This window comes from Struthio camelus, chromosome 18 (genome assembly GCF_040807025.1).
Source record: "Struthio camelus isolate bStrCam1 chromosome 18, bStrCam1.hap1, whole genome shotgun sequence".
In the NCBI taxonomy this organism is placed as follows: domain Eukaryota; kingdom Metazoa; phylum Chordata; class Aves; order Struthioniformes; family Struthionidae; genus Struthio; species Struthio camelus.
In genome coordinates, this window is record NC_090959.1 from 13,120,918 (window position 1) to 13,352,471 (window position 231,554).

General features: G+C 41.7%; 1 long non-coding RNA gene across 1 annotated transcript; it reads right to left on the minus strand.

Annotated features, from left to right (window-relative positions):
- Window positions 1–59,759: 59,759 nt before the first annotated feature.
- LOC138061531 (uncharacterized) lies at window positions 59,760–180,256 on the minus strand. The gene is made up of 3 exons (XR_011135361.1): window positions 180,150–180,256; window positions 108,264–108,390; window positions 59,760–60,355 (listed from the first exon to the last, which is right to left on the minus strand). It is a non-coding gene; the product is annotated as an uncharacterized lncRNA (long non-coding RNA).
- Between the last annotated feature and the right edge of the window lie 51,298 nt (window positions 180,257–231,554).

Sequence of the window (231,554 nt, forward strand, 5' to 3'; positions counted from 1 at the left end):
ATCTTCTGGATTCATGTTCACCTTCTTCATCTGCTATTTGTTGCAGTTTCACCCACCTGCATGCACCCGCTTGCTGCATTCAGCCTCACAAATGCATTAAAAAGCCACTTGGTTCCCCCTTGTTCTAGGTCTCTCACACTGGAGCGTGAATTAAAAAAAAAAAGAGCGAGCGAGCGAGCGAGAAACAGAACGTTCTTACAAAAAGCAATTTCTTGGCTGGCCATTTTTTTTTTTTTACTCCCCTCAGTATGGCAGGAGATATTTATGTCTGAACAAAATCCTTCTTCCTCCCAATCAATCCAGCTTCTCTTGATTCTGCACTGCAGTCACACTGTTTATGTCAGTCTGTTGCTGTGAAAATTAATGTGACAACACAAAATGCAGCATAATGACTAAAGGTGTGTGAAATAGTCCTGGAGAAATGAAAAGTGACTTCAAATGCAAGGTATTTCCTCCTTCCCCTTTCTCCCATCCTACAAGCTGCTACAGTTCTGAAAATGGGACAGTTTTCAAATAGGCTATATTTGCAGAGCAAAGATGGGTGCTATTTTTATTGCAAATTAGCAGATTTTTTAGCAGATCCAACCTCATTTGCAAGTGAAAGTGACTCTACTTACCATGCAGATATGGGTCTTATGTTGGAAACTCATGGAAATTCATGTTTTGAACATACTTACAGAAGAAAAAATAGAACCTGCCTTTATTTCTGGCTGAGACTAGCTCCACCGCAGAACTAGCAAAGGGGCAGCGTGTATTTGCTGCACAGCCACATGATGTGAGCAAGTATGAGTGAGCCTAAAGTAGTTTTACCTGTGCTCTGTGAACCTCTGGGGGTCTGGGGGCTTGAAGGAGTCCACAGAGATATCTGAGAAAAGGTATTGCTTTGTTAGTAGCTTTAAATTTGCTGCACTGGGATCCACATTTCCATGGGAACGTTGTGAATGGTCTGCATATTGAAGAAGACAGAAAACCGCTATCCCAACAGACAGCGCTCGCTACGGTTGTTCATGGTCTGCACTGATGCAAAGAGTTTGCTTTAGTAAATACTACGAGGGCAAAACATTTTCAGTCGACAGCCAGTCCCGCAGAAGATGCCATTTCAGAATGCCAAAACTTTTCATTAAGTTGGAAAAAATCTGGCGAGTGGTTTAAGCCAAGAAAAACAGTTGAAAAAAATTTAGGGAAATCAAAACGCTGCATTTAAGCGCTACTGAATCAAAAATGTTTCAGGTTTTTGTTTCAAAATGAGATTTTGAATTAAAAGTCAATCTACAATTTGAGAAAGATGAATAAAACCTTAAATGCCTCCCAAATTAAATAACAGAACAAGTCGTCACATCCCAAATTTGTACCAGCTCCGTCAAGCCCCAAATCATGCCATCAAATTACGGAGAAAGTAAAATTCAGGGAAATGAAAGAAAAATTGTGCACACTTTTTAAAAATTTGCACAACAGTGGTGCTGGATCCCCACAAGCCTGATCTGGGCTTCAGTTATGACTCCACCATTAAGGTGGACGAGGAAGAAAAAAGTCTTCATATTCATATGGACATTGCAAGAAGAAAATGAAAAACAGAACAGCAGGCAGGGAAAGCAGAGAGACGTGATTTCAGGAAGTGCATTCTAATTTTGAGAGTGCAATTTCTACCTGCCGAATTTGCACGTGCATTCCTTGAACCTGCAGCTGTGCAGCGGGAGCGAGCGTGTCGGTGCCTGTCCCGCGGGCGGCACGACTGAGGGAAGCAGCGGTGCGGGCATTCGGGTCTGCTAGCAAATTCTTTTGGCAGAGGTGTTTTGCAGTTATCTGCTACACACGACAAAGCAGAAGGTGAGTCTTGGCCCTGCTGCTATACTTAAGTGTGATGGGCTCAGCCTTTCTTTCCCCGCATCCCGTCCCCACGTATCTTTGGTGTGTACAGCTCCCATTTTAATAACGTCCACTGAAGTGCACAAATCCCGTTCCTGAGCGCTCTGTTGCTATGGACTTTAATGAGACTATTTTAATCACAAATGAGTTCAAAACCAGAGGTAACATTTTAAAAGCACCTAAATTCTTCTTACAAAATAACAGGCTCTTCAAAGCTCTCGTGTAAAAAAATTATGTCTTGGACACAACATCCCAAACCTCTGCTCTTCTGAAAGCTCAGGGCCTCCCTTCAAACGCATTTAACAGCACATATTCAACATCGCGCATACCTGTCCCGGACATTGCTTCACTCCCCTCTGAGAGTGATGACACCATTTGATTTGCATCCGTGTCAGCCCTTGCGGCGGTTCAGGCTTTCTCCCGACAACGGCGGTAACGTTTTGGAAACTGAACAAATGGACCTCCCAGGTTCACAATTTTTACAGACCTTATTTTCCTTAACACAGGTAGAGAGAATATGTTTTCTTATTGCTGAAAAAGGGTCAGGGTATTCTTCTATGAGCACGACACATCCTATAATTTGTAGCAGGCATGAATTATTGCAGTGTCTCCATCCAAACAAGTGAACATCTGTATCCCATTTTCATTGGCACCGCGAGATACCTGGCGCGGCCCCAAAACGGAATGTTTAGCTACAAGGGTTTAAAATATGCAGTAATTTGCTGTTGTGTTATCTTCTGGTATTCTCTGCTTTGGAAAAAAATACTTTATCAGTGAAGTCCTCCCACTGTCTATTTGCCTTGCTCTAGCCCAGAATGAAATGAATCAAGTAAAACAATTTCGAAAGCCTCATTTATTTTCCCTCCTGAAGAGCAATGCTTAGGGAAGCCAGTTGGAGCGGGATGCCACGGAGGATGCGACGTTCCACGTTCCTCCCTCTGCTTCTCGTGGAGAGGATGTTTTATACAGACATAGGAGGTTGTAAGTTTATTCAACCCCCTCCCCCTGAAGACAGTAGTATTTCAAGAGTGATGCTCAGCGACGGCAACAGTGGATAGTTCACAGAAAGAAAGTCTGCGGAGCTCTTATTTAGTCTGGTTTTGCATCCTTTGCTTTTGAAAATATGTTTAGGACCATGTATTCATTGCAAGCAAGGCGTGTTTTTGCAGCAGATCACTGTCTCAGATTTGCCACCTCAGCATAAAACCCTAGGGCAGAAGAGGTGCAGGTCTTTCAGCTCAGTTATGCCCTTACTTCCAGATTCTGTGCTCGTGCTTCGGATTCCTTCTTCATAGCATCTCTGAGATGTGGCTTTGCCTATCTATTTCGGAAATTAAATTAGCTTCTGGTTACTGAAGCATCCCTAGCTCTTACCTGGAGCAATGCTCCCTGGCCCTCTCATGGCCAAGCAGGACACGGCTGAGACCCTTTCTCGGTCCCTTGCCTTTATCCCGTCACCCTCTCTGCAGTCCCAGAGGAGTCCTCTCCTCTCTGCCACGGGACAGAAGCTCCTTCTTGGCTGACCCCATCTCACCTCTCTCCTCCGGTGCCAGGACAGGGGGCTGCTGCTTCCAGCCTGTCCAGCTGTGGGGTGCTCAGAAACCTGCCGTCATCTCCCCCCTACCCCAAGCTCAGAAGTCACAGCTATTTTTAAACCCTTTCCAGTGATTTCCGTATGAAAGGGAAAAACAAAGCCTCAGCACTGGTGTGCGGCGACTCCTGCCCAGGCAATATTACACACATTTTTCCTTGTCTTCCATGGCTGTCTACGTCCATCTGTTGTTTCCCATAAGCACGCTGGAGAAGGAACTGTCTGTTTTTCCCTGTGTTTGCACAAGCACTGAACAATGGCTCTTTGGTCCTTTTACTGGCTGGGGCTCTTAGACGCTCGCTACAAGCTGCAGCAACAAGAAGAATAATCTCTCAGTCAGTTATGGTGATCGCGAGAGTCCAGCGAGGGCTCTCCGTCAGTCCTGCGGTCACCTTGCCATTTGCTAGATGAACTCCTGTAATTCAAATCACTGTCGGCTCAGCATTCAGCTACAGTTTCATTAATGCCTTCTCCTGTGTGTCTCAGTTTAGCTCCTCAGGAGAGCTGAATTGGGCAGATGGGGACATTTTCCCCAGCAGGTTAAAAACATTCACTTTTCTAACGTGCCACTGAGACAAAGTCTCCTAACTCTTCACCTACACTGAATGGCACCATGTGGCCGGCACGGGCCGCGGTGCAAAGAGTGAAACAAGGTCCCTCCCCATCACCGCGTCCCCCGCCTCGCTGCGGCCGGCTGCGCAGGGCCGTCCCCGAGCCGACGCCTCCACTGGGGAGCTGGAACAAGTCCCTGGTTATCGCCTTGGCCTTTCCCCCAGGCTGGGAAACTGAGGCAGCCAGGGCAATAACTGCCCCTAAACCACAGACGGGCGGCAGCAGCAGCTCTCCCGCAGCGCTGGGTACTGAGTTTTGATCCAGGCTGTTTAGACCACACATCGTGTCTGATGACTAAAGTGATTGCATTACTCGCGTGCTTCAAACTCAGCTTGGCTCTAAAATAAGAGACAATTAAGATGGTAGGAAAATTCCTGTTATTAAATGTGTCCGTGGGGGAAGCTGAACTGACAAAGAAGAAGCAAATTCACAAATGTCAGTAAACAGTATGTTGAGCTATAGAAATAAAAATGAAAGAGAAGTAAATAAGGCCATGTCTCCATAGAGAAATATATTCTTATATTAGTATAGCTGTAACTGCCCTGTAAACCCTCTTATCTCAGGGGGCTTCAGGGTCACAACTTCAGAGAAGTGACAGAAGCTAAACTACAAATAGTCTTTCTTCTAATGTTTTTGCTGAGGAAGATATTCCAGGATATCTGTACCAATTTCAATTCACACCTTACCCAACACTGAATATTTTCCCTCCGTAGAAAAAGTTGAAGTCTCTAGCACTACGGCCCCTGTGCAAATAAACTCCCAGCTCTGGAGGATTCTCCCCGCGTGGGGAGCGCAGGGCCCGTCTCGGCGGATGGCGCGTGCCCGAGTGTTTCCCGGGTGTTCGCCGTGCTGCTTCGCAATCTCCCATCCAGGGGAGCATCAAAGGGGAAGGAATGTCACTTGCCTAAACGTGATAGACTATTGCTGCAGGCAGGAGTAACTTATGCTGTCAGTGTTCAATTAGCACCAAGTTAAACTAAATGTCTTGTGAATATTTCATAACGATCTGCCAGCATCATATCTGAACTCTCTGGCTTTTACCAAGCCATTTCCCTTCCAAAGTGACATGATGTGGAATTAAAGAGGGATGATGAGCCAATCTTGCTTGTTTTGAGTATCTGTTCAAGAATCATACTGTGTAACAAAAAATTTAAAAAAAAAATCAAAAAAGGCACAAAACACCCCAGCAACAGCCATCACCTAAGCTTATTCTTTGATGATAAGCTGTCTCTGAACAAAGTGATAGTTTATAAAAAGAGCAGCTCTTCTTTCTCCTGACTGTAAATTTACTGCAACTTTCCCCATTTACTTTGAGTTACAGGAGCTGAGCTCATGAAAGCTTTTACATTTCCCATCTTGTTTTTCACAAACAGCTCAGGAGTTAAATGGGTTGGAATAGACCTTAAAAGCCAAGACTAACTTCTAACTTGAAGCGCAGAGCCTGCACCGAGCGCCAGGCGAGCCGTGCACGTGAGCTCCGCTTGCCTGTCCCCCGCATGCTGCGGCGGGCTCTGCGCAGAGCCCCCCGGGGCAGCAAGATCCGCACGAGCCCAAACACCTCCGTGCCGCAAACCAGCCACGGAGCTGCCACGCTGAAAATGCAGCGAGAGAGGAGCTGTGGCAGATCCGCACGCCCGGCCCGGGAGCCCCAGGCAATACGTCGCAGGGCTGCAGCCCGGGGGCCCGCCGCGGAGCTCCGGCAAGTGCAGGAGCAAAACCACGAGGGCCCCTGTGCCAACGGCGCACGGCTCTCCTAAAGGACAGCAGCTCCCTCCAAGGATGAAAAGGTGCCACACGGCCTGAAAAGTCGTCCCCAGATCCCGCTGAGGCTGCCAATGAGGAGATCAGTTGGTTCCAACAGTAATGGACCAAAGCCACCAACTCCTATCGCCTCATCCATCAGAAACCCAGATGATAAATGATCCTGGGTCTGCATCAGCCTGGGCTGGTATTCTGTAGCACGCAGCCAAATTGCCGAGCTCTGTTTGCTGAGGAGACCGTTCCCCAGCTGACAAAGGACGAGCTAAACTAGAAACTTTTGCTGGCAGAGCTGCAGAGGCCTGGGGACAAACGCCCCAGTGAAATGCATCTGCGCAAGCAGAGCAAGTGCTGCCTGAGGTTTGAAAGTTAACTCGGAAGGTAAAGGGCAATAGCTAGTCTGAAATAATCACAGGGACCATAGCATTTCACTGCCTCAGCGTTACATGGCCCCTGGCTAGTCTCGCCTAGCTGCACTGTGGTTAGACCTAGAGGCTCACCTCCACTGCATTTGACAGCAAGATACTCAGTAAATATCAGTTATCTCCCCTCTTTTGGCAATGAAGAATTAAGAGGGAAGTCCACATGGGAGCTATACTGTTACAGCGTCGTTGCTGTAACTGTACTGATAGCACAGATAAGACTTGCTCATATAGGCATGATGTACGCTTTGCCATTTTAAGAACAGTATTATACAGCACGTCCAGAGTAGCGGACCGTCGCGGCGTGGGCCCTGGCACTGCTGCACGGCCACGCCGCTGGCTGCCCGCTGCCCCGCGGGTCGCGTGGGTCCCAGCTGCAAGGCAAACTGGACAGGCTTACAGCCGCATGCTCTGAGGCTAAGGGTTAGCAGCACGTTAGGCACGTGCACATCTGAAATTCTGTCTGGAGTCTCCTGGTGAAGCACGCTTCAAGAGTAACGGGAGAAAAAAGCCTTAAAAAGTGGGGGAGAGATGCAAGGAGGAGAGGCAGGAAGGTCTAGAGGGACCGAGGCGCCTGGTGGGGGGACAGGAGCTAGACACGGCGGAGGAAGCAGGCAGAGCTCTGCATCCCCTCATCCTCCTCAGCGCCGGGGTCCTGCTGCTAAACCCACCGCCAACACGCGCTAATCGCTCCCTTCACCTCTCCACCTTACGAGGCAGCCTGGCCTGCTCGAGAGGTGGGGGCGAGCAAGCCTTGCTCCCCTCTCTCTGCTCCACACCCGGGTAATTTGCACGGGATAAAGGATAATTTGCAGGGGATAAAGCCCAGCACTCGAGGTATAAAGGCTCCTGTAATTTGTTCAAGAGACCTCAAGATCTACCAGCCTTAAAGTGCTGCAGATACAGATGCAATGCAAACAAATCCAAGCCTGGCTGGGTGGAATATTAATACTTTCCTCCAAGGACAATGGAAATAGGGAAAAGCCTGTGATTAACCTAAACGGGGGATTTTGCTGTGGACAGACAGTCTAATTAGCAGCAGAATGCCCTGACCTGTCTGCACTACAAATACTGACATTTACTGTCCCCAAATGGCTGAACTAATATACTGATAGAGGCGATGGCACCCTTCCAGCAGATGGGACTGGTGTGTTTTGTACATAGACCTGTCGGGGCGGGGGGAGGTTTTGACACAGGCACTTGTCTGAGCGCCAGCATCTGAGAGACAACTCAGGAGGCCTTTTATGGCTTCAGACTTGAAGCATTTTGGACCTTTCCCATTTTTCTGCTAGACAACCGCGAAGAAAAGGAACATTGCTGAAGTCAGGGCAGACAAGGGATGGACTAGATTTGCCCGATCCTGTGTTCAGCTGCAGAGCAGTTGTTGTCAGAGTGAACACAAGGATGTGTTTTAAAAAGCCAAAATATATTAGTAATGCTCATCTATGAAAATAACGATATTTGGAAAGGGCTTTGTTTGTAAGCCTTAAAGAAAAAAACACAAATTCAGCCCACATTTTGCTGGAAAAAAGTCCCCTATAAATTGAATCTTGCTCTTGCAGCTTCAGTTCGAGAGCTGGAAAGGAGGGACTGGGACGCCCCCATCGTCCGCAGCGCTTCTCTGACCCACCCAGCCCCATTGGCCTTTAGCAGGTTGTTATAAATGATCAGGAAGCTGTAAAAATAACACTTCTGGCTTGATCAATGTGATATTCCACTTAGCCACTCCACTGCTGTTGTTTTTCCGTCCTTGATAATCAATGGGTAGAGGCTGATATTAAGTGCCTAATTGCTAAATGCCAGATTGTATTTAAGCCTCAAGCCCCTAGAGCAAGGGGAGGGAAAAAAAGGAAAAGGACCCAAGATGAGGAGCACGGGAAAAAAAAAATTTACGGCTTTACAGGTGGGAGTAGCACATATGTAACAGCTCTACCAAAAAGGGGACGTGGCAGCACAGGGAGCATCCGGCGGGTCCTGGCCTACGGGCCGGCCCTGGGACCATCAGCCGCGCTGGGACACCCAAGAGGGCTACATGAAGGGAAGCTGCTGCTTCTCCAGCAAGCGCAGGGCAATCCCAGCCTGGCGCCCTGCTCGCAGGCCCGCTAAGCCGCCCATCACTGGCCACCGCTGCGAGCCGGGTTGTCCGGCCGCATGCAGCACGTGAGGTGGGGACCCCGTGGGACCCCCTGCTGCTCTCTGGGGCTGGAAGCCACCAGAAAGCCCTGAAGCATTCTAGCTCACCTGGTGCCTCCAGGTTTCTGCAAGATGTTTTATTGCGTTAGTGTTGTCAAATTGTGACATTTCTGAGTGTAAGTCATAGGGTTGTTGTTAATGCCAATTTAATGGTGCTAAAATGATTAAATATGGCAGGCTTTTAAATAATGAGGTACATAAAAGGTGTTAATAACCTCTTAAGTGCTTTAATAATATTCTGTGCTATCATAAAATGTTAGTAATTGGACCTCTTAACTTTCATCTGCCATAAAGTAATGAAAGAAAAAAATCTCAACAGAGGCACTGAATGGCTGAAAATTTTGCTTAAATAAGAGAAAAAATGAACAATGGTAAAACTGAGCCCTATTTGTTAGGGGAAAAAAAAAGAAAGAATTAGCTGGAAAGCCCAATGGAACATGCATTTTAATATCATGCAAATTTTTAGCATTTCCAGAAAACCTCTTTGGTATAAGGTACCGGAGGAACAAAGGATCCAGAGAAAGGCCTGATGGCTCATGGCTAAACCCAACATGCAACCGTTTACGCAATCTGAAGTAAAGGACAAACCTGTACGATGCTGGTGTGAGCATGACACCGGCGCTTACTCGTATGTAACAGACCTAAGCTAAACCTGGGTTCCTCTCGCAGACCACCCAGCTGAACAGAGCTTCTTGCACTCACTTAACAACAGTGGGACTGATCCCGCAACGGGAGCATCACCTGTGGAAGGACTTCGGGGACAGGCAGTGATTAAACTCCCCAGCAATTTCCAGTTTATAGTAACCGAAACTGATAAAGGCTCATTCGATGCCTCTCTAGGCCAGCGAGTGTCTAACAGCACAGAGCGAAGCACAAAGCTAGGTTGGACAGGACAACAACATAGCCAACCATAAATAAAATGGCCAACAGGGAGCCCAGATACGAAAAGCTGAAATGAAACTCCCGGGTAAGCGGCAGCCCCGAGGGGAACAGCCAGAGGCCTTCAATGGCCGCACACCGTCCCCTCGGGGCACTGCTGCAATCCCTCGCAGGAAGAGCTGGCAGAACCGTAACGGCGTCCATACAACGCGCTGACACTGACCAAGCATTGCCTTGGGACTCAGCAGGCTCCCCAGCATGAACCTCTGGATCTGGGGGATGACGGGTAGTGTAACAGAAGTCCTGGGCACTCCTTGGCCAAGCCAGCCCACCTCTGTGAAATATGGCTAGCTGGGATTTTTACCAGCCCTCTATTTATAACATCGCGTCGCGCAGGCAGGGAGCGACAGCAGACCCACGTGAGCGAGGCAACCAATTGCTCCGCAGGCATAACAATAGGAAGCAGCAGAAGCCAAGAGTTTGCCCATAGGCATTGAAAAAATTATAACGAGCAAATCGATTTTGAGCAGTCTAAATTTGCTTGGAGATAAATCAGGAACAGAACAAATGCTCTATCTAACAGAGAAATGATTCACCAAGTACAGTTTTCCTAGATCCACGCGGAAGGCTCTTGGCTGCTGTGAATGCTGGCTCCCTTTTTTTTTCATTTTTTGGCTTTGTATTGCAGACAAGACCATTATTATTTTCTCGTTATGGGTCTAGTGCCGATCCCATTGAAGTCAATGACAAATTTTCCATTAGCTTCAATGGAGGACTTGGCCTCGTAAAGCAATTATTCATCTATACATAAAGTACTTCCTTGACCCTTGTATTTAAGAGAGAAAGACACTGCGATCCGCTCATTGGCCTCCCTCTCCAACACAGCTACTATTTGCAAGGTTCCTCTATGCCCCACTGCAGGCCTCCGCGCCCCAGAATGGGATCATATTTCTTCTTACTTACATGCCCTTTGGTCCATTTGATGCGCCCATTATTTGAGAGCTCTCTCTCCTTTTGTCCATTAGGTAAATTCTGGATGAGATTCTTATTCTGGCTTGGTTTGAAACAATCCCTCTGGATCCATCTTTATGCTTATTAGGATTTTAGAAATGCAATCTCATTTGTGCTAAAGCATACAAATTCATCTCCCCTATGATCTGCGCTGTTCAACACGCCATTATTACGTCCGCAGCTCAGCTCTGATCTCCGCGCCTTAGCGGGAGCCGCGGGGTGGCGGGGGGTGCGGGCCAAGCAGGGCCCCCCACTGGGACAAATACCTGAGCTTTGGTGAGCCTCAGGACTGTGAGTGAAGCCAAGGGCTTCACAGTTGGGTCTTTTTAATTCCTTCTCAACTCACCACTAAATATTCATTTCTTCAGCTTGACTGGAAACCAGCAACCTCCTTTTGCAGCCATAAACGTGATCTATATTTTGCGCCACTTTGCTGGAACGTCAGAAGATGTGCAAAGCCCAGCAGAGATGCTCGTGTGCTTGTGAACCCATTCTCCAGGTTTTTTCGCCTTCCCCCCAATCCAGCTTGCCGCCGGTTCGAGCTTCTGCCCTGTTCTTGTTTGCAAAGCCCAGCGCGCGCTTCAGCAGCGCGGAGACCCGCGGCCAGGCGAGCCCCGCCACTAACCTGCAGCACGCAGTTGCTGCTGCTGATTGGGAAAGTTAATTAAGTGCAGGAGTTATTTCGCCAGGCTAGTTAAAAAACAACAACAACAAACCCCACAGAGGAAGCGTTTCATTTCGCCATGCAGGAGTTCGGCTTTCTGGAGAAACACGTCCAAACGTCGTAGCGTGCGTCCCCGGGGCTGAGTTACACCCCTCCGGCCGCCGCCGGCCGCCCGGTGCCCCGGGCAGCAGCTCCCGCCTCGGCCTGGTTTCACCCCTGCTCTGCCAGACGCGAGAAGCGGCTGTCACCAGCCCCAGGCCTGACCTCAGCCGCCCCGCGGGCTCGGGCATCGCCGCTTGGCCCGGAGGAGCTTTGCTCTGCCGTTAGCAGAGAGGCCGCCTGCCCGCTGCGTCAGGTCGGGCCGTAGCGCAGGGCTCTGCGGCGGGGACGGCGAGGACAGTGCGGCTGACAGCAGGCGCTCCCGGCCGGCCCCCGCGAGCCTGGCCCCCGTCTTCGGGCAGGCCTGCGCTGGTTTTCATCAAGGCTAAGCACCAAGTCTTCGGGTTCCCCAAACTCCAAACTTCGGCCCGCCGTCGTCTTCTTGCAGGGCCTTTCAGCACCATTTGGTGCTCAGCACGCTGTGCTCCACTCCATGTAGAAGTGGCCGATAAAAAAAATCAATGAAGCGCCTGCAAAAGTTGCTCTGTACCAAGTTTCACTTGCATATTTAGAAACCGTCTCTTCCCTGCCACTCACCTCATGAATCTATTCTTGGAGAATAAAAACCGGGATATACTTTGCAGCCAAAAGTAAAGTCATAAAGAAGTTTGCTCACGTTCCCCGACGCATGAGATACAGAGTTAATTAAAAATTGTTCTCTGTACAACAGGTTTGTTTCACTGGAAAATGTCACTGATGTAAGGCTGTTCTGCTCTTGTTGCCAACTACGTTGAATTGACTCCATTATAAGCTTACTCCTTCCCCCTCCCCATTACTTTTCTTCCAATAATAAACTAAACAGACCTCAGATCCCACTTTTTTACTGGAAAAGGTGCATTAGTACTAGCGGAGTTGGAGCAGCCGTTTCACCCCGCTCTGTCCCCTGTTTATCGCCGTTCTACCGAAGCAGCAAACATTTGCCCTCGCCCCGCACAGCGCAAATGAGATATTTGATCCTACAGGCACGGTGCTGTTAAAAGATTTTTAATTATTTAAATACATCTTATAAAAAGATTTTGCAGAATAGTTGCCTCTAGCAACTGTAGCACTCTTGAGCAAGCTTCACCTTCTAAAAGGAAAGAAAACTCTTGCAGGAGGCTAAGAGCTAGATGACAACGAGAGACGGTGTCGCAGAGTTAGTAGGAAGGGGCTCACGCTCCCGTGGAAATGCAGCCCCACTCCCGGAAAAGGGAGTTTGTTTCATTACTGCCGTCAAACGGCACGGGGATTTGTGCTCTAGTTTTTCCAGCCAGATTGCCAAGCCCCAGCCGTGGGCTGGCGGGAGAGCTGGGCCGGGCGCTCCCGCCAGCCCTCTCCGTAGCTGACGTGCTTCAGCCGCCATCAGGCGGACGTCAGCCCGGAAGCGAGCCCGCCGGCTCGCCCCACGCGGCCTCGCGCCTCAGCGGGGCGTCTCGCCCGACCGCCACCGAGCGCCACCCGCGGCCGGACCCTCGTGGCGCGGCCGCCCTCCCCGCGAGGCCTCCCGGCGCTGCCTTCGCGGCCGGCCCCGGCGGCCCCTCCGAGAGCCGCGGCGGGGGTCTGGCAGCTCCCCTGCCTGCCGGCGGGCGGGCACGTCCAACGGCCCCCGCGGCCGCCGGCCACCCTGCCTCGCTCGGCGCGGGGACGAGGGGCCGCCGGCCCCCCCCCGCCCCAGCCCACGCCGCAGCTGGGACGCTGACGCCCCTCTTCGCCTCCCAACTTCGAGCCGCGGCGAGGCTGCCCGAAAGCAGCTCCGCACGCCGCCTCCCCGCGGGACCCCTCTGCCGCTGGGCTGTCGTCGCTGTCACGCTTCCGCTCCTCCGCTCACCGATGCCGGCGGACGGAGCCTCCCGCTGCGGCAGCGAGGCAGGGAGCTGTCGTCCCCGGGGACTCAGCCCAGGGGAGCAGCTGGAACGGGAACTTTTCCATCCTCACCCCCATACTCAGTATATTTAGCCCTGACCTAGAAAGACCATCCTTTCCAGGGCTGAGCTGTGATTCAGACAGTCTGCTTACCGAGCAGAGACTGCCAACTGTGCCGAATCATAGCTGATTAGAGGTGGGAGAGCGCCTGAAAAACAATACACCCAGGCAAATGCAGTGGGTTTGGAGCATTTCACAAAAATTATATTTAACACCATTTTGGTGACTTCAAGAAAAATTAAAACAAACAACCCTCGCACCTTCCAAAATAACCCTACCTGTCTCTGGTGGGAGAGAGGAGACTGGCAAAGCGTTGCTATTTTAAATCACAGTGGAACAGGGTAAGAAAGAATATACATATAGATAGATATATATAGATATACACACCCGTGCGCACACATCTGCAGATGAAGCAGGGGATGCTTCTGGGAAACGTACACTTGGCCTCATCCAAACGCAGGGGGAATGAGGGAAAGAAAGACGCGAAGGCACAGAAAAGCAGATACTTTCTTGAGGTTTTTAAGAAATTTTATCTTGAAACAAATCCCACCATGCGTAAGGGGGAACGGAGTGAAAAAGGCAAAAATGTTTTGAGAAGATGTTTGAAGACCTGTCAAATACTCATACAGAAATGTCTGCATTCAGGTCAAAACGTCCCGCCAGCACAGCATGGGAATGGGGCTTGCATCCCCCGGCGGTTACCCTCCGCCGGCAGACGCGGGCCGGCTATCAGCTGGGAGCTGAAGGAGAAACCTTATCTGCCGGCTCGTGAGAAAACAGGACGAGGTACCCGCAGTCCTTACCAACTGGTAATACAGCCCGGGAGCGGAAGGGGAAAACACCGCACAGCCCAGCCTGGAGAGAGCGGAACAGGAGACTAAACACGCCTGTTTAACAAATAATTACGGGTCCTTTATATGGACCAGCATTTGTAATCCGCCTTCATCCACTTCTCTTTGCACAGTTTAGAATTACAATGCCAAAGGGATCACAGGGACTCATGAAATAATGTCCTGCATTTGAGTGCAGAGCAGACAGTCTCTGCGGGTTTTAGCCAGTCCATTTGATACTCTTTTCATGAGACATTTACCATGTTGTACCAAGTGTTCACTCCATTGTACCTTAGCAAACACCGCGTACACGCTGTTACAGTCACTCACATGTGCAGGATGTTTGCAGCCATTAAAAGCGATGAGAAAAAAACCTGACCTGGACAGGTTCTCCTGGATTTAAATGCAGTTAAGTGTGGGCCTTGAATATTATCTCCATAAAAAATTTGCCACACCATAAAACAGAGCAGGGAATCAGGAAGTAACATCTTGCATTTCGACAAACGCTCAGTCTCCGAGGACCTCCACCATCCATTTGATACACTTGGAACGTAGGAGTGCAGTTTCTAGGCATCTGTATTTTTTATCTTAACTGTATGGAGAAGATAGTCTTATAGCAACGGTGCCGGATTGATATCTGGGGGACTGTGGAAGTCACCAGCCCTGCAAGAGGCTCCCTGACTTCCCTGATAAATCACAGCCATTTGGTTTCCCAGCTGCAGAACAGGCCACCAGTCCTGCTGCTCGTCTCCCCGTTTGCAGCAATGCCTCCAGGACAGGCACCCTCTTGGCTCAGTATTTCAACAAGTGCTTTTATTTTATTTTTATTTTCTAAGGGAAAAGCTTGACTAAATGAATGAACTCTGGCCTGGTAGTCAGGAATAAATGGCTGCGCGCACAAATTGCTATTCAGTACCGGCACTCTAAAAATGACCCAAATGACTATTTCTGTTTCAGAGGAACGTGAAATGAAGGTTTGTCAAAAATCTTTCAGGAGTTAAAAAGCAAAGAGAACTCTTCTGAAGTCAAATAAAAGATTTTGTTTGATTATAAATAAGAGGCTGTTCTGTCATTTTACGTGGTTTTTAAACATTTCCCAAACAACGCTGGAGGAAATTTCAAAAGGACAGTTTGCAAAAAAATGGAAATAAAAATAAAATACTTTGTTTAGAAACACCTTCAAAAACATTTCATCTTTCTCGTACTTTTTTTCCCCTACATCAACGATTTGCTGAAACTGACACTGGCTTGGGAAACATTGCAGCATCACCTAATCCGCTGTTTTTGCAAAAAAATTTAGACTAAACCACGCATTCAGTTCTAACCAGGAAGTCTCAACTCTATGCCCTTTTAACACATCATATAACTAAATGTTTTACTTTAAGCACATGCTCAAATCCGTTTGATTTTCGTGGAGTTAAGCACAGACTGAAATTAAGCGAGTGCCAAGTGCTTTGTTGAGTGAGGCTGCAGTCAAGCACCGAGCTTTGCTGAATGGGGTCCTGTAGCACATGATGAAAAGTGAAAATAAAGCACAAAGTAACAAACAGAAAATAAGCATGGCACTTGGAGATTGTGAGCTTTGTTTGTACAGCATTTCTAAGGTATGTTTTGTGTGTCTGAAAAAAATCACGTTATTCAGGAGCAGGGAATCGCTCTTCCATCGCAGCCCTGATGAATAGCGAAGGCGCAGCATGCAGTCCTTTATGCCGAGGGAGCCTTAATGACTCCCCTCCTGAAACTGCTGCTCCATTTGACTGACAGAATTAGAAGCAATCCGCATATTGGAGGGGAAAAAAGAAAGGCAGACCCATTTGGTTGTCAGACTGTGGGTACATACACAAAGCTTTTAGCAAAAAAAGAAAGAAGAAAAAAGAAGAAAAAGTTGTTGCCCTCCTAAATCACATCTATATTAATGACATGAATGACAGGCTTAAGGGGAAAATTATAAATCTTTCTTTCCAGCTTTTCTTTTATTGCCCAACCATATATTTCATCTTTCCAGAGAGCAGTGCCATTAAACACGCAGCTGACAGACGCGAGCGCTGTAGATAAGCTGCAGCGAGACTAGTCTGAAGCAAGGATAAGCACTTTGTTAGCGCTTGCCCAGCAGGCACTTTTGTGAGCCTTTCTGCGCCAGACAGTCTCACACAGCGCCAAAGCGACCTACATGGTGCATCGCCTCCGAAGCTCCCCGGGGCCCTGCCGCCACCCCGCTCGGCAAAGGAGATGACCAAGAGAGACCACAGAGCCAGGTGGGGTTGTGCAGGTGGCCATGGCTAGAAAAATAACCCAAAGGTCCTGACACCCTGTCTTTGGGACTTAACCATCCCTTGATAGCCTGGTTTGGATGGAGTAAGGAGTCCTGTTCCTGGGGCAAAATGGTTCCCTGGCGTTGCCATCACCCAGCAGCAGCGTCTGGAGTGACTCCAGAGCCTCTGAGCCGGGCAATAGGGTACCTGTCATTATCATGGGGCTCTGGACTCCTGATGGAAAGAAGAGCACTGCCTGCCCTCCGCATGCCATTAAAGGCTGTCTTCATCTCCCGAGTAGCCATCAGATCTCCGCAGTTGTGTTTTGTGTGTTTTCCTCCACAGTAGCAAGGGAAAATAGAGGGGAAGACAGAGAAACCTCAGTGTCTTGTGGGATCACAGAAGTAGATGCAATCATCTTCAGCTAAAATCATTCCTATAAATTTTCCCAGTTCCAGGCTCTGTTTTCCTTGGGGACAATACATTGCTAATATGACTGTGAGACCTGTTCTCTGTAGTGTGTGTATGCATGTTTGCATATACATATACATGTACATATACACATACACTTTACTCATTTTCTGTATTAGTCTGCTGTGAAAGACCATTATGATCATGTAGAACTGCCTGTGCTCACACATACTGCAAAGATACTTCCTTGGGTTTTACTGTCTGTGACCACTCTACTTACGTTTTATAGTACCCTAATTACAGACGATCCACTTTAAATGCTGACATGCAGTGTTAAGCTATTCTGCAGGTGAATGACTAGATATAACATTTCTCTGTGTTCTCCGAAATCATGTAGTATTATTAACTGGATTTGTCAATGGCAGGACTGTCTGGAGAAATTAATCTATTTAAAAATGGTCCTTGATTGCCCATCACCAGTAGCACTCAAGACATAGTGTTTGGGGAATGTTTTTTTCCTTAAGGAAGCAGAGGATTAAAAAATTAAATGGTTTCATTTGAAACCTCCTGCACAGCTTAGTTTATAACAATAAAGAGCAATGATGGTTCCTTACAAATCAATTGAGGGGAAAAATAGAATTAAGAAAAAATCAAAATGAATAATCCAGGTGCTGTAGTGCCCTGCTGTCTGGCTCTAGCCATGTTACACAGCCCAGATGGATATGGCCCCCACTTTTTGGCTAGCACTGCTACAGTAGATAATAAAATTCATTTAATTTTCTATAACTCCTTTCATCTTAAAGGGCATCCAAAGATTTCACAACTCTAGGAGGACAATGCACAGAAACGCACCTTTTCTGGTATGAAGAGGCATAGAAAAGAAAATTTGGGGGTGGAAATGCCAAAAGAAACATTCTCTGTCAAGAAAAATAGGTTTTTAAGGTAGAAAACACATAAAGGACAACACACAGTACAGGAGAGGCAGGGTGAACAGAACCTGCTACTACTGGAGCCCTGGAGCTCAGTCTGGAAGGTGTTTGCATTTTTCAGGCGTGGATTGTGATTTTTTAGGTGTTCTGAATGCCAGTGGAAGTGCACAGGCCTGCAGAGACCCAGTGCCACTGGAGAAGAGGTCCCTTTGCCGGGATAGGTAGCTCTTGCCTCCCTGGCTCAGCCTAGCACATTAAGAAACTCCCAGTCTCTTTCCAGAACTCTGCTTCAAAGGCTCTCTAGCGCATTACCATTACCCTGTGCTCATCCCCACCACAGTGATCAGCGCAGTATAAATAGCTACCAGTAGATGACAGATAGAAGAACATGGCTGTGACAACAGTGTCCTCCCCCCGTTCCCACAGTCGGCACAGCAATATCTGTCGTGATCCGCCACGCGACGGGACTGCTGGAGCGCAGTAGGGAGAGGCAGAGGTGCTTGCGGGAGCGGAGCTGAAGCAAGGCAAACTCTCCATGCTGTCCCCAAATCCCCATCAGAGGCAAGCGCACAGGTGAATATTTATCTGAGCAAAGTACTAACTCCAGGGTTAATCAGGACTCGGCATAATTTAAGAGCCGGTCACAACTAGGAATTGATGTAATTTGGCGTTCAGTGTTTCAGCAAGCTCTCTCTCTGGCTTTTTTTCCCCTAAAACCCTCCAGCAATACTTGTGCTATCCAGCTCAGGGATAATGGAGGGGATTAAAAATCAGCTTCTCATCTCATGCTAATTCCCTTTGCCTTACTGTCCTCCTATAGCCAAAGCAGCAAAATATGAGCAGGATGTCCAGCCTTGGGCATCATAATGTTAGAAAGACATAGATGGATTGGCGAGAGGCCAAGGAAGAGCAAACAGGATGATATGAGGTTTGGAAAACATGACCTGCAAGGAAAGGTTGTAGGAATTGGGTTTGTTTAGTCTAGAAAAGAAAAGAATGAGCAAAGATATGATAACAGTCTTCCAATATGTAAAAGTTTGTTATAACGAGGACAGTGATCAATTGTTCTCCGTGTTCACTGGGGAAAGGACAAGAAGAAATCACCTTAATTTGCAGCAAAGAAGGTTGAGGCTAAGTACTGGGAAAAAAACCCTTCCAGCTCTAAGAGTAGAGAAATCCTGGAAGAGACTGCTCAAGGTAGCTCTGGGGCTTCCTTCACTTGTAGCTTTAAGAACATGTTAACAAAAAGGCGATCGTGCGCCTCCAAAACCCCTTTTTGGCTGGGTGGCTCCTGTTGCTCATGCTCAGCTCCTGCAGCCAGGCACCGTATCCCCGAGCGGCCGTGGTCCTCTTGCTGCTGCGTTAGGGACTGCACATGGTGAGACTCCTGAGCAGAGCACCAGCGACCCATGCGGCGGGTGAGGTGGGGAGGGAAAGCAAGGCACGCGTGGCAGATGAGACCTGGTCCAGGCCGCGGTGCTGGGGAAGAGCCTTGCCGCAGCGCCGCGTCTCAACGCTTCCTTCACATGCGTGCTCACACGCATGTCCAGGCAAAGCGGTGACGTCCTGGTGGAGAGGTGAGTCCTCCACTGAAGTCAGAGGAGAAACGACTTTCAACACTCAGTCACGTTCTGCAAAGCTAGTAAATATTTCACGAGGTTCGCAAAGCCTCAGACTCCGCAAGCTTGGCACAGCCCGAGAAGCCGCTCTCCTCAACAGCTATAAAGAGCCTGGATTCAACACTTAGCTGGCAATTTGCTGAAGACACATGGGGCAGAAAAGACACCCAATTTGCTCTGTTTAGACTGACATTGGCTCCCCACTGCTGACAGCAGTCCAGCTTTGGGGTCTGGTCTTTCTCCCACTAAATTCATCAGGGAATTTTTCCATTGGCTTCAATGGGGGCAGTAATAAGCCATTGTATCTGTCAGTGCAGATTGCCAGCGGAAGACAAACTGGGATGGCTAAGTGCTGTGTGTAATGAGAGATCATTTCTTCCCTCCCTCCTCCTCTCCCCCAAGTCCATTTGCAGACCATAACCACATTTTAATGAATAAAAAGTTGTTGTTTCAAATCCTTGCAGAACTGCAGTCCCTGCCAAGCCTGTTTTTCTTCTGGAAAGACAGATGGATGTGCTCACATTATGGTAGTTGTTTTTTGCGTGCCATATATTTTCAGTGATGTTCATGAAACTAGAATTAGTGACACTAATAATGACAAATCAGAGGGCTAATATTGTTTAACCCTGTTAAAGAGTGTTATTACATTTACATGTTCCCACAGAGTAAATGCTGTTTGGCTCAGACATATGTCTTGCTATCTGTTTATTTTTATGAATCAGAAATGAATCAGCAGTCAGTCTAAGAGTGTCCCGTAGATTTACTTGTATCATATACCATTTTAGAAAGGAAAAAAAAGAGAAGTTTTATAGAATTGTTTTGTGTTCAGTAGAGGCATAATATTATTATTAAATTAATTCTAATCAATGAGAAGGAATATTGTAGGTCTGCAAGGACTTGCCCCAGAATGCTGAGCCATAAAGAGGGCTAGACTGTGCTCTTGCTGATGTAATACTCATTCTCATTCAGATGGTGAAGACAAAACTAAACCTTCAAATTAGATCTTATGTGTGCGGCTGTCTGGTTTTCACTGTTTATGAGCAGATACGCAACTGCTTTTTTCTCAAGCCAACAGGTCTTTCAGAATGCAAAGAGCAAAAGCACAACATAGTCTACAGCATTTAAGTCCCATTTGTAGACAAGACCTACGCTAATTCAGAGCAGGGACCTGATTCCCCCCCAGCAGAAAAATAAAATGACAATGACTGATATGTTGTTTCCATCCATCATTTTCTTTGATTTTCTTATTTCTGATTTATTTGATATCTGATATTTTCTTTGATATATCTGGGGACTTTTGGGAAAAGGGCTAGGATCATCCTTGGATAAGACTTTGAGGAGAAGCATCCACTCTGAGTTGTTTGTTCCCTTCCTTATACCTAGGTGTTCTTGCATCTTGTTTGTAAAAGAATGATAAGAGGCTTGATAGTCTCTGCCTTAAAAAAATAAAATCAATACATTGCTTCAGAAATTTGACAAAAAAGTTATGTAAGAGGTAAGAAAAACATCACACTTTCTTAGAGCATTAGACATTCCAAGAATTACAGAAGGTAATTTAAATTCAACTCAGCCGCTACTGTTGCAATATTGAGGTTTTAAAGTCAGTTTATTTATATTTTAACTTTGCAGTTTCCCATAAGGCATGGTCAAAGTCTTTAACAGAATCACTGACATTAGGAATTCTCGTCCTCCTTTTCCCTTGCTCCTTATCAAGTGTACTTTGTTTCCTGCAATGGTTTATTGGGACCATCTGCATCTCCTCCTGTTTTCTCTCAGGCATGGAGATAAGATTTCACCTTTGGATGTCTGGTCGAAGTCCAGCTGGCAGTCTGGATGTGTTTGGTGGCTGTGGCTCAGTGCCTGTTGCATGCACGCGCTAGTCTCACATGGTGGCGACAGAAAAACCCACGTGAGAACCACCCTTCATGTTCAGGACCAGCTTCATTCTCTTCAAGGCTAGGGCCAAGAGCTTCAAATCAGGCTGCCTCAAATAAATTCCCCCAAATCCTTATCTAAGCGATTAAATAAATGGCTGAGTTTTACAGAGAGTCTGAAGCCCTCACTGATGTTAGAAGGGATGCTAAGGTCTGCTCAGGACAACAAGTGCGCTATTTGCCAAATCAATACCCAAATTGCTTTCTGGATTTTTTTCCAACTGTTTTTGGACCAAATTATGTCCCTGCAGCTGCTTCTCTTTCTGGTCACTCCGCTCCACTGTCCTTATTTCTGATCCCACTGCTTGACCTGCGAGCGCTGTGCTTCCTCTAGGCATCCTCTGAGAGCTTCCAGTGCTCCTGCCTGTGGCAGTGATTGCTCTGTTAGCCCCAAAAGCAAGCTGGGCACTTCCAGCCCAGGCTGCCCAAGGCAAGGACATTGCCATACTCGGAGATACCATTTAGCCCACATGGCTCAATGCACACAGTGCTTTTGGACATCTGGCCATCTTCAGTAATCTTACTTTTCTCCTCCATTATTGGTTTCTGCCTTATTCAGTAGTTGAACATGAAGCACAACGCCTTGATTTCAGTCCTTTGAAGTGGTAATATTGTCCACTGAGGCCAGACCAGCTGAGTAATCTGGTTTATTTGCAGCTGAGGCCTCGTAAAACAGGCTGCAGCAAATGGTTAGAAAGTGAAATCAGTCCTCCATCAGATGGGGCAGAGGACAACATCTCAGGGAGCCGGGGGAAGGATGGAAGAACTCTCCTTCTCAGTTTATCTAGAAACCCTGCAGAAATGTTGCAGCCTTTGAAGATAATACGAGCAAAGGTAGTTCCTTCCTTCCTTCCTTGCCTCCTTCTTTTTCTACATTTTGGAGACACATTATCCACAAAGAAGGTCAAGTATCTAGTTAAATGAAGCGTTTTTCAAAAGCCCAACGTGAAGGTATGCAATGCAAACAAACAAACCGTCTCTAGCCTCACGGCACGTTTTCCCAAGAAATTGAAGGAATACCTTGTGCACTCAGTCTTTTGTTTCTTTGCTTCTTTCTTTTTTATTCTCTGAATATTTTTATTTATTCTTTTTTTGGTATCTCACGAAGCAGAAGAAACCGCTAATCTTTGCTCTGCCTATTTGATGTTTTAGAAAAGCCAAAGAGACAAGTCTGTAAAAGCGCTTTCTCTGTTTGTTAGATTTTTTTTTTCTTAAACACAGACTGCAAGTCTCAGAAGAAGTCAAGGACTCGGGTTTCTCTTTGTTTTTAGTGCCTGGCTGCTTCAACTGTGTTAAAGTGTCAGCTCCAGATAAATAAGGGAATGAAAACAGAGAAGGTCTATTTAAGAGAAAATGTCTGTCCTTCAAAGTCTGGAGAGATAGAAGTGGATTTATTGTCCCCTGGGTAACATCCAGGGAATGTTTTGGAGCCTTGAGGCAAAATGTGGATACTGGAGGCACAGTCCTCAGTGTTTTTTTAAGTCCTCCATATTGCATTGAGATCGGAGCTGCTTCACTTCCAGAAAAGTGAAAAGTAGATTAAATCTGGAAAGGCAGGGGGGAAGAGGAGCTTCTTGCACTGGGGGCTGCTGAGGCAGCATCCGCATGAAAGTGCCAGGAGGGGTTGGAAGGGCTGGGAAGTGCAGGTGGACACGGCCAAGGTGTCAGGAGCAGTTGCTGGCCAGGACAAAGAGGCTTTGGGGGGATATACAGAGGAAGGGCTGGCGTGGGTGTGCAATTTCTGGACCTTGACAGACTTCTGTGAAAGCAGTCTTCTCTAAATCACCTGGGTGTGAGAATCATAGCTTATATAATCCTTTCAATTAATACAGTGCAGTCTTCCTTGTTCAGACTCATGTGACTACCTGAGAACTACCGTTGGATTAATTTGAAAGGGAAAAAAGCAGGCGTCTCTCTTTTACTGTGGAGTAAAGTTCAAGGGAAATGTGGACTTCTCCATCGATTTGCCACAGAAATATTTCATCAACATTTTACTTAAACAGTGTATACTGTAAAAGCAGCCCTGCCCCAGAGTGGATGTACAGATCTTACTGGCTCCATGCATTGGAGGCAGCTCAGATTATTTTAAAACAACAGTACATTCATAATTGCACTATATGTAGAATCCAGACTAATACATAAGAGTTACCATAACAACAACACCTCGACATGGTGCTTGCACAAATACCTAACACATCTTAGGGAAAAGGATTCAATACCCTGTTGGGTGAAAAACATTTATCCTTTGAAGAACAGACCATTGAAATCGGTGATGCCTGAGTCATAATTTTGTAGCAGGAAATCTGTGCATGAGAAAAGGCTTTAGCAAATTAGGTATTAGAATTTTGCTGCTCTTTTACCTAATCCTGTGGCTAGGAAGCCAGCATTTGGCTACGGTAGAGACTGTCACTCCCTTGCTGACTGATGAGTCCCAGAAATCAGCATATGCAGGAGTGGTTCCTTACAGCGTTTGTGACGGTGGAGCAGAGCTCTGTGGTGCTAGGTGCTGTACTAACACAGCAGCAGAAAAAGAAAAAAACTCCCAATTTTCAGAGCTAAAGCTAAACCTAACCAGATACAGTGCACAGGGGGAACAAAACACACAACATAATAGTCTCCAATGACAGATTATCTCCATGAATACATGCTTGCTGGAGGAACAGGTGCAGTTACCAAAATAATCTGAGGAGAAAGAGAAGTAAGGGGAGCAAAGATGAGGAGGGAGCAGGGCAGTGAGGACGAGGGCATTTGGTCAGGGACAGTGGGGCTGTAGGGAAAATGATGGGAGTGGCCCAAGATAGGAGGTGACTCCATTAGATGATCAGCTACCGGAGAGACCTCTGCTCCCCATCCCCACACCCAGCGGTGGCAATGGTTGTTACTGACCCTTTATGTCCCATAGCCGTTGCAGGTCTCGTATAAAGTACCATGTTTCAAAGACTGTTTGGCCTGCTGAGACTTTCTGTTGTTGTTCAACATTTTGCTGTCTTAATCACCCAAACCGTTTGGTTTAGATGTCAGGTAGCTAGAAACCTCGCAGTTCCTTCCCCTCTGAAAGTAATTCTGCCACCTAGACCGACTGTAATGAGGCAGCCTGCTCATCATGCAGAGCCGAGCAGAATATTCCCTGCCACTAAAGAGCAACTCGACAGGGCGAACCCTTCCCGCTCCAATCGCTGCATCTTCATTATTCTTCTTCCCCTTGCAAACAAAGTATTAGGCTTCAAGTTTCCTTTAAGCTTCTGTAAGGGCTGTTCTAATACAGATCCCTGCTCTTTTATTTATTCCCAGAAGAACTATACTTGCTTTTGCTTCAGTACTTCACTGCTATTACAAAAAAGAGCTCAAGTCACTTCTGTTCTGCTTGCTTTGATAGTGATATTTGGCAGCAAGATTCTGTGTGCGCCATAAAGCCAGGAAAACTAGCTTTTTCTATCATTATAATTTGTTATGCTGAGGTGTCTAAAGGTGCTTTAGCTGAGCTGCTCATGATAAATACTGCATATACTCCAGCCTGGATAGATTCCCACCTAACTTTTCTTTGTCCACGTTAGTTACACAGGAGTTTTAGGCTCCCTTTGCAGCTAACGGAGTGTGAAAGGTTCTTCGGAGCTGTGATCTATCCCACTTCAGATGTGAATCATCTTGAGGTGTCTCTCTCTTCCCCACTGAATCCAAGGGGCTCCCAGGGCAGAGGCATTCCTACCTGACGCAGGTCCCTGTTTTGGCTGGCTGGAGCCTGCCCTAAGCCGCTCACCATCTCAACAGGAAGAAAACCTTCTGCTTGCCTAGCAGAAGGTAGGCAAGAATGCTCAGAGAGATCAGGCAGCAGCTACAAATCACACAGGGTGCTGGGATGGGAAGAAAACCCCGATTTCTTGAAGAGACCCATTTTTGGTGCCATAAGGCTCTCCTCTCTGTCAAATAAAAAGAATATGATTGTGTATTTCCTCTTTCTTTTCCTTTCCAGTAGTTGCATGTTAATTAAGCACTTAAAATTTTCCAGAGCAACTGTAAGACCAGAAACCTCTAAGTCAGATGGAAAGAACTCAACATTTCAGCCAATGTGAAGCATCCAGCAAAAATAAGCATGTGAGAAAAAAAACACTGTGCAAATAATATTGCTGAGGGAAATATAAAAATTACACGAGAATAGAAGATAGGGGAATTGTGCAAAGGATAAGGAAGGACAGCTAGGAACTAAGGAGGGCGGCTAATTTTGTTTCGTAAGCACAGTTGGTGAACAATAATCATTCCTGTTCCTGCCCCTCTTGCCAAGGTTTTGACCCTCCGGAGCACAGTCGCACAACCACTGCATTTCACCCTCTGCACAGCTGAGGGTCCCAGGCCCTTTGGCCACCAGGCAGTGGGGACAGGAGGGAAGACAGCAAAAATGAGCGGTGGGAATCCTTTCCAAGAAACCATCTATCCTGCTAATGGCTGACCTACCTCAGAAGTGTCTCGCCCCTCTGCCTTGCTTTTGCTCCAGGACTCGAAATTTATGTCTAATTCACCGTGCTGAATGCTAGATTAGCTCTTGTGTGGCTACAGAGGCAGAAATCTCTAAAAATGATAACCAAGGGCTAAACTGGTTAGTGTATATGACCCAATCTGACCTTGAATATAGCTCTGCTTGGAGCAGGGAGTTGGACTATATGACCCCCCAGACGTCCCTTCCAACCTAGTTTTTCTGATTTTCTGCCACATGTTACTACTGAGGAGCTGCAAAGGTTCAGGAAAACAACTCTTCTATGCTTTGAACTAAAGAAATGCTACTTCCAACAGTTTCCTTTCATTATCAGAAAAAGACCTAGACTGTTCTAAAACAAACCAAAATCAAAAACAAAACACACAGGCAGAAATCTTGTCCAGAGAGTAAAGGGAGGACAGGTTGATCAGGTGGTCTTCTAGATAGACAGATTCTCTGTGATTAGAGACAAATTCACCCTGAAATTTCATTCAAACTGGCGCATTTCAGAGCACAGGAGCTTCAGTTGCAGTAAACTGATGTTTTTCTGGTAAATGTTTCCTTTACAAAAATGTGGACCAGCTGTTATGATTGCAGCTGCTGTCCCCTTCCAGTGGGTGGCTGCTGTAGGGCCTGAACATCTGTAGATCTGCTCAACAACACTGACACCCTGGAGCAAAGAGAGGGTCCCTACAGAAAAATCGCCAACTGATTTGTTGATGGAGAAGCTCTTTCTCCACTTCTGTTGTAAAATGGCATACCAGTTCTGTCTTTTCTCTCCAGTTTATCTGCCTCTTAAGAAAGAGCCAAAGCCAAGTGAAAGATTAGCTGCAAACACAGCAGATCTTATTCCTGCTGGTCTCCCACAGCAGTCAAGGAGTGATGATTGCAATGCTAACCCATTAGTGTTTCTTCACTTGTGTCCCCATCACAGCCGGAACACACACCCCAGCTCTCTGCATCGTTTTGTGGTCCTGCAGTGGCTGTGTCTATAGCTGCCACCTGCGTGAGGTACAGGTATACAGCTGAAATATTGCATGAGCATGGCAGTTTGGGTGCTTAAGATTTTTTTTTTGTCCCAAAGATGGTCACACAGGGAGTTGGAGCCAAAGTGCAGATTCAGGGGCACGGGCTGGCGTTCGAAGCCGTGCCTGCAGAGCACAGTGCAGCCTCGGCTTAGAGGCACAAGAGCTGGCAGCTCCATGTGTCCATACAGGGACACAAGCTCGCATCCCAACGGCAACACAGCCACTTTTCAGTGTTGATGGTCCCCGGCTTTTCCAGCGCTGATCTACACCCCCTCCGGTGTCCCCGCGCGCAGGTATGGGTAGCTGAGGCTGCAGCACTCTGCCTGGGGGACACTCATCGTCAAACGCCAGTCAAGCGGCCTGACTTCTGGAGCCATGCTCAGATCATTAGACTAGCGGATTTTTGAGACATTAAGACTTTATTACACCCCCTTACAAGCTTAACAGTGCTTGACACTGTACCTCTGTAAAAATTTCACTCACTGTGGCTCGAATGAACTCTTATTCCAGTTGCTATATTGTAAATCAAACCAAGAGGTCAATCCAAAGCCAGTCCAGTGGGGCTAGATCACAGTTGCCCCCTTGAACACCAGCTAGTGAACTGAGGCAGTAATAACATCTCAAAAAGCATCTCCATGTCACAGAAGGGCAAACTTTGCTGAAAACAGGTTACCAATGGGACCCCAGGAGACCAGTCATCGTGACGCTTTACTTCATTCCAGAAATGTTTTGGAAGCAATTACTTCATCTTGTTCTTTATTCACAGGATTCACTTAACTGATGACATTATAGCTCAGTCCATTAAGTAAATGGGTTATATATTTTCTCCAAGTTTTGGTGAAGTAATGTTGCATCCTATGTTGCTATCACTGTCAGCAGTCAATGGGGATAGGGACAGATCTTCATTTGTTTAGTGAGGGTTACCTCTGCTGAGATCATAAATATGATATATCTGGCTCTGGGTCTTTTATAACATTTGAGCAGGATTTAAAAAAAAATAAGAAGAAAGCAAGTGTTATTTTCACAAAAATTCCTGGCAGCTGTACCGTTTATTATGAGAGGAAAACGGAGCAAGAAAAATTGGCATGTCATTTCTTAAATGAATTTATATCCTCATTTCCTTTAGAAAATGAATCCATGCTCCATCTAGCCATTTTCCATCAGTCTGCAGGGGCAAAGTTTGCAGAGCACAATTGAAATACACAGTTATAGCATAGGCCAGCGTGCCATATATGGCTTTCATAATAAGATCCTCCTCCACCCTTACTGCCGGTAGCGCTTATAAAGGTTTTATTTTCCATCAGTTAGCCATGCAGTAGGTCTTAAAAGTCAGCAGCAGCTCAGAAAATAATCAGGGACACATAATCAAAATTCTGGTCACCAGGGCCAAAACAACCCTGACGGTTGCAGAAGCCGTGGCCCTGCCACGAGCAGGTCTGCTGAGAACTGACTCGAACTGCGTTCCACTGTCCACCGCCGTCCCTGCGTCACCGGGCTTTTTGTGTCAAGGGTTTTTTTTTTTTTTGTTTCTTTACAATGTCTCAGTGTCCCAGGGAGGACCAGCAGCAGGCTGGGGAGGAGATATGCCAAAAGATAAGCGAATTCAGGAGCCAGTGAAAAAGTACTGCTTTTGGGAACTGTCACAGAATGCTGTCAATCAAAAGAAGCTCCTCACAAGATCTCCAAAACAACCTCTTCCTCCTCCACATCCATCCGCCTCCTGTGAGGGGTGGTGGTTAATATACTAAATACAACATAACCACTTGGAAAGCACTCTTCATTTTGAGTCACCACCTTGCTATTTTTGCAGCCACAAATACAGACTGGTGGAGTTGATGTCATTAATCTGATATATACAGGAACAACCTGGGGAGCCTGGGGTGAAATTCTAAGAAAAAAAAAAAGATTCCCAGGAAGTAACTTCTGGGGAAGTCAGGATACAGGCAGTGCAATGCCACAGTGCCAAGAAAAGGAAGGAAAAAGGAGATAATCATACTTTAATGTCATTTCAGGTTGACAGCAGTTTGTGTTTTAAACCATTATCAAATTAGAAAAAGGGAGAAAGGAAAAAAGAAAAAGAAAAAAGAGGAAATGTTTAATCTGTCCATGACATAAAAGATTTTGTTTTGGACACAACCTTTTTATTCTTTTTGTCTAAAACATTAAACAACACCCAGGAAAGAAATTTCAACCCCCAAAGTTATTTCAACTTGAAAAATCAAAGGTTCCTGTCCCAGCGAAAAGCTCAGTGGGATGGTGGCAGACAGGGTGGGAATGCCAGATATCAGGCGCTGGAAGCCTGACAAACACTTGGGAGGTCCCGAAGGCAGCAAATCCAGGACCCAAAACCCACAGTATATCCTGACAATTTGGGTCAACATATGGCTCAACGCACCCTCTTTGGCCAACCTTAGCGTGTTTCAGTCTCCAGGGTAGCATATGCTATTTTCTCACATCAAAACTGAAGAGTATTAATGACACTAGGGAAGGAAAAGCTACTGTCACCACACCTCAGACATGTTCCTATATAAACGGGGTGACAACACGCTGTTTACTTCTGCAAGTTCTGATATACGGCTCTCTTGGAGAGAGAGCAGCTCTTGGAGAGCTTCTACTTAACGCTCCGAGGGAGTGTCCTGATTGGTATTTTGGCTCTTGCAAGCAAAAGCAGCACGACTGGCGTTAGCTGGGGTCCCTCAGTCACAACAGAGCATCAGCGCAAGTGTGAGACATTTCTCCTGACAGGGTGTTGGGCCTGCATGTACGTTGAGTGCAGGCTGATGTCAATGGCACTATTATAATTTAACCTGGGCTCAGCACTCCGGCTGCAGTTTCCCTCATTCCCTGAACAGCAGGGAAGGTCTAGACTGGAGCTACAAAGATTTGCACGCATGCACGCACGCACACACGCATGCACAAACACATGCATATTTTTCTTCCTGTCCTGCCATTTTCACCAACCATGAAAACAATCCACAAAGCATATCAGGGCTTTCTCTTCTCTTGTTCACCTGGCTTTCCTTAGCCCGGCTGTCGGCTCTACTAGCCTAAGTATGAAAATACAGACTACAAGTCTGAGGCATTGTTGTAGAAGAGTCGTATTTGGGGAGAGAAGAGAAGCAAGAAAAAGGGACCAGTGGAAATCACACAAATTCATGTAAGGGAAGAAGGTCGCTGCACGGGCTGGAGAGGGACAGTTCAAGGCTGGGACTCTGCACTGCTGCCCTACCATCCACAGAGAAAAGGCTCCTCCAGGCCTTGACGGAGCTGTGGTCAGGGCAGTTTGTTCAGCCGGAACAGAATACAGAACCTCATTTTGCTGTGTTCTGGGGTGGGATCTATCCATTTTGACTGGAGGTGCAGGCAAAAATGACTGAAGGGAGGACGCAGAGAGGGCAGCACGGCAAGGCAAGCCACAGAACATGGGGGCCAAGAGGGAGGGAGCCCTGCTGCAGTCAACTCCTGGAGCAAACTATCCCTCAGTCTAGTTCCAGCTTTAGATTACCTCCGTGCAGAGAGTGCCTGATATACAGAAGTAAATTGAGAAACAACCAAGGACACAACCATCTGAGCAGGGTTTTGCCCTGGGAATGCTTGCACTACTAGTCCGGATGCTCAGGCTAAGCTGTCAGCTAGCCGTATGGTGGAGACCTGTGCTGAGATTGCTCCCGCTTCAGAGAGCTTGCAGTCTCCCATGGCACGCAGGAGGAGGACGCAGAGCTGCTCTACAAATAATAACAACAACATTTATAGGAATATGTTCTCTAACAGAGCCTGGAGCAGCCATGGGCACTGACCGATCCGTGCACAAGGTGTGTAGTGTGTACAAGTGCTGCTTGGCAGCCCAAGTTAAGGCTACGATGTCTCCAGCATGACTCTGCTCTATGAATCTGCTCCAAAAAAAAAAGCAAGGTCAGAGAAAGCAGAGAAAGATTCAGGTACCTGTAACCAATCTGAGAAAAGCAGCCATGACCAGAGGCATTTTCAATAGACGATACCATGTCGGTAGACTTGGCTGTTTTTAAGTTAATTTTCTTGAAAAGGGCTGATTTTAGTGTAGGCAACAATATAACCAATTTGATAATAATCTGACTTTTATCAACCTCAGAATTTAAAAAGAAAATGAAACGAAGAAAGGGACAAACGTCCACCTCCAAAGGAGAGGGGAGGAATACAAACACAGGCTGGGTTTGCTTGTCTTCTACTTTCAGATTTTCTTAAGAAAAAGGTAGAAAGGCATCTAAGAGCAAATTATATTAATGAAACATTGAATCAAAATATTAATATACTGTAAAATGAATAAACCATCAATCTCTCGATGCCGCTGTTTTTAATGGAGTAACTCTACAGGGAGTACTTTCCTCTTTTTTCAGATTGCAATACAATAGGAGAGATCAAAGATTTCTTCTCTCTGACCTTACTTGGACTTCCAGTCCAAGGCAGTTGTTCCAGTTATTTAAAAAAAAAAAGACCAAAAACCCCTCAGGAAATGAAAGTTAAAAGAATACTTGCTTCGTTTAATGATCCCTCCTTCGCTGATACATTTAAGGTATTTGCGTCAGGTGTTACAGTTGGAAGCGGCTGCTATTGTATTGGTGAATATTTGCTTTTCTACTTGGAGTTTGCACAATCTCTATCTCACAATGGTGCATGCCAACAATTTCAGTGCTGGAAACCACAGAAATAAACATAGGAACAACTGTTCTGCATTACTGCATAGCGACCAGAAAAAATGATTTTTCTTCCCTCTTCTTTCCTAATGACTCACACCTTCCAAAATCACATAATCTAAAGTCCATGCAACCTGCCTTTCCTCTTGAAAGTCGCTTCTCTATTTTTCCCTCTCCAAACAACCAGTTTAGTAAAAGAAATCTGTGTCTCCGTCCTGCATATTCTCTCTTTGATAAAAGTGACTTGAGCTCCATAAGAAGTGATGGGGAAACCTCCAAAGGTTTCAGCTGGCTTATCTGAAGGCTAGCTGAGCTTTCAAATGTCCCACCCCTCTGCCTAATCCCTCAACAAACTCACATTTCCCTTTCCCCTCCACGGGCTTGTGTACAGGAAAATACCTTCCCAGAACAGCTATACTAGAAAACTGAATCCACTATAGATAGACCAGTAAAAAATCCCAGCCTCAATATTATTCTGGAATAAAAATGATTTTATTCTGGAAGCATGTCTCTGTGCAGCCATGGCTTTTATTGCAGAACCCATGCAGGGATTTATTCTGGTGCAACTAGCATGGAATAGTTATTCTGGCACAGCTACGCAAGGAGAGTTCTCCGAACAGGCAAGCCAGGAAGGACAATCTGTCCAGCAAGGACTTGAGAGAGACAAAACTACAAGATGCAAAAAAATATTGGGATTAGGACTGGGGCCATTTTCTTCTTCCCTGAGCTGTTTTGTTCATTACTGTCATTAACCTTGCTTAACACTAGCCCAGGACAGCAAACGCTTTGGAGCATGGAACAAATGCCTGAAACACAGGGCAAATCTGGTTCCCCTGAGGTTAAAGACCATCAGCTTTGTTTGAATTAGGTGTATAGCTCTGTATGCTTTTCAGACACTGCGGCTATTCCTAAACGTACTTTTCCAAATATATATATATATTCTAGTCTGCATAGAAGCGAATTTAAGACTTAAATACAGTGCAGACAGTATCACGTCCACTCTTCATTACTCATAATAATGGCAAGGAAGCAGGCAATACGACCTCCCCAAAATGAAGCACACATAAATTAGGCTATAAAAGTGTATTTGGTGCAGATCTCTGTGACAGGCTCTTCCATGGAGGAGTTTCTACAGAGATCAGATACTAGGTTAGGCAGCCGCGTGCAGCGCCGAGTGCTGGGTGAGAGTGCGTGTCCCCAGGAGGGGCAGGACTCGGCCACTCCATGCAGTCGAGAGCCCCCTGGGAGGGCAGAACCGACCCTGCACCCTCCACCTGGGAAACCTTTCGCCCTAATATTTGGGGACAGCTGGCTGAGGGTTGGAGCTTGCCTGGAGGAACCTCTTCTCTACCCCACGACTGCAGGGGTTTGGCCCGAGCTGAGCAAAGGCTCTGAGGTTTTTTTTTTTTTTGTGCCGGCTCGCCCCTCCGTGCCCCTCCTGATGACAGCTCACGGGCAGGCAGGCCCCTCCAAGACACCTCTTACTGGCCCTTCTAGCGACGGTTGATTTCCCAAGCTCCTCCGTTTTTTAAAACATCACCTAGTCCCCAAAATCCATAGGGAACCCTGGTCCCTGTGGGGGACCTTGCCAGGACCTGCTGGGTGATGCTGGCTTGGTTTTGCACGGCCACGGCGCAGTCTGGAGAGGGCAGAGGAGGCCCCCGGCAGCCGGGCTGCTGCGGGCAGCACCAGCTCCAGCAACTCTGCCTTTCGGCTCTTCTCACCCTTATGCCTCGGTTTCCCATTTTTCTAGTGGGAATGTAAAACTGCTTTGGAGATTAATTAATTGATGAATATAGAGAGCTTGGGAAGTGTAAAGCTCTACACAGGGAGTTAAGTGTTATAATTAGGAGCAATTCTGATCTTGATTACAATGAGGTAAAACTGGAAGTCCTACACCACAGTAAAAAGATTTAGACTGATAAAAAAAAATCAGAATCAGGGTCTTATGATTTTAAATGTAAACTTGGGCAGATTCCCTGCTGAGTTACATCTGCAACTGCAATAAGATCATGAAACATGACAACTTGTCATTTCAGTAAGAGATATAGGGAAAATGCCCTTTAAAAAAAATTAAACAGGAAGGAAATTTTTAAAGTGTTTTCTTTGGCTCTGAAACATATGCCCGGGGAGAAACTGTTCTCAGCAATGCAGTGGATCTTGAAATATTTACTGGGTCTGGCATTTAACATAATCTTTCTTGTATAAACGATATAGAAGAAACACACATATTATCTTAGACGGCAATCTAGTGTGAGGATGAGATGATATTTTAATAGGGCTGCATTCATCAGCTGTAACAAGAGAGGGAATGTGCTCCAATCCAACATGCCCTGTGGGCAAAGTAAATAAGAGTAAGTGACTTCGACCATCAGATAAGTACAGCAACGGGAGGCAGACAGACGGACAGAGAGACTGCTGGTGAAGAAAGGCAGTTTGGGGAGGGTGATTCAGCCGTCACAGCTGGGGCACTCATCGCCAGCGTTACCGGGGTCTCACTCCACCATCCTCTCACTCCACCATCCAACGTGCACCCAACAAAAGTTCTCTTGGAAACCTGAATTTCTTACTCGGCTGGCAGTGGGATTTGCACGTCTAGCCAGTGACACTGCTGTTTCCAGAAGTAATTAAGTTTTTATTTATGTTTTTTAATAACTGGTAGCTACTGCTTTGCAACTGTCTTTCTGTCCCTGTTGGATGCACCATGGAGTGGCACCGTGAACCTCCATCTTTTCTTCCAGCAAGATTTAAGAGTTTGACCACCCAGCTCGCCAGGGGATCAGGACGTGTCCAGCGGAGCTTGCAGCCACACAGGCCACAGCTGCAGACTCAAATCGGACCTGGGCAGTACACCTCAGCGCCGCCACAACATCCCCCCACGACTTTCTAACACAAGTTTGGAGAAAGAGAAAACAGAAAAGCCCAGATCCTCAACCACGACAAAACCTGGGAGCAATATACCAACTTTCCTTCAAAGCAGGCTTTCAAGCTGAGCCCTGGCAATCTTAGAAAAAAGGGAAGTAATGGTACACAAGTAGCCACAGTAAAACTAAATACGAACAAAGTGGACTTGTCCTGGAGCATGTGTTGTATTGAAAATTATCAAGGAGAGTCAGTGAATTATTTGTGACCTTAGGCTTAATCTCTTCACAGCTCAGAGGGGCAGGGTGGCACTGGCACTGAGCACACCAGGAGGGGCCGGGCTGGGGAAGAGTGACGGCGTCTACATTTTTCTAAATAGATTCAAAAGAAGCAGAGGTCCAAATAGAAAATGAAGAAATTCAAAGGCAGCATTGCCTTGTCTTCAGACAGGGACATCTGAGGGAGATGCAGCAGGATCCCTTGGCTGTTTGAAGGCTAAAGGAGCTCAGACCGTCCTGAAGCAGCCGCCAGCCTCCCGTGCACCCACCTACAGAGCAAACCAGAGACCCTGAACAGTGACTGCTCATTACCTGCTTGTCTCGGCGTGCAGTTGGTTTGCTTGCATGTGTGGGAAGAGGGAGTGGATTTTTTTAATATTTTCTAGTCATTTCTTGATCCACCTGTTGCAGGGACCATCGACAGCTCGTGCAGCACACGCCAAACAACGCTGAGGTGCAAAGCACCGTGCAGGGACACGTGTCTCTTCCCTGCCCCTCTGGCTGTCGCTGCCTCACAGGCGGCCAGTTATGATACACTTGACCTTTTAATCAGTGTGTTTCAGATGTGCAGAACAGTATACGCTGAACATCTACAGCACAGAGGCGACACTGTATGAAAGCCCCCGACAACCTGTATCTCCTCTAGGTGTCAGAAACTAGGTGCCATGAGAAAAGCTGCCCCCGGTGCGGCGCCAGCTGTGCTGCGGGCGAGCGTGAAGGCTCGCGGCGGGCGCAGGCGGCGGGCGCGCGGCTGAGGCAGGCGCGCAGCAGCTGGCGCGAGGAAGACCTGGGCCTGTTCAGCCTGGAGAAGAGAAGACTGAGAGGCGATCTCATCAACGTGTATAAGTATCTGAAAGGGGGGTGTCAAGAGGATGAGGCCAATCTCTTCTCCGCGGTGCCCAGCAACAGGACAAGAGGCAACGGGCAGAAACTGAACCACAGGAAGTTCCACCTGAACCTGAGAAAAAACTTCTTCACTGGGAGGGTGACAGAGCACTGGCACAGGTTGCCCAGAGAGGCAGTGGAGTCTCCTTCCCTGGAGATATTCAAAACCCGTGTGGATGCGATCCTGGGAAATATGTTCTAGGTGACCCTGCTTGAGCAGGGAGGTTGGACTAGATGATCTCCAGAGGTCCCTTCCAACCTCAACCATTCTGTGATTCTGTGACCTGCGCTGGTTGAGAGGCGCGCGACGGCAGCGCCGCACTTGGGGGCCCACAGGGGCCAAGCCGTCCTTCCCGCCCTCCTGCCCCGGCGACGGGCCGCAGCCGGATCAGGGCTGAACGTGAGCTAGCGCAAACACTAACGATCCCATGGAGACTGTGCTGCCCGCCTGGGACAGCCGGCGCGCCCTCCCGCCCTCGGCCTGTCCTCTGCCTCCGGCTTTGGCCGCGCCGGCCGCGTCCGCCTCCTCCGCAGCGACTTGCACCGCCAAGGAGGCGCGACCCAGCAGCGCGCGGTGGCTGAGCGCTGGGCTTCTCATTCGCTCAGTGACTTCAGCAATTCAGGCAACTGTTCTCAAATTGCTATTAATTTGTGGACGCGGCAGCCCAACTGGATAGACAGCCGGGGTGGCAGAGGGCAATGCCTGCTTTTCAGGTCCTAATTTTATCTCAGTTTTTAAAGCAGGGTCTGAACCGCCAAGGTTTTGACTTCTTCCGATCCCCTCGTTACGAAGTTGTGAGAAAACGGTAGTGGTCGCGTGATGTCCTTTGGCCCTAGACAGCTGTCAAGAGCAGCAGAACGGCCCCCGGCAAAACCTGCTGTGGGTGTAAGGAGCGTCTGAAGTCGAGAAGTTGAAGTGACGGTTTAGAAACCCCGAGGAAAAAATGAGCCAATAATTGCTGAAAAATCTTCCTATTCTGCTAAGTCTATTTAGTCAAATTCAGCGGCCCCTCTCCAGCCCTTCAGCCATCTCCACACCTTAAAGAAAGAACCTTATTAATCATTTTCTGTCTATTGTTTAATTATCCGAAGCATCGGCAGTTGGCTCTTGCAGAACCAGCCCCAGCCCTCTCCCACGTTCCCGCGCCCGGCGTCCCGCTGCCCGAGGAGCCGCCATGGAGGCAGCCCAGCCCAAGGAGGATTTAGGTCACAGCCAGCAGCAGCCGGGGCCCCCGGCTTGTGCCACACGCAACGGCACCGTCCCCCCGCGCCGGGCAAGGGCAGGGCAAGGCAGGGCGGCCTTTCTCTCTGAATCCGTCTCGGCGGTCAGTAGCCTTTTAGGAAGTTATGGCTCTCTGAACATCTTGAAAGCATTGTCACAAATTGCATTTTTAGAAACTGGGAGACCAGCTGCTGCTTGAAATCCTCGGAGCGGATCTGAGACATGTAACCAGACACATACAAGTGCCCACAACAACTCCAGGTGAATCAGACTGAAAATAGATGTTGCCTGTATGTTGTTTGGAGTAAAAAGGGATGACAAACCTCTGCGTTACACCCTGCCAGTTCTACTAGGAGATTCTTTTAATGAGTAGTCTCTGTGGGGAAGGGATGAAAGCTCTCCACCACGTGTTAAGGGAGGAGGAGGTAGAAAAAGGGATTAGCGACTCAGAGACAATTGTCATAGATCGTGTTTGCTCTACCTGAGAATCTCAGTTTTAATGAACAAATTTCCTCACTTCCAAACAATATTTTCAACTGAAACGAAAATCTGCCTCAATTTTGACAATTTTCAGTGGTATTTGGGGGGAACTTCCGTCCGCCAATTTTCAGTGGTGGGTTAAGCTAATTTGAAAATTTTGGGAGGGACAGGAAAGGATAGAAAGGGTGTTTGTATTTGATTCAACATTTTTTGCACATAGTAGTTGTGATCCAGATGTGCTCCTGGCTCTGGACACTAGCAGCACCCACTGCTGGCACAAACACCAACCCCCATAGTTTGCAAGTTGCTCCTTTTGGACTGACGATTGCTGCTGCCCAGAGCTGCGCCGATTTCTGGTGGCACCAGCGGCCGCAGGAGGGGCTTTCCAGCTGCACCCAGGATGCACCCATGTCTGCTTACGCCCTGCGCGCTGCAACCTGAAGCTCTCCTGGCCCGCAGCTCTCCTATGAGTTTGGGCACCTGTCACAGCACGTTTCATTTGCTAAGCAAACATTTGCAACACAAATATAATTACCTTTCTCTCTGGTAGCCTTTGCACACTAAAGAATTTTACTGGAGTACTCATTCTAATTCAATTAAAAACAAAAATTATCTTTATACTAATAGCAGATTGGTTGTTTTTATGTTTATAAAGCCTCTTAAAACTCAGCTTTTTCTGCTCCTGCTAAATGATTGTGCACAGAGCTGTCTCTCTTTGGAGATCTCCGTTTGTGTCTTTCATGAGGCATTCATTGAATACAGACTGTCTGGTTATCAGGTAATATTTTATACAAAGGCAGAATCTTTATTTAATAGTCAGAGCCTTTACTGATTCAGCCAGTAATGGTAACTAACAGAGCTGTGATTCATTAGTACCTATTGGTATTGGGATTTTGGGTTTCTTTTCATTCTTTAAAACCCCTTTCCTCTGCTTCCCCTCAAACACACACACGAACAGTTCTTTTAAAAATACAAATGAATAAAACAAGAAAAGTATTATTTGGAAGTAGCCCTACGCTTGCAGGAAATTTCATATCCTACTATGTGTCATACCTACATCTATTTCACTGCCATTTGCACGTTCCCCAAACTTCTCAAATATACCCACTGTGCTGTTTATCTTTGTTTTTTCATTAGATAGGAAGTACAAGGTAAAGTCAAGCATATGGGTTACAAGAAAACAATGAATGATTCATGAGGGCTGCAATGCTCCAAAAATTAGCTACTTGTCCATTTTATACTTGCATGCACACAGTACCCTACCCAGCACTGATCCATATTCTTCAAAACAAAAAAAAAAAAACACAGTCACGTTCATCTGTAGCTGATTATAATACCTTTGAATCAGCCAGCAAAAATAAATAGCAGGGCAGGTGTCCCTAAAATTAAAAAAAAAAAAAAAACACCTTCCTAGCGGTTCAATACCTATTTCTAATTTTAAAAACACAGGAGGATCACACAGCCTGCGGTACGAAAGCACTCCACCTCGCACAAAGCGTACCTCAGAGTTTCATGGCAATGAGCAAAACCCTTCAGCAGGGCAGTCCACAGGCACCAGCCCTTGGGCTCAGCTGGCTGCAGACTCAGTGCTCGATCCTGCACAGAGAGGTGGTTGCATCTCTAGAAGCGCATGGCCAAGAGCTTGGAATGTGGCCACACGAGCCATTTTTGGTGGATGAACTTCTGCCAAATCCTCTTGGTGTGCTCTCAGAGATGCAGACACTAATGGTTTCAAGCTTTGCTCTTAGTGGTCTGAAATCATTACCAGTAATGGCGGGTCTCTCTCTCTGATGACTCTTTAAGAGATGCGCATGGCAGGCAATGAAACCCCAGACCTTCATCCTGCTGGAGGCTCTCGCCTGCTCCTCAAATCCTCTTTGTGCTCCCATTTCCACTTACCATCCCTCTGCGCAAGGAGGCTATGAACATTCGGCCTGAAATCTTGGCCTTGTTAAACCGAGTGGGAGTTTTGCCACTGGTGTCAGTGGGGCCAGGATTTCACTGTAGGTCTTATTTCCCCAGGCCAAACTAGTGGGAGCCAGAGCTGTACCTGGTGCAAAACCTGGCAGTTGCAGGGTTTAGTTCATTAGTGGGTCATGATTTGACACACCACAGATTGCTTCTGTGGAAGTTTGAGCTCAATAAAACCCAAGTCTTTGAAATTCAAGCTCTAAGGCCACTCAGATTGAAAACACTATTTCTGTTCTTTCTTTTCTTTATCTTTTGCTTTACAATCCACCTTCAAAATTTTTTCCCTTGGAGCCTGTCAAAGCTGCCTCCCCAGGGCTCTCCCCTATTGTGCCTGTCCTCACGCAGTCCCTTTGTAACATCCAGCCTGTGCAGTTGATGCTCAGACGGAATTAGAAAGCAGGCCTGCGTCTGATCTGCAAACATACCTCCAGCCTTATTTTCCTTCCCTTAATGTATTCCAGTCTATGCCTGGGTAGTTAAAATCTTCAGTTCCTACCACTGTCTCCTTTTTACATGCCTGTTTTATTTGCACAGTCATTTCACAGTCCAGTTGTTCTTTCTGGTCAGGTGGCCTATAAAATATTTCTATTACTAGTTTACTCTCTGAAACATCTCCAACTGCAGCCCATAATGACATAGCAGCCCCATTCCAGCCTCTCTCAGATCCCCACTTTCAAAGGCTAATAAATCCTTTTCCTTCTCACATAGCTCTCTTCTCTCTCCATTCCCTTCTTCTCCCCCTGAAACAATCTAAACAATCTCTACTCTTTAATGTTAATACCTCTGTTATCTTCCATGGAAATTGCAGCTGCATCCATACCTATTTCCCAATGGGCAATGCCTACACATACAGCCAAACTTCTAGCATCCACACGGAGACACAACAAGAAGCGTTCTCCTCTTTCCATCACTCCACAAATGTAACCTCTTCCTGACCACACTCTGGGACAGACAGCTTTGCCGTTCCCGGCGAGGGTAAGCAGGGCTGGTTCTTATTTCTGTCCATCATCCTGTGAGTCTCCCGTTCCCCAACTGCTTCCAATTTGTCTGGGAAGGAGGATCTGGTTAGAGTCAAGGATTTCTACTTTTTAATGGGTTTCTTCTACTGTACCCCATAAATATATTTAACTAGCCTTTCCCACTCCCACTGCGAGAAACCTTCCTTTCCTCTGCCCTGCAGGGTAGGCTGGCCGCAAAAGACAGTGTATGAAGAAGCCAGTGCTTGGGGTTAATACCATCCGTGGGGTTTCCATTGTGTACCTTGACCTGCAATGCCTTAAAACTCGTGCGACTGCATTTTCTTAGTGTATATTTCCGTGGCAGTGGGAGTGTGACTGGTAGCTCATGTGCTTCTTTTCCCTAGCCAGGTTTCTGCAGCTACTTCAGGTACGTAGCCCTGTCGGGGCAGACACAGCTTTGAGCAAAGCTGGTGGGCTTCCCTCCCCATGTACCGACCACATCGCAGGTCACTGGCATGTGCACCATGGGGAGGTGTGACAAGAAAGGTGAGGGGGCCCAATGCCTTCTCATCTCCCATAATAAATCTAAAGCTGCAGTAGCACAGACTCCACGTGAGCTGCAAAATGCCCCTGAAGCAAGACTGAAGTAGCCAGATGAGGAGTCTGGGAACAACTCAAAGTCCAGCGCTTCCCAGATGGAGCTCAGAGCATCTCTGGAAGCCAGGATGCCCAAATTCTTTTGCCTTCAATGACGTAAGAAATGGCAAATCCCCTCACACTGTGGAAGAATTCAGAGGAGATAGGAGTGGCTTAGGATCCACTCCCATGTGCCAAGGGTTACTAGTGTGTTTTTAAGCATCAGGCCAAAGGCTGAGGAAATTTACTCTACACTAAACTTAAATATGCTAAAAAGGAAATTTGGCCCTAAAATGATTTGATCCTATGGTGACTGTAAAATAGGAATTAAAATGTATTTCTATTAGTGAGCTGGAGAATTGCTTGGGAGGGATACAGAGGCATATAGCCAGCACAGCGCCCAGAACCCAGCAATCCACCCTGCTCACTGCTCAGACATCTTATTAGCCAACAAGCAAGAGAAAAGCAGTTTCCTCCTTTTCTTCTTTTGCTGTTACGGCTGCAGCCCTGTGACTGGATTCTCCACATAGCCCCGTGGAGTTCCTGGCACACACGGAATCAGCTGGACTCTGCACTGCAGGAAAGCTGTGTTAAGACTATGGTTATTACTGATACAGACACACACGCGCACACGCACACACACACACACACACACACACACACACACACACACACACACTCACAAACACGACTACCAACCTACATACATCCAATCAAGCAGCCAAATAGTGATCTGAGAGCCAGTAACACACAACTCTGGGAACTCCTCAAGAAGTCCCAAATGTAAAGAGCATCCACAGGTTTCCTGCAGTCTCATGGGCTGTTCGAGTTTCCCAGCCATAATCCACCTTGGCTTAGCAAACTGTGCCACACCTGAACCTGTTAGGCTGCCTACAAACACACCACAGACCCAAAGCCAGTAGCTGTGCTTTTGGCTGTGTGAAGACATAAGCGTTTCTGGTAGTGGTGCGAACCATCTTCTACTCTTCTGGCCCCAGTGAGCCTGTGATGTCCTCAGTAAGCACACAGCCTAGGTGGTACCTCCAGTGCCCAGCCCTCCTGGAGACCTCTGTGATGTCCAGGGCAGAAGGATCTAGCTGGAACAAGTGTGCTCCAGTGCTGTAACCGGAGAGAAGACTGGAATTACCAGCCTCTTAGGCCATGTGAGTGAAGCTGAGAAGATCCAGAGCACACCTTTTCTTATAAATCTTGGAAAAGTTCCCACTGGGGCTTCCCCATCTATGGCGCTGACACATTTTGTTGCGCCTCATAATATAGCAGTTGGACTCAGTCTTAACTGAGTCAGATGGATCCCTCTTTTATCCTAAGCCTATTAGCATAACATTTTAGTCCCCTTCTCTTCTCCTCCAAACTGACACAGTACAGTTGAAGTTCTAAAAATCTGGGAATTTGCCTCTTTTTGTAAGACCCAAAAATAAAAATAAGGCTTGGAAGAAGTTGCAGGAGTTGTCCTGAACAAGAATTGATTCATTCCTTCTATGGGAGCACGTGCTGCAGTAGAGGTCAAATGTAGGACTCAGAGCCAAGAGCTGTTAACGCTTTGACCCTGCTACTGATTTTATATGTGAACAAAACCAATTCATTTTACCTCTGTGTCTATGAGTTTTCTCATCTGGAAAATGGGGTATTAAAGACAATCCAAATCCATATGTTTTGTTAGATAAAATTTGCTGATAACCACAAACATTCTCAGCTAGAAGTGTAAGTTTATTAGCAGCTATCTTGTCCCCCAATAAACTAAAATTATTCATATGTGGTTTTTGTCTCCCACACAGAAATTCCTACCATAATTTATGTGAACAGAGAGAGTACGTCAGGACGGGTCACGAAGCACCCGTGCCTCAGAGCATCCCCACCGCTACGTGCGACCTGAGCGTACGAACGTGGGCTACTCCACGGACGCAGCAGCCACCTTCGCCACTGCAGAGCGCTGCCCCGCGTCTCAGCCGCTGGGAGAGCCCCCCCGAGGGCGCTGCCGGGAGGAGGTGCGCGGGCGCAGGGCTGAGCGTCTCTGCCCGCTCTGAGCCCTGCTAGCTGTCCTCCTCCTGTGCCAGTGGTGCAGTGTGCTACGAAACATCAGCTACATGGCAGGACGGGGTTCAGAGCAACGCTGGGCAGCTACGATCCTGCGGAGGGACCCCGGTGTTCAGCACGTAGAGCACAGACACACAGTTACACCAAGTAAACGACACAGTCACACAAGGTAAATCAACAGTGAGGGAGACGAGGAGCAAATGATATTGACTGTAATGTTTACAAACGCTCTTCACCTTCCAGTTCACTGATGAATTGTAATTTTGTTGCTGGAAGAAAAGATCCCTCTTGCTTTAAAGAAAACTGTCTGAGGAGGCACAGGGGGGACAATTAAACATTTCATTCAGTTTGACCTGCTCCTTCATGATGGCTCTTTGTTTCCCCATCTCTTTCTTTCACTCTGACCTTTCGGATGTGGTCCTTCGTGTCGGGGTGGGGGGGGTGGGGGGTTGACCAGGTCAGCCCAAACAGATCCTGTTTCCCCAAGACAACATGGATGCGGACCAGTGAATGCAGCCTTCCCCTATTGTGTCCCTTCGCCCTCCTTCCGCCTTCCCCCCCCCCCCCGCGCCCCACATGCCTCCCCCTGCCTGCGAGCTCGCTTGCACAAAAGCACACCGAGTCCCCGCTCAGCAGCCCACCTTGCACAAAACCCTCCAGGACTCTCCAAACAGCAGAAGTGCTAATCAAGCAGGGCCCTGTGCTGTGTGCTTCTGCAGTGGTTGCCTGGCATAGAAATGGGCTGTCTGGCCGCAGCTATGAGGTAACGTCTGGCTTTTTTGCCAAGCTGCAGAACTAGTCAGACACTCCCTGGAACAACATTTCTTCAGGAAAAAAAAAAAAAAAAGAAAAAAGAAAAAAAAAGTTAGGCAAGAAATGATCTTCCAGAAACTTCCTTGCATCTTTCTGTGTGGGGGGTTTTTGTGTGTGTGTATGTGTGTGTGTGTGTGTGTGTGTGTGTGGTTTTTTTTTTTTTTGAAAAGTTATATAACCAAATTACTTAGAATGCAATGGGTTTCATCAGCTGATTTTGGGCAGTAATCTTATGAAACTGATTTTTCACACTTACTAGGCAAACTGGAAATTTTGAAAGGAGAAAGAACACACACACACACACACACACACACACACACACAAAATACACACACAGAGATGTACCCCCTTCTTTTCCCTGCAAAACAGTTTGAATCTATCAGCTATTCTTGAGTGCAAACTGAAATAGAGCAACACAAATTCAAGCAAGGCAGAGCTAACCTGCATCTGCAACATCTTTTTTTTTTTTAAGCACCACCGATTAATCTAATTAACCTGTTAGAGGAATTTTTCATTATACTGCAGCAGCCCTTCTCTTTCCCTAAGAAATACACTATTTACTGAGGTTGCACAGTACTCCTGATTCAGTCTATTCTGCTTTTTATAATATCACTGACAGCTTGATTTTTTTTCCTGAAGAAGACAAAATATAGAGTTCATTTTTTCTGCCATGAAAGTTGAGAAATAATCTAGACTGGAGAGACATGGCTGTTCATCTGGAGATTCAAGCTATGCCTAACAAAACCTCTTATATGAAAAAATATATATATCTATCGGTCCGGAATTGAGGCTGGTCCCTAGGCGTCAGCCATCCAAGAGTTAATCCCTGAGAAGCAGCAGCTTTGAAAAGGTGCAAGAAGGAATGTCTTGTCCTCGGGCTAGGAGCAGCCAATGAAGCCGTGTGCTGGTGATGTAATGCCTCAAACCTGGCGCATCATTGGTTCCGGAGATATTATACTTGATATTATTTTGGAGAGTTTGGTGAGAGGAGTTTTTGCAGAAGAGCCTGTAAATTTCCCTGCACCAAGGACACTTCACTGAACTTTGGTAGGGTTCTCAGTCGGGGCATGGCTGCTGCTAGGCGTTTGCTCTGACGATAATACCTCTGCCTGGTGTCTTCTTGGTACTGTTTAGCTAGGCTGCATCCTGCTATCTGGGAGGCATTTCTCTGAAGTCAGACGGTGCTGGAATTACTTCTCCAGCCTGCCCATGAAATTGAAATGAATTTTTAATAAAAAGCAGTTGTTTTTCCTCTGACTCACCTCTGAACTCTTAATTGTTTCAGGCACCAACTTCCATTCCTCCAGCTTCTATTACCTTCCCAGGTTTTCATCTGCCCAGTTTTATTTCTTTAGCTGATTACTTCACGAGGAGATGGCTGATGATGTCTTAAATGAACCTCTCCAGCCTGGGCTTGCTCTGGAGGAATCCACTTACAGCCTGGGAAGGTCAGTCAGCGCAGGAGCACGCAGCCTCTCCCTACGCCCGGGTCCCTGCCTGCGGGACGCGCACGGGTGCCGCTGCAGCGCCGAGGGTGCTGGCCGCTCTGGCGCGCTAAAAGTGGTTTATGTGGACGTTACCCATGATTCTGCCAGAGACTCCTCTGAGAGTCTCATCCGTTCCTCTCATCTTCCTGAAATGAAGTAAAGAGTCTGGCAAAACATACTGGCACAATAAAGGCTTTAGTCAAAACAGGGAGGAACAGTAAATGCAGAAGGTGTTCATGGACTGTCTTCCCCGGGTGCCCCAGAGACGAGGGCACAGGCGACGCCGAGGCGGAGGCGGCGGCGGCAGCACGTAGAGGCCCAGCTCAGCCCGCAGCCCGCCAGGCTCTGCGCCATTCGGGTGCCTGCAAGTCCCCTGGGCAGCCCGAGGAGCCCGGCCGGCAGCCAGAGCAGCGCTGCCAAGAGGAGAGCCCTTCCACGGCACACAGGCTTAGCACTGCTGACGTTTGCTGCTGTTCCAAACAAGAATGAGAATTTAAAATCCTAAAATTACCTTAAAACTATAGGGTAAATATAATTTCTGCTTCCATTTTGGTTTTTGGTTTTTAATCAAACAAATGTATGTGCTGGGGCAGATGCTTGAAAAGGTGTATAAAAACATGATCTCAGAAAATTGAAAGTGAAATCATTCATTCCAGAAATTGAACTTTTCCTATCACCTCCCATTTTTGCCTGAAATAAAACAATACAGTTTCAATAAAACTGGCTCAGATTGGTGGCATATTTGAATAACTATGGAATGACACATTCAGGAGGCCAAACTACCTCCACTTGCTCTGATAGGAAGAGCATAAAGATGAGCTAAGGCAAACTTTGCATATCCTCTCCTTGTGCTGCAGAGTTTAAGTAACTTTCACAAAGAGATTCTCCTTGATGCACTGCTGTCTTCTTTGTCTGACACAGTCTTAAAAACCTTTCAGAGAATGAGATCTAAAACTACCCTAGAGAGGCTGTTCCAGTACCTAACTCTCCTAATAAGCAGAAAGCTTTTCCTAATTTCCAATCTAAATCTTTTTGGCTGCAAATTAAGCTGATTTCTTCTTAAGCTGATGTCCTACCTCCGGTGGAGAAGGGAAATAACTAACCATCACCTTCTTTAAATCAACCTTCTTCATAGTACTAGGCTATTATCCTGCCCTTGCTTAATCATTTCTTCCCTGGACTAAACCAATCCAGTTCTTTCCGTCTTTTCTTATCAGTCACAGTATCTAAAGTTCAAATTTTTCCTGTAGCCCTTTCCTTCCCTGGGAGTTTGTTTCTATTTTTTGAAAGTTTCCAAAACTAGGCCTAGGATGTGGTGTTCCCGCTGCATCCCTGCTCATCAGCACAGGCAAGGGGAGCAGCAATTTTTCCTCTGAACATGTACTGATAAAAGCCAGGGAGGGGACCGCAATCCATGTAGGCCTCCTGCTTTGTGACATTTTGTTGATAAAGGGTCCCTGTTTGAGTTGCTTTACCCAAAGTAAAACCAGCCACATGTTATACCTCCTCAGCTTCCTAGAGGAGCAACGATGCGCAATCTACCCCAAAGGAAATATTCCCGATAACTGCACCCATGTTTTTCACAGCTCAGTGCTTCACTGGACTTCTCGCATGCTACCAGCTACCTATTCATTTGTAATGGCTTTCCAGTACCATCTCTCATAAATGCTGATGATATTATTGTCACTAAACGGTAAAGAAGGGAAGGATTTAATAGTAACGTCTTAAAAAAGACTGAAGTAAAGACCACATTCAGCACTATGGCAGTGCATGCATGCACCAGTGCAGTGTGGCTGCATGAAATGTTAGCAGTTCGCTTTGTTCTCCTGAAGGATGGGATGCAGGCCATCCTTGCTCACCTTGGTCACCCTTCCCAGTTGAAACCCGTGGCTGTTGTCTGCACTGAGTTGGTAGAAACCTAGAGACCACCTACCACTAGAGAGCCATGCTTTTTTTCTTTGCTTTATTGAGCAAAATGAGTTTCTGTTTGCTCTCTTGATGGAAAGAGCGCATCATTTCACTGTTGCCTAAGCAGAGGTATTAAGATGAAGAAGCCACTGTACGATCACATAAGACTGAATTTTAAAAATCCCCACCATGTAATTTGTTTTAAAACTCTGTCTATGGATTTTGACAATGCAGCTTGCAACGTCAGAGTGCAATGACAATGAAATCCATATTCGGTGAGTCTACAAGTTGTCTTTCCAAACTACAGCATGAATATCTTTTATTCCCAGACTTTTCTTGCTGTTAGGGAGACATTTTGTGTTGGCTTGGGGGAATTACTGTAGCAACAAATAATGAGCTGTGCTGAAGCCTCTGTCCCCCCTCACCCCCTGCATGTGGAGAATTCAGGTACAGCTGCGCAGGGTGTTTGCGATGTGGTTTATAGAAACGCATCGCACTTGTGACTTCAGCTAGCTGGGCTTCTCAGCGTTGCTCTAATAACAATGACAGCTGTGTTTGCTACAGGGAGCCTTTCCATTGACTTCAGACGGTTTGAGAAAGGGCCTGTGATCTAGCAAATCTATTCTGCAGCACAGACCTTCATATGAGCCAGCCATTAAAGCAAACCATAGGGAATATATGTGAAAAGTGAACTGGGAATTTGAAAACATACCGTTTTCAAATAGCCTTCCAATGCGGCAGGGGAGGCTAGTGGACAGCCAGCTGCTCAGCATGAACGACCAAGGAGGTGTTCTGCCCGCAGCGTGTTCGGAAGGCCACGCAAACCACACAAGTGAAAACAGGCACCCTCCAGCCTTGTCCCCAGAGCTCCCGAGACATGCTGCCGCTTCAGAAAATATCTGCAGATGACGTGCACGTCCGTGGCAGCCCCAGGAGCCGAGCTCCCGGCAGCCCTGCCGCTAAGCTGTGCTTGCTCCTGCGGCTGTGCCGTCCCAAAGGGAGCTGCTCAGGCAAACAAAATTACCCCCCATGCCAGAAACTCCTGTAAGAGGGCACCCTCATTTAAAAAGTTTCGATGTTTTACTGCCGTCATGTTTTTCTATAAACTGCTCAGTATTTCAGCCTCCACAGGACATAAAGTGTCAATTTAAGTGTTAATTATATTTTCATATCAGAACGTAAACTTCAGTTTGTAAGAACATGGGTGTCCTTAAAATACGTGGTAATAAAAAAATTGAAAACAGCTAGTGTTCTTGAATCAATTTTCACATTTACAACTTTAAAGAATAATTCCTTTTTTCTGTCTCATTCTGTCAACTCTGTATAGCTTTTTGCTTGCTTTGTCATTTCATCAAAAATATGTCAGTCTGTAATTTGTAGTGTTTCTTTCAATTAAAAACAAAAAGCCCCCAAATAACAACAAAAAAAAAAGCAGAAGCAAAATCTCAACAATGTATTAAGCTATGTGGGCATGATAGTATCAAAGATTATGTATAATTTATTTTATCAACTATAAAGAAAACTGCAAAGATGCAACCTATAATTGTGAAGATAATATCGTCCCATTGCGACTAATGGCTGTTGTCTGTGGTGCGTACATTACTTATAATTTTCACAGCTCATTCGTAACATAAATGAAACACAAAGAATCCTGTGGAAGATACCGTAGATACCAGGTTTATCCTAATGTCTGAAGAATTTATTTGGAGTCACAAAAATTGGACCTTACATATATATAATTTACTTATTGGATTTCAAAACTTTGAACTGTAAATTATAATCTTACCAAGGTCATTAACACTAATAGGAAATGATAAAGTTAAAAGATGCTGACTACAGAGTTTGCAGAACCTTTCAGATACCTTCTAAGCACTCATTTCTAATTCCTAAAACTACTGACTTCTTATTTTTAAGCTTCTCCAAACTCCTGCAAATCCCAGGAGCCTGTAGCAGACTTCCAAACCTCTAGCAGCACATTTACTTTCTTCTGAGTTAACTACTAGACCTAATTAAACAACACTGTCTCATCTGAGCGGATGATATTCTTACAGTCTGAATACAAATTAAAATTCCAGTTCTGTTAACATTCAGGTCAGTTAATCAGAATAAACCTCTTTAAAAACTAGAAGACTAAAGTGATTTCAAAGTCAATCATACTCTTAACTCATTTTAAGGATGTTGTTTGTAATATTCTCTACTGATTCCCTTAAAAAAAAAAAAAAGCTAAAAGTTCTCAGATCAGCTTAATTCAATGAAAGAAAAATAGGGAATTTTACATGAAGGGTTGCTAAAGAGCTTCAGTTTCCAAAGGGCAGGCACGCAGTTCTGCGTGTTGAAAATTGCACAAACAGTTGCCAAAACAGCATGTGCAAATTAGACATCATTCACATAATGAACTTGTTAGAAGATTAATTCAAGATTTGCATGTGGAAATCCAAATGTGGAGCTACATTATTCCTTGTGAATGCAGATGTATCTATTAGTCTGTGTATTTTAGCAGATGTTATTTTCAAAACAAGGTCCTAAGTCCTCACAGTACAGGAATTAATAACCAGAGATGGCAATTTCATGGAGAGCACAGGATCCTAGGCAATCAGAAATGTTGAATTTTCACCTCACCCTCGCAACGGATTTCCTGCGTGAGCTCAGGGAAATGATATTACTTTTACCTACTTTTGTTTACCTATCAGTGAAATGGCTTTAATATCCCTTATCTGCCATCACAGGAGCACTGTTAGACTCAATTAGTGTTTGTAATTCTCTTTATGCTCTGCCAATGCTCGCACGTTTTGGAACAGAATTAAAAGTTGAATTGTTTAACTCAGTCATTTTCTTACTGCAAATGCTAATCACTTGGCAATAATTTTCTAGTGTTAAAGAGGGGAAAAAAGAGGGAGAATGACACAGACACACATGTAGGTATATTGGCAAACTCTTTCTGAGGTAGGCTGGGCCCTCCTAATTGGAGTTGGCACTCTGGTAAATAAGTAGGCTGGAGATGAGGGAGAACAGAAGAAAGCAGAAAGCAGAAGCTGTGCTTTCACCCACCACGAAAGAAAAAGCTACATTTGGATCAGTGTGGCTGGGAACATACCTCCCCCCCTTAATCCCTTAAAATGGGATAATACATAAATAAATAAAATTTTTAAATGGGGAGTTTCAAAATGTGCATGTCATGGGTGCTTGTTCCAGGGCTCGGCTGCAATCAAGGGAAATAGAAGGCTTTGCTTAGCATTCAGTTTGCATATTGCTAAAAAACATACACCTCACTGCCCAGTTTTTAGGCCCTGTAATCACTCTTCTAAAAGTGCAATACTATTTTCAGCTTTATCTTCATTTTATTCTCATTGAGAATAATTGCTGTGATTTAGAGACTGCCTAATGCCTTGTCATTATCACCAAATCTCTAGTAGTAGAAGTATGCTGGCACCCAGTAGTGAACCTAAAAGCTGCATAGATTTTCAAGTTGCAGCATGTTAATCTAGTTCAGTATGTAGAACAATCTCTCTAATTGAAAAGATGAATGCAGCCAGGCTTTATATGTACTTTTTCTATGTTTGTATTTAAAGTCCAGTAAATACAGGGAAAAGTAAAAATGAAAATAAAAAAATAAACCGATGCAAGCGTCTGCTCTGAATTGAACAACTACTTATGATTTGGCCTGCCCAAGTGCACTCTCTCCATAGAAGCTGGAGCTCAGCATTATTCAAATCACCTTTTAGGAAGAGAAAATCACATTCAGGAAAAATGGAATACAAGGCTAGTAAAAACTTGACTTTGTCAAGGACATTAGCAAACCCTTCACTGACTTCATTAAGGATAAAATACCACTCCTGGACTGTTTGCCCCTCAGCCTGTTATACTGACACAGAAGATGTTGACCAAGATGCTGAAAATGACTGAACTCTGCTTGAAAATTAACACAGATCTTTAATTTTAGTAAACCTATGCAATACAGCTAGCAGTAATAACTCTGACCTCTGCAGTAGGTCAAGGCTATTTTGTCAAATACTTTAAGATGTGTGTATATGTCCCGTTGACATCTGGTTCTCAAATCCAGCCAGGGAGGAAATTGTCCTCAGAAATCTTGTATGACCAGTAAAAGAAAAATGCTATAGTATGGATTCAGAACAGTCATTTTGCATCACGCATTCGTGTGGTTTCACTTAGACTACTCCTACTCTTGCTTTCAGCTGGTTGGCAATACCCAAGGGTGTGGTTTGCGTGTGAGATTAGACAGGTTGAGAGGTAGGCTTTTACCATTGTTCCTACAGTGCATGTGATTTTTTTTATGTGTTCCTACTTGTAATTTTATCACTTGGTTATTATTTCACAGTGTTTTTTATTGCACTTTTTACTACAGGCGTCTTGTGGGTATTGTGAGTTAGCTACTGGAGAGCAAACTCCAGTTGTTGTAATCTGCCTGTGAAAAACAGGTATTTAGGTGGCCAGCAGAAGTTGGCATTTTCCATCTGTGAAGTCTATTTGTTGTGATGAAACCTCAAAAGATGCTTGGGTTAGTTTATTCAAAAAGCCATCTGTATTATTGCTCAGTCACGTCCTGAAGGAGTTTTTCTAACATCGTGCAGCCCAGGCAGAAGGAGAGTGCTTGAAAGAGCTTACAGGCAGGTTGGCTCTGTTATCCAAATTGGGTCACTCATTCCTAATTATTTATAACCTCTAACTGCAATGTATTGCACAGCAGGATGATGCCCAAGAAGTTTCCCATTTGCGAGTACTCAAGCTTCTGCTATTTTCTCTCACAAGGAATTGCTAAACAGAATCCCCTTTGGGCACGCAAGAGCTGCCGCTCCGCTGCTGGGTCTCAGGGCGAGTCAGCGTTGTGGGTGTGCTCCCTCCTGACCTCCAGCCATCCTCAAGAATAACATTTGTAGGCTCCTTGTAAAGCTCCTGATAATGAGGGCTCCCTCATTACAAAGTCTAATTATCAAAGTGTGATTGTAGGGGACGCAACCTTAACATACAGGCTTTCATGACCCTTTTCGTTACCCAGTTTATCTGGATGCTTTACCAAGTTGTAACGGGCAGCATGGAGCTAACGTCCTCACTGAGCATTTTCCTTCAATCCCACACTAGCAGTCAGTTGAAATCAGTTTGATGGACCGGTGGGTCAGCAGGAGAGAGACACGGCATATTAGTCTTTAAGCTTCTTAGATAAAACATCCCAGTGAACTCTGGCAAAAGGAGGAATCAGAGTGAGATCCTGCAGCTAGGGGAGGGGAAGAAATGGACATTTGCGGCTTTTATTTTAAGGAAATCAATGGATTCGCTGGAGACTGGGTGATGGAACACGCAGCTGGTGGAATGGACAGCCAAAGATCACTATTTTCCTTTTAAGCAAATCAATGTGTTAATTGGGATTCTGGTGGGATTCTGAAGCTGCTAATGGAGGTGGGGGCCAGGGGAGCATCATTAGTCTTTATTGTAAGCAGCACAGTTAGTTAACTGGGGTGTGATTGTGTTGTTGGAAGAGAGCACAGGCAAAGAAGGAAAAGTGATTTTTAAAATCTGTCACATTAAACTTTCCCCAATGAAATTAATATATGTAAAAAATAAAAGTTAGTTATCATTTGTGACTCCTTCAGGTCTGTGAACCTGGGGAGAGCTTCATTTTGATGAGACGTTTCTCTTTTATAAGACAGGTTTTTCCAGCTTTCAAACCCAGCTTACAAATAAATGAAGCCATCCTTAGGAAAGTAACAGTTTGTTAGACCTATTGCTCTTACTGAATTTGGCAGCAAAGTTTCATCAGATCAGATGAGCCTGTGATCAGGTGTTCTCCAAATACCTGTATTAATATAGACAAAGCTCCATGTGTTACTCCAACTTGGAACTTTTAATGGTGACCTGGGTTAACATGCATGATTTCACATCGATATTACGGCTGTGCCTCAGAGCCAATTATCTGCCTAGTTATCTACAGTTATCATGTAACTCCATGTTATGAAAAGCCTCCTGGGTAGATTGTGCAGTAAAATTTAGATTTGGTAGAAAATTTGGACAATTTGTGTGTGTGCCTTCTTTGCATGTGTGAGGGAGTTGCTTGCATACACCATGGGCCAAAAGAGCTGGACTCAAAACATTTATGTGACTTTCATATTAATTACAATTTCATGTCCAGGTACCAGAGGCCAGGACTGAGGAAGAGCTGGTTTATTCTCACTGAAAGAGGGAAAGAGAATTTTCTTTGGAGATCAGGTGGAAGGATGGCTGTTCCTCTGGATTCACTAAAAAGAGTTTCTCATGAGGGGGAGGGAATTATTTGCAAAAATTGTACCAAAAAAACTGGGAAAAAAAACATTTTGGAGTCAATTCAAAAGGAAATGTCTTTTTTTTTTTTCTGTTTGTTTTCACCAAATGAAAAGGTAAAGTTTGCAATGAATCATTTGGGATCAGTAAAATACGTCACTTAGTTTGAAATAAAAGGTATCATTTCACTTGTAAGCATTGATAAAATAAAAACAGGTACATTTCTGAAAGGTGTACATGTAAAAATGTCGAAAGGGAACATTTTGATTTGTTTAAATTTTAAGAATGAAACAACTTGTTAAGCTGAACATGAATTCATAAAATGTTTCAGTTGACCCAAATCTGTTTTCTTCAGAGCATGATGCTTTATCCAAATATATCCCCTAGCTCTAGCAGTAAGTCACAGAAACGTTCTGTTCCTACACAGAATTGGGCCCACGTTTTTCTTAAGCCACCTCTCTGGTCGCTACTCAGAAGGTCTTTCTTTTAATTCCAGGGCAGATGTACAGAACTGTGCAAACAACACTGGGCTTCTCACAGATTCACAAGCTTCAGATCTGTTCTTCTTTTCAGCACTCATAATACATAATATCCACCTTTACCATGATGTGATTCCCTAATCGTCTTGTTGAACGTTGAAAGGAAAGCCAGAAGACTTTCTGGTGTTGCTAAAAGCCCTCAGGTCGGGCTGGCAAGATAACAGCTCTCTTATTTATTTGTCTAAATAAGTATATAGCATGATGGATAAGCTGCCAAGGAAAAATCAAATCAGTGGGGACATAGCTTCAAGGGAATTACTACCTCTCTGCCAGTTCTATTGCATCTCTTTTACAAAATATAAACATTAACATAGTTGGTGGTGAGTGCCAGAAATTACATTTTAAGAATAATAATATTTTCTATAGAACATTTAATCTGAAAGGGTCCTGAACTACAGCATATGACAATCACAAAGCTCATTTTAGAAAGATATTTAGCCCACAAGTAAAAGCAGGGTATGTCAGTGAACCTGCAATTGACTCCACCTATGTGATTGACATGAGCTGAAAAATTAGTTGTTCCAAATTTTCACCCTTTATTTGTGTGTGTGTGTGTGTGTGTTTGAGCAGAAAGTACCAGGGTTCCTGAGAACCTGAAAGCTTTTAGCATACTCATAAAACCAGACACTGTAGGAAATGAACTAGATCCAAAAAAGAAAAGCTACTTTTAGAAATATAGCTCCGTGTCTGGCCACAAAGTAATTAAGGTCCTTAAAGCTTTCCTGTCCAGATGAGTGACTGGCACAACAATAATAATAACTATACAGTAATAATGGCAGTGACTTGTCACTGTAGGGAATAGGTAGCAGTAAACAACTTCCAGTAGAAGAGGCAAAGCAAAGGAGTGGTGGGAAGGTATGGTATGGTGAGGGGTCGTAAGGGTGTGTGTTGGTGGGTGGGAGAGTAGGTGGGTGCTGAAAGAGATATAAAGGAGGAAAACAGAGACTTCTGGCCAAAACGATGCAAAACATCTTGTCTTCGAGTTCAATTCATAAAAAGAATATAACTGAGTCATGTTCTTTCCACTATTCAGTGTGTGTGACACAAGATGCAAATTCCATGCATGATTCATAAAGAAAAATGTCATTTTTGCAAAAGCCTACAGGAGCCTAAGAGCAGGTTTAGGTCAGTGATCAGCCGCAGCAGGGGAAACTAGCTTTTGTCTTCTATCTAGTCTTTCAGGACCCAAAGGCAGGACCCAGGGACCTGGCACAGAGAGGGGCTACAATCTCCTGCAGTTTGTTTAGCGCTTTCCATTCTTTATAGCATGAACAGAAGAAAATCATGATGCCACAAAACCGGACCTCCTAAACCCATTCAGTTCAACTGGAGTTTTTCCACGGACACCAATGGACATTGGACCAAACCACAGAAGACAAGAAAAAGTTCAAATACAAGAAAAGGTCAATAAACTGCAGAGCATTTATTCCCAAACATCTGGCACATTTTTTGACACCTCTGTTTAGTGACTGCATGTGCTATGTGAGTAACTTATGGCAGACAATACAGAGAAACTGCAAGTTCAAATATGGTGGGATCTCTTGAGGGTCCAAAACATGGGAATGTCAGTTCATCAGCATAAATTATCTCTGGATTGACACTCACCTCAAACTGACTTGCAGTAGGGTTACACTTTTTCCTTTTTGCACCGAAGGTAAGTGAGAACCCAGGAATGGTATCTACTGTCCTTGGAAAATAACACGTAGTGCATTTTGTTTGGCATTTTCATCAGTGTGTCCAGTTGAGCCATCCCCCACACCACCGTGCAATTCAATGATTTAATACTTCTGTGGGCCGCTTTTGTAGAAAAACATTTGAGATGTCATATTCCCAGATGAACACCCATTTGTTTTGAAAACCATGCCAGATTTCAAACTTTGCATTTTTTAATTTGAAAATTGGATGGGCAAAAAAATAGAGGAAATTTCTCAGTAAAATAACTTTAAGGTCACCCCTGATTCTAAGGCTGATCAGAAAATACTCCTTTTCCTGAAGAAAATTTTCATGAGAATGGAAATAATTCTTTTTTCATTCCTATTTTCCATGCAAATATTAGATTATATTGTATATATTGTACGTATGTATGTTGCTGATTTGAGCATGTTTTCTGTCCTCCTCTCTTCTCTGCAATCCCAGCTTGGCATGATACTTTGTAACAGCCCTGTCCTGCTGGTATAGTGAAGTAGTTTCTCAAAATATGGAGTAAACCACAACAAGCAATGTTACAAAGGAAAAGATAAAGTCATACAAAACTCATTGCTTTGGCAGTTTTCCCCTCCAAAGATGTTTTTTAGGAAAGGTGCTGACAAAGCCATATACATTCATTCGGTGTGGAAGTTGATTCAGAATAGAAAGGTTCAAAGTACCCACATAAAGCACAGGCATTCAGAGAGCTGGTCTTGGGCTCATGCTTTGCTGTGTGTTTGAACCTCCCTATGAACATCCAGAGACTGTGGACATAGGCCTGGAAGGTCCTCCTTAGTCATCAAACCCATCTGCTGCTGCTGCTGCTGAGTACAAAAGGGTATGCTAAAGAAGCAGGGAGGGCACTGCTGTGAGGCCGTTCTCTTTAGAAAGCTTGAGTTCATCGGACTGGAATCATCAGGCAAACCTTCAAAGGTCAGTTTATTTCAACCACTGCAAAGAAAACTATTTTGGGTTCAGCTCATGGACTGCATCTGTAAATGGCACCCTGCAGAGTTCACACATCCTGGAGAAGCTGATCCACCACATTACCTCTCTCTCCTTTTGTTTTTGGCCTTACAACCCTCGCTTGGTTATGATTCACCCTCGCAGGAGGAAATGAAAGTGCAGCAACTGTTGACTTTTCAGCCTGGGAGACATACAGTTTATGGAGCAGAAACTCGAACTGGAACAGAAGTGGGCTGAGCTATAAACCAGTTTCAGATGGAATAAACAAAGGAACAAAACCATCAGTGGCTAAAAGCAACAGTGACTTCGCGCGCCGGTTTGTTGTTTGGCCATCACTGGGTTACATGCCAGAGGAACGTTTATATCAGACCATGGACATGGACTGCAATAACTACCGCTAGGAAAATGCCCTGATAGTAAAAACTTGTGTTTTTGAATTTGTGTTTCACTTCAGTTTGTGTCTGGGCATAACTAAGGGGCCTCATCTCCAAAAGGGAAAAAGGAACTAAAACTAACAAAAGGAAGGCATGTTGCAATCTATGAAAGACCAGTAGAAAACCAAAGGTAAATATAGCAAACTTTGAACGGGTGTAGGGCTTTTACCAATGCCCTAAATATTTGTACGTCTACACAGGCTTTTTTTATTCTATCAACTTCAAATATTGCATAGTGAATCAAACATTTCTTACTGTGTATTTCTACTTTCCTAAACTTTCACCAAGTTCTGATGGGGTTATTAACTCACTATGTCCTCTCAGGTGTGAATGCCACCGCAGCACCGTTACTGCTTTGAGATGCCAAGGATTCAGGAAGAACGATGCCCTGTTCTTCACTCAAAGGTTACTAATTCAAAATAAGCACAGGTTAAGAGAGATGAAAGATGTTGCCTCTGTGTTGGCTGTTTGACATCAAGACCACCTACCCCAAACACAGTGAGTAGACTGCCTACATGCAGTTACTGGACAGCAAGGTGCAGGGAATATGAGTAGACAAACAGCATGATGAATCATACAAAATCTCCTGCTGAGCTGGGATCAGCAGTCTCTACAGCTGTAACACCTACTCCCTCTGACTGCTGAGGTGAGGGAAGGCTTAACTTCTCAGGTGCCATCAATGGATGCTTTATTCTGAAAAGGCAACATAATGTAGCTATCAAACTGAAAGCTGCCACACAGATCTACTGGAAATGTTCTGCACATGTTTAAATGCTCCTTGGTAAAGCAAGGAGTGATTAAGACCAAATCTGTCCAAATTTGATTTCGGCAGCCATGCGATAGCCGCCTTCTGGGACTGATGGAATAAGGGAACGCAGCCTGTCCACACACTCCTGAATTGTCCAAAACATCACAGCAGAGTAACGGAAGACATTTGCTCTTATCCTTTACAAGCAGAGCCTTATCCTTTATTGCTCATATCCCAGTAAGCGCTACAGGCTCCAAATATAGCCTATCTCTAGCAGTCAGTGTTGCTGCAAACATGTTGCCCATCTCTCAAATCTTCAGTGTAGGCATGGGCTAAAAGGGCATGCTGCTTTTCTGGCTGTTAGGTCAGTTTATAAAGCACCTCGTTCATCTCTCAAATGGAATTTGGGAATGCTACAGTTCCTAACGTGCCCTCGCAGCACCGCAGTGAAGCACAAAAGTGCTGTCTGCCCTGGTTTAGAGACAGAGAACTGAAACACAAAAGGACGAAGCGTCCGGCTGAGAGGCAGGAAGTCTCTGGCAGACCAAGGAACTGAACCTGTATCTTCCATCTCCTCCCCCACTGTCTGACTTCCAGCCACTTCCTCAGGCTGAGAGAGAAGTGACTGTCCCAAAGCCACCCTGCAGATCGGTGGCAGAACTAGGGGTGAGCCCAGAGGGGAAGTCAGGTGCCTCTGAAGGTGAACGGGACTGAACCCCCACATCGCTGCCATGGCAGCAGGAAAGCACAGCCTGACTTAGATTTGGTGCTTGTTCTTTACAAATTGGAGAAGTGAAATACACTTCACTGCCCTCAGTGTCTGATTTAGAGAAAGGAAGGTCATTAAAGTCATGACTGCAGTAGATCAGCTGTGAGCACACCAAGAGCTATCTGACATAAAAGTGAGCCAATAGTGGCCTACCCAGGTGGCTTTCACATTACTGCTGAGCTGTGCAGTCCGGCACTGTATCAGACAAGGCTAGATGCACATGTGGGACTGGATGGAGAAGGGGAAAGGAAGGATGGGATTTATAATACAGTTGGACTTAGGATGCTGGGAGATGCCTCTAGCAAGAGGTTTGTGAGTGATACAGTAGAAGGTTTGCACTTAATTTATGTGGGTTGAAAATACATTAGAACCCTTGATTCTTCCCAGCATTCCTGCCTCCCCCCACCATGCCCCTCAGTTTCCACAACTCAGGAATTGCACAGGAGGCTATGAAGTCCTCTGATTATTAGCCTCATACCATCAGCTTGAAGTCACGGGTGGTTTTCTTCTTTGAACCTACATATTCAGAAAAAAGAGGATAGTGGAAAATCTCGTAGCTGTAGATCTACAAGTAAATGAGACAAAGTACCATTCTATTCAGTTTGTATTTTGGAAAGTACTCTCAGTAGAATTACTACATTGATTGTAGCTATTTCAGAAAACCTATGCAAATTCTATGAAAAAATACAGAATTAGTCATGGAAACAGCCTAATAAAGAAGCTCTTTCAGGTCTAACTTGGCCTAAAATCTAGGCTTTGTAATAATAAGCTTTAACAAAACTTATATTTCCATGACATTTTGTTTTAAATTCCACTGAGGAGGAGGGAGAAAAAATCAAACAAAGATTCTCTGTAGTCCTTGTTTTGTGAGAAGAGATGTGAAGCTGGAGAATCCGGCAATGGGAGTGACCAAAGCCAGTGCCTGGTGAATACTGTCAGGAATTTCTGTTCATCTGAATGTATGCTGCTTCCATGCTTCTTAAGTAGCATTGCTAGCAAACCCATTTAAGGGCACTAATCACTGCTGACTGTAGAGTGCAGGAGCCTAAAGCAAAAAATTCTCAGAGCTGGGTTCAAAGAGTTAATGGCTTGCTCCAGTCACTGATCAGTGCCTGATCTCTGGCCATCTGAGGGCCTGATTATTGGCTGCCCTCCAGGTGGCCAAGAGCCAGGGCGCGAGCAGAGTCTTGCTGAAGTCAATCAAGTCTGTGTGAGTTCCACCTTGCGTGGGTGCCTGTTTCAGGGTCATGAGCTCTTTTCCAGTAAGCAAACGGCCAGTGAAGAATTGCTCACAATGCTATTCATCAAATAACTGGGTTTAGATAACAGATGTGAGAAAACCTGAGAGGTTCACCATAAGCAAGAACATCCCTTTCCCGTTATGGGATCTATGATACTTTATTGCCAGCTCAGAGCTGATCTCCTCAGTGGCAAGGTGGCACAGCCACATGCTGCCATGCTCCTGTAGAGCCCACATGCTCTACCAGGAGTGAGGGTTGGGAAGACATTTTTTTCGAGTAAGGTTGGGTGGATTTTTTTCTTGCATTTTTAAAGTATCAAAAATATTTGTGCATAAGTATAAACTTATGGCAAAAAAGAAGAAAGCAAAGTACTTCCACTGAATGCACAGGAACATGTGCGCCTAAGAATCATGCTGTAGGCCCTAATACAGTTGCTTATGCCTTGTTCCAGTAGACGTCCCTTAGCTGGGAGACTTTTCCTGCGCTCTGTACTGAGGTGATATGAAGTGGTGTGTTATATCTGGCACTATAAATCTTGGAAGATCACAGAACCACACAGAAACATAGAATGGTTGAGGTTGGAAGGGACCTCTGGAGATGAACTAGTCCAACCCTCCTGCTCAAGCAGGGTCACCTAGAGCACGTTGCCCAGGATTTTGTCCAGACTTGAATATCTCCAGGGAAGGAAACTCCACAACTTCTCTGGGCAACCTCTTCCAGCGCTCAGTCACCCTCACAGTAAAGAAGTTTTTCCTCATGTTCAGACGGATGAAGTTGGGCTCTTTGATACAATGGAATGAGAACACGAAACATAGGAACTGCAGCTCACACCATGAAGTGCATATAGTGTGCTTTGGTTTGGGATGCTTCGTACTTCAAAGACCAACAAATATCTTCCACAATAAGCAGTCCTTGCAAAGTATTTCAGTTAATCCAAAGCCCACTTTTCTGTCAACAACAACAAAAAAAAAAAATTGGAGAATGTTCAGCAAGTCCTAGATAGGACATTATTCCTATAGTCTAATATCACAGCAGGTACATTAGGAAATTAGTACTGATCTAAAAGATACAATGCAATGCAACATTATTTTATAACAAAAGGGCATTTGGCTTTTCTGGAATTTCTGGTTATCTCCTACTGAACCAAAGGGAAAATCTCAGGGCAACAATTTGGGTAAGGCAGCTGGATAACCTTTTCACATAAAAAACATCCCCATTGTTGAGTCCACTACAAGGGCGACATCTTCACAAGCAATCGCAAGAAACCTGTGTCCAAGGAATGGGTTAGTAGTTTTACTGAACTTGAAGCACCATTTAAAAAGTATTCTCTAACATTCATATGATGGCAACATCAAGGGCTTCCGGTAAGTGCTTGTGTCTCCATTGCGCCAGGCGCAGCACCGCGCCAGAGCAGGCCACAGCCTGGGCCCCGCGCGTGCACTTAGCCTGGCCTGGGGTTGGACTGTCCAAAACCTGCAGGAACCTCACAGCAAACACTTCAAGGACATTTTTAGGCAGACTTTTAATCTTAAGGAAAAAAAAAAAGCATAAAAAGCATTTGAATTATTTATCCCTGTCAGTGTATTTTTAGAGAGAAGAGGTTAAAATAAACTTTATCTGTAGGAAGCCTTCGCCCGATTGCAAACCCCTCCATATATTCTGAGTCCTGTTTAATAAGCCATCCAGACAGAGGGAGCATTCTTCTGTAAACCCCGCTTGGCACACAAGCCTGCAGCAAGAGCTGAGCAGGCAAATCCCACGGCAGGGGAGAGACAGCACTTTTTGACCCAAACAATGTCTAGACAGCCTGAAAACAGATAAATTAGCAGGCAAGCAGCAGCAGCATCACACAGCAGCAAAGCGGTGGATATTTGTCACCTCAGTGATGGGTTAAATGAAGATTCAAGGCCCCGGTATAGTCTTTATGAAACACAATGTACTCCAGCTGTCTCCCTCCCTCCTCCTGAGCTATTTACTGTGTTAACAGCTCCATGCAGAAAGTTCACATTCACTGACATGGTAAACATTTCCCATCTTTTACAGACTGCCCTAATGAGGCAACAGGATCAGAACAAATTAGCGACAGAATTCCCCCCCGTCCCCTTCCTCACGGAGCAGGAACAAACATCCTTTCCTGCCCGCGCGCCCTGCAGGATCCGTACGCGGAGCAGAATGCAGCGATTCATGGCAAATGAGAGGGGGGTTGTTCAGCCTAATGATGTAACAATATTTTTTAATGCAATTCCTGCTTGAGGATGCTGTGTTCGCATTACAGTCTGGCTCGTCTGTTCGAGAAAACACATGTTTTGCTATATATAGTGGGGCTTGAAAAATAACTTCTTTTCCTAAAACAAGCACAAATAGTTTCAAATGATACTTTTGGTACAGAAGATATGTGATTTCATTCACTGTGTTTACTGAAAATTATGCACGCAAATTACCTTAATGACATGCAAACCTTGTCGTTTGCACTTAGTGCACCAGTAACAAAATTCTTGTAGCTGCAATGGCAGCATATTTAACATAGAGAAAATAAATAATTTGTTACATCAATGCTGTCAAAATGAAACAAGCCAAACCGTGATTAAAAGCAGTTATCATTAAACCAGAGGCTGACTTTCAGAGCTGTTGTGAAAACAGCAAAAGAAGCAATTTTCCTAAGTGCATTTCAAGTGACTCAGTAAAAACTGAATTTATGGTAGACTATGTTATAGAATACTATTTAAAGTGTTTGGATGATGAGACTTCATAACACAGAAGACTTCACACAGTACAATTTTAGCTTGCAAGCATACTAAAGATGGGGAGACTTTGTGTCTGTGAGAACCAGCAGCACCATTCTCAAACGTGATGGTGAGGACGTTTGGTCTGTGTGAGATTCCCCGTGTATGTGGAAGGATGGAAGGGAGGGAGGGCAGAACTCCTCTGCCATGCAAGAGGCATGTCCTGGCTCCTGCCAAGCAATATTCTGTGCATCTTCAGTATGGCAGAAGTTGTAAACATGTTGTATAATCACATAACTGGGCTGTGACCCATTTGTTAGCAGCATAGGAAAAATTCATCAAAGTCACAGATAGTCTCTTCAGACAGGCCTCGACAGATACCCATCTGGTAATAACCTCAGACTGTGAAGAATGGATGATTTATAAAGGTGTTAAGGAGCTCTTCTTTTCATATATATATAAATCCATATTTAAACTCTTGTACTGATTAACCATGGAGTACCAGGAAAAGAAAATGAAAAATAATGCATTAGTAGAAACAGTAGAGAACTGAGTGATGTGTAAGAAGAGACAGCAGCCATATTACAGCCAAACATTGAGTGCTGGGTAGCCCTGAAGAACTGGTAGTCCACTGAGCATACGTGAGGCCAAATTATGGCAGCCCAGAATGAGCTTAACTGTCAGTCATGTGCTTGAGTTTACATGTCATCACAAGTGCTAAGAAAGGCAGCTACAGGCTACAGTAGGAAGTCTAAATATCCTACTCTTCAACTCTGAGCTTTGTTTGCCACCAGAGGAAGCGAGGGCTATCCTCACTTGTGCCCCTTGAGCTAGGCAGAATCCGACACAAGTGCCTCACTTTCAAAAAATCATTACAAAATGTGTTACTAACTGCAAAGAAGCCCTATTTCATGGTGTAGTATCCCATTTTTGTGCAAGGCACATACAAACACCAAAAGACAGCCCCTTCCCTAAAGAGTTTGTAATCTCATTATCAACTTCAACAAGCATGATTACGAAAAGCTGAGTGCATGCAGACATCCATGCAAGTCCAAATGCAAAGGTTTTTATCACCTTTGGTACTATGTTCTGTTTATATTCATCGCTTTGCTTGGGGCCCTTTTCTTTCCCAAAGATTCTACAAAGCTTTCCCAGAACTGGGGAAGATGCATCAATGTTGGTAGGTGTCGTCCGTGGTCTAGACTTATCAGTTCTTACTCTATTGTTAGACTGCTCCATTGGAGGGTTTATAAGTCACACTACTTGTCAAACTTAAGAGGATGCTGAATCATTTTTATTAGGCATCAAAGTCCCCCTCCCTTTCACTTCTTTAACTGAAGGCTTCATTAGGTTGCAAAATGGCACCTTTGTGCTCAGACACAGCTATGAGCAAATCAGGTTCTTTCCTTTGTTAAATCTGATTGATTTATTTCACATATAAAACAAGCAGTAAATGTTCAAATTCTAAAAAGTTATTTAACAAGTGTGTGAGCGAAATGAAAATGGCCTTCTAAAATAGTGCAAATACTTATCATAACCATATTAAAGAGGCTCTTTCATTTTCAGACGATACCAAACGCCCATAAATTCTTGGATGTTCAAGCAGTTAGGCACCTGAGGAAGCTTGGGATAAAAATTAATTATGAGACACGCTGCTTGAGCAGCTCTTTGCAACTCTTGAGTTCTGCAGTAATTTAGGAAGAAGATAGGTACCATTCTGCTTATTTAGTGGCAGAGGAACAAGAGGGAGGACTGGCATGAGCTAGGATACTATCTCAAGTCTTCATCCTTCCAAGCCACTATGTAGGCCATGCACCCTACACATCTTAGCCTCTCCAGAGGACTCAGAAAAGAATATGCAGAGCTGGAGCGTGCCAGCATATCCTTATTCAGATAATTTGTCAGCGATATCATTCATACAGGGCTGCGTTCCTCCTAGTTTGCTTGGAACCTAGGTGCCTCATCTAAGCTAGCTAAGCTTAATGGGAAGAGGCAGACACTTGCCAAGTGTCCCACTGCACCCGGAGGCATGCGTCTCCCCTCTGCAGAGTGCTGTGTCTCTCCAGACACTTGGGATAAGCTCTAGAAGTTCAGTTCAGTGTCTGCACTTAACCTGGGCAAAAGATGAGGAAGATCCTGGAACAGGGAAACCTTCTTCAGGGAGATGGGTATTCACTTGGGGCTCAGTACCAGCCTGGAGAAAGATGAAGAACAGCAGTGGGGATACAGCTGGTAAGTCAGCAGACCTGGACTGTGTCAAACAGAGGGTTAGAAAGAAAAACAAACATGAAGTTGCAGGTGAGCAAAGGCTAGTTCCTATTTCATGCTGATCTTGCTGCAGGCAGCTTGTCCCACTATTCAGCTTCAGCATTCTTGTGCTCATAACCATCTACATTTCTGACCTCCTTTGACTGTATAACAGGAGAAGAAATGCAAAAGGGAAAGGAGAGTAGTGCTTTGGAGAGGAAAAAGGATTGAAGGAAAGAGAAAAATTCAGTTGAGAGAAGATGATGAAGTAGGTCTAGGGCTTATGCTCGGTAAAAAAAAAAAAAAGCTATGAGCAGAAACTTTCATAGCAACTGAAGGGGAAAACAAAAAAAAGCACAACAAAAAACCCTGTCTCCTGTGGTGAAACTTCAGTGAAATGCTATTAAGGATAAATCTTTTATTGTATTGTCCTGCAGGCAGTCTGGTAAAAACTGTATTCTCAGCATAAATGAACTCTCCCATTATAAAAAAGGAAAAAAACCCTCTGCTTTCAGGACTGGCTCCATGTAATGGCTGCTGAGATACCCACAAAGGGATATTTAGGAGCAGTAGCAAGGAGAAGAAGGTCCAGATATTTCCTGCTGAAATAAGAAGGTCTTCTGAATAAGCGGACAAATCAGATGTATTTGCCACCAGCTTCCCATAGGCTGGCAAAGGACTGCAGTTCATATAAAGGATTTAGCCCAGGGAGAGCATTTAGTGAGGAAATAACTCCCTTTGCTCTGTGAATTGTCAGGATCTCTTTTAATTTTCTGGTTCTCTGGCTGAGAGACAGGGGAAGAACATGGGCCACATGAGCATTGGTGGGGTTACAGCAAGGACGGATTTGACCCCCAAACTGCGGAAGAGAGAGAAAGGGTTTCAAAAAAAAGGGAAAAGAAAAGCTTTTTTAAATGGTGGTCTAGACCAGCAAGTCTCTATTTCAAAGAAACGATGCAGTAGACTTCTGATTTAGTGCTTCTTTCCCAACAATAATTACCTAGAATAGCAGAAGCCACCGAATCACCATCTCTACTGGAGGGCAACAGACGCAGGAGCTAGGCAAGTGAACAAAGACTGGGACAAACTGCACATCTAGCCAGAGGCAGAACCATTTCAGCCACAAAGCCCTACTTTTTTCTATGCTTACTTAGCCCTTACTCTTTTATTAAATTTCTAATGTAGCTTTGCCCTCAGAATTTACATACATCTTCTAACCTCAACAAAGCTCTCACCACCCAGCTAGCTCTTGTAATTTTAAAAAGAATTTTAAGGCTAGATTTTAAGACAGTTTAGAGGTACCATTCTGTGCGTAATGTCCATGTGTGGTCAAAGAGAGTCAACCATCAGCTCAATAATGCACACAGTTTGCATGCAAATCACGGTCACCATATGTACACACACACATCTGTTGTGTAAGTGTCAAACCCTGTTGCGTTTGAAGTGACATGCCAGCTCACTCCAGTAATCTGGCTATGGAAAAAAAGCTGATATGGAAAAGCATTAAAAAAAATGCAATAGCAAGCTCAGTAAAAAGGCTATTATGTTGGGGAGATTTCTGCTTCAAACCTGACCATTGTTCTGGAAACAACAAACCACCTAAATGTCCTCTCTCAGCCACTGCATTCCCTTTTTTTTTTTTTTTAACTCTGCCTAGTAACCGATCTCACCTTCTGAGCTTCTCCTCTGTCATCATTCTTGAATTCCTCTGAAACAGTACATCTATTGCCAGCTTCTTTTGTTAATTTGGCTACTGAATACCCTATCCATGTCACTTTGCTTCCATGTGTCCCTTATGACACCCTGATTCTGCGAATGGCTATATTTCAGCCATTGAGAGGATATTTTGGAGGATGCCCTTGGAAAGAAACTTTCAAACCAATCATCCAAGTGCTTCTTTTTCTAATGTTTGAATACAGGGTCATAAAATTACAGAAAAATATAAATCGGTTCTGGAGGTCATTTGGTCCAACTCTCTGCTCAAAGCAGGACTAATTTCAAAGCTAGTCTTGTCCAATCGAGTTTTGACAGTCCCCAAGGACAGAGATTTCATTGCCCCTCTGGGAAACCTGTTTTGATGCTGTGCCACTCATGGTGAATGCTTACTGAAAGGGCGTTCCATCCCCAGTGTCCAGGTTGTTGATGGATGTTAAATGGTATTAGTCCACAGTAGACAACTATAACACATAATCTCTTTCATCAGCTCATCAAGTTGGAGTTTTAACTCTCACTGTTCCTACTGAAAGGCTGTTCCTTGTAGTCAGACACTTTTAGTCACCTCATTCTAATTTCAAGCCTTTGTGTATTTGTGACCAACATATACCTGTTTGTACCATTTCATAGCTGTGCGGTCTATAGTTTGTATTTTCATCTAGGAGTCTGGATTCAAGGCTTCCTGCTGTCAGGCAGTGGCACTTTTCAGACCTCAAATAGCCCTTCTTAATCACTCATTCCAGGTCTTTTAAATACATTCTTCTAATTATAGCCTTTGCACTCTCATCTTTGAACACGCAAAGAGTTTATCTGGATCAATGTTATCCATTCCCTCATGGTTCCAAAGCCTTCCATTATTTAGGTCAGTGCATTCCTGCTTCCTCTTTTCAACTTGAGAAAAGACCAATTTGTTCAGTATTTCTCTTAAAAAGATTTAACTTCTCATACCTGAGATAATATTGCTGTTACCATGCTGAATAAAGCACAGCTTTAGCTTTTCAAAGGAGTAAAGACCACATTTAAAATCTTATGCTCATTAGTTTCTCCTGTTGCAAAACTGCTTTCTGTTTGGGTGCACTATCATTTCATTAACAGTGAAGGCTTGCATCCTGATTGCACTTTCACTGCAGTTGGAAGTGTTCAGTCTGAAGGTTACATGCAATACTATAAACTTTCATTTTTTTAACATATGACACTGTCTTAAGACCTCCTTTGAAGACTGCAAAAAGTTGTTCTGATTGATGCTTTCCACATTTTTGCTTTTCTCTCTCACTTTGGACACTAAAAATCATCGTTGTTTTTATAGCCTGTTTCATTTTTAGCGACAGAGCAGCCATTGTGAAGCAGGATGTTGGGTAAACTAGAATTCATAGTTTATCCCAAAGTAGGTTCCCTGCTGCTGCTGCTGGATTTAAACGTATTTTTCTATATTCAATATGATTAATTCTGATGCCAGGGGATTCTTGGTACATTTCCTAAGGATAAATCCATGGGAATTGCAGACACTTGCTTAAAGATGATTGTTCAAAGTGCAGAGCACTGGGAAAGCAGGTCAAAGAGTAAAATATAATCAAAATTCTGTTGCACTTGTAGCCTGCAGGGATTCGAGGGTCCTGGATGTTTGAGAATCAAACAGAGCTTCAATAAAAAAAAGCTGTCTTCTAACCGAATAATAAACTGGGCCTGAGTAACACAGTGGCAGGCACGGACAGGCAATAATATGCTATAATTATATACAGTTTCCTGCGCAAAGAGGGATATTTCCAGGTAATTTCTGACTGGCCTTTAAAAACTGTATTTCTGGCATAAAAACAAACCCCAAATTTGATTTTAATGAACTTTAAAACTATATGACGCGATAAAGGCCAAGTAAGTTACACTCACTGGAGTCTGTCAGGTAGGGCGAAGGCGAGATGGTGGCTGCAGGCCACCGTTACTGCTTCTGGACGGAAGCTGGAAGTGCAGTGCCAGGGAAAGGGAATTTGTCATTTCAGGAAAACATAAGGCAGCTCAGCAAGGAATCTCCTCCTTGCTCCCTTTGTTAAGTAGTACCTACAGAGTAACAGGGTCACGGTACCCTGCAAGAATAAAAATGCTGCGTGCACAGAACCAGCTGCTGTCCTCTGTCCTTTGACTGAACAGCTGCCTTTGCAGCAGGACAGAGGATTCCCTGGTAAGGAAGAACCTGCTAAGAGCCCACAGAGGGGAAACAATTGCAAGGAATAACTCTGGCTGTGTCCACATTAGCATTTTAGTTTGGGGCAGGCATGCACTTTTGAAACAAGCTGAAAAGGAGGAAGCAACTGAAATCAAGAAAACTTCTAAATCCTGTCCTGGAATAGCTCCATACAGTGGACGTGCACTGTGGAGCCTGAGAGCCTGCTAGCGAGTAGTGTGACAACGACAAGGCAGATCATGGCCCCAAGAAAGCCACTTTGCTAATGTGAAACCTCATCTCAAAACTGCATCAGGCTTCCTGTGGGCTCTCCTAAATGGAGAAAAGCACATACTGATACTGGACTCATCACCCCAGACTGCTTCTGATTAGTATTTAATCAGTGTGGCACTGGTTGAATGTTGCTTCCAAGGCAGTGCAATGCACTGAGAGTTACTTTTGAGTTTGTACATCTGGGACTCATGAAGTTGGGCTTATGAATGCAATCCATGCGCATCATCTTTGTTTCCCCAAATGTTAGGGGTTGCATTCAGCCACCTATGTCCCTAAGCTTGGTTTTCCTAGCAGCTAGGTACCCCTGATGACCTAGGCGATAGCCATGGATAAACTTAAGCGGGAGTTAGGTCACTGGAGTACGACCCTGGCTGCGCTCTGCCTGGCCAGTACGTAGTAAATTGTAAATAGTTGAAGTCAACCTGCAACGCGAACATCAAGAGTGTAGACAGCCCCTGTAGAGCGTTTGATTCCTCCCACTCCCACACTTTCCTCCACTTGGTTTTCTACTGTCTCTCTCAGAAAGGATGACGGCAGCATATTGCTACAAAACCAACAGGAGAAAGTCACAGCTGTGAGAAGGTCAGAGAAAAGACACCAAAAGGTATGTTCAGGAAAACCTAGATGAATATGCACCAGAGACATCTGTTAGAACACGTGCAAGCAGAGGGACAAAGTACATACTCATTCTGCAAATCTTCTTTTTTCTGAATAGATTTAGAATTTGAGGATAGAAGTGATCTAATCAAACAATTTCTGTCTGGCGAGGAGATTAAGATTCTTTTTTCTTTCCTCTGCAGTTTTTTTTTCTTTTTTTTTTTTTGTCTGATCACCTCAGAGGCTGAATAAGAGGCATCATGCAAACAGATAACACTCAGAGGAGTTCATTCTACATTTTTCCCCAGCTGCTTTGAGTGAGGCTAATCCCAGGTTTCTCGGTCCTCCCCTCTACCATGATAATGTTTCTCCATGAGGTGGGAGCCTCTCCCTCTCTCAACCCAGGAGACCCTCGCTGCCTGCTCGCAATATCTTCACTTGCCTGAGCTAGTAGCAGAGTCAGTGTGTTGCCCCTGTAAAGAGCCACTCTGCGCACTCTGTCTGTCCAGTTACTAAACTATCTGTTCTCATCAACAGAATTGTGGAATGTTTAGTGGGAGTATGAGCACTTTTTACCCATTTTACCATACCCATACATGAAAGGATTTGTTTTCAGCTGACTTTTAAGGCGCAGAGACCAGCCTTACTATTGTGAGACAAATACTAGCTTGGTTCTGGCAACTCCAGTTAACTTAGATGATTGCCTTGTATTTTTAGACATATTAGGGATTAACGGTAAGTAAAAAATGTAGAGGCTTTTGCTGGCTAAATTCCAGGTAGGGTTACTGCAATCAGTTACAAAGTATTCCTCCAGTCCAGTCTTTATTCTAAGCATTCACTTCCCCTCTAAACATTATGAAAAATGGCCATCCTGCTTTCCTGGTATATTATGATGGCTTTCCTGGTATATTATGATGACAGCTTCTCCGTGGTTTCTCTCTTGTTGATTACTGAAGAGCTGTCTACAGCACGAGCAATATCTGAGGTTTCAGTGTGGTCTGATAAAACTTTAGATTGCTCAGCTGCATTCCTTATCAGTATATGGTTCACAGATATTAGAGCTATATGCAGCACCAAGCAACTGAGGGACCATTTATTCCAGGCTGGAGATATGATCCAGCTAGTGAAATTATCAAGAATTTTGCAAGTGATACTGGTGAGAGCAGTTAAGTCTCAGGATGCTGAAGGTATGATAAATTGAGAAATTACAATAAAGCAAGTTTCACATCTGAAAGAACTTAAGGCATAGAGACCAAATTGGCAACTTTTCTCTTACTAGGTCTGTTCTCAGGAAAGCTTTAAGATGCTTTCAAAGACACGTTTGGTCCCTTCGTGCTAAAACAGTGCCAGAGCACACATTAGAGTCCTGGATTTACCCACAGCAACTGATGAAATCTCTATTAGGAAAAGAATCTTTTCAGTTCCGTCAGAATTAATATATTGAAGAAAATCTGAGTTTAAATGGAAAACACAGCCTAGGATAGGTGGAATATCCTCTGAAAGTTAAGCAAGGGTATTTTTTCTTCTCTACGTACAGCTAAGGTGGATTAACAGAGGCATATGGAGAAGATCAAATATGCCCTGAAATAATGGATGTATAAATCTGCAGACTAAACCTCTCTTGAGTACTGGAAGAGAGAGGGAGAGAGAATGTAAAAATGTGGAGATCATTTACTGAGGGGATATAATACTGAAAAGCCAGAGGGGTTCTAGGATCTTCAATATTTTATAAGAGGAAACTTGAAACTATTTTAATAAACCACTGAGGCCCGTTTTTCAAATATGTAAATGTACAACTGTGCACATAATCTGCATATGCAAATCACCACAATTGGGCAAGCAAATCAGATAATTGCATGCAAATATGCCTACTCACTCTGTGCCTTTGTCTACAATGGTAGTAACTGTGCATGCAAATTAGGTACACATTTTGTACACATAAAGGTGCAGCTTAAATGGCATATGGCATGAAAATATGGCATATAATGCAACAAAAGAGGGAGTAGGAAACAGCAAAGGATACAGAGTTAGCTGTAAATAATAATATGTAGCTTACACAAACACACACACATGCATCTATAAACATGGAATTATAAAAAAGACAATACATGGTCTTTTGAGTGCTTAAGAAACTGAAATGATACACGATGTGTGGAATGGGCATCTGTCCAAGCTAACTCAGCTTCTCAAGAGACCGAGTGCCCATTCACAACACCGGTTGACTATGGCTTTACAAGTCACATCAGCTTCTCACTCATTTGACCCAATGACCTTCTCCTTGAGGAGATGATAGAGTTCAGTCTCTTAGGCTTACTTACGCTGAAGACTCAGCCACGGTGATAAGCAACGGTGCCAACTGAATGTCAAAGGCGGTGGTGGTTTCTTGTGACACATGGACAGATGTCTTCAAGGAAAAAGGCTTTGTAACTCTTTTGTCTTTCAAAAGTATTGATTTTGCTTCAAGTACCTTTCCTTATGCTTTGGAGCTGACCAATGAAACCTCATTGCCTTTTTCCATTAGGCTTATTTGGATTCAGACTGCGCTGTAGCAAGATTGCTGACAGACAGGATAGATGGATAGATGGAAAGATAGGATGAAAACATTCTAGCCTGAATTGTATCCTTGATCTTAAAATCTGTGTTATATTTTTAAAGCACTTAGGCCTTTAACTTAGTTTTTAGCAGATTAATGAGATGCACAGACTGACATTTTATTTGAATTTTTCCAGGCAGAGAAACATAAAGTGCTCAGCGTGAAGAGCAGACTGAGTTGCGATGACAGCAAGCCCCCTCAATCACTCCAGGCTTCAGCATGCTTACAGATATGAAACAATGAGCACAAGTTGGAGAACAGAATAAAAATGTTGATTAAATTTTGATTCAGTCCCTCTTGTGCGTGTGTGTGACTCCACGCTCATGCTGCATTCAAGCAGCTGTAACAAGAAAACTCACTGACCACTCGATGCCTTCAATATTGGGCTCACAGTACTCATGGCTTAGCAGAGCTATTTGGAGGCACATAACCCAAATAGGTCTTAGCAATCCAGACACAAGCTGGAATCACAAGAGTCAGACTGGCCTAAGGGCATCTGAAGCAGATGGTTCCTTGAGGAACATAGATGGAAGGTGGACAGATGTTCAAAATTTCCTGTCTCCAGCTTTTCCAGGGCTTCCCTCATCTGGCTTTCCTTTAGGTCTGGCAAGGTTTTGTCTGGGCAAGGTTTTGTCCTTCCACAGGCAGCTCTGCAAATCCACTGAACAGCGCCACCATGAGGCCATATCTGGCCATACCGTTTCATGACGCCCGTGCATGTTCCTGGGGCTGCGCTCCCCTGCTGGAGAAGGACTGTAGAGGACGGCACTTCTGTGAGAAATGCAGGTGCTGGAAACCTGGGGATGATTTGGGGCACCAGCTAGGCGTCTAGCTGCCTCCTATGCTGAAAGGAACTATTTTTCCCAGCCTCAGTCCCCTTTGCCATTCTTCTATTTTTCAAATGCTCAAATCGTCTAAAAACCAGAGACAGAAACTCTCAGCTGAGAGGTTTCCGTCATGTTCATAATTTGGCTCTACCTTTCCTATTGTGATATACTGAAAGCAGCAGCCCCTTCCACTTTTGACCAATATCCTAACTGACTACTCTTTTATTTCAGATCAAAGCAGAGTTTTAAATTTTTTAATTTGGTTTTGGTTCAGGTTCAGAGCACATATTTTCCCTTACAGATCTGGAGAGTCTTGCAAGCCCGAGCAACAGAAAGTTGTAGCTACTTCTCACCCACCAAGTACAGATGCCCATGCTCACATCAAGAGAGCATTCCCTTTTCCGAACATATCTAGGCTAAACTGAATTTTCTTTTAACAAAGGAGGAAACCTAGTGCTTAATGGATTTTTACTAAACTGCAAGGCAGTTTGGAAGCGCATTCTGACACACAGCATTAAATACATTGCTGCAGCTGCACTCAGAGGAATGGGTAAACGTGTGCCAGCCCCAGGACACTGACAAGGGCTTTTTACTTCACCTCAGATTGCAGACTGAGCCTTTCGGGGCTTGTCCCAGTACCCAGTGGAGTTAATATGAGATTCCCCACTAGATTAGGAAGACGTAGGTGAATCAGTCCTATAGATTTGTTCCTAGGAGCAGCTCTGTTGGTAAAAATAGATGTTTCCAAGCTAGAACATTATACTTTGCAGCAAAACTCTGTGCAAAAAACTCATGATGATGTTTCACTCTGGACCACATTGAGAATCTTAGTGAAATTTCAGTTTCACAAATGGATGCAAAGCCATGCTGGATGGCTTCATGGATGATACCCATATTTAACTTTGAAACACAGCTTAAGAAACACATTGGCCATCTCTGTCGCAGGGGCTTGAACGTAGGAGCTTTGTCCCAGCTGACAAATTAAACCTATTTCTTTCTATCAAAAGTAATATTCAGGAGTTTAACTGATCTGAACAGCTACAGATGGTAGAAATGTACAAAGCATTTTCTCCTTTTACAAAAATAAAAATAAAAATAAAATAAAATAAAATAAATCATGGACTGTATCCAGCTTGTCCATTTCTCTCTGTCCATGCACTTTTCCAGCCCTGCATGTATATTACATATTTTTCCCTCTACCTCTTCTCTTTATAGACTGCATGCTCTTTAGAGCAGCTATTGTCTCATTATGTTTTCATAATCTCCGAAGTAAGGACGCCCTGGTGTTTGTAGGCATAATCTTAATAGAAATAATAATAAAACTCTGTGTTGCAGGCACACATAGGCAAACAGCCAGAAGAGCGAGACCCACCTCAGCCTGCTTTACGTGCTGCAGTTAGGCAGCTAGCCCAGGAACCAACACAGCTATCACTACTGACAAAGGAGGACAAGTTTTGGCTGGGAAGTGCTGAGAGGTACAGGCTTTTCAATCACCTGGCTCTGATAACAGTTACCCTCAGGTACTTAGGAAACTGGCTAGAGCAATTTCAGAGTTGTCTTTGAGAACTCATAAGAGGACAGTGAAGGGCCAGAGACCTGGCAGAAGGCAAGCACAGCACCCTTCTGAAAGGAGGAGACGAGGAGCTGGGGAACTATGGGCGGGCAAGGAAATTTCAGCTTCTGGAAAGATACAGAAAGGTACAGAAACAAAAGAATCAAACCATTTGTGAACCCACAGAAGATAATAAGAGGATAAGTAAGCACAAACATGCCGTTACCGGGAACAGATCATGTCAAACCAAGCTCAATTCTTTCCATGACGGGATAACAGGCCCAGGGATAGAGGAGAAACAGTTGTCATGGCTTGATTAAAGCAAGTCTTTTGACTCTGACTCACATGACATTCTCATAGGCAAGCTAAGAAATATGGTCTTGATGAAGCAGTTCGGTGGTGGGTGCAAGAAGCTGCAAAACTACTCAAGGGAGTATTTAACAAGGAATCTCTGTCAAACTAGAAGAATATACTGAGTGGATACCCCAAAGATGTGTTCTAGGTCTAGCTGTATTTGTTATTTCTGTTAATGTCTAGGCGTGCGCAATAGAATTTAGACTATAAATTTGCAGACAACACAACGATGGTATGGATCAAAACCTGTAAAGGGAGGATTACAATTCTGAATGATAATGACAAATTAGAAGAAGAGAATGCTTTTCAGTAAAGATATTGCTATCACTTCAGCAGCAATAACCAGAATCAGAACTAGTAGGGCATAGCTGCAGAGAGGGTTCTGGGGGCAACTGGTATCTGGTGTGGCAAAAAAGGCAACTACTATCACAGTGGATAGATAATCAGAGAATCCCCCTTGGCCTACAAAGGAAGCACTGGAGGACTCCACTGAAGTACACTTTCCATGCATTAAGAACAACTTGGAAACACAGAGCAGCTGGAGAGAGGCCAGAAGAAAGCAATCACAATTAGTATTCTTATAGGTTAGGTTCCCTAGATCTTGGATAGAAGCTTGAGAGAACTGGAGTAATTCCATTTAAGAAGAAAAGACGAGTTACAATTTATAAAAGGCAACTACAGAGAAATTGGGGAAAAAAACACGCTGTCAACAGGATAAGAAATCTTGGGCTTAAAGAACAACAAGGAAAAACTTTCTAACTGTAAGAGGAGGAAAACACTGGATACATTATCTGGAGTGACTGCCGAGTTCTTGGTTTTGGAAGTACTTAAGAAAAGTTGGACAAAGATTTATCACAAGTGATGTAAGCAAAGCTGATCTTGCCATAGGGCACAGGGTTGGACTGGGTAACTCCTTGAGACCCTGTTCTTCTGCTTTTAGTGCATGTAGGTAAAAATAAAATTCCTTGGCCATTGTGAAGGTTCTCAGACACAGTCCTAGCAGCAACAGGTAGGAATTCAGAAGCTAGAAGTCAACAGATTGCCTCTGGAACAGGGCAGCCACAGGAACTCTGTGAAACACATTGCCTGCTAAACCCTTCCATATTCCTTGCAACCTTAGGAGATAATATTAATAATTAATAATAATAGAAGGTTACAGTTAAGCTCAAGGGCCAAGGCAGAGTTCATGCTCTCTGTGCATTATTTGCACAGCTTTGTTGCCCAGAGTGCGCTAGAAGTTGGGGTCAACTAAACCTTCATTATGCACCATCATCTCTTAATTTTGATCTAAGCATGTGACAGACACCCACAATGAAATATAGATGTGCATAGGCTCCAGAAATAGCTGGCATGCTGTGTCACCCAGTTATCATGGGTTTAACAAAATCTAGGTAAATCCCTTAAGAGACCAGAGAACAATGCCTTTTCTCTTCATCACAAATCTCAAGCTTGCTAACATAGACTGAAAGACCAAGTCTTGCATGCTTTACAACCCATTCCAAGTCCTTGTGGGATTAGTTAATTATTCTTCGCAATAATTAAAGCACAAACAATTGATATAAGAATCTCCATTTGTTTATAGTGCGAGGATTCCCTCCGCCCAAGGCTGGAGAAAGCTACAAATATACTTATACTCCAAAGCTGCTGCTCTCCAAAGGGAGATCGTTCTGCTTGGCTGAGAATGAAAGCCATCTCGTCGCTGTGGCAGGTACGGCTATATTAAGGCAGCAGTTGGGGGCCCTCAGGAGTTACTTGATTACATGTTGGAACAGCTTCATTCTTCAAGAATTGGCATGAAGCCAATTAGTCCTATAGGAAAATTGATGTTTTAACTAGACACATCTATCTACATTGCAGCTTTCTAAATACACTGTTTTCTAGGTACAGAGAGCATGTGCATTACTATTCCTCATTTTCTGGAAAGGTCAAGGGACAACTGCAATTTTTGTTGAAGGCAGACATTCCAGGAACCTAAAAGGTATGTCAATGAAATTCAGACTGTATCTTTCACGTACTAACTACCTATGGCATTCACTGAGCGACAAGACCTAAAATTACTCAGTTTTGCCTTAGCCTGATAATCTACCATAGTTTTAAGAGCTAGAGGCAAAACCATTGCAAATTGTAAGCATCCTCCAAGTTCCTACCCAGAAAATCTAGCCAGAAGAAAGCAGCATCTCAGGAACTTGCAGACACACATACAACGGCCAATGTCGTAAAACCAGCCACCTTATATAAAGAGCACAAGCCTGAAGTTTTGGATATCTTCAGTCTTGTGCACTGGAGAGGGAAAGTCACACAGCTGGCTCTGTCTCTATGAGCTGGTAGCTTCAACTATACCTACCTCATTCGCAGCACTGTGCCAAGGCCTCTGTCACAGTCCAGGCATAAGCGGCTGACCTGAGCTATTGGCAAACTACATCCACCATAAGAGTCACAGAGCAAGAGAGAGCAGCTGTCAGTGCTTCTGGATGTGCCAGCTAGTGCCACTACGCAGAAAGGGGCTCCTCTCAACGACTTTCTCTCCAGTGCTGTCTCAGGTCTTTTAGACTTTTCCCTTGCACCTTCCCACCCCTCCTATGACCTGATACAAGACTTGGACACTGGGAAAGAAGAAACCTGAGAGGTTGGTTTCCCATCGTCGGCTTGACTCACTGGGTGTGTTCCAGCATGGAAGCCAAAGGCCACTCCACGTTTACTGGGAATGGGAGGTACAGATTCTCAGCAGCACTTTGGCAAGAAAGCTGTCTTTGTCAGTCTGCATTGCAGCCAGCAAATGGGAGGGAACAGCCCTGAGATCCTAAATTCTCCCTAACGCACGCAGGAGCTGTAAAATGAAAGTCCCTATAGTGTTCAAACATGATGTGATCCAAGTTACATTAAAGCAAATACAAATAATTAACGAGCACCAGAGCATCCCACGAATTTTAAGATCTGCAGTAAATAGGAGGAAGAACATTTAAAAATATTCTAATTACATTACAAAAAATAGTCCTCTTTCTTTACTTACTACTGAGCTTATAGAAGCTGGTTGCAGATAGTTAACTGGACATGGGTTTTGTAACTACTATCATAAACTAGAGCCTCTGCTTCTTCAGAGAAGCACAAATATGGCGGTGGTGACACAATTCTTGTTCCTGCAGTACACCAAAGCTGCTCCGTAGGAGTGAGCGGCAGGTTTGGAGATAACATATTTGCAGTCCCAGCACATAAAACAGGGGTCAACCCAAGTAGCATGCCCTGTGGGAATGAAGACAACACCGCTATTCGTCCCTCTAGGACAACTTGCAACACTCAGAAAACCTGAAAGGGCAAATAATCCTGACTTTCGTACCACACTGGGCTGGTGGTATCAAACCCAAGATTACTGCAATACAGCATCTGGGCCATTGCACCGACCTGTCTCAGGCACTTGAACAGGCTCAAGTGAAAGGTCTTGTATGCACAGGCACACAAGGAGGGTTAAATAGTACCTAATTTCCCATGTCTTCATCTGAGCTGGTTGGCTGGACTTCCTTTATAGTCAGTGGACAATCACACTTGCAGAGTGTAATTTATCCAACCTCTTTTAGTAGCCAGCTGCAAGTAGAGGTGATAGCGAATATCACCTTTGAAATGCCTGTTTCTTTTCACTGACTGCAAAAGAACTTGAAGACACTATTTCACATGGGGATGACTGCATTGTAGACATCAAGCAGGAGAGATGAATCCCAGCCAGACTTTATAAAAGCAAGGGGAAAACTGACTGCAAAGCGCTTAGCAGAAACCTATGAATTTATTTTGGTCATCTGTCTGCCACGTAATAATAAAATTAAAATTTTGATGCAACGCTAACATGTTGCCTCTCTTCGGCTTTTAGTGCACTGTTCTACATTTTCACAAAACCCTTTCTTCACATGATTACTGCTTGTTACTGGATGAAACACAAAGGTGAAAAAGGAGGAGAGAGTTTTCTCAAACAAACTACTTTTTTGCCAGTGTGTGCAGATAGATAGATACAAAAGCTAATTTGTATCACAATAGCCTACCTTGAAAGAGGAGAAAGGAAAAATTTATTATTCTAGTTTTGCCTGAATGCAAACTTCTCAGTCATTCTGTGGTAATGCCTGATTTTTAAATTATTCAAATTTCCTCCCTATCTGTGTAGCACTCTGTTAGAGGAATTGCAGAACCACAGTGCTTGTTCTCTGGATGTCATATGTTAGTTGGCTGCAAAAATTAAAAAGCTACTCCATGAGTGGAGTTCTCTATCATCTCTTTAGTAATTAATTTCCCCATTAAATGTTGACCATGAGTCTACAATAAAAAGCAATTTGGAGAAGAGACAAGCTGAAATGGTTGGATGAGCTTTTGAGTACTTTGTAATTGAAGGCCTTGCTACCTGCCAAAGGGTAGTTTGAGTGGCTTTTCAAAGGTGATGTCAACAAAACTTTCACTGAAATGACTGCTGTCAAGAAAAACAACCTTGTTAACCTCAGTCTGTCCTAGGGCTGTCTACAAAACTTGGCACAAAAAGCTATCAGAATAGCGCCAAGCCCTTTCCTGCCAATCATATTTCAAATGACTTGAGTCCCATCATGGTCATGTCTTTTAATTAGTTACTAGTTGCATTGTCAAGCATTTCGTTCATACAGCTGGGTGGAAAAATATGGATTAGCTCCTCGTTTCCCAAAAACGGAATGGTTAACACTGATTCTGCTCCTCTTTTTCTGTGATAACAGAATCTTCTCACCCCAAGCAGTCTCTGTTTCTAGTAACATGTGCACCTTTCTTTGTGCTTTTGGCAACAATGTTCACCTTTGTGGCGGAATGTCTCTGAATTCAAGACTGCTTTCACACACGTTCTCAATTACGTTCTTTCCACCTGCTTTTAAAGCACTAGCATCTTGTTTATTCAGTGTAGTGTCTCAACATGGGAAATTCCTAGGTTCAAAGCTTACCTTCTATCATTTATTTGCTGATGTAAGTATCTCTACTAGTGTTTACCCAGCCTATGTGAGCCCCTATAATTATGTTAGTACCACCTTTAAAAAGGTATTTTATCTGTTCAAATATACTAAATGTAAAATGAGAAACAAAACCTGCATGCAGTTCGAAAGCAAAAATCCACCAAACAGTAAGTCAGGAGCAGCACCGCCAGTAGCAGAGATATTGGCAGGATATCCTACTCTTCTCTACTCGCCATGTCTGGGATCCAAGTTAGCAGGGGCTTAATTCTAACAAAGGCCACAGATATGCCCTGCAAGTAGTGAAAGTAAGAAGCTCCAGAAGCGCAGGTCACAGAATCACAGAATGGTTGAGGTTGGAAGGGACCTCTGGAGACCATCTAGTCCAACCTCCCTGCTCAAGCAGGGTCACCTAGAGCATGTTTCCCAGGATCGCATCCACACGGGTTTCGAATATCTCCAGCGAAGGAGACTCCGCTGCCTCTCTGGGCAACCTGTGCCAGTGCTCTGTCACCCTCCCAGTGAAGAAGTTTTTTCTCAGGTTCAGGTGGAACTTCCTGTGGTTCAGTTTCTGCCCGTTGCCTCTTGTCCTGTCGCTGGGCACCACGGAGAAGAGGCTGGCCTCATCGAATCTTGACACTCCCCCTTCAGATACTTGTACACGTTGATGAGATCCCCTCTCAGTCTTCTCTTCTCCAGGCTGAACAGGCCCAGCTCTCGCAGCCTTTCCTCAGAGGAGAGATGCTCCAGTCCCCTCAGCATCTTCGTAGCCCTCCGCTGGACTCCCTCCAGGAGTGCCATGTCTCTCTTGTACTGGGGAGCCCAGAACTGGACACAGTACTCCAGGGGAGGCCTCCCCAGGGCTGAGGAGAGGGGCAGGATCACCTCCCTCCACCTGCTGGCAACACTCTGCCTCATGCACCCCAGGAGACCTTTGGCCTTCTTGGCCACAAGGGCACACTGCTGCCTCATAGTTAACTTGTTGTCCACCAGCACTCCCAGGTCCTTCTCGGCAGAGCTGCTTTCCAGCAGGTCCACCCCCAGCCTGTACTGCTGCATGGGGTTATTCCTGCCTAGGTGCAGGACCTTGCACTTGCCTTTGTTGAACTTCCTGAGGTTCCTCTCCGCCCACCTCTCCAGACTGTCCAAGTCCCTCTGAATGGCAGCACAGCCTTCTGGGGTGTCAGCCACTCCCCCCAGTTTAGTATCATCAGCAAACTTGCTGAGGGTGCACTCTGTCCCTTCCTCCAGGTCACTGATGAATAATACATTGAACAAGACTGGACCCAGGACTGACCCCTGGGGGACACCACTAGCCACAGGCCTCCAACTTGACTCTGCGCCATTCACCACAACCCTCTGAGTTCTGCCATCCAGCCAGTTCTCAATCCACCTCACCGTCCCCTCATCTAACCCACACTTCCTGAGCTTACCTACGAGGATGTGATGGGAGACAGTGTCATTTTGGCTAGTAAGCTAGTTTTAAACTGCAGTACAACATGCAACCTTTGATCTTAGTGCTTAGTTCAAAGAGGAGAAGACTGAAGGAAGATATGATACTACTCCAAATATGTAAAAGGCTGCTGACAAAGGAAAAGCAATAAGCTGTTCTTTGATGGGCAGGACAGGAAAGACTGGGCTATTATTGCAACATGTGAGGCATTAGGGAAAACTTTCTGCTAGTAAGCTGGAGAGGTTGTGGAGTTTCAGTCATGGAAGAGGTTCAGACACTGTTAGAACAGTGCAGACTAAGTCTTGAGACAGCAGATAAAAGTGCTGATATCCTGAGGCACAAAATAGCCCTATTTTCTACCACCCACTCTCTTACTAGAAAGCCTGAGACTGACACGCTCAGAGCGTGGAAACAACATTAATACCTAGAGCAATAAAAACCGCACTCAGATTCACAAATTCAAAGGTCTAAGGTGGTCCTTCTGCTGTTTGAGCCTTCCTTTCTGTAGTGAGTTGGCTGTGCAGTCTCACCAAGAGCATCCTGCAGAGGAGGGAGTGTGATAGGTAAAGCAACAGAGTCCTGTGCCCGCCTAAGTTTGCATGTGCTGGGCTGTGCTGCTGGCATCCATCCATCGAGGTGCACTCTTATGGGAGGTTGTACCTTGGACATTGACAGAAAGAAATTTTCCCAGTCTCATTGCTCCTGATTCTTAGTTCAAGTCAGTTGCATCTTACTCCAGGAGTATTTTAATAACATGAGTTTCTTCAGTCTTCTAAGCAGTCTTCAACTTACCAGACCTCTGTGTTCAATTGCAAGTCTCACGATATTGCATAGCTTTGCTTTTTTAAAGTCTCAGCTGCCAGATTCATGAATTGCAAAGCAAGCTCATCTTTCATTTTTAAAAAGTCTATTTCTAATTCTCACGGTCATGGAAAGAAGCCTGAAAACATGAAGTGCCAGTACCCTTACAGCCCCCAAGAGAGAAGACAAATAAAAGGAATTTAAGGGATATTGGTTTAAACCAATCTCATGACTTTTTTCCCCCCACGGCATGGCTCATGATTTTTGAGAGAGAGAGTTTGGAAATGATGGAAACATAAAAGTCTTAATAAGGAACAGGGGGAGTTACTAAGAAGCAGGAAGTGAGAGATAAGGTTTGCTCACTACATTAAAAATGTGAGCATTAAAGCATTGAACAGGGAGCCTTCTTAAAGGCTAGCAAAATTCTAGTACTTTCTCATTCAACAAGTCATCTAGGCAGCCCCTGGCGAATTATCATGCATCTTTTTATTACAGTATGTTGACTTTAATGGCACTACTAACTTGGTGGTTTGAACATGACAAACTCATTTTGTTTGTGGGAGAAAAGTGGAAGGTCTTTTTGGGCCACAGAAAGCTTGATACCTTCCAGCAAACAGGTCAAACAGAGGAGGACAAAGATAGATTTTGCATTCAGTGTTCATAGTCTGGAACACTGCTAGTCAAAATGCTACATATGCAACAGAATGACTATACTGGAATTCAGTGAGATATGTTTTCCATTCTTTAGAAACTTAAAATCCAAAGTTCACCTTAGATTCTCCCACTAGGATAAAAATATATCTTTATTGTCTCTTGCCCATACATCCACGGAAGTGGGATAACTTCGCATGCTCTTATCTCGTTGCAAACTGTGAATTTTAGGCAGCATATGCTGAGTAGATTAAAGCAGAAAACAAGCAGTTGCAAATATTTTTTCCTTAGAACATCCCAGACAATTTTTGATTCAAGATAATCTTGCATTTGAGTAAAGGTAGCATTATTAAATGAAGAGACTTATTAATTTTCATGAAAGGATTTTAGCATTTACTGCTCAATTTTGATAATACTGTAGATACAAAATTCAGCTTTCCAGAAAGTGCAGAGGCTACACGTTCATGATATATAGAGGGACAGATCATAAATCAAGTGATCTTGTAAAAAAATGACAATTGTAATATTGGCAAGAACAGAATCTTCTCAATACTTTTCATATAGGAAACCAAAAATATTTTTAATGCTTGCTTTACCCAACTCATTCATTGGTTCAAAGATTTAAACAATAGTTTTTAAGGAACAGCTTTGCTCATAGAAATGTAGCTAGGAGACGGGCAAGAGATTACTTATGTTAAAACACTACTCTAGCTTATGAATATTTCCCTGAGGCTCATTTCTGCTTGGAGTAGCATGGACGTTTGTCCCTGGGGGAGAACTCCAAATGTGAGCAAGGTGGAATTGGGTCCTAGTGATCCCAGAGACATTCTGGACTGACAAGTGCGAAAGAAAGTTGTTCCAGAAAGGTCAATGAGAGGAAAAGCAACAGACTCGCATGCAGGCAGCCATGATAGAGGCAAGCTGAATGGGTTTGCCAGGGATCCTCAGCTTGCCATGTTCACTGTGGGTTCAGTGCAGTTGTCCTGAGAGAGTTAGCAGATGGTGGGCATATGGGGGCCACACTTAAGACTTTCAATTACAGTGTTGAGCAGCTTTAGTTGAATGAAAGGACAGGTAAATGGAATTGCTCAGATTAGAAATGGATAAACATAGGAAGTTTGCCCTGATTCCATAAACAGCTGAGTTCGTCCCTGCAGTGTGAGCATCCACATGGTATAGAAGTTGGAAGACATGGGGCCAAGTCCCAGGCTTACTGAAGTCAAAGAATGCTTTGCCCCAGATTCAGTGGGGAGCAGGATAGGTCCTGCCAGTTTCCAGTCTTGGCTCTTCTAGAGACCAGCTTGGGCAGGGCTGGGGAAATCAAAAAGCAGTTCATTGCAGATGTCCTAGAATGAAACACTCAACCTCTGTGGGGATTCCACATGCAATCACAGAAACAGCTTAAGAAATGAGGTGCTGCAGGCCTAGACTTTAAACAGGACAGAGAAGGCCTTGCTTGCTTGCCTACGTCACACTAAGGCATAGACATTATTCATGCACGTTCAAACCCAAGAATGAAAAACACAACAAATTACTACTGAGGCAATTGGTTGGGGCCGAACACAGCTATCAGCAGAATCAGGAAGTGAATCCAATATTCCTTCACCCCAGATCTTTCCATGCAGCAGTAGGTATTTGTATTCCTAAAACTGCCTGCCTAGAATGGTCAAATAGACATAGAATACGCCCAGGAACATGTAGAATAAAGCAGTAAGAAATTTAAGAGACTGCTCATATTGCTGTGGTGATCGTATTGTGTTTTGTGTGCACAGCTGCCCTACCAGTTTCCTCATCAGGTGCGCCGCTGCATTTGTGCATTCGTGCTGGAAGACAGCAAAACGCAGAAGATTCAAATGAGCATGCTTTGAGATGCTTTTAAGGAAAATGCTGTGACAACTTGGCCTGCACAGAGCGGCACTGTGTTTGACGACCTGAATTAGATTTAATCTGGCTCCCCCAGCGGTAATAATAATATAATATGCTGTAAAAAGGAGTCTAAAAATCTTAAATTGAATCTGTATGTTTACTATCGAAGTATCTGTGTTGAGTGTACAGTAGAAAATTTTAATATTTTCAGCAGGCAAGTAATACATCTTGTCTAGACACTGGAGAAATTTTCAGACACAAAATTATTTTAAATGCTAAAACAAATAATGCAGGCTTTACCTCACATCCCTACCAGATTGCGGAATGTCATTTACTTTAAATTTGCAGCCAGACATCACATAGCCAGAGAAATTGCCTGTAAGAAAAATAGGCTGACACTTATCACTGCATTCCAATGGGACCAGGGGGTGATGCCAGCTCTCTTTCTCTTTCTCCCAGACAATTGAGCTTCCTACAAATCAATAAAAACAAGGTTTATTGGTATGTTTGCTTTATCACACTTGAGCCACTTTCATTGTCCTCGTGACAAAGTCTTCACAAATTGAATCATTAAACACAGTAATTGTGTTTCAAATATATTTTAGAGAGGAGGAAGGGAAGAGAGAGTGTAAAAGATTATTTGCTACAGTATTTATGGCTGCAGCATTTAGATTTGTAACAGTTTGCCATATCTATATTTTATTTTTCAATATGGAAGAAGGGGCGGGGGGAGGGGGCGGAGGAGGAAATCCAGTAAGTGGAGCAAACAGTTGCACTCAAATTCAGACCAGCTAAGCTTTTAATATTTCGCTAAGGGAACGTTATATAAGGAATTTCTCAACAGCTCCGCACACAAAATGTCAAACTTATTTTAAAATTATTTCTTAAAAATAGATGGGTTTAGGAAAAAAAAAAAAAAAAGCACCCTGGAGTCAGGATCTAAGGACTGTTACCATCCTTGTGGCTAAAATAATTCCTTCCTCAGTGTTGCTCAGTCCCTTACGCAAGCCTGTAAACTCATTTCGCCCCAGCACTCTTTAAATCTTTGTCGCTCTTTGCATATGTGGTTGCGATTTACATGCCACCCACATTTAAGGAGGTATTGACATTTCCAAGCCGGCTATTTTAGCCCCTGAATTTAAAATGGTATCAATCACACTTTATTTCTTCACTTCGGAGCTCAGCCCTGTGTTTGCTGCACGCCCACCTCTCTCGCCGCAGCCCGAGAGGCGGCTGAAAGCCCGCCGTCGGCACGTTCACCCGCCCTCCAGCTCCCTCCCTCGTGGATTATTCAGCCATCATAGAGACGGGGCTGGGTGCCCCAAACGAGGGCGACTTTGGCCTCCCTGTCCTCCCAGCTGCTCTGTGAGCGGGGCTGGTGGCTCCTGAGTGGCCGGCCCAGCAAAACACAGGCACATTTCAGAGAACTATCCGGCTTTATTCAGCACAATTGGGTGTGACGAGCGAGGTGGGCGCTGCGGAGGCCTTGCCTACGCCGGCATGTACATGGCATTGTTTGGCCTGAATGGAGGGGACCTCTGCCGCGCAGGGTCAGGTCACCGGCAGGCCAGGGCTGGAGAGCTCATAAAAGTCCCACATGCTCCAAGTCTGACTTGGAAATAAATAGGGGATTCCTCCAGACAATGGCGTTAGTGCTTTTGTCTTAGCCAGCGCCACTCGAGAGGGTGGGAGGGAGGGAGATCAGGCGGGAGGCTCTGCTGCCGGAAAAGCCAGGCTTACAGCACCAACGCAAACACGAGTTTGTCTAAAGCGGTGCTGGGCAGGTTAGCACCACAAACGCTGTCCTTTCCCTTTTATTAGGTTTTCTGTGGGAATCAGAGAACATTTCTCCCTCTTCCCTTTTTATCGGGCTGCATTTCTCTTACTCAATTAGCCTGAGATGGAACATGATCCTGCTTCTAGCTGCAGCTTCCTTCCAGTACAGCAATATCAGACCTTTCCACACATTACACAAATTGTATTTTATCATCAAAAATTAAATCTAGAAGGCAATGATGTCCAAGTACAAAATACTGTAAGGATGCACAAGTGCTTCCTCCACTGCATCGGTTCTTAAGATGAATGGAGGAACGTCAGTCTGGAGCTGCTGCTCTTCCAGCACTTCTAAATCATTCGGTGCCCTTCACTACATTACACAGACGTCGTAGCAGAGCTATTAGCACAGCGGTACGTTAGCAAAACACAGCAAACCACAGTTAGTGCCCGGCGCACATCCCGCAGCTGGCAGTAGGAGTTCTCCGGGGACAGTGTTTGGGGGCTCTATCCCATCTTGTCGAGCAGCTGAAGTAAAGCTATATCGTGATGGGATGCCCGTTTGAAAGGGATTAAGGCTAGCTTCCCTTACACCACATGGATTAGAGCTCCAGGAACCACCAGTGTATCTTTTGCTCTTTATATAACTAAGAAAAAAGATTTGACTCACCTGCCGCAATCCCAAATCACAGCCGCAGACTAAGTCTCAACTAAGCCTTTTGCTAAATACACCCAATCAAGGAAATACATCCCAGCAAGGAAATATATACCTAAGCAAGGCCTAGCTATGCTCTGCCTCTCTCACTGCTTTTGGTGAGACATTTCCCTACCAGAAATTTCAACAGAAAACATATTTGGTACACCTGCACCTACAGCTGCAGCTTCCGTAACAGTCACCATCAGCCCACAGCCACCGCAGTTTGGACTGAAGGAACCATTTCATGGTATCCTTGCGAGAATCCCTCAGTTCTGCTTTTCCAGAAAGGACGCTGCTTCTCTGTTTTGATTTAACCCAGTTCTTCCCACTTGCATTTTTGATTTAACCACTGAACTGAGAGACACAAGCCTTTATGCACCCACACGCTCATTCTCTTGCACGTGAATGTAGGCTGTCAGAGGATGTCTGTGTGTTGGCCTTACTGCATGGCTAAGAACAAAAATCTGGTGCTCTTTGATGACACTCTTTCCTCTTATAAAGATAGCATCTCACACAGAAACCATCTTGCCCAGATGGATGTCTGTTTATTTCAGGACATAAAATGGTTAGTGATCCACTTTGATTCTGCAAATTGACACTGTGGAACGCACCCACAGCTGTGCTGGGTGACTGTCCCTGCTTTCTCTTTTGGAGGCTGGGCTGCTGCAGGAAGGCAGGGTCCTGGCAGTGGGTGCAGGAGGTAGTCCCTGTCCTCGGGGCCCCAGTCCAGGACTCATGTGTGAGGGAGGGTGTCCACAGCCACTCTCTGCTTTCATCCAGAGCTGCTGGTGCAACCACCCATTGTGGACTCGGCTGTGTTTCTGCAGCTGGAGGAATAAGCACAGAGTGACTTCGTTGTCACTGCGCTGTTTGGAACAAAATACTACCATTCGCTCTAACTACCATAATCTCTTTGACACTTTGAGGGAAAGGAGATGCACACATTGTTCATGCGTACAGGGAGAAAAAATCACCGACGTCTGGGTCATTTCTTCTCGTCATACCAAGTGAAATAAATGTAGCAAGCAAACAATCCAGAGGCACAGGCTTGCTGAGTGTTAAACCTTGCATTTTAAAATAATCATGGTGCAAATTAATTCACTTGGCTGTATCATACACCATTCAGCTTGGAGAAGGTCTGCTCTGAAATGAGAATCTGGGTTTGGTAAGTCTGTCAGGGATGGCTTTATTTTCCAGTATATATTTACACTCACATCAAACTTGGTGAGTGGGTTTGCTGTTGAACTCACAAGGCACAAACCTGACAGTTTGGTTTGAAGTTCCCTTCCCCACGCTAGGGTCATACAAGAACACTGAATAGATGCATTTGCTATAGGTTACAGCAATCTTGACAGTAGTGAATGAATGATCGCTCCTAAAAAGTACATCTTGTTCTGACATTATTGCTTCATTGCATTCTAAAAGTGGCTAAAACAGAGACATCCTTCCCCTTCTTTCCCCACCCCTCTTGCCATTCAGTATCTCTTCTGGTTCAACAGTCTACGTTCTCAGAGACTGATTTCAAAGGGTTATGAATTTACTCCAGTGGGACATGATGCACTCTGGTAGCATTTAAAGCATAAGTGCTGTACATTTTTGTTAGAGAAGTGCTTAGGTTATTGATGAAACAAAAGGTATTTTACCCTTTTGTGTGTCTAACTAGGCAATATTTCTATTGAGCTGAATAAAATCCCCATAATCTGTTCCACTGGAGCCTATTTCTGTTATCACTGAAAGCAAGACAATGTTGCCACTGACTTCCATGGGAGCAGCATTTGCCTCATAAAGAACAACTGATTAAACTGATTAAACATTGCATCATTTACTAAGCCCTGACTTAAACAAAACTCAGAGAGATGTGCTCACCAGCAAAACCATACTGCATGTACTTAGGGACAGTCTGGCTGTAACAAAATACTGTAAGATATGGATATGGAAAAAGATGAGTTGACTTTGTAAGACTACTTGTGCTTAAAATCAGGACAGACACTCAAAAACTTTGCTGAATCAGGGCCTTGATTATCAGTGCCAGTAATAAATGCAGACAGTTGGGAGGTATGTTTGATTGCTGTGATCATATTTTATTTTTGGAGATGTTAAAGAAAGATATCAAGAAGATATAAAATAAGCAATTAAATTCCTGTTTTGTGTAATGCAGAGCAAATATTTGCTTGAAGTTTTATGGGCATCTTGCAAATCAAAAGCATAATCTCAGATGAGCTTTTGTTTAAAAAAGGCACTCTGATGGCTCAGCAAAAAACACTAACAGTTTGTTTTTGGAAAAAAAAGACCCCTCACACAAAACCCAAACTGCATTTGATTAGGTGACACTAAAGATTAGAAACTAATTACGACTAAAGATGATGTGCTGAGGAGGGTAGCGTTGTCAGGTGCCTTCAATAACAGCAAATATCCTCTCACGTCTCAAGTTTGTGTGGAAGTCAAGAGCACAGACTTAGTTCAGATAAGATATTTCATTTGTGTTTGCTCAGGAAAGTGTTCTGATAGCTTAGCTAAAAGGAATTCGTATTTAATTTAAGTAAAACTTGGACTAGATAACAGCCAAGAGAATATACCAGTGCTGGAGTGGAACCAGCATTAGACAATGGAAACAAGTTAGTGAACGTGTTACTCAGGAGTATTTGCTGAAGCACATTCTTTCTAGCATGAACCTTGCAGAGGGTGAAATTCAAAGTGCCCACACTGCCTCCTTTGGACACAATAAAAATTCTGTTTCCAAGGCGTCTAAATCTATAATTTTCTTCATGCATGTTTTATTTTTATTAACACTTTTTTACCCCTCTAAATGTGACCTTGAGCTTGACCTAGTCAGAAACCAAGAGAAAATAAAATTGGATTTACAGTTTTTGGGGTGACAGTGGGGGGGGGGGGGGGGGGGGAGAAATACTTTGATTCTGAAAGGCCAGTGCAGGCATGAGACATGGTGTTTGAAGTTTTCATAATTTTATCCTTCTCTCTAGGCCAAGCTCCCTGGGGGTACTAGAACTCTCCCAGTTAGGGCGTTCCCTCCACACAAGGGAGAGCAGTCTGTGGTGCAGATGCATGATGAGCTCTTAAAAGCCATAGTTAACATTTCATATAAAGGGAGGCTTCTTACAAAAAAATGTTTGAAATGGAAAAATTTACCCTTCCTGTTTTGGACATGTCCACATTACTTTTTCATCTCTCAGCTGACATTCATGAAGCAGACACTTCAGAAAGCCTAGCTTGATATCAGTGCAATGTCCATATTTAAGTTAGGTGTACAAGAAAGATATTGGGAGCGTCACATTCTTGCTGTTCTCAGAGAAATTAACCCTGTGGTGAAGTACATTCAACAGATCACCCCTTTGTCTCTGCCTCTTAATTCAGTACCACAGATGACAGAGAGATCTGTTTGTTTTGTTTGATTTGTTCGTAAGAAGAGATTACCTGTTTTTATCAGAGCAGCTAAAAATAATTAAAAAACAAACAAACAAAACAAGATGAGCTCTGGTGTAGATAAGCACTTCCAAAAGCAGAAAAACATGAATTGGAGATGCAAGTTAAAGTAGCATAATTCCTCCATCGTCTAATTGGAAAGAAGAGGTGAATGATTGCTGCTCATTGGAAAAAAACAATCTTATCCACATTTACAGGAACTAACAGCAAATGTACTAATATATTTTCTGTTGTTTCATTAGAAGACAGGGTTTAAATGATGAACTAGTTTAAGTAACACATGGAGTAGAGTGTATACTCACAGCCTAAGCACCGTCTTTTGCCTGCACCCACATGAACTGCATTGACATCATTGTTTTATAAACCTCCTTTGGCTGCAGATTTCCTGTGATATATCACACCACCATCAAATAACAAATCGGGCCCATTAAGCATTCTTCTACTACCACACGAACAGCACAACCCTCTTGTCCCTGCAGAATGTGCAGGTAAGACTCTCTGCCATAATGTCGTTTAGCATATGGTCAATGGACTGAATTTGGGAGTGTTCCAAAGACATATGTACTTTCATGGCTTTTGCCTCTTGTAATACTGCGGTACAATGCCCTGGGGGTAAGTAATCAGCCCCATTCTCCTAATGAGGAAATTCATCCAACATCACATGGTAAGTCAGTGCTACTGCAAGGTATGGAATTCAGGATTAATGGACAGGAGTTATCTACTATTTTCTCTGCAGCTTAATTGCATTCCAGAAACTATATTATTTGACACTATAATAAACCATCATCTGTTGTAACAAGACAGTACAAGAACAGCAACTAAACAGAGGCAGAAATAAGTTTAAAAAATGTGATAAGCAACAGTAACTAATAGGAACTATAATAAGGCTAGGGAATTAGGCAATAACTATGAATATTTCTGGAAAAGAGTATTTTGGTAAAGTATTACTGATCAAAGTCAGTAGGCCGAAATCCTGCAAGTGCTTTCTTATATGTAGAACATTTCAGAGGAGTCCCATCAAACTCAGCTGAGTCACAAGTTATGAGGCTATATATAGTCTTCCTAAATTCAACTGAATTAGTTAAAAATGTGAAATTACCTGAGGGGGTATGTGGTCTTGACTAGAGACAAGAACTGATCTTGTGTAAAATCAGCCACTCTTTTTTCTTATTTGTACTTTCTTCGCTTGTCACTGATACTAAAACTTGGCAAGGTTGAAGGTGCTGGGGATTCACCCTTCTCTGACCTTTCTTGTTGTCTGTGTATTTCCCTTATCAAAATTTATTTAACATGAGATTGTTTTATTTCTAAAGCATGTCTGTAATATAAGATCATCAAATGCATCATTCATTTAAATGAAATGTTCCCACCTTCCCTCCATGCACGTAAGGGGCTTAGGATTTCTGCAACATAATACAGAAAAAGAAATCAAACAGAATCTATACCGCAAGCACCTAATCTATTCCCATTTCAAAGGTGAATATGATCTTCCATGGCCACTCTAAATTACAAAATCCTACATGAATCTGCATTGTACGAATGTATTTGATATCAGTCTCCCCAGCTGCTGCGGAAAGCAGTATTGGCTTTGGACTTTTTCTTGGTCCGTAGATTGCTGTTCAGCCTTGTTAAACCAGCTGCTAGCAACATGCAAGCTGTAAAAGTGAGTAGCTTTCCTTCCTCACATTTTCATGTTGCACTAAACAGCAGAGGACGTTTAAATTCTAAAACCAGCAGGCATTTGTTTTCTAGTGTACAACTGGCCTATCTGCACATTTCTCAGATGATTGCTGTGGCCTTTAATTGGATTCATGTTTTCTATACCCAGGGATCACGTTTAATACAATCTGAAAACTAATCATGTCTAATTAGGTTGTCCTATTAGAGAAGAGCCAAGAAAATTACAAAAACTTACAGAAGTGATATACTAAAGTAGAAAAGTATTGTGGTCAAGATATGAATAAGTCAACTGTCTTAAGTCTTGAATGATGCAGAGAACAAAGGGATTTCTGTGCTCACCGAAAGTACACTCTTTAATAGTCCCTTCTCCATGCAATTCTGATTGATTATTCCTTTTTTCCTGTAATTTCTACCTGCTAGGTAATGTTCCTTTAAGATGTTTCCTTACAGCGTTTCAAGCACTGCAGTGTAGAAGGCAGTGTCAATATTCAGAGCAGTATCAACAAATAAGGGACATTCTTCTCCAGCCAGATTAAAACATCAGAAGGAGACCTCACCCAACAACAAAAATCAGAGAGACAAGAGTTCAACTTGTTAGTATGCAGTCAGAGATTTTATGTATGTGTCATCTAGCCTAGTTTAGTTAATATCCACTCATATTTTTCAGCAACTTGCCTAAGGATCATTAATCTAGTATAAATTTAATTCACTTTCTGACATAGCTTAAATGATGATACAGCCACTTGTATGAAGGAAAAAAAGCACCCAGCCAGCTATGTCCTTCAAAAAGCTAACACCTTTTAAGTGCACTAGATTTGCTGATATTTGTATTTACATTTTCCCCCTGTTTCTGTGAATTTACTCCTGGATTTATACTACATTTTATTCTTAGTCTTAGATACTTTTGAGCACTGTGGAAAAGAGAATTTGGAGATCCATGCTCAAAAAGAAAATGCAAAAGCATGGTATAATTTAAGACTAAATGTAAGTATCCTGGGGAACTTCTGAGAGCGTTCAGGCACAGATAGCTGACACTTTCTTTGCAACTAATTATAGAGCCAACAAGAGAACTATTCACAATAATTTCAGATATTGAAAACCAAGTCATAGAAGTTCCTTATCCTTCCAAATCAAGGCATATTTGACATCACTGAACTCTAACTGGTTTAAACGCATTTTGCCATTTTCATAGATCTAGTTACCTAGTAAATTGCAATTGAGTAGTCTAGGCTGAAAGTTTGTCTGTGAGTCACACTTATTTTCTGGAGTTACTACTTTTGCATCCTATTGGGGAACCACCACCACCCCCAAAAAAGAACCCAGTTACCTATATTTGTTGTGTCTAGCTGCAAGCAGGCTGCGTTTCTAAGTTTCCCATCATGTGTTGGCTCTAGTGCCTCGAATGATCTTTCAGGCTGCAGGTACGTGAGCTACATTTAGCTCCTGAGCTACATTTAGCTCATGACCCCACTGTAGGCAGTCTTAGTTTATTAATATACCTATTCTTTTTTCCCCGTGGCTTTATTGATTTCCCCTTACCGTGAAATACTGAGGTTATTCTGCAAACCTGTCTTACACCAAGTCTTGACTTTTCCCACTCGCACCTCACCATGACAGACTTGCGAGAATGAGATATGAGAAAACAAAACAAAATAAAGAGATGTACTGAACTAAAAAGCAAATACAAAGGCAAAGTTCTTGTTATACAACATATTTTCTAAAAAAAAAAAAAGTTAGAATAGGAGGCACGCTAAGTTTGTTTTGTAGCTCTTCCCCTCACTTGCTCATAAAGTTGCAATGTAAAAGGAATTTAGTATCACTGTGATCAGTTCTGCATAAAAGAAGCATTACTTTTATGAGCACTGAGGGCATGTGCTTGGAACTGCAGGGAACAAAGTAGACAAGATCTACTCAATGGGCTTTGCCATTAAAAATAGATGGAAACAGGATAATCCCTCTTTATTGGGCCAAAACTTCTGAAAAAAGATAGGCCCCTGCAGAATTTTTACAGGCTCAGTTTACACATGTTTTAGAGCAGTGTGATGTGTAAACAGTCATTTTCTCATGCTGATATTTCAGCACCAATCTTTCATCAGCTAAGCCACCTATACAGCTAAAGGTGCACACCAAAGGACAAGCCAAGAAGAAACCAGTGGATTTTCTTCATGTGTTTGCTGGTTTAACATTAAGACATTTGAAGGTAAGGGTCTATTTCCAAAGATGATGCTTAAACATGGAGCAGTGGTTGCATGGGAAATAGAGAGAAGTGCTCATATGCTGGTGATTAGGATAGAAAAACAGGAAGAACAGAGATTCATGCGTAAAGTAAGCTGGAAGTTATTTTTACTGTGGTTATCAAACAGAAAAGTGCTAAGTTGCCTCCTCCTAAGTAAAATAGCCCACAGAGCTGAGGTAATCATGGTTGCCTAAGCAATATGGCAATTGCCATTGATTTCAAGTTCACTATTTCACACTGCACAAGCAACATCCTATGCCACTCAGTAGGCACTTCCACAGAGAACAGCTTCTCTTCCATCACATCTGCCACTAGAAAAATATCAGCTGAGCGCTCCTACCAGGTTCAGCAGGAGACTGTTCGAATGCATCTGAGCAGTGGAAATCGGTCCGTCCTAATGCATTCATTCCTCATCCCTCCGTTACACAGATACCCCCAAGATTTACGGGGCCTTGGATCAGAAGGTGAGGTGGTGTCAGTAGACTTTACGACTTTTCCAATGGCTTTTCATACAGGCCTTACTTTTTAGGACCACAGAAGAAATTGTTCTTTAAGGGGTCTCTGGAAGATATTTTTAGTCCCAGAACCTTTTGTTTTTCTTTAACAGGAGAACACTACGACTCCTAGTTGAATCCCAGAGACAAATTCAGTGCAATGTGAGGCCAAGTTCAGGCAAATCATGAACAGTGCGTGACTAACAGGATGAAAAGCTGCCAACAGCCAGGATTTTGCAGGTATGCAGGGTGGCAGGTATTAGCAAGGGGCAGTCAGCTGTTGACTGAAGTGCAAGCACAGCCTCAGTGACAAGTGGACATAGCAGCAGTTTGTTTACACTCATCAGTTTGCTACTATAAGAGGCTACCTCATAGGACCTCATCCAGCAAAGAACATCAACCTGAAAAGTGTAAGAAATACTGCTAATGTCAAGTGAGTTTGCTCATGCACAGGCATGTTTAAACACTTGCCTGGATTAGGGCAATCCACTTTTAAGCTGAGTCCCACTTTGAGCTGGGACCACTTTAAGGGCTTCCTACATAGTAAGATATATACTTAGTAATTAGAAGCATATATTCCCTACTTACTAAGCTATGTATAGCCACATGTTTGAGTGTGAATGAGGCCATAGTCACTCTGCAGAAGGCCAGTGAGCTGGCCACTGAATGGTTATCCGTGCTGGGTGGGAAACGTTGGATACATTAAATGGAAAAATATGGCAGGGAGAGGCAAAGGACATGGAGAAATCAGAGTAACAAATACCAACAATTCAGCTGGTTTTGGTTAGTTCAATAGTAAGCTTTTTACAAGCAGTAAGAACAACGAGAATAGCTAGACAAATATCAAGATACCAATTTGTTGCTGAAATGAGAAGGGATAAGAGGCAAATTACAGGAACAGAAACACGCACTAGATGCTTGCACCTGGAGGTTCACCTCATAGTAATCCTGGCTGACTGCAAAACTGGTTCTAAACAGCATTAAATCCTAATCAGTCCAAGATAAACAAACAGGACATGCAAAGGCATGTAGTCCCCGTTCATTTGTCCAAACCACTCAATCTCCTCCTGGGCTTCTACTTGGAATCCATTAATTTTCAAGCTTCTTGAAGATCCAAATAGTATCAAATATGATCAGATTTAACCCCTGTCCTTGTGCTCGTGTTAGAGGTTACATTCAAATTCCTTCTTTCTTAGAAAACAGCATTCACTAGACTTTTAAGACTGATGTACAGCTGGAAACCTGTTATCAAAGTTGCAGAATCTAATCACTCTTGAAGAAACAAGCATATTCCAGTGGATTTTTTCTTGGTAATACAGATCACTCCTGCAGGAGGCCTCTAAGCTGAAATGCCATTGCTAGTTTTATTGCCTGTTTTAAACTTGAATTTCACAGAATTTTTCTGTTCTGGTTGTGTCCCACCTGCTGGTATAGTTTTGTTCCTAATCATAGGGAGACTTGACGCACATTAACCTTCCAGAGGAAAAGTATTTCATCTTTTAGTACTGCATCAGCAGTAAGACTTGTGACTTACATAATTTCTCCATCAAAAAGAACTAAAAGCAGTGGTACAGGCTTTAAAAGGTGGAATAATTGCAATAGAGCCATTATTGTTACCATCACAAGGCATTTGTAGCAATAAAAGTCACTTGAATGGGGAATGCTAACTGATTAATTGTGGTTAAATAAAGTGGTGGTCCCTTTCCCCTGGAATGCTCACGCTATTGCACAGATTTCTCATCTGGCTGCATTAAACCTGTCCTCAAAAACCTATTCTCAGCTCACAGCATGCTGCAGTCCCAGCCAACGGTAGGATTTAGCCACAGAGACCCAAAGATAGCTTTGCTCTGATCTGTTCCGTAGGACACTCAGCGATCCGACGGCAGAATCCTCCTCTGCCCGCTGGCCACACACACAGAGCCCCCTTGCAAAGTGCGACATCTATGTGAAATGGATGCAGGCTTAGTGCGGCTACCCTGAGCAATGACTTCATCCCAGAGCCCTGCAGGAGCGAGTGAAGGTTACTGCAGCAGTCTTTAAAACTAAAGGCCGTTAAGCTGCTGAGGTGGTTTAGTATTTTATTAAATTTAGCATGCATTTTACTTATTTTTTCCTTCATTTTCAGGGTTACCAGTTGTGTTTTGTTTTTCCAATTGTCATTTTTATGTCTGCAGTGCTTTACTGTGGTTACAGAGACTGGAAGCTCGGGCCCCTGGCTTCTCCCTGCTGTGCCTCTGGCTGGCTGACTGGCTATTTATAGCCTTTCTCTCACTAAATTGCAGAAGTGCTCAGAGTTCTGTAACTACATTTTGGGGACCAAATCCTGAAATGTTTACTGCCAGGCAAAACTAGTAAGTTAGTGAGATTTTTGCCTCATTAGGAATATATATATAAAAATAAATCAAGACTAGAATTATTTTTATTAAATTGTAAGACACCTTTGCTTCATCCTAGTCGGAAATGAGTTTTGAGAGAGAAACACTTACCTTTTTCCTCCCTTGTAAGAACAGTCACTAACCCTGTATCTGCCAGCTCAGGGAACACAATGCATAGGGTTTTCAACTGTGGATGGTAACTTCATGGCCCTTCCCATGTTGCTAAAGGAAAAGGCTTACAATATAGGAAAAGCTGAGGATGTCTGGCAATTACAACTCTATAATTCTGTATTACCCACACCTCCCATTGTAAATGATACATCCATAATTAGAGAGTTTATTTTTCTTAGCTCCACTTTGATATTATTCAGATCTAAAGAAATCTACAGTTTTAAATAACAAGGAGGACAAACTGTGCTTTCCGAGAAAGGGAACTGGTACTCCTGCTTGAACAGATGTTAAGAATGTTTCGGAGTGTGCTAGACTCATTTGCGAGTCTTTTTCACACATTTGAATCTTGGGGATATCAGCAGTTTGTTCAATATTTTCAGCCTCCTTCCTAAATGCCACACTGGGAAAATAAAAGAGGAGAAAAAAAGTGGAAAGAGAGAGGGAGAAAAAAGGAAAAAACACACATGCAGCTTATCCTCCATCAATGTAACAAACAGTGTAAGCCAGACTCACAGCAAAATAATCAAGGCAAAGAGGGCACAGCCAGACGGTTGGCAAGATAGAGTCAGAGGGGCACAGTAGCGGAAGACGATCACCTTAACATACAATTTAATCTAGTCACCTTCTGGACTGTAATCCTGAGATGAGTTTGCAAAACATAAGGTTCTCCTTTCCGAACAATAGAATTTTACTGACGCTGGCTCAGTATTAGCGAGTCCATCTCCGTGGACTCTGCAAATATGACCTAAAAAGCAGCCTAGCAAGCAGCACATGGGAGCTCTGATCATTCTTTTTCCCAGCATACTGTCAGAAGGTACCTTTAGAGGAGATGCATTAAGATTTCCTGGACTGGGGACACAATGGGAATGGAAAGCATCTTTTTATACTGTACAGTGCCCAGAAGCCTGGGGCTCAGCTCTGTGTTTGGTATGCTGGGTGTTAGAAGAGTATTATTAATGACAATGCACCAGTTTTGAACCAAAAGGACGATCACTCCCAGGCAATGACATAACTCAGCCACTTCAGCCTTGCCGAAGCGCATTGACAAGCATAGCTCTTGGAACTGGCCAGCTAAGCAATGAAAAGTTTTCCTCTTGTTAAAAATATCAAAAGGAAGGAAAAGAGGTCTCTATGGAGACTATGGTTTCGTAAGACTTAGTGCCTTTCCTGTTCTGCCTTTTCTTCTTTCCTTTATTGATGCAAGTAGTTAAGACTTGTAAAAGATTTAATATTAGCAGTTATTATGGAATTCCTCATCAGATTACTATAGATCCCAAAAGACCAGGTGCCCTTTGTTATTCCAGTTTGCATTTTCAATTGAGTTGACCACAAGCCATTGGTACTATCAAAGTCATGAGTCTCTTAATGTTTACTTTGAAGGGTACTGTGGCTCAGCAGAGAAAACAGTTCTCTGGCAATCAGGTAGGCTTGCTGCTGTTCCTAGGAAGCTATTGACCTGCCACATGATCTTGGAAAAGTCACTCACTCATCCCTGTTTCCTTCTCCTTCTTATCCTCGGTCCGTCTTGTCTCTAGATTATAAGCTCTGTGGGGCAAAGACCATCTGTCCTCCATGTTCCTACAGATATGACAATTCCAGCTTGCTGCTGTACTGAGTTAATAAACAATGATTAATACTTTCTATCGAGCATCCTTCTTTTCTCTCATTAATTCTGACAAAGTATAAACTAGAAGACTAATAGAAGTTTCCTGGCATTGCTAATTTCTGTAGGCTGAAGCTGATGCACACAGTTAAAGGGACACTATTAGATAATTTATTCTCCCTCCTATGTTGACAAAATATAATACCCCTTCTGTTTGTGTGTTATTTGCTGTTTTCAGCTGGAAACATTTTACCAAACTTAAAAACAAAGAAACGAACTCCCCCTGCCAAGAAACTTCAACAAATATTTTTGTTTGGGTAGGAGGCCTCTTGTCCCTAGTGATTTTCCATCATACTTCGAAGGCCAGCCCCCGAGCAGTATATTATCAATGACAAGGCAGACACGGTGGTTGTGGATAATGGGGCCAATTTTGCTCTCAGGCAACCCCAATGACTTCATTGTCTGGTTTATCTGATGACAGGGTATAAGCTGGTAGAATGACTCATCAAGAAAAAAAAAAAGAAAAAGAAAAGAAGCAAAGGCAGCCAGCAAAGACACCAGGCTGGCTCCTAAGGATAATTTTATTAGCAAGTCAGCAAGAGAGCTTCATAAATGCTGCAAGGAAGCCAAAAGTCTCTGCAGTGGGGTTCAGCACACAGCTATGACCCAGAGCGTGAAGCCTGCACAGGGCGAGTGTTGGTCTGAGATCTTTTGTTTTCTTGCTTTTCTTTTTAATAAAGGCAGTCTCTTCCTTTTTATTCCCAAATAGCCAATTTCTTCTCTTTCCTCTGAGCAAGCAGGTCAGGAAAGGGAAGTGGAAAGTGAGCCCCCTTTTCTCTCTTTGGATGTGCTAACTTGGAGCAATGGCAGCCCTTCATAATCACCACATCTGTCAGATACGTGCTTTTTGAAATGTTGCTTCAACGTATAATGAGTCTATTATATTATTACTTCATTCTCAGAAACACTGAGGGCCCCAGACAAGGTCAGGATCCCACATGCAAGGCACTGTACAAACCCCTGCTGAGAAAGACTCCCAGTTCGTAAAGCATTTAGATACATCAATCAAAGGAAGAGGAATAAAATGGTTGACAGTTAAATTAGATGAGCAAGAGATTTAAATGCCCAGCGACCACGTCTCCTACCCACTGCACTCAGTCCCAGCCCCTCGCCTTCTGCAGAGGTTCATGGCTACCCCAAGTCCCTGGCATGGGGGAGGAAGCTCAGTAAACACAACTCTGCCTGTCCGAGCGTTTGAAAACAAAATGTCTTGAGCCACAGCAGGCTGGGGAGATTTCTGGTCACTAGAATCAGCAGAAAATTTGGGGAGAAAAGTTGGATTATTCGTTCCTGTGAACAGGAAAACTTTTGCAAGTCTTAAGTTATCTCAGCTCATCCCACTGCATCTATTTACTTAGCTCATGGAGATGTGAGAGAACATGAGTAAAGGACTGGAAAATTACACTGAAAAAGAAACAGACCAATTTTCTAAGTGCAGAAGAGCCAATGCCACAAGAAACAAAAAAAAAAAAAAAAAAAAGGAAAAGACTCTTCAGTTTATGAAAAATGTTGCCAAGCTAAAAATTTGTAATGTCACTTCAAACCCATTTAAAATATTTATGTCATCTTTATAAAAGTCTCAATATAAAGGATTTTAATGGGGTTAGAGATGAAGGCTGGTGCTTTCAAGCGCTATGATATTTCTTTAGAGATGAAGTAAAAAGAGATCAGAACACAGACAGGAGTGTTTATTAGTGATATACCATGGAACACATGTAGCGGATAAGGTCTAGTCTCAAAGCATTTGGGGAGTCATGCTCAAATGTACTAGATGCTTGAGAACATACTGCTGGTATGCTGGAGTTATTTAGATAATGTTCTGGTTGTGGTTTGAAGTCAATAATAATGAGCCATATGTTCACTTTTCTTCTCCCCTGAAAAATTATTCTTTATTAATTCTATGGGAGGTATTCTATGAATTATAAGGCAAAAAAGCACTAAATCTGTTCCTGTGGCATTTGAGTGAATTCTGTTTTATTTTAAAGGTCAGATAATACTGTAAGGTCTCTTCAAGATATTTCTTATTATGAAGCTAATTGATGCATTTCCAAAATTTGTTCCCTTTATTATTTTATGCAACAGTAATAGATACACAAAGCTCTCTGGGTTTAACTTGAATGGAAATTGGCTTCTACAGGATCTTGCTCACGAAGGAGACAAAAATAATACATGAAACCCTCTCCTTCCACCAACCCAGAACCTTATCAACTGGATTTAAATGGTATATCTCAATTAGTGAAGCTAAGAGTCTGGTATTTCATTATCTTGGCTTTCAAATGCAGATGGGAATCATCTTAAAAGAAAAAAATCTATCATTGTAATGGCTAAGGATCCCAGACATCAGAATTTGGTTTGGCAGTACTGCCATCTAAAACTGGAAAGTTGAGAAGAAGAAGAATCAGGTGTGTTGTATACGGCCCTTGCAAACCTCAAATGATGATAGCCCATTGAGAAGATTTTTTTTAAAGTCTCTTCCCAATCCCTTCACGTTGAGGAAGGACTTAGTTAAATCATTTGACATGCTTCACCTCATCATAAATCTACTACAGTTACTCAGATTCAATTTGACGTTCAAGTCCTTCATTTAGAAAAAAAATCAAATAAAAATGAAGCACTTTGTGATAACCTCTCTCTAAACATCAAGGGCACTTATCATTTGAAAAATCTTGTGCGCTCAAATTAACGATCCATGTGGGATAGAGACCCTGTGTTCCCAGTGCTGTATAAGACAATGCTTAACAAATAATAATAGTTATTACTAAGTCTTATGCACCACTGCACTTTGTAATACTACCTTGAAGTGAAAACGACAAGATATATGATAAGAAAAGCTGTTCCCAAGCTATTGCCCTCTGTAATGGAATCACAAAAGCCCAGAAATATCAGACAAAAGCCTGTTTGGGGGAGGTTTCATATTTGTTCCTAGCTAAATTAATTTAAAATTTGTTTCAGTTAAGTAACACCCAACATAAATCTGGGCCATAAGGTACACGGCATGCTAAGTTGGACTGCACTGATTTCTACATTTTAGATAGCTCTTCATTTTGAATCTTGAAACACAAGGAAAGTGAGACATAAAATGAGGGAACCACAGCTTTATTCATGTGCTATCACCTCCTTATGTTATACCTTTCAAATTACTTGAAAATACATATGCTGATTTTGCTAAGGTGGTACCTAATTATTGTATGCTGCAGTATAACCAACATCACGGGAGTCCTTGAACAGTCTTGCAATGAAAAGTGTAGATGCAGAATTAGAACTGAATATCTGTAGACTAAGGACTTGCTTTCCAGGCTGGTGACTACTGAAAGTGGTTGATTCCTCATGGGAAAAAAATGATTGCATCACTCAGACCAGAGCCTCCTGGAAGGAGGCTTAAAAAAATTCAGAAGGGAGTGGCTCCTTCCTCCTTTCCAGATGGAAAATAACTGCTGTAATTAACTCAGCTACATTTCAAATGAAGGAATGGAGAAAAAAATTTTTGTTAAGAGCCATTGTGCCAGGAAGACTGATCTGCTTAGTCAGCTGCTTAAAGATTCCTAGTCTGCAAACAATGAAAAATATGCCACCACTCTAAATACAGTTTGAACATCCACACATTACTTCAGTACTTCCAAGGACACTTTTTTCCTGCTCATTTTTAGCAGAAACAGAATTGCAATTAAGTGTCCTTTAATTAGAAGGCACTAATATCCTAAAAATTAAAGATGTAGTTCAGTAGAATATACACTACGAGAAGGCAGCACCTTACCCCAAAAGAAGACAGAAAAAGGGTGAGGAAACAGTTGTGCTTAACTCCATTTTGCCAGTGGAGAATCAAGTCACAGACTAAGCAATCTGTGAGTCAAAGACAGGGCTTGAAACCAATGACCTCTTTAGTCCTCATTAAGTGTCTGGGGCAGGTGATTATCCTTCCACTCTTTTTCCTCCAGAATGCCCACCTAATTAGGTTTGCTTCTCCCTAGCAAAGGGAAAATCCATCTTGAAAATTAATTTGAAATTTTATCCCAGATAACCCTTAGTAAAAGTGACAGGATATAGGTAGAGACTCCTACAGTATTACAGTAAAAACGATTGTGGCAGTCAGGTACTGACACACAAGACTGTGTTAGTTATTTACAGGACACCAAAAAAATTCTACCTTTTGGGAAAATAAAAATTCTCTCAAACTACTCAGCATGGATCAAAAACAAATGTACCTATTCTATCATTAGAGATGTTTGACTGTTGAACTATCCGGTACCTTTTAATAGAAATCAGCTTGTAAGGCTATTGTAAAATCCATATCAACTACTTGTAAAAACTAACAGATACATTCCGTCATTTACTTTCTAAAAGTGAATATCTTATCTAGTTCCAAGTACTATGTTGTATTTTGTTCTGTGGTTCTTACAGAGTCAGCTCTTTAACACTGCTCATGCACAGACGGAGATGGACAGGCAGCAGAGGGGCACCAACTGGGTGCAACCTCACAGCAATTGTGAAGGATCAGAGTGACATTGTGGCAGTCACGGAGAGATGGTGCAGGACACATCACACTGCAGAATGACAACAATGATAACAAGCGGTGAGTGCAAGTGGTGGAGATGGAAATCCAAACAGCAATGCTTTTGGCAGCTCACAGTAGCAGGGTGCAGATTAGTGTCAAGGTCAAATAAACATCATAAAACATTGCTTAAGCTGTCAATTTAAGAACAAACAAGCTCATTATAATTACATCAGATAATTGTTATCTGCTGGGTGTTAATTGGATACATTTTATCAGATCTGTTGTCACTGAATGGAGAGTAAAACTGGACAAAGATTTTTTTTTACTGTAATGATTTCATAGTTTTGTTCTCCCTTAAAATGTAGCTAATATCTTATTTTCCATGGGTACATTTTCTTGGCTTTATTCATTTCTTAAGAAGTTTAAAATTTTCAGAATGAAATTATCCTACTACGTAGCTAAGCCTACCAAAGAAAAGTATGTGTGGAGAAAGATCTAAAAATAAAAACTGTATTAGATGTTTCATTTTAAACTTGAAATAAAAAAGTCACTTCTCCCTTTACAGTTTCTAAAAAATAAATTGTTCAACTCTATTAATTTTAAATGAGTCAAATGAAAATTTCAACCCACTCTAAATGATAAATAAGGACTAAAATGCCTGAAAGATTGAAATAAGCATGTAGGTCTTGGGTAACGCAATGGTAGAGCTAGCACATTATCTGAGGAAGCCACTTTCCTGAAAGGTTTCTCACTACATCACTACGTCTATGGATAAGGCAATGCAAGCGAGGAAGATGGGATAGTCTCAGAATCCCACAGCACAAAGGCCCCAGCACCCAGTGTCCACCTCTAGCCAGGAGAACAAGGACGTGGAACAAGCTCACAGGCACACAAGGATGGAGTAGACGCTGGAAAAAACAAATGTTATAGTTCTGTTCAAAGTCTGATGAATAAAGTAATCATGCTGAAGTAAAAACACACAGAGAGAGAGACAGAGACAGAGAGACAGAGGAGGAGGAATGTTACACGCTCCCTCACTTGCTGCCTCCTATGACCCTTCCATTACAGTGAACCTGTCTCCAGACTTGAATCCCTTTTTCCTCAGAATTCACTGTTTTTCTGCTCAGGTTAACAGTTCCCTTAATATATCACTTCATGCAGCTGGCAGGAAAAGACAAATGTCCAATATTTATTCAATCAATAGAAATATCTAAACTGTCAGCCTTTGGGGCAGGGACCTTTTGTTCTCTAATTGTACATCACCACACACATAACAGGAACTTCCTGACACTACTACATTGAACAACAGTGATGAAAAGGAGGGTTGACAGGCCAGTATAAATACCAAACTTCAGTCTTCATTTAAATTGAGAATTTATTCATTAAAAAGACTTCCAACATTTATTTCATAAGTTACAGAGCTTGGTATAATTTGTACTAGTTTTAGCACAGAAAGAAAGTACTAGAATTTTTTAAGCACAGTGGCAAAAAGGTTTACCACATAGGGCCTAAAATAGTGTGAGAAAGGAACTGACTTCAGCTTGAATAATAGTCATTAAATCAAAACACTGGAAAATGCATTCCTTGTAAGAACACAGCCACTGGAGGTTTGCCCAGTCCTAAACAACGAGGAGCAGTTCACAGCCATAGGGGACATACTGTGGGTATAGACTAATCTAAGTTTAAAATATACTTATGGTCTGCAGCAAACTTGGGGATTCCAGTGGCTATTACAAAAAGAAATTCGGGTTGTATTCATCCCTGTGTTTGATAATAGCATTTCTCAGGAGTTCTTTTATCATCTTCTCTGCCTAATTCCTGGAACAGTTAAATAGCAGAGAGCAGTATTCAAGCTCCATAGCAGAGAATTTCAACAATGAAGAAAGTCCAGAGTTATATATGCATAAACAGTAAATTCATTCACAGAAGATTTTGAGCAATAGGGAATGTTTTCATGGCAAAAAGTGTTGTGGACAAATTCCAAGAAGTACTCCCTCCAATCTAGTGACAAAGTTCAATGTGACTCATGCGTGCAGGTAATTGATATTATTAACACAAATAGAAAATTTGAGGTCACTACTGGCAAGCAGTATAAAATCAGGTTTGTTTTCTATGAACATTGAAAAGGGATTACAAGAAAGGCAAACTAAACAAAGACCAAGTTAAATATTTAATATTTACATGTATATTTAACATTCATATAACAATACCTCATTCATAGCTTATGCACCCCAAATGGATCACAGGTTGAAGGTGTTTCCTCCTTTTTCTCAAGTTAAACATTATAATACAATGTCCTTCCTTCCTTCCTATGTTAAATGTCTGTGTTATTGGTTAGTAGTAGATACAGCTGATACTTTGGTAAAGATCTGAAACTTTCTATATCTGTTGAGATAAGAGGACTGAGAAAAACTGGACAAGGACTTGGAGTAACGACTATAAATCCTTTGAGCTGTGCAGAGCCAGATCTGAAACTTAAATGAAGCTGATAGCATGATCCAAAGACTACTGAAAGCAATGAGAATCTTTCTATTGATGGATATTGAGGGGTTTTGCATCAGCAAAATGAGAAGTACACAAGACACTCAGTTTAAATAATCAGGAAAGCAGACAGCGGAGGAAGGAATAGAAATAACACCCAGCTAGCCAGAAGAGCCTGCTAACTTTTCAGATTCTTCAGAAGTTTGGTCGAAGAAGGAAAAGGCTCCTTGCATTTGGGCTTCTTGCCAAAGGAGCTTTTCAGAAAAACATCTGAGATGATAGGAGGCAGGCATCTGTCGCAAGTCACCGTTACCAGTTCTAGGATGCATGATTGCTAACAAGGCTAAACACATTCATTTTCAAACATGCTGCCAAAAACGGACAAAGTCAAAGCAGCATTCATTAATGTTTCTGCCTCCCCTCCCCTTACCCAGGCTGGGAACTCTTTGCTTCTGGTGATCCAGTCTTCCAACAAAAGTGATATTTAAAATGCCTTTTATGTTTAGAAATCAGCTGCTATCTGACCTAGAATTCAAACATGAATTTCCATTACCTCATGTCTTTCAATGGCACAGGTGCATAAATATGGATACAAGCCACATGTCTGAGAGACACCAGATTCAGGCCTGCACTAGAAAAAGAAATCCATCACCTGTGACCTAGGTGAGTAAGATATTTGGCTGAATTACTCACACCCACTCATTTTTTTGGAGAGAGAACTAAACAGAAGTTATCCAGTATCAGAACACACAGGCAACCTGGGAAACGCCACCACTGCAATGAAGGTAATCGGGCACAAATATCTGTCTACTGCAGAAATCGACATGGGTTTGGAGATTTAAACTTTCATATCCACATTCCAAAATACACAGTGCAAAAGACATTTGTATTAAAATAGCTAAGGGGTATAACTCAGCATCCTGAACAGCAGCACTCCTCACCCAATAAGATTATGTCAGCACTGTGCGCATGTGCTGCAAAAACTGAATTATATGTTGACTATTTAAGAGTAATAAACAGTGCATCTCTGTCCAAATCCCACATTAGAATAAGAACCAAAGTCCTTCAATATTAGCAGCCTGAGGATCTGAAAAACACCTGTAGCTACGCCCTGACAGACAGGAGCCGACAGGCAGAACACTTGCCTCCAAGGGCTGCCCCTGCCACGGTTAGTGTCTCATCTCCTAGCACCGAGTTTTCCTTGAGTGCTTTTTCCTGCTCACCCGCACCCTGCATGCACCAGAGAACCATCCGTCTGACCCACTTTTAGTGTTATATGTGGGGCAAGCCAGGGAATTTGATTTCATATCTGGCACAATTCAGATTTTATTTGCTTTTGTCTTCAATGGCAGAGATGCATACGGAAGAGCGTATTTTTCAGAACTCTGTTCTGGTGCATGCCAAGCAGTGCATATCCCGCTCTACCACTTTCCATGAGGAGTTCTTGTTATAGCTGTCCTGTTTTTCCAGTGTATAACAATCAAATTAAAAGAAAATCAAATCAACCAAATTAAATTGATTTGATTGCTAACTGGCATTTTGATACTGGTCTCTTTGTACTTCATCTTTTATAGCAAGAGGCTGGAAGGATGTAAGCTTTTTCCCTGAACTGACTAGACTTTAAAGGAACAATGGACCAAATAACACTATAACTGGAATATGGATATGCAAAACAAAGGGGTCATTCAAGTTCCTTTCTTTTTTCTTCTAAACATCAGGCTCAGGTAACGCATGTTCAATCTTCTCCCTGAGAAATGGCCACTTCTGGGACTGGAACTGTGTCAGGTTGATCTCCCACTCTGTCAGGCAACACCCTTCCAGTGAAACCCACTGTGCTATGCATACAGCAGCTAAAGATTTTGTCTGCCTTCTTTCCAGAGAGTGAGTAGTACGTTCGGCAGAGACAGGTATATCCTCTCAGAAGAATGTCCTGTACACCAATAACATTCTGAAGGGCCAGTTTACAAGATATACTTTGTATTTTTATATTTCAGTTGGCATAATCCAGGTAGCTGAATTAAATTATTGATGGTAGGGGACTGTAAAACCTTTAACCCTTTAGTGACAATCTCTTCTCTCTTCCCTTTCCATTGTATGAAACTCCTCACTCCCTTTAAATGTCTTTTTTTGACTCATGCAGAAAAGGTCACTTGTCCTGCTCTCCTGAAAATACATTTATGCACCATATTTCTACAGATTCTGCAGTGTTTCAGTGTTCAGACAAACAGAGACACAAGTAAGAAGCGCATGCAAACATAAAAACAAAAGCATAAACATGCGGGCTCTACAGCTCACTAGGAGACTAAAGGTTATACAAGGGAGAGAAGATACAGCTGTAATCATCACTTTAGCAGAAGGTATCAGAGAAATCAAGAGCAGACATAAAATGACATCTTAGCACTGCATATATTGTGAGAATGAAAACTCATCTATTTAGTGATCAGAGAAACCTTTTCCTCTAAATAGCAAAAATGTTGGTGTTATTCTGCTAACTCAATAATAGTAACTTCTTCACAAGCGTGTGACATGCTACCCGAAAACAGAACTTTTCCTATGCATGCTGATGAATGGAAATTCACACCTGATTTATTGTCTGCCTGGGAAGCTGTGTTGAGCTTGCAGCACCTCCACTGTCCCACTACTTGATTTGGATTTCTCATTATTTCTCAGTTGCTGATGAACTCACAAAGCAATCACACTGCATATGCCTAAGGAAGGAAAACCACATGAAATGAGCATAGAGCACAACTACACCTGTTATGATTTGTAGAGAGCATCAAACATATCAGAGAGTAAAAATCTTGGGTATCATACAGAGCACAAGCAAGAAGACAATCCTTCTTCCCCATAGTTGGTGAGTATAACTCAGCCGGCTTACCTTCTAACAAAGGAAAAAACAATGAAATTGTTGCCATGTATTAAATGAAAGGACTTTCTTAAAATAAGAGTTATTCTTTCCTGTAAATAAGCCTATTCATGTGGTTGTCTTGTGAAAGCTGGATTGTTGTGCAATTATGTGATGTATATACCATGCTAGTCCAGTTGTGTGCAGTTGTTAATATTTCTGTTCACTGGATATTTAATGTAACACCTAACTCACACTGTAATGATTATGATTTTATTCACATCATTGCCGTTACATTTGATCATCATTGGTGCCTATTAACGTGTCTTTACATGATCACACCAGTAATTAGGTAATTACTGTTATTCTTGAATGCTACTGAAAGATTTTCCCGTGTAGCACTTATTCTTGCTGTAGGAAGATGGCAGCGATGGCAGTGACCTGCAGAATGACTGGCTGATCAGAAGGTGACTATACCAAACCCTTTGTATCCCAGTTAAATTTGAGGTTTCTCCTCCGAGGTTTCATGACTCAGAAAAGATTCTGCAGGAAATATCCCCAGAATTTTACTCAAGTTATTAGCATTATGATATAATAGTTCTTGCATGAATTCATTCTCATAGAATCACTGACCACATAATTTATATTGTTGCAACCTGATGAAAACCATGTGTCTTGCAACCTAGAAAGAATACATTGCCCATTTTATATAGAAGGTACCTGCAGAGTCATTTAAATATCTGTATTTTTATGTAGCTTTGTCAAGTTTACAGATGTAACTGAAGATTTGTACAAAAAAAGAATTCAGTGCATTGCACTGTTTAGTCTAGCACACTGACTTATGCTCAAGAGGGGTAAAATCTGCATTGCTTCTTCTCTATTAGAGCTTCCTCGATACTGCCAAGAACTACTTCTTGGAATAAAAAGCAAGATTTGTTCTCATGTTTGCATTTCTTTTTATTCCTTTCACTAACAATCATCTTTCATTTTTATTTCACTTTTTGTTTTATTTTTTAGGAACATTCACAGAAAATTCAAATTGTGTAAATATTTCTTTAAGTCTTCTCATTTTCCTCATTATATTTCCTTTGGGAATGGTTTGTCTGATTGTCTTTATGACTTTTTCCTCCATTTCTTCATAAAAGTGACAATTAACCAGGCATGTAATAATGAACAAACAAACAAACAAACAAAAACCCAAAAAAGCAACCCAAAGCAAAAAATCCATATGGCAAAGATAGCTAACAAAACACCGTAAAACAGCTAAATGTGACCTGCACAGTGATTTAAGTATATAAGCATCAGGTGTTTGCCAAACAATACAAGTGAGGAACTTTAAGAAAATTCAATAGTGGGAAATTCAAAAGCAGAAAACGGATAAAGCTACTGAATAAATTATTTAATGTATCCGGTTCATCCAGTTCTCTTCCTCTTCTCTCTCTTCCTCATCCAGAAGCAAAGTCCATTCAGATACTCTGAACATGAAACACACTTTGAAGTTATTTTGAATTAGTCTGCAGAGGTCCAAGTAACAACATGTTTTACATACCTCGTATGTTTACTTTTTTTCCCCAGGTTTGCTCTTTCCCTTGATGAAAAATGAACAAAAAGGATTTAAATGACTGTGCATCCGCCTGCAGACAGTGTATGAGTCAGTGCAAGTGACATGCAGAAATTAAGGCAAAGTAGGCAAAGGCTTCTCCTATCAGATCAGTAATCTCATGAATACAAATGTGAATGTGTAGAATCTATAGAGAATATTTATGTCAACTTAAGTGTCCTGCAGACACTTAAAGTTTTCCTTCCTCCAGAGCATAAAATGTCCCTGCACAAAATACAGAGTACAAACTTCAAATACATGTATATATTCCTTTTGTAATGAAAAGGAGGTAAAACAAAAGGATCAAAAAGAGACTACAGGTTTAGAATTAAACTAAAAACTTATTACCAAAAGAGTACTAAATGCAAACATATTTTATATGTTTTCACATTGAGAAACAAATGATTTTCTTTCTCAACGTTAGCACATACACTGTGGAATGTGATTTTTTTTAATGGGATATAGTTGTAAAAAGGGCAGGACGTTTTAAATCTAAACAGTGGACCTCCTAGTTCATAGTCTGGAGGCAAAGTAACACAGGTGAGGATTGAAAAGATTCAGAGTCATCCCTTACATTCTCCTACACCTCTGCTCGGCTGTTGTCTGCATAGGAAGCATAAATAACAACCAGCTTGTGTAGGCTGGTACAAAACTAAAGAAAAAAACATTTTAAAATTAATGCATTAATTTTCTAAATCCAACCCCAAACAAGATATCTACATAAGCTAGGAAGACCTTTCAAATGATCCATTGCTTTGGAGACAGATTTAAGGTGCAAAATTTTCATTCGAGTCATTATTTCTAAAAAGCACACTGGAGGCATTCAAAACTTTGGGCCTGATTTGAGGTCTCCCAATTGTGAACAAAGCCAAACTCTTTAAGTCATCTGTTCTGCTGGTGTGTTAGTACCTCTGTGAAGGCACTGAACTGTGCACCTTTATTCCAGCAAATAATTGGTAGATACGTATCTTACTCATTACAGCTCAGCACTTTTGAGAGATAAAGGCCAGTTTCATCTTAGAATTTTGTACCACCGCATGACTCAGGCTTTGTCCTGAGTCAGTCACGGTTTGTCCAAAAGCAAAAAAGATGTTTTATGAATCATAGCCAAACATCCTTCCCATGGGAGAGAGAATAAAAGGGGTTTCTCATCGTTTCCTGGGGTAAATTACAAGAATTATGTGAATAGATTAGGGAATTTCTTTTTGAACAAGACCCACTTTCTCCATGCCTCCTGAAGGAACAAAGACATGCAAGAGCGTATTTCTTTGTACTGTTGCCAAATTGTGGAAATTTATCATAATTAAAGAAACAAATTGCCAAAAACAAATATTATTTGCAGATGGATTCCTCTGTCTGCTGTGAAAATTCTCTGTTTACATTTCAATGCGTGGAAAAATAAGATTATGCATTTGAAAAAGCCCCAGGCCAGCAATTAGGAGAGATATGGAAACTCTGATCTTTCTCCTGCAAAACACACCTGAAAGAGACTTTCTAATTTCTCAGCATGTTGACATTATTTAAATTCCTGTCTTACTGAAATATGGCCAAAGCTGAAGCTCTAGCCTCTAGAAAATAAACTCTTGTTTAATAATGTGACGGGTAAATGTATCCAGGAAATGTCACAAAATAAATCTGAGATAAATTAAACAAAACTGACTTCCTTTCTTATGTCAGATGCCTCTAATTTTGGCAGTTATGGGTAACAAAAGAAAGAAAGAAAGCACTTATAAATGAAAGTGTCTGTTTAGCATCAGAGTTATAAAGAAAAAGTAGCACGTTTCCAAATCTGTAACAGAATCTACAACATATGACCTGCGTCCTAAGTACCCTCTACCCAAAACTCTCACTGGCTTCTGTCAGAAGCAGGCTATTTCTCTTTATTTTATTTCCAATGTTCACTCTTGCTTGGGAATGTGGGTGAGGGAGGGTTATGCATCAGAGGCTGCTGGAGGTTGTAGTCATCTGTCCTGTACAATGCTAGATATTCTTGCCACTCCTTGACTTTCAGCTAATGGTTGCCTACAAACCATCTGCTCAAAGAACAGAATGTCAGGATAGAAGACTAACTGCCACCAACACCAGATGTGTGGAGTTACAGATCATGGAGGCCGTTAAAATAACAGTAGACAAGGTTCTTCATTAACGCTAGACATGGAGAATTGGCAGTCAGGGCTTACACAGGTTGTTGAAAAATAGTCTTGTAAAATAAAACAGATTAATGCAATAGATGGAAAAAATACAAGCATTTAATATGAAGGAATGGTAATTTGGGATCAAAGCAGAACATCAAAAGTCATGAGATCACAGTCTCAGCTATTAGCTTTCTTCAATACTTCGGTTTTGTCACTTAAACCAAAAATGCTGTAAGCATCCAACAATTACGGATGTCCAGCAAAGACTTCAAAGGCTTGATTTTAAGAACAATAATCCCCCAATGGCCTCAGCTAGAATATTTGATGGCCAGCAAAGCAGAGAACAGACCCTTTACGTCTCAAAATAGGGCACCCAAATTTAGCACATCCAGACTGGACACTTTGAAATGCTGATAAAAGCCCTACAAGCCTTTTCACTTCCATTCTCCATCAACTGAAAGAGCAAGTTATAATTCTTCCTTCCTTCACAGGGGTATGCAAGGCCTTGTATGCTAGTACCAAGATTCACAGCCCTTTTCTCCTGAAACCTCTTGGTTGATTTGAGAAGAGGTGCTCCCTTCGTCCACATCCTAGCATTGTTGTTGCCCTACCTTTCTTTTTCTCCAGTTTCTATTAGTCACTCTTCACCTTTTTCTTTTTCTCTGTAATGCCCAGTTTTCTCCTGCTCCTCGTCCACTTCTTTAGTGTCTGGCTCACCCTTTCAATTTTGCCTGAGCAGAACTGAATTTTGTTTTGCAGGGTGCTCTCCACAGCAGGGTTACACACATACATTCAGCAGGGCTGCACGTCATGAGAGCAGAAGAGGTAGGGTGCTGCAGGCTGCTACCTTAGCCTGTCACCCTTTATAGATGAGCTACCTAGCTGGCTGAGCAGATGCTGGCTGAAATAAGGAAACAATTGTCTTAGCACCTGGCTGAGTCCTTTCGAACTTGCTATGAGATAGATGACCCATCATGAAAATATGCCGAATAGTGGCCAAAAATATTTAAGAAATTAAATAGGAAATTTGACTATGTCTTGTGGGTAGAGAAGATTTTTTGGCAGATTCTCTGTGCATATCATCAGGATGCCTACTCATGTGCCATTCTAACCTTACTCACTACTCTGGACTGGGGCGTCAATGCTTTACAGCACCAGATGCTGCTCTGATTACAAAGTCACATGTCGTTGTGACTAAGACACCCTTAGTGATATATTTTGGACGGAGGTGGAGAAATCTGTCAAATGAAAACCTAAGTGGGAGCTACAAGAAGACACTGATCCATTGAAACAAACTAAGGTAAAAAAGAGAACTCCGTCAGCTAAGCTTTGTCTCTCTAGAGATGTACAAGAATGCACTGGCTGTGTTACTTAGGACATTGCAATTGCCCATTTTCTAAAGAGTAATGTGATTACTGTATTTAAATCCTTTTCCCTGCTCATTGCTCTCCTTTAATCTCTTTTTCTGGATCTCCATTCTTTATGCCTCTCTGGGAGTATATAGGTGATGCTGAATGCTAATGAGATAATACCCACTACATCCCTGGGCCACCAGCGTGCAATTTCATCCATTCAAAAGCAGCCAGCTGACAGGTACTTTATCAGGCACTATATGATTTTAGTTGGTTAACCACTGATAATGCATTCAGTGGGCACTCTAGAGGTAATGTACCTGTAACTCTTATTTTAAGCTGTGGGGCTTCTTCACCAATACCTTGAGGATAGCCATACGTGTGATAAGGATAATGATATAAACAACACAAGAGCGATAATAAATAAGAGAATGGTCTTTCCAGTAGATTACTCGGAGGGGGAAAAAAAGATCTCTAAAGCAGCTTCAGCTACTCCTACCAAGAAATAAACTACGGTAAGGTGCTTTACTTTCCAATAGTGCCCTCCACCAGGTTGGGGAATTACAGAAATAAATATTTTCACAATAGCCTTTGAGAAAGAACGTATTGCCTTCTTCACAGGCATGAAGAAAACGAGGGGCAAGAATGATGTCCTCAAGATCATACAGAATTGAACAGACTAGAGGGACAAAATAGAGCATGCTTGTTTAGCACTGGGGGAGTTTTTGGAAGCCTGAGACAGTTCCACATATTATGATCACAGAGTGTCACATGGGGTAAAGGAGGGGGTGGGAAAGTCTCACTGCTTCCCACAGAAAAGCCCACAATAATGGGCCTGGGGAAGGAGTTTTCCCAGAAGACTTCTTCCCACATCACTTATTTGAGAGGGTGGGACATCAAACCTCAAAATATGCTGCTTGACTTGACAAACTTGTTTTTGCACAGTGAGTCTCAGACAGACAAGGCAGCTGCCTGCTAAAGGCATCCTGTTACTGCTGTGCAATTCCAGAAGTATATCTGGAGGGTTTTCTTAGCCAACTATCTCCATGCCAATCTTCCAGTGTCTTGTTACAGGAGGAGAACTAGGGCAAATGAGCTTTCCAAAGGAAGAAAGAACTCCTCAAGCCTGATCAGCAGTAGAAATTGCACATCCCATGTGGTTCCTTCCTCTGTGGGAAGAGAGGAATGCTAGCTGCCTTATATACTAAAAGTAGAGTCCTAAGGGCCAGCTTTCCTTAGCTTTTATCCTATATTTAACACTACTTGACTTCCTATCACAGTAGACAGATCACTGATTCTCTGCACCTCAGTTTCCTCCTTATCCCTTCAATGAGTTGCTTCACTGTGTGAAGAAGAATGAAACACAGAAGAACGAAAACCGAACAACAGAAGAATGAAAATGCTAGAGCCCGTTCAGGATGGAAAAGCATTATACATTTTTCTGCACTTTCTACACAGTTCGACAGTTGCCCTAGGTAGGACATAGAATGCCTGTTTCTCAAAAGAAATGAAATGAGGGAACTCCTCATTTCTTTTCTATATGAGTAATGATACCAATAAATACTATGCCACTACGCACTAAATCAGCATAACCCCTTCGTGGCTCGTACTCCTTGAAAGTGTTTACTTGCTTTGAACTGAAGAGGACTGCAGTAACCAAGTGAAAAGGGAGGCAGGAAGAAGAGTTAAAGAGACTAGAAAAACTTGTGTTATCATGACACATTATAAGTGCTCTAACGTCATAACGATGGAAAATTTCTGAAGATACTTGTTTTCTTGCTCCTTTCCCAATAAGAGCTATAAACTTTGAGAGAACAGGGCGTATTTATATGAATACATGATTTTTTAAAAGCACAGCCAAGTGCAGAAGAGAAACAACGCAACTCTAGCCTCCAGAGAAATAACCTTCAAATCACAATTTGACAAACAATATCAAAAACTATCAGAGAAGCAAGTGATCTAGCTGACTGCAGTGTTTTCATTCCCTTCTCAGCAGTGTGACCTCATCACAGTCGCACTCGCATAGAATCTTATTACTGCTGCCTCAGCTGCAGAGCTGCAAGACAAAGGAAGGTTACAGACATAACTCCCCCCCTGTGCCTTGCTAATCAATAGTTTTTATCTAATTTCTTTGCTTCAAGATACAGGAAAACAAGGTGCTGTGTCTGAAATGGAAGGCTGGGAATAACTGAGCTTTGTGGTAATCAATACAAAATAGAATAGCTGACAATGTCATCCTGCCTGAAACACTATAAAGACAGATTTTAAGTTCTCCTAATTATCTAGATGTTTGTATTTTTAAACACCATGAGTTAGTATCTGAACAAAAGAAATTGGCTTCGCTTAATAGCCATTGAGGTTTCAGAACTTTTCAAGCTACTGGTCAGTCTGCTCAATTTCCTTGCACTTCTATTCTGGGTGGAAGTTTCCCTTTTGGTGTCGATTTAGAACTTAGCATGAAATAGCTCTACAAGCTTGCTGCATTTAGGTACATAATTTACACATGGCAAGATAGTAGGCTGGACCCTGGTTAGCAGCAATCAGCTTAAAGTAGCTGATGGACAGTTACTGATTTGTGTGGACATAACAGTTTTTTGCTCCATCCAAGTCCTAGCTAACTTTCAACAACCCCACGTTGCCTAACTTCCTCAAATTAGCTAATAAGAAATATCAGAACCCAGCACTACTTAAACGAGAACCAGCAGAAATAAGATCCCCTAACAGTCAAAGAAGAAACCACAGAGACATAACTGAGGAGAAGGCAAGGAGTCAGGAGCACAAAGAGGTAAAATTGTCTTCAGCTATCCTCCACTATAAAACATATGTGTCAATATTAAGCATACCTAGTTTTTTCCTGAACACTGAAAGACTTCTCTTAATTAAAACAGAGAGAAGAGGAGAGAGCTGAAGAGAAGACTGCTCAGCCCAGCCCACTAGCCCTAGCGCCTCCTCACCCAAACTCCCAACATTAGCATCAAGCCACTTCTTTGCCCCTACCTTAAACTCTTACAGAGGTCGTATGGGAAGTCATTAATTCCTCACAGCTGGTGGGGCTCTGCGCTCAGGACAGGCAGCTGGTTTCCTGCAACCCCACCAAGGGAGACTTAACCCTTTACAGACAGCCCCTTAGCTAAATCAACATGCACTACTACGTATTCCATCGCTTTGTTTCAGTGTACTGTGTCCCAAATCCAAAAGAGGCAGCAGAAGTGAGATCCGGGTGATACACATCCAGACAGACTGTGCTCAGCAAAACCTTCTTCAGCTGCTGCCTAACTAAGGGACTTCAACATCAAAAACAGAGGAACCTGCAAAGCGCCTACAGTTTTCCTGTTGAATGTGTGCATCATTCTCCACGGGGCTGAGAAGTAGGGCACCTATCACATATCCAAGTTAGTCTGGGACCCTAAATTTAGCCATTCCTTTGCCTGCACCCCCTAAAATCCAGTAGGTTTTCTCAGTGCCTGCTATAATGCAGTGACAACCAGTGCTTTCTGTTAAAAATAAAGGCACAGAAGTCCCCTTTACCCAACAGCTTAGTGTTTAGCTTGTTCAGGATATGGATCCAGTTTCCTTTTTTGCTTGGAGGGATTCAAACCCACTTCTCCAGAGATCTCCCCGCCCTTGAGGCGAGCATCCTCACCACTGGGCTGCTACAGAAAAGGAACCATTCCCAGACCACCCACTCCTATAAAAGGATAGCATGAGTCCTGTTTTGTTAAAAGGGGAAAAAGGGGGACTGAAGTACTTACCTTTAAGGAGTGTTCCAGGCAGCTAATCTTTACCACATGAAGAGAGACATAAGCCACCAGCACTGAGCAAGGAGCCAGGTGAGAGGTACAGCTGAAGGCACACCCTTCTCCTTAATGGTGGCTGCTTTAAGCAGCTCCCTCCCAGCATGTTGCCTTTTCTGGCTGCCATTCGGAGGCTCCTTGCTCAGGGCTGTGGATCCCACTAAGGGGACAGGAATCTAGAGCTCAGTGTTTTGGCATCTGCAAAAGACTGTGGGTCTTGATCTGAGGTGGGCTTAGTGTTCCCTGGTAGAGTTTCCTTTCATCTCATGCTGCAATTAGAATAGCATCATCTTGGGCTTCCTCTGAAGAAACTGTGAAATCAAGTGAATGTGAAATTCTTTCTGTTGCAAAAAAGTAGCTCTTGCATATGGACCGTAACTGCTTTGCAGCTGAAGCTTCTCAGCTAGAGTAAAATATTGTTTTTCAGTAAACCATAAGATTTAATTTTTGTATAATTATGTATAATTAATATGGATAGCATATAGCATCTATAACCTCCCAAAAATGCAAACACCAACTATTTCATGACACTACTTCAAACTGCAGCTTGAAATTCTATTTTGGAATGCTATGAGTTTGATCTAGAAGGAGCTGTTTTAACTTAAGAATTTAGCCGTAAAGATTTCTAAAACTCATTCAAAATTATAGACTTGCTTCTGTTCAATGGAAAAAATATTTTTCTGAAATGAACCTTCATAAATCTGCCACTAGCCAGGTTTTAAAATAAAAATATCAGTTTAATGTAATGAGAAATTACTCAGATGTTAAACGCTAATCAGTTCTCTCCTTACTTTCTCTGTGGGCTCCCTCTGTGCAAGGCTGGCAGCTGAACACTGTAAAGTGCAAGAGTGAAGGAATACAGATAACCTCTAACAAGTCCAAATCTGAGCTGCAGTAAAGGCATGAACCGCTTTATCATATATGTTTGTACAGTTGCTTGACTGATGTTTTAAAGCTAACCTGGCAGGAAGATTAACTGCTTTCCCATGGAGAAGTACCAATGCAAGTAGTTTTCATTTTCTAGACAAATACCAAATTCAATTTAAATTTGGTAAAGTTTAGGATGAAAAAACTGGGAGACATTTTTTGAAAATGTCAAAACATTTCATGTTGACATTTTTTTCGGAAGTGTTTTTTCAGAAATGCCAAAAAGTTTCATTTTGACATTTTCCAAATTGAAACTTTTCTCAAATTGGCATTTTTTAATGTAAAAGTTCATCTAATATTAAAAAGAAAGTTTTAAAAGACAAGCTAAATAGCTCAAAAATGAAATATTTTATTTCAGGTCAAATAAAATATTTCCTACTGATCAAAAATTACCTTAGTGTTTCCCTGAAAAAATCTGTTTTGTCAGAACCTACAACAGGGTTTTTTTTTTAATTATTATTTATTAATCCACTAAAGAAAAGAGAAGTTCTGTCTAAGTCTCGAACTGTCATTTTGGTGTTTAACAGACTTCTTCTTTCAGTTTTCATATATCTTATTGTCAGGTTCACAAATAGGTTCTTGCATCTCAATATTATTGATCATCATCTGAGCCATTATAGATAACCAGATGCACCTTTTAGCTCATCATGAGCATGAGATAAAACATGAAACTTAAACCTTTTTTGCTTGATGTTTAGGCTAATGGGTTTTATTCTGTATTTGCCATGGACTAAAATTTTTGTTAAAGATTATTCACCACCAGAGGGTTCAGTTCACATATATATATGTGACTTGGTTTTGGCTAAGAACTGCCATGATTTTATGTTTATGAAGCTATATTAAAACTTAGGAAAGGAGCCTAAATATTTTTCCTGAAATATCAGCCAAACAAAATTACAAGCTGGAGAGCTGCAGATGGATTCGATCAATTAGTAGATGGGATAAGACAATATGTTGTTTCAACCCTTAATGGTGAATCTCAGGCTAGGATAAGTTGGGAATCAGTTAAATGGTTTCATATGTGCTGGATCTGATTCACCTCGTCCTAGAGTGCTTAAAGAACCAGCTAAAGCAATTTGAGAGCTGGTTTGTAAGTATCATGGAGGTATTACCACCTATGAATTCACGGAGAGTGGCTCAAGTTTCAGATGTCTGGAAAAGGTCAGTCCTAATATCTAGTATTTAAATGGGAGGGGGAGAGGAACCAGGAAATAAGAGGTCAGTCATCTTGAATTGCCAGACAAGTATTACAATAAGGTATCAACTACATTTTTAAGCGTTTAAGTGAAAAAAGAAGAAGGTGCAATTACACAAAATGATTTAAATTGATCTAGGGATTTTTCAGTATCAAAGGAGCAGGCCCTACCTTTTTCTCCCTTCTTTGCATTCCTACTCCTTACTTTACACCTGGTAATTCTCTGATTTCTTACAGGATCACTCTACAAGCCAGCTCTGCTCCAGATAAGGAAAAAGGTATAGAGTCCACAAACACAGACAGTAATAATTCCACTGTTTGACATGGTATCTCAAAAGCAAATGTGAAAAGCATAGCATAGGTCTATAAAGTGAATGAGAAACTGGTTGTAAAATCTAACATAGATAATAATAATCAGTGGCACACTGGACGGATATAATAACAAGTGGGGTGCAATCCTTGATTTGATATTAGTCAATACTTTTACTAATGATTTTGGTGGTAGTATATGAGATTATACACACTCAGTTTACTGATGACAGCACACCAGAAAAAGCTTCAAGCACATAGGCGATGCCATGAGAATTTAAAAGGATTTGGACAAACTGGTGAAATGAAATAAAAAAAACTATGATTCAATAAAGAGAGGTGCAAGATTTTACAAGGCAAGAACAGCTAGTTACAGAGACAGAAGATTGAACAGGGGACCTTTTTTCAAAAAATAATCTAGGTATTCTTACAGATCACAAGCTGAGAAAGAGTCAATAACATCATATGAACATCTGAAAAGTAGCATCACTTGTGAGACACGGGAGGCAATCCTTCAGCTCTACTGATCACTGACAAGGCCTCACCTTGAGCCCTGCATTGTTTGGGGTACAACACTTCCAGGAGGCGGTGGACAACTGGGAGGGAATCCAGAGAAGAGCCATAGGAGGACTAGAAATTCAGGCGCATGAGGAAATCTTCAGAGAATGTAGATTGCTTAGAGAGGAAACGATGGGAGGAAGATGTGAAAGCAGTCTAACCAAAGGTAAAAACTACTGCAGATTGGTATAGGAATAAACCGTTCTTCATGTCCATGTTTAGCAGGACAAGAAGTAATGAACTTAAATTGCAGCAAGCAATGTGTCATGTGAATTCAAACTGTTATTAATTATCACTACTAATTTATTGGTCCTATACAGTGAGTCTGCCAACGTTCTGCTAAAAGTCATTGCCAGGCTCTGGGCACTTATGGCTAGTTACCACTAATAAAGTTCTCCCCAGAGACTGATTCTGGACATCAGCCAGCTGGTACAGTTATAGTCTTTCTTTTATTTTAAAAGTTGTCTCATTTGCCCAGACCTGTGAAAGAAGACATTCTACATGCTTAATGGTGAATTAGTAGTTTTACATTCCTTAAGCTGTTTATTTCCTGAAGGAGGAGAATAGACACAACAGCTTTAGTTTTCTTCAGTAGTTTGGTCCTGTTGTTCACAACTCGGCAGAGAGAAGCAGCACTGTGCTGCTCAGGAACTACTTGGGATGAACAATACCCTCATGACTTTGGGCTCTGCTGCAGCAGCAGAGGAGTGCCAGCTCTTTCTAACTGCGACTTGATTGATTACGGCTGGCAGACATCCATTATAATTAATGGAGAATCTCAATAGACTTGAGTCAAGTTTTATTTTATCAAAAACTCCTAGTTAAATAAAAATTGGTTATAAATAATTGGCTCCGTGCCACTTCCAGAAGATGTTAGAAGTAGAGAAAGGAAGAAGTAACTAACCTTTGAACCTGATCAGAAAGCGAATGTGGGGACGCAGAGAGCATAAGAAGCCCATTTAAGTTTCAGTCCAATTTCATTAGTAGTTCTGAACCTCAGGAAAAAGAAAAACATGACGCAAAATCTGGGAGTCGTATTAATACCTTAACCTTTTATGTAATTAACCTGTGGCATTCTCTGACTCAAGAAGTCAACAGGTTAAGAGTCCAGGCAGTGTGAAAGAGAACTAGAGAGTTAGATGGATAAACTGAACATTAGTTAGGATCGACATTTGTAAGGAAGGTCTGTTCTTTGCAAAACTTTGCTTTCTCCCAAGCATCATCCTATCCTGAAACAGGATACACGGAGCAGGAAAATTTTTTCATGTCTAACCTTTTTTTTTTCTGTGAAAAGGAAGAATCCAGCAGCAATGAAATGCTGATTTTTAACAAATCTTTCATTTGAAAGAGAACTCAAGAATTCAAAAAGGATCATTATAAATTTCTATATGGAACAGTACCTTTTTTCAAATCAAGCTGAGTTTTATATTCAGAGTTTTTAGCATTTGGTTTAAAATGTACTCTTTACAAAGCTCAAAGTAAAGTATCAAAATGACAGACTCAAAAGAATTAAAAGCTTAAAAAATTTCATGTCAATGAAAATTTCAATAATCATTTTCAAAATATTGCAAAATTTCATTTCATTCATTTCCCATTAAAATATTGCCAGGGAACCTACATCATCAGATTTCTACCATCTCTAAAAATATTGAAGACTGTGGTTGTGATTCATTAAGGCAATACCCACATAGCTGTGGGTAGGACTTGTCTCACCTAGTCTGAGACATTTACAGTGTTGAAATCCCAGCCTGAGCTAGTCATCACGACTTCCTTTAATGTCAGTGGTGAGAAGCTTGCGTGATGCAACTTTATTTTATGGTAGGCATCTAAAATAGGTCAGATGCATCCTATTTCTCACCATTGACAATAAAGGGAATCTAGATCAGATGGAGACTTCTGCCTTGTTGATATCTTATGCTAAACATTCATGTTTCTATATAAATGAAGCAGTTAAAACACTAGGAGTCAGACTCGCAAGGTATCACACAGCATATGCCAAGACAAGCACAAGGAAGACAATGTCTACAAGAGATGTAATTCATTCTGGAATGGATTTCCTTCACCACCTACCAAATATGACCTGTCGGATCTTCTTCAGGGCACTTCCAAGGCCATCTGCTTTCTCTTCTGTTGTGTCTGCTTTTTGATTTTTTGCTCAAGGCAGAGATATGTAGGTGTCTTTGATCGTTTTGCTTTCTGTAGCCCCAGGACTGCAGCACAGAAATAAGATTTTACTTAGACACTGAAAAGATAGAAAATGTGTGAAAAATTGTAATGATGTTCTCAAGGTTGTTGGATTAGCTTCCTGTTGCCATCACTGACAATGATTTATCCTGGTTGTTTAAATTCTGCTGGTAACCATGATGCAGTGAGGTCAGCTATGCTGTCATTGTGTCGAGACAGAATTTTCCAAAGCCAGGCATGAATCTCTTACTCTCTATCAGCTCTGGTGGTGATGTTTTCAGTAACATATAAGAGGGAAGTAAAAGCTTTATCCTTGCTGCTTAGAGGTATGCCTGTAGACCACTTATTGTATGTCTGTAGGTCACTTATTGTTCCACCATACTTCCTTACTGTAATTGCTCAAGCCTCTGAAACATCGTAATTAACATAGATCAGTTAGTGCATATGAGGTAGCAGCTCCATTTAATGGATGGGGATTAGTATTGCTACCAGGGCATTGCTACCATCCTCCCAACTCTACCTCATTTCCTCAACATAGTGTAAGCGCTCTGGATTTCCAAGTATGCAAGGACTGTCGTCTGAATTTAGCAGCTTGTAGCATGAAGTATGTGAAGCCCATACTTATGATGCTTGAACAAACCCTTTCAGAATTAAATGAAGAGACTTTCTTTCCTTCTCATCTGATGGATGATGATGGAAAGCAAAAGCAAGGAAAAGCCAAAGTATAGTGGACTGAGCTACAAAAACATACTATAAGGATGTAATAAAGGAAAGAATATGGTCAGTGATGAGCAGTGAGAACCCTGAGATAGCAGTGGAACAGGCCAGTGGTTCCACATAGCGCAATACAGCACAAATGCGGTTATCCTGCTGCAGGTGTGAGCTGGCTCAGATGGAGCCAGTTCAGCCACAGCTCCTCCTGTAATATGGTCAATCTATCCCCATAATGAAGATTCATGTATCTGAGGCCCAAACTCTATCAGTAACAACAACAACAAGCTAAAAAGTTCCTCTAAAGCTTACTGATGGTTTATCCTCCACCCTCGCAGAGGAGCCACTGACCAAAAAAAACCCACCACTATTAATGTACAGAGGTAAATGATTAAAACTTTATCAAAATACTTCAAAAAAGGCTTTTCCTTTTTTTTTTAAGTTTATGAACTGAAATTTTTAAGCATCTCATTCTTAGTATCACTGTAATGCTTCTCTCATAGACTGCAGTCAGTGGCAAATGACAATTGCCCCCTGCAGGAAGTCAGAAAGCACTCACCTATTCTACTACCAGAATTCAAATAACTCTGGCACTCAGTAGTGCCAAAGAATCCAAGGGTGGATCAGAACCTGTGTAGTGTGAAGGCACGGAGCAAAACATTAAAAAATAAGTACTGGAAGGATCCTCTGCTGGGGTATTCATCTCCAGTTCAGATCACATGGATTCTCCAGGTCTCAGGACTGTTCCTTTGGGATGCATTTGTCCATTTCTGGTTCACCATGGGAGCTCAGTGCCTTGAGAAAAGAGACTCCTGTCCCTAGAGCTATTTTGGGACACGCCTTCCTAGCCCTGAGCATGGCAATGTGATCCTGTGCCTCGGTGACTGCCAGTCTTGTTTGTGGCTTGGAATACTTGCCTAGCCCCTGTGAGCACGGGGATGGAGCCAGGATTCCCATGTCCTGGCACACCTTCAGATGTGCCATTTACTGCAGAGTATTACAGCTGGTGAGAAATCCATCTCCCCAGAAGACAAGCTGTGTTTGCCCTTTTCCACGCCTGCCTTTTCAGTTTATGGACCAGGTCAGAAGCTGACTCCCTGAAGACATCCAAGAGGGTGGGTGGAGGGGGGGGGAAGGAAACAAGTGGAAATCCTTGGCACAAGGAAGGGGAAAGTCAGTGCTAAAAGAGTCATGTGGTGGTGGTGGTGGGAACCAGACCTCCAAATCTTGGGATATCCAAGGTCAAAAGAAAGGGAGGAGCTACCTCCTAAACTTCTACAGCCAGAATCTAGGAGGGATCTTTCCCTCTTTTGTTTGGTGAATTATAAAGGATGTTTGTCCATCCTTTAGAACGGTAATAGACCTAATACATATGCTCCTCCGGCCAAATCTGCCAGCGGTCATGTCATATACGGATTTGCAACGGAAGCTCAGTTGCTTGGGATTTTTTTTAATGGTGAGCATGTTCAGCTCACTATATTTTCTCCTTGTGTTACCATCTAACCATTATCTAGTATATACACAGCTATAAAAGCACAAACCAGATCGTCATTGTTATTTTTTGAGAAAATATTGCTTTGTTCAAGTGCAAAGCTTTGTCTCCTTCAGTTGTGCTGGATTTTAGTTATTTTAAAATCTGACTTTATAAAAACCCTCTGCAAAAGCAGATAAAATGAAGGCTTTCTGTGTAGGAGTGATTAGAATTCTGTAGTGTCGCAGTACATTTTCATACTGACTTTCTTGTGTGTTTTTCCCCCCTTCAGAACAGTACACTTGTGGGCTCTACAGATCTTAAAATAGATTGAAGATAACATTCTTTTAAGATAACATTCTTTTAATCTACATTTGGGGGCTTGAATTATCCAAATTTTGGAACTTTTGAGAGAGGTAATTCATGTCAAGGAATTCAAATGTGGGTGACTACACTTCTGGGGCCAAAATCAAACATAACAGTGTATAGAAGGAAGTCCGAAAATATTTGGCTTCTGTGCACTTCCCTTTATTATGGGTGCAGAACTCCTCAGGAATGTAAATATTGTATGGTTTAACTGTTTCTGCAGCATATTCATGGCAAACAGATATTTCCTAATAACATGAAATTAACATAACGATAAGGGGACAGCCTTGCAGCTAGCTGCAGACCTCCTCAGAAGTGCTGAGCACCCACTGCCATTCTCATTGCAGTCTGCAGGAGCAGAAGTGGCTCAGCATACTCGAGGATTGGGCCTTAATTGCCTTGTACTTCCTAAAAAAATCACAAAAGACAAATCAAGCTTTTGCAAGCCTGGGTCTCATATACATCACTGGAGCGCTCAGGTGAAACATGGCATCAAGACCTGAGCAAATATTTTAAACAGAAAGAACTCAAAGCGAGTGGATAAGCCAATGGGTGGGAAGTTTGAATGGGTCTGCGCCAAATGCCAAGGAAATCAATTTGAAAAGTAAAAAGAGCACAAAGCCAAAACCATTTTAATGGCTTTACTGGCCTTTGAAGTGGGTGCCTTTAAAACAAAGAATTTGTTTTCTTTTTTTTTCTCTTCCCTCCCTGTGTATTTGATTGCATGATTTAATAGATTTATCTTTTAGTTCATGTTGCCATCAAACAGTGATTTCCTTTTTTGTTTTCTTTATGGAGACTATATGTAAGCAACTGTCTTTAACCACAGGCATCATTCCATTGACTTCAGCAGTACTACTAATACGCTCATGGTTAGAGATATGCTTAATTAACAAGTAGAAAAAAGGTCTTAAATATTTGCTGAATATGAGAAAGCTGTTGTAGGTTAACTACAAATGTGATTTACCTTGTGGGAACCTTTGTCTCACTTCCATGATTGAGGGCAAACCATAATGGACTAATGGACAGATAATGCACTTAACTCTATTTTTTTAAACAATATTTTATTGATTTAAATGAAAATCTCAAGTCTGTGGGCTTGCTCTCTATAATGTCAGCCTCTAACTATGTTAAAGGAAAAAGAAGGGCAGGAAGTTGGGAGGAAGAACCAACACTGCAGTCTAAAATTTTAACCCTTTCAAGTTTTTTTTCCTTTTAAAAGCTCCTTTGTCTCAAAAGGTGGCATGAAACAAAGCCAGAAGCATTTCTTTAGCAGACCAACTGGAAGCACAGATAGAGAAGAAAGGCAAACAGGGACAGCCCAATTTGTGTCACAGCTCACTACATTGGAGCATGTCTGAGCCCTGAATTTTTTCTCTGTTCGTGCCAGTACTCCTTTGATGATTACTTTATCTGGAAAAGATAACACATTATGAATTTGATTATGGCATCACTCCATGTGGTTTGACAGGGCCTCGAGCACATCAGTAAATTGCTGTCTGAGCGGTTCCATTATTATTACATAGCATGGCTCAGAGTTTAGGACTAAGCTGGAATAAATACAGAATTAAAAAAAAAATGATAACAGTCACTCTTAGCCTTTAAAGAAATTACTCTTTTAAAGTTACGGTGTCTTTCCATTACTTGCAATGTCATTCAGTGAAACATTAATAATTGCTGGCCTGTGTATCACCTGTAAGCTCAAAGCAATCCCAAAGCCCAGCTCTACAATGGAGAAATGTCATTTTTGACCATCTTTGTAGAATTTAATCAATACTTAAATTGTAGAGGACCGACAAGGAGAACTGTTGATGGCAGTTCCTTTGAGACGGATCATATAAATTTCAAGCTGAATTTTAAAACTGTGCAGTATTTTAACTAGGAGAACAGTACAGTAACTGTAATCTTAACAAGAAGAGCATTTTACAGGTTTTTTTCTATACACTAGTCTGGGATTCAACGTACATAATACTCTCTTAGTTTAAGGACCTCAGTCTTGATACAAAGAAAACTAATGTACACTACAGTTCATGGTAGGTCATCTGTACAGCATGTGTATAATATTGCTTCATTATCTCACTGTAAGTTCAGAAAACCAATTTCTTATTATTTTTATGACATTAAAATATAGGGCTCTATTTGGGGGGAAGTCTAAGAAATTTTGAAGTGGGATCATTCACGTTTCCTCCTGCCTCCTTCCTTCTGCAGAGACCCTAAGAGAAAAGAAAGAGGAGAGAGTATGAAGACTTAGCTTGTTAAAAGGGAGACATCCCACTAGAAGATGGAAAGGCCTTCCTGGACACAACTGGTTAGTTTGGTATTGTAAGCATGCAGTAACCCGTTGGGGCGGAGGGAACGGCAGAAAACACATTTCCAGCTGCTCAGCTACAATATGGCCACCAGAACAGCTAGTGTGTTATCAGTCACAGCTGGGTGAACAGACACTTCCAGTGGGCAAGAAGGGGGTACAGGGACAGAATGGGGTGCAAGGGAAGAAGAACATTTAAGAGTAAAATGACTATCTTTTGTGAAAATAATCATTGATAAGGCAGCTACCACCTGACCATCCCCCCCATGATCAGGGCAAGCAGAGGCAGGAATACAAGCCAGGGGACACATTTGGGACAGCAGGAGTTGAGTGTGCAGCTTCATCAAAGGAAAGAAGAAACTTGAATTCATGAGAACAGGAAGCCCACAGAGATGCAGGAAAGGGATGACTGCTCCCTTCCATATCATAAGATACTTGTAAATAAAGGTGCATAATCCAAAAGTTAAATACTTCTTTAACTGGCAAATAACACCCCATCCTTATTTTGCTTGATTAAAGAAAGAGTAGAAATCCCATGTTGTGCCCTGAAATGTGCAAAAATTTGTCATATGTTATTATGGTTCAGATAGTTAGCGCTTATAGCCCAGCTGGGTTGCCAAGCAGTTGAAAAGTAACAGCAAAAAAAACAGGAAAAAAACCCAAAACAAAAAAAACTAAAAACTAAAAAAACAAAAAACCTGGCAACAAAAAAAACTTTAAAATCCTCAAAAAAAATTAGAACCCCTCAAAACTAAAAAAATTTAACCTCCCCCAAAAACTAAAAAAAACTTAAAAGCCCTCAAAAAACTTAAAAAACTTAAAGAACCCCCAAACTAAAAAAAAAAACCCAATACCCCCTAAAGCCCCCGCCAAAACTCCCCAAAAAAACAAAATAAAAAAATAAAAACAAAAAAAAAGAAGATGGCTTTCCTCCCAAGGGGATAAACACAACAGATGAGAGTTGCAAGGGCAGCCACAGCAGGCTAATCCATTGCTCTGCGTATACATGTGCATGTGTGTGCGTTAACACATGTGTGAGTGCATGTGTGTTTTTTGCTTCTCAGCACTTGGTCTGATTTCCTGTTCCTGAGAAAGTCTCCCAGTATCAATCCAGGCCTAAAGCAAGTTATGAGTGATAACAGGTCTGGATCTGTTTCTACTTCCCCAGGCTCAAAGTTCACTGAGTGAGTCGGAGGTATTGTAAGGGCCTCCATGTAGGGTCCAGCTCTGCAGAGCGTTCCTCCTACAAATAGTTCTTAATCACACAGTTTTCCTGGGACTCCTTTTGTTTATCAGGTTTGCATATTTCAAGCCCGTGCTGTCTATAGAGTAGTCTCACACTTGCTTCCTCCTCAGCTGACATGGTGTGCGTTAAGCTGAAGCAGAAAGGGCCCCCTGCTTTGATGTGCCTCCCTGGAATCCAAGAAAAGTGTATAGAGAGTATTTTAATAATTAAGAATTATGGGTTTGAAAGCAAAGCTGCTAGCATTGCCAAGCTCGACCAAGGTCTTTGAAAAGAACTCTGTCAAAATGCATTTCTATGAAGAAATTATGTTATAAATTATTTTTACGGAATGCTCAAATGTTAAATGAACATTTAGGTTGCAGTTCATGAAAACCTCCTTCTTTTGAAAAAATGTTTTCATTTTTTAGATTTCTCTTTGTCAGCATTTCTAACAGTAAAAATGACAAACTTTCGTGGGTAGGTGCCAATGGAGACAGCTGTATTTTATTATTGAATACTTCTGGTGCTTAGTTTGGCACCAGTCCTGTTTATATTGCTAGTAAGATTTCATGCAAGCCTTTGCAAGGTCTTGTGTTTAAACTTAAATGTCTGATATGGTTTGTAATTGATTCCACCCAGCTCCCTTCCTCCTCCTTCTCAGTCCCGTTTGTAAAAGAGAATTTATCACTGTGTGGGGAACATAAACCTTCCAATGGTGCAAATTCAAAGACAAAAATTCTTTAGCATGACTCATAGAAACCTCTGGTTCTATTATGATGCTCTTCAACTTCTAGAAGTACATATTAGTTCCTGCTCTTTCTGCCCTGGGATTCTTATTTTTTTGTGTGTTTTAATTAACTTTTCTCAGGGTTAAATCAAACCAACCTACGTGCCTCCCATCTTAGAGCAAAAAGTTAGCTATTGACTGTACCTCCTGGTTCCTTATTTTTCTGTTCATTTGTGCCTATACCATTATGCTCTCTGAGGATATACCAGACGAGAGGTGGTGAATATCAAAAGCAATTTCAAAATAATATCCCTTAAATAGGAAAACAGATTTGCTTTGGTGCCTTTCTGCAAAACACTGAAGGGGTGAACTTCACTTCTGTGAAGGCTCACGTTACGTGAACACGAAGCCCCCTAAGGTCAAAGGATTCGTTTTATACGAGTGAACTTTAGAAGGAGCAGAGGAAAAGAGTTTTTTTTTTTGTTTTTTTTTTTTAAAATCATCCACTAGAACTTCAGCACGGTAAACAAGGCAGACGGTCCCGTCTATACAGACCCCCATATAAACGAAAAATAAAACGCCTAGTGGCCACTTTAGCATGTAATGAGCTATTCTTAATGGAAATCAATGAACTGCAGTTTGTCTTGAGAATCACCTGTCATTGTCAAGACCTCTGTGATAGTCAAAGTCTGATCACATCTCCTTTACCATTGCTATCTCTCGTAGTGGGTACTGCTGGGCCTGAGACGATCTTTTGGGCATTTGCCAACACAGTCAGTATCACAATGTCTATACCTTGACTGGGGACTTTAGGGTTACTGCAGTGTAAGAACCTAGTGTGTGCCATATTTTGCAGTATTCTGATCTTGTCCTTATCAGATCATGTACAGAATTTCACAATGTTTAAAATTAGATTTTGCTTTTGCCTCATTTTATATGAAAATAGCTTCCACGCCTTCAAAAACTCATTCCCTAGGCACTGCTGATAAATATTATATAGAGAGATAAAATGGGCTATTCACAATCAACTCGGGTTCCCATGTTGCTCTGTATTCTATGCTGGGCCCCTGTTAAAACTGTAAACATACTCCCTCACCTCATTACTTTAAATTTTGTTACAGTGAACTGCATATGGAGCTTATCTTACCATAACAAATTTCTCTACATCCATAGTGGGAATGACAATGCGTTTCTGTACAGGAAGAAAAAATCTATACTGGGACTTTAAAAGACAATGTTCCTCTCCCACCCACCATAAAAAATGTCTAGAAACTTCCTGTAGCCATAAAACTATGAAGATAGTTGCACAGGACATGCTTTTCCTTCAAGTGAAATGAAAGAATGTTATATAGATTCCAATATGGAAAGAAGGTTTTAATTCCATACCATATAGGTATCATTCAAGACAGAATTACAACAAGTAAAGCTAAGGGCTGTGGCATTCAGCTAATCCCTCTCTCACTGGATGAACACAAGATGGTGCATCAGTAAATTGGCACCAGAGTCTAATTAGTGCTCTCATTCAGCCCCCTTAGTAGGAGGAGATCGCAGAAGACATAGATAATATTCAGCAAGCAAAGGGGCATGCAGGCAGATCTAGAGTAATATAAATTGCACACCCAAAGATCCCTATAGACACAAGCTAAACACAAGCTAAAAATTTATCCAGCTTAATCTCCCTAGAATGCAAAACAGAAGTCTCATAACTTCTTTTGCCACCATGGCTATGTAGCCAAATGAACCCATGTTTCCTCTGAGTATTTATTTTGCCTTCCAGTACTCTGGAAAGGGGGAAGCAGAGCTAGGATAATAACTTATCCTGAGACATTTCTGGAGCTACAGGTCAGGTATAGTTCCAGGAGAAGCAACTTCTGGAGGAATGAAACTCTCTAAGAATTCCCACGTCCAGCTCCCACTCCTATCGTGATGGGGATGATTAGCTGAAGTCTCCTGATGAATGTAGGGGTTTGTAACCAGTCAGAGAGAGAAGTGATCTGTCAGGTCATTTAGTCTAGTCTAGCACCACTGTGTAGATAGGTCAATACTTCAGATTTCACACAGGACTCTTGGGCAGTGTGAGCTCTATAACAGAAAAATACTTAAGTTCTCTTCCACTTGCAAAGTAGACAACTTCACTACAATTCAGCATTCATCAAAGCTGCTGGATAGTCTTCAAGATTCTTCCCTGGTAAACCACTTTACTACAGGCCACCTAGAATCAGATAAGCCTTGTGAGTTCAACATCTGAGGATAGAAAAAAATGTCAATTCTTGACTAGCAGTAGATAAAAACAACTGTTTTGCTTGACCAAGATAGCATTTCAGACTTCTGGACTAAAGGTGCATCTATTAATTTTGACAGCAGGCAGATTTATTGATTAAATACCAGTCAGGTAAATAGAACTTGCTGAGAAGCAACTCTGGTAAACAGACCCGTCCACAGAACTTGTTCCACGACCAGATAAGCCCAAATCATAAATGAGAATAATAATCTCAATTGTATTTAGCATCCATTTAAGTTGGACTTGAACTATGACTTAAATAAAAAATTCTAAAATTCTAAGAGAAAATCTGCAAAATGTACAAAAATTAAAAAATTATACTGCACTCAGATTAAGAACACCAATGGGAGAAACTCGAGCAGAAATCCCATTTTTCCCTGCCCACAAAAAAATGCAGGCTTCTTCCTCATCCTCCTAGTGTCAGAATCTTTCCTTCAGCAGAAGAAACAAGAGGTTTACTAATAGTCTTCAAAAAAGGTTGGAAATGTGCATTTAGGGATCCCACCATACCAAGGCTACTTCCATTACTTCTCAGTGAGTACAGAATATTGAAGCTGTGCCTTTGACTTCCGTGGGGGCAGGATTTGACTCATGGGATGAACCTCACACTGTTTGTGTGCAAGTGCAAATGACTGTGCAAAAGGGAGGGCACAGAAAACTATTACATTTCCCCGGGCCTAACTTCCCTTCCCATTTCCTAACTGCCAGTCAAGGGACTCGTCTTCCAAGCCTCAGCTAGAGTTCCCACCCCACCTGCCAGAGCTTCTCATCAGTGTTTTTCAGGCCCTTTAAGTTCTAGAAATTCAATAGCTAGGGAAAAGAAGCCATTCATAAATGATTTAAAGGGGCATATTATTTTTCTCCAACTATGTTAAAGGAAATAGTTAAGTTCTAGAGTGCACTCAAAGTGCCATGCTGAGCACTGTAAAGTCTTAAGATGTCTAAAATACAATTAACCCCACAACTGTCAACAGCAGAGGTGAATTTGGTCCACTGTATCTTTAAGGAAAGAAACCCTTTCTTCTAGAAAGCATGAACCCCCATGAAATGCTGACATCCATATTTGAAGATGAAGCTGTAGCTTATCTGCATACGCTGAGCAGAATGAGCTTCTCACCACCTTTCTAGTCTAGATTATAATGAGCAGCAGCTTAATAGGGTTTCCTCACAAACTCCAGATTAAACAGTCCTCAAGGGCTGCTGATGACAGGGTGGAAGAGTCTGATATTTTGGGGTCTGTATGGCAGTTTTCATAGGCAATCAGATATATCATTTCCATTATTAGCCCTGGCAAGGAGTGTTTTCATCAGGTGTTGCCTGCAAATACAAACGAAAAAACATTAGACTTTTGAACTTGAAGTCACTATCAGCAGTCCAGGTTGGAACAAACAGCTGAAGCTTTGAGTTTAGAACTAGAAAGTAAGTATTAGTAATAAAAGGCCAGACCTGAATCTCACTGGCATCACTGGATATTTAATCATGGAGAGTCAGGTGGACCCAACCAAGAAAAAGCTCAAATCACTGACTAGAGAAGTTTGAAGCATTTCCGTTTGTTTGTTTTCTCACTTTCATCTTTTTAGTTGTTTCTTTTTTAATTTGTAGAAACAAAAAAGAAATGAAAAAGATATCCACTGCTAACGTGACATTCCAGATCCCAAGTTCCACATTAGATCCAGCTTTTATAAGTAGAATCATAAAACCTTGAAAAATATGTTTTTTTAATGACTTGCATAATGACACCTTTCAGCCAGCCTCTGGAAAAAAAATTCACGGAGTTGCACATTGCAGCAGAAACGCATCTGTTGTCACACTGCAAAATATAAGAGGTGCCATCCTTCGGCCTCCTTATTTAAGAAAGAGAATGAGAGAGAGACACACGAGAGGGGACGCTCAGTGTCCTAGAATGTAATAGGTCCAGTTGTCATTTACCTCAATGGGAAATTAAAGCAGCAACTCTTCCCTTGGGCTTGAGATAAGGACATGACTTTTAATGATCATTGGAGTAACATACCTTCAGAAGTGCAGGAAAAAAAACCTCCTCTCTTTGACTTGCTGTGGGGCTTTTGCAGTTTGAAAAGCTTCCCAGAATTGTTGATTCTCACTCAGCTGTTTATCTCTGATTTATACAACCCCCCCACCAAATGGTTTCTTATAATATTCATTTGGGCAAATGTGACAGCGCTCTTCACCTTTTGTGTTGTTCTCCTCACTGCCTTCTCGTTCTTCTTAGAGATTTACAGCTCTGCTGACATAAGTTTTCAAAATCCACAGCACATAGCATGAAAGCTGTACGGGCTCTTAATTCATTTGGCAAAACCCATTAAGATTTTGTGAGTGCTGTAGAAGCTTAACAACCTTCCCAAGGGAGGTGTTCAGCAGGAGTGATGACTCAGAGGACAAAAAAACTGCCACGCACCGGTTTGTTGTTAAAGATGAATACTGTTCCTCCCTGTTTGGAAGGGAAGCTCTTAAAAGCATGGGTCAGATTGGCTTGATTCTTGACTTTGCCACAGACTTTGTGTGTGACCTTGAACAAACATGCACTTTGGTTCTGAGATTCAACAAGACTGAGGGTAGGTGGCACTCAGCTGATCAGCATTACAACTGCTTATAGCTTCTTCATTCACAAAGACATATGATATAATCTACCCACTTAAAAAGAAAGGTTGATCCGACTTTGATGCATTAAATCTATTATGAGAGAAAAGCTCCAATATGAATGTAAACGCCAGGCTTAGTTCAGCAACAGCTCTGCATGAAAAAAATTCCTGAGGACTCTGGGCCTAAGAAGCAACCAAAAAGCATCCCAGCTGGAGGACACTCCCAACCTTCAGCTCAGAACACAGCTAACAAGGCTGCTTTATTTAGACCATAGGATAGGTAGGTTTAGATGTCTGGTTCAAGTGCTACTCAGACCAATTGATTTTGGAAACCTACAAAATTTCTAAAAAACATCTGTAAGTCTTCTGTGTACCATCAGTGGAAATTCCTGAAGACATTTTGCTTGTAATTGTGGAAAGAAAAGGTAATGGCTCCTGAGAAACACAGGACAATCAGCAAATTCTCATCACTAATTTTTTTAGTTTAATCTGCTTTGATACTTTAAACTTTGTAGAGAATGGAAAATAGCTCAAAATTGACTGATAACGTCAATGCTTGGTGCAGGATGCAAACACACTTTAATTTTCTTAGCATGCTGAAATAGAGCTCTGCATTCTAACTTCTCTGTTTGATGCCTAAATTAAGACTAGCAAAATCTTTCTTGGTTTATAGAACTGTATTAATTAAGAAAGTGCCTGACTTCATTCCTGTGAGTAGGTTCAGAATGACAGATTTGAAGGGAAAGTTTCATCAGATTACTGTTTTAACCAGACCTGGAAAACTGATGACTGAAATGATACGTACCTCCCAGGCTGCCAGCCCAGAACCTAGATGCCCAGAGCACGGATACCAATGTAGAAAGGAATTAACATTGTTTTAATTGCAAGCATTAGGCTTAGATTACCAGTGCTTCGGGTCCTCATAAATCTTCTAGGCCCTGGTGACATGTGTGGAATAATTAAAGGATCTGCCAAAGCATGGCACAATTTTATCTGAAACATCCAGGAGAAACAACCATTCATTATAGCCTTATACAAAGATAGATGTTGCCCTATTTACTTCTGCAAACTTTTCTGAATAAATATTGTACTTCGAAAGATCTAAGAGTTTCATTGCTACAAACACAATGGTCACGTTTGTGTAGACAAGTTAATTGTTTCAATTGCAGCCATGAATTTGGAGGCATCAGAAGTGGGTCCTAGGGATGCTACTCGGAGAGGTCTCAGCTTTATCACTGTCCATTGCATGTGGGTCCTAGTGCTGGGCTCCACGGCAGTGTCTATTCCCTCACCATCACCCTTCTCCTCTTTCTCCTGTGCCCAAGTACTGAGACTAGCCAACACAGGCAGTCAGGCAACGCTCCAGGTACCACACCAGGCAAGGAGTGCAGGAAGAGGAGACATTCCCTGCACAGTTGCTTTCCACATTGCAATGGGCCATGCACTCTAGGACCTCAGATACCCTCTGTAAACAGCAGGCTGACTAGCTTTGTCTCTTAACGGGACTCAGAAGCTGGAGCATGATGCTATGGTGGGAATGCTATCTGTTTAAGTCTAATGCATAAAGCAAGACACTTGTGAGGACTGGTACTTGCAGTACACAGAACCAGCAGGAGGCATATACAGGACAGAAACTACTTTGCTCAGTTGGTCCAGAAAGAGTAAGAAACTAGCAGCATAAAGGCAACATTTTATCTAAAAGGATGCTATCTCATACTTTTCTGGAAGCTCTAGATCTCTCCAAATCTGTAGTAAGGAATGTTCAGTACTAGTGTGGCTATTTACAGGACTGTGTCCAGAGAAATTTAAATATTTCAAAATCTTGTGCAAATGAAGATAAACTTCAGCCCAGAAAAAGTCTTTTATTTTCCTAAAACAGGAGAAATATTCTCGTCTAGAGTTTAGATGATGTTTTAGAAAAAGACATCAGTCTACTAAGTGTTTACAAAAGAGTCAATAATTATGTACTGCAAAGCTCCACAGACAGAATCCTTAGTTAAACAGATCATGTGGTTTCTACCTACTAGACAGAAGACCACATCATACTTCACCTTGAGTAATCCTGCCACACAAATAGCAATTCTTTTTTCACAGTTGTGATGGAGACCGAGCTACCCTCTATTTGCCAACCAGACACCCTCTACCAGGTGGTCTTCCCAAGTCACCTACAGGACAGAGCAGATGAGTGTATATTGAGGCCTTGTGTCTCAGAAAGGTACTGTCAGCCCTGAAAAGGAGAGCCCACGAGTCAACAGAAAATTTGGTTTCTCACTGTTGCCAGTTCTTTGGATTCTGCAAACAAGTATTCATTGCAGAAAAGAAGCGCATGAAAGAAAGATACTGTGGGCTGCTTGGAGCTGTTGCTTCCATGCCACCCACTATATTAACTCTTAAAAATAGGACTGCATTGAAATGATCCCTAAACATTTCCTTCATGTAATGGTGGTTGAACACTGGTACCCATATGCTCATACCTCTCCCACAGCATTTTGCTTTAAATTATAGCCACTTGATGTTAATTTTCAGCCCTAGCAATTACTGAGTAATTTCTGTTTTTTATAGAAAGTGTTGCAGGAATATTCCTCTTGGGGTGAATGAATATCCACTTATACCAAGAAAGACTATTTTACAGTAAATAGTTATTCTTTTTTATTCAATTTTCTTCCTAACAGACATTAATTCTGTGGGCAGTTCTAATATTAACTGTACATGTATGTGGTAGGTAGGTGACAAGGAGAGTTATTGACTATTGTATGGATGTATCTGCCAAAGCTCATACTAATTTAATTAGAAATCCATTGCAATGAATATTGGACTATGCATATAGCTTGATAATAGTGGTTGGGATAGTACTTTATAATGAGCATAGCAGGATAGATAGCCATGGAAAATTAAGTTCTCTCCTTACCCCAGAGAGGGGCGTGGAATAACCAGTGGTTGAGCGATCTGATGAAGAGCAACTAAACCAGTATACAACATACAGGTTCTGCTTATTAACTTAGACAAAACTGCTACACATCTTAGCAGGGGGTTGCCTAAACATAATCCAAAATTTTCTCCTGGAGGAATGGTCTCGAAAGATAAAGGGGCAAAGTAAATCTATGCCAGGACATCTCTGCTTTAACTAAAGCCCTAAAGTCAATATTTATCAATTATTTTATGTGATGGACACTTGAACCTAAGAGGAATGAAAACCTACTGTACTCAGAAGGAAGTGCTTCATTGCATTGGGCCTTAAAATCTGGTCAGAGATAATTTTCTGACATTAATGCTCTATGCCACATACAATCAGAAGGTCCCCTGTTTTGTTACAAGTCCCCAAGCCTACCAGTCTCCTTAGTAATTGGGAATGAATTTAAGTTGTGTTGCTGGAATAGTAAAATTGAGAGGTGTCACCAAAAAGCCTAAGAAGGAATTGTTTTGCCATTCCAATGCTCCACCAGTACATATTCCTACCTGCACTTCAGATTCTTACCAATTTCAAACACTGAGGTGAAAACATACACACAGAAGAGCATGCACCATGTTGTATGAGTGACAAATATGCTTGGGCAGCAGTTTCAATGGTAACAGCTCTGAGAATTTCTAAAACGGAGAGCCAAAATCAATCTAAAACCTCTATCTATTTCATAGAGAAAAACATTTCTACTTTTTTATTTAGTGTCTGATCCTGAAAGTTGCTAACCTCTTCTGAGAACCACTGATAAACCCCAATTTCTACTAACTTTGACAGATGTTCAGGGTGCTCAGCATCTCACAGGGATCAGAGGGTTTTTACCCACTCACTACAGTGGAGTGTCTAATTTAACCCTCAAAAGATTGATTTATTATTACATTGCAGTCTGGGGCAGCAACAATCTCACAAGAGAGAATCAAACCCCCAAAAGAATAGTTATGACATGGAAATTGGATATCAGAACACATCAGCATGACCAAAGAAGGATAAAAAGAGCAAGATTTGCCAGTTAAAATACTTAAATTATCAGTAAGCATCCAGGTACGTTCAGGAACCAAGAATCTCATATTCGAAGCTTTAATTAACTCCAAATAGAAATCTGAGCTATTGCCGCAATATATTTGATGTAAAAGGGATAGTGCTGGCCACTATGACATTTATACTAGATAAAACTTTGGCAACCAGGATATTGGCTTATATAATCCTAGTACTGATTAACTGTGTAAATGCAGATGAATCTCTGTAGGCAAAAGTTAAAAATGGGGCATCCAGAATCATACAGCTAGATCTATTTTCCAAACCTTTAGCATTCATATTTATAAATAGCAAATATTTCTTGTCTCTATCACTCAGAAAATGGATACTGTTACCCAACATACAACATTATTGTGCAGCTCTAATAGCTGGTCAACCTTTTTTGCATCCAAAATCTTTTTGTATGAAAAATTGCTTCTCAACATTTTGTTTTTTGGGAAAACCTGTTCATTTCTGTAAATATATGTGCTTGGCAAATGTTTTTATTTTCTACAATAGAGAACTGAATAAAAAAGGAAAAAAATGTGTTTTCCTAGCAAAACAGATCGTCATAGATCCACAACGGAATATAAGTTGCCTTGAAATTTTGTGCAGAAGAAAGAAGCGCTCCTAGCTTGTGCGCTAGTAAAACGCTCTGAAATCCATGGGGACACAGCCATATCCCGACAGCCTTCCTCCTACTTGTCACATAGAAGGCCCCAAGCGTGAGGAAGGCCAGGCGTTATCTAGTAGAAAATTACAAATAGCTACATGTACACTCTTAATTAATGAACTGGTGAGCTGACGGATGCAATATTCAGGAAATGCCAGCTGGTAAAACTCAGTACAACAAAATGAGGCGAAGGAATTGGAAATTCACTAAAAGTGCAGTGCCTTTACACGCTATCTTTATGTGGCATAAAGAAATCCATGTATTTCTAAAAAGAAACACAAAAGAGAGAGTTTTAAGTAAAAGTTATGATACAAACATATTTATTACCAGTATTTCTCTTGTAGTAAATATTCTTTTATTACTATACTAAGTTTAATTGAATTAGCAACGTTGTAAGAAATATCTTCAAAGCTATTAAGGACAATAATGAATGAGTTAAGGCTGATCAACCTCTCTGCAGAGGAAGAAAGTGAGCATAAAGAGACCAAAGACTTAGTTCTGCATCAAAGCTAATATCAAAATTCAGCATTTCCCAGTCTTTCAGTTTTACACTTAAATATTGTTATTTTTGAGTATATCAATTTTAAATGTGAGTGAAATGTATTATATTTAAAAGTGGAATTTAAATTATTAAAATTACTTGTACTAGCTTCAAGCATTACAGCTCCCATTTAAGCAAATGAGTTTAAGCACACGCTTAAGTACATTTCTATTGAGTTAAGCTGTTTAGCAAATGCTTTCCCTGCAGGCCTACTGAAGGCAAAAGCATGCAAACATATGCAAAATTTGGGGATATACTGAACTGCATGTTTTTAATAGAGGTGCAATATTGAATTTGAGATTAATCTTGCATCCTGGTTTTCACTTTGTGTTAACAAATGAGTCACCGCATGGTGTTGTTTTAGTTTTGCCCTTATCGCACAGTAAACCATTAAAAATACAGCTGGTTAAGAAAAAAATTATTACAAGTCTATCCAAGTATTTATGGAAAGGTGAATTCCAGGAATGATTAATGAGGTGGTATCAGAGGGAAACGGATCCAAAGCAGGGGAGAAAAAAAAACCACAAGAAGTAGATCAATCCATCCTCTGTCAGTGCATAATAAACACTGTGGTCTTCCAGCCTATAATTCACCAGATTCAATATTAGGTCATTTAAGAATCCCAGTGCGACACAAATAGAAAAACAAGTTAACAGCAGAAATACAATGATTAATTTTACATGTAGTAAAGAGATCTGCATGCCTATTCAACCCCTCTGAAACCTCCTGACAGCTGATTTTTTTTTTTTTTTTGGTCTACATTTGACAAAGTGTTCCTGATGACTTGAAATGAGTTTGTCAGGGAGAACTGAATATCATTTATGAGGAGTCTCACAGCCAGTGGGGATTATACCAGCAGCAACACTGTCCTGCAAAAATGAATAAAATTAATAGCCCCTTTGTATTGGTGCAGAGCAATCTATAGAAATAAAAAAGAAAGCATGAAGCTAAATGATCATTTATAGCAGCACAAAGACTACTCTAGTCCCAGCATCTGCATATTTATTAATTGCTGTGATATGGCCGAATGCTAGAACCTAAATTACAATAAGATTCAATACACAACTGAGAATAGGTAGACTGAATTAAGCAAACATGATGCAGGTTGTTCCCTTTCAGCCGGAAGAATGATAACATGGTACACATTTTTCAATAAATACGCAGTGTGATGATACTATTAGGAATTGGAATAGCTGTCGAGTCATAGGACTAATTAGCAGCCTTACGACTGGTAAGTGAAATAAAATGTTATATAACTTACTAAATTGCTTTACATAATAACATAACTCCAATGAATACTTTGCAGAAACAACTTGGGAACAGCAGCAACAGGCCAACCATGTACCTAGTCACAGTGTTGGGAAAATCCCCACTGAGTGGGGATGGACCATCTTCATAATTGTTAGTAAAAAATCCCCACTTTTTCCAAAGAAATAGGTAGATCCATGAGCGTACGTTTTGTCCTAAGAATTGCTTATAATAGGATGTGTAGGATGTGTAGGATGTGTAGTGTAGGGTGACCATAATCAAAAGAGAAAACACTTCCACGAGTCTCCAAAGACTTTGGATAATGGAAAATTGTCATGTAAAATCTGTATCTACTACATTTCCTGGTGGGTCCCTAATGAATTCTTTCTAGAACCAGTATACATGAGAAATAATTTGAAGCAGTGAACAATTAAGTTTACAAAAAAAAAAAAGGGATTTTTCAAAATCTTAACTTTAGAGACAACATCGATGACAACTGTTATTTTGTGTTTCACTGCTCAGGACAGTGGGGCTGGATAGCTTGAAAGGAAACTTCAAAAAGTGTCAGTCTCCCAAACTTGAGATGTCTGCTCACGCTAAAGCACTATCACAAACGTTGTGTTTTATGGCACTTGGCGAAGTAGGGCTGTTTGAGCCTGGCAGGAAGACTCCAGAGTAGGTGGTCCTGAGTGTGAACCATTCACATCTTTATGTCTTCTTCTGCACAGCTTTCTCCAAACTCCCTGGGCTCAGGGGAACTTTTCCCACCAATGTCATAGGGCTTTGGACTATGAATTTACTGAGCATCCACTCTCTGGGGGACAGAACAGTCTTCAGGTAAAAAGTTCAGGCAAGTTCCTACATGACTGAATTGGATGCAGTTCTTAAAAAGACTTGAAAAAGAGGAAAGCAAATGTCCAGAGCTAGAGCACCAAAGACACTAAATAGCTAGATGAAATCAGGTGGCAAGCAGACATTTTCTTTCAAGGCAGCAGTTGTATAGCTATGGAAAAATGAACAGCCTTCTGCCCTGAAGAGAACAAATAAAGGATCACTAAAATGTGGCAGTACCAAGCATGTCACAAAAAGTATCATGCACATAAAATAGGATTAAATGTGTAGCTCAGCCCTAACTACAAAGTAGAATCAGTGTAATACTGTGGCACAAGTGTTTGTGGTTCCCAAAAAACCTTCTATTGCCACTTCAGGTATGCTAACCTCTAGGCACTGCTCCGCAAGGTCTTAAACCAAAATGTTATGCTTGAGTGCAAAATAAGAATGCAATAATTGGAATTGCAGCAACTGCAATGCCATTGTTCAGTAGCAGAGCAGCCTTTAATAGTGCACTGCAACTCAAGGGGGAGGGCCTGTCTGGTTCATGTCTGCAGTTTTATTCTGCAGGAGAGACACATGGAATAGCAGAAAGCTACTAAATCACTGCACCAGGGTGAACAATTCTCTGCCACGCTGAGTGGGCTCACCTCTTGTTAAACACTGTTGTTATTTTCTCAGCTTGCTTGCTGTCATTTCAGACACTGCTAACAGGTTGTTCTTTGTTGAATTGGCTATGCTAGCAACTCCTTAAAATGCCACTATGTTTCCTTTGGTCTAGACTTACGAAATTAGTGGAAGTTTAAAACAGATGATTGTTACTTCTGAAAGGTACCTTTTGGAAGTACAGCATCTCAATGCCTTCAAGGAGAGTTGAGAAATAAGTAAAAACAGCCACCAACATGAAGAGCCCAAGAACTGGGAGGGTAAAACACCATGGGAACATAGGGAAAACACTGACAGAAAATGGAAAGAGAATTTACATTGGGCATCCCTGAGCCCTAAGTAGGAACATCTTTGGCAAGTGTGGAAGAGGGAATTATGAAGGATTTTATCACAGAACCAGCCCCAAATTTCTCCCAGCTAAACTGTCTCGTAGGGAAGGCTTTGTTCTGATGAGAGCATCCAGAAAAGACGAAAGAAGAGTTGGACCTGAAAGAAGACAATCCCCAGGTGTAAACAGTCTTGACCTACTCATATTACCTATTTCACTGAGGTGGAAGATGGATTAATTGTTAAATAATTACAGTTTAGATCTGGACAAAAGAAGTTCAATGCAAGGCTCATCAGCTACAGAATTTATAACACTCAACAGCATAAAGATACTCTCTGCAGGACGATATAATATTTACAGGATTTTAGCCATTTTACAAATCGCTGTGAAGCTCTTTAGAGCTTGTCAGTGCAGCTTGTACAAAGTAAATGAAAAATCTCAACCCAGGGAAGACTAATACTACTTGCTGTGGATATCCTATACTGGACAAAAAGGGAAATACAGTCTGGAAAGTTCATGGCAGGACAACTCTGTAAAAGAAATAGTAGAAGATGTCCCAAACTAAAACACTCTGCATAATTTTAATAGCATTTTCTAAAGCATATAGACAGAGTTTCCTGCCCTCTGCCTTCTCCTCCCTGCCTCAGCTAGACCCTCTTCTTCCAGCAGATGACTAGCTTAATCGCAGGTATGAGGCCAGTACTGAGATTCTCCATGGGCACTAGATATCATACTTCTGGATATAAAACTCCAAAATAAAGGGGGTTCAGTATAACAGTGATTTTATAGCGCTTTGGTGTCAGGGGAGCTATTAGAGATGGATGATACTGGCAGAAGAAAAGCAAGCCGTGACCCCCAAAATAAAGATAAGAGTACAGCTTTGTGCCTTATACTGAAAGGCAAAACAAGGGGAAAGCATTGTAGGCTGTGACACCTCCCTAGCCTCCTACTAGTAAAAGCTTCCCAGTAATAAAGAGTCTCAAGCACTGTTGTGAAGGAGGGAATGTCAAAACAAGGTCATATAGATCCTCTCAGTAGGTTCAGTGGGACCGTGACGGTCAAGAATCTAAATGCTAAGAAATACTGTGCAAACAGTGATCCCGAATATTCTTTCTCTTTTGACTTAGCATTCTCCCTCTCTCTGTTCTGGAAATTTTTTCCCTGAGATCACGTCAGAAAGGTATCCATCTAATTTGATGGACTGTTATGAAGGTGGAATCTCTAATTCCAACTTAAATTTGAGCTTGCAGTTTCCAGAGAAGCCCTATATTCCCCAGAAGAAGGCTTGCTTTAATTTATAATCTTTACCTTGTGTTATAAAATAAATGCCAGGATGATGGAGAGCTACCTTTCTAGGTCAAACAATTGTAGAAAAGTCAGGGAGAGGCTGGAGGGGAGATGCCTGTTCAATGAAGAGACTTCACTAATGATTTGTAAAATGTCTTAATTGGTTTGGCACAATCTACGGGCATCCCTTTCTTGCCTCAGACAGGACAAATAACTCGGTCTAATATTTCAGAATTAGCAACTTGCTGAGGTAACCAGACTATAATCTTCCTAGTCATGGGTTAGAATTTTTGAGGTCTCATCAGCACACCACAGCTTCTTTCTTTAAGTGTTTTGTGTAACTGCGGGCTTATCTTCAAAGAGCAGATGTATGAACTATCATTTTTGATTAAAGCCATCCAGTTGGAAAAAAGAATTTCCCCTGTTCACTGCAGTTAGAATCATCTGTTTTAAATACATTTACATATTCCCTTAGCTATCCAACTATTTTTTTCCCTCACTTTCCCTTCTTTTTGCAGCTTGGAATCCTGCCACATTTATATTTTGCACTAACTACTCAGGGTCCTAATTAGAAGAAATGGGATGTCAGCAGGGTACCAGCCAGCAAGGGAGGCTTTTTGCTTCATTGGGAAGATGTGCAGCATGTGGCATGGATCAAAATCTTTGCATCCCATGCAGAGAACAGCATGACGTGAATTGCAGAGCAAGGTAAATGGGAGAATTTGGGCATCTTGGAGATATGTGAATTGGCAAAAGCTGCCAATTCACATGTTTTAGCTATAGGCAAAATGATGGGGGGTTTGTCACCAATAATGTAAATTAATCCAAAATCTAGTATTTGAGCATGTGACACTCAAAAGAATCCTAAGTTCTGGATTCTGAACCCACAGCTTTTCCGCACAGTCTCGTCCCATTGGGCATCTAGAGCTAGGTAAAAATAAGAGATCTGGATATCAGAGCAGATATCGCAAAGTCTCATGTTAGCTGCCTGGCCCCATGGGAACCCCAGAGTGCTCCAGAACACATAAGCCGCCTACAGAAAGCACAGGGAGAGCTAAATGCCTCAGACAGGATCCAAAATGAACAAGAAGGGAGCTGATTTCACCGTAGTATTAGCCTAAAGCAAATGGCAAGCAGAGAGATGTGTCTCATATCACTTCTCCCTTCAAAGATTATGTCCCTTACTCAGTGCTGCCCCATGCCCCCAGCAGCAGGAAATCATAGTTTATAAAAAGATGGAGGGAAGATTAGTATCCCTTACTTTGGTTATGAAAGAGGATTGGGTGCCAATGTCATTACGTCAAGAAATGGATGTTTTTGGGAGGCATTTCTGTCATCAGACTAGCCTAGGACTTTCTTGCTTGTTTTGTGAAATCCTGTTTTTCCACCGTTTGCAAGCTTATATACTCTGGAATTTCACCCCGTGGGTACTCAGTCAAATGTCCAAACTGTCTGATCTAACTCTCCTGTTTTCACTAGGACTATGGTCTTTTGGGAGATGATCTGTGGACCTTTGGGAGAGAAGGGATGGAGTGTTCTCTAATCTACTTCTAAGAGATTACAAATGACTGAAAGGGATGCTTATCAAGAGGTGTGAACTCACTGTTTAGACACCTCCCTTGCAGAAGAAAAAAGAAAGGCTGGAATTCATTGATTCGTGGAAAGATTTCACCCCAGAGTCCCACAGTAAATCATAAAATAATCAAGTAATTTAGGTTGGAAAGGGCTTCTGGAAATCCTATAGTCCAGCCTTCTGCTCAAAGCACTGCTAATTCCAAATGAAAATATGGAGCCACTTCTTCAAAGAGTGTGTAATAGGGAATACTTCAGGTCCTCCATCATGTCATACTGGGATGTTTTCACAGGGCCAGGAGCACTATCTTTCTCATGGAGAAGGGGCTGTGTCCAGCAGGAGCTAGAGATGGTACAGCTGAAACAAGATGAGGAAGGGCCAGAAAAGAACTGGTATGAGTGAGATACAAAGGCAGAAAAGAGAAGAGATGGGAAAGGGAGAAAGAGACTAAGAATGATGGCATACAGAGCCATGTCTAGGAAAACGCCTGATGGAAGAAAGAGTTCAAAGAATAGAGAAATAGGTCTCCATTTCCTGATGCAAACCTTTGTGCTTATTTTCAGCACATTGATTTCTCCAGTCTACATCTACCACATGCAGAAAGATAAACAGCAGTAGACTGTTGAAAGCAAAGCTATTGACTCACGTGTCCGGGTCTTTCCTGGCATCATTCATTGCTTAACCCTGGTGTTTGTATAAACATGGGAAGAGACACGGGATGGGAGGGGAGGGGAGGGAAGGGAAGGGAAGGGAAGGGAAGGGAAGGGAAGGGAAGGGAAGGGGAGGGGAGGGGAGGGGAGGGGAAGGGAGGGGAGGGGAGAGAGAGAAAATGGCTTACACCTTTCATGGGTACAAGCATGTCTCTTCAGCACTAAGTGTATTTCTGTCTGGTCTGTCTGTCCCTTAGCGGAAATACAGGAATACTGAAACATCCAACCAGGAAAGTAAGAACTGCAAAAAACATTTGGGTTGCAAGGTCAGATTCATGTAAGCAATGATCTGTCTTTTATTCTTGCCTTTGAAATACACATCCACTGCCGCTCTGACTCTTGAACAGACACTCAGAATAGCAAAGAGGATTTCTGCTCTGAGAGGGACACGAAATCCTCTTGAGAGTAAACATAATTTTAGATACAAAATGAACTGGAATGGACAATGGTAAGGGCAGGTGCGTTCTTCCCAGGTTATATATATATTTTTAATTTGTTTGTTTATAATTAGCCCTCCAGTTTAAAGTCTGTTCTGTTACCAGAATTCATTTTACTTCTATCTCCTGCCAGTTTGTTATTCTGCATATCTGCTTAGAACATGACCCTGTCTCAGATTTCATTCTTAAATAAAGGGGACAGTGTGCTTTTTGTTTGGAGGGCATATGCTACCAGAGTAGATCCTGCCCAGCTCCTGAAGGGAACTCAGAAGGCCACTGCCTCCTTCTGACAGTGTTTAAGGATATAAGGGGCATAATTATTGAGTCCGATTGCCTGTACCTCACAAGCCATAGCTTTCCACCAAGTGCTTTCTGCAGCCTGCGCTACCTAAGCTATGCTTTCAGTAAAGCATCTGGTCTTGCAGTAACAACTTTGAGAGAGAGAGGTTATCTCAGTGATTAATATTGTCTTCACAGTATATGAAAAGATGCAAATTTTCATAGCAGGTCACAGGTTTCAGAGAGCTGTTTTTTCAACAATTTAAACAGAAGGTATGTGTCAAAATCATCCAGACTCAGTGGAAAAGTGAGTGACTTCAACCAATGGGTCAAACTGGTGGAATTTGCTCATATACTGTCAAAGGGAAATCTGACTCCTGGCATTAAGAGAACAGTCCTTTGAAGTAGCAAATGCGGTGCTGTCAATGACGTTCCAAAGGAACGTTCAGCCAGGTTCCCTACCCAGCACTGTTCACTAATCAAACATGAGTTATGACAATGGTTTGTAACAATAATTATTAATATGCTAAGTACATATCCAAGACTAAATTCTTATCTAATATTTGAAGGCACTAAAAGGTGTCAGACTGGAGGGATGAGATTTTAATCTGTGGGAAAGTCTATTTTTACTGGAGATCCAAGGAAAAAAGAAAGAGAAGGTAGGGCTTTGTAGTCAATAAACACAGGGATGAGATTTTAATCTGTGGGAAAGTCTATTTTTACTGGAGATCCAAGGAAAAAAGAAAGAGAAGGTAGGGCTTTGTAGTCAATAAACACAGTAAAAGCAGAGAATAATTTTTGCTTTGCTTTTTTGAATAGTTTTGGGTTTGCTTTTAATTCTCTCACTTTCACTTTTCTCCTTTTCACTATTTAATTTTTCCATACTCAACTTCAGAAAGTTTATGAAGTGATGGAGTTTTATTTTGTCTTTTGCTATTAGACAAATATTGAAGGTGATTTGAAATCTACAAAGTGGCACAGAAAAGAGAAATGGAGGACAAAATACCTTACACTCACACTTCCTTCGCTTTCAGTGACAAAAATGGGAGAAAGGAGGGAACTAAAACTCAAAACACAAAAAAATTTAACCCCTTAATATTTCTGAATTTTAAAGAAAACCTGGAAAATTAAAACTATAAAGAGGAAACATCCCAGTTTTGAAAATGCATCCCTTTTTCCAGTTTCATTTGAAAAACTGCCACAAGAGTTATTCCACTTGTACAAACCGGAGTTTGAACAGCGTTTACACTCTGTGCAAGGGTAATGGTTATACAGAGTGCAGAGGAGTGGAGAATCAGTCATGTGGGTCAAAGCTACGAAAGGAACAAATTAATGAACCCTTGGAAGCCACAATGTTTTAATTAAAAATTGCAAAGGACATTAAAGCCAAGATTATCTACCTGAAACAAAGCCATTGCTCAGTAGAAAGCATCTATTTGACCCAAATGTATTATGTTTGCTTCATTTCCTTCTCTCTGGTGTCGGGCTAGCAAGATAACATCATGCCCATTCACAGAACTCCATGCAATAAATGTGGGTTGAAACACTTTTCTATACCTCTGCTGCACATGCATTGGATACCCCCAACTATGTTGGACTGCAAAAATAATAAAGACGGGTACATAAAAGAACAGATACTGTGGTCTCTTTATGGCTTTCCTCACAGTAACTCTGGAATGCAGAAAGACAGAGTGGGTTATAAAGGTTTCTCTATTTAGAGCCATGAATATTCTGATCGATTCAGAGCTCTTAGGCAGTTGTTTTTATCTGCATAGTGGAACGCAGTGATTTGTTTGCAGTACTGAATGCCGCCCTCCCTGTTTTCTGAGAACTTTGTAGGAGGTTAGATACTATTAGGCTGTCATTACTCTGAATTACAGCAAAGCTGAAACCTCTTGTGACTTTCTTCATGGAAAAGTTACTCTGTGGCAGGGGAAACATGTCTTTGGCAGTGCAAGCCAATTCCATGAATGAGTAAAGAGCTAGATAGAGAGAAGACAGCAAAAGCCAAATAAAGAGAGATTACAAGTTCCACTCTCCTCTGAGTTATGGACCTAAATATTAAAGCCAACCATGTGAAAAGCCTTGCTGCCAGTGCAAACAATAGTAATGCTCTAAGGGTTCTGAAAAGCTAACGATGGGCTAGAGAACTTCTCAGAGGAAGTGAAATATTGGCCTCAGTGCAATAGGTGTGGCTTTGACCATATGGTGGACCAGAATAATTTATTATGGATTAGCTATTCCAGTATAAATTGGCTCTCTGGGAATAATATCCCAATGACGACAATTTATTCCAGAAAAAAAAAAAAAACCATATTATTCTCTGTTCTGGGAGGGCACAATGAGTCAAGAGCACAGGCACTTTTTTCTGGAAGAGAACACCCAGTGCTGTTCTAGAACAACTACAGTTATTTTAGTTAATGCCCCCATGTCAGCAATCTGCACAGCTCAAGAGAGAGAAAAAGAAGACAATTTGACTTTTTTTTCCTCTTTGTTGAAGAAGTAAAGCCCATCAATCCTAGTCTTGCAAGGTGCTATAGACCTCCAGCCCTAATGCAAACTCCAACAAGAGAAAACAATATCTCACAAGAAGTTCTGGTCTCTGCAGTACTGATCTTCTCCATGGGCCTTTTGGCTCCTGCCCCAGGCTATGAATAACTCTTATCGGCATTAATGTACTTTTATCCTGCATCAGGGAGACAGGGCCCTGTAGTATCACATGCATTGTTATTTGATTATGAAAAAGGCTAGGGGAGGAGGTGACCAAAGCAAAAACTGAGTCTGGAAGCTGTTGTCCTCCTTATCCATTGCAAAGAACTCCTGCACCAATAGACTACATCCAGAATTATTTGTATATTTTAACTCTGTACCTCAAGGATCTGCCTAATTAGCCCAATACAATGCTAGCACATTAACTACACTCCAGCAGACTGAGAGCATTTATTACTGAGAGAACTCCTGCTAGAAACCTTGGAATTTTTACAATACATTTTTGTCCATACTTTTTGGAGCAATAATAATGTAATACCACATTCCCTCCCCACATAGCTGCAGGGTCCCTTTTAATGAATAGGAACAAACAAACTATCCAGCTAAGCCCAGAAACATGACCCCTATCAAAAGCAGAATCAAACAATATGCCAAAACAATCTACGCATACAAAGAACAAACTTTTCTTGTTCTTCCAAAGACTAACTCACCAGGTATTTGGCATTCAGAAAATTCAACAACAACAGAAGTGTTTTTGTTTTTGAAGAGGTTTTCTTTAGCATTATTGTTGTGATTATTTTACAAAAAAGGGAAAGAAAAGTTTTAGAAAATAACTGAGAAATATTACTCCAGGTAGTATTCAGTACAGCCAGTACTCCTGGGCTCTCATTCAATGACAGTTTTTTAAGTCTGTGATGCTTTTACTTTAGCATTTTTTCTAAATCTCCTGGCCATGTACTACCAGCTCTTGTTTGGCATTTAATGCTCCATCAGTGACAGTAGCATTTTCCATCTCTCCACAGAGTATGACCTAGTGACTCCAACACTGCACAGGGCCTGGAAGAAACTTACCCTGAGCTCCCACAGGAATGGACACAGCCATGTGTAAGCGGTGGGCCCAAATGGAGCTACTGAGAAGCTTGTTCTCTCTACTCTGAACTCCTAGGTTTGTGGTCCTTCTACCAAGCCCAGACAGGGGTAGGACCCAGACGATACCTCCACCTCCCTCTGTGTCAAGCAGGACCTTTCCCCTGGCCCACCTGTTTCATGGCAGGGAAGCCTAGTGAAAAACTAGAGCATCTGGCAACAAGGCGTTCAAGCTGGGCTCTCCCTCTCTCCCACATGGCTCTCTAATCCCCTGCCTTCCAGACTGTCAGGAGTCCAGGCTGCACAGACCAGAGCCACCCTGCAGTCAGACTGCCCAGGTTAACCCCAGGCATCTGAGGAGGGGGTGCTTCTCCCTCCTTTGCATCTGACTTGTGGCAAGCAAGTAGTCCCTCTGGGCTGCACTTCTCACTAAGACTGAAATTGTCTATTTAAACTACCAGTTCCTTATGGCAGGGACTAACTGACATTAGTATTTACCTCAGGGAGCCCTGACCTTCATGATATCAAGGTATCACTACAATTCAAGAAATGCTACATGTGCATGACAGAATCATAGACCCCCAGTGTTGCAAATGATTTAGAAGCATTAAAACTACTGGAAGTAGAGGCCAACCGCTTACAGCTGTGCGTTAGCAGACTGGAAGAGAACAAAGTCAGCACTCAACCTTGAAAGTAATACAGTTTGTGCAGGCTACCCATGGTGGTGTCTTCAAAGCACTTCAGCTGCAAAGTGTAATGTTCCTTTAGTCAGTATGATGGGATGAGATGGGAAGGGAATGGAAATATTAAATAACCTGCTCATCTCCCTCAGAGCTGGAGCTTCGAAGAAAGCATCAGGAATTTTCCAATTTTTTTATTAATTGAAAATGCAGTCTCCACATCATTAGTAGTTTCCAAGAGAAGGGTTTGATTGTGCCTTTTTTATTATATTCATTAGGAAACCTGACATGATATTGCTCACGTCAGCTTGGGTACACATTGTTAGATTGCTATCTATCTGAGGTGTCACTCTACCACATGAGACTTCTAGTTCAGACACTTTATTCTTCGTGTGTCTTCAACAGAGCTGGCTACCTGGCTAGTTTAAACTTGCTATAAAGCATCTTAGGATCCCCTTGGTTGAATAGTTACAGTGAATCACGGGTCAAATGATCCCAGTGCTTCCTTTGAGTAAACCTTTATCACTGTGTAGGTAGCACATCACAGCAGTCTGTCATGAAGCAAGCAACCCCATTCCCTTCACCACTTTGATCCTTCAGAGTTAGGGTTTGTTAATCATGTTGTGAAGTCTACATCACTCATGGGCACTCCAAAAAGAGAATGACTAATGGGATCAGTATGCCTTGGGCTTGAATTGGGGGGCTTACTCCATAGAGATTTATTGATTTTAAACAAGTCCAGATATGAGTCACTATGCAGAAATGTTACATATAAATTCTTATTTGCAACCTTGCAAAGTGCCAGGAGTCCTAGACTGCTGCAAATAAAATTGGAGCAAGTTTGCTCTACACAGTTCGGATGTGAAATCATTTGGGGTTTGTACAGATGTTGAGTTCGCGTGACCTCAGGCTCGGCAGTAGAAGAGCAAAGGCAGTGACCCAAGGCACGGGGAAAAGCTGCAGGCAGCATGGGGAGGGGACTGCTGCCGCCTCCTGACAGCTCTGGACACCACAGACTGAGCCTGGGCAAAATCACGGCTGGCTGCACAAAGCTGGTGGAGTATGTGGGAGAGCAAATGGGAGAAAGGCCTGATTCAAGGTCATCCTTAGACAGTCTGCAGAGATAACTGAAGAGCAGTAATAAGAGCTAATCACTTAAACTAAGTGTTTTTGTTATTTACTGCCTGCCTGTGCACTAAGGAAAATTTACTGATTTTTTATTCTGTCCAGTGATTGCGCCTCTCTAACATCAGTGTTTTTCCCTCCTCATGCCTTGTCAAACAACATGAGGCAATGTAAGCCATAATGATCCCTCCCTGGTCAGAATAAACACAATGCTAAGCAAAGTTATTTTAGGGGAAGTATTAAACACAGTCCTGCCTCCATCATCTTCCATTAATAGTGGAATCTAATGTCTATTTTACTTTGAGAATCAGCCTATGCTCAGTGAGGGAGTTGCAGCTGCTCTTCCTGGGATTTCCTCAGCACAGCAGTAACGTGTACCCACGCACACACAACAACCCTCTACAGCACTGCCTGAGGAACAGAAACATGCTGCATTACTACAGCCACAAAGCAGAGCAGGCTGGTGGTCGCCGTATGCGGACAGGAGTTTGGATACCAAGATGAAAAGGGCAATAAAAGACCAGACCACGTTGTCCTTCAGTCACACAGATAACCATGCTGCTCTGATCTATATCCACCAACTGGGGGAAGAGAGGTGGCTTAAAACTAGTTTTGAGTCAGTTTTGAAACCAGCTTTGCCCTCTTTCCATTTCCTCAGCCAGGGCTGCAAATTAGACTTAGCTCTATCTGCAACACTGAGCATTATCACCCAACCCCCCTGTCTGCACACTGCTGCAGGGAGGAGGAATGGAGCAGCAGGCATTTCTCTAGCTTGAGGCTGATTAATGAAACAGAAAGGCCTGCAGTTGCTGAAGACTGAAACTCAAAGGTGAGGCAGTAAGTAATTTTTTCCTTGCTGATTTTCCAGCCTACTAATTATTTCTCTGCCTCAGTTACTGTTAAACTCTAAGCCATTAAGTTGTTGGAAAGAGCAGCTATGGAAAAGAAACATGCATCAGGTGGGATCTTGCTTTGAAATCAGCAGGTGCTGCATACTCTGGTTTTTGCTGGAGTATTGCACAAAGTGATGTTACTTTACAGACAGATGCAAAGACTGCTCTGGATGGTGAGAATACTAAACATCTGCTTCAGTTCAGGAAGGAGAGGGTCATTTTTTTGCTTAGATACCACAGCAGGCTAACTAGAAGCATGTCTTTTTCTTATTAAGATCAGAAACTTTCATGTTAGTTCCTGTGCCCAATTGTCCAATGTAATTAGAACTGCCAAAAACAATAACCCAGGAAATTTCATTTTCCACAACATTTTAGCACTGGCTGACTTAGTGGAATCCCAGCAGTGAGCTGTGAGCAATGATATATGAAGTGAAAAATGTTTGCCCTCCCTACTAAGCCTCTCCACATATTGCATAGACATCCTGCTCACAGTCCGTAATGAGGTCATGAGTTTTGCTATCAGATCGAGCTTGAAAGTAGATGCTGCCTGCACGTTCGCCAGGTGGTTTTGATACCACTGTGGCCAAATAGATAGCAAACCACTATCACAGAAGTTCTCCCTATTACCGGTATTACCTTCACATCAGAACTTCCCACAGGATGGTAAGACAAAGAGGCTGGCCTGAGACCCAGGGTTCAGCATAACTTGCCTTAACTTTGTGCCTGTTTAGCTCATGTTTTAAGGAAATAGCTATGTATCTAGTCACAGCATATTCTGTAGTGCAGTCCTGAAAGCAGCCCCAAATGCCATCTTCCAGGGAAAATAGATGGACTATAATAAAGTTGGTCTGAGAGTTGGAAAGTTTATGAGTAATGTGAAAGTGTGCTTGGAACAGGAACCAATACAGTTTGCTGTAGTACGGATACAAGTAAGCAGCCCTTCTAAAAGCTGTTCACGTGGAATGAATAAAACACTATATTGAGGTAGGCAGGTAGAGTAGAGTTCATAATAAGCCACAGCAGGCTTTCATGAATGACTTTTACAGCTTTTTGATACTCTCATGCCATTTCTGCATTCAGAGGTTAGGATATAATGGGATGTACAGATGCACAGATATTTTCCCTTCTTTCGACTGACTGATTTGAATAGGAACCATGGGCTCTGTGCCACAAATGGGAAAGGCAATTCTTCTAGCTTTCATGAGACGTTGCTTAAATTATTAGTATCAGCAGTAAAATGCTGGTGATACTTATGTTTACAGAAAAAAAAGTTGGGTATAAACTTTCCAACAAATACATAGACCCTGAAAAAAAGATTTTTTTTTTCTCTCTCTGACATGCCTATAATATTGCTAAATGTGCAGTGGATTTATTTTTTATTCTTAAGTAGAAGCAAATTAACAGTTAAAGTGAGAGATTCTCATGGGGGTCTTCTCTAGATCTTTATGTTTTGGATTATATTAATATTTAAAGTCCACTCTGTGTATCCAGTTTTGCTGAAGAGAAGTCAGAAACCTGATGGAGTTTTCAAAATTTGTCTGCGCTTTTTATTTCACTTCTCTTAGGACACCACAGTCCTGTTTATTCAAAGGTCACTATGCTGAAAGCAGTATCACAAGAAATACTGAAGACACAGTCACAGAGGACAGAAAAATATGAGTTCCATAACCCTTCACCTCTATTCCTTTTTGGTCTGTCTATGGGTTTCACAGATGAAAACAAATGAAATTCTATTGTCTTGAGTTTGCCTGTGCAAAATAAATGAAACTCTGTTCTTGGTGCCGTCTCCCTCTCAAAAGATCACACTAGATTGTGCAGCCACAAGAATGCTTTGGTTTCGTTAACCCTTCTATGGCTCATGCATGCTCAGTACTCTGTCTCAGTCTTCTAGTCAGGTAAAAATTTCCAATACTGACAGACAGATCATAAATGGAAGCCAGTTAGCACTGTGGGATAAGGAGAAATGCCTTCCAATGGTATACTAAAGGAAAGAACTAAATTTATATCGCTCTCTCAAATTTTGACTAGACCACACTTCAAAACGTGACATCAGTCTAGGAAAGCCACTGATCTATTCAAAATCTATTCCAAGATATATTCCTCTATGACAAACACTGAATACTTGTGTACATGACTGGAACAGGAAAGCTAACTCCCCAGAGTCACAGCTTCTGCTGGTCAAGGCTATTCCAGGTACCATCTCGTGCCAAAATGGTATTTCTATACTAGGCCACAAGAACTGGTCAACATGGTCAATCTCTGGGAATCATTTTGTTTTCAGAGAAGTATTATGCATAGCATGATAATGACCTGATAGCTTGCAGCAGCTGACATACTCCTGTGTAAAGAGGTATCACTGAAATCAAGGAGGTCAATAGCACTCAAGATGAATGTCAACGTCAGACTATGTATGTTCTTCATGAGTCTTTTTGACTCTTAGAAGTTTCAGCAATAGGGCAAAGATCTAGGTTCCTTGGCTGTCTGGTTTCATTCAGTACCTAATCCAAAGCCTAAGTGAAATCTTTCTTTCTCTAGCCTTCAGTAAGCCTTAACGAAAAAGTCTAACAATTAGGCAGGCCGTAGCAATGAAACATGAGCTTGCTCTATAGTATTCATTGGGTTTATACTCCTCTCCAGGGTTGTGTATATATACATATATGCATATATATATACATATATGTGTGTGTGTGTGTGTGCATATGTGTGTGCATGTTTCTGTGTGTGTGTTTGCAACATTCTTTCTGGAATTGTCTTTTTACAATCTGTAATCCTGATTATGTAATGATCTTGGATCAGAATCATACTGAAAAAAAATGTCTCCTGTAAAGAAAATTATCTATCCATTCAGAAAGAGTAGAATAAACTTACGGATTGAGCATAATGGTAAAACTTTTTCCATTCACTACACTAACAAAAATGTTTCAAGAGAAGTAAAATTTAGGCAAGTACTGAAGTTGGAAAGCAGAGCTCAGGAAGCTGACATGCAGCCAATTCAGCATGCGGAAACTAGACAATAATATTTTAAGAGTGGAATCTGGGGCCCACAGTTGATAATGTAGAATTCAATACTCTTGGTAACCTGTAAATTTCCAATGGAAGACAAAATCTCATATACAGAATTTAAGCGGAGCACAAGCCATTCTACCGACAAGAAACGTATGTATATTGACTGTAACCAGCGTAAGACTTTTGATGTAGCTTGTTCTTTTGGGTATTTCCATCCCACGGTCTCCTCTGAGGTCTTTAGACAGGTCAGAACTTCCTCTGAGCCACATGAGATCAGAAGCATACCTTCAGATGGCCTCACCATGCTCACAAAGTGATCACTGCAGAGGGAAGGGACACATTTTCTATCTCACCAAGGAATGGTCTTAAACACTTCTGCCTTGGGTAGGCTCACAAGCAAATCCCCAGTGCGCATTGCTTTTTTTCCACTAAACCTTTGTCATGGGAAAATAACATTTTTAAGAGGATGGAGATTTGCAAGGAAAGAGTCTGCTTTCCTCAAACGTTTTTGTTATTTCATTACAAAGCAAGTAAACAAAAAAGGTTCAAAAACATGAAATGTTTTGTGTTCTTAGGCAATTTTTCAGCCAAGGTATTTCAGAAAGTCTATCAGTTTTGGGCCTTGCAAGAAAAGTCTAGGTTTTCCATGGAAGTATTTAACATCTTTTTTCAGATGTTACTAAACTCAACAGAAGCTTAAGTAGCAAATCCATTGACAGCAAATCTAGCAGCAAAAGGAAGACTACAGAAAATATGGGTCCACTGCTGATGGGGCAGGGGACCTGGTGACAAAGGACACGGAAACAGCTGAGGTCCTCAATGTCTTCTTCTCCTTGGTCTTTAGTGGTAACATTTGCCTTCAGGAACCCCAGGTCTCTAAGACCAGAGGGAAAGACTGGAGCAAGGAAGAGTTACCCTTAATGGAGGAAGATCAGGTTAGGGAACATTAAAGCAGAGTGCTTATGCCACACATAAGTCCATGGGACCTGATGGGAGACACCATGAGAGCTGAGTGAGCTGGCCAATGTCATTGCAAGGCCATTCTCAATTATCTCTGAATGGTTGTGGTGATCGGGAGACGTTATTGAGAAGTGGAAGAAAGCAAATGTCTCTCTTGCCTTCAAGAAGGGCAAAAAGGAGAATCTGGGCAACTACAGGCTGGTCAGCCTCAACTCCATCCCTGGGAAGGTGATGCAGCAAATAATCTGGGAAACTTCTTCCAAACATATGAGGGCAAGAAGGTGATTGGGGGTAGTCAGCATGGATTTACAAAGGGGAAATTCTCACCAACCTGAGTGATAGCCTTTTATGATGCCATGGCTAGCTTAGTGGATAAGCTAAGCAACTTCCTCTCATCCAGCAACATCCAGCAGTGGATGTTGTTGATCTCAACTTTAGTGAGGCTTTCAGTGCTGCGACCCATAACATCCTCACAGACAAACTGATGGAAGTACTTACTAGACAAGTGGACAGTGAGGTGGACTGAAAACTGGCTGAACTGCCAAGCTCAGAGGGTGGTGATCAGCAGCACAAAGTCCAGCTAGAGGCCAGTCGCTACTGGTGTCCCCCAGGGTTCAATACTGGAGCCAACACTGTTTAACATTTCCATTAATGACTTGAATGATGGGACTGAACGTGCCCTACGCCAAGTTTGCCAATGATACAAAACTGGAAGGAGTGTTTGATACACTAAATGGTTGTGCTGTCATTCAGAGGGATCTTGGCAGGCTGGAGGAATGGGCAAACAGGAATATCATAAAGTTTAACAAAGACCTGGAGAAGAATAACTCCATGCATCACTACAAGTTGGGAGATGACCTGCTGGAAAGCAGCTTTGCCAAGAAGGAAGTGGGGGTCCTGGTGGACAACAAGTAGAACATGAGCCAGCAATGTGCCCTGGCAGCTAAGAATGCCACCAGCATTCCTGGGTTGCATTAGGAAAAGCATTACCAGCAGATCAAGGGATGTGATCCTTCCATATCTGGAGTGCCGTGTCCAGTTTGGGCTCCCTAGTGCAAGAAAGATATGGACAAACTGGAGAAATTCTAGCAAAGGGGCCACAAAGATCATTAAAGCACTGGAGCATCCGTCATACGAGGAGAGGCTAAGATAGCTGGGACTGTTTAGCCCGGAGAAGAGAAAGCTCAGGGGAGATCTTATCAGCGTGTATAAATACCTGATGCAGGGGTGTAAGGAAGATAGAGCCAGACTCTTCTCAGTGGTATTCAGTGAAAGGACAAGAGGCAGGCAGCAGGCACAAACTGAAATAAAGGAAATTCCATTTAAACATAAGAAAAGATAGGAGAAGATAGGGCTTGTAGCAGAAAGTTACAACAGTGTTTAGCATTAAAAGTTATTAAAAATAAATAAAATCCTTTCTACCTAATCAACAAAAATGCCAATTTGTGGACCTACTAAAGTTCTTCTTTAATGCAAACCTCTCCCATACCTAGCTTGAGAGACTTGCAAGCAGATTTCTGCAGTTCTGTAACTCTGCCAAAACCCTGTCTCCTTCTTTCTTTTGCTTGCTCTCTCTCTCCCTCTCCCTTTCTTCCTTTTCCCACCCACACATTATTTACTCAGAATATGATCTAATTAAGTTTGTGTTTATCTGAAGGACCCGCACTCCAATGCCTCAGTTAAGGAGGTAGTTTGAATTAGGAGGGACAAAAGATCTTGTGAGAGAGAAATAAAGAGAGAGAGAGAGAGATTGCTAGACTTGTTAAAGTAACGAGCAGAATCCACTGGGAAAGGTAATAGAGGAAAGACAATATCTCCTTGAGTCTTGGATCTAAATGGTTGTCATTCAAGGTCTGGAGTATGGCTTACTGTTTTAGCCAAAGTCAGTTTCTCCTCTAACTATTACACTCCGTTTTTTTTCCAGGCCTAATCTGGCTCACACTGAAGTAAGTGGTGATTTCGCTGGAAGTAATGCTGTGTCCTTTGTTGCTAACCATAATGACAGCGTTTGCTGTGCTTCTAGCCAAATGCTGATGAGACTCCAGTGAAATACTTTTTTCTCCCTGTAGTCTCAAAGAAGTAGTTTTCCTTTTCTCTTTTTTAAGACAACGTGAAAGAAACAAGGAAAGCATCACATCGTAAAATGGATGAAGAAAAAAGCCCTGCCTTTGAAAGAAACATTCCGCTTGTGAATCTCTGGCACATATGAACAAAAGAGAGAAAATGCGAGGTTAAGAAGGGCAGAGCATCTGTTCACATTGTGGTTGCTATCTCCTTCCAAACAGCAAAGTTTAGAAGGCCAGAACACTAGTCCTAACTGTGAGTATCTTTGCCTGTGTCGGATGCCCTTCCGGTACCCACCGATTTCACTTGGAGTTTTGCCACTGACTTCTTTGGGAGTAGCATCTACCCACCATAATGCATCCAAATCGGCACTGATTTGGTTTTAAGGATGAATAAAAATGATCTCTGAGATCTACTGGTGCACATTATAAATTGATGAACTGAGTAAAACATGAGTGGAATGTGCTGGCTAACATCTATTCCAGTAGCTGGCCCATAGCAAGGATGAGAGTCAGGGGCCAAAGGTCTTACCCCTTCACTTAGTGGTCAGGGCTGCTGCCCCTGGTGGTGACAGGTTTTGGCCTTCACTGAATCAATCCTACAGCAGCTTGGTTGACTGTCCTCTGCCATTCCTGCTAAATGGGGAAATGCCTGCATTTGCACAAGTGCTGATTGACATACAGGTCAATCAGATACCCACATGCTTAATCAGGTGAGCATGCAAAGACCTGCGTTGCTTTCACCTTGTTGACTGCTCCTCTCACATAGACCTCTGCACATATGGGACAGGGTCACCATTATATTTGAAATACTCCTTAGTGCAAGAATCCCAAATGCTTTTAGCTTTATGGAAATTTAGGGAAACGTGAACTTCCCAAAGGAATTTCAATTTGGAGTCCTCTGGTGCACCAGAAAGCTGACTGCACAGAGCTGGAAGAAGTTAAAGAACAACTGGAGAGGATACAACTGAAATCCATCCCAACAGGAAAAAGAGCAACAGAGGCCAATGGGAATAAGTGGGATGTAAAGATTAGCATCAGCAAAATGTAGAAGCCTTTCAAACACAAAAATCTGGGAGGGAGGTAGATTGGGGAGATCTAGTGTAAAAAAATCCCCAAGGCTGGAGCAAGTTAAAAGAACAGTGAAAGGAGGAAAAGAAATATAGAACAGCTAATACAGGTCTGTACTCCTCAAAGACTGTTTTTTTACTGCTAGCAAAAGGTAAAAGAGAACTGTTGTTCAGAAAAAGAAAAGGTGGGGGGGGGAGGAAAATTAGGAGGAACTGGAGATAAGGAGGTGGTTGCTTTGTTAAATATTTCCTTCCAAAACACACCGCACCCCTGTCAGCCGCAGCAGGAGTCACCTAGGGAGGCCTCCAAAGACAGACAGCAGCTTCACTTTGTTCCTGTCTTTACAAAGGAGAATGACAGTGAGGGCTAATGTGTTTCCCCGTGGAACAGCAGCAACACAGTTATGATATTCACAGAAACAATCGCAGGGAGAAAAGACTGGATTCACCATTAGCCCACCGTGTCCCTGCAGGTTCCAAGGGGGTAAAGGGCAGGTGATCCTGTTGCCTGACCACCAAAGCTTTTTCTGAAGAGATGGGAAACATCTGCATGGTAGAAACAGCTGTTTACAGGGATATCTGCCTGGCCACAGTAAGAGATACATTAAATGTTGTTCATTAGGTTTAGTGTGAAAAGTCTAATCTAAGATGTGAGTCAGTATAGCTTTACTGCGGAAAGAAGACTTGCCTGCATTTTGTGTTACACTTTATTGGAAGGAGTCACAAGCTGAAGAGAATATTTATGTTTTAGGAGGTCAAAGATTTGAGCACAGAGGTGTTTTCTAAGAAGCTGAATGTAATTCATGAAATTACATGTAAGGGGTTCATATTTGCTCACAACACTAACATTGCAGGTGTGGTAAAGGAGGAATAAAAAGAAGAAATGGAGCACTAGAGACATGTTTTGATCCTTTAGGGAAATGAAACAGAAAATGGAAATTGCTGCTTACTGTAAGTTTTGGTGCAACGATCTAAAACAGAAAGGATTTACTAAATGAATCAACCATACAATAAGATGGTCAACAAAGGAAGATTTAGAGGGCTTTAACACAAAATTCTTTGAAACTGTCTGTCCAGTATATGGCAGTCATAAAATCAAGAAATAAGAAGGATGTGGCAAGAATGAGACAGAACAGGAATCAAGGAAGTGATATTGTTGCCATATACAAGGCTTTGATTCACTCCTCTGGAGAATACTGGGCCAAACTCAGCTCGAAGTCACAGAGGTACCACTTCTGTGTCCCCATAAGGTCTCCATACCGTTGACAACTGTAGAATTTGTTCCAGGGGTTAATTTTGGTTTCCCCCTCAAAACATTCCAACTGTGCAGAAAATGCCTCATGAAGTAAGTAGATCAATTCCAGGATTTAGGAATATTCTTTGTAAAGCAACTTGTGATACTGCACATAAGATGGCTGAGAGGCAGAACTGATCGCAAAGCAATTATATTGATTCCTTGAGACAAGACAGCTGTTGAGGAAATGAAAATAATATACCAAACTACGAACGCTCACAGACCCTTGCTTCCATTGGCTTGTCTGAGACTGCATCTTAGAAAAGTCAAGAAAGAAGCCTACAGTAAAACTGAAATGTGAAACTCACAGCAAAGTTTGCTGAAGTTTCCAATAAGTCTGTTAGATTATAGCATAGCAGGAATAAATACAACAGCACTATCAGCCAGGTGGCACACAGCAGCACTGCCCTAGACGACTCATGACTGCGTTAGCTCCATACTGCAAAATTTCTATGGTTTCTGCCTGGCTTCTGCAAAGGGATAACAAGCCAATATGTATAGTTTTCAGCCTGTAACAAATAACTTGCATTGCCCATTCATTATTTATAGGCATTCAAATTGCAACAAATGGTTCTGATGACAACCACAGTACTTCTTTATTTACAGAAAAGTGGGTACATACAGCATGTAGATAAAACCCCATTTCCCCATTTACAGTTAGATATATATATAAATCTAGTAATTATTTCTGGATTTGTTGAAAATTCACAAGCTGATCAGGAATAATGGCATTACTTTGTTTATTAAAGTAGAATAACATTTCTTCATCCTTTTGTTGCATTGGATCTATTCAGAGTTGCTTAAGTTCTCAGACCTACTGCTTGGTGTGTAAAACCAACCTTTGAGGAAGGAAGGTACAGAAAGTCACAGAGCTTTAGAGAAACCGGATGCTTGTGTAAAGAAAGAACTGGAGAAGATACCTACAAAGGCAAAAAAGTGTGAAGGAAGGAGAGAGCACACCGTATCGGCCATACAAAAAAGACAGAAAGGAAGAATAAAGGGCTTGATCCAAACTCTGCCAAGACTCCCAGAACATGGACTTCAGTGGTGAGTTTCTCTTAGCATACAGGTGTTTCTTAGAACTACAGTTACTTATCTACTGTTCTATACTGTAAAGCCCATTTTTGCCTTCCCTCTCAGGCCGTAGTAGAGGCAAGATGTTTTCTGACAGAGAAAGCCAGTCTGACCCTGGATAACTAGTCAGTCTACAAGGCAAACACTCTCCTGAGCAGTAACAGTTCTCCACAGCAGGATTGTTCAAGCAGGACCCAGCTGGATCAGAGCATGAGTCCGTTCAGGTTGGGAGCTTCACATTCTTTCAAAAAAAACAGGGTTTGTTCTCTACACAAAGATATTCAATGGCTGGATGTAGCCTCTTTACACAATGACACAGTCCAGCTAGATGCTCCCTGTTTTGTCATGTGTCTTTTACAGAATATAGGAGATGATGGTTGAGACCCTATAAACGCTAGCACATGGATCCCCTTTTCATGAGCTGAATAAGTAATTTGCAAAGTGACCGCTGTCCTTTCTCTTTCCTGCCCCTTGGCTGGTGGTGGAGAGATGGTGTAAACAGAAAAGAAAGTACAGTGAACAGTATGACTTTCCTCAGTCTTGGGAAGGAAGCAGAAGGTACTGAATTAAACAAACATCTGCCCTGGCAAATAGCAAACACTGTGTTTGTCTAGTAAACTGAGCAAATAGGACTTGGAAGTCAGAGAGAGGGGAGGATGAGACGGAGGAAGCCAAGATGGCCATTTTGCCAAATGACTTTTTTCATGCTCCAGCAGTCAGTGCTGTAATTACAAGGATCTCTGGGGAACTGAGGAGTCTGAATCTTCATTGCTTTAGAGCATTGCCAATAAGATATAAAAATTGCTAACACAGTGAAAGCATTCATATGCAATCAAGTTTGGTATTTTTTTAACCAGCAAAATGTCTATTATGCAAAAGAAAAATCCATTATAGTTTCTTTCATCACACAAATTTCATGCTCATCAAAAGGGCTGGATTAACAATGGCAGGAATTGACGTCTGGTGTTTATCCACAGCCAAGACACAGGCAATAACAGAGCATGCTTTCCTGCTAATACGTCTCAACCCTGCCATGAAAGGGCAGCTTTGAGGGTCAGAAAGCTAGTCGCTCTTTCATAGACCTGCAGACATCTCCAGCCAGAGTGACAATCCGAGTAAGTGCATGAGTAAATTACGCATGTGTGTGAGAAACAGTTAAAAAGTCCCACTGTGGCTGCAATGGGTTATACCTAATTTTTAGATTTACTGCAAGAAGCATCCAAATCAGGAACACCTAACTGTATGTTTTCAGCTCATGTGGGAAACCCAGTCTATGAAATTATACAGATACATACACAAAAATTAAAAGGTCCAGCAAGGGTTATAGTACTTGAGCACTCTATCACGTTTGGGGATATGATTGGTAAATTTGCACCAATGTACAATGAGGCAAACTTAGAAACAGTACTCCCTTAAACCCACACTGAAGTGGTTCTTTCACCCTTGGCCCTCGACAGATACAGTCAGTGTGAGTCCCTTTATCCAGCACATAGTTCACTGCAAGCCTTCATGCCCTTATACTCATTGGTGCAGACCTTTACATTGCAGCTGGCACTAAGGGATCATGTATTCAGTGGGGCGGGCTATTCAGCAAGGCCACAATTCTACCTCCCCCAGTCATTTTTTTTCTTTTTCAACGCTACTTCTACGCCAAGTCACAGCTTTTTCCTTTCTGTATTCAACTTTTGTGAGAATTTGTACCTTATTTTGTGCTTAAGAGCTCTAAATATGGATGTTTAAATCATTTTTCAGCCCTGAACCTCAGCTCTCAATAAATGATGGCAAGCACTAAACATATGGCTCCCACGTGCAATGTTTTCTGATCCCTGAAGAACTCCATATAAGGTGTAGTTTGAGACAGTAAATTCATTCAGTAGTGGTTGGAAACAGCCACTGACCCCACAGACACTGAATGAAAGAGACTAAATTTGGAATTTCCTGCCTTTATTGAATTTTCTTTCCCATTTTTTGCTTCACAATTATTTTTCCATCACTTTTATATTAGAATATCATTTTTTTCTATGTTAAGAGCAAGGCAGGGCCATCAACTACTGATCTTGTTCATGTCCTTCTTCAACAGACAAGAATATGTGTATTTTATTGAGACAATGAAATTAGTTAACTATCAAAATGTGCATAATTCTTTTCCAAATACTGTAAATGCTAATCACTGTTGTAACCTTCAGTGGTAATTGACAATAACTCAACTACTACTTCCTTTGACTTTAATGACTACAATAGCTTCTGTAATCATTTTGTTGGTATGCCTGAACGATTTAAATTTATGATATGCAGGGAAATATTTCTCTGCTCCCCTGTTTCAGGAAACCTCTGCAGGCACTCTGTGGAGAAAAAAATTTGCAAACTAGGGGGAAGAAAAACAGCAGTAGGAGCGACTGGCTGATTTAAGATATTCTAGTCACATAGGCTTTGGTGGAGCATACCCAATGCATCGCAACAAAGGGAGAATTTCATTTTGTTTTTGAAATGCTGTTATTACATTCAGGAAATTTGCAAAGGCACCTTGACAGAAAATGATCAAATACCTGAACTTCTAGTGCAACAACATTTACTTAGTAAATGACATTTTAATGCAGAAAGTCAAATTTGCATACTAATTAAAATTTTCCTTTAAAACATTTAGACTTTTTGGCCTTGCCACCTACCCAGAGTGACAGAGATTAAAAGATTTTTTTATTAAGTCCTGTCAAACAACACACACTTTTGTAAAGCGCTACAGTACAAAGTAGCACTTCTAAGCTACTTCCTAATCTTTCAGAATTTAGGCAGCTCACATTTCCAGGTGTTTCTTGATCTCAGGAAGGCAGCTGATGGTAGAGAGACAGGGAAGACTAGGTTTTCTCCCCCTCTAAATTTCCACATTGGGGGAAAACAGTTTAATATGTACTGAATGCTGGATAATCACAGAATCGTCTAGGTTGGAAGGGACCTCTGGAGATCATCTAGTCCAACCTCCCTGCTCAAGCAGGGTCACCTAGAGCATATTGCCCAGGATCACATCCAGACGGCTTTTGAATATCTCCAGCGAAGGAGACTCCACCACCTCTCTGGGCAACCTGTGCCAGTGCTCTGTCACCCTCACAGTGAAGAAGTTTTTTCTCAGGTTCAGGTGGAACTTCCTGTGGTTCAGTTTCTGCCCGTTGCCTCTTGTCCTGTCGCTGGGCACCACGGAGAAGAGGCTGGCCCCATCCTCTCGACACCCTCCCTTCAGATACTTGTACACGTTGATGAGATCGCCTCTCAATCTTCTCTTCTCCAGGCTGAACAGGCCCAGCTCTCGCAGCCTTTCCTCAGAAGAGAGATGCTCCAGTCCCCTCAGCATCTTCGTAGCCCTCCGCTGAACTCCCTCCAGTAGCCCCATGTCTCTCTTGTACTGGGGAGCCCAGAACTGGACACAGTACTCCAGGGGAGGCCTCCCCAGGGCTGAGGAGAGGGGCAGGATCACCTCCCTCCACCTGCTGGCAACACTCTGCCTCATGCACCCCAGGAGACCTTTGGCCTTCTTGGCCACAAGGGCACATTGCTGCCTCATAGTTAACTTGTTGTCCACCAGCACTCCCAGGTCCTTCTCGGCAGAGCTGCTTTCCAGCAGGTCCACCCCCAGCCTGTACTGCTGCATGGGGTTATTCCTGCCTAGGTGCAGGACCTTGCACTTGCCTTTGTTGAACTTCCTGAGGTTCCTCTCCGCCCACCTCTCCAGACTGTCCAGGTCCCTCGGAATGGCAGCACAGCCTTCTGGGGTGTCAGCCACTCCCCCCAGTTTAGTATCATCAGCAAACTTGCTGAGGGTGCACTCTGTCCCTTCCTCCAGGTCACTGATGAATACATTGAACAAGACTGGACCCAGGACTGACCCCTGGGGGACACCACTAGCCACAGGCCTCCAACTTGACTCTGCGCCATTCACCACAACCCTCTGAGTTCTGCCATCCAGCCAGTTCTCAATCCACCTCACTGTCCCCTCATCTAACCCACACTTCCTGAGCTTACCTAGGAGGATGTGATGGGAGACGGTGTCAAAAGCCTTGCTGAGGCTTTATTTTATTAATAAAATAAAAAGACATCACACTTGTAAAACTACACTGGCTCCTTATAAAGAGAGATTTATAGAGGTGCTGCAAGTTAGAATAACACTTCAGCTGTTTTCAGCTTGTTTGACTTCTAGACAGGGCTAGAGGTTGAGATGGACAAAGTAGGTAGTAAATAGTCTAAGATGGCAGAATGAGGATGTTAAAATCAAAGCGAGGGGGGTAATAGCCAAGCAGCTCTCTCTGGGTCTGTTCTACCCAACAGTCCGGGGCTCCCAGATCAAGTCGGCTCCTCAGCCCCAGCTATAAGTAGCTGCAGCCACACGACTCGCACGCATCTCTGCCCTGCCCGCCTCCACCTTCACTTGTCTCTGGGCACTGAGTACACACACTCAACTCTACCAACACAACGGGGCACCATGAATAAAGGGGAAGGAGGAATGCAACCTGCCTGCAACCTGATTTTGAAGCTGCTTTTTTTTTCTCCTCAACTATTGAAGCAAAATTTCTTGCATAATAATTTCCTGGCCAAGCAGTTTCTTACTGCGAAATGACCACTTCTGTATCTTTTAGTGGAAACATAAATATTTCAGGAGGATCAAGACAAACTTGTTACACCATTTTTTCCAATCTCCTCTTTGTAAGTAAGTGCTTGTTACCAGCAGTAACTTCCTAAGATGTGGCCTCCCCACAAACCACAAAGACCACTACCAACAGGCAAGCAGGGCTGCTAAGCTTCATTTGTTTTTTGCTCTTTTGTTAAGCCAAGAACTGAAAGCTTTGCTTCTGTTTGTGCTTGACAGGACAGCTTCAACACTCTTCAAAGGCTGTTTTGTTTGAGAGCATTTATATTCATTTTTGTGTATGATCAGACTCGTCTACTCTCTGCTACACTGTGTGCCTAAAAGCATGTGTATACCATGCAGTGGACGGCTGTGGGAAAAGTTCTAAGACAGCTGGTACAGCCACATGGCAGAGTTGCAGAAAGCTCCAAAAACAGGACAGAGCATCAGTGCTGAGTTCAAGGTGTTCCCCAGCAAGATTAAACATGACAGAGAGAGGGCCACGCTGATGTGGCTGTATTGCTCCCAGCTCTGGTATCAACTCCACCCTGAGGAGTGGACATGTCCACCTGGGCTCTGTCTTACAGTGCACGGAGTTTTTCCTCCTCTGAGCAGCAAGCCACATAGCATCATGTTTTCAGTCTCATGTGCAGTTCAGTTTTCAGGGCAGTCTCATAGACTACAGCAGACACACCTATTGCACTCATGTTTTACTGGAGCAATAGAAAGTTTAAGACCTCCCCTTGTGGTTTCCTCTACGACTTTCTGGTAAGAATGTGTCCATAGCTTGTTCCTGCATTGGTTCAGATATTAATAAGCACTCTATGAGCTCTGCTGCAGTCCTGATGGGATTGTTCTAAAGATACTTGTTTGCAAATCCTGCAAATACTGAAAGGCTGAAAATAGGTACCTAAGTCAATATTACCCTAACCTCACCCAGGACCCACTCGCATCAGTGTGGATTCCAGCAGTGCTAGTGCAGAGTTGTTTTCCCTGACCTTAAGGACAAAATGATGCTCCTGGCCACTGTTTCCAAGGGCACTTTAGGCCACCTTTGCCCTGCGAGATGTCTTTTAGTGAAGGTAAATTGCATTTAACTTAAGTGTCTTTAACACTGCATAAAACAATTTAGGGTTTGCCCACATGCATATTATCTTGCAGTGCTAAAACAGTGTAGCTCCCATCATTTGGAATTAATTACATCATTGTGAAGAACAAAACTACCTAGATGTACCTCATCTATCCCAGGAGAAGACCAAAAGGATAGCATCAAGTTCTGTCAGCACTTACACTTCACCTTTGGTCCCATGTCTCATACCTGGGTTATCTGTAGCTAAGAAGGCCCTTCTGGACCTGGAATAGGAGTCATTACTGATGCCCACCCTTACCTAAGCTGCTTGGCCTTTACATCATCACCCTTTGAGTGTACCAAAGCCACAAACAACTATTCTTCATAGAGCAAGGGAAATTGCTGCACATCATAAGGCTCTTTGCAACTTGTGCACAGGCTTCCACAGAGGCTTTTCAGTGATATAAATATTTCCTTGAAAATTCTAACTCTAAAGGAAGTTAAACCAATGAAATATACTACCACTGTCCAGCCCTTAGCTCAAATGTAAAGCCCACTGTCAATGCTCCCTTCCTTGCTGAGGCACTAGATTTGAACAAGAAACTGTTTTTTTTTTCCCCACCATAATGGTGAGTACTCCACTGCTTTTTTTAATGTCTGGTCTTGCGAAGCACTGAATATTCCATTTAAAGGCACCAATAATCCCCATATCCTTAAAAATGCTTGAATAGTTTCATTTGAAACCCATACTGCGGCTCTTTTTTCTTTATTATTATTATGATTCAGAGTTCTGAAAGGATACATCTGTTTTGTTTTGTTTTTCTTTTCATACAGCTCAGAAGCTCAGAGTGTAGTTATCTTATCCCCCTTACTCCTCTCCTCTCCCATCTTTATTCCCCTCCCCCTTACGAATTTAACAAAATAATATCCTCTACTCTTTTGGGGACAGTTTTCCATCTGCAGGGTACTGTAACCACTCATTTAATTTAACCCTTTGAAAAGAAATGTTTTTACATAATGTTCTGACATATTTTCAGCTGTAAAGTGGCCAGCAGAAACAGTGGAATCACACAAAGGAAAACTGAAGATTTGCATTTTCATCTTTCAGAAAGAGCTCTCTTCATCTTTAAAGCAGAGAGAGAGAAACTTTGCAAATGCTCCTAATATGTTGACACTTTATTTCCATGTAGGGTAATGTTTGTAACTTCGCTGTCTCCGGAGGGGACTCAAGCATCAAGATCACAGTGTCTGATGATGTCAGTTGCAGCTAGGCATATACAGCCCTTGGGCCTCAAATCTTAATTATATCTGCTACTGTTTACAGCTTATAATTATTGATGTTAATTTACTGAGTGATGTTACACTTCTAGCCTCAAGTTATCTTTTTGGCATGTTAATTCATCTGCACACAGACTATTGCATCTGATTGTACAGGCTGAAATTAAAGGGATTTTTCACACTAATTTCATTTGGTTTTACCATGTTCTACATGATTTAAAAAAAAAGTAATTTGACTATTTCTAGTAATCTTATAAACATCGTTTAAATTATACATGATGCTTTGACGCAATAGCAAGAGAAAAAATACTTTGCTCATCTGCACAGCATACAGCCATGTTTGTATCACATGTCTCAGAAGACTGCTAAAACCACCACAGGGCAGACAGTTAAAAAAAAAAAAAGGTTTGCATCTGCATGAAATGCTTTCATACCTAGGGGTCTGTGGCTGTGTGACTCAGCATAAGGTGGGAGATCAAGAAACAGAAAGGTTCAGAAACAGCTCAGGAATGTGTGCTTGATAGGGTTGTGCTTCATTTCAACAGTCTGGGTAATGAGCCCTGGTTGTGCTTCATTGCTCACAGCCCTTTCCAAAGATCACATCAGCTGTCTTCATTCTAAGCTGGATAGATGGCTATAACAGAACATGCACATGACAACTTAACGTCAGGCACGTGACTTGCCTGGACAGTCATGTGCTTCAGGATACAAACATGCTTAAGCACTTTTTTGCAGTGAGGATTTACACTGACATAGTTGCATGAGGTTTTCAAGCATTTTTTTACAATGGGCTTTTAAAAAATTGCATTTGAATTCAAGAAAGATTATTGCTTCTGCTCACTTACTCTTTCCTATTCACTCTGATTTCAGAGAAGGCTAGATAGGTATGTCTTCTTTAAGAAGAACAATTTGTTTCAATTTTGTAAGGCCCTGATTCCACAGTCTTCAGGCATGTAAGTATAAAGCTCAGAATGCTTTCAGGAAGAATTTCCATGTGCTTCACACTGTCCAAGAGCAGCCGGATGTCAGAGGCTGTAAGGGGTAGTGAGACAGGGAGGCAACCTCAGGGTTAGACAATATGCAGAAGAGGAGACAACTCCAGGCTAATGCAGGGGGCCAGGCAACCACACTAGGGGATGTGGGAGCGCCCTAGATGCCAGCTAATCAGTAACAGCAGGTAGGAAGACAATACAAACCCTCCTTTAGCCTTCCCACTGCCAGAAAAACATCTTAACATCCCACATTTCTAGGAATTACCTTAAAATTAATAACAAGTATGCATTACTGCAAGATACCCAGCTAGTTCTCACCCTTAGTCAGAGCTGGGGCAGCTGGTACATCACTGGCAATAGTAGCTCCTACCTCTGAGCCAAGCCACATATCACTCTGAAGTGGCTAACATATCTAGTGCGCAAACTCCTACATTATAGCATTGTTTTGTGCAGGCAGCGAGCAATCTCATCTCTGGTGCAATTTGACTGACATCACTGTGGAGTTACAGAGACGTTTCATGGGAATTAGGTGTCTAACTGCCATTTATACCTTTCAAAATCTCTCCCTAAGTACCAAGAGAGAACAGTGAGCATGAAATTACACCTTTTTTAAAATTAAAATGAAGGAGCAGATTTTTAACAGAAGCTGACCCTATAAGAAGGAAGAGTTATTGTAGAGTATAGAGACCTACATCCTGATCTACCATTTCTTTTCCTTTGCGGGTGCCAACACAGAGAAGCTGGGGTAAGCTGAGAGAGCTAAGCCAGTTGGCCTCGCTCACTTCGTTTACTGCTGACATCTAAAGGTCTTAATAGAGAAATATAAAGATATAAACAATAAATAAGGAAACCAAAATAATAAACAAGCAAAAGAAAAATGATAAAATCAATGGCCCACTGACATATAAATTAAATATATTATCTAAGACATTGTAAAACACTCAGCTCATTTCTGTAAACATTAGCCTTTCCAAACAGCTGAAGGGTCGTTGTGGTTACAGCATCCCAGATTAGAAAGCAGCTCCAGCTTGTTCAAGTCTCAGTGCTGCAGGTTCTCAGACAATAATTTCTACCTATTGTCCTTATTATGGATGCAATCAAACTTCTGTAATTTAAGTAGGACATGAATTTTTTCAAGAAATAATTTTCTCATTGGAGGGTTGCATCTAAATGCATAGTTAATTCTCTTACTTGATACAGAAGCCCCGACAACATAATTAAGAACTGTATATAAAAGTGTTTCAAAAGGAAGATTTACCAACAAAGGGAACACAACAGATTAAAACTTATTAGGAAGGTCCTAAATTAAGACCACCTCTAGGTTCCTGTTCACTCTTCTGGCTTAGGCAGTGATGTTTGGGAGCCCATCTCAAACAAGACGGAGGAATTAAACTGTTATTCCTTACTCCCAAACGTGTTTGGCAGGAGACTGCATGAATATGCACTTCCGTTTCTCTCAAAAAGTGAAGTTACTAACAAGTCTTCCGATCAGGCTAGAAAATTGAATGCTTTAACATTCGTAAGATCTTCTGCCAGATCATATCGTAACAAAGAGGGTGCACGAGACTTGTCTGAGATTTTTGCAGGCACAGCTTCAGCAGAATTACCTTCATGTGACAGCAAAACCAAATCATGAAGTTATCACTGCTGAGCTTTATTGCTTGAGAGCTATGTCCTGCAAATACTTACTGCCAGACGTGATCCGGAGTACAAGGTTTATTCCTCTCAACGTAAACTGGGGCAGTTCCAGAAGTTTTAATGGGCTCAGTATTGTATCTTTTTAGATCAGAGCTTTCCAATATTATGAAACGTATTTTTATGGCTAGGAACTCAGAACATGAACAGCCAGAGATATTTCTTCTCTCTCTAAATAAACCAGAATCTTAGATTTAATCAAAGCTAAGGCTACCTTTCCATGGTTCTCATTCATGCCTTTTCCTAGGTCATGTCCCTTAGAGAAGGACAAAGAAGGTACAATGAAAATAGCTATTCTGCAAAAAAGAGAAAAACAGGAAGTCATGCAATAACTTAAAGGAGTATTCCTACTCTCTCATGTGAAATAAGCATGTATTAATATTGAAAAAATATAATATCCAAAATTTTTGTGCCTCATTCAAGTAATTACTATATCTGATGATACTTTATACAACAGCATTTAGCATAACTGTATATTGTGCAAAGGGTGTAACTGTGCTACCTGTTAATGAAAAAATCTGATGCCTAGAACTTCATGCAGAAAATGCATACCAGATGATTTCTCACATGGAAGAAAAAGTATTTATTTTCAAAATAGAAAATTACTAGTTTGTAGACTATAACTGGTCAAAAATATTTTCCCCCACAAAGCATATTGGTACCCTTTTTATTTACATGTATCTGTTTTTACAAAAATCAGATTTTGTCAAGAAAACCCAAATGCAAAGAACTGTCCAGTTTCAATAACTAAAACCTTTTTGAGCTAAAAAAAAAAAAAATTAAAAAAAGAACACTTTCCCTTGAAAAATTCCATGTGAATTGATCTGTTTCTGCAGAAAAAACATTCACCATCAGAAAGCTGTTCTGATAGAAAAATGCTGGTAATTCAAAAACTGTGAACGTCCTAGTTAAGACGGCTAGAGCTAAATTAGAAAGATTTTAATAGAGATGCCATTTACATATTAGACATTGTCTAGCTAAATTGCATATAGGGCTTTTAACTCAGTCTCCACCCATCTGATCTGCCCCAGGTTTTGAATTTTGTCCCTGGTTTTGTATATCAGAAATAGAGAACAATGAGTTCCTGCTGGTATCTCATTGATTTAATCTGCTCCATACAAAATTCTACCAATAGCAATGATAGCCTTCAAAGTTACAACCAGTTATAACTGAGATTAAAAGTATAATACATATAATTATCCAATAATTATAAATAAAATAAATTGATTATAACTAGTCCAACTCAGGCTGAAAGAGTCACTTTTTGGTAGAAAAATCAGGAAATGTTCCATAACACTTTCTACACACCTCTTCATTCCAGATTTCAGTCAGAAAGCCTATTTTCAATGAACAAGCGTGAGGTGTGGGAGGGTCATATATATTTTACAGCCTTCTGGAACTAGTTGGTTTTGCTGAACAACACCAATACCTTTGTGCTTTGAAAGCAAGATTATACTCTGCTGAACAGAAAGTGGTTGTTCCGTAATGCTAATTTGTACAGCACCAAGCACACTGCTAGAAATTAAAAAATGTAGTGGCAATGCAGCACTTGATCTGAAAGGAGTAAGGGAGGTACCACAGCTCCCCCACAGCAGCAAATGGGGGAAAGGACATCCCTTCATTCAGATGTTATCAAGGTCATGACCGTAAGAAGTTCAGGTTTCCTTGTCTGTGTGAGACCTTGAACAAGCAGCACTACCTTCCTTCACAAATGGATACACAAATCTGAGAAACATAAATCTGTGGCAGATGCTCCGGAATTTTATTCACTATTTATTTTTCTTTATCATCCTGGGGCCAAACCCTTCCCTCCTTCCAGCTGGCATAACAGAGGAATTTAAGGCAACTATCACAATAGGAAGAGTGCTTATGGCAGGAGTCCTAACCAACCAGGTTCTCCAGTAGCCCATGAGGTATGTGAGCTGCTTCCGCTTGTATGGCACCTCTATCCAGGGTGCAAAATAACAATCCTAATGGCAATATGCTACCAAACACTCACCATGAGGAAAAAAAACCCCAAAGCCAACAAAATACACACACACACACACACACACACACACACACACACACGGCTCATACCCTTATAGCACAGCAATGCTCCTCTGCAGTAAAACAGGCACATTCAGGAAGAATTATAGCATTCATAAACCAAGGTACTGAATACCAGTCAAAGAAAATATTCTTGCAGGGTATAAGAACTGGTGAGAACACATTTATTGTATGCTTCTCTTATCAGCTTATTTCAAGCTCATGTGGTAGAAATGCAAGGTACAGGAGAGGGCAGGCAATGACAGGGGAATGAAGGATATTTTATCTTGTCTAAAGGATTAGAGAATCCTGATTGGTACCGTTTTTTTTTCTCTAGGGAATTCTTACAATTGGATACATAAGAAATGTCTAGAGTAGGTAAAAAAGGTGTTCTTAAAAATATGGTAGCGAGCATGTTCTACCTGCCACGGTGGCAGACAGGACAAAGTGTTTCAACATTGCACTGACTGAGAGAGGAGTCATGAAAATAAACCTAACTTTGAAACACAGTCAATAGAATAGCAAATTAATTTATTCTTTGCCCCTTTTTTGCCTTCATCAAAGACAAATCCAGTGGGGAAAGCCACACGGAAGGGAATATCAAAAAGAGATGACCTTTTCTATTTTTTTAAAGCCTTTCCTTGCTAGGGAAACTTTTAGGTTTTGCAGGCAGTATCATTCTGAATAAATCCCCAACACTGGGGCCCAGATGGAGACATATGTCTAGATCACATCAGCTTCATCTATATTACTCCTTGTAACACCATAGGAACAGGGCTTTTTCCATAATATATACTTGGCACTTGTTTAAGCAGTGATTTTTGCCATTGCCAGACGTTGATGAACTATGAAGCCTTGTGAGATGGGAATTTTATATTTCACTTGATGTAAACTGAGGTATAAAATAGTTCTATGATTTAGACTGCGGTCATTAGCAAGCAGAGGAAGTGAATCTAGGATTCTTAACTTTCATGCTCTTGTATTTCTTACTAGAAATTTTGCCAAGTAAGAATAGGGCTATGGAGGAGGAGAAGGAAGGGGAATGTTGGGAAGTGTAGCCTGCCTGCAAAACTGGTAACAAAGGTGAATTTCCATAACATTCAGCCCTGGCCCAAGTCTGCTAAGGCGAATGGGAATGTTACTACTGACTGACTCCAACACAACAACATTTGGCCCAGTGCTGAGTGCTTTTGAAAATGCTGCTTTGACATTTTAGGCCTGAAACCAGACATTTTCCCTGACATTATGAAACACAGCAAGGTAATATTACAAATAAGTGTAAAAAATAAATCCAACTTGGAAAACATAAATGACCTTTCAAAGCCTGAAATCATGTAATAATAACTGGTCTGACCCATTCCTGAGGTTTTATTGTTTGAGCTTCACTTATGTTTTTCCCTATTTCCCTAAAGCCAACAGTTAGGGGCTGAAGTCCCAGAACAAGTGCATACCTATTTACCAACACAGTGAAAAGTGTCTTGAAATAATTCCAAATATCTAGTCTGCTGGGGGGTGGGGGAGCAGGAATCATACAAAGTTAAAAAAAAAGAAAAACTCTCACTCTGCTTTCTCCAGGGTTTGCCTATATTGTTTGCTTCAGACAGCCCATTTCTAATGAATCCAATAATCAGCTGGAACTTGAAACTGCTCTGCCATCTCTCACTGTTCTTTCAGTTCCAGGAAAACTGAAGCAAATGATATTTTTCTTGCTCAGCATTAAAAAAGTCATAATAATGCTGATGTTTACATCTCGTTCCAAAACCATTTTTGAGTTTCAGTCAAAACAGAGATGAAATTTAATGCACGCTGAAGTTCAGCTTTTTGGGAAAACAAAATGGTTTGCGTGGTTGGTTTTTCAAATCTTGTTTTCTGAGAGCTTTTCTATCCCCCAAACTGGTACTACTTTATCCAAGTCATTAAAGTAGTACCTACCCCAGATACAGTTATTTTGGTATTAGGAGGTTTACACTAGAATAGCATATTTACAGCACTAACTGCGCCCATGTTAGGAGTTGTGCTATCTAAGTCTATTGTTAAAGAGAGTCACACACAATGGTTTTGTTACATTTCTGCTAAAACTGTGTGGATCAGGGCTTAGTTGTCTGTGAGGAGGCAATGACAAAGTTCTCATCTGAATGCAACATAAATATTATTTGTTCTGCCAGCTACTTCATTATACAGAGGCCCCTATAGGTCATTGTTGAGACTATGCTAGCATGGTAGGTGATTTCTTTAATAACAGGTTCCTTAGTGGTGTTTTCACTGAATTATAATCTAGCACAGCATTTGGTATTTTAGCAAGAGTTTTTGTGAGTAACATCACTAAGGAAACCGGGTGGCTTACTGAGTTGGGTCACACGTACTCTACTTTTTCCCCTTCCCTTTCCATACTCTTCTCTCCTCCTATGTCCCTCAAACCTTGTCCTCCGCAGACAGTTCCCCTAGTTCCCTCACACACTCCCTAGCTCTTTGAGCGGGCAAGTGGAGCAGACTTCGTGCTGGTTCAGGCCGGCTAGTCAGCATAGGCGCGCCTAGGCCAACAGGCCCAATCTGCATTCCAGGCTGGGAACGGAAAGAGTCTCTGTTCTACCTGCTCTTCCTTCCATGAAGGCACCCTGGGTCTCTTTCTATCCGAGTTGGTAACTGTTGTTAAATTTGTTGGAATTTCATGCATTTGAAATCTCCTCCCCTCCAGTTATTTTTGCTTGATACTGGCAAATGGGTTCAAAAGCTAATGGGAGAGGATACACACTGATAGACAGAAAGATAGACAAGCACACAGCCTCATTTCCTTAGGAAACAAAACTAAAAAATGAACACACTCCTTAGAGGTTTTGACAGCAATGACTTTTGATACAGTCGCACAGCACAGAGCTACCCTTAATTGGATGCTGTTGGATTATGTTCTATTTCTCCTTTTGCCCTGACCTGCTCATTGAGTAAATGGAGCCATCTGCCAAAGCAATGGCTCCTGGATTAGAGAAATGCACCCTTCCCCTGGGAGAACAAAGTAGGCCAGCAATTCACCAGGGCTTTCTGCAGATGAAATTATTATTCAGATTTCCATGCTATAGGAGCAAGGGATCTGGTATCTAACCGCATATTCTGGCAGGAAATGTAGCTAAGTCATAAAAATATACTGGATGAGAACCATGGGTAACTTTTATAGAGAGTTTAAGGTGATATTTTCAGATAAAAGTCTGTCTTTTCCCTTCCCAGCTCACAACTGTTCTCTGTTCACGGACTGCATTTCCCACCTTAGAGGGCAGCTAAACTGTTTGCATTGGATCCTTAGCCAAAGTAGAGATGCTAAAAGCCCTTAGCTGTAGGCAGTGAAACTCTGCATTGACTGTTGTTTGAACTCTAGATGATCAGGAAGGCAGTTTTGATCATGTGAAAACTTGGGACTTCCTTTTTTTCACTTTTGTCTATAAAAACTAAATCTTTTTCACAAAAAGCCCTGCAAGCAGGAAAGTTTTGATTTCTCTGACTAGTATCTTTAATGAAGAGGGTTTGTATTTCCAATGAAAAGCACTTTTTTAGCAAAATATAAAATATTTTCCTAGAAAATGTCTTCTTCAGTTAAAAGTTTCTTGTTAAAAACTTTGTTTTCTATCATCTCTACTAGTAACTGTGGTCTGGCATTTTGGCAAAGACATAGGAGGAATGAGACCGCTAAAGGTCTCCAGTCATTCTTCTGACAATTTAGAGAGCTCATAGCAAGGCAAAAACAGTCTTAATCTAGCCGGGAGAGAAGGGGATGTTGCACAATCAAACAGCCATGTCCCATGCAGGCCAGTGCCTTGACTCTCCTATTGGCACTAGCTGGATTGTCAAAGCTAATTTCCTAACTCAGTTTAATCTCTGAAGTGAACCACCTGAAAATAATGAACTGAATCAAGGTTGAGTTTGACTTTTCCATCTACCCATCAAACCCTCCTTTTTTCACTTAAATAAACTATTTTTCAGTTTATTAAATAAAAAATAAAGCAAGTAAAATTTTCCCAGGGAAATATCCCCTTATCACAATGAGTACACTGCTTTCCCCTCTGATTGTGTGAGATTGTGGGAGGCACTGGCAAAGACCTAGCAGAAGAAAGCAAAGAGTAACCATCCAGGAAAAGACCTTTTGCAAAATTCCCTGGATGACACATTATCCTCACACACTGGCTCATGCATGCCCAAGAATGCCTTTTAAGAATACTGTGTCCTCGATTAACGTTATTCATGCTACCACAGGGACTGTCTGGGCACATTCTCCCTTTACAATGATCTTTCCAGATTATTACAGGATGCTGTGGGAGCATCTGGGAAATTATCCCAGCTCCCTTCTTGGATGGACTCTCTGCCCACTTGCATGGGAGGTTCATACCCAGAACAATCAGCCAGAGTTGGAGGTGCTTGCATCATTTATTATCTCTGGCTTTCTGAGTGTACTTCGAGCAGCTGGGTAAATTCACCAGCATGGAGACATACAGGTGATGAAGCCTTATCAGAGCACAAGGAAAAGCTTAATTATCCATTTTTGGAATCCAGAATCATAAAGGCTTAAATTAAGCTGCTACTATAAATCAGCTCTGCTCAACCAGTACAAAGGGCTGTGAGAACACCATTAAATCAAATTAAACCTAGATTATATCAATTTAAGTTGAATTCACTGAGAATAGATTAAAAATAATCCAAAATAAACTTCTGTTAAACCACAGAAACAGTGGGCTTCTGTAAACTGATTTCATTAAATCTGGATGCAGAACAATTTAATGTGTAGTACTAACACATGATGTGTAGAAAAAATTCTGTTGTGAACCTCACAAGCAGCTAATGGTGGGCTCACACTGTGGCTGTAAAACCAAATATTTTTCACAATGAACTGAGTTCAGACAGGCTGCACCTTCTGTATTTTGTTTTCAACGCCAATTCAGAAAGGGCCACTTTTAAGATTTTGGTTTTGGAGGCTCCCTTACCAGATCCAACAGTTTTCCACTGTTTCTAAGAGATTTCTGTCAATTTTGATCTGTAACTTTTTTCCAAGACTCCACAGGCATTTCAATAAGAAAAGAAATTGACTTTAATAGTAAAGCAGTGCTTTACAATACAGGAGCAAAGCAAGGACAAGTAGGTCTTGAAGAAAGGAGTCTAAAGCAGAATGAGCCATGAGTCACCAAGCCAGTATTTCAAAAGCGAGGGAACTGACCAGCTCAATGCTCCCAACTGCCCTCAGAGCAGGGTAATGGGATGCTCAGGGAAGCATATGGGAAACTATAGCAAGAAGTTCAGAAAACAAATCATCTAGGCAGGAAAGTCTGAAACTGTAACAAACATAAATATTAAAAGTTTCTTGAACATGAGAAGCTTTTTCTTTCGTGTCTGAGCCAGCCAAGTACCTAATGGTGTGTGATAAAAGCAAAGTTAGGCAATTATTTTCCTCTGTTCTGCAATCTGTGTGAAGGCATGTGGGGAAACGTCATGTCTGGTTGCAAATATCATGCTGTAAGGTCTGGAAATTCACGTTCTTAGAGCCCAGACAGACATGAATTGACAAGCACTAGCCATCCCTGGTGCAAATGTCAGATTCAGAGAGCCTTTCTCTTCAGATAACTGTTTCAGTTTTCCATGCATACACACAAACTAGGTTTTAATCTTTAACAAGACAACAAACAAAGCACCTATGGAATCCACGAAGACTGATTTTTTCTGTGTCTGACTACTAGGCTGGAAGGCCAGTTAAGACAATTCTTAAAAAACATTTCAGGAATTGGGTTCTTTGAATCACATACCAGGATCTTAGGTTTTCGTGACCAGTAAACCAAAAAAAAAAAAAACAAAAAACTAGCCTATCATAAAATAGCCTATCATAAAATAGCACAATAATATTGCTAAGTTTTACAAGAACAGCATACAGAGAGGCAAGAGTGACTTACGTGAGAGTGCTGATATGTGCTCTGGAAAATCTTTACTTGTTTAATTCGTTCTTAGTTTGAACTTAGTTGTCAGAGTTCATTTCTCATCTATCCAGAATTACAGTCCAGTTCTCTAGGGCAGAAGATACAGAGAGACAGAGAAAGAAAAAATGAATTCTCCATCATATAATAAAGGGTAGTAAAATCTGAGTTCTTCTTATTTCTATAAAGCCCTTTAACCCATTCTAGTAGGATAAGAAAGTCTAAAATATTAATCATAATGAGAATTAATCCCAGGATTTTGAAATATTTGTAAAGCTAAATTTAGATGCTAGCATTTTTGGCTAAGAATTCTCAAATTAATTCGATCTTCCCCTCTTCTCAGGGTCTGTTTGCATTCTCTCCAGGACAACCTTATCTTTCTAACCGTACTCAGTGTATCTTATTTTACATTTACATGATACTAACCAGGTAATTATCTTACACATTCTAGTTTCTGAGAACTAATAAAAGGTTTGCTTCCTACTAACCCACCCACTCAGAAGCTGTGTCTTCTCATGTTTTGCTTGATAAAGCACATGTGGTCCTTTCAAACAGTCTGATTTGACATCTCGAATAGATTAAAAGTCATATCACAAAGCTATCTGTTGAGTGACAACATAAGTACTTATTTAATAAGTATATTAAATACATATGCATGGCTATATACTATACATGCAAAGTTTTAAATATATACCCTAGTTAACTGCCATATGGATATGTTGTTGTGGAAAAAAATATTTATGAAATGTTTTTTCCAAATGTTTAATCTACAGCAGATGCGCCTTGCATTCATCTGTTTGGCTTGGCATTCACTACAGGGAGATCTTATTAATCATACAGACCTCCTGTAGTAGAGGAAACAGAGGCTATTATAGGATTCATCTGTTTATGACTAAACAGAAAAAAGGATCTTCATCAAATGAGAGATCCCTCTCTGAAATATGGAAGGTTGTGAGTAAGCCACATGCTGTTTTTCATCTCCCAGCATCGTACACTTACCCTTCCTCTTTATTGAAATCACAAAGTGAGAGAGGCCGTATAAACTGGGGAAGAAGAGGGGAACAGAGGAGAAGCCACTATGAAGATGGATTTGGAGCAATCCAGATTTCATTTGCCCCTTTCCACTCTAAGATTGTGCAATTTTTGCTCCTGACACATTTCTGCTCATAAGTATCTGTTCAACAGCATTCACTACTCCATTACCCCATAATTTTTGGAAAATATACAGAAGGGTTCATGGAAACTACCTCGAAGTCCAACCTTACTCTCAAAACCTCCAGTATATATTTCTTTGAGCTCTGCTTCACAGAGGAAGTCAGTGCCAATGTTAACAAAAAAAACCTCATTGGCTTTATTGCTTCCCATACTTGTATTACTCTCCAGTCTGACTACTTCTCTGTCCTGACAAAGGCAGTAGCTGTAGATGACCCTCTGAACTGAGCAGGGAAAAAGCAGAGAAAGCCAGCGAGAGTCAGGGAAGAGAATGGGGTACTACTGAGTGGAAAAGGTCAACTATCTTAAGCACATCAGCTCGATGGAAACCAAATAGGAGGCAGCAGAACCAGGCATTCCAAAGGTCTAGTCTGCAACAAAGGAAAACATCTTAAGTCCCCTCTCTACCTGCCACACTTCATAAATAAATTCTGGTCCTAATTATGAAGGACACATTCACATTCCCTTTTCCTTTCTATTTCTTTTAAGTATTACTGTTTTGCAGACATGTCATTAGAATTAAGTATCTCATTTGTAACAAATCATGTGTTTGACAAATTTCTCCTTGTCCTATTTCCAAAATGCACACTGACAGATCACCATTCCCAGCTGTGGCTACTGGGCCATTCGAAGGCCAAGGTTATCCAGCCTCAGAAACATATGAACATCTGTGAAGCTGTTTTCCCTACAGATAGTTTCATCCCAAAGGTTGAAACTATCCCAGCAGTAACATGCATTTGGAGGAAAAACCTTATTTGATTTGATTCGATTTCCAACAAGAGCCTCCTAGTCAGTAGAACAACTGTGGTAGTCTTCTATCTTTTCTTTTAGAGTATGATAAACATCATCTATTTTTAAACAAAATGACATTTCGGTTCAACATTTTTACTCATCGCAGAGGTTGTAAGAGAGATCTGATTTCTACCTGAGGCAATGGATGGTGCCATCAGGAACTGACCCAGCAGAACTGATGTCCAAACCATATGATAGAAGTATTTTGCAAATTCTGTTTACTCTTTAATTTTTAGTTTCAGATCTCTTGCCCTGTTTTGACAATCAGCCATGAAAGTCACATGTTATGAGTTCTGTTTCCTGACTGGATAAAAATGTGGCAGATTGAGGATGACATATGCTTACATCAGCTCTTCAGAGTGAAAAGGGGAAGTGCCTGCTTACAAGCTTTGCTGAACAGGAAAAGGGTTAAGTTTGATTTGGAAACTAAGCAAGTACTTATCTGTTCTGCTGGTTTAGAAGTAGAGGGGTCAGGCTTGCGAGGGCTGGGGGAATTCTCTGTGCTCCTGTAGGCCATTAAACCCAAGCTGCCTTATTTTTCTGCTTTAAAAAGAAAGGATTGGGATTGCGACTAAAGTAAACATAAAATGTGAGTGCTGTTTTACACAATCCCTTGGCAGCACTTTGCCCAGCTCTCCTTACTATTATCCGCAGGTGGATGTAGTTAGAAACCATATTCAGGGTTGTAGTCAAATGATACCACTTCCTGTGTTTCTCTCCTTGAATTATCAACAGCAATCACGGGTTTCCTCCGATATGCCATTCCTCATCTCTAACACAGCTTGTATGTGGTTAGATAATTTCTTGCTCTGAAAAATATTTGCCACCTTTATTCTTTGAATGGCATGAACGCTTCCTTTCTTTTCATTATTCATCATTCCTTCCTTCTTTGGCTCCTGACTCATCCTCCTCCCTGCTTCTCCTTCAGCTGTAGCTTTCTCTGCCATCTCTCCAGACTCCATGTTCTATTTACCCTCATCAATCTGAGTCCAGAGGCCTTCTCCTCTACTGATGCAAATCAGTATTGCTTGGTAAGGGCCGTGGGGCCTCACTAGTTCGCACAGGTTCACAGGCTGAGCCAGACATTGTAATGACATTTTTTCATTTCTGAAAAAGAAGATTCCCATTTGCCTCAGTGAACTTTCTCCGGCTTTGGTCCAGTCAACTAGTTTCTTTACTGTGCAGATATAAATTCTGGTGCTGGCAGTGTCTCTCAAAATGGAATTTAAGACTTGTCTTTCATTTATTTTAACTGAGTCATCCATATTTAATGTTGCCCTCTCTTGACTCCTTTTAATTCCACACACTGAATAGTGTACCCCCTGGTCTAGTCATGGCACTCTCCGTTTTCTCATAAGTCAGAGCTATTTCCATCTTGGTCCCAGTCCTCTAGGTGGCTCAGGGAGGAGATCACAGGAATGGTTTTGGAAGAACCTTATCCTGTCTCTGCTCCTCAATAAAGCCTCCACTAATAGCTGCCAAGGTCAGCCAGAACCTCATAAGCTGCAAAATGCAGAAAGGACATATCTAGTACATTACAGAGGGGATTGTGTTGAAATCATCTCCATGACTTTACACTATCATAATCAGTGATGAATAACAACTGTGCAGTGGCACATCCTCTCCACACCTTGGAGAGACTAGGAACATGCATGACAGCTAGCAGTGATAAAGGTCTGTGGAGACATAGAAGGAATAATGGGCCAGGATACAGTTGCTTTATCCCTTGGGTAAATCTTTGCCTGAGGCCAGATTGGCCTTTGAACTTGGGGTAAATCTGTGCCTAACTCTTAAGGACATTCAGTTCAGCATTTTCTACACTTAAGGAAGTCCAAGTCCTCTCACCTTATGGTCCTCACTGCACACCAAGGTCCCGCTCTGTTGCGCCTGATCATCATAATCACTTAAGTCAACTTTGCTATAAAACACAGCATATCTTGAGAATCTCCCCAGCCTTTTACATATAGGTGAATTAACAGCAAAGGTAAGTACAGCTTTGGATGGGTGCTGATATGCAGACCAAAGGCAACAGAACCTGACCTATTACCTTTATCATCTCCCTATTAGTCCTTTAAAGATCAGTCTTTATGTATCAATAAAAAGATTATGTATGTCTTCATTAGTCAGTCGAGCTATACTTCCACTGTCTGTTTTCTGACTTCCTCATGCATGAACTTTCCTGCCCTCAGTGTGGAACTTGGTCTGAGCTTTGGCAGTCTGCAACGTTACACTACACTATATCTTTAAAAATGATAATCAGCACCTGCAGCCAACCTGCATCAACTTCTATTTCTATAACCCTCTTGAAACGTGCAACAGAGAGTTTTGCTGAATAGCAATCCTTGCAAAAGCAAAGAATTATGTCAGGTAACATGCCAAGAGCAAATAATTTGCCTTATACGTACACAGACACGTCACAGTCAATAGTGATATTTCAATATGCACATCTTTTAGATTCATGTTAGAGTGACTGTTTGCCAGAATCCCTTTGGATATCAGTGAAAACACTAATAAGGCTATCAGAAGAAGGGCACATCAATAGAAACTGTCATGATATGCTAGCTGTTATTCCAAAGGAAGATGCTCAGTCTGTTGAAGATGGAAATGAGAGCTTCCAGGGTAGCGTTTGGTTTTCCAGATATGCAACTGTGGTTCAGTGGGAACTGAATTTAGAATATTTTGACAGCGAGCGTGGGAAGAAGGAATCCCAGGACTTAAACACTTGGATTCTAAGGCAGGACATATTCAAGTAATTCCCTCCCAACCCCAAACTCACACCACACCTGCACTAAAAGACAGGCAATATATACATTTATGTCTATTTTATACATAAAGAATTTTAAATAGAGAAGTTATTTGAAGTGCTGAAGGCTCCCAGAAACACCAAGATCAGAAACAGGATTCAAAGAAGGTTTTGGTATTACCTCCCACCTCCATACCTTTCTTGAGGATACATTTTTCTCTGTGGACCTCACACACCATGAAAGCATAGCAAGGAAGGTTGTAAACAGTCATAAAACTGAGGTTTGGTTTTAGAAGGTTGGAAGGTCATTCTTAATGGAAGGAGAAAAAAAAAATGGTCAGGAAGATTCTGAAGTTACTTTTCCAATCACATGGTAGAGAGCTGGGAAGATAATTTAATTGGTGTTCTCCCAGACTCTTGAGGTCATTGGCTGTTCGACAGTTTTAGAGACCAAGAGTTTAGTCAAATCCCCTGATTCGCAGCCCAGTGCCCTATCCATTTAACACTCTGCTTGGAAAGGCTTCTTGAAAAGAACTTCTGACAATATGAATCAAAGTCCACTGGCAAAATACTGTGCAAGAAATGGCACTGGAAGCTTATCCAAAACCATGATTGTTTTTAAATTTAAGTGTCTTACATAAAGTCCTGTAATACATAGCCTTGTGTTATTAAAATGTGCAAGTCAGAAGTGATAAAAAACTTAGGTCTTGGAAAATACTACTTGAAAGAAATACACTTAAAATCTTTCTTTAATTATCTCTATTTATCTGCATGTTCTTTGAGCTGCGAATCTGCGCAAGGTGCTGACAGTTTCCACTGGGCTCCAGAAAGTCATAAGCAGTACTACAGCCCCAAACATGTGCATGCAGCACTAGCGGCAAAGCATTTCCTTACTTACTCAGGTATCTGGTTCCAGCTGAGGATTTGTATACTTCATGATGCTAAAGTGGAAGGATCCACAAAAGCGCTCATGTGAGGGGGAGAGGCATTATCTCCCCAAAGCTTTCATTCTTTCTGAAATGATTTTTTGATTAATCCACTCTTGTCTAAATTCTACCTCCAGCTGTCATCTGCATTTCTGAATTACTAAGGTTTGTTTTCATATGTACTGCATACAGGCCAAGTGCCCCATAACTACAAGCTGGTACTCTAAACTGAGCTCAGTGAACTCATGCCCTGTTTATACTAGCCGAGCATTTGGCTCACTAGAATCCAGATTTCCTGACTCAATTGGCCCTATGCTTTAAACTCTAATCTGCCTCTCTGTATAAATGTACATCTTACATATCCAATATTAACTAGATCAAATCAGCTTTATTACGTGGTTAATGTTAATTCAAGTTCATTCAGCATAATCCTATTTAAAATGGGTACAATAATTTATAGTACCTGGAAAATGGTTCCTCTTAATAAACTGATGGAGGAAAAAAATTCTTTAAAAGGAGAATTAAGGAACAATTCTTAAATTCAGATTGCAACATCACCCAGAGAACAGCCTCACCTCCTTCTTCAAGGCAAGTGCTGCACAACAAGTAATTCACCAACAACAGAAGTCAAATAGCATTTTAAATTCTCTTCTGGCTTCTACAATGGAAATCTGTATTCTCATCCACAAACAAGAGCTTGAACACTATGCAGCTGTGTTCTGCTTCAAGAAATACATGCAAGCCACTAATCCAGTGCCTGTGCCAATTGTGTACTGTATCTTACAGTTTTGCATCTCTATTTCTACTTGCCGTCTCTATTGCCTCACTGGTGCAGACAATTACGTTTTCATGCACAGCACTGCAGAGAGAGCCCAGGTACATTTGGAAGCATGGTATACTTTCAGGTTCATTTTCTAAAAAAATATTAATGCCTTGTAGTTAATAGCTTTCTTTAAACATTTGAGATAGACACTTCACTAAGGATGGCTAAACTCACAACCTTGGTGACTTATAATTATCCTTTTCTAATTTATCCACAGAGGTATATAGCAACACTGTGTCTCATATACAGCATTTAATGCTATATTTTGAACTGTAGGAAGCAAATCAGCATGCTCCAGCTCTGTTTTTCATGGTTCAGACATGTCTGAAATATAATGAGAGCAGGGATTTGTCTGCCCTGATTTAATTACTACAATCCAGATAACTCTGTCAATCAATTTTTCTCCTTGTGACTCCTGGCAGGGTGAAAAATGCCTTCATTATGAGGACTGATCGTTAGTGGATGTGAAGTTGAGAAGATGATGAAGATGAGTTGTTGGCTCTGGCAGAGAATTGACCCATCAGTGTCATTAAGTGAACTCCGGCAAGCCCAGTAATTCCCATGGGGCAAATCACTGAATTCCTCAGGAGCGAAGGTCTGTGTCTGTCTACGCTAAAGCACTTTGAAATGCACACACATGCACTTCACAGTCATCTGATGGATAACTAAACAATTACACAGGCAATAACTGATTCATCCTTCCTTTTTAATGAAAGAAACAACTTTTAAAGTACCATATTTTACATTCCTTTTTAAGTGACAGTTTAAATAACACTTAGTTACATCCACTGCCCTTTCAACTCTGTACTACAGGAGTTCAGCTCAGAGCTGCATCAACTTCCCAAAGCCCAAATACCCTGTATTAACAATGCAAACTACAAATCTAAATCCTTTTCTTCCTAAATACTGAAGGACAAGTCTGAGTCACGCCAAGCACTATTTTAGGGATTTATTTTTATCATTGTTGTTCATCCAGCAGTAAAAACACAAAGTAAAAGCAGCACCTCTCTGTACAACAGCCACAGTTACAAGCAATTTAATGACAAACAAACATTATCTGCTCAATGTTTTTTCCTAAATTATGCTTTTAATTGCAAAGGTAATTTCATACAATTGATTAATTAATAATAAAAAAGAAAAAGAAAATAGCTGCAATGAGTACCACGCTGAAGAACTACAGATAGCACAGAGAAAAATCTGTTGGAATCAAAACATGGTCAGGAGGCCTACGGATAATTTTGGTGGCCAAAGAGGCACTGAGGGTTTGCAGGCTACAGGCACAGTGCAAATTGTAAAATAAGTTGTAAAGTATATTCTGTGGGCATTCAGAGCTGACTGTGTCTTACAGACCCCCATGTGCCTTAGGCCAGCCTTCTCAGCTGTAGCTGTAGCTGCAGATGCAGCCCACTATGCTTTTGGACTGGACAGCTGAATAGTTCATCCAGCCCCTGGTTCAGCTCCCCTGGCTGTATTAAACAAACTGATCACCCCCACAGCAGCACCTGCCCGGTCCTGAGAGCTATCACTCCCAAACATCCCTAGACTCTATTTCTGCACAAATATTAACTGAATAGGTTTATTCCTAAGGATTTGGACTTCTAGTGTAGGCTCCAAACTCCAGTACTGAAGTGAACTTAATCAAGCACGTGAGCATGCAAGCAAGGCAACTTGAAGCATGTGAACAACCCTTGGCAAGCATGGGTACAAAAGGGAGTGTAGCTGTACGTACCTGGGTTATGAAAGTTCTTGAATTACGCCTTAAAACTGAGCAAGAAGGGAAGGTGTTATTTTGATGGGAAGGGTGCTGGCTGAGCTAATTGATTCAGCAGTGAGACTGTTTGGAGCAGCTTTTTAGTACTGTGAGTCAGACAAGCTCAGCAGTAACTTTGCTAAATAGCTGGAACTTTTCCTATAGCTTACAAAATCTCTGAAGTGTTTTTCCAGCCTGATGCTTCAGATATGTTTAACCACTGAGAAGGCTGTCTCAGGCACTGTCATGACACTGACATCTTTTAGGCGCTCCCTCTTTCCCACCCCACAGCTCTTTCTGAGAACAGCCTGGGTACTCTCTTCAACATTAGCTCGTGGACGGTCACTATTTAGAAGAAATTCTCTTGTTTTCCACTGTCGTGGTTCACAGCCTAGAATCACAGAAGCTATCTATGGTCAAAACCTATAGTATCCGTGCTCTGCTAGTCGGCCATATTATCGATAGCATTCACTGAACAGCACTGAAGGAGCCCAATTAGGCATCTAGGGCCTTGGTGTCAAATTCCATTTTAAGAAACAAGCTCTTTCCCAAATATCTGTCAAAGAATAAGAAAAGGAAAGGAAAGGAGAGAGAAAATGGGGGCATGGACAAGTGACAGTTAAATCTTCATCTTCTCATTTCACTTAAGCCTTCAGCATAACTGGAACTGGGCTTTCCATAGCAGCACTGAATAAACATTGTGCTCTGTAGGCTTTCTGTGGTAAACACTTTCAAAGGGGAATTCACTTTTACTCCTGACCACTCCTTCTGTCTAGTAGGGCAGGGTGGAAAATGTCTTTAAAATGTCAAATTTCCCTTTTACTTCCAGCTTCCCTTAACTCATGCAAGTTCTGAACCAATTTTCTTCAAACTTTCCAAACAAGTGACTTTGGCTGAAGATAAGCATGAAAAGCTTTGTCCCAAAAGTTTTCTTCTAAGAAAGCAGAAAGAACATGAAAATGTTCTTTCCCTAACTAAGCCTGATTGTTGGCTTCATGGCCTATGTTACTTCCCACTCAATACTCTGCACCTTTCTATAAATGAAGTATTAGAGAAAAAATAAACTGAGAGAGAAATGAAAAATAGTCTTTCTGAATGGAGCTGCTCCTAACAACCAGACATGGAGTTGTGATCCTTAGGCCTATGCAGAAAAGGCCATATTCTGCCAAGTCTTGTCAATACCATGCTCCATAAGCAGTTCCATGGAAATCACTAAGACTATCTAGTGAGGTAAGGTGCTTTGCGATTAAAGGCAGTATTTAGGACCAGCACCCCAAGGGACTTATACAACACATAGTTTAGGAGAGTGTTGAAAAATTCAGGAAAGGAGAAGTGGTGAGTAACAATATGGTAGAGGTGTTACATTTTGTGGAATGCCTGAAAGAAAGAAAAACATCTTAATCTGGCTAAACTGACTGCTCTTTTCCTTCTGTCAAGACAACAGGCGCCTTTCTGATCTCTGCCTGTTGAAATAGCTTGTATTCCCAAATCAGTGGCTGCAATTTGAGATGGCATGTTTGAAAGCCTGTCCCTAAATCACTCATGGACTGGAAGAAGGTTCTTAAAGCAAACCAATAATTTTCAGTAATCATGAAAAGTAAATATAATTCAATATATTTACATCAAACAAGACAACCCAGACAACCCAACCCAGCCACTGTGCCCCAAGTGTAGTATTATACTTCAGGAAATACTTTACAAGTTTCCTTCAATTGTGATGATGGGTCAGATTTACCCATGGTGTCATTCCACTGACTTCAGTGAAGTTACAGTGGGGGTAGATGTGGCCCATTTCCAAAGGCACAAAGCCAGTAAGCAGTCTGCAGTGGGATTCTGATAAATGCTGCCATCTGCAAAATGTTATATCCAACGGAGGGCAGAAACCTGAAAAACCCTTTCAATCTAGAGTACCAACTTAAAATAAACATGTTCAAATGTAGCCGTTCCTTCAATGATATTAAAAGAGCAGGAAAAAAATAAATGTATACAATGAATGAGGCTTATAAATTCTTTTTTTCACAGTGACCAAAGTAAAACCTCTTAAGCTCATGCAAATATTCCTCATACAGGGTTCAAAAGCTTCTTGCTTTCTGGATAAAACAAGCATATAAGTAACAATGGTCACTTAATATAAAAACATGTGTCCATTCTGTATTGTTCTGATGAGACCTCCCTTTTCCCCCCTCGTTTTCTTCACCCCAGCCCCTTCCAAAGACCCCAGTTGTTGCAATCATCTGGACAGAAAAAAGCAGCTGCAGACATTTCCCTCTTGAGCCCCTCAGTGCGCTCTCAGTAGATGGCTGAGGTTGCCCATTAAGCACTACAAAGGGCCTCTTTCTGTCCCTCAGGATGTCCTGAGCACGCTGCCTCTATAAACCAGGAGTCTAGGCTTTAACAGTAGACTTTCTGTTGGTTACTGCAGATATTAGCTCCTAAGCATGGGAAACAGCGTAAGATACAAGCCTCAGTCCAACATGCTCTTTGAAAAAGAGGAAAGACTAAACATCCTGCCAAATGGGAAATGGCTCAGCTTTTGTCCTTTATGTCAAATGCTAAGAAAAGGAGGGGGTGTGTGTATGCCTGTGTACATAGACGTGTGTTAGCTTGGAGCCCAGGAGAGCAAGCAAGCAAAAATAATACTAGCCTTAGTTTCCTAAACTAGGTTTGGTTGCCCTTCATTATAAAACATTACTTTGCCTATAAAGTCAGGATCATTTTGTTTAAGAGAGCTGCATGTCTCAGAATGCAAAATAAACTGCTACAGTCACAATGCTGAAAGGACTGACTTGGAAAATTGCAAATTGAATGAGGAGAATTACTCTGGCTAGACATACATGTCATTAAGAATTATTGGCATAGGGGTTTCAAAAACACTGGATGCCCAAATGAGAGAATTTCAGTCTTTGAGGAGACAGATTTAAAAGGCTTTAAGATAAACTAAATGTGCTGCAGATTGCTTTATTTGGCAACTCAACGTGCCATGGAAACATGCAATACACAATGAAACATATGTAACTGAAAACTAATTTTGTGGAGGCATTTAGGTAGGTAGCTTGGACATGCTTTCAAAGAAGTGCCAGTGAACTAAAGAACAGATGTGTTTTTTACCAAGCAAACTGATAACAAATTGATGGTTGGCATCTGAGTCAGAAAGTCTTAAACTCTCCCAAAAGAAAACAGGATATTTTTCTTCTCAGCCTTCTCCAGGAAGTTTCTCCCTGTGCCATTTGCAAAAAGAAATCTCAGGGACAAATCTTCAGCCAGTGTAAAATTGGTGTCTCTCCAGTGTAGTGAACTGATGTGCACTGACTTGAAGCAGCTGAGGCTCTGGCTCTTGGACTTCTGAAATGACCTTGAAACTTTTATTATTACAGTTGTATTTTGTAGCTATCTTTGTGTTGGTTGGTGTGCAGGCAGAGAGGGGAGACAACACAGAAAAATCTGGGTATAATGGAGCTGCACAGAGATAAACTTGAAACTGCTTTTAATTTACAACCCACAGACATCCAGACATGATCCCTGAGTCAATGGACTCGCATTGAGGTGCAGGAAGAAAGCAATCTTAGTAAATAGCTCCAGCAGTTCACATTTTTATGCTGTCCCTCCTACCATCAGTGACTTTTCCTTCTCTGCAAATTCTCAGGCCCAGTTTAATGCTGGCATAAATAGGAGTGACTCCACAGAAAACAGTGGTAAGATCTGCAATAACACGAGATCTGAATCCAAAAGGCCAGGATCGAGAGAAGCAAAGGGAAGAATGAGAGCTAAGGGAAACACGCAGTTTTGGAGAAACAGCAATTTTGGAAGCTTCTTCTTCAGTTTCACTACCAGATTCACATCTCAACACGCCCCATGGAGCACAGAACATTAGACAATTTAAACTCTCTTTTGAAGTCAACGTGGCACCAACAACAGGCCGCAAATTTCTGATCCCTCTCAGCTCCTCTTCCTAGAAATACTAAAAGTCATCCCCTTTGTTGTTTGAGGTTTTCCTCCCAATTATATCTCTCTCCATCATTCCATGCCTTCCTCTATAGGGCTAAACTTCCCATAGCCTGTCACATGCCAGAGATGCTCTTTAGTGCTAGCGATGTTGATGAGAAAAGCAGCCCTCCTAGAGGAACCTAACGTGGGCCAAACTTTGCTTTCTATTACACCATCGTTGCTCAGTCTTTTCCATCCTGAAACTGTTACTTTCATCCCAGGATTTAATACTCCTCTTCCTTTTTAAAAATGTTAGAGAGGACAGTGAGCATGGCCCCTTAGGCACATGTTCATGAAAGTCCATGGCAGCCTGGCATCTTTGCAGACTGAGAACTGTTGCGTATCTGCAATGCAAACGCAGAATAACTCACTTATTCTGCAGTAACTGAAAACCGGAAGCTGGCTCTGTGGATTCCTCCCACTGCTACTGGTGCCTATTTCCATCCCTAACATTTTTTCCAGTAAGCACCTGCCTAACTCCTATTTAATACATCCACAGCTGCAGTTTCCATAGCTGCCTTTTGACAGTACGGTCCAAAATGAATCATGCTCTCTGTGAGGAAATTTCTCCAAAATGTTTCTTCTTTCTCATCTCTTCCTTAATGATCTCTGGCTTCCCATTATTCCTACAAGGCATACGATTAAACTGCCATTAGAAGATCTGCTGTCCCCCATCCCCTTTCCAACCACCCACTCAGAGCCAAATAGACTGCCACAGCACAAAGTTCTCTGGTCTTTTCTTTAATAGTCAGGCTCTTGCAGCAAGCTCTTCATATTTCCATCCATCATGCGACATCACTGTCAATTCTGCTAAAGTCCTTATAGGGATAAAATATATACTGTCAAAAAATGCTTAGGACAAACTGTATTTTGTCAAGTACCTTCATTTAGTCAGTGTAGAATATTAATTCTATCAAGTATCTTAAAACCTTCTGCTGACAAGCCTCCATCTTTTCAGCACAGGAAAGCAGTGCATAGAAAGATTTCTTGTGTTGAAATTTACTTCTGCTATGGCTAATCACCATCTTATCCTCTGCGTTGGTTAGCTCTTCCCCTACCTGTGTTTTCCAGATCCCCAGCAATAAACATTGATCAGATTCCTCTCTGCCCACTTTGATCTCGTGTTACACTTTTCCATTCTCAGCTTTTCCAAATTCTATCTACTCAGTCATGCTCTAGGCCAGAGGCTGTCATGGATTCACAGAAAAGCACAGAAAAACAGGACTGCAAGAGAACTCAGAATTAATCCCATCCATCTGTTTGTCCCAAGGCAAGAAATGGTGCCCACATCATCCTTGGCAGATATTTGTTGAATCTTTTTAACAAGTAGCTACCTGGTTTCAGTTTGCCAAGTGAGCAATCAAGCCAGAAATGACCTATCCAAGTTGCAGGGATTCCCTGAATTAACTCCTGTTTGAACCACAGCATCTCTCATAAACACGTCCTGTCCCTATTTCAAGTTTATGTGACTGAGAAACCAAAGGTCATGCATGCAACCTTCTATGAAGCTTCTTCTGAGACTACACAACACAGCCACGGCCAGTCATTCACAATATCCCTCTAAGTTCTTTTCTAGAGACTAGTCCCAGCCACCGATCAACACAAGCTCTCACATACAACCAGAACTGCTCACAGAAAATGGTTTAACTTGGTTCTTTCTTCTCCAGGTTAATGAACAAAGTCCATGTTACCACATGGAAGGGGCTTGCATGACCCCAAAGTGAGAGACTGTGAGATGAAACAGAGGGGAAAAAATAGCAGCCCAAAAGGAGCTATTTAACGCAAAGCTCTCTCCAGATCAGCTGCACTCACTTCTCATACAGGCAACATACTTCCTTAGGACCATCTGAAATTTCAGTGATACGAAATATTCACTAGAGACACTTTGCTCAGGACCAAAATCAGTACCATATCAAGTCATTTGTATCAGTGACTAGCCCTGGAAGTCAGGGGAAGGGAGAAGTATGTACAGGAAAAGAATTTGCCCAGTAATACAAAATCCAGTCAGGTACTATAGTAAACTCATCACCCATAACCTCCATGACAAAGATTTAATCTCTGTCTGCAGAGGTCTAAAAGGACTGGGATACGTTTTGCTGTATCCTTCAGATACAGGTTCTTGCAAAAGTCTTCATTTCATTTTGTTAATCATGTAAATATACCTTGTTTTTCTGATCCCACCTCCTATCAACTTCTGTTTTATTCATAATTTATTGTTTGGGAACACCAAAATGTTTCAAGGCCCAGGAAACACTTTCAGGAGCCAAAACAATATCCAAAAGGAAACAGAATTTGCACCTGACATAGTGAATTATTTCAAATATGACTGAAATTATTATTGATAATATGTCTGCATAAACACAAACACTTTCAGATGGAAACAAATGGTCCAGTCTATACAAACTGTCTTGCATTTATGCAAGCTTCTACCTGTCTCATGGCACAGACTCAAAGGTGAATGTTAATTTGCCAGTTCACTGAGAACTACCTCAGGTTTTGATTTATAATTCATAGTAAAATATTTACAGCTAACAGAAAATTAATTTTGGAAACACTGTACGTAATTAAATTAAACAAGCACTTTCTACATACTGGAGATGGAGATGATGGGAAAGACAGCAGTTATACAAATAAACTGAGGAAAAAACAGTATGCAACAGTTAGCCAAAGCTTGCAGTGAACAGAATGTGCCACTTTCTCTTCTTTTTACACAAACAATGCTTTTATAAAGACAATGGGAGTTTCACCTCAAGGTAAAAATGCTGGATCAGGTTCCAATGGTAATAAGTCATTCATACAGGATTATACAGAGCTAGGGATCAGCTTTGGCATATTTTTTCCAGCCTCTAACACCTCCTTAAGGAGGTTTAAAAAGGAGACAGATTCCTCTTACAAAGTAGCTCTGCTTCCTGCACCCCATCTTGAAATCTGGAGGCTGGTCGAACCTGAGGAGACAGACAGACCCCTCGTTCAGAACCATTTTTGCCTGGCTTCCCTTAGTGAGAATGGCAGTGATCAGAAGGTCACAGCTCCTCACAGATCCTCCAGTAACAGGAAAGAAGCTTTTTGAACCAAATTACTCTTTTCTTTTAAAAATTCTGATTTCCTCCAAAGACATTAAGACTTCTTTAAAAGACATATGGCAGAAAATCAAAACTGCTTCAGTTTGGGGGCTGAAAAATATCCCTATTATTATCAAATATCAATTATAGTATAGACCTGAGTTTCTAAGTGGTATGACAAATACAAATAATGATGAAATCCTCTATCTTCCATCCAAACTGGGTTTGATCCTGAAACCTAGAAGTGACAGGTCTCCAATCAGATATTACATCAGAAGTCAGAGATCCTGATACAACCACCTGAAACCCAAATCACATAAGACCGAAAAAGAAAGGCCACTAGCAGGAAATCAGAAAGGTGATACTTGAATTCTGAGGCACTACTGATTGTAGTAGATTCAATAGCATGCTTCCATATCAAAACGTCTGAAGAAGAGAATACAAACAAAATCATTCTAGTAAAAATATTTCACATACTTAAAATGATTACCATGTGAATTTGCAGACCTTTTCTTTCCAAATCATTTTATTAGGTACTTTCTTTCCTCCAGCTGAAATAACATCACTGAGCTATTCTCACTACTCCTCTTTCCTGTACTCTTCTCATAATCAAAACAAATCAGCAGAAGAAACAATATGGAAAGGACAAGGCCACAGTCATCAAGACACTTGGGAGTCTTCCTCTTGCTGGGATTAGGACCTCATCTTGCTGAGAAGAACAGTCATGGCCTGGCTGTACTTTGTCTCCACTTTCTACTATAGGAACAACAAAAATGAGGCAAAAAATCAACAAAAAATGTGAAGTGAAAAATTCTGAATTTCTGTCAAATCGCATGATTGTTTATTCTGCACTCAGACAGTGTTCCAAAGCTCCCTTCTACTGAACCTTCATCACAAAACAAGCCACCAGGAGAGGCTGCTTCCCATTGTGCTCTGTCTTGTAAAAGCAAACATCCTTCATAACATGCATGTTTTTAAAACACTGTGCTTTCTTCAGAGAGATGCTTTGACACATGGATTTGGGCCAGGATCAACAGACCTAATTTTACTAAGGGTCTTCTGGCTTGAGAATTCTCAGATACATATCAGGTATCCTCATCAACGGCTTTTGTGAAGACCACAAAATGCTGATGATACTAAACTGGGGGGAGTGGCTGACACCCCAGAAGGCTGTGCTGCCATTCAGAGGGACCTGGACAGGCTGGAGAGGTGGGCGGAGAGGAACCTCAGGAAGTTCAACAAAGGCAAGTGCAAGGTCCTGCACCTAGGCAGGAATAACCCCATGCAGCAGTACAGGCTGGGGGTGGACCTGCTGGAAAGCAGCTCTGCCGAGAAGAACCTGGGAGTGCTGGTGGACAAGTTAAACATGAGGCAGCAGTGTGCCCTTGTGGCCAAGAAGGCCAAAGGTCTCCTGGGGTGCATGAGGCAGAGTGTTGCCAGCAGGTGGAGGGAGGTGATCCTGCCCCTCTCCTCAGCCCTGGGGAGGCCTCCCCTGGAGTACTGTGTCCAGTTCTGGGCTCCCCAGTACAAGAGAGACATGGGGCTACTGGAGGGAGTCCAGCGGAGGGCTACCAAGATGATTAGAGGGCTGGAGCATCTCTCCTCTGAGGAAAGGCTGCGAGAGCTGGGCCTGTTCAGCCTGGAGAAGAGAAGACTGAGAGGGGATCTCATCAACGTGTACAAGTATCTGAAGGGAGGGTGTCGAGAGGATGGGGCCAGCCTCTTCTCCGTGGTGCCCAGCGACAGGACAAGAGGCAACGGGCAGAAACTGAACCACAGGAAGTTCCACCTGAACCTGAGAAAAAACTTCTTCACTGTGAGGGTGACAGAGCACTGGCACAGGTTGCCCAGAGAGGCAGTGGAGTCTCCTTCGCTGGAGATATTCAAAACCCGTGTGGATGCGATCCTGGGAAACATGCTCTAGGTGACCCTGCTTGAGCAGGGAGGTTGGACTAGATGATCTCCAGAGGTCCCTTCCAACCTCAACCATTCTGTGATTCTGTGATTCTGATCACCTCTTGCATTGTCCCAGAAACATGGGCTTTTGTGCTATGGTTAGACCTCACACATAAAGATTTAGGATTTAAAGTCAATTGCCCAAAGCTTGAGGGAGGAAGGTGGTTTCCATAATCTCCTTGGTGCATCATCAAGGCCAGCTGTGAAATGAAGGGCACAAAACCAAAGGGTACAGGGAATGGACTGCAGCTACAGGAATCTTTTTTGAGAAGAGCATTCTCCCCTTTGGTCTCTTTGGGTTTGGAATGAGATTAGCAAACCCAGAGCAAAGGATCTGTTGGCTAAACAGAGACTTCCCCATACCACACACACTTGCACGCACACACACGTGCACCCATACACAAAAGTACTGCTATAACGGGGCAAATCAGGATCACAGAATCACAGAATCACAGGATAACACAGAATATCTCCTCAGAAGAGAACTCCTGGATCAAAGAGCTTGTATGCCTGCCAAACTATAAGCACTTGTCAGCACTGACTCATTTTCCAGGTGGGCAAGGTCAGGATAAACCTGCTGACAGCTTAGCTATTCATTCCTTTTAGGAGCAAAAGGTGCCTTGCTTTTTCAGTAAATGAAGCCAGTGGTTGCTGCAGGCAACAAACTCTAATGCAAATTATAGTCTATAATATTTCTTCCTTATGATAAAGGTAGGTACCGATACAGCTCTGTAATAGTAGCTAGGAGATAGCCAAAGTTTTTGCAGCCATGGTGAGTAAATGGGGGAAACCAGGGCATTGGTTTTTGTGACAACTCTGCCTTCTTGCCCTGTGCTGCAGCCTGACAAAGATGGCTGCCAGCTTGTGCCAGCTGCAGATACCCATTCTTCTGGATGCAGCCATCTCAGATGAACACTGCTCTGTCCAAACCACAATTAGCCAGAGGCATTGCTGGAATCTCAGCAGCTTTCTACTAAAAGGGAGCATGTAAAAGGGAAAAACTGGCTGAAGAGCTAACCACTACATCCAGGGAAAAAATTCTCCCAGGAGAAGTTGTTCCTTGGCCTCCCCTACAAGCACATCACTGAAATAAGAAGGTGGGAGTGGTACCATGGCCTGATTTTCATTCAGAATAACTCCCTGTAGGCCATTCAGCCTTATTCTGCTTTTCTTATTGCCATACTGATGGCTATCTCACACTGACAGAATTGTGTCATGAAACTCCTAGGATAAAATACTAGCCCTTGTCTTTCTACACAACTAAGTGATTTGAAGCATTTCACACCTGAAAGGTGAAAATGAACTTTGCTCAAAATCAGCTTTTGTGGTGGTGGGGTTTTTTTCCTTTCCTGTTCTTGGGTTCCACTGGCAGACAGGAACATTAGATGCTGTGGAGAAGAGGAGGAAAAGGGAAAGCAAATAAAGGAAGAGCTTTGTATACATCCCCAAAAGAGTAGACAGAAAGGTCAGAAAACACAGAATAAAAACAAATAGCTGGAAAAATAAACAGAACGCCTTGAAAATGAGCCAGATGATCAAAAGGGACAGGAGGAATCTATAAAAAAAATAAACAAAAGTGACTGTAAGAAAGATAACACAGTTAAAGCAAGAGAGTTCTTCCAGAAGGCTCAGCAACAGCAAAAAGCAGCAACATGCCTCTACAGAGGCAAAAATAGTTGCAAAAAATAATACAGGAAATGTAGATATGGCCTTACATCCACTCAAAGGTCCAAGGTTTCCTCTCAGGAGAGATGGAGAAACATTCACAAAACTAAAGATGGTGTTGTGGTGTTGCAGTTTTCACACACCCAAGATCCAGCATTGGGTGATTTCTGCCTATCACTGCTTGTGTCAGTCTCCTACATGTTCTAAGCCATCTGCATTGCCATATTTGTTTGACAAGGTGTGTATACATGGCAACTTCTCTGGGTCACTGAATAAAAGAGGGAGCTAGCTTCCCATGAAACCTTTTACAAAAACTGTAAGTTTTTATAAAAATACATCAGTTTAGACAAAAACATTTCTCTCATCTGAGATATGGAGACAGATAGCTGAAGAGGCTGCAATCCAAAAGCTAAAATACCACACAAAGGATAAATCTCACACTGTCGGTCGCACCTTGGTAAAAGACACAGCCTGTTGGCCACTCCAGGGCCTGTATCTGTCTATACATCTCTGCCTCTCAAAATTTAAAGGCCTTAGCTATCAATTCCTATCAGAAAAGAAATAAATTTCAAATTCTCAAAATCTTTGGCTAAATAGAATTGTAGTTTTCCTAGTCCAAGAGCATTACTCTCTCTGGTGAATTCTGTGGTGCATTGGAACCCCATTCTTTGTTCTCTGAATGTTGATTTTAAATCATATCTCACGGGCAGCTGAGGTAAACAAACCCCTCAAATGGGAACAGAGGATGGGAAGAGACAGGGTCAGATGACACACTGCAGTGATCCTGCTCCAGCAGAGTAAGACATTCAGAAGAACTGCATGTAAACTTCTCAGATCTCAGTTCAACAGCATGCTACCAAATCAGGCCCTGAACACAGTCATATGTCTGAAATTGATTATTTTCCTAAATTTGTGATAAGCCTTAGCCAGGGTAGAGGATGAGCGTATGATGAGATGAAGGGGACTGGGATAGGAGCAAGACATCTCACCACTACCATAAAGCCATAAATGAATGATAGGTGCTGTAGTAAAACCAAGGGAATGGAATGGAGTCTGCAGATCCTGTATTATTAACATAAAGTTATATAGTTTAATAAGTTAAACCTGCCAGACCAAAACCATTATATGGCTATGGTGGTAATCATGCTGAGGTATAGTTTTATGTTAACGTCTATATTTTTTGCATATATTTACCATAAAACTATAGCGCAGCCACAGTTTTATGACAAAACTGTAACTTCCCAATAGTTTTATTTAGTTTCAGACTTTATCTGCAGGCTGCAAAACAATAAAACCTTTGAAGAGAAAAATAGACATGGTAAATAAAAAAATGAGGATTATGAGAAATCTCCATGCTTTTAAAAACAAATTTACTTAAAGGAATAAAAAGACAAAAGGCTAAAATGCAACATACCCGAGTTAAAATACAGCAAAATACAAACATGAATAGGAAAGTCAATTCCAGCAGCCACCTGACAACGTTCTTATTCATCTTTCATAGGGAGAGTAGTGGAGAAGAATGAACGGGAACATCATTCAAGGAAGAATGTTCCACTTGCTATGGGTAACAGAACATTGCCAGTGGGGATGACAGAGCTGAGTCTGCAGTAAGGAAACACAAGGCAGACAAGAGACCTCTCCTCCTGCTGGGATGGTACTAGAGGATGGGGCTATAGCCTCCCACGGTGCTGTATTTTATTCTACCTGATAGTTCTACGGGTTCCTGTGTTGTATTATCAAATTGAGCTGGATCTGTTCAGGTCGAGTCATGACAATAATACAGTTTTGACTTCTTCCGGAGTTTGGGGCTGGTATGTATTCTGCTTCAAGTCCATCCAATCTTGTACGGATACACCACAAGCTTTAGGCAAGGTTAATGCTGGATGATTGCATAGTTAACGCAGGAATTTCTCTCCGTCTTGCACAGAAACAGAGACTAATACAGAGCATGGAACATCCCCTATATACCAGCTATGCATTAACCCCAAAAACCAAGTTCAACTTCACTAACTTTGACAGCTCAGTGACCAGCAAAAAAACCCATCTTTTAGGGACAGTCCAGAGCCCTTTAACTCATTCTCCTAGCGTGCAGTGGATTAGAACCGCCTTGGACAATCACTATTGTGCAGTTCTGAAACACAGATCATCCTCCTGTCACTCGTAAATTTGAAGTAACTGTATTGGAACCTGTGGAATAGCCCTAGATTTCAGTATGTATTAACTACAAGTTGAATCTATTCTAGCACCTTGTCTGAGCTGCATGGACTGGAGGGTTTGCAGTGCTGATGCACCCCTCACCACCACCAGCACTCCCCTACCACCACCCCATTGTACCTAGGCTCTGAATAAACAGATTATTTCTGTCTCTTTGGCTATCTCGCACTTATTACGAGCATTGAATTGACATACAAAGCCCAGCTAACACAAAGAGAATATCACAAGAAAATGATCAATATCTGAAAAAGAGCTCAGCATTGTCAGGAAGAAAACCAAACACCATGCTGAGGAGAAAAGGAAAATAACGTATTATACAAGAGGAATAGGAAAGTCAGACCCTTCTCCTGGAAAAGCAGAAGGAAGTGGGCTGTGTGGCCGTGATGAGAGGGTGAAAAGTTGAGTGACTGTGAATTAAATGCTTCCTTCTTAGCAGCATTCTAGCCACTAGGCTCTTCAGTACATCATATTTGCTTACTGCTACCTTTTTCTGCAAGCATCTATTTTGCATGGCAATATGTAACATGAAGCACCAGTTGTGAGAATTCCTGATCTAACAAGCGTCTGTCAAAAGGCTGAGCTGGGAGATTTAAGCATTTTTTCATGAGGAAAGTGTGATTATGATCCTCCTTCAGTCCAACTAGCCATTTTGTAAGTGAGAAATGCCTGATGTGGGGAGCACTTGTGGAATCTGGATAGACAACTCTGTTGAAGCTCCCAGGATAGTTAACTTATGCGTCTCCAAAGGTGTTCTACTCCTGCTACTAAAGGCAGGATATAGGAGTACCACATCTTTGCTGTGCAGGAAGAAACATCTTTCATCAGAGTAAGATAACAATTTTTGAGTGACAGAAAATAGACACTGTCCATAATTGATTCACAGTAGAGAAGTACATGACAGAAGGAGAAACATGCCATTAAAGCAGAAAACCTAATCAATATTATATATTGCTTTTGATGGAGAAATGGACTTAAGGGAACATAGAATGATTAGGAAAATGGGACAACAGAAATACACAGTCCTTTTTCTGTAAAGTTTCACTGAACAAATTGAAAATAGCCATAGTATTCCATGAATCAATGGTATGAATCATACACTAAAATAATTCTTTAATGCACCCCAGTGCTGAGTGGTTAGCCTAAAAGGAGAACATCTCTAGTGACTTCAAATACGTTCTCAGATAAGTTACTCAAATTAGCTGAGATATCATTTATAAAGGGTCTGCTGTCATGCCATGCAAACATCAGTATTTAGAACTTCAGATCATTTTGGACAGGTGAACTTCACATTTTTACTTTCCAACCTGCTTTGCTTGTGGTCTTGGGGACTAACCCATCTAAATATCAATATAATTAGATATTTAGAAATAGCAAAGAGAGTTCATTCATTACAGAAATCTACAAAGAATAAGAGATTTTTTATAATCCAGATTTGGGTTTTAAATTGGATTCTTCATTGTCTGAAGTCTGTTAGTCATTATTCCCTGGGTGCAGTGCTTGAATTGACATCTGCAGGGGTTTGTGTATGTATATGCCTCTACGAAAATATTCTGAACAGTGTGATTCCCCAAGGAACGCTGACACAAATAATGGACACAACATATTTTATCTATTAAAAACACTTCAAGCTTTTAAGCAATGCCAAAACCCACAATTAAATCAATATTAGACACATAGGAGGAGATGATTCAGAAAAAGTTATTCACGGTAATGCACAAGTGGATATTTGCATTGTGGGAACAAGTCAGACTGAACCAATTTTAACTGCACATGCAGAATGTTTACTGAGAACAACAATGTTCCAGAACCATCTTCTTCCAAAATTTTTACCTGCATCCCAGAAATTCTCAGGTGAAGGAAGTTCTTTTGCAAATGAAAGTGTTTACAGTGGAGTCAACTGCAACGAAATCATGTTTTTGTTCAGATCATGCATATTCTAGATATCATTCAGAGGACAGATATACAAGCAGCTTAGCCCCAGAGAAATCAGGAATCAATTAGCTGTTTGTTGTAAAATCATCTTATCTTTCCTGATCACTTTTGTTTCCTTTTTTTTTTTTTTTTCTCCTAATCTCCCCATTTGATCTTTCTGCATTCTCCTTTGCCTCGCCTTCTGATCAATTTCGCAAAAAAATTCTCTTCTCTGTTTTGGCCATAAAGAGTACCATAAGGCTCTTAGTTCTTTTTAAGCCAAGTGTATCGAGCCAAGGTTTGTCTACTGCCAGGTTTGTATGGTACAAATTGACACACATCTCTTCCCATTTGACTTAGGTATTTGAACATCCAAGTCAGGCACGCTCACATGTTCACATACTGAAAGCTTTTGAAATATTGGTCACTTCCAAAGCATTTATCCCTTTCTGACCTGTAATTTTAGTCTCTGTTCCACACACGTTTGGTAGCATCTCCTCACTTTTATTTATTGAAAAATATTTGTAATATAAATAGAGATTCACAAGCAGCAGACTCTGGCTACAGTCATTTATACAAAGGAATGAATGCTCCCCTGCTCTCAGTACTTTCATTCTCCACTTGCATAATTTCTTTTTCTGCTTTGGGGGCTTTGATATGCACTGGGTCCAAAAAACAAGTACGTAGCAGAAGGTTAAGCCATGGACCTGTCTTACTGCTCTGAAGATTATTTACTTTCAGTTTGAAAATTTCACTATTTCACTGTTTGCCTTTTTTATTTTTTATGATAATAAGAGTCAGAAATGCACTAAATAGAGAGTCTGCAGAATTCAAATGTGAAACCACAAGACTCGATTAACAGCAAAAATCTGAGTCCTCCGTGCCGGCAGCACAAAACACCTTCATGAAAACATTTAGTAGACTAGTGGAAAAATTATATGCATGGTGAGTTTTATTGTGCTCTGTGTTTCATCACTAATCCATGCAGTCTCAGTGATTTCTGTCAAGGGTAAATGAAGGAAGGACTTAGTCCTCGTTATTTTAAATACAACATCTTCTACACCAGCCAACACTGCCTGAACTACCTTTCTCAGCTTGTAAAGCTGTGGTAAAGGTTGGTCTTCAGCCACTTCTGCAGCTAGGCTTGCCGGATTGTGAATTGCGTTCATTCTTTTGTTGCAAGAACAACAGGTGTCACTGGTAATCCAAGCTCTCTTTCCAACAATCTCAGAAAGCAAGTGGATTAATTTTTTCCTACACTTGTGATGATACATGTACATATGTAGGGATTTATTGGAAAAAAGGTTTTGCAAAATATTCTAATTAGACAAATCCTGGTCCTTGCACAGAACTGAAAGAAATAACTTGTGCACAAAGACAGTATGGAAAGAGCTGCTGAACAAATTCCTGTCTGTAACCAGGACAAAGCATAGATCAGTCTTGGCTTTGCAAACAATCTGCAGCATTGTTACTAGCCCTGAGACGGTGCAAGTCCCATCTTACAGATGTTTACGTATGTCTCTTATCTGTAACTTCTTCTTCCAATGATCTGATACGCGCAGCTTCCAATATGCTGTGATCTCTGGCTGAAAGACTTCTGCAGTGCCAATGAAGAGTACTCAGGATCAACAGTTCTCCATCTGTCTTGCTATATTTTTGGCCTATCAGATTGCTCCATTCCTGGAAAAAATATCCTTCTTGTTGTCCTACTGCATGTTGGGAAGTGAAAGATTTCCAAGTATTACCTGCTGGCTATGAAAAAGGAGCTAGCAGAGACCACACGTTCAGTATCATGCAAGTGCAAGCAGTGGACATGAATCCAAGACTTGGTATGGACTTTGATTCTGCCACCTGCTCTGCGTCTGAAAAAACATATGGAAACGAAATAAGTCTTGCTTACCTCCACAATTCTATTTAATATGCCTGTTAACTGAGATTGTTTGCATTTATTCCTTAAACTGTTTTTAATCAATATTTAGTTTTGAAATGTTTGCACAGAAGACATCTGGAAGGAAGAGAAGGCCAAGTACAGGGTTCTACAAATGTCATGGCAGTTGTCTATGGATTGATCCATCATAAAAGTTGTGAAGTGATAGTTTATGCTCCATTAAAAAGAGGTGGGGATAATTAAAAGCAAAGCAACAGAAGAACCAACAGTGGAGGCAGCTGTTTTCCAGATTTCCTTGACAAATTAGTGAAATATTTAAACCGCTATAGTCTCCTTTTCTTCACGTCACTGGATATTTTTATCCCTTCATTATATCACATTGAAACAATGCAAATATTTCACACAGACTATGTTTCGCAGCAGCTTGGGAACAACCAGGTTCTATAAATATGGAAGTGCTCTTAAAGGAGGTCTATCTAGGGCTGACTCATGGGCAGCCTCAGGAGACTGAGAGAAGGCAAAACACCTACCAGAAGCAAAAACGTAAAAAATCTTTACTATATATACTTTTCATCCTGATCCAACATTCCTTATGGACCCAAACTCCAGAATTAAATGTACATTATGGGCACCCAAATATTTTACCACCTTAACTTAAAAATAAATTTAAAAGCAATCCCTTCATTTCTATAGCCTTCAAACATTAAACGGCTTCTTGTTTCTGTGAATCTGACAATTTAAATAAGATTAGGGGTTAGACTCCATCGGTTTCGTTAATTAACTCAACTTTAAATATACATACACAAATAATACCATACTTGTAATGAATTTGGCATCCTCAAAGGAGTGGCAGACAAGATTGCCTTGGAAAATTTAACTAGTCACTTACTTTAATTTAAAGCATTCCCTTGCATAGCAAATTGAGGTTACAGTGGTAAGAGAAGTGTAGAGGCTGCAGGTAGAAGTCTAAAGCGCCAGTTTAGCTGAACAAGTTTATTTTAACATTCTTCTCTCCCTGCTCTCTACTTTCAGCTGGGCACACAGTGGAAAATTTGGTGCCCAAATTCCACTGGCATCCAGATTTTACTTTGATTCAAGTATGATCTTTATTGTTCCCTTCTGGCTTTCCTGCAAACATCCCTGAGTGATTTGTCCACACAAAGGCTGGGGAGGTGCTTTCATTTGGGGAAGTACCAGTGTTCACAGGTTCAGTGTAAGCTAGGAGCAAATGGGGCAATGGACTGGAGAGACCAGGGAGGGATCAATTCAGAAGATATGAACACATAAAAAATACTGAAGAAAGTCTGCATATCCCCAGTATAAGTTTATATTTCACACCTAGTATTATACCTTCTGCTACAGGGAGCATATGCAGTGCAGTAAAGACAACACTGTGAAAATCTTCATCTTTTGCTCCTGCTCCCTGTAGTCCTCGATATTCTTCTAGGCCTTGCATCTTTTAATTGCATTTATCATTTGTCTGCTCTGCTCTGATTCTAAGGTACCCTTACTCCCAACATAACAATCCCTAAGGGTCCAGCAGTAGAAAGGGAAATATTTCATAGGCAGAAACATCCTTTGCACTTCTTTCAAAATATCATGTTCACCTGTGATCTACATCTGTTCTTGATGACAAGACAGCGTGAAAAGATAGCTCTCGTTAAACCTTGCGCTTGTAGCTTAATGCTTCCTGTAATGCGGGAACCGCTGGCTTCAATTCTATGAGTCAGCTGAGAATATCAGCTTAATTTCTATGGCTTTAAAAATCTATATAATCTCCAAAGCATGGCTCTGCTTCTTTCACCTATATTTCACAAAGATGTTTTCTAAGGTTGCATGAGTACATCACATTGAACAAACAATCAATATAAAACTTTTTCTGAAATATCTTTTTATGCCTAATTCAGGTCATTCCTAATAAAAGAAGTGATAATTGGGTATTTATTGCTCTCTGGGTCAAATATCAACTTACAATGTGAAGACATCTAAAAAGATCTTTTGGGGTATACCCACAGGATTATATGTAAAAGCAATGACTCTCAGCAGAGCCTGAGGGTGACTACATTGGTGTGGGGGTGCAGTTTTAATTCTTATGCTTTTCAGGGAGCTAGATGAAGAAAGGCAGGAGGACAATAAAAATAGTAGGCAGACTAAAGGATTAAAGATGTGCAAGGGATATTTAAAGCCTAGAAGAGACAAGAGTTTAGAGGGAAAGAGGTGTTATCATGTTCTAAAATATCTCAGAGAAAAATTCCTATTAAAAGGAATTCTGCCCTCAGTCTCTCTAACATGTTCCCATTGATTTTAATGGAGATGCAAAAGCGTACCATAAAAATACAGTATTGGGAATGATTCCCAGTCTTGGAACACAACACAAAGAACTGCTTAAACTTTAAACTGCTTAAAATTTAGCCTCCAAATTACGAAAACATTCTTAATAGAAAAGAGAGACTGGGCAGTAAAATTCCCCAAGGGATATGGTCAAGGCATCATCACCGCACAGACTAGAGAAAGACAGGACACTAAACAGAAATGATGTCAATAATACACAAATATGAGGTTTCAGACCAGTCTTTTCTAGCACACCCTTCCCAATGCTCCAGATTTACCAGCTGCATTTTACTCTTTGATATTAAATTTTAATATATATGTATGTATATATATATATTCCACAGCAAAGAAACCCTCTGAAATAGTTCTTGGTTTGCTTTGTTAAACAAAGTAACAAAATGACAGAGAAGAACTTTGAAAATCAAGCTGAACCATATGGATGTGTGAGGCTAAGTAGCAAGCGAAGGCAAGCTGGGTGCCTCAAAAGAATCATCGTTAATTGTAGCCTGCGAAATATGATGAGATGATGAAAGGCAGGATGAACAATTAAGCCTGATACATAACATATGACACCCATAAATGGCTCTGCATTGTGGCTAATCTAAAGCAGCAATGAAAAGAAATGACATAAAAGATGGACAGGAAGCGTGAGCAATACATGAAGACTTATGGAACCCAGCAGATTATTCTGTACAGGATCTAGTACTAATTTATTCAAAATGTACAAAGAAAGAACAAAGGGGGAGATAGGCTACATAAACTAGAAATACAGTTGGGTTTTGTTTGGAGGTCTTTTTTATTTGCTTGTTTATTTGTTTTGCATTTGAGAACAAATTGGATTGTGAAAATGAGACTATGTGACTGTGGTTTGGACTTGAGTCCAAATACAAATCAGGCGCAAAATGCGTATAAACAAAGCCTGCAAGTTCACAAGGGTTACGTGAATCAGATTCTACAATGTTTCTTCACCAACAGCAGCAGCAGAAACTTGTGTTTCACTTGATATTTTCCTCCTCTTCCTCAGCACCTTGGGGCACCTTTTCTTACTCAACACTGCCAAAAACTCTATACGGAATCTTGCAAAGGATATGTCCCATTTTAGGTTAGTAGGGCTTGTTACCTCTCAGTTCTAAAAGATTTGCCAGGTCAAGATCATTTACCATTCTGTCAACTGAAAATCTGATCCACATCATCACTATAACACACATGCATTTCTTTAGGAATATGCTGCCACAAAGGCACTAGGAGTATTAAGTTACTGCATATACCATTTTCCACAACTACTAATTTTAGACTGTGAAACAGCCTATACATACCTCTGTATGTTTGTGAGCATGTGTGTGCACATATGTGTTGATGAGATCTAGGCCGAGAAGTTTATTAGGAAGATCTCTGCACAAGAGCAGTGCATTCTTCCTGCATGACATCCATGCCTGACATCCACTGCCAATAAAATCACTAGAAATTCTAGACAAAGACCAGGTATTGGTGCTATAGTTCTGAGGTACTACAAAAGAAGGATTAATCCTTTGATTGCTAATGGTAGAGAACTTTTGCCTTATTCTTTCTTAGGCTTCTTTTCCTCTTGGAAGTGATCTGAAAAAGTGCAGTGGATATAGCCAAGGAACTGCCTGTGTTTATGTTTGTAGCTGTACTTGAGCGCGTTCAGCAATAAAATTAATGAGAGGCCTTCTGATAGTTTTATAATTATGATTTAGCTCTATAAAAGAAATATATGAACACAATGCTTCCCATGTTAAATCAGCCCAAACTTCATTTCTTTTTGTAGATTCTGCCTTACATAGCTATATATATTGATTCTTATATAGCTTCTTATATAGCTTGAAGATGGAGAGGAATGTCATTCTCTATTTTTAGCTGTGCCATAGCTGTACCTTTTTAAAAAAATTTTGCAGTTACGTCACTAGAGTTCAACTCCTTGCAATGATGTTCTTTCCTCGAGGAACTCAAGTACTTTTGAAACACTATGTGACCAGACCTCCCAGGGAGGCATTACTCCTATAGAGCAGAGAAATATTAGGCAAGGGCTACAAGAAGAGTAAAGGGCGGGCAAACGAAAGGAAGGTCATAGAGCACCAGTGTTCACGAACAGACCAAGATCTTCGGCTTGTCTGAAGCTAGGCTGCCTTTGTTTTAAACTCTGCTTCAGTGCCTACTGAAAGCCAGGATTTATACTTTCCAAGATGATACTCAGCTCATTAGATAATATAAGTTCTGGTTTTAGTATTTTCTCATATTAGTATACAGCAGAGGCTAAATATTCAGCAGAGGCTAAATATAGATAAAATGTCCCAAGCAAAGCTGAAGAAGCAGCAGAATATGCAAAGGCAAAAGAGGCTTTTCTTATTTGTCCTTTTTTTTTTTTTTTCAATTCCCCTTAGTGGCTTTAACTATTTTCCCAAACAGGTACAACTAGAGCTCACACCAAACAAGTGCAGAATCCCATGCAGACTTAGCCAGGTACTACACGCTGCTGTAGCATCTTGTAAAATTATCCCATCTTAAAAAACCCATTTCCAGAACAAAATCTACCTTACAGGTAATTTTGTGTTTTGGCAATAAAAGAAGGAAATGAGCTGTTATATATTAAACCTCCAGTGTCCAGGCAGAGTGTGGCTCAGGAGGAAATGTTCAGAGAAACTTGTATCACAGCTCAGCATAGATGCTTAATTCTTAATGGTGAATAATCTCACTTGTATGCTTTCTCACAGCTTTCCCACTACAATGACAAACAGACGCTCATTAATTTATAGAGTGACACCAAAGATGTCTCTATATTACTTAGCAAGAAATACTTCCAAATACACATTTGGTATAAATTTAATAACACAAATATTGTTAGTTTAAAAACTTATAAAAATATTGAATTAAATTTTTATGTGGCTCATTGCTCATTTCTGAGTATACAATCTGGGGTGATTGGGATACAATTGGGTGACTGGGAGTCACTTCTTTTCACAAAATGCCTAGCTGTATTTTCTGAAAATCAGGCCTCAGATAAAGTGCAGAAAAATGAGCATTCAAAAATGAAAGCACCTTAAAACAACAGTAACTTCCGAATACGTTGGCCACTGGGTTGTCAATACTGTAATAGACCTGTTTAGATGGAACATTAGAACACAAACAAGCGGGATACAAACAAGCTGCCACCAACACACTCCAGACTAGCACTATATTAGTGCACAACTCTACCTGTGCTCCTAAGTCCTCCCCTGAACTGGCATATAACGGTCTGTCCTCAAATGTGCAAACACAGTCAGTATTGGATATTATAGATATAAACATATATTATATATATAAACATATTCTTGGATATTACTTGATTCTTGGAAACATCCCATTGACCTTTCTCCTTTTATTTCTCAGAAAGACTGGGCAGCCTGTGTCTGGATCCAGCCCCTGGTAACACACCAGTTTTAACTCAGACTGCCATTTCCCAATCAACTGTTTATACCCAGGTATTAGCCTTCCTTTCTCTTTTTCTTTATAGGCCAATGCCATAGAACACCAAGCAAACACCCCTGATACTTGAAATCTAGTGTTCCAGCAGATTCACTGGAAGTTATCCAGCAAAAAACAGCAGTGTCTGTCAGCCACAGCAAAACTGTGGCTTGTTGCCGTATTCCTCCTGGTTCCTATTCCTCCTGTTGGGGGATCGGTGGCTTATCACAGAATCACAGAATCGTTTAGGTTGGAAGGGACCTCTGGAGATCATCTCGTCCAACCTGCCTGCTCAAGCAGGGTCACCTAGAGCATATTGCCCAGGATCACATCCAGACGGGTTTTGAATATCTCCAGCGAAGGAGACTCCACCACCCCTCTGGGCAACCTGTTCCAATGCTCTGTCACCCTCACAGTGAAGAAGTTTTTTCTCAGGTTCAGATGGAACTTCCTGTGGTTCAGTTTCTGCCCATTGCCTCTTGTCCTTTATGTAATAAAATATTTAGTTTCTGTGTAGCCCTCAGTTTTGCCTGCATGTAGCACAGCTTGTTTTTCATAATTTTCTCACTGGAAGTTAGGATGCTGAAGAATACACATCAATCAAATGACCTACATTTCTTAAGAAAGAAACTCCTAGGGGTGAAGTACAAAACTCAAGTTAGCAGACTCACATACTCTGTGATGAGGCTCCAAGGGGATGAGGAGAAAGGGAGCCCTTATCTCTTGCCTCTGTCTAGACTGTGGCGTTGAATCTTTTCGAAAAGCCTGATCCATAACAGCCTCTCCACCAACGTTTAGTTGAACGAACGATTTGCCATGGCTCTGTCAGTGTTTCCCCTGAGATACCAGAATTTAAAAAAAAGGTGTTTGTTCAACATGCTGCACAAGGCATATGGCTGAGATGAGCTTAAAGCTACAACAAGTGCAAAAAGTTGCTCCACAGATCAGAACCCCCTGTTCTACAGTTCTACCTGCAGGCTAACTGTAGCTAGACACACAAAAATGGTCCCAAAAATAGACCCAAGGCTTACAACTAAGCACTAGTCTGCCACTCCAGGATACATTTTTCTTTTAGCACTACGATCTCCCACATTTTAATATTCTTAAGACCATTGGGGAACATCAAATTTTTTTCATATGCTTCTCTGAAAGACGCAGGCATCCACCAGTATTCGTGTCTAAGCAACGCAGACAACCATATAACACTCAGACACACAAACACTCCTAGGGTGGAGCTGTGCTGAAGAATGTGCTGCTGTTCACAGCTACAATAATCACAGTTGCAGTTCTTGTCACCCACATAGGTGTATTATTATCTAATATGAAGCTAAAAGAGCCTTAAGTCTTACTAAATAATAAGAGCAGCCATATTTGAAAGGGGTAGAAGACCCAAGCAGTTACTTCTGATAGCAGTGAGCCTAATACCCCAGAATCAAACTCTTCCTGTTCGCTATAGTCCAAGTTTATCTCAGGCTCTAGTTTGTATAACTCAGTTCCTCTTTGCTTTGGTATTCTGCTCGTCTTTAAAAGCCTTAATTCACATTACTGACGCAGGCAAAATACCTACCAAAAGTAGCTAACCTTCATTTGCACACAAAGAATGAGACTTAGTTTGAAACATACAATCCCTCCAGCAGTAGTGTCAGTGAATGGTTTTAGTTTGAAGCCAGTCACATCAATTTATACGGTTTTTAGTTACTGTTACCTCCTGGCTGTTGCTGGGCTCTGGATAGGATCAGAGATACTGAGCAAGGACTTAACGTTTTTTCATGTTACGTTTTCATCAGCTTTTCCCATGGATAGATAAACCAAGCATTCTAGCAAAAGACTTCAATGGTATATCAAAATTAGCATCGAAAACTATAGGACAGGAAAATAAGTTATGTATTACTATTCTTATCTTTGTATTGCAGTGGTATCCAGGGATGAGGGTCTCACTTTAGGCACAATCCCTAAAACGCCTAGGGAGATTTACTGCACAGAATGCAATTGGGATGCTACATGAAAAAGCTGTCTGTATTTTTTGTGGATATAGGCATAACACATTTAAATTGTGTAATTCAATGGTTATTGTGTCTCCCAGGGTAGGCTTCAGGTCTGACGTTCTAGTGACAAAATTAGCCTTTGTAAGTCCCTGTAGACCTGACCTTTGAAAGAAAACATTTATAAGCCAAATCACTTATTGCAGTGGCATTAGAAAATAGTTTTCCATGCTGCTAATTACAAAAAGTATTGTTCCCATACCAGAGCAAAAAAAAAATCATCTGAATGGTCTGAGAATACTTATATTAGTGCCTGTTCAATTCCAGTGCTCTGTAGCAGATGTAAAGCAGCTGTGCTTTTCTGCTTGTGTGCCAAGAACGTGACTAGAATGGTTTAACCAGAGAAACTCAGCTTCCCTCCTCCATATTTTCTCTTCCTCTTGGCACTGCCTTTTCATTCTTCTGCTCAATTGTTCCTTTAATCCATCAAAGCAGTGCAATGACGAAGGACCTTTCATGTAGATTTCATTCACACTGGCAATGCCCTTGATCTCTTCTACTCTCTTCCTGAGGCACATCACAGTTGTGGCTTTTGCTCTTTCACTATTGATCTTAAGTGTGGTACAGACTGTTGGGGAGTGTTTTGTGGCCTGCGGTGTGGGATATACAGAAGAGGTGGTCTGGGGACTTTTCCAGGTTGCCTGGGACTGCAGAGGGCTAAAATGGATGTATCCAGACTGATGCCTTTATATAATTATAGATCTATGAAAATCTCCTTTGGGGGACCTACTGACTAGAACCAGAAGCTGCTAAGAGGGCTTTAACATGCACATTGATCGGTTAGTGACTATAGCCCCTTATCCTTATGATCTAGATCAGATCTACTCCTTACAGAATAATTTAGGTTAAAGTGCCCAGAGATCAGGTTACCTAGTATCTCCATTCTAAAGGAACTTCCCTTCAGAGTTCTCCTACCTGTATCAATCTTCCTCTGAAGTTCACCAGCACAAGGACCTTGGGCACATCTGCGTGCACCTAGTTCCTCTGCACTAACAGCCCATCTCCTAACTAAGATCTGCCTCTGATCCCTTATGTCTTGTGGTTGTACTGCCAGCCAGATTCATTAATAAATCAAAGCCCCCTCTACATTACATGTACAATCTGTGTATACTTTTAACAGAGTTTAAGGTAGCATTTTTTACAGTGTTGAGTAACTAGTATGCTGACGTCTGCAGGCCCCAGCATCCTCTGGTTTCTTCTTTTCCTCTTTCCTGTTCTCATTAATGTCATAACTTGCTTTGATTTCAACAAGTGCAAGATGATTCATATTTTGAATCAAAACAATCAGCAGGGCCACTGAAAAACATTTGGACGCCCAGACAGGTCAGTGTCATTTCTCTCTCTTTCCAAATAAAACCATGTGAGGAATGGACTGGGTTCAACAGAGGAGCATACAAGGAATTTATGGCTTACCCCACTGAAAACAGATATTTAAAATAATGTTCTTGATTTCATAATAGTATTTGCCATAATCATCCTACCCTTCTTATCATTCACTAGCTTCTAGCTTGATCCTATGTGTCTGTTCTTCAGACCGCTGTAGATATTGTACCTGTGTGTGTTGTTTTGGAAGCACAAAGCACTCACATGCCCTATTTGCATATGAAAATATTATCTTTCCATGTGCAAATGACAGCAAATCCAAGAGCTGTCATGTGCATAAATGACTGCACATGTAAAATGATTCTCCCATTAATCAGAAGCTAGATTTGATTCTTCACTGAAAACATAGCTCTGTGATTATCTGCCAGAAGTTTGCCATTTAATCTCCAGCGCCAGCTATCACAGTTGAAGACTTCTGGAAGCTTGAAGAGGAAAGTAACATGAGACTCAGAAACAAATATAAATACAATCTGAAATTTAAAAAAAGAAAAAAGATCAAGAATAATCACTTCTCTGCTCTTTGTCGTTTTCCCAGTGTTATGCTATAAACGGTCATAAAAATCCCACTATTCATTTTCTTTTCTTGGAAGGGGCATTACGGTAGGAACTGTGAGGAATTTAAAACTAAGAACGTCACCTTCGAAAAAAATAAATGATTTTGAAGAAAGAGCCAACATCTCAAAAATAAATTCGTGAGATCTTCTGCAAAAGATGAAGACAATCACAAAAGATTATTCCTTCTTCCACTTCAGTCCATTTTGACAAGCCCTAAAGCAAAAGTATATATTTGTAAAGCTCAGAATTCCAGAACTGTTGAAATGAAACCCACAGTAAGAAACAACTGTGACTATAGCTCATATATCTTTTGTGAACTGAAACAATTGTCAAGCCGCTGTTTTGGTAAATCTGAAATCAAAACAAAAACCTTGATTCTGTTATGAGTTAAATCCAGTTTTGTAACTGTATCTCCATCATGCGTGAATTTCTGCATAGAAGAGGCCAAATCTTAGGTAAGCATAAACTGACTCAGTTCCACTGCCTTTCAACAGAGGAACCTTAGCTAAGAGTCTTGTCCACTCTGTTTAGACTAAAGCCCTCTGCAGAGAAACACCCAAATGTCATTTATCCTTCATAATTAATCTTCATGTCATTTTAATGAATGCTCTGATGTCTACCTTATCGTTTTTCCAGCTCTAGGTACTTTTTCCTCATATCTTTTTGGACCTGTGGGGATTTTGAAATGAGCTCAGCTCACATTTAAATGCCAGATATTCTTCCCTTTTCTGCAACCAGCCATTTCAGTAGTAACAGTTGTGTCTGGTTGTTTTGGGGTCTGAACAGAAAGTAAACTCAGCTGAAAATTTGACTTGAAAATTTTTTTTTTCCAACTACTGTGAAGAGGTGTAAGAAAAACTCAAAATGCAAGGCAGCAGACAAGCTACTGAATAAACTGTTTTTGTCCTTTATTTGTTGGGCACATACAAAAAATTAACCCACTCCTTGCAATTCTGCCTCTCTTTGCTAATGAATTGGCATTGCCATGTAAAAGAAAAGATACTTCTCTACAAATATAGAATGGATTTCAATTGCAGAATTACAGGGGGGAGGGGAAATCTCTGAACATTTATTTTAGCATTTTGGTTCTATTTTAGAGAACTTTGATTACTTTAAGATATATCACCTGCAAAATGCTAATATAGTTTTTCCAAAGTTGTGAAAGGAAAAAAAAAATCTGTATTTGCAGAACAAAATGTCTTTAAATATATTCTCAGTTGCGAAATATATTTTGCCTCAGTCATTTTCACCTAACTTCACTGAGTGCAGAGTGAAAGTAGCCAGGTTATTGTCAGTTGCCAAGAGAATAAAACAATGCCACAGCTTCCAGGAACAGTGATGGGTCAGAAATGTCTGAGACTCTTCACTTGCATTCAGACTACAGAATTGACACAATCAAATCTCAAGCTGCATGAGGGCAACTGATTGCTAGTACACACAGGTCCTTGCTGCATGACATGCTAAATATGTTAGGAGATGGTATTGCCTGTTTCTGAAGAATTGTGTATTGGCTGTCAGTATTGATCCCATGTTAGCTGAAGTAATAGCTTAAGGGAATAGATCAAATGTTACAAAGCGTTGGAGGCTCTTTCTGGGTCTGCCAGAGATTTCCCAAGATGACACTGCAGCAAACCCTAAACCTTGTGCCTCAGTTTGCTCCTCTGTTGCATTTGATCATTTGCTATTAGGCCCAGAAGCAGGAGAGAAGAGCTGTTTCATCCTATTTCTAAAGCTTAGTTAATCTGTTACAAATAGTAATGGATCTCACGTTTCTCTATATCATAGGTTTGCTGTGAGGTTTATTTCACTGTTTTTTGCAAAGAATTTTGAGATCCTAGATAAAAGGTATTACAGAAATGGAAAGCTTTAGAAAGGGGGAAGACAGAAAATATAGTTTTGAATGCAAACTCAAAGCTGTTCATTCTGCTGCCTTTTTAAGAGCTGAGCCAAAAGATTCATAGAAAAACACAGAACTCAGCAGGCCCAGCTAATTGTCCAGTCTTCTCCTGGCTCCGTGAAGTGCTAACTTCACATTCTGCTTGTGGTACTCAGCCTGAGTAGATTATCACAACAGGAAAAGTCATAGAACCATGAGGGACTCGATTAAAATTCATTATACAACAATAGCATGAGAGTTATAAACCAGGGAATGATGAACCTTATGCAAGGTATGCTAGCTCCAAGTATCTCTGTGTCAATGCAACGTACAGAAGAATGAAGGGAAAGTCAGAACGAAAAAGAGCGCTTTTGTACTTCTTAATATTAGTTGGAAATATGCAATCAAAAGCAGTATCAGCACAAATGAGATGCAGGCTGGTTGGTCAAATCAAATAATAGTTTGAGCAGAGGCTGAAACTCGTCCTTTGTAGAATTCTGCATGCTAGTCATTGTTAGTATTTTGTTCTTTATAGTTTCATCCAGTAGTTTTTAAGTGCTACTGTAAAACAAGTGCACCAGGTATTTTGAATATTGACAATTTTCATTTAACACTTTTCACATCCAGAAGCCAACTGTGATTAGTCTCTTTGTAGCATGCAACAGCACTTGCTTTCCTTAGAAATGAAGTTTTGTGCTTGAGTTTGTCTTTATATGCTTAAAAAGTGGCTCCATGGAAACATATGGAGTCCTCTAAGACAGCTTTAAAAGAAGGTAGGGGGAGTCTAAGAAGAAAGCTATTTAAGAGTATTGATTTTGCAAGTAAGTACTATAAAAAAGAAGGTGGAAAATGTGCTGGGAAAAGATGTGGAATTTAAATGAATCCTATAAATAACTTCTACAGCACACATCTGTACAAAGGCAGAAGAAGGAACAGGGAGAAATACATCTTTCTAGCTTGCGCTAGTTATCACAGTGCTACTGAATACAACCATCATTCAGCTGAAATGTATAGGCTTGGACTCCTTTATCCTTATTTCCACATGATTATATATTTTCTAGATGATTATACAGACAACCAGTGCAACCAAATCCCTGAAAATTTAACAGAGTATGAAACCTAAACCTTTATAAGAGCATTGTCTTCAGCTCTGTATTTCACGTAGTTCTCAGAAGCCCTAAAGAAATATCATTCAAGATCCTTATAGGAAAGGAATATGTAACCAAAAGAACTTTTCCATAACAAGATGAAAAGGAACCCTCAGTAGATGATACCAGCCGTGCTAAGTGAGGACCACACGCATGAGAAAAGTAACTGGAAGAAAACTCCCCAAACAGGAAATAAACTATAATAGACTGCTATTATTCCGTAATATCAACACACAACCCAAAACTCCAGCACCTAGCCCTCACAAAGTCTCCTTCTTACATGGTTAGGAACAGCAGGTGACCAATCAACCACAGAAGATCAGTGGTACTCATCAGCTTCCAGGTGTGTTCTCTTCAGTTAAACCCACAAAGCTTTGAGTGACCCCCTATCCAAATAAAAGGTCTGGAACAACAACTCCAATGAGAGAATTAAGACTCTTTACTCTAAATCTGTTGAGACAAATCACATATCTCTTTATATGGGTCTGTTAGTCCCTTCTTACTTTCTACCAAGTGAGAGAGGGAGGGAAAATATGGCGTTACAGGTAGAATTTACCTATTTTTCTCCCATATGAATTTCATATGCCTTCTTTACAGATTCATCCAAAATATAGGAGCCAGATTCTCATTAACATTAGGATACCCTTGCATACTTGCCACTGTCAGAGCAGAAAAAAAAAAAGGGCCTCAGATCTAAAACAGCTACACTAATACAACTCATATACATGAAGGGATGAAGTTTTGGTCTTAAGCAGCAAAGATCGTTGGTTTTCAGAATATCAGACTCTAGTTAACAGACTTCCTCTCCGTCTTGACTTGTTCTCATCAAAGAATCTAGCTCATTACCAGCAACAGTCTTGAATATCTCCTCTCACAGACCAACGTTAAACAATAAAACTCTACCATAGGGCCACATTTCAAAAGTATCTTCCCGCATGACACAGTCTTGATACGTTTCTATGGGCAAACAGGAATGCATTTGTGGTGTGTGGGGAATTTCTGATAAAATACTGCAGGCTTGAAACGTGCTGGAATTATTTGGAGCAAAGTACCAACTACAATTAGTTAAACCAGGAGCTGAATAGATAGGGTAATATAGCCAAAGGCTTTTGTTATTTTTCTGAGTCCCTGTTGCTTTAGTGTTAGAATGAACATCTCAGGGTGCAGTACCATGTTACTGTTTCTCCAGTAGCAAAGAGAAGTTTAAGAACATCCTACCTGGTTAAGAGCAGGGCTGGCTAGAACGACACAGGCTACTCTGCTGCTGGAGAAAACGCAAGATGAAGCCATTCACAGATGAAGCACTGCTGGTCTGCCAGCAAGGCAGAACTGTAAAATACCTGCTAATGGAAAGAAGAGATGTGGGAACCTAAACAATACAGTGAAAGGCAAAATAGAAACAATAGTGTCAAAGAAAGCAAAGAGGAATTATCAGTGTGGGATTCCTCTACTCTTTTTTATCGTATTTATTCTCATTTGCGGTTACAGCGCCACATTCAGAACAGCGCCAGCCTGTACTGTGGTTTAATCTGGCATTCAGTGTCTCCATTAAAAAAGTTGTTGTGTAGTTTGCAAAACAAAGTAAATAGAGAAAAATTATTCTGATTTCACACTGAAGTATCCATTTAATTTTAAGCAGGACATCACATACCTGTGGTGTTCGAGGGTCTCTGTGGGATGTGTGCTCATCTTGCACTGCTGGGGACCTAGCAGCAGAGCTGCTCAAGTATCCCAAAAATGCTAAGGCATACACCAGACTATACCTCATTTCCTAACTTACTGCGTGCCTTTGAATCAGGGCCCTTCTTTCTTGCATATTCGTTCTGTTTCCATCACTTTTGATCTTCTTACATCTTTCACTGTGACACAAATGCAGATCCCAATAACTACTGCATGTAAACAACGCCCGTTTGATGCAGTCACAGTTGTTTACAAAATGGAATGGCAAACTCTGTACTTTTCAGTAGAATTTCACGTTAGCAAATCTGCCTCTTGTTGAGTGTCATTTGATGACAACAGTTTCAGAAATACAGTATGTTTATCAGAAAGATGCATATTAAATTAAAATAGCTTTAGGCAATTTTCGCTAAAAATGAAGGCTCACAAATCTTCCAACAATTCACACAGATAATAAGTCCCTTTGGAAGGATGTTTCAGCAGCATTTCTAAGATAATGCCACCCTCCCCTCCAAGATCCTGCCTTCCTCATTTGGAACTTGAACTTTATTTACAGTCAGTCTATATTATATATATCAGGAATTGCTGATCCTTTGACCTATCATCACAGTTTTCCCAACATTCGTTACCAAACAGTTTGGTACTGTTTCAGCCACCTTACAATACTCACTGTAAAAGCAGATACATGTTTATGATTGGTGTATAGACAAACAGGCAGAGTTCCCTGCTATAAGAATGCAAACCCCAGCATCTGAGAGCTCAGCCTTTACCCTTTAAGCCTTTATACATTTTCAATTAAGGTAAGAAATGAGCTTTTTTCCATTAAAATCTTCAATTCACTGCATTTTTAATTTCAGTCCCAAACCCCAACCTGATGGGTCATGCCAGGAGGGCAAACATAAGCAGATGTGTATTCAGGTTTGCCCAGATCCCCACTAATATCTCATTTTTCTTGTCATTATGTAGCAGAACAGTTATGCTGGAACCATATGCCATTGGGTTAATTAAGTGAGAGCACAAATGTCTTCTAAGTGGAGCCCTCTTCTTGAAGGCTTTCTATCCGAGGTATCTTGATAATGTGTCCAACTCACCACAACAATTACCCTTTCAGAGGGGTGAATATTTCTGGATTCTGCAATGCAGCAGAATTCAAACATGTCAAAACAATCTTCTTCAGTATTTCAGAGAATGGTAAATGTCTGACTCTGTCTAAACCATTTGGAGGAGAGTAGCAACTTCACCAGTAACCTACAGCCATCATTTAATACATTTAGTGGAAAATTAAAATTTGTTTTCATATTTTATAAGCTCCTTTTCAAGGTATTAGACTGGAACTCTGCCATTTGTTTAATTAAGAATTGATTAATCTTTCTTATTTGCTTCTGATTTTAAGGGTCCCATTCTCCAGTCTCAATTGTTCACAGCACCTGAAATCTTTTCCTTCTTTTCCATAGACTTAGCAGCATTTCCTAAACACAAGAGGAGTACCACAACACAAATTACTTGATGATAAAATAGCAGGAAATGCATTTTCACTAGTAGTTAAGAGTTTATAATGAGAAACTTTTGTAACATTTGTAAAACTTACCTTAGAATACATTGATTTCCTAAGTGGGTCAATGCTTAGAGCCTTTCACAATTTAACGGAAGTTTTAGCTAATGCTTAACATAAAAATTTAGGGAACAAAATAAGTCTTCTGTTTGGAAACCAGGGAAGCAGGGTAAGAGCCTCTGAATACACATGACCCACCATATATCTCATGCCATTTGTCAAAAAAGGTGTAATTTTATTTTGATTTTGACAGCTGAAGACCGAAGTATCTATAATACGTGAGTATGCTTTAGGTCTGGATCAAACATATGAAAGTGGCACCTGCTAACCAGGCTGTAATTCTGCCACTCTGAAATCAATAGAGTAAAACCAAATATATCCAGACATTTAAGGTTGTTCTCTCTCAGTCTTGGTGTTTGGAAGAAGTGTCACACTGACAGCAGAGAAACACATAAGGTCAGAATGCACTATGTGTACCACCCATTGCTCCGACAGGAAACTAGAGACATTTCAGCTGCATAAGAAGCACGAAGAAAACTTCTGATGCATCCTATAAGCGCAGTGGAAAACTGAAATACAAGCTGTCCTGCCTGGGAGTCCCAGATCCTTGCAGCTAAGTTCATGAATATTTGGAAAGTGAAAATTAAATAAGATAGCCAGTGTGTTTACTAAGCTATTCATTGACAGATACGTGAGTAAAATCTTGTCCTTACTAAAATCAGTTGGGAGTTTTGCCATTGAATTCAATCGAATGGGATTTCATTCCTTATGCCCCTATTCTCTGACTAGAAATAGATTTTAACAAAATATTCAGATGGATTTGAATGATGAGCCATTGCCCTGTTAGGAATCAAGGGATCTGTGTGGTTTAGAAAAACTTGGATGTGCTTTGTTTAAAAACTCTCGCCTACAGGGATACTCCTGCGCCAGCAAATCTCTTCCTCTGGCACCTATAACCCATAATATCAGATGTATCCATTTGTAACAGCCCTTATAGTCACACAGGCCTGTTTGAAAATAAACAGATGTTAGAGGCAAAAAGGCATGACCAGTACACAGGGCAAAGCTGATGAAAGCTCACAAGCATTTTGCCTCACTCTGCATTGAAAGCTTGAACCAAAATTACACCGGCCATTGCCGCAACAGAAGTGTCTTGAAAGCAACTCAGATCCAGTGGACAGAGACTTAGCTAGTTTTCAAACTCTGCCCCAGGTTTGCTTTGACTTGTTGCAAGTCGTGCCTTTTTTTTTTTTTTTTTACGTACCCATTTTTCAGATTGTAAAGTGGAGATTCAATTACTACGGAGCCTGTTCCTGTTCAATAGATTAAATGTCAGTTTTGGACTAATGAGCTGCTGTGCTTGCCAAACAAATGATTAGGGTTCAGGGCCCCAAGGTGTCTGGTAGGGGACCAGCCCTTCAGGCACCAAACAGTCATGCTAGTTTCATCAATGCAGAGGTATCCTGATAAGGATTCTTAATTTAGTGGAGCTCCTGCAAATAAACAAGCTTAATGAAGATTACTCGCTTCCTGTAATTCATTGTGCTGCTCCAATTTAATGCTATCACTTGCATAAGAGGCTATGACAAAATCTCTTGAAAAAAATAAAATATGCAAATTCAGACACTTCAAAGGCTTTTATTTTAATTGTGTAAAACGCAGAGCAGAACAAGAGCAACTCCACTAAAAATGGAAAAAGCGTAAGAGAGGAAACTGATACACTTGCATTATTTCTCTCAGCTCTTTTAGTATTACTCTCAAGCGCAAGAGTGCTCTGAACTAACACTTCCTTTGAATCAGTACAGTTCTCATGACGGCTTTGCAGAACTGCATGAAATGTCCATAGAAAAAAACAAAGACCTCACAAAACTCTCTCAATTTCAGGTTTTATTGCAAATGCTGAGTTCTGCATAGATTTGCTGAAGTTTGTCAATATCATGATCCAACTTTGGACGACTTTCAAGTGAATCTGTGACCAGTTTTGAATGGATTGAGGTCAATTTTCAAACAAACTTGGGCTGAATTGTGGTTTGGCATTCCAGCCAATGAAGCTTACTAGTTTTGATAGAAGTTTGCCTAGAATTTGGGGGTACTTTTAAATCAGAGATGAGGTCAAGATGAAGAATTCAGGTCAGGGCCAGGAGCTGAAGGTATTTGAATCCAAAGCTATGGTTCTGGCCCAGTTCCAAACTGAGTTAAAACCATAACTCAAATCAGAACTGAAAATAATGTATATATAAACCCAGCCAACTAAGAAAACCAAATTTTACATAACTCCGCTGGTTTAATATTTTGACTGATGACAATGGATGTTTTAGAGATAAATTAGCGCTTGTAGAATGGGCTTAGTCTTAGTCATAGGAACATAGCATTGTGCCATGAGCACTCACATTTGCATCAGATGAAAATTTCTTAAACAAGTGCAAAATAAATAAATTTTTAGAACATCATTTATTTTTCTTTTATTCCATCTGAACTGGTTGTGGATAGGCATACTTGAACTTACACTTTGTCTACCAAGCCATTTTATCTCTGCAAATAAGGTCTGCTCCAAGAGGAGGACTAAAATAGTAAACAACCTAAAAATGCTCGAACGGCTCAGCACGGAATTGCAATGTTAGAGACTTATGGGGTGTGATTAAAAGAAGCTACAACAATAGCAGTAAAGCCTTCAACTCACTTAAAGCCTATAGAATCAAATGTGGTCAAATTGGTCAAGGGTGCATGAGAACAGTCCTCAAGTCACAGATGTGAATTATGTTTCTGAGTGTTCTCCTGGAAGACAGTTGTTACTACGTGAGAGGAAAGCATGAAAAAACTACAGAGAACAGAAAAGATTTACTCAAAAAGCAGCACAGGCCAGAACATATCCTTCAGCCTTCAAAACCTTTACCAATAACTGGCTCTTTATCAATCAATAACAGAAAATTTAAAAATAAAATGAAGCAAAAGAAAGCAGCAAGTTCCAAAACATTAAAGGTTATCCCATCATTTAAATTCTACTGTATAAGTCTTTTTCTCAACTAGCTACATATACTGCAGTCTGACAAGCCCTCATGTTCGTTTCCGCTAAATTCCAGAGACATGTTCTAATTTCAGGATACTTAATACTTTTGTAATGTTGACAACATAATTCTCTCAAATAGCTAGCAACTACAGATATACTTTATGGACATAAGATTATAAATGACTCTTAAATGCTGTACAAAATTCAAAACTTACTCAAACGGGGACTCCATACCCAAAGCAAAGGTAATATACAGCTCACAAGTTTTTTGCTCTAAAGGCAATGCTACCTTGAGCACAGGCCCCAGTAACCCCAATGTTTTCACATGAAGTATCCCAACAGTCTGTCCACAAAGAAATCTATAGCCCAGTCCACAGTCTCAGAGTACATGAAGATGGTAAATCCTCTGCTCATGTGGTTCCCAAGGCCACACAGAATATAAGACGGCCTATTTTTAAACCACCTCCTCCTTGGCTATACTGCAGAAATGCTATTTTTGTCTGTGGTGTCCAGCCAGCGAATCCTTCTGAAATACCGTTACATTTCAGGACAAAACTTTGTGATGAAAGTACAAATTTCATTAGAGTTTTCTTCAGCTTATAACCTCAGTGTCCTGTATAGTTTGGGGCCAATTATTTAGGCAGCTTTCTTCTGCCTAGAGTCCTAGCTTCTGTTTTCACTCCGTAAGTTTTAATCTATCACACGAAAAACAGTATCAATCAGTAAGAGGTAGGTGTCTAAACATCTTTGAGAAACCAAGTCACAATCTCTGTGTTCTGTTCCTCACTTTACATATGAGATGATAACTCTACTTTCTTCACCTTCTCCTGTTTATTAAACGGGATATACTTTTCTGGGCATGATCTTTACAGAACCTACCACAAAAGGATTTCAGGTCTCTACTTCTGATCTTACTCTAAAACAAATCAATACATGCAACAATGAACTATGAAAAGATTCACGCTAAAAGCATGATCTATTTTATCCAGAAAATGCACAGATTAACATGCTGCCTACCAGCGCTGTTATACGTAGCTTGCAAATGCCACAAAATATGGCAACCTGGGAAAAACATAAAACATCATCATATGAAGATTACAGGGAATTGGAGAGTTAAGAAGGCAATCGTGTTTGAAAGAAACAAGATATTCTTTTCAGCAGGGCTGCCAGATATGATTCTGTCTTCAGCCAGGAATGCTCCCCAGCATTATGGAACTGGTATTACCACCATAAAAGATTAGACTACTACCACAACCTCTCTGTTAGGCATTTCCACAGTCCTCCATTAGGGTGATGTCTCAACAATATATTTATCTTCACAGTAGTACCTGAAGCAGACAGCAGCATTATTCTCTCATTTTACAAAATCTGAAAATGAAGTAGAGAGAGACTACCTCGTCACTCAGGATTCTCAAATGCTGCATGAGAGCAAAAAATTGAACCTCCCACACAACGGAATAGTGTCTCCACTCTTCTGGGCAAGAACTGCACAGTGGTCATCTGCTTGTACTTTTTTCCTCAAATAACGCAGTAAACTGGCATTTCCAAGAGAGATGAAGGGACATAATTTCCAAATCAGTGGAAGCTGGAAGCTTAACTTCTTCTGACTTTTGAAAATACCACTCTTCATGGTGAAATACCTGTCCTCTGATTCAACTACTGACATAATAAAAGCCTATAAAAGACACACAAGTTGTTTGGAAAAACGTGGATTGCAATAGGGCAGTATCCACTGCTCTGCAAAGCCAAATGGTCTTTTGTTGACAAGGCCAAGTTCACTAATGGAGTCTCCTTGCCAAAAAGAGATTAAAACAAATGAGACACAATGATTTGTCCTGGCATATGGCAGCTTCCAGGACAATAGTGTTCCCAGCTCATCTTTAGATGCATTCCTCGAATTTAGGAAGTGTGATCATTTTCACCTAAAACTACTATCTTGCTAGCTTGCAACTGTTATGTGTAATTTTTGTAATATCCTTATGACACCAGGAAACCTAGATTGTGCCAGCAACCTCTGAGCCACCTGAAGGGTATCAAGAGCCAAATTTACCCTGATTATAAACGTTTCCGAAACACAGCTGTCCTTCAGCATATCTGTCAATGCACCCTTTGTTTTGACTTAGTGTTTACTTTACTTCTGCTTTCCAGAGGGACAGATTCTGTTCTTAGATGCTCAGGTGTAGCTGGCACTGAATAAGATCACAAGTATAAGAAGGAAACTGATCTCCTTTCAGTATTCAAAAAGAGTATTTCAGGTTTTTAACTGCCTCAGCAGTTAACATTTACTAAACAGCTTGGAAAAATTTCATCCTGGAAACTGAGAGGTAATTCATTCTAGGGCCTCAGACAATAGGATATTTTGTTGTACAGAATATTCTTGTATAAGTATTTATTTAAAAGAAATGAAGGACTGCTATTACTGAATAAAAAACAAACAATCATGAAGCCTATGTTTTCCAAAAACATCATCTTATAAGGTGACAAAATTGTTTTGTTCAATGTGAAAATTCAGCCATTGGACCTAGGATGCTGGAAAGCCACTCAAACCCCTTTGCTTTTAACTTATAAATGATTTCATTAGTAACAGGCCCCAGTTCTTCAAACTATTCTGCACAGTTTGTCAGGCTGAATTAGAAACAAGGAGATAAAAAGTAGTATCGGGATCCCTTAATTCTGCCCAGTTAGTTCTTATATAGTTTTGCCAAGTCATTTGAACAGTATTGTTACAAAGTGGAAGATATTTCAATATAAAAATTTAAGAGCAGGTATGAAAAGGATTCATGAGAATCTGTAATCAAAGCCACATGCAGGAGAACTAGAGCACAGTGTTCTTGTGCTTCCTTTCAATAATACTTCATAACCCTAAGGATATTATCTCTTTCAGGGGTTTGTTGAGCAGGACAAAAGAACATCCATATCCCAAACCTCTTTAAAGTTTGCATTTGGCAGGATAAGATACAGGAGTGTTCTTCTACATTATTTTGTGCTCAGGGTGTGGGCTTATAAAGATAAATGGATCTAAGAGCCAAGCCGTACGCTTTCACGCAGGAAGAATTCAGATCTGCAAAGGACGCTGCAAAAAGTTAAAAAACGAGAGTCTACAGCATAACATGAAGAATCGGGAGCTCTCTTTTTAATGCAGGCAGACAAGGTCTTGGGAAGCTTTCTTATATTTATAGCTGTTTGAGGGCATTTGTGGTTTTGCCTCAGTAGTATATCTGCAAGCCACGTAAGACTCAACTGCACCTGTTAGATTTCCATGCAGTTACGTTTTCAATATTGTGTGAAGTACAATAAATTTGATAAATTCTGTGGCATTACCTATACTTCCAAGAAATTCTTCAGTACAGGTACCAAAAACAGCAAAATAATCACGTCATATAGCCTCAATCTGTGAACGCATTTGGGAAGAGAAGTTTTTAAGAGTAGAGGATAACTTCTGCTCAGGTGTTACTGTTCCATCTTCAAATGTGAATCTGGAACTGAGAAGCCTTCATCTCCCTAAAAAACAAGAAGATTTGGACTGCAATTTCAGAAGCTGCTGAACCTCGGCCTCTGAGAACCAAGTCTTTTCTCAAGTTTGGCACTAATTAAAAATATAAAAGATTATTTACCTCATTTGGCTTTTCCTCACCTCTGCTCTGCTCCTCAGCTCATAGTTGCCCTACTTTGGTAAAGTCATAGCCTCATTACAATCAATGGCAAAAGCGGAGCTGACACCAGCGGGACCAAGAGATCTTCTCTTCAGAGTGGAGGGTAGGACATGACAAAAGCACATAGGAAGGAGTATAGAAAAGATAACTGTTTCTCAATAAGGGTTTTTGAGAATAGATACCCCTGAGTGATGCAAAACAGGCCTGAACAGAAACCCACTGTGCTTCTGTTGAAAGACATATGTTGAGCCAAATAAAGGCTATGCAAGAAGGAAGAGAAAATACAACCCTATAACCAGCAAATACAAAAAGGAGATATAGGACTGAAAAAATAGGTGAGAACTCAAAATGGAGAGCAGAGATGAACCAAGACAGAGGAACAGTAAAGTGGGATTTGTCCTTTTCTTCCTGATTCGCTGTTTTTTAAACTGCCAACTCATGGGGAGAGAAAATACAGCTGAGTGAAAGACCTCACAAGCCTGGTGTAGTTCTAATGTGATGAGGAAGCTTAGTGTCCAAAACGTCATTCCTCCAGATGGACCTTTGCACATTCTCCTTCACAAAACTCTGGGTTTTGTAAGAAGCCAAGTAAAGACTCTCCCAGACTGGTTATGAGACACAGGAATAGGCTCACATACCTGCCAAGGGTGCCACCACGTGGACAATGAATAATTACTATTCTGATCAGCCCAGGCTGTGTTTTGAGCTAGAGCAGTTCTCAGGTTTAATGAGTAACAAACATACAGTTTAACAGTGTTGTATTTCACAGCTGAGGTGACTGTATAGGAAATTATTTTAACGACCACTCTTTTCTTTCTTTCTTTCTCAGCATCCCAATCTGCAATTTCACAACAGATTAGAGGAGTAATATAAAGTATGCTTTATGTACAAGGGCCAGGTTCAAAACCTTTCCAATTCTTTTCAGTAGAGCTAATCTTCAAAGAGGACAGATAGGCCATGAATTAGATGCAAAAATAACATGCAGAAGATGTGAGTTCAGCTCTCTATTCTGGGCAAATCATGTATGTTTTCTGGTTCAGATTAAAATGGGCATAGCAACAGTCTACCCTACTGCCTTTATATGTGAAAATAAAGAGGTTTTCTGATGCTGTATTAAGGTAGGCTATTTCAATGCTAGAGAGATATGAAGATTCATAATTCAGAAGAAGAGTAAATAAATGAATCAGAGAAAAAGCATACAAATCAATTAGCCTAGTATCCCCTCAACTATTTTTGAAAAGGCATGGTGACCCTATCCCTAGCAGTAAAAGAAAAAAAGAAGCTGGAGAGGTGCTGGAAAAAGTCTCACCTAAGGGATAACAGAACCAGCTCTGACTCCTGGGTTGTGAATGCAATGAAGGAATACACACTGCAAGAATTTCTCAATCTAGACCTCAGATTTGAGGACTGGATATGATATGCCTTGTGTCTAGGAGAACCCACATGTTCTCTCTCTATATCTCTCTACATAGAGTCACTGCTATTCTTTCCACCGGTGCTTCAAGGGAACTCACTCCTTCAGACGTCTCTTTTGTGGCACAGAGAATGGTGCAGAGAGAAGGGTCAAGGGCTAGCCCTGGGTGGACAGAATTAGCGGAGTGAAATACAGCAGCTATAAAAATTCTACAGGGAAATGGTATCCCATGGTTTGTAGAAGCCTTCTGGATGCTTGACAGTTTGAGGATTCTAAATGCTAAGTATAGTTTTAAACCAGCATACAATAAACTTGGATATTACCAGTTGGAAAAACATGCATCTGATCAGTCGTGTATGGCTAGAGACTTTTTGTGATGTAAGTTTACGTCCAGATCTTTCAAAAGAGTTCACCTCCCTTTTAAACATCTACAGCCAAACTTCCAAAAAAGGCTTCATGCTAGCTGATAAAGCTAGCTTTTACGGACATGTGCTCTCTCAAAAATTTGGAGATGTACATGGGTTCCTAAATGGAATACAAGTTCTTTTTCTAAATTCTGGCCCTGAAAGTACCATATTTTTATGGTTCAAACAGATACAGTGGAAGCAGCCCAGCTATCTATTACTTCCCCATTCCAATTCCTGCCTAAAAGCACCCTTCCCTTGACATTTTAGATGTGTGTGTAATTGGACCTAACGTGCCTCATTTGAATTGTGATCCATCCTTTTGGAAGTGGGTCATGTCACCAAAACTCCTAACATCACATCTCTGTGTTATCCCAACTCTTCCCCTGTTACCAATAGAGGGGCATGGTGAATATTTAGCTGCATCAATGTTTTCCACTCCTGCTCTTTCTACACGTTATTGAGTTATTGAGATATTTACTGGACAAGGACAAAAGATTCTTATTCACAAATCTGGCAAGCTTGAGAATTTGAACTACAAACAAAAAGAAATATAGCTCTGTACATTGAAAAAATGACTTGGAAAAATGCCCTGGCTTTCTTTCCATTTCTAAAACTCCCTTTGTTTCATCTCCGCTCTTTTAGTGTCAGAAGTTCATGACCTATCTATCAACCAAGCATTAAGAGTAACTATTAAGGACATATTTATGTGAGAACCATGTGCAGTTTCTGGCATCATGGGTAGCCTTCGCCTCCCTTTGAGCCCACTGATTTCTCTCTGAGTGTTCTATTCTTGAAAGAATGGCCTACTGTCAAAAATAAGTCATTTAACCATTGACAGAATGCCTGCTTCTTGATTTTAAATTTGTAATCTGTGTAGGAATAATTTTTTGATTCAGATAGTTATGTGGGCAGACAGCTTTACCAGTGAATCATTAATAGAGAGTGAATTTTAAGCACAAAAATCAGTACGACAGATCAGAGTTTGGTCTGGTGTTTACTCTTAAGCAAGGGACAGATCCTTTGGCTCCATAGCTAGCCTTGCTTATAGGACGAGGGATTGTTTTACAGCTCATGCTTTCTTTCAGCAACATCGAATCCTGAGATTTCTTCTCTTTCCATAAGAAATTCAGAGTGAATTCCTAGACCTAATTCAAGTTTGGCTACAAATTTAAAGGGTGCATTTTCAAGATTGGCTTATGATTACCTGATTCTTCACCCTAGAAGAGAGTGGGAAGAGAAGTTTGGCACAAAATCTCAGATCTAAATAGGCAGCAAAGAGGTGATCAAATCAAATTAGACACCAGAATGAGACTCAGGAAATCTAGTTACAGATTTCCTGGCTGATCGAAATAAATCATCTAATCCTTTTTCCTTTCTTAATCCCTCAGCTCTCTCCACTGTACAAATACTTTCCTTTCTTCCTCTCTGTGACTGTTTTATTTATGAAGTTTAATTAAATAACAAAGGCAGGAGTTGTTCTATACTCCACAAGAGCACAGTACACTGTTAGGCATTCCTTACAGAATACTAACTAAAAAATAACAACAACAGGTTGTAATAAAGATATGAAAGTAGATCCCTTTCTCCTCTCAAGTCTGAATGTTCTGAACTTTGGCATGTTCTATTTCTGGATTTACCTTTTGCAATTCCAACTCAGATCTTCAATAATAAAAGTCTGGAGATTTCGTTGTGAGAAGAGTAGACAGCAGAAATACAGTAGTGACTGAACAGACGATGCAGAACATAAAGGGGAACGATGAAGAAGAATAACAGAGTTCAGAAAGGCTGTAGATGAAAAAAGAAGGGAAGGACATTGTGAAGGCAAAAACAGGAACAGAAACAAACTAAAAAAACATAAGCTAGAAAGAAGGTTAGAGAACCAAGGGGCAGATCTGGAAAAATAGACATATGGAGTCATCAAGGAATCTTTATTTCTTTTCCTTTCGACTAC